At 43.0% G+C, this 269601-nt stretch overlaps 10 protein-coding genes, 2 long non-coding RNA genes and 1 pseudogene across 22 annotated transcripts; 7 read left to right on the forward strand and 6 right to left on the reverse strand.

Moving 5' to 3' along the window:
• The first annotated feature begins 29372 nt into the window (after positions 1 to 29372).
• LOC115128777 (uncharacterized) lies at positions 29373 to 29833 on the forward strand. Its single transcript, XR_010463716.1, has 3 exons — positions 29373 to 29466; positions 29591 to 29638; positions 29753 to 29833. It is a non-coding gene; the product is annotated as an uncharacterized LOC115128777 (long non-coding RNA).
• A 19016-nt stretch (positions 29834 to 48849) lies between these two features.
• On the forward strand, positions 48850 to 53014 carry LOC115129012 (uncharacterized). Its single transcript, XM_029659152.2, has 11 exons — positions 48850 to 49067; positions 49300 to 49398; positions 49523 to 49570; positions 49684 to 49764; positions 49863 to 50087; positions 50377 to 50423; positions 51509 to 51578; positions 51666 to 51755; positions 52431 to 52514; positions 52622 to 52726; positions 52854 to 53014. The coding sequence occupies exons 1-11, from the start codon at positions 48999 to 49001 to the stop codon at positions 52986 to 52988; spliced, it is 1053 nt and encodes a 350-aa protein (XP_029515012.2). The 5' UTR covers positions 48850 to 48998; the 3' UTR covers positions 52989 to 53014.
• A 9680-nt stretch (positions 53015 to 62694) lies between these two features.
• LOC115128429 (GA-binding protein subunit beta-2-like) lies at positions 62695 to 73967 on the reverse strand. Of its 4 annotated transcripts, none has more exons than XM_029658273.2 (8): positions 73782 to 73967; positions 71464 to 71571; positions 71109 to 71276; positions 70651 to 70845; positions 70340 to 70484; positions 66509 to 66679; positions 65591 to 65709; positions 62695 to 65304 (listed from the first exon to the last, which is right to left on the reverse strand). In XM_029658273.2, exons 2-8 carry the CDS (start codon positions 71569 to 71571, stop codon positions 65011 to 65013), a joined length of 1200 nt encoding a protein of 399 aa, XP_029514133.2. In that variant the 5' UTR covers positions 73782 to 73967; the 3' UTR covers positions 62695 to 65010. The 4 variants fall into 4 exon arrangements, with proteins under 4 accessions (XP_029514133.2, XP_029514130.2, XP_029514132.2 ...); XM_029658270.2 differs by having other exon boundaries at positions 66509 to 66682; positions 73782 to 73966; XM_029658272.2 differs by lacking the exon at positions 73782 to 73967 and adding an exon at positions 73166 to 73635 and having other exon boundaries at positions 66509 to 66682.
• Positions 73968 to 77676: 3709 nt separating this feature from the next.
• On the reverse strand, positions 77677 to 81149 carry LOC115128430 (protein AF1q-like). The gene is made up of 2 exons (XM_029658275.2): positions 80799 to 81149; positions 77677 to 79073 (listed from the first exon to the last, which is right to left on the reverse strand). Exon 2 carries the CDS (start codon positions 79065 to 79067, stop codon positions 78801 to 78803), a length of 267 nt encoding a protein of 88 aa, XP_029514135.1. The 5' UTR covers positions 79068 to 79073; positions 80799 to 81149; the 3' UTR covers positions 77677 to 78800.
• Positions 81150 to 86450: 5301 nt separating this feature from the next.
• On the forward strand, positions 86451 to 104959 carry LOC115128431 (CDC42 small effector protein 1-like). The gene is made up of 5 exons (XM_029658276.2): positions 86451 to 86611; positions 95937 to 96248; positions 101081 to 101185; positions 102537 to 102608; positions 102959 to 104959. The coding sequence occupies exons 2-4, from the start codon at positions 96066 to 96068 to the stop codon at positions 102603 to 102605; spliced, it is 357 nt and encodes a 118-aa protein (XP_029514136.1). The 5' UTR covers positions 86451 to 86611; positions 95937 to 96065; the 3' UTR covers positions 102606 to 102608; positions 102959 to 104959.
• A 6626-nt stretch (positions 104960 to 111585) lies between these two features.
• LOC115128432 (BCL2/adenovirus E1B 19 kDa protein-interacting protein 2-like) lies at positions 111586 to 128309 on the reverse strand. 2 transcript variants are annotated; one of them, XM_029658277.2, is made up of 10 exons: positions 128139 to 128309; positions 127485 to 127603; positions 127264 to 127337; positions 126927 to 127166; positions 126395 to 126601; positions 126090 to 126192; positions 125853 to 125984; positions 114451 to 114537; positions 114096 to 114194; positions 111586 to 113554 (listed from the first exon to the last, which is right to left on the reverse strand). In XM_029658277.2, the coding sequence occupies exons 2-10, from the start codon at positions 127538 to 127540 to the stop codon at positions 113530 to 113532; spliced, it is 1023 nt and encodes a 340-aa protein (XP_029514137.1). In that variant the 5' UTR covers positions 127541 to 127603; positions 128139 to 128309; the 3' UTR covers positions 111586 to 113529. The 2 variants fall into 2 exon arrangements, with proteins under 2 accessions (XP_029514137.1, XP_064873824.1); XM_065017752.1 differs by lacking the exon at positions 128139 to 128309 and having other exon boundaries at positions 127485 to 128121.
• On the forward strand, positions 124131 to 127909 carry LOC115128433 (guanine nucleotide-binding protein G(s) subunit alpha-like; annotated as a pseudogene).
• A 2078-nt stretch (positions 128310 to 130387) lies between the features above and the next one.
• Positions 130388 to 156855, reverse strand: LOC115128434 (exopolyphosphatase PRUNE1-like). Of its 2 annotated transcripts, none has more exons than XM_029658279.2 (8): positions 155876 to 156855; positions 147365 to 147464; positions 145217 to 145422; positions 143900 to 144084; positions 143507 to 143665; positions 138850 to 138944; positions 134740 to 134898; positions 130388 to 134157 (listed from the first exon to the last, which is right to left on the reverse strand). In XM_029658279.2, exons 2-8 carry the CDS (start codon positions 147401 to 147403, stop codon positions 133672 to 133674), a joined length of 1329 nt encoding a protein of 442 aa, XP_029514139.1. In that variant the 5' UTR covers positions 147404 to 147464; positions 155876 to 156855; the 3' UTR covers positions 130388 to 133671. The 2 variants fall into 2 exon arrangements, with proteins under 2 accessions (XP_029514139.1, XP_029514138.1); XM_029658278.2 differs by having other exon boundaries at positions 147365 to 147469.
• LOC115128435 (uncharacterized) lies at positions 156799 to 158805 on the forward strand. 2 transcript variants are annotated; one of them, XR_003863520.2, is made up of 3 exons: positions 156799 to 157098; positions 158259 to 158387; positions 158510 to 158805. It is a non-coding gene; the product is annotated as an uncharacterized LOC115128435 (long non-coding RNA). The 2 variants fall into 2 exon arrangements; XR_003863521.2 differs by having other exon boundaries at positions 156857 to 157098; positions 158259 to 158361.
• Positions 158806 to 162973: 4168 nt separating this feature from the next.
• On the forward strand, positions 162974 to 178056 carry LOC115128436 (ubiquitin carboxyl-terminal hydrolase MINDY-1-like). 4 transcript variants are annotated; one of them, XM_029658282.2, is made up of 11 exons: positions 162975 to 163172; positions 163495 to 163805; positions 163934 to 164925; positions 165566 to 165623; positions 167583 to 167647; positions 173404 to 173562; positions 173670 to 173772; positions 174176 to 174318; positions 174561 to 174758; positions 175038 to 175181; positions 175733 to 178056. In XM_029658282.2, exons 3-11 carry the CDS (start codon positions 164230 to 164232, stop codon positions 175811 to 175813), a joined length of 1647 nt encoding a protein of 548 aa, XP_029514142.2. In that variant the 5' UTR covers positions 162975 to 163172; positions 163495 to 163805; positions 163934 to 164229; the 3' UTR covers positions 175814 to 178056. The 4 variants fall into 4 exon arrangements, with proteins under 4 accessions (XP_029514145.2, XP_029514142.2, XP_029514143.2 ...); XM_029658285.2 differs by lacking the exon at positions 163495 to 163805 and having other exon boundaries at positions 162974 to 163172; positions 164206 to 164925; XM_029658283.2 differs by lacking the exon at positions 163495 to 163805.
• Positions 178057 to 181846: 3790 nt separating this feature from the next.
• On the reverse strand, positions 181847 to 211898 carry LOC115128437 (phosphatidylinositol 4-kinase beta-like). Its single transcript, XM_029658286.2, has 12 exons — positions 211751 to 211898; positions 203081 to 204414; positions 188511 to 188738; positions 188067 to 188300; positions 187833 to 187942; positions 186199 to 186303; positions 185892 to 186015; positions 185661 to 185774; positions 185295 to 185446; positions 184936 to 185068; positions 184579 to 184699; positions 181847 to 184440 (listed from the first exon to the last, which is right to left on the reverse strand). The coding sequence occupies exons 2-12, from the start codon at positions 204398 to 204400 to the stop codon at positions 184259 to 184261; spliced, it is 2823 nt and encodes a 940-aa protein (XP_029514146.1). The 5' UTR covers positions 204401 to 204414; positions 211751 to 211898; the 3' UTR covers positions 181847 to 184258.
• Positions 211899 to 228994: 17096 nt separating this feature from the next.
• LOC115128438 (DNA-binding protein RFX5-like) lies at positions 228995 to 243235 on the reverse strand. Of its 2 annotated transcripts, XM_029658287.2 has the most exons (11): positions 243202 to 243235; positions 237376 to 237525; positions 237165 to 237198; positions 236989 to 237071; positions 236404 to 236487; positions 235728 to 235853; positions 235434 to 235550; positions 235025 to 235103; positions 234708 to 234906; positions 234437 to 234534; positions 228995 to 234334 (listed from the first exon to the last, which is right to left on the reverse strand). In XM_029658287.2, exons 2-11 carry the CDS (start codon positions 237483 to 237485, stop codon positions 233279 to 233281), a joined length of 1986 nt encoding a protein of 661 aa, XP_029514147.1. In that variant the 5' UTR covers positions 237486 to 237525; positions 243202 to 243235; the 3' UTR covers positions 228995 to 233278. The 2 variants fall into 2 exon arrangements, with proteins under 2 accessions (XP_029514147.1, XP_064873825.1); XM_065017753.1 differs by lacking the exon at positions 236404 to 236487.
• Positions 243236 to 243819: 584 nt separating this feature from the next.
• On the forward strand, positions 243820 to 248122 carry LOC115128439 (proteasome subunit beta type-4-like). The gene is made up of 7 exons (XM_029658288.2): positions 243820 to 243980; positions 244500 to 244706; positions 246333 to 246479; positions 246966 to 247047; positions 247412 to 247528; positions 247653 to 247741; positions 247957 to 248122. Exons 1-7 carry the CDS (start codon positions 243865 to 243867, stop codon positions 247967 to 247969), a joined length of 771 nt encoding a protein of 256 aa, XP_029514148.1. The 5' UTR covers positions 243820 to 243864; the 3' UTR covers positions 247970 to 248122.
• The last annotated feature ends 21479 nt before the right edge of the window (positions 248123 to 269601 follow it).

The raw sequence follows: 269601 nt of genomic DNA on the forward strand, positions 1-269601 counted from the left end.
GAGATGTATATGATTACTTAATGGCCTATAGATGAGCTACCCATTGTAGTGTCCGAATAGCACAACATACTTCATTTCCCGATAGTTAGTTATCTATGCATGTGAAATTAAATGGGCAAAGATGCATTTTGTGACAAAAAAAATGGTACTACTACTAACCTTGCCACAGTTCAAAAGGTCAGCAGTGTTTGTTCTGCCGTGTGACAGAGAATTTTAATCCATTTGACAAGGCCATTTTGGACCATTCGTTCACTCAGGTTGAGCTGACTCGCGCGCTTTGCTGACCTCCGAGTTTGGCATGGCAAGCCAATATAAGAGGCTGTGCAGAAGTGAGCAACGAGAACAACAGGACAAATTTTACTAACTTCAAGAGGAAACTTTATTTATTTACAAAACAAGAAAAAACACTTGGAAAAGAGATTACAGGTTAAACAGTAGGCTGGACCATTGTACGTAAACAGCAGGCTTATCCTGTTATAATAGCTCTCAATAACAACAACATATACTGTATAGAGAGTAATTCAATACATTTTGTGATGTTTATCTTTACACATGAAGTCTAGAATGGAACAGAAGCTTGTTTCTAATGTAATTTGACCCTCAATCCCCGAATCTGTATCCAAACATTTGCATTGAGACAATGTATGCAGTAAGAGTTACAGTGGAACACATTTCCAATGCAAATACAATGTTGCACTTCTGTATGGACATTTATGTCAAATGACTTATGACCTAATGCAATAACAGTGTCATCCTCCTTGGTTAACATGCCTAACGTGCATACTAGAGCAGGGGTGGCTAACGGGCCCTTTTGTAGTCCTGCAGATGAATTTCCCCCCCAAAAACTCATCAAAAAACATTCTGCTTAGGGCCCCCGGAAAGGCTAGGATTGGCTCTGACTGCATGTGTGGGTATGGATGTGGGTACGCAGACCCGCGTGCCACCGCGGCCCATCATGAAGAGTGACCCCCACCCCCATCAAAGTTGCCCATCCCTGGTCTAGAGCGTCAAAGGAGGGACAAACATGTTCTAAGGTTTGGGATCTGCAACAAAAAAAATGTCCCATTTTAATCACATACAGTAACACACATTTCCAATTCCCGAAACAACTCGGAGCATCTGAGCCTCGTTGAGGGTAGAGGAGCAGCTCATCTTAACAGGAAGCTCTCAGAGGATGTGGATGCGGAACTCACCTAGAGGTTAACTATCTTCAAGGGCAACACATGTCTTATGTCTCTATACTGTAGGCTTCCAAGCTGTTCCACCACCGGTTTGTCAAATGTAAACAAGCTTTTCGTTTGTAAATTCACTCTGGCTATCTACTCCGCTTTTCAGAGCGCTCTCGTTCAACACGCAACACCCGTTGAATATGACAGGTGTTAGTAAACGTCAGCAAAAGTACGTAATTAAATTGTTGGCAAAAGCACAGTTACAGTCACTATAACGCTCTAGATAACATGAAAGCACTCGAAACAGCTCTGCTAGGGCAGGTGAAATGGTCAGAGTGAGGTGTGCTCTCATTTGTGTCTGGAAGTAGCTAGCAAGCAAGCCAATTTTAGCCAGTTAGCTTTGGTGCTTGACTGCCTTTGTGAGGTCAGAACGCTCGGGTCAACCCTAGTCCACGCCAGTCCGGCGTCCACTCTGACACACTGCGGGCATTAAAGGGATTAGAAACAGAGAAAGTCTGCATCCGGTGAGCATCTTTGCCGGTATACAGCACCAACAACACCACCTGGTTTACATGACTTTCTCTTTGTCAATTGGGACAGTTCCCTAGCTCAGAAATGACGAGTTGCGCACATCAGAATCCATTCCTTACTTAGATGTACGTGTATTTTGGGTATATGTTGTGTCACTGCACTGTCAGAGCGAGAAGCACAAGCATTTCGCTACATCCGCAATGACATCTGCTAACCACATGTCTTTGAACAATTCATTTGATTAGAATTTTCATTTGATAGATTACAAGTTAGGACTCGGAACTAGCAGCAGCAGTGCGAGTGTCGCTGGAACTCAGGTCTAGAACTGCACCGGTTCCAACTGTATCCGTTTTGTCAGGACCCTTGCGCTATGGTTGTAGTGGCAGTATTTCAGTGACTTGTTGCTCATGTCTAATCAGTGTCTCTCTACCCAAGTGCTACAATGGCAACCGTGTCTCAGTGGTTAAGTGCTGCGGCACTGTCCGTCTATCACTGTACCAATAAGTGCCATAGTGGTATCAATGTCAGTGGCCTCATCTCATAGTGCCAACACTGCTGCAGTGAAGCCCACGCGGCTGTGGAAGTCCTAGGATAGTACTACGCGTTGTTGCTGCAGTTGTGCTTCTGCTTTGGGGTCTGTGTACTGTGGTGATACAGTAGTTGTTCCAGTGGGCCTGCTTCGCAGTTCTGTCCCCGTATTGTCACTACTGGATTGATTTGTCCATTTCTCTGGTTTGTTGCTGGGGGCTTCCATGCAGAACATTATTATGGTGATCAGTGACATCCCAGGGGAGCTAGGAAGAAAAAAAGGGTATTCTGAATTTGTGTGGTGACGATGAGACTGCAGAAGAAGAGTGGGGAAATCATTTTCTTCAGGCTGGTCGCTGCGCTGTCAGTAATAGCCAGAGTAATGAGACTCAGCATATCAGTGGCTAAATTTCAATGCACGCCCAGAAAAAGGAAAATTGCAGGCTAATCTGAGCGATAACGTCACACGCTCCCACCCCTTGTCACAGGGAGTAAAGTGCTGCACTCATTCCCCTGACGTGACCAGAATAAACCCATGTTTGTCTGAAGGCTCCTGGGGTGTGATATAACAAAAAGTGTGATGGTGATTGCAGCTCTTTCTTTGCATGTTTCTGTGGATGTATGAGCATAGAGTACATGAGTGTTGTGAGTTTGTGTGGGTCTCTTTGTGTAGGGGAATACTTTGTGTAGTGTGTTTGTAAGGGGGCCTGTGTGACTGTGTGTGTCAAATCAAATCAAAGTTTATTTGTCACATGCGCCAAATACAACAGATGTAGGTAGACCTTACAGTGAAATGCTTACTTTCAGGCTCTTATCAATAGTGCAAAAAAGGTATTAGGCGAACAATAGGTAAGTAAAGAAATAAAAACAACTGTAAAAAGACAGTGAAAGACAGTAGAGAGGCTATAAAAGTAGCGAAGCTACATACAGACACCGGTTAGTCAAGGCTGATTGAGGTAGTATGTACATGTAGATATGGTTAAAGTGACTATGCATGTATGATGAACAGAGAGTAGCAGTAGCGTAAAGAGGGGTTGTTGGGTGGTGGGTGGCGGGACATAATGCAGATAGCCCGGTTAGCCAATGTGCAGGAGCACTGGTTGGTCGGGCCAATTGAGGTAGTATGTACATATGTACTTGAATGGATAGTTAAAGTGGCTGTGCATATATGATAAACAGAGAGTAGCAGCAGCGTAAAAGAGGGATTGGGGGGCACACAATGCAGATAGTCTGGGTAGCCATTTGATTACCTGTTCAGTAGTCTTATGGCCTGGGGGTAAAAACTGTTGAGAAGCCTTTTTGTCCTAGATTTGGCACTCCGGTACCGCTTGCCATGCGGTAGTAGAGAGAATAGTCTATGACTATTTTAGGTCCTTCCTCTGACACCGCCTGGTGTAGAGGTCCTGGATGGCAGGCAACTTAGCCCCAGTGATGTACTGGGCCGTACGCACTACCCTCTGTATTGCCCTGCGGTCGGAGGCCGAGCAAGTGCCATACCAGGCAGTGATACAACCAGGAAGGATGCTCGATGTTGCAGCTGTAGAACCTTTTGAGGATCTCAGGACCCATGCCAAATCTTTTTATTTTCCTGAGGGGGAATAGGCTATGTCGTGCCTCTTCACGACTGTCTTGGTGTGTTTGGACCATTCTAGCTTGTTGGTGATGTGGACACCAAGGAACTTGAAGCTCTCAACCTGCTCCACTACAGCCCCGTCGATGAGAATGTGGGGATACTCGGTCCTCCTTTTCCTGTAGTCCACAATCATCTCCTTAGTCTTGGTTACATTGAGGGATAGGTTGTTATTCTGGCACCACCCGGCCAGGTCTCTGACCTCCTCCCTATAGGCTGTCTCGTCGTTGTCTGTGATCAGGCCTACCACTGTTGTGTCGTCTGCAAACGTATGGATGGAGTTGTGCCTAGCCTTGCAGTCGTGGGTGAGTACAGGAGGGTACTGAGCACGCACCCCTGGGGGGCTACAGTGTTGAGGATCAGCGTGGCAGATGTGTTGCTACCTACCCTCACCACCTGGGGGAGGCCCGTCAGGAATTTCAGGATCCATTACAGAGGGAGGTGTTTAGTCCCAGGATCCTTAGCTTAGTGATGAGCTTTGAGGGTACAATGGTGTTGAATGCTGAGCTATTGTCAATGCATAGCATTCTCACATAAGTGTTCCTTTTGTCCAGGTGGGAAAGGGCAGTGTTGAGTGCAATAGAGATTGCATCATCTGTGGATCTGTTTGGGCGGTATGCAAATTGGGGTATGTCTAGGGTTTCTGGGATAATGGTGTTGATGTGAGTCATTACCAGCCTTTCAAAGCACTTCATGCCTATAAACATGAATGTTACGGGTTTGTAGTCATTTAGGCAGGTTGCCTTTGTGTTCTTGGGCACAGTGACTATGGTGGTCTGCTTGACACATGTCAGTATTACAGACTCAATCAGGGACATGTTGAAAATGTCAGTGAAGACACCTGCCAGTTGGTCAGCACATGCCCGGAGCACACGTCCTGGTAATCCGTCTGGACCCGCAGCCTTGTGTATGTTGACCTGTTTAAGGTCTTACTCACGTCGGCTACGGAGAGCGTGATCACACAGTCGTCTGGAACAGCTGGTGCTCTCATGCATTCCTCAGTGTTGCTTGCCTCGAAGTGAGCATAGCTCATCTGATAGGCTCGTGTCACTGGGCAGCTCCCTTTGTAGTCTGAGCTGTGCCTCCCTTTGTAGTCTGATAGTTTGCAAGACCTGCCACATAAGACGAGCGTCGGAGCCGGTGTAGTATGATTGTGTGTGTGTGTGTGTGACTGACTGTGTGTGTGTGTGTGACTGACTCACTAAGTACAGTCAACCTAGGCCATTTTAGAACACAAATCTGAAAGGCCTGTGTACAAAAAGACGGACTTCTCTGTGATTAAGCTGTGCTCAGTCACTGGATTAGTTATATCGCTTGCTTCAGGAGGCTCCCCCTGTTCCAAGAGGAAAACAGATTTTCTTTTTCAGTTACTGTAGACTGTCCCTCGGGCAATACACCAGCTACCCTTGTAGCCCCAGTGAAGGACCCTTCTGGCATTGCAGTATATCTGAAATGTTTAAGGGCTCAGGAAACACTGTGATCCCCTTGTGGCAGAGGTCAATAACCTCCCACTGCCGTTGTCCCTGCCTCATAGTAGAGCTCCTCAAGCAAAGGTTTTTCATTGTGCTGACACGTTGAAGTTCTCTTAGTTAGTTCTCTTGGATGCAACCGCTCTGATCACCAGCCGCTCAGGCAATGCAGAAGCCTTTGATAAGGAAGGACCCCTCAGGCAATACGGTAATCAAAGGTGTCCTTCTCCATGTAGTCAGTCCAGGTAGAGGAGGGCATGCTGCGGTAAGGGTCGAGTAAGATACGGAAGCAGCGCACAATCAGGAGACCCAGGACGAGGAAGAGAATGAGGACAAAGATGAAGGCTGCCTTCGCCTCTAATGTCAAGAAAGAGGACGAGGACAGGTCTGATTCAGAGGAAGTCAGAGTACTGCTCAGGAAATCCTCATCCATCTTCTTCGCCCCCACCACCCGTCACACAAGCACTGAGGGTTAGGAATGCTTCTCGGTTTGGTAGGTAGAGGGATGGCGTCGCTGCTGGCGCCTGTGGAAAACCAAAAGGAGTGTGTAAGGGGAAAGTGGACAAATACATTCTCTTTTTTCTATGTTTTCAGTTTTTTTCTCATGAAATTGTATAACAAATCAAATCAAAGTTTTATTTGTCACGTGCGCCGAATACAACAGGTGTAGGCCTTACAGTGAATTGCTTACTTACGGGCTCTAACCAATGGTGCAAAAAAGGTGTTAGGTGAACCATAGGTAAGTAAAGAAATAAAACAATATTAAAACTTCAGGCTATATACAGTAGCGAGGCTATAAAAGTCGCGAGGCTACATACAGACAGCGGTTAGTCAGACCTGATTGAGGTAGTATGTACATGTAGATATGGTTCAAGTGACTATGCATATATGATGAGAGAGAGAGTAGCAGTAGCGTAAAAGAGGGGTTGGCGGGTGGTGGGTGGCGGGATACAATTCAGATAGCCCGGTTAGCCAATGTGCAGGAGCACTGGTGCAGGGCTCCCTTATGAAAGAGACCCTGGACTCAAATAAAAGAAATCAACCTTTTTAAATTACTTAATGATCATCTTTAATGTCTCCAAAAAGAGTTTCAGGTAACAACCTTTATTGTAGTTCTTTTAAAAGCACTGTTCTCACCTCCTTCAGGAGTTAACCTCCAACTGACAAGAAAATATATGAAATTCAACACGTTTGTCCTCCTTTCCTCCTCCCTGCTAGGGTTATTCCTCCCAAACGGCGCCTTCAAGTTCCCCCTCGTTTCTCCTGCTCAGTATCCCCTAGCCATTCTGTGTGAGAGGGCAAGTACAGTGGCATGGGGGTTAGCACTAAGACCTCATTAGTCCACTGTGAGGACCGAGAAAAGAGGCTGCCTTCCTCTCAGGTCGAGGGTTGGACCAACTGTAAAGCTGTCTGCCTTCACTTCAGCAACTACCCAGCGTGTGTCACTATGTGTGTCTCTGAGCATGGTGTGAATTGTGAAGGGTGCAGCGTTTTGATGCAGTGTGTGGTTTGTGATAATAATAATAGGAAGAGAAGCAAGTAGGAAAGGGTGAGAGTGACAACCGAGCAATTGCTGTGATCGCGATGAAATAATCACAGCGGTGTTGAGCTGTGACTGATATACAGTATACTATGTAAGTATATTAGTATGGAGATGCGAAAAATACATGTCATATATTACATTGCAGAGAATTGTATTTCTGGACATTTACATCAAAGCTTGGGAGATAAACGTTATTAACCCGGGAGCAATGAATGATATTTGCTGTAGATATAGGGACAGGGAGATATAGGGATATAGCCCTAGAGGTCACAAAACATGGCCAGTACTTTTTTATTGCAGACACTTGGAATTATAACTAACTCTTAAGCTATACATTTTAGCAGGGACAAATATTAATATTAATTATCTATCTGCAACAGTTGAATTAAGAGGTTTTAAGCAACCAGCCTCACTTCATAGCGTTTCATCATCAAAGGGCCAACGAGATCCAGCTTACAAAACAGCAGGTGACAGAAGTCTGACCTTTTAAGGATTCATAATAACTCTCTGGGCGCAACAGGAGCATGAGCAGGTGGTGATTGCACAGGCAGGTGGGTGTAGGCGAAATCGTGCTATGACGACTGGCTTTTCCCATAGCTCCCGAGTGTGCCCGTGCGTGTGTGGCTGCTTCGTTATGCAGATGTCACTGCTGGTAAAGCTGGGGCCACTCCGCTGAGGCCAGCCAGTCTCTGATCCATGGTCACGCTCCGTGGCGTCATGGTGATGGGGGACTGGAGGGGAATGGGGGTTGCCAGCGAGTCGTAGACATAAGCAGGCACCACAGGCCACCTGGGCGCGTCCCCGAACGGCCAAACAGCCCTGTGCAGCTTCATGTTTATGTCTGGCTCACTCTCTCTGTAACTCTTGTCTCTGTTTTGTCTGTTTGTAAGTCTATGTTTGTCTTCTTCTATCACTGTAAATGTTTTTTTTTTATCTCTTTGGTCCTGTTTGACTTCCTCTGTTTACGTCTATGTTTGCCTGTTTATATGAATTGTTCTGTTTGTCTCTCTGTGAAACTGTCCCTCTCTTTGTTTTTTGCCCCTTCGTCTCTCTCCCTGTCTGTCTGTTTGTTTGTCTGCCTCTCTACTTGAGCACTGTCTGTCGTTTCATTTAAACTTCCCCATCCCCGTCAGTCTCTGCCTTTATCTATTAATCTGGTAACGTCTTACCCCAATGCAATATACCCCTCTGTATTCCCAGCCTATTTCTTCATAACTCCACTCCTCTGTCTCTATGTCAACCAATGCAGCGCCTCTCTCGCCTCTGTCTGCCTTTCAGGGGCCCCTCATGGGCTTCTTGTCAGGTAATCCATCAAAGTTCTCAGTCCAAATGATATTTTGTCAACGCTGACTCATAAACCCATGGTGTGACAGAGTGACAGCTTCAATATTTGACCCCTCTGCTCCTTAAAGCAGAGTTGATGCGTGTGAGGTTTGTCATCTACACTCTTAGAAGAAAGGTTTCCAAAAGGGTTCTTCGCCTGTCCCCATAGAATAACCCTTTTTGGTTCCAGGTAGAATCCTATTGGGTTCCATGTTGAACCCTCTGTAGAAAGGTCTCTACATGGAACCCAAAAGGGTTCTACCTGCAACCAAAAGGAGTTCTTCAAAGGGTTCTCCTATACTCCCAGTCGGTATTAGATAGAACATCACGGCCCTGCCCACCTGTGGGGAAAACAACCTGTGGTTACCTAGGTTAGAGCAGAAACTTGACCTTTCCAAATGCAATTTTCGTGTTGTCTGCTTGTTTTAGTCCATTACAAAGCTACGTTTAAGAACATGTCTAAAGATTAGAAAAAAATAGTGTAGTGCTTCCCCCATGGACCTTTTTAAGACGTGCTAGCAGCCACATGAGTGATTGAGTGCTAGCTAGCTACCGACCAGAACATTAAGCTAGGCAAGATCATTAATTAAAAAAATGGACTATACAGATACAAGCAGTGAATGGAGTTACAAACAGACTATGCTATAGTAAAGTGAAATGCTAAACAAGTGAAATGTCTTACCTGTAATGAAATGTCTTTCACACACATATACGTAGTAGCTCAATGGGAAATAATGTTTTTTCCCTAATTTGTGGGCATGGTTGAGGAGAATTCGTTATTCGTTACATTTTAGATTCTCCCTGACTTTTATTTTGGTAATTGTTTGGTCTTGAAGGTTATCTTATTTTAAAAAATATTTAGGTCCATTATCTTTTCTACATCATTTATATTGGGTTTTAGTTGTTGAAGTTAACATTGAAAACGTTTTACTGGGGCCTCCCGGGTGGCGCAGTGGTCTAGGGCACTGCATGGCACTGCATGGCACCAGAGACTCTGGGTTTGCGCCCAGGCTCTGTCACAGCCGGCTGCGACAGAGTGGGGCGACGCACAATTGGCCTAGTGTCGTTCCAGGTTAGGGAGGGTTTGGCCGGTAGGGATATCCTTGTCTCATCGTGCACTAGCAACTCCTGTGGCAGGCCGGGCACAGTGCCTGCTAACCAGGTCGCCAGGTGCACGGTGGTGCGGCTGGCTTCCGGGTTGGATACGCGCTGTGTTAAGAAGCAGTGCGGCTTGGTTGGGTTGTGTTTTGGAGGGCGCATGGCTTTCAACCTTCGTCTCTCTCTCCAGGCCCGTACGGGAGTTGTAGCGATGAGACAAGATTGTAACTACTAACAATTGAATACCACGAAAAGGGGGTAAAATTAAAAAATTTAAAAAAGTTTTACCATCGTAAAAATTATTTTCTAATAATAATAATACTGTATATATTTTTTACTGTTTGGACATAGGCGGCCTGAAAAAACACTTTGGCGGCCCGTACAAAACTTTTCAATGCAGAAAACAAGCAGGCTTCCATCCATCTCAACAGTCTGAGAGAACATGTATTTAGTGCCACAACAGAAAGCATAGACTATGAGAATGGTGACCGACCATCTACTTCACATTCTTGACATCCCACAATACATTGACATGACTGGAATTTGATTACTCTTATCTCTCCCACTGCTAAAGAGACAGAGAGACAGAGAGAGAGAGAGGGGAATACATATCCATCTGCAGTCAGTATTTACACTTGGAAAAAAGAGAGAGACACAGGTTTCTATAATGGCGAGTGGTGTCTGTGATTTATTCATATTATTAACTTTAGCATTTCTGGATGATTCGAGAACAAACATAGCTGATTCTGTGTCAACAATATTTTTTCATAATATGACATCCATACTTCAGTCCAGTGAATTCAAATGTTAAAACGTATCAGCATTTGAGTTTCTCATATGAGATAGGGCTGCTCTTTAGACATGCTGAGATAAACGTCTCTTTGTTTCGCCTATAAATTCCACTGCGGTTCATGGCTCATGGTCGATATGCACAACAACACCATATGAAATGACAATCAGCGAAATGTGAAACAACAATACCTAGAAAATGTCCACTACCTGAGATGAATGTACATCTTACGATTTTGTAGTCTTCACGTGCCAATTACAGATAAAAGATCATGAAAAGGCTGTGAATAATTCAGAGGTTAAGATGGACAATGTGGGCAACACAATGCAATGGAGAGCACAGTGAATTGAACAATATTCAGACTATCAACGACTTCTGCAAGTATAGTGATACTACACTTCGATTGCGGTCAACAAAACCTGCTACAATGGCCCGTGTGAGTGATGCAGAGCTGCGAGCTGCGAGCTGTGAATATAAAATCATGTTCTATTTTCAAGAAAACAATATGTGCGGCTCTCGTCCGAGAACACTGGATTAAGTGGCTTGCGCCTCACACTTCTTTCTGGGATTGATACGCTTCCAATGTGGTATGTAAAAACCTAGAATGCTTTCCCTCTACACCAAGTGTTGTGTTTATGTCAGTTTGTAAACTAAGCATTTAGATGAGAATTTCAACATTGTAAGGACCGATGCTGGGAGACGAGAAGCAAGTACAGAGAGTGAACATTTAATGGATAACAGACAAGAAACAAACAAGGACAGTATCTGGACAGGGGAAAACATAACGGCATCAGTGCTGACATGGGGAACATACTGAGGAACAGACAGATATAGAAGGGGCAATCAACAAATATTTCACTGATGTTCCTAATGATGGCGACAGGTGTGCGTAATGACGGGCAGCCTGGCGCCCTTGAGCGCCAGGGAGGGGGAGCGGGAGCAAGAGCAGGCGTGACAAAAACAATTATCAAAATGGTTTTAACCAGAATGCAGTGAATACTGATGTTATTAGGCTAAATCCCCACTGTACATTTGTTTTGATGAACCACAGAGTCATTGGGACCCCCAGGTGAGGGTTGAGCCGACAACCCCTATTCCACTACATCTCATTTTGTGCCACAGTAATAAGTCTTGAGTACATAATTGGCTTCACATCCCTTTCCTTTCAAGCCCCCACGTTTATGCTACTCTTGTGGTAAATAATGGTCAGGTACTGTATGACTGCTTTTGGTTGACCTTCTTAGCCGTACTCGAGCCCTGTGAGGGATACAGTAGCGTTGCGCTGCCGTGCGTCACTGGTGCTATTAGCCTAGCGTAATAGTTATCGATCTCCCATTGTGTACTCTGTCTGTGGCGGTAATGGCCGCTGTCACTTAGGATGGCTAATGCGGCGCCAGCACGGTGAGCCAGCACGGTGATCTCTGTGGCCGGTAACGGGCCAAACACTTGTGGAACCGGTGACTGGCAGCGCTCACAGCTCCATGAGGAATGGAACGAGGACCTGAACAGTTCTGATGCAACACTGTCTTACACAGGCTACCGTGGGTTGCGGGGTAGGGATAAAAGCCGTCATAGGCTACAAGTGTTTTAGCGTCCAGCATTAAGATGAATGGAGTTAGCCTGGAAGGGGAACAACCTAATTTCTCTTCACGTGACAATGTTTTCAGGCCCTGAATATGACCAGCTATGGCCACAGTTGTGATGCATCTCACAAGGTAAAGGTGTTATCTAGCTCTCAGGTCATGTACGACGTTACTCAGAGATTAACATGCCCTGAGGCTGATATGGGAGGACAGGAGAAATGTGAAGAAATAATACAGAAGTGTAACAGGAGGAATGAGGTTTGACACTTAATTAAATACTCTGCTCCAATCTGCCTCTGGCACTCTGTCCTCCCGATACTCTGTTCTCATACTTATAGGCCTCTGATGACAACTTAATCTGAGTGATAAATGCAGTATATCCCTCATTGAATAACTGTATAGGATAATTGTATATGTGTGATACTAAGGTGTTTTCAAACGCCATGTAAAGAACAGATTAATAGTAATGTTGTGTTTCTTGAGCAATAAAACCAAGTACAGTAAGTTGGTGCACAGTACTTTGTATTTAAATAAAGTATTTGAAGTAAAACATATATCATATAAGATATAAGATATATCAATATCACTACCATTGCCTGAGAAGTGTCATGGCCAACTACATGTAAGGTCAATTCCCTTTTTTCTTATTTTTTTTTTTTAAATAAATAAAATCTATCCAAATTTCCTAAAAGTCTTTCAAAATGTCTCTACCTGTATTTGAAGATTTCTGTCAGACATTGAAGATAAGATATTGTAAGAGGTGCGTGACTGGCTGCAGGGAAGTCAGGCGCAGGAGAGCAGAACTGGGTCATAACCGGAGCAGTTTAATGATGCAAAACCAAGGGCACCCAGAACAACAAAACATGTGTTGAAATAACCCGTCGCAAACCAGTCTGAAGTACACATACACTTTACAACAAACAATTCCACACATAGACATGGGGGGAACCAGGTGTGTGGGAAAACAAGACAAAACAAATGGAAAATGAAAGGTGGATCGGCGATGGCTAGAAGACCGGTGACGTCGACCGCCGAACGCCGCCCGAACAAAGAGAGGAACCGACTTCGGCGGAAGTCTTGACAGATATAATCAGTTTTGGAATAGATCTGAACTGCCTGCATGATTGGACTGCAATCCAACCCTCATTCCATCACATCCCGCTGTAAAATTTCATTTGGTCTTTTTTAAGCTGCCTCTCTCTTACACACACACACACACACACACACACACACATACACACACGCACAGTTTTGTTACTTTGAATTCATGATTAAACATATTTTAAACAAATGCACCGATATATCTGGATGATACTAGTACATTGTGTCCAAACTCAAATGACAATGTGTTTATATTGATACGTTCTCATACTTACTAAACATACTCACACTTTCATACTTATATTAGCACATGAACCCCACCTTCAACAGGTCTGATCACGTGCAAGGTCCCTGGTTTGGCCTCATCTCCCTCACACTGGAGAAGCAATTGAGTAGGCTACCTCCTTACATCAAACTAGGCGTAGCTCCGGTACTGATGCACTCTGGCATTTCCAGAACAGAGTGCTCTCCAATTCTTGCCCTCCTGCTGTTTACTATCTTCCTTTGTCTCTTGCACCTTATCTCTCTCTGTTTTTGATATTTTTCTATGTATCCTATCTTCCTTGGTCATGCATGTCTGTGATAGAGACCGAGGTAAGATTTGATGGGAGAGAACCCTGTTCTTTGACTTAAAACTGTACTGTAGAACAAAGCGTGTATATTACTATATTATGTCACTGTAGACTAGGTTGCCTCTGGCTATGTCAGAGGGAATGTTTCTGTAGTTGTATAAGTACATTTTGGGCTAATAACATAGACCTAACAATTATTGCAAAACTGTGTCTTTTCATAACAACCTATTTTCCAAACAAATGATAGGACTGACTGAAAAGCTGACTTCATCCATTATAGGCTCCTGGTTGAAATGATTTACATTTGAAAGCCCACAACAACATTGCTGTTAGATAGCTTAATGTATTTAGTTAGCTGTACGAAATGAATAATACCCTAAAACTTGTATTAGCTGTATGGCTAGCTTTATTCAAAAAAGCAGAACATACCTGCCAGGCTACAAGTCCGCTCTCCCGCGCTTCCTTGCTTTACGCAAAAATCGTCATGCAGACTTGTGCCTTTGTGGAGATTTCGCGCAGTCGATAATTAATACTGAGTTAGTCATTTGTGTTACCTTACTACCCTAAAAACTGCGTCATTCATGTCCGTCAACCACTGAAAGCATAAATGTGCCAAACTTTGTCTGCCTCTTATCCATTTGGTGGAATATCAACCACGCTCTGTCTTCTCCGCTTCCCACCCCTCCTCATGCACTTCTCAAATCTCACTCCCTCTCAGTCCAACAAGAGAATAATGGTGGTGTCTCGTTTCCCTTAGCAACCAGTTGCTATAATAATATTCCTAGGGAATTCAAAGTGTGTAGTATGTTGATGATGACAGTGAAGAGTCCAGATGAATGACCAAGATAGTTAGATTAGGCTGGTTATTAAATCAAAACACATTCATTTGACAATTATAGACCCCTAACCTCAGAAGAAATGTCTATCTCATAAACATCTGTGTGCAGTTGCAGGTGGTAGCCTACTCCAAAAAAAACTCAAATACAGGAAAAAAAATGTAATCCACTTTTTGCACAGTGCAAGGGGGTTCCTCATCATCTTAGTTGCTGCACGTCTCGAATTTCCCAACATCTTTGCAGAAACGAGTCGTTTCTATGGGAAGGGTCTGTGGCCACTTGTAGAAGTAGCCTAAATGATGTCAAACAGTGTGACCAAAACAAAGATCTACACACATGCAAGAGGCATTTCTCACCACATATAAAAAGTGGATTTAATATTTTTCTGAATATTCTGTTTCTTGGAGTATCACCTGCAACTGCACACAGACATTCATAAGAGACACGTTTCTTCCGAATCGAGTACGAAGAAAGTATCGCCAAGATTAGTAAAAAAAAAAGTATTATTGATTACATTAAACAGCAGCCTATGCACGACCTCAAATGAGGTTCGTGTTTACATGGCTATCTAGCAGCAATGACAGGCTATACTGGCTTTGATTCAGTTTGTCTCCTGGAAGGAGAAGAGGCACTGTGTAGTTTTGTTAGTCACTGTTGCCATTGTGTTCAATGAAATAGGCTACCAGAGAGAGAACCTATCAGACAACGTGGCTCCCTGACTTGAGTTGTGGATGGTTGAGTTAAATTATGTCCACTAGGCCTAATTACCCTGAATATGTCTTTCCCCAGGATGCTCTTTCAGTGTATGTTCAAGGTAATGTAGTGGAGGCTCTGGTGGTTGAAAATCAACACTATCCCTCCACCCCCTCCTGAAATAGAAACAGCACCCTTGCTTGTGGAGTTTATACAAGCAATGGAATGCTTTGATAAAGGCTGAAGGTATAGTAAGTAGCCTATTGTAAGCTATAACACATCTGACAAATTAGAGTAAAATGCCATTCTATCAATGGGGACATCAAACATTGTGCAATAGATTACAGACTGTTTGGTTGAACCTTTCTAGGGCAGGCGTTCCGCTAGCGGAACCCCTCGACAACATTCCACTGAAAAGGCAGCGCGTGAAATTCAAAAATATTTATTTGAAATATGTAACTTTGACACATTAACAAGTCCAATACAGCAAATGAAAGATAAACATCTTGTTAATCTACCCATCGTGTCCGATTTAAAAAAAATGCTTTACAGCGAAAGCACAACATATGATTATGTTAGGTCATAGCCAAGTCACAGCCATTTTTCCAGTCAAAGATAGGAGTCAGGTCATATGTTAGGTCATATCACAGCCATTTTTACAGCCAAAGATAGGAGTCACAAAAAGCAGAAATATAGATAAAATGAATCACTAACCTTTGATGATCTTCATTAGATGACACTCATAGGACATCATGTTACACAATACATGTATGTTTTGTTCGATAATGTGCACATTCATATCCAAAAATCTCAGTTTACATTGGCGTGTTACGTGCAGTAATGTTGTGATTCCAAAACATTGGGTGATTTTGCAGAAATACTCATAATAAACATTGATAAAAGATACAACTGTTATTCACAGAATTAAAGATAGACTTCTCCTTAATGCAACCGATGTGTCAGATTTTTTAAAAACTTTATGGAAAAAGCATAATCTAAGAACGGCGCTAAGAGCCCAAAACAGCCAGAGAAATATCCGCCATTTTGGAGTCAACAGAAGCTAGAAATAACACCATAAATATTCCCTTACCTTTGATAATCTTCATGAGAAGGAACTCCCAGGAATCCCAGTTCGACAATAAATGTCTTATTTGTTCCATAAAGTTCCATAAAGTCCATAATTTATGTCCAAATAGCCACTTGTTGTTAGCGTGTTCAGCCCAGTAATCCATCTTCATGAGGCGCAGGCACTTCGTCCAGACAAAAACTCGAAAAGTTCCATTACAGTCCTTTAGAAACATGTCAAATGATGTATTGAATCAATCTTTAGGATGTTTTTAACATAAAACATCAATAATGTTCCAACCGGAGAATTCCTATGTCTGAAGAAAAGCACTGGGACGAGAGGTAACTCTGTTGGGAGCGCGCGTCATGAGACCAAAGCACTCTGCCAGACCACTGACTCAAACAGGTCTCATGAGCCCCTTGTTTATAGTAGAATCCTCATTCAACTTTCTAAAGACGGTTGACATCTAGTGGAAGCCATAGGAAGTGCAACTTGACTCCATAGACACTGTGTATTCGGTAGGCCAAGCTTTGAAAAACTACAAACCTCAGATGTCCCACTTCCTGGTTGGATTTTTCTCAGGTTTTCGCCTGCCATATGAGTTCTGTTATACTCACAGACATCAATCAAACAGTTTTATAAACTGTAGAGTGTTTTCTATCCAATACTAATAATAATATGCATATATTAGCATCTGGGACAGAGTAGGAGGCAGGTCACTCTGGGCATGCTATTCATTCAAAAGTGAAAATGCTGCCCCTATCCCAAAATAGTTTTAACAGCGTTTCTAAAACTCCAAACATGGTTATGCCTGATCATAGGCTTTTTGTTTTGTATGTGCCAGTAATAGCTTATGTTAATTTTATCACCAGCACTTTTGGAACAATGGCACTACCGTAGCTATATAATCCAATCACCTTGATTCCTCAACCTGCTTTGATTATTTTTGGTCAGAGTAATGACTGTCAATGACTGTTGTAAGATTTCTAACTTTCACAGACTGACCAACCTTGTTAGAGTAAGATTGTTGGTCAGGAAGATGTCCCTCTCCTAAAATTAGCGAGGACCACTACAATTCACGTCCCCATGCTTCGACCACTTTGACCAACAATATGCATCCTAAAGTTTTTTATAGCGACAATCGATTTGTCGGAGTACTTCCTTATTAAAACCCTAACCAGCCGTAAAATATGCATTAGATTTAAATTGGCTGCCATTTTCTGTATTTTAGCCTCTAATTAGTTTTCTCTAATTAGGATTTGTGTTGGTCTACTGGTTTTCCTGAACAGCCACCCTCCTTGGATGTCTTATTGTTGCCGACTATACAGCCAGAGCTTGTGTGCTCGCCTAGGACTTCTATTTTAGGATTAGGGTTTGGTTATGAAACATGGGTTACTAGGCCTACATTATAAATATGACACAATCAGCATTTCACATTGGATATGAATCATCCAAATGATCAATCAACTGTAAAACACGTTCAGATACTGTAGAACCAGCAGAGCAGAAGTAACAAGAGATGAGAAGAGTAGGCTATCTCAGCTGATTTATGTGTGTGTGTGGGGGGGGGGTTGAACGCTATGACACCTTGAATGTGAAAGTGAGAGTGGTTCAGTGAGTGGGCTCGGCCTAGAACAGGGAGATGATAAATGCAGGAAAGAATGTTCCTTTTGCATTGTGCCGCAGCCCCGTTTTCTACTCCTAGTTAGAGCCATAGGCATTTCCTAAACTGCTCTACTCCCACTGCTCTTTAAACCATGGTTCAAAGTTCACAGTTTTATAAACTCATCCCCAAAATGCAATTTAATTGATGACAATTTTGAGTGTTTTTTAATCAGTTTGGTAAACATGTTCATCCCATTATGACATTGTCATCCACGGTGTATGGAATTATTTTATGTATGAATTGTTCCTTATAAAACTCCAAGAAAGTGTAAGATGGTCTTGAACTCTGTCAAAACACTGCAGTATGAAGGGCGATAATGAGTAGGCCTACGTTCAGTAGCTTTTTGAAAGCGACCACGCTGAGATTGCTCTGCGAGCGGCCGCTTCTGTGTGCAGCTGGCCTGGTGATCGCGACGGGTTCGGCAGTCTACTTTTATAACAAATATTACAGCGTCGGTGAGGATGAACAGGTCACCGTGGAGATCGTGGACCGTGTTGTCACGGTTGAGGAGGGTACATTTACAGATTTAACAATCTCTAAATAGCAATACTGACTGTATATACGTGTAGGAGGAAGGGAAGTGCTGTTAAGGTACACAATAGAAGGTTTTGGTAGACAGAAGGTGCTCTTTGGTAAAACTCCCAAGTTTTTAAACTTTGTTTCCATTAAATATTCCACATAAATGAAGGCATTTTAATTAATTATATGAAGAGTGCCTTGGGCCTCCTTTCTTTTTGATAGGCAATTTACCCCTTTTACCAAAGAGAACCTTCTGTCTACCAAAACTTACTATTCTGTCATTTAGCAGCGCTTCCCTTCCTTCTTTTTATTTTTGAAGAACTGTATGTAGTCCGGACTGAAGCTACAGTTGAAGTCGGACGTTTACATACACCTTAGCCAAATACATTTAAAATCAGTTTTTCACAATTCCTGACATTTTATCTTAGTAAAAATTCCCTGTCTTAGGTCAGTTATGATCACCACTTTATTTTAAGAATGTGAAATGTCAAAATAATAGTAGAGAGAATGATTTATTCCATCTTTAATTTATTTCATCACATTCCCATCGGGACAGAAGTTTGTTTCACTTGGGTCAAACGTTTCGGGTAGCCTTCTACAAGCTTCCCACAATAAGTTGGGTGAATATTGGCCCATTCCTCCTGACAGAGATTTTTCAGTTCTGCCCACAAATTTTCTGTAGGATTGAGGTCAGGGCTTTGTGATGGCAACTCCAATAGCTTGACTTTGTTGTCCTTAAGCCATTTTGTCACAACTTTGGAAGTATACTTGGGGTCATTGTCCATTTGAAAGACCCATTTGCGACCAAGCTTTAACTTCCTGACTGATGTCTTGAGGTGTTGCTTCAATATACCCACATAATTTTCCTTCCCTTATGATGCCATCTATTTTGTGAATTGCACCAGTCCCTCCTGCAGCAAAGTACCCCCCAAGATGATGCTGCCACCCTGTGCTTCACAGTTGGGAGAGTGTTCTTCGGCTTGCAAGACTACCCTTTTTCCTCCAAACATATAGCTGGTCATTATAGCCAAACAGTTTTACTTTTGTTTCATCAGATCAGAGGACATTTCTCGAAAAGTGCAATCTTTGTCTCCATGTGCAGTTGCAAATCATAGTCTGGCTTCTTCTTGCTGTTTTGGAGCAGTGGCTTCTTCCTTGCTGAGTGGCCTTTCAGGTTATGTCAACATAGGCATCCTTTTACTGTGGATATAGATACTTTTCTACCTGTTTCCTCCAGCATCTTCACAAGGTCCTTTGCTGTTGTTCTGGGATTGATTTGCACTTTTCGCACCAAAGTACGTTCAACTCAAGGAGACAGAACACGTCTCCTTCCTGAGCGGAATGACGGCTGCATGGTCCCATGGTGTTTATACTTGCGTACTCTTGTTTGTACAGATGAATGTGGTACCTTCAGGCGTTTGGGAATTTCTCCCAAGGATGAACCAGACTTGTGTAGGTCTACAATAGTTTTTCTGAGGTCTTGGCTGATTTCTTTTGAGTTTTCCATAATGTCAAGCAAAGAGGCACTGAGGTTGAAGGTAAGGCCTTGAAATACATCCACAGATACACCTCCAATTGACTAAAATGATGTCAATTATGCGAACAGAAGCTTTTAAAGCCATGAAATAATTTTCTGGAATTTTCCAAGCTGTTTCAAGGCACAGTCACTTAGTGTGTAAACTTTTGACCCACTGGAATTGTGATACAGTGAATTATGTGAAAGTGAAATAATCTGTCTGTAAACAATTGTTGGAAAAATGACTTGTGTCATGCACAAAGTAGATGTCCTAACCGACTTGCCAAAACTATAGTTTGTTAACAAGACATTTGTGGATTGGTTGAAAAACGAGTTTTAATGACTCCAACCTAAGTGTATGTAAACTTCCGAATTCAACTGTACATACGTATACATACACACAAACACATGTGTATATATATATTTCATATAAATATTTTCCTTTATTATGCAAGAGTATGTGTAAACAACATGTTATAAACAAGTTCGTAGTATTTCAGAAGTAGCACTTAGTGGATGTTGTGTAGTGGGAGAAGAATGAGGCAATAATTGACCATGAACCGTATCACTTTCCACAGGAGAAACAGAATCACAAAGCAAGTAAACTCTAATGGTGTTCCCTACCCCTTTGCAAGCTATATGTCTCCTATAACTGTCTTAGATGTACACCATTTGAAAGAGAATATCTCAAATTAAAAGACTTACTGGCCAAAATGTAGTCTATATCTATCAGGCTTGATGGCTTATTGTGAGTCATTATTATGAGGAGGCGAGCATGCATCACCTGCTTGCATTGTGAGACTAGATATGCAGACATTGTTCTTGACATTGATGAACTTGTCAATCCAGTTAAGTTTATGCCATTAATGTAACAGGTTATCCTATTAGTAGATATAACTGTGAAAAATAAATCAATGCTGTCCTCTAATGGGCTAGAGGGATTATTGCACCTGCAGGAGGGTTACTTACTGGCTCTTGTAGTTGACCAGAAATTCATGTTGCTTCTTTCAAATCTGATGAATATACAATCAGTATTATTACATAGACAACTGTATTAATATTATAGATGGCTACAATAAGTCCTAAAATAATCTACTTCTTGTGTGGTGGGAGCCCTACTCATCTTGTACCAGGTAGGACACAATTATTCTTTCAACATCCATTAGATAGGATGATCATTTAATCCCTCTTGTTTGAATCAGAGCAGAGGCTTGTATCTAAACTCAGATGACCAATGATGATTTGAACCCCATATTTTTTTCCAAATCTGCAAAGGGGAGAGTGAGGTAATTTGAGCCAAAGGGGTGAGTTGAGCCACCCTCGTTTTGATAAAAACCATACACAAAATGAACCATTTGACAAATATTTAGGAAGCGGTCATCATTTCATGGAGTTTATGAAGAATGAAACCACATGGAAAAGAGATAAGCAAGTAAGGTCCATAAACAAATTTTCACCAAGTCAAATGAATTTATTGTGTTAGAGGTTTCATTATGCTTGTCTCTAAACCAAAGAAGATCACTTTAAGATTGTTCTATACATCAGTTGGGGTCTCTAGAAGCTTTAATATAAGGTCCTAAACCTGTCATGAAAGTACATCATTGTAGCTGTGTCGGCTAATAATGTCAAAATGTTTTCCGTTGTGTAAGTTGAACCAGCGTCGTCTGAGTTAGGGGAGAGTTTGGCCGGCTGGGATGTCCTTGTCCCATCGTGCTCTAAGACTCCTTGTAGCGGCCGGACGCGTGCACTCTGGCTTCGGTCGCCAGCTGTACTGTGTTTCCTCCTACACATTGGTGCTGCTGGCTTGTGGCTTAAGCAAGCAGTGTGTCAAGAAGCTTGGCGGGTTCGTGTTTCAGAGGATGCATGGCTCTCGACATTCACCTCTCCTGAGTCCATAGGGGAGTAGCAGCGATGGGACAAGACTGGATATTGGATATCATGAAATTGGGGAGTAAAAGGGGTTAAAAAAACGTACAAAATACATTTGAAACATTTAAGTGTTTGTTAGGTGTTATACCTGTGTTAGAAGATGCATAAAATGATTAAAATACAAAAAAGTGATTGTGACTGGGTTTGTTAGGTTCTACTTCTCGGAGTAAATAACTCAATGGACACTAGAAAAGCTTAACCAAGTTTAATTCTTCCCAAAGGGTCAATACAGCTGCATTCAGACAACGACATTTCAAACAAGCACTGATACTTAACCCTTTCTCCTAGGATGAGTCTCCTCCTCCACATCTAAACAGCCAATGCATCTCTGTTGCTTGACAGAACCTTAGTGATATCTGTTCTTCCTCACTTCATCTAACCTGACCTCTACCCATAGTGCTTACTCCTCCCCAACTCAAGGGTGTCATGATGATTGATACCAGACTGTGTCTTCTCCTCCCAGAGGATCCCTCCCATAAGATCCCTGATGGCTAACAGTAACATATCCTGACATAATGTAAACATTATACATTACCCTCTCTCCGTCAGTGACATTGTTAGGTTCTAAGATCTCCACCCGTCTCCCCTGCACATTCCAAAGCCATCTGGCTCCTACAGATAACCATTAACTTCTGATTATAACAATGTTCCAAGTTTAACCCAGAATCTAACAGTTTGAATTGTGTTTGGGAAATAAATGTAGACATGGTTTTAAAAAAGTAGTAGTAATACCGTATTTCATTCAGTACAGAAATGTGTAGGCTGCTTAACCCCATGTCAGGTGTAACTTTTTGAGTTTACATGAATAATGAATTATGATTTACTACTCACCAATGTCCAGTCTCTTGACAACGAGGTAGACGAAATTTGAGCAAGGGTTGCCTTCCAGAGAGACATCAGAGATTGTAAAATTCTCTGTTTCATGGATACATGGCTCACTCGGGGTAGTAATCAGAGTCGGTACAGTCACCCGGTGTTTTCAAACATTACGCCGACAGAAACAAACATCTCTCTGCTAAGAATAAGGGCGGAGGTGTATGCCTTATGATTAACGAGTTGTGGTGTGTTCATAACAACATACAGGAACTCAAGTCCTTTTGTTCAGCTGACCTAGAATTCCTTACAATCAAATGCCGATCGCATTATCAACCAAGAGAATTCTCTTCGATAATAATCACAACAGTGTATATCCCCCCCCATGCAGACAACTCGATGGCCCTGAAAGAACTTCGTTGGAATCTATGTACACTGGAAACCACATATCCTGAGGCTGTATTTATTGCAGCTGGGGATGTTAACAAAACTAATCTGAAAACAATGCTCCATAAATTGTATCATCATATCGAATGCGTGACCCGTGCTGGCAGCATTCTGGATCATTGCTACTCTAAATTCCGGGACGTATACAAAGCCCTCCCTCGCCCTGTAACAATTCTCCTCGTCATCTTTTTTTTTTTTACTGTGTCATTGACTTGTTTATTGTGTTATTGGCTTGTTTATTATTTATTCCATCTGTAACTATGTGTTGTTGTCTGTGTCACACTGCTTTGCTTTATCTTGGCCAAGTCGCAGTTGTAAATGAGAACTTGTTCTCAACTAGCCTACCTGGTTAAATAAAGGTGAAATAAAAAATAAAAATAAACACCACACAGTATAAAAGCAGCTCTGTAAGACCAGTCTTTTACCTCATGATTAACATTTTGATCACTAATTTGCATATCGTAACATTATGGCTATAAATTTGAACAGTTAAAATGTTGAAGTGCATTTGCACAGCTCTCTCATGTGTTATTCCTTGAAAGACATGAAACCTGACCTGCATCACAAGTCTAGCTGTTTTGTTTCAAAATGTGTGGCACCTTTTTATGGAAGAGTCTTACTTCCTGTGTGAAACAGCCATAAGTAGGAGAAATTAAAATGAAATAGAAGAAGTTGGCTACCAGTGCTCTGTATGCTGTAACTGTCTTTCTATGGCTCATAATGGCTTGGCCTCAAACATTCAGATGACACACTCCTTCAAACAGTGAAGGTCAAATTTCCAGGTGGGTCAATGTAAGTTAAAGCTGACAGAGCTAATAGTTAGCTGTCCGAGAAGCTCAAACACGAAGGCTGACAATTTCCATTTGCAACGTGACCTTCTGTGTTGGCATCCTTCCGGAGAAACGTGTTTCCAAGTGTTCAAAGTAGAAATCAAATCTTACACAAAATATATTGGGCAATTAAATGTGAAGTAATGCCAAAAACAACCAGCAGTCAATTATTTGTGGGCTGTGCTAGAGATGGACATGGGAGATGTTTGGCTGCTTGGATTGGCTGATGCTTAATGATTTTCAACATCAAGTGACTGGTTTAGGCATAGGGGTAGACCGCACTTCAAGTCTCAAGAAGGCAGTAGCAATGCTAACTTATTCTTTCACTATGCATACTCTATCTATTACCTTGGGTGAGATCATGCCTATGGACAAACATTGTCAATGTTTGGATAAACTTCAAATGAGTAAACTTGGCTTTTACACAATGACTCAGCCTCTAAATGTAGTTTTTGCACCTAATTTGTTCATGGACAGTTCCACAAGTCCATATTTTCGGCTCATCCCCTTTCAACTGTCTCTTCTTCATATTCAGATCTACAAGGCTGATTACCTGTGATATCTGCCACAATCCCGCACCCCTCTACACAGGATGTTTTGATACAGATTTAGGATCTTAATTTGAATTTGAATTATGTTTTAGTCCCACGCGTGGAAGTTGAATGCTTTGACACATTGAATGTGAAAGTGAGAGTGGTTCAGTGAGTGGGCTCGACCTTGAACAGGGAGATGATGAATGCAGGAAAGAACGTTCCTTTTCAGAACCATGGAGAGCGCATTATGCATTGTGGCGCAGCCCCTTTTTCTACTTCGAGTTAGAGACATATGTATTTGTTAAACTGCTCTACTCCCACTGCTCCCTAAACCATGGTTCATAGTTCACAATTTTATAAACTCCCAAATCATCCTCAAAATGCAATTTAATTGATGTGAGTGTTTTTTAATCAGTTTGGTAAACATGTTCCTCCGATTATGACATCGCCAACCATTCCGAATGGAATAATTTGACGTATTAATGGTTCCCTATAAAACCCTTTAATTCTAAGAAAGTGTCATATGGTCTTGAACTCGGTCAAAACACTGCAGTATGAATGGCGATAATGAGTAGGTCTACGTTCAGTAGTTTTTTGAAAGCGACCACGCTGAGATTGCTCCGCGAGCGGCCGCTTCTGTGTGCAGCTGGCCTGGTGATCGGGACGGGTTCGGCAGTCTACTTTTATAACAAATATTACGGCTTCGGTGAGGATGAACCGGCCACCTTGGAGATCGTGGACCGTGTTGTCACGTTTGAAGAGGGTACATTTACATATTTAACAATGTCTAAATAGCAATACTGACTGTATAAAGGTGTAGAAAAAAAGGAGGAAGGGAAGCGCTGCTAAGGTACACAATAGTAGCTTTTGGTAGACAGAAGGTGTTCTTTGGTAAAAGGGGTAAATTGGCCGTCTAAAAGAAAGGAGGACCAAGGCACTCTTCATAAAATTAATATAATGCCTTTATTTTTATGGAATGTTCAATGGAAAGTTTTTAAACATTGTTTCCCTTGAACATGACATACAAATGAAGTCATTTTAATGAATGATATGAAGAGTTCCGTGGTCCTCCTTACTTTTTGACATGCTGTATATAGTCCGGACTGAAACTATATTCAGGCGTCGTCTAAAATGGCACCCTATACCCTATTCCTTTTTTCTTTTCTTTTTTTACTAGGGCCCATAGTTATCTGGTCAAAAGGCTCTGGTTAATAGTAGTGCTATAAATAGGGAATAGGGTGCCATTTAGGACTGATTTGATGACATGATGATGGCTAGTAATTCCACTATTAACAACAACAAACTAACATGCTCCTCTGAAACCAAACCTTTTATTTAGGTTTAATTGAAGATATTGGTACATTATGCAGACACATAAATACAATGTGATATCATACAATATAAACACAATTCAATTATAAGATCAGCCTAACTACATGGACAGATGTTTGGTGTCTTGTAGTATTTCTTCAACTTAGAGAAAATAATCCTTTATTGTTTATTCATTAAGATCATGATCCCACCCTGGACCCAGGGGACCCAGTCCTTGTTCAGGTAAGAATACTGTAGGCCTATCAATAGTCTGGGTACCAGTCGGTTTCTGCTCTCTTGCCAATTCCATCGTGGCAAAATGATATTTGCATGACAATCCCATAAGGAGTTGTCAGAGAGCTGAAACCGCCTGGCACCCAGGCTACAACAATACTGCTTCATTATCAGGACTGGTTCAATAACAATCTGACATTCAAACTGTAATTTTACTGACTTGAAAATGGATTCTGATTTATTCCTTAGTTTGTGGATGAGGAGGTTGGGCAGCAGCCCTGTCTGGCTTTAGTCCCTTGGTCTGGACCTCTGTGGGTTCCCAGCTCTGTAAGTCCAACAGTACTGATACTCTCTTGTCTTCACTCTGGTCTATAGACTGGTTTATGTAACTTAAACACAGACATGACGTTTTCTGAAGAACAATATGGGAATACATTTCTGTAAACATATTCCATATGTTTTACAACTGCAGCTGACTTATTACCTTACCCTTGCTGGGAGGATGATAGTGAGGGAGCTGGCAGTGTTAAACACACAGGTAACCATGCAGATTATTGGACAAAGATCATCTTATCTAATAGGCATGATTACCTTCAGTATCCACTATGGTCGTGAAATACTTTGTTGTCCTTTCCCTCATTTTCTCACAGATTTTCATGATGGAGCAGCCTATTTTCATCTGTTTCACTCCTGTGGGGAGGTTGGTGTGGGAGGAACTGTCTTCTCAAACTGAACAGGTAGCCATTCATGTGCAGATACTTCAGATGTTTCCTTAACATTTGAACACAGACCAGTGTAGTTCAACTGCCAACCCTTTTAGAATCTATAATGCAGTGGCCTCCTTTTGAGATCCTCCATATACCAGTCGGTCACTCCTATAGGCTACCAGTCAATCATTCAAACTGACTCATAAATTGATCCTGTCTTGTTCCTTAGTATATGGATGAGGAGGTTGGGCAGCAGCCCTGTCTGGAGTTAATCCCTTGGTCTGTTTATTATTAATCACAGAGAAAGCTCTACAATTAGGGGATGTCTTTGTTTTGCAGCCAAATAGTGAAGACTCTGGTTTTCCCTTTGAGAAGATGCAGCTGGTTGGGAACTGGGGTTCGTTTCATTTCCATACCTGGATAATCCGTTATGGACGAGTGCAGGTACTTCAGACATATTCTTAACATTTATGAACACACCTGTGTGTTTTAACTCCCATTTGTCTCTGGGGTTTCTTTTGTATGTCTGGTCCTAATTGAAACCTAGAGGAAAGTTGTTGTACGAACATCATGTGGGCTCTATATCACTGCCAGTGATGATCACCTGCCAAATCATTTACATTTACATTTAAGTCATTTAGCAGACGCTCTTATCCAGAGCGACTTACAAATTGGTGCATTCACCTTATGACATCCAGTGGAACAGCCACTTTACAATAGTGCATCTAAATCTTTTAAGGGGGGTGAGAAGGATTACTTTATCCTATCCTAGGTATTCCTTAAAGAGGTGGGGTTTCAGGTGTCTCCGGAAGGTGGTGATTGACTCCGCTGTCCTGGCGTCGTGAGGGAGTTTGTTCCACCATTGGGGGGCCAGAGCAGCGAACAGTTTTGACTGGGCTGAGCGGGAACTGTACTTCCTCAGTGGTAGGGAGGCGAGCAGGCCAGAGGTGGATGAACGCAGTGCCCTTGTTTGGGTGTAGGGCCTGATCAGAGCCTGGAGGTACTGAGGTGCTGTTCCCCTCACAGCTCCGTAGGCAAGCACCATGGTCTTGTAGCGGATGCGAGCTTCAACTGGAAGCCAGTGGAGAGAGCGGAGGAGCGGGGTGACGTGAGAGAACTTGGAAAGGTTGAACACCAGACGGGCTGCGGCGTTCTGGATGAGTTGTAGGGGTTTAATGGCACAGGCAGGGAGCCCAGCCAACAGCGAGTTGCAGTAATCCAGACGGGAGATGACAAGTGCCTGGATTAGGACCTGCGCCGCTTCCTGTGTGAGGCAGGGTCGTACTCTGCGGATGTTGTAGAGCATGAACCTACAGGAACGGGCCACCGCCTTGATGTTATTTGAGAACGACAGGGTGTTGTCCAGGATCACGCCAAAGTTCTTAGCGCTCTGGGAGGAGGACACAATGGAGTTGTCAACCGTGATGGAGAGATCATGGAACGGGCAGTCCTACCCCGGGAGGAAGAGCAGCTCCGTCTTGCCGAGGTTCAGCTTGAGATGGTGATCCGTCATCCACACTGATATGCCTGCCAGACATGCAGAGATGCGATTCGCCACCTGGTCATCAGAAGGGGGAAAGGAGAAGATTAATTGTGTGTCGTCTGCATAGCAATGATAGGAGAGACCATGTGAGGTTATGACAGAGCCAAGTGACTTGGTGAATAGCGAGAATAGGAGAGGGCCTAGAACAGAGCCCTGGGGGACACCAGTGGTGAGAGCACGTGGTGAGGAGACAGATTCTCGCCACGCCACCTGGTAGGAGCGACCTGTCAGGTAGGACGCAATCCAAGCGTGGGCCACGCCGGAGATGCCCAGCTCGGAGAGGGTGGAGAGGAGGATCTGATGGTTCACAGTATCGAAGGCAGCCGATAGGTCTAGAAGGATGAGAGCAGAGGAGAGAGAGTTAGCTTTAGCAGTGCGGAGCGCCTCCGTGATACAGAGAAGAGCAGTCTCAGTTGAATGACTAGTCTTGAAACCTGACTGATTTGGATCAAGAAGGTCATTCTGAGAGAGATAGCGGGAGAGCTGGCCAAGGACGGCACGTTCAAGAGTTTTGGAGAGAAAAGAAAGAAGGGATACTGGTCTGTAGTTGTTGACATCGGAGGGATCGAGTGTAGGTTTTTTCAGAAGGGGTGCAATTCTCGCTCTCTTGAAGACGGAAGGGACGTAGCCAGCGGTCAGGGATGAGTTGATGAGCGAGGTGAGGTAAGGGAGAAGGTCTCCGGAAATGGTCTGGAGAAGAGAGGAGGGGATAGGGTCAAGCGGGCAGGTTGTTGGGCGGCCGGCCGTCACAAGACGCGAGATTTCATCTGGAGGGAGAGGGGAGAAAGAGGTCAGAGCACAGGGTAGGGCAGTGTGAGCAGAACCAGCGGTGTCGTTTGACTTAGCAAACGAGGATCGGATGTCGTCGACCTTCTTTTCAAAATGGTTGACGAAGTCATCTGCAGAGAGGGAGGAGGGGGAGGAGGATTCAGGAGGGAGGAGAAGGTGGCAAAGAGCTTCCTAGGGTTAGAGGCAGATGCTTGGAATTTAGAGTGGTAGAAAGTGGCTTTAGCAGCAGAGACAAGAGGAAAATGTAGAGAGGAGGGAGTGAAAGGATGCCAGGTCCGCAGGGAGGCGAGTTTTCCCACATTTCCGCTCGGCTGCCCGGAGCCCTGTTCTGTGAGCTCGCAATGAGTCGTCGAGCCACGGAGCGGGAGGGGAGGACCGAGCCGGCCTGGAGGATAGGGGACATAGAGAGTCAAAGGATGCAGTAAGGGAGGAGAGGAGGGTTGAGGAGGCAGAATCAGGAGATAGGTTGGAGAAGGTTTGAGCAGAGGGAAGAGATGATAGGATGGAAGAGGAGAGAGTAGCGGGGGAGAGAGAGCGAATATAGAAATCTACAGCTAAAATATAGAGGTTTGCAGACTGAAGCCGTTTTTCCTTATAGCAAAACGAAGAGGACATGCATCACCTGTGCATTGTGAGGGGAGTGGAGAAACAGCTGTGGTGGAGCAGAGTCATTCAGGAAAAAATCCTGGACCCATGGGTGATAGATTCTCAACTGATCTTTCATCTCAAATGCACCTGTTTTGTGTCAACTGATGCACAAAATATAGGGCTACTTATATTTCCTGAATGAAATGTAATTTTTCCATGTGCCTCTTTGAAAGGGTAATGTCCAGGTGGTCCTCACCAACAAGGAGGTGACTGGTATTAAGGTACAGTCAAACACTCATAAAAGAAAATGGAAAGTGGCAAATGTCCATTTACCTATTTAGATAAATGTTGACAAAAATGAAATGATACATTTAAATTTCTATCCTCATTTTTAGTTCCTTGGTAGAAGGATCCATGGACTCAGGTCTTGCCTCGTCAAGAGGAGGTCAGAGTTCACCTATTATGAGGACGCCCAGGTATGCCTCATTGTTTCTCTGTGGTAGGATTTATTTCAGTGTTTGGTTGAGGGTTTTCAACATTGTGGTTGGGCTGACGGTGTTGTTTGTTAAACAGCAGGTGGATATCTCCACCACAGTGGAGGGGTTTCAGGAGAGGGGGGAAGACATGATGACGTATCAGTTCTCTACCTCTGACATTATCACCACCCCTCATGAGCCGTCCTCTGGCTCCTCTCAGCAGTTCCCCCAGGATTCTCGACCTCCCCCTCCGCCTCCCCCGTTCCCTTCCCCTCCACCTTACCACTTCACCCAGGACCAGACCCCTGACAGCACTCCTCAGGTAAAACTCTTTCTACAGTCAATAACCCTTTTTATTTGTTTTCCTGACATTTGTACTTGTGTGTACAGGTGTGTGTCTCAGTGTCATTGTGTTCCAAGCACAGTGTTTTGGTTTCAACAGGTTTGTCAAGTTTTTAGGTCAGGATGAAAGTATTGTTGTGATGTCACTGAATGTTTTGTCCTCTTCAGTTGCAGGTGAAATGCAGTTTAGTATTTATTTTTATTTACTTATCTAGGTAAGTTAGTTAAGAACATATTCTTAACTGATTTACCTTGGGAGCCCAGAGTTGATGTTAATGTGATGTCTGTTTTAGGAGTTTGTGGAGGAGCAACATAATGTTGCAGATGTGCCCCAGCTGTGGTGAGTTTGCTTTCATGTGTTCATCTATAGTAAAAACATTTGCTTTGAAATAATCTGCCCCTATATTGTAGTTATACAGATGTAGGACCTTAATAACCTTTTACTGCAGTGGGCTAAATCAGGGTCACTGTCAGGATCGTCATAAGAACACTCGGACCAAAGCGCAGCGTGAAATCGGTTCGACATCTTTTATTTGAAGTGAACCGCACAAAAACAATAAAGAATAAACGAAACGTGACGATCTGGAGTGCTCAAAGGCAACAACACAAAAACAAGATCCCACAAAACACAGAGGGGAAATGGCTGCCTAAATATGATTCCCAATCAGAGACAATGATAAACAGCTGCCTCTGATAGGGAACCATACCAGGCCAACATAGAAAAAAACAACCTAGATTACCCACCCTAGTCACACTCCAACATTACCAAAAAATATAATAAAAAGGCTCTCTATGGTCAGGGTGTGACAGTCACACACAGTGTTTCTTAGTAGTCTTAAACAAATCTACCTTGAAACAAAAGTGTACATCTCACACACATGGATATAGTCTTAAAAAAGAAGACACCATTAGCATTTCAGATATTGAGTTGAAACACTTTATATACACTACCGTTCAAAAGTTTTCAAACAACTACTCAGTCAAGGGTTTTCTTTATTTTTACTCTTTTCTACGTTGTAGTATAATAGCGAATACATCAAAACTATGAAAGCACACATGGAATCAAAATATATTTTAGGTTTGAGATTCTTCAAATAGTCACCCTTTGCCTTGACAACAGCTTTGCACACTTTTGGCATAGGAAATATTTGTTATTATGTGGATTATAATTTACATTTTTGTAGGGGTTGATAGATTTTTCGTTAGGGCAAATCAAGTCTGTAATTACAAACTTTAAAAGCCTTTTTAAAACTAAAATACACTACAAGTGTCTCAGCAACAAACGAGTGATCAAATTAAGATCCTACATTGGTATGATTTTTATAAATCCTGCAGTTGTAACATAGGCTAACATAAAAGGATATCTTAATCTCATGGCATTAATGTATGCTTTAGCTTCTTATGTTGCACATTTGCTACTAAACATTTCTATTTTCAGGAGTTACTTTGGAAACCAATGGACAAGCAACTTCTCTCTGAGGCTGGCCGGTATCCGACATGCTATGGAGGTGAGAAAGTGTGAATTTACCACCTTTTGAATTTCATTTGATGTACATTTCTGTACCATTTCTAAATGTACTGTCTTGTTCTAACAGGCTCTGACATCCTCAGACAGTACCTCCCTTAATTACCTCACCCACGCTGGGAGGATGGTGTTGAGTGGACTGTCCGAGCTCAACCAGCAGGTAACCATTCAAATAATTGTACAACATTCATCAGACCAGATATATAGTTCCCACTGGGCACAGACGTCATTTCAGCGTGTCGTTTTTAGTTACAATTGGTTGAGTTGTCAACTAATATGAATTCAATCAAAAAAATCTACCATGTCATTGGACTTAGGTTAAAAGTTTGGTGAAAAAAATACGTTGATGACTTTTTTCAATTCCAATCAGTTTTCCATGTTGATTCAACATCATCACATTACATTGTTGTTGTTGAAATGACAAGGAAACAAAGTTGATTCAACCAGTCTTTGCCCAGTGGCTTACATTTAGGCAATAGTGATTCATAAGGTTTAGTTGAAAAGTTCCAATGTCTTTACAAGCCAAACAATCAGAGGCCCTCTGAATTACAGACCTGAATCTTGTGAGGCAGTGAGGCAGTTTCAGCAGGCCTACGACATCCTGGTGAACTTCATTAATGAGCCAGCAAACAGGGAGCAAACAGGGAGCAACTAGAGCTGGAGGGTCCCATCCAGGCTAAGGGTCCCAAACTGAGCCAGGATCCTAAACACAAAATAAAGTATTTTGCATTTAAACATTATCTGTCAATCTCAAACAAATTGTACATAATTTCAAATCAAATCAAAGCACATTTTATTTGTCACAAACACATGGTTAGCAGATGTTAATGCGAGTGTAGCGAAATGCTTGTGCTTCTAGTTCCGACCGTGCAGTAATATCTAACAAGTAATCTAACAACTTCACAACAACTACCTTATACACACACAAGTGTAAAGGAATGAATAAGAATATGTACAAAAGTATACCTTATAGTGAAATGCTTACTTAAAAGCTCTTAGCCAACAATGCAGTTCAAGAAATAAAGTTGATAAAATATTTACTAAATAAACTAACTAAAATCAAATCAATCAAAAAGTAACACAAGAAATGTACATAACAATAACAAGGTTATATACAGGGGGTACCATCACCGGGTCAATGTGCGGGATAGTCAAGGTAATTTGTAAAGTGACTATGCATAGATTGTAAACAGCGAGTAGCAGCAGTGTAAAAACAAGGTGCGGGTGGGGGGGTCTGGGTGGCCATTTGATTAGTTGTTGAGCAGTCTTATGGCTTGGGGGTAGAAGCTGGTAAGAAGCCTTTTGGTCCTAGACTTGCCTCTCCGTCACTACTTGCCATGCGGTACCAGAGAGAACAGTCTATGACTGGGCCTTTCTGTGACACCGCCTAGTTTATAGGTCCTGGATGTCAGGAAGCTTGACCCCAGTGATTTACTGGGCCATACACACTACCCTCTGTAGCGACTTACGGTCAGATACAGAGCAATCGACATACCAGGCGGTGATGCAACCGGTCAGGATGCTCTCGATGGCGCAGCTCTAGAACTTCTTGAGGATCTGGGGACCCATGTCAAATATTTTCAGTCTCTTGAGGGGGAAAACGTGTTGTCGTTCCCTCTTCACATCTGTCTTGGTGTGTTTTGATCATGATAGTTTGTTGGTGATGTGGACACCAAGGAACTTGAAACTCTCATCCCGCTCTACTTCAGTCCCGTCGATGTTAATAGGGGGCCTGTTCGGCCCGCCATTTCCTGTAGTCTACGATCAGCTCCTTTGTCTTACTCACATTGAGAGAGAGGTTGTTTTCCTGGTACCACACTGCCAGGTCTCTGACCTCTGACCTCTTCCCAATTATCTGTAAGGTCCCCCAATCGAGCAGTGAACTTCAAACATAGATTAAACCACAAAGACCAGGGAGGTTTTCCAATGCCTCACAAAGAAGGGCACCTATTGGTAGATGGGTAAAAAAAAGCAGACATTGAATATCTCTTTGAGCATTGTGAAGTTATTAGTTACACTTTGGCTGGTGTACCAATTCACCCAGTGACTACAAATTAATTGTGAATAATGATGAGTGAGAAAGTTACAGACACACAAATGTCATAAGCGCAAGACATGCTAACCTCCCACCATTACAATAACAGGGGAGGTTAGCATTTCTGGGGTGTATGATATTTATACCTCTGTAACTTTCTCACTCATCATTATTCACGATTCATTCAGGATTATCCCTAATCATGGTAGCATCCACATTAATGTAGAAGTGTTTAGAAACATATTATATTCTTATCTACAATAAAAGTGACTCCAGAACTCCAGAACCAGAGCCACCACCGAGGGTAGCATTAATTTCTGTTGGGCACAAAATAATCTGAAACACAACCAAAACAAAGAGCAAATGCATCCAACAACTTTGTAGAGTCACAAGCTTGATGAAGTCATTAATGTGCTGTCAATATGGGACCAAGTACCTTTTACTACTTTAATACACATATAAGTGAATTGAATTGTCCCAATACTTTTGGTCCCCTAAAATGGGGGGACAGCATACAACAAGGGCTGTAATTTATAAAGGGTTAACCCGATATGGATGGAAATACCCTCAAATTAAAGCTGACAGTCTGCCCTTTAACCCCATAGTTTATGTATCATTTAAATCCAAAGTCCTGGAGTACAGAGCCAAAACAACAACACATTTGTGGCTGTCCCAATACTATTGTATCTCACTGTATGTGCATGCAATTTATCTTTATGAATAAAATACAGTAGTTATCTTCAATGGGTTTGGCCATTGATCTTTTGGCTAAAAGATAAGTCATCATTATCTCTTTCACGTTGCTGTTACAAATATTTCACATGTCTGAAGTAAAATATAAAGTGATTTTCTTGAAAATATAAAAACAACCACATCAGCGAATTCAAGGTGCTATTAGAAGCAACATTGAGTCACATTAAATCTCTCACGTAGTCTCCTTGTGTACGATCCGAACATGTTCAAATCAATTTAAACTTCATGTGCAGACAAAAGGGGAATGAGCAATGCACAAGAGGAATACAATTATTTTCTCCTCTTCGTTATCAAATGATGCTTTTTTCTGTGCTGAAGCCCCTTTGGGAGAACATTTACATGCATCCTAAGAGCCATGGAGGGAATTAAGCATTTATCTCCTTCACGGGGGATTAGTTTAATTAAGATTTTGAAGTGAGGGTGAAATAGGGAAAACAGTAATGTGGAGTTCTGTAGAGTTATGGAGGAGCTCTGCAAACCAACATTCAATGGAGGTCCTGAAGAAAGCATCCTTTCTTGATAATGTGGTCCGTGACATGGTCACATTAACCATCACTTGTTTTGAAACTTACAGCTTCTCTCATATACAGTTGAAGTCGGAAGTTTACATACACCTTAGCCAAATACATTAAACTCAGTTTTCCACAATTTCTGACATTTAATCCTAGTAAAAATTCCCTGTCTTAGGTCAGATAGGATCACCACTTTATTTTAAGAATGTGAAATGGCAGAATAATAGTATAGAGAATGATATACTTCAGCTTGTATTTCTTTCATCACATTCCCAGTGTGTCAGAAGTTTACATACACTCAATTAGTATTTGGTAGCATTGCCTTTAAATGGTTTAACTTGGGTCAAACGTTTCGGGGAGCCTTCCACAAGCTTCCCACAATAAGTTGGGTGAATATTGGTCCATTCCTCCTGACAAAGCTGGTGTAACTGAGTCAGGTTGTAGGCCTCCTTGCTCACACACGCTTTTTCAGTTCTGCCCACAAATGTTCTAAAGGTTTGAGGTCAGGGCTTTGTGATGGACACTCCAATAGCTTGACATTGTTGTCCTTAAGCCATTTTGCCACAACTTTGGCAGTATGCTTGGGGTCATTCTCCATTTGGAAGACCCATTTGCGACCAAGGTTTAACTTCCTGACTGATGTCTTGAGATTGCTTCAAAATATCCACACAATTTTCCATCCTCATGAGGCCATCTATTTCGGGAAGTGCACCAGTCCCTCCTGCAGCAAAGCACCCCCACAACATGATGCTGCCACATCCGTGTCACGCCCTGACCTTAGTTATCTTTGTTTTCTTTATTATTTTGGTTAGGTCAGGGTGTGACTAGGGTGGGTATGTTAGTTTTTTAAATGTCTAGGGGTTTTTGTAAGTCTAGGTATTTGTATGTCTGTGGTGGCCTGAATTGGTTCCCAATCAGAGGCAGCTGTTTATCATTGTCTCTGATTGGGGACCATATTTAGGTAGCCATTTTGTCTAGGGTATTTGTGGGTTCTTACTCTATGTTTAGTTGCCTGTCTGCACTATCCGTATTAGCTTAATGTTTCGTTTTGTTAATTTGTTCAGTGTTCTTTCTTCATTAAAAGAAGAATGTATGCATATCACGCCGCACTTTGGTCTCCTCATTACAACGAACTTGACAGAAGAACCCACCATAAAAGGTGCAAGCAGCGTGAAAAGGAGGAGCAGCGTTGGATGGAGTCATTGGCTGAGTCAGTTTGGAGACCTGAGCCAACTCCTCGTGCTTACCGTGGGGAGCGTGTGACTGATCAGGCACCGTGTTATGCAGAAATGCACATGGTGTCTCCAGTTCGCATTCATAGCCCGGTGCGATCTATTCCAGCTCCTTGCATTTGCCGGGCTAGAATGGGAATCCATCCAGGACGTATTGAGCCAGCTCTACGTCCCAGATCTCCAATGCGTCTCCAAGGCCCAGTGTATCCTGTGCCTCCTGAGGTGCATGACCCCAGCCCGGTACCACCAGTGCTGGCACCACGCACCAGGCATCCAGTGCACCTCCAGAGTCGAGTACGTCCTGTGTATCCTCCCCGCACTCGCCCTGAGGTGCGTGTTCCCAGCCCGCTACCACCAGTGCCGGGACCACGCACCAGGCCTCCAGTGCGCCTCCAGAGTCCAGTACGTCCTGTGCCTGCTCCTCGCACTCGCCATGAGGTGCCTGTCTCCAGCCCGGTACCATCAGTACCTGCACCACGCACCAGGTGTCCAGTGCGACTCGGCAGTCCTGAGCTTCCGGCGACAGTACCCAGTCCAGAGCTTCCGGCGACAGTACCCAGTCCAGAGCTTCCGGCGACAGTACCAAGTCCAGAGCATCCGGCGACAGTACCAAGTCCAGAGCATCCGGTGACGTTTCACAGTCCGGAACCTCCAACGATAGGGCCACAGTCCAGAACCTCCAGCGACGGGGCACAGTCCGGAACCTCCAGCAACGATCCCCAGTCCGGAGCCTCCAGCGACGATCCCCAGTCCAGAACCTCCAGTGACGGTCTCCAGCGAAGGTCCCCAGCCTGGGGTCTCCAGCGAAGGTCCCCAGCCCGGGGTCTCCAGCCCGGGGTCTCCAGCGATGGTCCCCAGCCCGGGGTCTCCAGCCCGGGGTCTCTGACGATGATCCACAGTCCAGAGCCTCCGGCGACGAGCCACAGTTCAGCTCTACAAAGGCGGAGGGACCAGTGTAAATAGGGAGGGGGGTGGCGTCCAGAACCAGAGCCACCACCGAGGGTAGATGCCCACCCAGTCCCTTCCCTATAGTTTAATGTTTGCGGCCGGGAGTCCGCACCTTTGGGGGGGGGGGGGGGGTACTGTCACGCCCGACCTTAGTTAACTTTGTTCTCTATATTATTTTGGTTAGGTCAGGGTGTGACTAGGGTGGGTATGTTCGTTTTTGTATTGTCTACAGTTTTTTGTAAGTCTAGGTATTTGTATGTCTATGGTGGCCTGCATTGGTTCCCAATCAGAGGGACCATATTTAGGTAGCCATTTTGTCTAGGGTATTTGTGGGTTCTTATTCTATGTTTAGTTGCCTGTCTGCACTATCCGTATTAGCTTCACAGTTCGTTTTGTTAGTTTGTTCAGTGTTCTTTCTTCATTGAAAGAAGAATGTATGCCTTGGTCTCCTCATTACAATGAACATGACACCCCGTGCTTCACGGTTGGGATGGTATTCTTCGGCTTACAAGCCTCCCCTTTTTTCCTCCAAACATAACGATGATCATTATGGCCAAACAGTTCTATTTTTGCTTCATCAGACCAGAGGTCATTTCTCCAAAAAGTACCATCTTTGTCCCGACGTGCAGTTGCAAACCGTAGTCTGGCTTTTATGGCGGTTTTGGAGCAGTGGCTTCTCCCTTGCCGAGCGGCCTTTCAGGTTATTGTCGATATAGGACTCGTTTTTACTGTGGTTATAGATACTTTTGTACCGGTTTCCTCCAGCATCTTCACACGGTTGTTTGCTGTTGTTCTGGGATTGATTTGCACTTTTCACACCAAAGTACATTCATCTCTAGGAGACAGAGTGGTATGACGGCTGCGTGGTCCCATGGTGTTCATACTTGCATACTATTGTGTGTACAGATGAACGTGGTACCTTTGGAAATTGCTCCCAAGGATGAACAAGACTTGTGGAGGTCTACAATAGTTTTTCTGAGGACTTGGCTGTTTTTTTTAAATCATGTCAAGCAAAGAGGCACTGCGTTTGAAGATAGGCCTTAAAATACATCCACGGGTACACCTCCAATTGACTCAAATTATGTCAATTAGCCTATCAGAAGCTTCTAAAGCCATGGCATCATATTCTGGAATTTTCCAAGCTGTTTAAAGGCACAGTCAACTTAGTGTATGTCAACTTCTGACCCACTGGAATTGTGATACAGTGAAATAATCTGTATGTAAACTATTGTTGGAAAAATGACTTCTGTGCACAAAGTAGATGTCCTAACCGACTTGCCAAAACTATAGTTTGATAGCAAGAAATTTGTGGAGTGGAGTTTTAAAGAATCCAACCTAAGTGTATGTAAACTTCCGACATCAACTACATACGTATACATACACACAAACGCATATATATATATATTTCATATATATTTTCCTTTATTCATTTCTAACCCTACCACCCCTCCCCTAATTGGAGTAAACCTGGGAACAATAACACTTAGGCCTCTACTTCCAGGTTATACAAACTATATACTACTTTACAATAGTTATATTTTGTTTGATTTTAGTCCTGTCCTTCCTCTACCCTCAACCTCTCTCATCTATTTCTGATGTCCATCCAGTTTGATTTCTATTTGCCATATATTTTAACTGTGCTGTTTCACAAATGAACCAATTTAGGAGATAAGGTCAGAACCAGAAAAAGCTTTGTTATTGACTACAAAGATTCTATTTGCTATTTTATGAGTGTGTTAAGATCGCATGATGGGGTTGTGGGGATATCAGTGCAAGAGTATGTGTAAACAACATGTTATAAAATAAATTATAGTATTTCAGCAGTAGTACTTAGTGGATGTTGTGCAATGGTAGTAGAATGAGGCAATAATTGGCCATGAACCATAACACTTTCCACAGGAGAAACAGAATCACAAAGCAAGTAAACTCTAATGGTGTTCCCTACCCCTTTGTAAGCTATATGTCTCCTATAACTGTCTTAGATGTACACCATTTAAAAGTGAATATCTAAAAGTAAAGGACTTACGGGCCAAAATATAGTCTATATCTATCAGTCTTGATGACTTATTATGAGTCATCTGTTTTGTTCAACTTCAGACCACAACGTTTTATACACAGAAGGAAACAGCTGTCAGAAAGACAGCTCTCTCAGGCAGGAAAGGAGGCAAGCATGTATCACCTGCTTGCATTGTGAGACTAGATATGCAGACATTGTTCTTGACATTGATGAACTTGTCAATCCAGTTACAGTATATGCCATTACTGTAACAGGTTATCATATTAGTAGACATAGCTGTGATAAATAAATCAATGCTGTCCTCTAGTGGGCTAGAGGTCTTATTGCACCTGCAGGAGGGTTACTTATTGGCTCTTGTAGTTGTCCAGAAATTCATGTTTCTTCTTTCAAATCTGATGAATATACAATCAGTATTATTACATAGACAACTGTGTTAATATTATAGATGGCTACAATAAGTCCTAAAATAATCTACTTCTTGTGTGGTGGGAGCCCTACTCATCTTGTACCAGGTAGGACACAATTATTCTTTCAACATCCATTAGATAGGATGATCATTTAATCCCTCTTGTTTGAATCAGAGCAGAGGCTTGTATCTAAACTCAGATGACCAATGATGATTTGAACCCCATATTTATTCAAAATCTGCATAAGGGAGAGTGGGGTCATTTGAGCCAAATGGGTAAGTTGAGCCACCTTTATTTTGAGGAAACCATACACAAAATGAATCATTTGACAAAAATTAGGAAGCGGTCATCCTTTCATGGAGTCTATGAAGAAAGAAACCACATGGAAAAAGAGATATGCAAATCAGGTCCAACAACAGATTTTCACCAAGTCAAATTAATTTAATGTGTTAGAGGTTTCATTATGCTTGTCTCTAAACCAAAGAAGATCACTTTAAGATTGTTCTATTCAGTCGCCAGCTGTACAGTGTTTCCTCCAACATATTGGTGCTGCTGGCGGATGCATGGCTCTCGACCTTCACCTCTTCCGAGACCGTAGAGGAGTAGCAGTGATGGGACAAGACTGGATATTGGATATCATGAAATTGGAGAGTAAAAGGGGTCAAAAAATGAAAAGTAAATAGATGTGTTTATTAGGTGTTAAACCTGTGTTAGAAAATGCATAAAATTATTCAAATACAAAAAAAGTGATTGTGACTGGGTTTGTTAGGTTCTCATTCTCAGAATAAATAACTCAACGGACACTAGAAAAGCTTAACCAAGTTTAATTCTTCCCAAAGGGTCAATACAGCTGCATTCAGACAACGACATTTCAAACAAGCACTGATACTTAACCCTTTCTCCTAGGATGAGTCTCCTCCTCCACATCTAAACAGCCAATGCATCTCTGTTGCTTGACAGAACCTTAGTGATATCTGTTCTTCCTCACTTCATCTAACCTGACCTCTACCCATAGTGCTTACTCCTCCCCAACTCAAGGGTGTCATGGTGATTGATACCAGACTGTGTCTTCTCCTCCCAGAGGATCCCTCCCATAAGATCCCTGATGGCTAACAGTAACATATCCTGACATAATGTAAACATTATACATTACCCTCTCACCGTCAGTGACATTGTTAGGTTCTAAGATCTCCACCCGTCTCCCCTACACATTCCAAAGCCACCTGGCTCCTACAGATAACCATTAACTTCTGATTATAACAATTTTCCAAGTTTAACTCAGAATCTAACAGGTTGAATGTTTGGGTTGAGTTGTTTGGGAAATAAATGTCGACATGGTTTAAAAAAAGTAGTGGTAATACAGTATTTCATTCAGTACAGAAATGTGTAGGCGGATTAACCCCATGTCAGGTGTATGTGCCAAGATACCTACTTTTTGGGTTTACATGAATTCCGAATTCTGAATTACTACTCGCCAATGTCCAGTCTCTTGACAACGAGGTAGACAAAATTCGAGCAAGGGATGCGGGGAGGGTCTGAGAGGGCGTTTGTCCTCGGTGGCGGCTCTGGCGCGGGACGTGGACCCCACTCCACCATAGTCTCGGCCCACTTACGTGGCGCCGCCGACCTCGGACTGTGGACCCTTGCCGAATGGACTGCAGATTCCGGCAGCGCCGTAGTGAAGGGAGACTCCGGCAGCGCCGCAGTGAAGGGAGATTTCGGCAGCGCCGTAGTGAAGGGAGACTCCGTCAGCGCCGCAGTGAAGGGAGACTCCGGCAGCCGAAACGGCGTACTGGAGACCAAACACACTGGGCTGGCACAACACGCCCTGGCTGGATGCCCACTCTCGCTTGGCACTTGCGGGGGGCTGGCCTATAGCCCACCGGGCTATGAGCGCATACTGGCGACACCGTGCGCTTGACCGCATAACACGGTGCCTGACCAGTACTGCGCTTCTTACGGTAAGCACGAGGAGTGGGCTCAGGTCTCCAACCTGACTCTGCCACACTCCCCGTGTGCCACCCCGTGTGCCATTTTTGGGGCTGCCTCCCTTGCTTGTCGCGCTGCCGTGCTAACTCCTCATATCACCGCCACTCAGCTTTCGCTGCCTCCAGCTCTGCCTTGGGGTGGCGATATTCTCCAGCCTGTTTCCAGGGTCCTTTTCCGTCCAAAATCTCCTCCCATGTAAATGAGTCCGGAGATCACTGCTGCCAGATACCACGCTGCTTGGTCCTTGGTTGGTGGGTGATTCTGTAACGATTCTCCTCGTCATCTGAGGAAGTGTAGTCAAGATCAGACCAATGCGCAGCGTGCTATGTGTCCATGTTAACATTTAAAAATCAACTGAACACTGAATAACAAAACAACAAAGTGAAAGTACGAAACGACAACGAAACAGTCCTGTCTAGTGAAGACACAAAACAGAAAACAATCACCCACAAAACACAGGTGGGAAAAGGCTACCTAAGTATGATTCTCAATCAGAGACAGCGAACGACACCTGCCTCTGATTGAGAACCATACTAGGCCAAACACATAGAAAAAAGAACATAGACTACCCACCCCAACTCACGCCCTAACCAACCTAAAAACAAAGACATAACAAAGGAACTAAGGTCAGAACGTGACACGCCCTCCTTTCGGCAAATCTGTCCACGACTCCATTTTGTTGCTCTCGGCCTATAGACAGAAACTAAAACAGGAAACGCCTGTGCTCAGGTCTGTTCAACGCTGGTCCGACCAATCTGATTCCACACTTTAAGATTGCTTCAATCACGTGGACTGGGATATGTTCCGGATAGACTCAGTCAACAGCGTTGATGTATACGCTGATTCGGTGAGCGAGTTTAATAGCAAGTGCATCAGTGATGTTGTACCCACGGTGACTATTTAAACCTTCCCCAACCAGAAACCATGGATTGATGGCAGCATTCACGCAAAACTGAATGCGCAAACCACTGCATTTAATCATGGCAAGGCAACCAGAAACATATATAAACAGTGTAGCTATTCCCTCCGTAAGGAAATTAAACAAGCTAAGCTTCAGTATAGAGACCATGTAGAGTTGCAATTCAACGGCTCAGACACAAGTTGTATGTGGCAGGGTCTACAGTCAATCACGGATTACAAAAAGAAAACCATCCCCGTCGAGGACACCGATGTATTGCTTGCTCCCAGACAAATGAAAAAACTTCTTTCCTCACTTTGAGGACAATACAATGCCAAAACCTGTGTGCTCTGCTTCACCGCAGCCAACATGAGTAAAACATTTAAATGTGTTAACCCTCGCAAGGCTGCCAGCCCAGACGGCATCCCTAGCCGCATCCAGCTGGCTGGTGTGTTTACGGACATATTCAATCAATCCCTATCCCAGTCTGCTGTTCGCACATGCTTCAAGAGGGCCACCATTTTTCCTCTTCCCAAGAAAGCTAAGGTAACTGAGCTAATCGACTCTCCCCCCGTAGCACTCACTTCCATCATCATGAAGTGCTTCGAGAAACTAGACAAGGATCATATCACCTCCACCCTACCTGACACCCTCGACCCACTCCAATTTGATTACCGCCCCAATAGGTCCACAGACGACGTAATCGCAATCACACCCATCTGGACAAGAGGAATACCTATGTAAGAACGCTGTTCATCAATGACAGCTCAGCATTTAACACCATAGTTCCCTCTAAACTCATAATTAAGCTCGAGACCCCACCCTGTGCAACTGGGTCCTGGACTTTCTGACGGGCCAACCCCAGGTGGTGACGGTAAGAAACAACATCTCCACCCCGCTGATCCTCAACACTGGGGCCACAAAAGGGTGCGTTCTCAGACCTCTCCTGTACTCCCTGTTCACCCATGACTGCGTGGCCATCCACACCTCCAACTCAATCATCAAGTTTGCAGATGACACTACAGTGGAAGGCTTGATTACCAACGAGATGGCCTACAGGGAGGAGGTGAGGGCCCTCGAAGAGTGGTGTCAGGACAATAACCTCACACTCAACTTCAACAAAACAAAAGAGATGATCGTGGACTTCAGAAAGCAGCAGAGGGAGCATCCCCTTATCCACATCGATGGAACAGTAGTGGAGAAGGTGGAAAGTGTTATGTTCCTTGGGGTACACAACACTGACAAACTGAAATGATCCACCCACATAGACAGCGTGGTGAAGAAGGCGCAACAGCGCCTCTTCAACCTCAGGAGGTTGAAAACACTCAAAAACCTTTACAGATGCACAATCGAGAGCATCCTGTTGGGCTGTTTCATTGCCTGGTACGGTAACTGCTCCGCATACAACCGTCTGCACAACGCATCACCGGGGGCAAACTACCTGCCCTCCAGGACACCTACACCACCCAATGTTACAGGAAGGTCAAAAGAATCATCAAGGACAACAACCACCCGAGCCACTGCCTGTTCACCTCGCTGTCATCCAGAAGGCAAGGTCAGTACAGGTGTATCAAAGCTGGAACCGAGAGTCTGAAAAACAGCTTCTGTCTCAAGGTCATCAGACTGTTAAGTAGGTCAGAGACTGTATGTGGGAAATCACTCTGGAAACTCGCATTCGTATTCCTTCAAGTTTGCATATCTAATGGTTACGCTTCTGGGTTTGCAAAAAATGTCAATTTTCCGCACCCATCAGTAACTGTCTGTTTTATTTGCTCCTCTTCTGATTTGAATAGACCCTGATAAAACAAGTAATGTGGATCTCAGGTGTGAGGCTTTGTCTAGTTCAGACACATCCCCAAAGCCAACACCTCATTTGGCCGCCTTTCTTTCCAGTTCTCTGCTGTCAGTGACTGGAACGAATTGCAAAAATTGCTGAAGCTGGAGACTTTTATTTCCCTCACCAACTTTAAACATCAGCTCTCTGAGCAGCTAACCGAACGCTGCAGCTGTAAATAGTCCATCTGTAAATAGCCCACCCAATCTACCTACCTCATCCCCATACTGTTTTTATTTACTTTTCTGCTCTTTTGCACACCAGTATCTCTACTTGCACAGAGTCTTACTTCCTGTGTGAAACAGCCATAAGAAGGAGACATTATTCAAATGAAATAGAAGAAGTTGGCTACCAGTGCTCTGTATGCTGTAACTGTCTTCCCATGGCTCAAAATGACTTGGCCTCAAACATTCAGATGACACACTCTGTGGCGAAATCTGCACGGAGCCTTCACCGTGCGCTGCCACTTTAAGAGTGCATGAGCAGTAAGGAAGGAGGAAATAAAGAGAGCTCGTTCAGCTTTTTGGGGAGGAACTCTTGGGTGGCGCGACAGTTTGATTGTGTGTGCTGTGCTGCAGAAGTTTTGTTTGTTTTCAGCGTTTGTTGTTTATAAAGTATTTAACTCAATCATCGGTGTGATCGCTTTAGATCGTGGTTGTTTTTGTTTGGGACCGCGCCCGTTATGGATCGCATGGATTAGTAGCAACATTGTTGCGAAGCTTTAACAAACAAACCAACAAACCATCGGACAGTCAGACACCGGCAGGCCTGAAGACCACAGCTAAGATTTATCTTTTTCTCTCTCTTTCTCTTCCCTCTCATTCCAGTGCTTTACCCTGCAACAGACTCTCTATTTGTTAAATGCACTTCCCATTGAAGTTCATTAGAGCTGGACTATTATTTCCCTGCCAGAAGTATTTGGATGGACATTTTAGTAGGTTGCTTACAAGTTGTATATTATGTGAACTGTATTGAGGTGGGGTGTACTAATGACATGTGGCCGAGAAGACTGTGGACATTTTTAAGGCCTTTGTTGTGTTGATGAACACCCCCCACATTCATACCCTCTGCACTCATCCACTAGAAAATAATACAGATTATTGCAAATCCTATGTTGATGACTGGGTTCGTTCTTGTATGAAGTTGCTGTTGAATTGCTCTGCCATTATTAGTATTAGTATTATTGTATGAGGTATTCTTGTTTGGGTTACCCCTGTGCTGTGATGTGGGTTTTATATGGTGTCTATTCTCTTTTCTCTCCACTGGCTATCTGGTAAACAGGCTACACTCTAGGCAGTCTCTTCTGCTGATGTGTGTGGGTCTGGTAGTGGTACTCTCTCTATTCTACTCTTTTCCTTTCAGCATGGTTAATACCTGCCTGGCGCCCGAACAAAATCTTTCTTTACCCCTCTCTAATAAATACCGCTACAACTCCTTCAAACAGTGAAGGTCAAATTTCCTGGTGGGTCAATGTAAGCTAAAGCTGACAGAGCTAATAGTTAGCTGTCTGAGAAGCTCAAACACGAAGGCTGACAATTTCAATTTGCAACATGACCTTGTGTTGGCATCCTTCTGGAGAAACTTGTTTCAAAGATTTTGAAGTAGGAATCAAATCTTACACAAAATATACTTGACAATTAAATGTGAAGTAATGCCAAAAACAACAAGCAGTCAATTATTCTTGGACTGTGCTAGACATGGACATGGGAGATGGTTGGCTGCCTTGATTGGCTGATGCTTAATGATTTTCAACAAGTGACTGGATGAGGCATAGGTTTAGGCAATAGCACATGGGTAGACCATACTTCAGGTCTCAAGAAGGAAACTTAGTATGCTATACAAACTGTATCTATTACCTTGGGTGAGATCATGCCTATGGACACCCAGTTGCATTGTCAATGTTTGGATAAGCCCCAAATGTGTAAACTTGGCTTTTACACAATGACTCAGCCTCTAAATGTCTTTTTTTTGCACCTAATTTGGTCATGGACAGTTCCACAAGTCCATATTTTCGGCTCATCCCCTTTCAACTGTCTCTTCTTCATATTCAGATCTACAAAGGCTGATTACCTGTGATATCTGCCACAATCCCCCACCCCTCTACACAGGATGTTTTGATACAGATTTAGGATCTTAATTTGAATTATATTTTAGTCCCACGCGTGGAAGTTGAATGCTTTGACACATCGAATGTGAAAGTGAGAGTGGTTCAGTGAGTGGGCTCGACCTTGAACAGGGAGATGATGAATGCAAGAAAGAACGTTCCTTTTCAGAACCATGGAGAGCGCATTATGTATTGTTGCGCAGCCCCTTTTTCTACTCCGTGTTAGAGACATATGTATTTGCTAAACTGCTCTAATCCCACTGCTCTCTAAACCATGGTTCACAATTTTATAAACTCCCAAATCATCCCCAAAATGCAATTTAATTGATGTAACTGTTGAGTGTTTTTTAATCAGTTTGGTAAACATGTTCCTCCCATTGTGACATTGCCAACCATTCCGAATGGAATAATTTGACGTATTAATGGTTCTCTATAAAACCCTTTAATTCTAAGAAAGTGTCATATGGTCTTGAACTCGGTCAAAACACTGCAGCATGAAGGACGATAATGAGTAGGTCTACGTTCAGTAGTTTTTTGAAAGCGACCACGCTGAGATTGCTCCGCGAGCGGCCGCTTCTGTGTGCAGCTGGCCTGGTGATCGGGACGGGTTCGGCAGTCTACTTTTATAACAAATATTACGGCGTCGGTGAGGATGAACCGGCCACCTTGGAGATCGTGGACCGTGTTGTCACGGTTGAAGAGGGTACATTTACATATTTTACAATGTCTAAATAGCAATACTGACTGTATGTATATACATGTAGAAAAAGAGGAGGAAGGGAAGCGCTGCTAAGGTACACAATAGTAGCTTTTGGTAGACAGAATGTGCTCTTTGGTAAAAGGGGTAAATTGGCCGTCTAAAAGAAAGGAGGACCAAGGCACTCTTCATAAAATTAATTAAAATGCCTTTATTTGTATGGAATGTTCAATGGAAAGTTTTTAAACATTGTTTCCCTTGAACATGACATACAAATGAAGGCATTTTAATGAATGATATGAAGAGTTCCGTGGTCCTCCTTACTTTTTGACATGCTGTATATAGTCCGGACTGAAACTATATTCAGGCCTGGTCTAAAATGGCACCCTATACCCTATTCCCAATTTTTTTTTTTTACCAGGGCCCATAGTAATATGGTCAAAAGGCTCTGGTTAATAGTAGTGCTATAAATAGGGAATAGGGTGCCATTTAGGACTGATTTGATGACATGATGATGGCTAGTAATTCCACTATTAACAACAACAAACGAACATGCTCCTCTGAAACCAAACCTGTTCTTTAGGTTTAATTGAAGATATTGGTACATTATGCAGACACATAAATACAATGTGATATCATACAATATAAACACAACTCAATTATAAGATCAGCCTAACTACATGGACAGATGTTTGGTGTCTTGTAGTATTTCTTCAACTTAGAGAAAATAATCCTTTATTGTTTATTCATTAAGATCATGATCTCACCCTGGACCAGGAGGACCCAGTCCTTGTTCAGGTAAGAATACTGTAGGCCTATCAATAGTCTGGGTACCGGTCGGTTTTTGCTCTCTTGCCAATTCCATCGTGGCAAAATGATATTTGCATGACAATCCCATAAGGAGTTGTCAGAGAGCTGAAACCGCTTGGCACCCAGGCTACAACAATACTGCTTCATTATCAGGACTGGTTCAATAACAATCTGACATTCAAACTGTAAATTTTACTGACTTGAAAATGGATCCTGATTTATTCCTTAGTTTGTGGATGAGGAGGTTGGGCAGCAGCCCTGTCTGGCTTTAGTCCCTTGGTCTGGACCTCTGTGGGTTCCCAGCTCTGTAAGTCCAACAGTACTGATACTCTCTTGTCTTCACTCTGGTCTATAGACTGGTTTATGTAACTTAAACACGCACATGACGTTTTCTGAAGAACAATATGGGAATTCATTTCTGTAAACATATTCCATATTTTTTACAACTGCAGCTGACTTATTACCTTACCTTTGCTGGGAGGATGATAGTGAGAGAGCTGGCAGTGTTAAACACACAGGTAACCATGCAGATTATTGGACAAAGATCATCTTTTCTAATAGGCATGATTACCTTCAGTATCCACTATGGTCGTGAAATACTTTGTTGTCCTTTCCCTCATTTTCTCACAGATTTTCATGATGGAGCAGCCTATTTTCATCTGTTTCACTCCTGTGGGGAGGTTGGTGTGGGAGGAACTGTCTTCTCAAACTGAACAGGCAGCCATTCATATGCAGGTACCTCAGATGTTTCCTCAACCTTAGAACACAGACCTGTGTAGTTCAACTGCCAAATCTTTTAGCATCTATAATGCAGTGGCCTCCTTTTGAGATCCTCCATATACCAGTCGGTCACTCCTATAGGCTACCAGTCTATCATTCAAACTGACTCATAAATTGATCCTGTCTTGTTCCTTAGTATATGGATGAGGAGGTTGGGCAGCAGCCCTGTCTGGATTTAATCCCTTGGTCTGTTTATTAATAATCACAGAGAAAGCTCTACAATTAGGGGATGTCTTTGTTTTGCAGCCAAATAGTGAAGACTCTGGTTTTCCCTTTGAGAAGATGCAGCTGGTTGGGAACTGGGGTTCGTTTCATTTCCATACCTGGATAATCCGTTATGGACGAGTGCAGGTACTTCAGACATATTCTTAACATTTATGAACACACCTGTGTGTTTTAACTCTCATTTGTCTCTGGGGTTTCTTTTGTATGTCTGGTCCTAATTGAAACCTAGAGGAAAGTTGTTGTATGAACATCATGTGGGCTCTATATCACTGCCAGTGGTGATCACCTGCCAAATGATATAGAAATCTACAGCTAAAATATAGAGAGGTGTGCAGACTGAAGCTGTTTTTCCTTATAGCAAAACGAAGAGGACATGCATCACCTGTGCATTGTGAGGGGAGTGGAGAAACAGCTGTGGTGGAGCAGAGTCATTCAGGAAAAAATCCTGGACCCATGGGTGAGAGATTCTCAACTGATCTTTCATCACAAATGCACCTGTTTTGTGTCAAATGATGCACAAAATATAGGGATACTTATATTTCCTGAATGAAATGTAATTTTTCCATGTGTCTCTTTGAAAGGGTAATGTCCAGGTGGTCCTCACCAACAAGGAGGTGACTGGTATTAAGGTACAGTCAAACACTCATAAAAGAAAATGGAAAGTGGCAAATATCCATTTACCTATTTAAATAAATGTTGACAAAATGAAATGATACATTTAAATTTCTATCCTCATTTTTAGTTCCTTGGTAGAAGGATCCATGGACTCAGGTCTTGCCTCGTCAAGAGGAGGTCAGAGTTCACCTATTATGAGGACGCCCAGGTATGCCTCGTTGTTTCTCTGTGGAGGGATTTATTTCAGTGTTTGGTTGAGGGGTTTTCAACATTGTGGTTGGGCTGACGGTGTTGTTTGTTAAACAGCAGGTGGATATCTCCACCACAGTGGAGGGGTTCCAGGAGAGGGGGGATGACATGATGACGTATCAGTTCTCTACCTCTGACATTATCACCACCCCTCTTGAGCCGTCCTCTGGCTCCTCTCAGCAGTTCCCCCAGGATTCTCCACCTCCCCCTCCGCCTCCCCCGTTCCCTTCCCCTCCACCTTACCACTTCACCCAGGACCAGACCCCTGACAGCACTCCTCAGGTAAAACTCTTTCTACAGTCAATAACCCTTTTTATTTGTTTTCCTGACATTTGTACTTGTGTGTACAGGTATGTGTCTCAGTGTCATTGTGTTCCAAGCACAGTGTTTTGGTTTCAACAGGTTTGTCAAGTTTTTAGGTCAGGATGAAAGTATTGTTATGATGTTTTGTCCTCTTCAGTTGCAGGTGAAATGCAGTTTAATATTTATTTTATTTACTTATCTAGGAACAAATTCTTAACTGACTTACCTTGGGAGCCCAGAGTTGATGTTAATGTGATGTCTGTTTTAGGAGTTTGTGGAGGAGCAACATAATGTTGCAGATGTGCCCCAGCTGTGGTGAGTTTGCTTTCATGTGTTCATCTATAGTAAAAACACTTGCTTTGAAATAATCTGCCCCTATATTGTAGTTATACAGACGTAGGACCTTAATAACCTTTTACTGCAGTGGGCTAAATCAGGATCACTGTCAGGATCGTCATAAGAACACTTGGACCAAAGCGCAGCGTGAAATCGGTTCGACATCTTTTATTTGAAGTGAACCGCACAAAAACAATAAACAAAACATTATGATCTGGAGTGCTCAAAGGCAACAACACAAAAACAAGATCCCACAAAACACAGAGGGGAAATGGCTGCCTAAATATGATTCCCATTCAGAGACAACAATAAACAGCTGCCTCTGATAGGGAACCATACCAGGCCAACATAGAAAGAAAAAAAAACAGATTACCCACCCTAGTCACACCCCAACCTAACCAAAAAAGAGAATAAAAAGGCTCTCTATGGTCAGGGTGTGACAGTCACACACAGTGTTTCTTAGTAGTCTTAAACAAATCTACCTTGAAACAAAAGTGTACATCGGACACACATGGATATAGTCTTAAAAAAAGAAGACACCATTAGCATTTCAGATATAGAGTTGAAACACTTTATATACACTACCGTTCAAAAGTTTTCAAACACCTACTGATTCAAGGGTTTTCTTTATTTTTACTCTTTTCTACGTTGTAGAATAATAGCGAAGACATCAAAACTATGAAAGAACACATGGAATCAAAATATATTTTATGTTTGAGATTCTTCAAATAGTCACCCTTTGCCTTGACAACAGCTTTGCACACTTTTGGCATAGGAAATATTTGTTATTATGTGGATTATAATTTACATTTTTGTAGGGGTTGATAGATTTTTCGTTAGGGCAAATCAAGTCTGTAATTACAAACTTTAAAAGCCTTTTTAAAACTAATATACACTACAAGTGTCTCAGCAACAAACAAGTGATCAAATTAAGATCTTATATTGGTATGGTTTTTATAAATCCTGCAGTTGTAACATAGGCTAACATAAAAGGATATCTTAATCTCATGGCATTAATGTATGCTTTATGTTGCACATTTGCTACTAAACATTTCTATTTACAGGAGTTACTTTGGAAACCAAGGGACAAGCAACTTCTCTCTGAGGCTGGCCGGTATCCGACGTGCTATGGAGGTGAGAAAGTGTGAATTTACCACCTTTTGAATTTAATTTGATGTACATTTCTGTACCATTTCTAAATGTACTGTCTTGTTCTAACAGGCTCTGACATCCTCAGACAGTACCTCCCTTAATTACCTCACCCACGCTGGGAGGATGGTGTTGAGTGGACTGTCCGAGCTCAACCAGCAGGTAACCATTCAAATAATTGTACAACATTCATCAGACCAGATATATAGTTCCCACTGGGCACAGACATCATTTCAGCGTGTCGTTTTTAGTTACATTTGGTTGAGTTGTCAACTAATATGAATTCAATCAAAAAAATCTACCATGTCATTGGACTTAGGTTAAAAGTTTGGTGAAAAAATACGTTGATAACTTTTTTCAATTCCAATCAATTTTCCATGTTGATTCAACATCATCACATTACATTGTTGTTGTTGAAATGACAAGGAAACAAAGTTGATTCAACCAGTCTTTGCCCAGTGGCTTACATTTAGGCAATAGTGATTCATAAGGTTTAGTTGAAAAGTTCCAGTCTTACAAGCCAAACAATCAGAGGCCCTCTGAATTACAGACCTGAATCTTTGAGTTTATGATCCAAGTTCTAAGGAATTTTATGATTGTTTTGTTTTGAGGATGTGAGGCAGTTTCAGCAGGCCTACGACATCCTGGTGAACTTCATTAATGAGCCAGCAAACAGGGAGCAACTAGAGCTGGAGATGGCTCTTGTAGGAGTAGGTTTACATGCAAGCTTGAGCGTTAGCTGCAGGCACCGTCTGCTCATCCAACATCTACTCAATGAGACTTTCTAAAGTGCTTGTCAATGAAAAAGATGTAATTATCTTATTTGTTTGACTTCAGATCAACCACATCAATTTCACGGATGTATTTTATGAATTTGTTCTACTGAGCCTTCTTGAAGGAAAAACATCTCTTCCAACATCTGTAAGTGACCCTAATAATGTAAACATCCTGTTGTTTATCTACCCTATCCACACTGTAGCCATACCAGGTCTGTAGACACTCACTCATGTCCCCTGTTCCTACTCCAGAGGCCTGGTAGCTTCTTTTATCTGCTCATGGAAGTGATGATGAGGATTCGCCCTCCTGGAGGAGCCTGGACAGAGTCTGCTGGGAACTTCTACCTCCTCATTAAGGTGCATATTTATTTATTTATTCTCCCTTCCTCTCTCTCTCGCTCTCGAACTGTGTGTGATGGTTTGTCATCCTTATCTTTGTAGTTGGTCATTAACTATTTGCTGATGATGTGTCTATTGTCGTCAGGATCAGATGAAGGCGTGGTTGGACTCCATCTTCAACCTCGATGAGTCCATCTATGAAAGCCCACAGAGGCTCTCGTGGCAGGTGATGGAGAATCTAGAAATGCCGGTTGACTTCCTCCTGTCCAGCCTGGATTAAGGGTCCCAAACTGAGCTGAGGATCCCAAACACAAAATAAAGTATTTTGCATTTAAACATTATCTGTCAATCTCAAACTAATTTTACATCATATCAAATCAAAGCACATTTTATTGGTCACAAACACATGCTTAGCAGATGTTAATGCGAGTGTAGCGAAATGCTTGTGCTTCTAGTTCCGACCGTGCAGTAATATTTTAAAAGTAATCTAACAATTTCAAAACAACTACCTTATAAACACACAAGTGTAAAGGAATGAATAAGAATATGTACATGTAAATATATGGATGAGCGATGGCCGTGCGGCTTTGGCAAGATGCAGTAGATGGTATAGTACAGCATATACATATGAGATGAGTAATGTAGGGTATGTAAACATTATATAAAGTGGCATTGTTTAAGTGACCAGTGATACATTTATTAAATCAAATTTTTTATTATTTAAGTGGCTAGAGATTTGAGTCAATATGTTGGTAGCGGCCACTCAATGTTAGTGATGGCTGCTTAACAGTCTGATGGCCTTGAGATAGAAGCTGTTTTTCAGTCTCTCAGTCCTTGCTTTGATGCACCTGTACTGACCTCACCTTCTGGATGATCTTTTTGGCCTTCCTGTGACATCGGGTGGTGTAGGTGTCCTGGAGGGCAGGTATTTTGCCCCCCGGTGATGCATTGAGCAGACCTCACTACCCTCTGGTGAGCATTACGGTTGTGTGCGGAGCAGTTGCCGTACCAGGCGGTGATACAGCCCAACAGGATGCTCTCAATTGTGCATCTGTAAAAGTTTGTGTGTTTTTGGTGACATGCCAAATTTCTTCAGCCTCCTGAGGTTGAAGAGGAGCTGTTGCGCCTTCTTCACCACACTGTCTGTGTGGACCATTTCAGTTTGTCCGTGATGTGTACGCCGAGGAACATAAAACTTTCCACCATCTCCACTACTGTCCCGTCGATGTGGATAGGGGGGTGCTCCCTCTGCTGTTTCCTGAAGTCCACGATCATCTCCTTTGTTTTGTTGATGTCGCAGTAGTGAGGATTAGCGGGGTGGATATGTTGCTTCCTACCCTCACCACCAGGACCCAGTTGCATAGGGCGGGGTGGGTCTCGAGCTTGTTTTTCCATATGAAGTTGTACAAAAGCCTATCTAAGGTACAGCAAGTGGATTTGGGAATGTCAATAGATGAAAAAAGATAGCATGCATAACATAGCCCCTCAGCTTTGGATAAAAGCACCCTTCGTTGAAGACTTAAATCCAACCCTAACCATGAGGATCATTTTTATTGACAGATTCAGTTACAGCGTTCAAATTAAGATCATTCACAGCCTTATGATTTTTGGTGATCTTTACACCGAGGTAGGTTATACTGTCTTCTTCAGAGATGTTACAATCTGCTGGATTGACAGCTCCTTTCAAAACAAACATCTCACATTTGGAAAGATGTAATGCCGAACCTGAGATTTTGGAGAACTGCTTCATGATATCCAATGCTAATCTAGCTTGTGAAACATTTTTTCAAAAAAGGTGAGGTATCATCTGCCAGTTGGGATATCTTGATCTCTCTGGCCTGGAATGTAATGCCTTCAAATGGACTTTTATGAACTAATGAGCATAACATTTGAGATACTAACAACATTTTTTTTAAAGTTGAAATTGGACAACCTTGTCGTATTCCTTTGTAAATGTTAAACCTTGAGGATGTTCCATGACAGAGTTTGATACAGCAATTTCCACCATTATAGAGAGTTCTAATAGCATCAACAAAAAAACAACCAAATTTCAAATGCTTAAGACAATCAAAGATTAAATTGTGACTTACTGTATCAAATGCTTTCTGAAATTTCCAAAAATAGGATAACAGGGAAGTCATCCAATAAATCACAATACTCAACGAAGTCTAACACCAGCCTCAGATGATTAGATATATGGCGCCCTTTCATAAACCCTGATTGATGAATGTCAATGAGATCATTCAAGCAAGACTTGAACCTTTTTGCAAAGATTAAGTCTATAATTTTGTAGTCGTTATTTAGGAGTGTGATTGGATGCCAATTATCAATATTTAAGAGATCCTTGTGTGGTTCAGGTATAAGAGTAATAACCCCTTATAACCCCTTGCTTCAGAGAGGCAGGTAGTTCTCCCTTCTTTATCGCCTCCTTAAAGGTTTCAAGTCAAAATTGTGCTATTTCTTCAGAGAAGGTTTTGTAAAATTCAGAGGTTAATCCATCACAACCTGGAGATTTGTTATTTTTTAACTGAGCAACCACCATAATGGATGTCCATAATGGATAAATCTTGACAACAAGACCGATTGAATTCTTCACGAACCGAATGAACATTCTCTATAGAATCAAGGTGATCCTTAGAGTCACTCAAATTGTTATCTAAGGAGTAAAGATTCTCATAGAACTTAGTGGTAAAGTCTGATAACAATTCTCTATCCTCAGTGGTAATCCCATTAATCTTACATTTCCGAAGTGTGTTGAGTTCCCCTCTCCTCTTTTCCAAATATAAAAAAGTATCTACTGTTCTTTTCGCATTTTCAGGCCATTGTTTTCTGGATCTTATGAAAGCTCCTCTAGTCTTTTCCTCACGCAATGTATCTAGTTGATTCTGTAAATCATTCAATTTAGCTTTCTCATTAAGATCAAGATGCTCAATCTCTGTGATATCCGCAATTGTCTTAGAGATTTCAGCTACCTCACAAAAAGCAAGCCGTTTTCCATAATTAATACAGGCTGAGCGGATTTTACATTTCAGCAATTCCCAATATTTCCCATATTCTGCATTAGATGTAGCTACCGTCATTACTGCACAATCTTACAGTCAACTATATGACTTTATGATCTGTCAGGTCTGCAGGCAGTATTTTTTACCTCTACAGTGTTGGGCTCAAGACTAGAGGTTATCACCCACAAATCAATTCTTCATTGTAAAGAATGATCTCTATTACTCCATGTGTATTGTTTCTCTCCAAGGTTTTTAACTCTCCATTTGTCAATTAAGTCCAAGCTTTGGCAGAAATTCACCAACTTGTTCACACCAATTTTAGGCCTATGGGGGAATATATCAGTTCTATTAGAATAAACCATATTAAAATCTCCACCAACTATAATCTGACTGGATAGATATGTTCTCACAAGACTTTTAAGAATTTCTTCAATTTTCTCTAGAAGTAAGTTATTTGGAGGACTAGAACAGTATCCATATACATTACACAACACAAATAATCTGTCCATGTGGTTGATGACCGCTACTAGCCAATGTCCATTGGAGTCCACTTGAGAAAACAAAACATGTCCATTTGAAATTGTGTGCTAAAATTGCAACCCCAGCTGAATGATTAGTCCCGTGGGCCAAAACAATGACCTTGCCCCACTGATTTTTCCAATAATTATAGTCCTCTTTGCATGAATGTGTTTCTTTAACGAATACAAGATCTGCGTTGCAGTCCTTACAAAAAAAAAAAAACTTCTCTCTTCAACAGGTTTCGTATCCCCCTGGCATTGATTGACATAAACGTCAAGTCCGTATCTATAGAATAGAAAGCAAAATCCTATGCAATCTCAACTCTACCCTCTCTATAAAAAGTTGCTTCATATATGTATTAACAGAAGTCTTAACTTGTAAACAGTAACACCATAATTCAAAACTAGAACGCTCAGTTTGCAGTGGGGAAGGAGGTACCTTGTAAACCTACCGACAGAACAAATCACCCTGGTCGTGTTAATTTTCCATCGTTGAAAAAGGCTCTGATTCCCCTGTAGTATCCACCCTTTCCTTGATTTCGGGCCTGTTGTACAAGAGGCCACAATTTTGCCTTTGCTGCTGCAGTCAAGTCCTCACCGAATCGAAATTCTCTCTCTTTCACAAAGGCGCTTTCCTTTGCTTTCTTCCAAACTGCATCTCTCGCTGTCCGAAAAGCAAACTGAATGATGATCGAGTGGCTGATCTTGTTTCTTCCCAATACGATGAGCGATATAAACAGCCATATCCATATATCCATCGGGGAAGTCCGGTGCCACATGGTTACAGATGTCTCTTACTAAGCCCTTCACATTCTCATCCTGGTCCTCAGAGACACTATAAAGCCATAGCCCCCACATTCTCCGGTATTGCTTTGCTTCCGATAAACGCTCTTGCATGTCTGCGATGGTCTTCTCCTGTGCAGTGCATTTCTCAGAAGTAGCAGTGTTTGCAAGTTTAAGCTCTTCGATACTCTTGTATGCATGATTCAGAGGTCTCGAGGTCAACTATTTTTTATGTGTTTTCGCGTATCATTTTCTCCAGACCATCGGCTCTTTCGTTTATTTTTGCAGAGACAGCATCGATTATGTTGACCTGTAGTTCGCGCAAAGACAATTCTTTCTGTGTCTTTTTGAGTGCAGGACAATTGTCTGGATTTTCAGAATCAACCGAATGTCCAGAATCCTCCATTTCTTCTCCTGAGGAGTCAGGTTGTGGTTTTTCTCCAATGTATGAGTGCTCAGCTAGCAACTGCCTTCTCCTCCCTTTGCTCTTTCGCACATTTTTTTCTTCCATTTCTCAAAGTTTCAGATCAAATTAACGGTCAACTAAGCGTTGTTCTCTATTGTGTTTACTACAAGCCAAGTTATGTTACATTTAATTAAGTTTGAGAGGGATACAAGTTAAGGTTACTCGTAGCAAGCTGAAATCTAGTCTGCACTCGCCTCAATCTTCAGCCTAAGTTTTTTCCCCGATAGTGATCCACTGCTTTGCCAGCAAATCGTCTTGAGTGTGTCTCAATGTATTCAATGGAGTCAATCAATGTTGTTGCTTTCTCATACAGTGTTTGGTAGCTTTCGTCATTTCTGCTGTTTACCCCACGTGCTGGATAACTTGGCACTTAATAGATTTAGCTGGTGTGCTGTTACAGTTACAAAGTGGTGGTGGGTTTGGCAGTTTTGATGTGCTGTGAATTTTACAATGGCTTTTCTCCAGTTCCTAAATCGTGCACTAATGAAGGCAGCATCTGCTCTTTGGCCAAAAGATGGCTGGCTTGAAAACCCTTGGCTACAGTGAAAACACAACACTCCTTTTACTGATGGATTATAATGTATCCAGGGGAAATCGAATCCCACCATACCTTCTCCGCTATGCAATCTGGTTTCAGAGCTGGTCATGGGTGCACCTCAGCCACGCTCAAGGTCCTAAACGATATCATAACCTCCATTGATAAGAGACAATACTGTGCAGCCGTGCTCATCGACCTGGCCAAGGCTTTCGACTCTGTCAATCACCACATTCTTATCGGCAGACTCAATAGCCTTGGTTTCTCAAAAGACTGCCTCGCCTGGTTCACCAACTACTTCTCTGATAGAGTTCAATGTGTCAAATCGGAGGGGCTGTTGTCCGGACCTCTGGCAGTCTCTATGGGGGTGCGACAGGGTTAAATTCTTGGGCTGACTCTCTTCTCTGTACACATCAATGATGTCGCTCTTGCTGCTGGTGATTCTCTGATCTACCACTACGCAGACAACACCATTCTGTATACTTCTGGCCCTTCTTTGGACACTGTGTTAACTAACCTCCAGACGAGCTTCAATGCCATACAACTCACCTTCCGGGGCCAACTGCTCTTAAATGCAAGTAAAACTAAATGCATGCTCTTCAACCGATCGCTGCCCACACCTGCCCGCCCGTCCAACATCACTACTCTGGACGGTTCTGACATATAATATGTGGACAACTACAAATACCTAGATGTCTGGTTAGACTGTAAACTCTCCTTCCAGACTCACATTGAGCATCTCCAATCCAAAATTAAATCTAGAATCGGCTTCCTATTTCGCAACAAAGCATCCTTCACTCATGCTGCCAAACATACCCTCGTAAAACTGACCATACTACTGATCTTCGACTAAGGCGATGTCATTTATAAAATAGCCTCCAACACTCTACTCAACAAATTGGATGCAGTCTATCACAGTGCCATCCATTTTGTCACCAAAGCCCCATATACTACCCACTACTGCGACCTGTACGCTCTCGTTGGCTGGCCCTCGCTTCATACTCGTTGCCAAACCCACTGGCTTCAGATCATCTACAAATCTTTGCTAGGTAAAGCCCCACCTTATCACAGCTCACTGGTCACCATAGCAGCACCCACCCGTAGCACGAGCTCCAGCAGGTATATCTCACTAGTCACCCCCAATGCCAATTCCTCCTTTGGCTACTTTTCCTTCCAGTTCTCTGCTGCCAATGACTGGAACGAACTGCAAAAATCACTGAAGCTGGAGACACATCTCCCTCACTAGCTTTAAGCACCAGCTGTCAGAGCAGCTCACAGATCACTGCACCTGTACATAGTCCATCTATAAATAGCCCATCCAACTACCCCTTCTCCATTCTGTATTTATTTATCTTGCTCCTTTGCACCCCAGTATCTCTACTTGCTCATTCATCTTCTGCACAACTACCATTCCAGTGTTTTAATTGCTATATTGTAATTACTTCGCCACTATGGCATATTTATTGCCTTACCTCCCTTATCTTATCTCATTTGCACACAATGTATAGACTTTTTTTCCTACTGTATTATTGACTGGATGTTTGTTTATTCAATGTGTAACTCTATGTTGTATGCTTTGCTTTATCTTGGCCAGGTCTCAGTTGTAAATTAGAACTTGTTCTCAACTAGCCTACCTGGTTAAATAAAAGTGAAATAAAAAAAAATACATTTGATGTTTTTGTGCCTTTTGACTTAAGGCAATTCAGAAAGCTGATTGAGGACCTTATTACTGACTAATGTGTCTGTTTATGACTGCAACATTGAGTCACATTAAATCTCTCACGTAGTCTCCTTGTGTACGATATGAACATGTTCAAATCAATTTAAACTTCATGTGCAGACAAAAGGGGAATGAGCAATGCACAAGAGGAATACAATTATTTTCTCCTCTTCCTTATCAAATGATACTATTTTCTGTGCTGAAGCCCCTTTGGGAGAACATTTACATGCATCCTAAGAGCCATGGAGGGAATTAAGCATTTAACTCCTTCACGGGGGATTAGTTTAATTAAGATTTTGAAGTGAGGGTGAAATAGGGAAAACAGTAATGTGGAGTTCTGTAGAGTTATGGAGGAGCTCTGCAAACCAACATTCAATGGAGGTCCTGAAGAAAGCTTCCTTTCTTGCTAATGTGGGCCGTGACATGGTCACATTAGCCATCACTTGTTTTGTAACTATTTAATCCTAGTAAAAATCCCCTGTCTTAGGTTAGTTAGGATCACCACTTGATTTTATGAATGTGAAATGGCAGAATAATAATAGAGAGAATGATTTACTTCCACTTGTATTTCTTTCATCACATTCCCAGTGGGTCAGAAGTTTACATACACTCAATTAGTATTTGGTAGCATTACCTTTAAATGGTTTAACTTGGGTCAAATGTTTTGGGTAGCCTTCCAAAAGCTTCCCACAATAAGTTGTGTGAATTTTGGCCCATTCGTCCTGACAGAGCTGGTGTAACTGAGTCAGGTTGTCATGTTCGTTATAATAATTGGACCAAGGCGCAGCGTGCGTAGAGTTTCACATAATTTTTATCAATCGAAACTCACCAAACATAAACAATAAAGCACAACCGAACCGTGAAGCTGCTGGTGTGCACACAGGCAACTAACTGTCCACAAGATCCCACAAATCACAATGGTAAAAATGGCTACCTAGATATGATCCCCAATCAGAGACAACGATAAACAGCTGTCTCTGATTGGGAACCATAGCAGCTCAACATAAACCATTAATCACCTAGATGACCCACCCTAGTCACTATCACGCCCCAACCAACATAGAAAATAAACAGCACTCTATGGTCAGGGCGTGACACAGGTTGTAGGTCTCCTTGCTCACACACGCTTTTTCAGTTCTGCCCACAAATTTTCTGTGGGATTGAGGTCAGGGTTTTGTGATGGCCACTCCAATAGCTTGACTTTGTTGTCCTTAAGCCATTTTGCCACACCTTTGGAAGTATGCTTGGGGTCATTGTTCATTTGGAAGACCCATTTGCGACCAAGCTTTAACTTCCTGACTGAGGTCTTGAGATGTCATGATGCCATCTATTTTGTGAAGTGCACCAGTCCCTCGTGCAGCAAAGCACCCCCACAACATGATGCTGTCACCCCTTTGCTTCACGGCTGTAATGGTGTTCTTCTGCTTGTAAGCCTCCCACTTTTACCTCAAAACATAACGATTTTCATTATGGCCAAACAGTTCTATTTCTGTTTCATCAGACCAGAGGACATTTCTCCAAAAAGTACGATCTGTGTCCCCCTTTTCAGTTGCAAACCGGTCTGGCATTTGTTATGGCGGTTTTGGAGCAGTGGCTTCTTCCTTGCCGAGTGGCCTTTCAGGTTATGTCGACATAGGACTCGTTTTGCTGTGGATATAGATACTTTTGTACCTGTTTCCTCCAGCATCTTCACAAGGTCCTTTGCAGTTCTGGGGTTGATTTGCACTTTTTGCACCAAAGTACATTCATCTCTAGGAGACAGAACGCATCTCCTTCCTGAGTGGTATGACGGCTGCGTGGTCCCATGGTGTTTATACTTGCGTACTATTGTTTGTACAGATGAACGTGGTACCTTCAGGCGTTTGGAAATTGCTCCCAAGGATGATCCAGACTTGTGGAGCTCTACAAAAAAAAAATCTGAGGTCTTGGCTGATTTCTTTTGATTTTCCCATGTCAAGCAAAGGGACACTGAGTTTGAAGGTAGGCCTTGAAATACAGCCACAGGTACACCTCCAATTGACTCAAATTATGTCAATTAGCCTATCAGAAGCTTCTAAAGCCATGACGTAATTTTCTAGAAGTTTCCAAGCTGTTTAAAGGCACAGTCAACTTAGTGTATGTAAACTTCTGACCCACTGGAATTGTGATACAGTGAATTGTAAGTGAAGTAATGTCTGTAAACAATTACTTGTCATGCACAAAGTAGATGTCCTAACCGACTTGACAAAACTATAGTTTGTTAACAAGAAATTTGTGGAGTGGTTGAAAAACTAGTTTTAATGACTCCAACCGTATGCAAACGGGGGTTACAGCAACAGGATGACATACTAGAAGCATCTATTACACAGGTTATTGTCAGGTAACCCGAATATTGCTACAAAAAAAGCAGTTCTCCCTCGTATAAGAGTTTGCATTTATTTGATTCTTAAAAATAGTCAAACTTCTTGAAAAAAAAAATACAAAACTATCCTACATTATTTGTCACATTCATTCTTGTGGCAAGACCATCGTTCCTTATCTTCTCAAAACTGTCAAGAGGAAAGTCCCTGAGTGTTCTGTCTCCTGTATCCCATTAGAGATATAATTATAATTCTGGATCTGGTCTATTCCATTATAGTCTTTGTATCAGAACGTTTTCAGATGCTTATGGTAAAAGTCCGATCAGACAATCCAAAGCTTCACAACACAACTTCACTGCAGTGCCAGGAATAGCTGTGTGACATTGCAAATCCCAAACAGTTGGAGAACTTGGCCTGCATGCATCAAATGAGGGAAGTTAAAAGAAAAACTCTGCCCAAAACAAATATTGGTATTTGTTTCATCAGTCCATTGTTGATTGAAACACCAAAAAGATAGTTTTGGGTTGTAGTTTTCCTTTCAAATGTGGCTGAGGGACACTAGTGAGTGAAGGATCTTGACTACAGTGAGGATATAGAATTAAAAACAGTCTTTGAACCCAAGATCCACATCATTTGCAGGTACGAGCTTGTATTTTATTTTCAATTATGTTATCCTGGTAGGCAGTACAAGTGAAATATCACCTTACATAAATGAGTTAGAAAATGGAATGCATTTAATAAAAGCTTCAACGTTACCGTGCGACACTACAGTCGTTTCACTTTCTGTATTAGCAGCAAATCGACTCATTTGAGGGTAAGAAATATAGATATGATCCCTGCTCAATTTCATTTCAGACCAGATCAGTCCGTTAAAGTGTAGTGCCACCTGCTGGTCAATATGGAACAATGTCTAAAACAACAAAAAAAATGGAGGAAATGGTCCAGCGCCACCGGTTCTCAATCTCTGAGAAGACCGAAGTTATTGAGCAAACACTTCAAAGCATGTTCCAGATACCAGTTGTAACATTTTTAAAAGGCCGTTTCATACTTTTTAATCAAAGCAAGCAAAGTCCACACAAAGTCATTCGTGGCTCGGTCAAGTGCCCTCAACTGTGAGAGCAGTAGCGAAACAGGTAGATCTATAAACCCGTCAAATCATGGTAAATGGAATGATTTAATCATTTGGTGCATACATGTTCGCCTGTACAATCTGGCAAAGAGATGCTAAACTAAGAAAGGGACGACATGCTTAGAAATCATATATAAGCAGTCTACATTCCAAAGCATTCAGATACACTTAAAAATACAATTTTATATGTACATAATAAAAAGGCTTGCTGAGAGCTTATAAAAAAATATCATACTCGTGGAGAACGTCGACTTCTCAAAGGAAGAGAGCGGTCTAAGTTTACAATGGGTGAATGGAGACCGCCATAGGAACGGTATTCCAGCAAAACAGCAGACCTCTTCCGCCAAGTAAAGGGGTGGTCTGGGGGGGGGTTCAATTCTGAAACGGTGGTGTATTTCATCCACCCAATTAGCCATGGTGGGAAATTAATTATACAAGATGTACTCCTCTCAAACTGACCAAGGATCAGTGTACAGAAACATTATTTTAAATATTCAAATTGGTGTGTGTGTATATCTGTCGCTCAACATGGTTCAACTCAAATTGCAGTTAGACCCACTAAAGTCATTTTAAACCTGGGCAAGAGCATCCGATACATCTGAACTCTAATTTCAGTGGAAATATCCCATTGACGTCAATGCAAAATGTAGGCACAACTTAAACCAGCTTTGGCATCTCAAGTTTAGATTGGGCCCTCACTGAATAGCAGGCAGAGATTACTTTCCTTTAACACCCTTCAACCCTGAGAGATGAATGTTAACCCAGACGTTGTTCACGTTCTCATTCAGGGTGGGAGAAGACAAAACGGCACAGTAACTGTAGCAGAAACAAGTGATGGGACATAGTCATTGTCAGAAGGACACAGCAATCTGAAAGCCTTATTCCTGTCCGTCTCCGGCTTTGGGGAGTGGGACTACTAGTGATTAAAGCCACAGGGGCCTTGAAACGGGAGGACGTTATTCTTTGTATTGACATCAGCAGGGAGAGGGTGGGGGGTTGTGGCTTTTGCAACAGTAAAAATATAATCACTGCTGCACTCAAAGTGGCACGGACCATAACACCCACAGAGGACAAAGCTAACGTGGTGCCATGAAAGTCAAAACAATTCCCGACTTTGAAACAATTCATTACTACATTGTGAATGCGGAGTCCAATAAATGCTGGGAATGACTGTTGCCAACTGCATGCCCTGTCATTTGTCCTGTAAGACTTTTCAAATAGGTATTCTTAAATACAATTCCCATTGCAGTGGAGCCCATGATGGTGGAGGTGGTAGGATGGAGGAGTGAGGGAGAGGGCAACTTTTGAGGCCCGAAAGAACTGAAAACAAACAAAAGTGTTCTCTCCACAGACTGGTCCTCTGGCACCACGGATGGACTCGTCTTGGACATCTTATGATATGTAGTTGGCAACGTGAAAATGTATTTCCCACACCACTGACATGTCTCAGACGCCACAGACAAGAGACCGAGTAACCCGTTTCTCTCAGATAGCATACACGTTTTTCAGGCAGGAAACCTTATCCACAGGCTGAGCAGGTCCCATTCCAGCTCCTCAACCAACCTGTGATGCACCTCCTATTCAGCTCCTCACTTCGCTACTTGTTAAAAAAAAACATGATTGAGGGAGAGAAAAAAACGACTGAAACGGCAGAAAGAGTAAGTAAATATAGTACAAACAAAACAAAACATTAAAAAACTCAGATGGGTGGGAAAAACTTAAAAGAGCTATGGAAAAAGCTGATAGCCTGCCCCGTTGCCTGAGTTCGTGTCCATTTCTCCTTCCATCAGTGACATCAGTCTGTCTGGCGTTATGAGATGACCTCTGTGTGGGAGGGCACCGACTCCACCAGCATCACCTGCTCCTCGGCCGAGTCCAGCTCCTCCGTCTTAATGATGATGTCTCCCTCCTGGAGCACCACCACCTCCTCCTCCTCCTCCTCCTCCACCACTTCTTCCTGCTCAGAGGTGCCGTTGGTATGGCTGTGCGACATGGCCTCCAGCTTCATACGGTACTGCTCTGCTTCCTGCTCTTTGCACATCAGCTGCTGCCGGTACTCCTGGGCCTTCCGGTTGGCCTCCTGCAGCTGCCTCTGTAACTGCTCCTGGACGGATGAAGAGGAGAAAGGGACAGAAAGGTCAGACCAAAGTTCACACACTTGCACTTCACTTGTGCCAACTGCACAGTATCAAAGTACCAAAATAATCTAAAGAGTTTGTTTTCCTAACTTAAGCCCCCAAAACATTTCACAGCAGCATCTAGAATCTCGAGAAATATGCAATACAAAATAAATTAACAAAACATTTTGCTTGAGTCAGAAACCAATTAAAATGGCAGAAGCATATCAGTTTAATGTGTTGCACAAGAGAAAATGTTCCCCCCCCGCCGACCGTGTCTCCAGACTCCATGTGGTTGGCAGAGGCCTCTAGTTTCCTCTTGCGGGCAGGCGGGGGCTGGGGTTCCTCCTCAACCACCTCCTCTGTCACCTGATTGGCTGGCATCGCCAACACTGCAAATCAACAGACAACAGCTCAGAGCCTGAAGGAACATAGTATCGAACAGGACCATTAGGTTAATTAATAAACTAAATGAATGACGAAGTAGTACACAATGTCCGACAAAGGAACTAGAACAAAACAATCTGCCAGAAAGCTAGAAACTGTTGACTACAAATACAAGGTCCACACTGTCACAACAATAAGGTTGCTTGTAGGTTAAGTGGACATTCCACTGTGGCTAAAGTTACCTACCGCTTTAATGCTGCATTCATAAAGTGAGAAGGTGGTAATTACCAGTCACAAATACCGGTTGGATGCATTCACGTTCTTTGAAGCCATTGAGAAAGGCCAAGAATGTGACAACCACATTAACAGATTTATAAAAAACAATGTTTTGTTGTTGCATTTAATTGATGAAAATGCTGTTAGAGGTAATTTCCTTATTAGATGACGTCAGAGGTAAGCATGTGGGAGAGGTCAGAGCTGAGAGATGACAGACGAGTTTCCTACTAGTAATTACCAGTTGGGAGGGGCGATAGTGGATTTTCCCAGTCGTACAGTATGTGGTAAGACCACCTTCCCACTTGGTTATGAATGCAGCATTAGAACACCAAGTGCTGGTTTCCCAGACCCAGATAAAGCCTAGTCCGATACTCAAAACAGCTATCAATTGAGATTCTCCACTGAGCATGCCTTTTCAGTCCGAGAGTAGGGTCCAAGAAACTGTTCCCAAATGGATAGAGGCTATGGGAAGTGGCTAAAGGCTGAAATGAGCACCGTTATGTGACCAAAAGTGAGACGTTCTCTTACTCTGTTGTCCATGCTGCATGGTGACAAAGAATGGCTGACCAAGCCCTCCAGTCTGTAGGTTACCGTGTTGGTCGGTCACTATCGTGATAACCCTTTGACCTTGCTCGTTCACCATGTGCTGGATGCTGCCGGGGTCCAAAGAATTGGCTGCTATGGCTTCCTCCGAGTCACCTGCTGTCAGACAAGGGGTAAAAAAGAGGGAGAGCGGGGGAAAAGGTTCACGTTTAGTGTCGACCGTCGTTCTTGTATTAGGAAATAGGTCATGTTTAAGCCTATATACAGTACCAGTCAAAAGTTTGGACAACTACCTAACTATTCAAGTGTTTTTCCTGTATTTGTACTATTTTTATGTAGAATAATAGTGAAGACATCAAAACTATGAAATAACCCATATCAAATGATGTAGTAACCAAAAAAAAAAAAAGTGTTTAAACAAATTAAAATATATTTTAGATTCTTCAAAGTAGCCAACATTTGCCTTGACAGCTTTGCACACTCTTGGCATTCTCTAAACCAGCTTCAATTGGAATGCTTTTCCAACAGTCTTGAAAGAGTTCCCACATATGCTGAGCACTTGTTGGTTGCTTTTCCTTCACTCTGCGGTGAAACTCATCCCAAACCATCTCAATTGGGTTGAGGTCAGGTGATTGTGGAGGCCAGGTAATCTGATGCAGTACTCCATCACTCTCCTTCTTGGTCAAATAGCCCTTACACAGCCTGGAGGTGTGTTGGGTCATTGTCCTGTTGAAAAACAAATAATCCCACTAAGTGCAAACCAGATCAGATGGCGTATCGCTGCAGAATGCTGTGGTAGTAATGCTGCTTAAGTGTGGCTTGATTTCTAAATAAATCACTGACAGTGTCACCAGCAAAGCACCCCCACACCTCCTCCATTCTTCCCAGTAGGAACCACACATGCGTTCACCTACTCTGCGTCTCACAAAGACACAGCGGTTGGAACCAAAAATCTCACATTTGGACTCGGACCAAAATGACAGATTTCCATCACTCTAATGTCCATTGCTCGTGTTTCTTGGCCCAAGCAAGTCTTTTCTTCTTATCAGTGGCCTTAAGTAGTGGTTTCTATGCAGCAATTTGACCATGAAGGCTTGATTCAGTCTCCTCTGAACAGTTTATGTTGATATGTGTCTGTTACTTGTCTGTTACTGTAAAGCATTTATTTGGGCTGTAATCTGAGGCTAGTAACTCTAATGAACTTATCCTCTGCAGCAGAGGTAACTCAGGGTCTTCCTTTCCTATGGCGGTCATCATGAGAGCCAGTTTCATCATAGCGCTTGATGTTTTTGCAACTGCACTTGAAGTTTCCGGATTGACTTGACCTTCATGTCTTTAAGTAATGGACTGTAGTATTTCTTTGCTTATTTGAGCCGTTCGTGCCATAATATGGAATTGGTCTTTTACTAAATACGGCCATCTTCTGTATACCTCCCCTACCTTGTCACATCGCAAGGAAAGAAATTCCACAAATTAACAAGGCACAACTGTTAATTGAAATGGATTCCAGGAGACTACCTCATGAAGGTGGTTGAGAGAGTGCCAAGTGTGTAAAGCTGTCATCAAGGCAAAGTGTGGCTACTTTGAGGAATCTCATAAATTTAGATTTGTTTAACACTTTTTTGGTTACTACATGATTCCATGTGTTATTTCATAGTTTTGATGTCTTTACTATTATTCTACAATGTAGAAAATAGTTTTAAAAAATAAAGAAAATCTCTGGAATATGGAGCGTGAGGATTGCCAACCCTTCTCTGTTGGCGCAGCGGTTTTATCCCCAGTGAATTTGGAGAGGTCACTTTATAGTAACAATCCTATTATACATAGCACAGTCTGCATCTGGCAAAGAAAGGTCAATTTTGACCTTAAACCAATATCATTCCTGCTTCCTATTTCCAGGAATCCCTCCTTTGCCCCCTCTAACCTTGACAACCCCTTTAAGCGATGGGGAGAGCTCGGGATCAATACCATAGGGGATCTATATATAGAAGGGAACGTTGCCTCCTTTGATTTGCTGAGGGAAACCTATAATCTTCCCAGTAACTTTTTTCCCAGATACTTACAGATTAGAGACTGTTAGAAAACATCTTCCGACATTTGGAAACGCTAAACCTTCCATGTTTGACGGATACAAATGTGTCCCACCTCAGGCAAACTGATCTCTCGTCTATATGACGCTTTTCAATCTGTTCGCGCACCTTCTACAGATGCCATTAAGGCAAAATGGGAGGAAGAGCTATGGACTGACATTTCTGTGGCAGACTGGGAAGATCGCTTGGAGTATATACACTAGAGGTCGACCGATTAATCGGAATGGCCGATTAATTAGGCCCGATTTCAAGTTTTCGTAATCGGAAATCAGTATTTTTGGACACAGATGAATTTTTTTATATTTTTATATATATACTTTTTAACACCTTTATTTAATCTTTATTTAACTAGGCAAGTCAGTTAAGAACGCATTCTTATTTTCAATGACTGCCTAGGAACAGTGGGTTAACTGCCTTGTTAAATGACTTAAATGTTGTTCAGGGGCAGAATGACAGATTTTTACCTTGTCAGCTCAGGGATTCAATTTTAGAACCTTACAGTTAACTAGTCCAACGCTCTAACCACCTGATTACATTGCACTCCACGAGGAGCCTGCCTGTTACGCGAATGCAGTAAACCAAGGTAAGTTGCTAGCTAGCATTAAACCTAATTTGCCAGAATTCAACATAATTATGGATGGAAGTTCCCTCCACCAAATTATGGCTCAGCGATTTGGCAAACACTACACTACAGATATATTCTGAGAAATAAATTAACATTTGATCAAATCTGGCAGTCTCTCTTCTCTTATTTGGACCATTTGGCACTGCGAATGTGTACATTTTAATGCACTCTCACTTGTGATGTTTTAATCTACCCTTGGGCAGCATGTGCTTGCCCAGGGATGGGGGGGGGGGTGTATCCTCTTTCTGTATGTTTTATTTTGTATTATTTAGTTTGTACCTATAACTCTGGGTCTTTTCGAATCAGTCTGCTCTTATGTTTATATAAGAATTGCATACTTGTCTTTTCTATAAAATACCTATACACCATTTGTGTGTGTGTAAAAGAAAACCAAGGAATGAGTAGGTGTGTTCAAACTTTTGACTGGTACTGTACATATTCTGGACTGTACTTTGTGGCAGTCAACGTGTGGGCTCAATCTTCTCATTTAAATAAGCATTACATACAGAAGTAACAAGATAAAGCGCAAAGGAATTCAAGCTGTGAGAAAGTATTTCCATCTGATCGGTGAGAATCAATGTTTCTTTTCTGCATGACCTTTGATTCCCACATATCTCACATTGTGGTCACTACCTCATTGTGTGGGACCACAAAGCATCAACAGACCCTATCAGTTTATGAGATCAGAGTGATAAAGGCCAGGGAATAGGCACTAGACTAGAGGAAACAACGAAGTGTGAGGCACTTTTCTCTGAGGCGGGGGTATCCTTGAAAAGATGTAGCCGTTAACTGGAGAAACCAGGTCATTTTTACCTGACTGGCTGGCCTTCTCTTTCCATAACCAGCGGAGGCTACCGAGGGTAGGACGGCTCATAATAATGGCTGGAGCAAATGGAATGGTATTAAACACGTGGATTTATTTGATACCATTCCACGCCAGTCATTACCGCGAGCCCGTCCTGCACAATTAAGTGCCACCAACCTCCTGTGTTTTTAACATCCACAAACCCTTCGACAGAAGACCAGTCATTTCAAATAGTATGAACCCTAGCCTAACTGAAGGAGGTTTGGTGTCTGTGTGTGTAGAAACCCAGTAGCTACCCGAGTTAATGTTGTTGAGGAGGTCTGCCAGGTTGACCACACCCCCCGGGAGCCCTGGGATGCCCTGGATGATAAACTGAGGCTGGGCCGAGCTCCCCGTCATGCCAGCCTCTGCGTTCATGTTCACCTGGTTCTGCATTCCCTCCTATAGACAATGTCAACAACACTATCAGAGAGACAGACAGATAGATACACACACACACAGGAGACTGCCAGGAGCAAGTCCTCTAGGTACATTTGTCCTTTTTGGTCTAGAATAGTGCGCGGAAACATTCTCTCAACTAGACTCCACATGCAACTTAAGGTCTCACCTGTAGTAGGAGCATAAGGTCTGCATTCTGGATGTCTCCTGCGATGTCAAACGGCGTCTTATCAAATTTACTGAGAGCGTGAACATCGGCGCCATGTTTCACGAGCGTCTCCGCTACCCTTTGGTGGCCATTCTGGGCGGCCCAGTGGAGAGCAGTCATCTTCAGCATGTCCTTGGCATTAATGTCTGCGCCACTCTGTAGTGTGATCCAGGAGAAATGACAGGGACGGGATAAGACAGCTGGCAGACTTGGCAGCTTTACTGCTTTCTTCACACATGTTTTCCACTTTTTCTAGTGTACTTAAATTTAAGAAATGTTTGTCAGAGAAAGAGCAGGACTCTGCATCTGAAAATGGCCTCTGGTCAAAAGCAGTGCACTATATTAGGAATTGGCCAGGTCAGACCCTAAACACACACAATAAACAGCTAAAACCATAGAAAAGAAAGAGACAGGTGTACCCTGACTAATAGATCCACGATGACATTGTGGCCCTCTGAAGCAGCCATGTGCAGAGGGGTCCTGTCCACTTTGGTTCGGGCATCCCTGCTGACGCCTGCCCTGAGCAGCACCTCGGCAGTGGAATAGTGCCCGTGTTGGGCGGCCAGGTGCAACGGAGATGTGCCCAGCTGCTCAGAGTGCCAAAGAGAAAGAGGGATAAAGAGTCAAAACACCATACAGTTGACTGGCACTTCAAACAATGTTTTACATTTAAACCACACAAACCAGCCAAAACCCTGGGGTGGGTAAAACTAGTTAAACTGAAGCAGATAATGAAAATTGCCCAGATAGAGAAGGTAAGACCGGAATCATTACCCAGTCTGTGGTGAAGGGAGCCCCATTGGCCATGAGTGTCCTGACTTCATCGTCCTGGCCTTTCCGTGCAGCCTCAAGGAGCCGCTTCCCCAAATCCACCAGCGACATCTGAGACAACACAATTACAAAGGTTGCAGTATTTGGCCCTGTGACGGTACATGTATGCAACTGTTGCAGTATGTTTTCACTGAGGTGGTAGCCTGACTTAGGTCTGCTGTTAAACAGTATTAGGCGGTTGTGAAGTTACAAGTTCACACAATGTAGGCCTGCCTACCTGTTACAGCTCATGTAGTGTACACATAAATAGGGTCCTGTATTTTGGTTATAATCGTGTCACATGAACTGGATTTGAACCTTATATCATAAAACTGTCCCCTTTTCTTTTTATGTCAGATGGTCCAGCACCATCCTCAGAGAATTGCTTTCATTTTTGGTCCAAATCTCATTTCTGAAAAAAGACTTCAAATAAAAGGTTAAAATCCAGGTCATATGACATGATTTACCAAAACACAGGGCCCTACTTAATAAAGTATGTACTTTTAAGCCAACTTTTGAAACTCAATAATGGGTTAGGGTACTCGTGCATTTTTGGCTAACTTAATCAAATGAGAGGACTCTGCCCTGAGCATATATTTACAATTTAACATAGCTATAAGTGTGTTAATCCCAATTCAGATATTACATACATAAAGTTGTGTTATTAGCTATGCTAGATCAATTTTGTTAAACAGAAATCACCATGGAAGTATTATAGTCGTAATGGAACTTACAACGTTGACTCATCACATATGCTGCGGCTACTGTTTAGCATCTATCCGGTTTCCTAGTCACTTTACCACTACCTATATGTAACATATCTACCTCGTACCTCTGCACATGGATTCGGTACTGGTACCACATGTATATAGCCAATTGATCTCGTTACTCATTGTGCATTTATTCATCGTGTTACTATTTTTCTCTCTGCGTTGTTGGGAAGGGCCCTAATCATCTCACCGTTTGTCTACACCTGTTAACAAAGCATGTGACAAATCAAATGTGGTTTGATTAACAACTTGGCGTTAGTAATGCAAGATATCGATCGTGAAATAGACCAACAACAAAAAATACGGCAGCAAAGGGGCGCGCTTTCGTTCTGTGGAGTGTCTTGGCTACACATCTCTGGAGAAGAAACGGGCTTTTGTTGTTGCTGCAGACTCGTGCTTATTTAGGCGAATGAGTCGAGCCAATCCCGGATATATGCTTGTCAGATGTCCCATTTGAGCACAACACAATTCATGTTGTAAAGTAAAGAAGTTATTGATTATGCTACAGATCTAACGTACATCACTCGAAACCCTTTGGCATCGCTCAATGCTGGTATGAGTGGTGGTAGTTTTTCATAACAGGGAATAATAGGCTAGTTATACTGTTGAAAATCGCGTTGATCGGAGGTATGCATCCGTAAACAATCACGCAGTGTGCTGTTGGACACAAAATAAAATGTGAATAGCTTGATGTGAACTTTTTTGTTTTGTCGTTACATTGTAGCTAGCTGGTTGGTTTACTATTACTACATCATGAAAGCCCACTATAACAGGAGGCTCTCTTCATGGCAAAAGCGTGGAGATGGAGACGATGAGTAGCCATCTTATACGCCTCGGTGGTGAAAACGAACAAGAGCCGGCCATGTGTTACATTATCCGTTAAATCATTCACCTACATTATTTAACAACCACGAACAACGACATTTAAATACATGACAGGAAACTCTTTGATATTAAGTTGTTGGTTTTCCGGGGGAAGTCAAGAGAAATTCCTATTTTACACGAAGAGAAAAAACTACTTCCACATCCGGTTAACAGCATTCTTTCTCGCACGCTTCATCAAATGGTTTCGCGCAATTTTTCTGATTTTAAACGATCGATTAATTCATAATTACTTTTTGTCAAAGAGATGCCATCACCTTTACCGTGCGAGTATTTATACAATATCATATGAGCCTGATGGCGCCAGGTTTGTTATCTAACCAACCATGTAGCTAGTTAGCTAAGGTTCGCAAGCAATAACTTCACATACTAGCTACGTTAACGACACTTAAAGTATGAACACACTTAAGAAATGGGAAAGTTCCACAAACTGTTTAGTGCGCGTGATTAATGTGGACTTTCGCACAATGTCCCAGCTTCGAAACTACCACCTTACTGTGTTACTCGGTCTCGTAACTAGCCAGATCTAAGATAGTTAGCTAATGCCTGGCTAACTTTAATAACAGCTAACGCTAGCTAGCTGGAGGCGGAATCCCGAATGGACGCAAACTAACGTTGTGTAGTTCTTACCTCAATACGGCTTCAAATGAATGCTCTTAGGCTGCAGACATAAGTTCCTTGACTTTACCCAATTATCTTGAATGTTCTCCTCACCTTAGATAATGAAAATAAATTATATTTTTGTATTAAAACGGATACAAAGATGGCGGCAACTCGACACCGGAGGTGGAAATCGAGCTTTTTGAACCCTCTTGTGGGCGGGCGAATGAAAAAGTAGCAAGCCCTTCAATGGCCAATTAACCCATTACGGTAAAAAGGCGATACTGAATTTACGCTGTAAAAAAAAATATGAACGCAACTTGTGAAGTGTTTGTCCCATGTTTCATGAGCTGAAATAAAAGATCCCAGACATTTTCCATGTGCACAAACAGATTATTTATCTCAAATGTTATGCACAAATTTGTTTACATCCTTGTTAGTGAGCCTTTCTCCTTTGCCATGATAATCCATCCATCTGACAAGTGTGGTATATCAACAAGCTGATTAAACAGCATGATCATTACACATGTGCACCTTGTGCTGGGGACAATAAAAGGCCACTCTAAAATGTGACGTTTTGTCACACAAAACAATACCACAATGTCTCAAATTTTGAGGGAACGTGCAATTGGCATGCTGACTGCAGAAATGTCAGCCAGAACTGTTGCCAGATAATTTAATGTTAATTTCTCTACCATAAGCCGCCTCCTTCGTTTCAGTATGTCCAACCGTTCTCACAACTGCGGACCACGTGTTTTTTGATGTCAACCTTGTGAACAGAGTGCCCCATGCTGGCGGTGGGGTTATTATTATTATTTTTTTCACCTTTATTTAACAAGGTAGGCTAGTTGAGAACAAATTCTCGTTTACAACTGCAACCTGGCCAAGATAAAGCAAAGCAGCGCAATACAAACAACAATACAGAGTTACACATGGAATAAACAAACATACAGTCAATAATACAATAGAAAAAGTCTATATACAGTGTGTGCAAATGAGGTAGGATAAGGGAGGTAAGACAATAAATAAGCCATAGTGGCAAAATAATTACAAAATAGCAATTAAACACTGGAGTGATAGATGTGCAGAAGATGAGTGTGCAAGTAGAGATACTGTGACGCTACGGTCACAAGACGTCCCTAGAATTTCTAAGCAAATAGAGCTCCATTTTTATGGAATGGTCTGCCTACCCATGTGAGAGACGCAAACTCGGTCTCAACCTTTAAGTCTTTACTGAAGACTCATCTCTTCAGTGGGTCATATGATTGAGTGTAGTCTGGCCCAGGAGTGTGAAGGTGAACGGAAAGGCTCTGGAGCAACGAACCGCCCTTGCTGTCTCTGCCTGGCCGGTTCCCCTCTTTCCACTGGGATTCTCTGCCTCTAACCCTATTACAGGGGCTGAGTCACTGGCTTACTAGGGCTCTTTCATACCGTCCCTAGGAGGGGTGCGTCACTTGAGTGGGTTGAGTCACTGATGTGATCTTCCTGTCTGGTTTGCATCCCCCCTTGGGTTGTGCCGTGGCGGAGATCTTTATGGGCTATACTCGGCCTTGTCTCAGGATGGTAAGTTGGTGGTTGAAGATATCCCTCTAGTGGTGTGGGGGCTGTGCTTTGGCAAAGTGGGTGGGGTTATATCCTTCCTTTTTGGCCCTGTCCAGGGGTATCATCGGATGGGGCCACAGTGTCTCCTGCCCCCTCCTGTCTCAGCCTCCAGTATTTATGCTGCAGTAGTTTATGTGTTGGGGGGCTAGGGTCAGTTTGTTATATTTGGAGTACTTCTGTCTTATCTGGTGTCCTGTGTGAATTTAAGTATGCTCTCTCTAATTCTTTCTCTCTCTCAGAGGACCTGAGCCCTAGGACCATGCCTCAGGACTGCCTTGCTGTCCCCAGTCCACCTGGCCGTGCTGCTGCTCCAGTTTCAACTGTTCTGCCTGTGATTATTATTATTTGACCATGCTGGTCATTTATGAACATTTGAACATCTTGGCCATGTTCTGTTATAATCTTCACCCGGCACAGCCAGAAGAGGACTGGCCACCCCTCATAGCCTGGTTCCTCTCTAGGTTTCTTCCTAAGTTTTGGCCTTTCTAGGGAGTTTTTCCTAGCCACCGTGCTTCTACACCTGCATTGCTTGCTGTTTGGGGTTTTAGGCTGGGTTTCTGTACAGCACTTTGAGATATCAGCTGATGTACGAATGGCTATGTAAATACATTTGATTTGATTTGATACTGGGGTGCAAAGGAGCAAAATAACAGTATGGGGATGAGGTAGTTGGATGGGCTATGTACAGGTGCAGTGATCTGTGAGCTGCTCTGACAGCTGGTGCTTAAAGCTAGTGAGGGAGATGTGTCTTCAGCTTCATTGATTTTTACAGTTCGTTCCAGTCATTGGCAGTAGGGAACTGGAAGGAAAAGCGTCCAAAAGAGGAATTGGCATTGGGGGTGACCAGCGAGATATACCTGCTGGAGCGCGTGCTACAGGTGGGTGCTGCTATGGTGACCATTAAGCTGAGATAAGGCGGGGCTTTACCTAGCAAAAACGAATAGATGACCTGGAGCCAGTGGGTTTGAAGCGAGAGCCAGCCAACGAGAGCATACAGGTCGCAGTGGTGGGTAGTATAAGGGGCTTTGGTGACAAAATGGATGGCACTGTGATAGACTGCATCCAATTTGCTGAGTAGAGTGTTGGAGGCTATTTTGTAAATGACATCGCCTTAGTCGAAGATCAGTAGTATGGTCAGTTTTACGAGTGTATGTTTGGCAGCATGAGTGAAGGATGCTTTGTTGCGAAATAGGAAGCCGATTCTAGATTTAATTTTGGATTGGAGATGCTTAATGTGAGTCTGGAAGGAGAGTTTACAGTCTAACCAGACACCTAGGTATTTGTAGTTGTCCACATATTCTAAGTCAGAACCGTCCAGAGTTGCTGGACGGGCGGGCAGGTGTGGGCAGCGATCGGTTGAAGAGCATGCATTTAGTTTTTCTTGCATTTAAGAGCTGTTGGAGGCCTCGGAAGGAGAGTTGTATGGAATTGAAGCTCGTCTGGAGGTTAGTTAACACAGTGTCCAAAGAAGGGACAGAAGTATACAGAATGGTGTCGTCTGCGTAGAGGTGGATCAGAGAATCACCAGCAGCAAGAGCGACATCATTGATTTATTCAGAGAAAAGAATCGTCCCGAGGATTAAATCCTGTGGCACCCCCATAGAGACTGCCAGAGGTCTGGACAACAGGCTCTCCGATTTGACACATTGAACTCTGTAATTTGAGAAACCAAGACTGTTGAGTCTGCCGATAAGAATGTGGTGATTAACAGAGTCGAAAGCCTTGGCCAGGTCGATGAATACAGCTGCACAGTATTGTCTCTTATCGATGGCAGTTATGATATCATTTAGGAACTTGAGCGTGGCTGAGGTGCACCCATGACCAGCTCTGAAACCAGATTGCATAGCGGAGAAGGCTACTATTGTATGAAACCTGTAGCATTGTTGTATGCCAAATCCCCCAAAGGAAGCTGTTGGAAGGATTAGTCCAATAAGAATCCTGGAAAAGCTATTCGTTTTGGATAAGTAAACAATATATTTTATTGGGTGTTGAAGGACAAAACAGGAGTCCATAGCCTACTCTGGCTGTTGGTGTTTATAAGAAACTTCTAGAAGATTGACCTCACTTTATTTTTTAACAACACCTCCCGTTCACATAAACTGTACATTTTATGCCTACAAGGTGCATGGCCGTTTCTACACTGAAGCCGGTTTGACGAGACATCTCGAACCTACGACATGTTTTGTGAGTGAAATGTGACGTTCATTTCTCCATTTATTTCAAAAGAAGCTAATAGTGATTCGTGGTGAGATATTGCTTCAAACAAATGCTGCATGTTTAAGCCCTTCAGTTCGAGATGATTTCTCACAGTAAACAAAGTGGATTGAATACACAGGATATCTTCCTTTATTTCAGAAAAGTCCAGACAAAGTATGATGAGTCACAATTGGGAATTTACTGCTCGTTGTACAATCTCACAAAAAGTTAGCTTTATGATTAGAAGTATCCAGTTAGAGCTACCGTACTTTCAGGAACACTTGCAACATCAGTCTTGACAATTAAAAACATGTATTTCCCTATTTTCATTCAACATTTCCATCCATTCTTTCCTTGACATTCAAACTAAACATCAGGACAGTGCAGTAGTCTATGCAGAAAATAAAGAAAACAGTTGGCCAGCTCTGCATTTGCACAACTTGCATTGTGGAATCTAACATTTACCCTCAGTCATTGCACTCAGTTGAGGCCTACTCAGGGCAGCCTGAAAGCAGCATACTTAATAAATCAAATTCATTGGGTGGGTTTGAGCCAGTCAGTTCAGTGTCTGAAACCAATCACAAGGCAACCAATACAAAGCGCAAAAGACAGTCATGTTTGTGGCTCCCTAAGTGCTTGTACAATATCTGTTCTGTGTGGAGGTGCTTTGCTTCACGTTCTCCTACTTATACATACCACACGCAAACACTCCCAAGGCTCAGGTTGGCACTACCCTTCAAGGATATATTAGGTCAAGGGAAAGAATTTTCACTAAGTTCAAATGAGGCAGCACTTTGCATTTGTTAGTGTTCAAAAATATGATGTAGCATACTCAAGTTACCTCACAAATTATGAATGTGTAAGTCCTTAATGTGAGACAGAAGCCTTGCAGTCAGTATGCAATGGAGCTATTTATATTCATTTAAAGGCTGACCTTGTTGCCATTTCTACCTAGTTATGTTCGTTGACATTCGCCAAACGAGTCATGTAGCCCGCATGTGGAGTAAACCTAAGCAGAAGTGCCTATACTGTCATTCACAGTGCCAGTCACCTGCAAGCTAAAACATCTACCCCTAATCCTGTCAGTATTATTAACAGGTTATACACAAAAAAACACAGTACAGACTAATACAGATTCAGTACTTCTTTTTGGGTGGACCAGAAACTTGACAAAAAGCCATGGTTATTCAGATAAGGTGAGTGTGAGGAGAGGGAGGTTCTTATGACTGGGAGGCTGAGATGGGATGGTCCTCACAGAAGCAGGTTGAAGTCGAGGAGGTCGATGCTGGGGATAGGCTCTCTCCAGTAGTTGAAGGTGGTGTACTCTAACAATTCGGCCTCTTGCTGCTTCCTTTGCTTGGCTAGGGCGGCATTCTGTTTCTTGGTGGCCTTCTTGCTCTTCTTGGTTGGCTTGCTTTTGGTCACACCCAGGTCTTCCAGCTCGGACAGGTCCGGGGCGGAGATGGGCTGTCTCCAGTAGAGGAAGGAGTCATACTCGCTGTTTGATTTCACCAGCATTTTTATCTGAATGTAAAAGAGGAATGAGGCCAAATTAAAATGGGATTTTGGGTCATAGCTTGAAATAGATTAGACATACATACTGCTCTCATCTTAGTCTCTACACATATTTCAACTCCACTTAGTAACCCAGTACTATGTCCCTATAATTTTGAATGGCTCCCTGATATTTTTTCATTAATCCCAAAGGGACCCTATACTGTAGACGCCATGGGTAGGAGATAACCTGAACGTTTTGGCTTGACTGGCTAAGATAAGTCTATGTCATTACATAAGAACAAATGGGCACAGGATTTAAGTAGATTTTTCTTGAGATGCAGATTTAGGTCAATCCTTGTTGCTCATTTGGACCTAAGTGTTGGCAAACTGAAGCAAACTACGTTACATAAGTTTTCTGGTGATTGTGTTCTTTGTTCTAAAACCTGACGTGGAAATGCTAGGCCTAGAGTGCAATACCGTAGAGTCGCATATTTGTGAACATAACCTGATTAGGGATTCCTTGTAATCGGCTCTAATCTTGAAATGTGTGTGTGATATATATGAGTAATACTTTTTTGAACATTACTAAGTTAATTGTGACCACATAATTATAGGTTCCCCATGTGTGAATGTGAATTTCCTAAACCAAATGATAATAACCACGGCCACACACTTCTCTCACAAGTCTGGCTGTGGTTAAAAAAAATGGAACACTCAAAATGATGTAAATTGCACATAGTGAAAATGGACAAGATTCCGTTGTTAAAATGCAATTACTGTAGCATGAAATCAACATTTAGGGTACAAATGACCCCACCCTGTCAGTAGGTTATGACATATTAAATGGGGTAAGAATGATTGTCTATCAGTGGATAAAGGTCACAGTATCAAGATGCTCTACAAAACTGATTTAAAAATTCCCCTTGAACCAATCGTTCTTATCCATTAGGTCATGCTTTTGTGTAGATCTGTCGAATACTGATTTAGAGCATCAACGGTCTTCAGTGGATAAAGGTCACAGTATCAATATGCTCTACAAAACTGATTTAAAAATTCCCTTTGAACCAATCGTTCTTATCCATTAGGTCATGCTTTTGTGTAGATCTGTCGAATACTGATTAAGAGCATCAACGGTCTTCAATACCACACCCATTCGGCTACAGAGAAAATTCACCATACGACGTAGACATATAAAAGCATCATTGATGCCTATGATGGTGCAGTGGTTGACGCCCATTTGGGGCTTGAGAAATGACTGGCGAATTCGATTCGGACATCTATATATTCTTTAACCGTTATAAATATAGATTCTCTAATGACATCCCCTTTTTTGGACGGCATGTCATCTGTGCGAACGATTGAGACTATTCCAGAAACTGGGTCATGCAGTCCTAAATATATCTGAGATAATGTGCCAAGGATTTACATACAATAAAACATGGCAAAACATTATATAGACAGCATTGACATTCAATTCGGAAGTTACCCGTTTTTTAATTGTGTGCATTTATATATTTGTATGTAAACAAGCTATCTGGCCTTGCCAGCGTAATGGACAAAATTAGGTTATAGGCTATTGTATGTTGCTTCTTTCTTATGCCTATTGGGAAATTGTTAAAAGGGTTAATAATAACATTACTATTACAGGCTATTAAAAAAATACATCAACGTTCAGTATTGTTAGTTTAAGCTACATGTCATTCTGGATCCACTATCCAGCAAAGGTGCTCTGAAAATAAAATATTATCTTACGTCTTGAGAAATAGTTCTTGGCTGACACGGTCCTCTGTTTGTCGCAGGATCGGCTCCACTGAGGTATAATAACAATGGCACGCTCTTGCAATATGTGGCGATGCTGTAAAATCGTCGCGCACATGCCAGTTTTTTCAGCACCAGGGACAACCACTCCCACACTCTGTGACGAAATTCTGCGCATGCGTTGGGTTTTTGTCATGTAAAATCAAATAGGCCTATTGTTTTATTAACTAATTATTGTGCATAAAAAATGTAGTTTCTATTCAATTATGGGAAAGGTCTGTACATGTTGCAATAATCTACCAATACAGATCAAGGCTATAACGACAATTGTACTAATAACGTTGTGATGTGATATAATCATAGGGTAATAAAGTTCGACAATCGACTGAACGTCACCCCGCTCCTCCGCTCTCTCCACTGGCTTCCAGTTGAAGCTCGCATCCGCTACAAGACCATGGTGCTTGCCTACGGAGCTGTGAGGGGAACGGGACCTCAGTACCTCCAGGCTCTGATCAGGCCCTACACCCAAACAAGGGCACTGCGTTCATCCACCTCTGGCCTGCTCGCCTCCCTACCACTGAGGAAGTACAGTTCCCGCTCAGCCCAGTCAAAACTGTTCGCTGCTCTGGCCCCCCAATGGTGGAACAAACTCCCTCACGACGCCAGGACAGCGGAGTCAATCACCACCTTCCGGAGACACCTGAAACCCCACCTCTTTAAGGAATACCTAGGATAGGATAAAGTAATCCTTCTCCCCCCTTAAAAGACCTAGATGCACTATTGTAAAGTGGCTGTTCCACTGGATGTCATAAGGTGAAAGCACCAATTTGTAAGTCGCTCTGGATAAGAGCGTCTGCTAAATGACTTAAATGTAAATGTAAACACGTTGGGCTATATCATCATCTGATAATATGAATAGCCCAAATAGCCACAACTTGGATCCATGCTCAGTCCAGTACATATGGCTGTTTCATTAGAAAATGCATCGGTGACGTTTTACCCACCCACCGTGAGGTTTCTCTGCTTCCCCAATCAAAAACCCTGTATTAACACCGAGGTTGGCGCTAAACTAAAGAGCAGGGCTACCGCACACAAAGCTATCATAGACAACCTTGATGCTACGGTCGAAGACAGGAATAAGTACAAGAATGCCAGCTATGACCTCCGCAGAGTCAAACGAGCAAAAGGACAACATAGGAATAAAGTGGAATCATATTAAACAGGCTCCGACGCCCACCGCATGTGATGTGGCAGAGGCTACAGTCCATGACGGATTACAAATGAAGACCAGTGGCGACCCGTTATTCAGGGCAGGTGGGGCTAGCTAAATATATATATATATACAGTACCCGTCAAACATTTGGACACACCTACTCATTCCTAGGTTTTTCTTTATTTATACTATTTTCTACATCGTAGAAAATCATAAGAACTATGAAATAACACATATGGAATCATGTAGTAACCAAAAAAGTGTTAATCAAATCAAAAATATATTTTATATTTGAGATTCTTCAAAGTAGCAACACTTTGTCTTAATGACAGCTTTGCACACTCTTGGCATTAGAAACCAGCTTCATGAGGTAGTCACCTGGAATGCATTTCAATTAACAGGTATGCCTTGTTAAAAGTACATTTGTGGAATTTCTTTCCTTCTTAATGCCTTTGAGCCAATCAGTTGTGTTTTGACAAGGTATGGGTGGCATACAGAATATAGCCCTATTTGGTAAAAGACCAAGTCCATGTTATGGCAAGAACAGTTCAAATAAGCAAAGAGAAATGACAGTCTATCATTACTTTAAGACATGAAGGTCAGTTGATCCGTAAAATTTCAAGAACTTTTAAAGTTTCTTCAAGTGCAGTCGCCAAAACCATCAAGCGCTATGATGAAACTGGATTTCATGAGGACCGCCACAGAAAAGTAAGATTCAGAGTTACCTCTGCTGCAGATGATCATTAGAGTTACCAGCTTCAGAAATTGCAGCCCAAATAGTTCAAGTAACAGACACATCTCAACATCAACTGTTCATCAATTTAGAATTCAAGGCACACTTAAGCAGCAGGGCTAGCACAGCATTCTGTGCTTAGTGGAACTATAATTTGTTTTTCAACAGGACAATGACCCAACACACCAACAGGCTGTGTAAGGAATATTTGACCAAGAAGGAGAGTGGTGGAGTGCTGCATCAGATGACTTGTCCTCCACAATTACCCGACCTCAACCCAATTGAGATGGTTTGGGATGAGTTGGACTGCAGAGTGAAGGAAAAGCAGCCAACAAGTGCTCTGCATATGTGGGAACTCCTTTACCTGGAAAAGCATTTATTTTTTGCCTGTTTTGCATGTTCTTTTGGTATTAAAACGTGTCACATATCAGTTTGCAAACAATGTTAATATATATATATATATATTGCTTTTTGAGTAAGACGGCTCCAAAATACAGGTGTTTAAGCCTAGCTCAGTGCTTTCTGTGGTGGTGGGGCAGCCAGTGGAAAATACAGAGCGTAGGTGTTGGTAATGTTCTCTAGATGCACCGTGATTGGCTAATTGTTCTGTTACTCATGGGGACACTATGTCACCGCAAAACCTACAAGGAGTTTGTTGGCCAAGTTGTTTTTTTAAATTTATACATTTTTCAAGCCCCCTGGGTAAAACATTTCTCCCCAATTTCGTGGTATCCAATTGGTAGTTACAGTCTTGTCTCATCGCTGCAACTCCCGCACGGACTCGGGAGAGATGAAGGTCAAGAGCCGTGCGTCCTCCGAAACACAACCCAACCAAGCCGCACTGCTTCTTGACACAATGCCCACTTAACATGGAAGCCAGCTGCACCAATGTGTCGGAGGAAACACCATACACCTGGCGACCGTGTCAGCGTGCACTGCGCCCGGCCTGACACAGGAGTCACTAGTGAGCGATGGGACAAGGACATCCCTGCCGGCCAAACCCTCCCCTATCCCAGACGATGCTGGGCCAATTGTGCGCCGCCCTGTGGGTCTCCGGGTCGCGGCCGGCTACGAGACAGAGCCTGGACTCGAACCCAGAGTCTCTAGTGGCACAGCTAACACGGCGATGCAGTGCCTTAGACCACTGCGTCACTCGGGAGGCCTTGTTGACGAAGTTTGATGACAAAATGTGCCCATGAAGGACCGCCGCGCCTCCTTCCTGTTCAAGTGAGCCCAGCACAACAAGGTGGGTCCAAAAATGTTTTTTATGCTGCTGCATAAATTATGTAATATGCCTAGGAGATATGTATAATGTAGCTAAGAAAATAATACTAAGTGTATGTTGTGTAGTAAGCTGTTAGTAGTAGCCCATGTGCCTCACGCTAATAATTTGGTCCCTTTTCCCCTAATAATTTAGCCTACTGTTCTGACTTGGTGGTGCACATGTAGCCTATAGCCAGTTTTAGATAAATATCATCATCAAATATTGTAAGAGCTTTCATTGTCTGCTTATATGCCCCCTTTATTTATCTTACTGTTCTGACTTGATGTACAGGGAGAATACTGTAAGAACGGCCCATGTTCTAAAGCATGTCGCTGTACATTTCATAAGTGCTGAACAAATAGTTATATTGACTACGTCTGTCCTAGCTCGCTCATTAATGTCTTAATCGAAATTACGGATTAGCTCTTATCCGCTCGTCGTCCCCTTATGTCATAGTTTGCACATCTCAATTGTCAGTAGAAACCACATTTATTTCAGCAAGTTAGCCATATCAGCTATGTTTTTTTAAAGGCAGTAAATGAGGCTGAATTAACTGTTTCTCTACCAGACAAGGTTCTGTTGATAGCCAGGTGTAGCGGTGGTAAAGTGTTGGGACTGTTGTTGGGACTCTGCTGTTGGGACGGCTTTATGTAGCCTCTTAACAGTTTGTGGTCACCATTTGTCACCGTTATAGTCCAATTAATGTATTGTTTAGTGTTGTGTTGTGTAGTGGCTTGCTGGCATGGATCAACAAATTGGGGGGAGTTTGCCCCACCGCAGAACGGCTGACAGGCATATTCACAGTAATGTTCAACCTCTCCTTGTCCCAGTCTGTAATCCCCACATGTTTTAAGATGACCACAATCATTCCTGTTCCTAAGAACTTCAAGGTTTCTTGCCACAATGACTACTGCCCTGTAGCATTCACTTCTGTAATCATGAAGTGCTTTGAGAGGCTGGTTATGGCACACATGAACTCCACCATCCCAGCCACCCTAGACCCACTCTAATTTGCATACTTCCCCAGCAGATCCATAGACGATGCAATCTCAATTGTTCTCCACACTGCCCTTGCACACCTAGATAGGAGGAATGCCTATTGTGAGAATGCTGTTTATTGACTACAGCTCAGCATTCAACACCATTATCCCCTCCAAGCTCGTCACCAAGCTTAGGACTCTGGTTCCTGACAGGCCAACCCCAGGTGGTGAACGTAGGCAACATCACCTCCAGCATGCTGACGCTTAACACAGGGGCCACACAGGGGTTTGTGCTTAGTCCCCTCATGTACTCCCTATTCATCCACGACTGTGTGGCCATGTACGACTCCAACACCATTATCAAGCTCGCAGTGCAGCAGGTAGACAGCTTCAAGTTCCTCTGTGTCCAAATCACAAAATACTAAAAATTGTCCAAATACACATGCAAAGTCGTGAAGAAGGTGCAACAGTGCTTCATCCCCCTGTGTAGGTTGAAAAGGTTTGGCATGGACCCTCAAATCCTGAAAAGGTTCTACAGCTGTACCATTGAGAGCGTATTGACTGGCTGCATTACTGCTTGGTATGGCAATAGCACCGCCTTTGATCGCATTGCGCTACAGAGGGTTGTGTGGACAGCCCAGTACATCACTGGGGCCGAGCTCCCTGCCATCCAGGACCTCTATATCAGGCGGTATGAAAAGAAGGCCCGGAAAATCGTCCCCCAACCACCCAAGCCATAGACAATTTTCTCTGCTACCACACAACAAAAGGTATCAGTGCATTAAGTCTGACACCAAGAGGCTCTTGAACAGCTTCCACCCCCAAGCAATACGGTTGATAAAGAGCTACACAAACTGTGTTTACCTTGTATCCTTATTGACATTTTATTTCAATGTTTGCACTGTCTATGCACACTCACAGGGCCATGGACACACATATACTCACTCCATTTGCTTATTCACACATAATATGTACATACATTTATACTGACTCTACACACCCACTCACATGCAAGCTGCTGCTACTCTGTTTATCTTATATCCAGTTGCCTAGTCCCCTTACCTCTATACATATCTACATCCATCACTCCAGTATCCCTGTACATGGCAATATGGTATTGGAACTGACTTTTTAAAATATTTCCTGTATATAGTATTCTTACTTATGTAATTGTGTATTTCATATTTCATGTTCTTATTTCTCGTGTTTTTATTCTTCTAGTAATACACTGCTATTGCATTGTTGGGTTTTGAGTTTGCAAGAAAGGCATTTCACTGTGCATGTGACATTTAAACTTGAAACTTGGATTGTGTACTAAGATTAGGTCTATATCTGCAACTTCCCTGTAGGTGGCAGTGTTGACCTTATGATGACGCGAAGTCAAATGGTGTCTATGTCCATAAGGGGTGCTGTTTGACTTTACCGGCAAAAAATAAGCTTTTGAAAAAAACATTTTAAACATTTCAATTTCCTGATTGAACAACTTAGAACCACACCTCAAAAAACCGAGAATCAGCATAAGTGTGGTTGGTGCTATACGTTGGTGTTTGAAAGGGCATTCAGCGAATACTTTTGCTACTGGATATCGACATTGTTTGGGTACATTTAAGAACGGAGGTAAGTCAGCGCCGCTATTGAGACTTTGTTCTTCATGAAGGCTAGCCTACTAGCTAATTCTGGAAATGAAAGGGGGTACGTGGTCATTGTTACAATGTTTCTCTTACTGAGAAGGCTTAGAGTTGGCCAAACCCAGAGACAATGGTGTTACGTTGCCTAGAATCTAAATATCCTTGCACTTTCAACATTGATTCATTTGAACGTTTTATGCTTTTAAAGTAAACGACCAGATTCGATCAAACTCCAAGTCATTACTATTTGGTTAAATAATGCTTAGCCCATCGAGCTACATAAAGGTTGGCTATGTAGTGTATTTTGTGGCTATTCCCTTGGAAATGGCTTGGCCGGAGTGTGATCTGTCAGGTGTAAATCAAACACTTGTTTGAGTAGTTCTAGCCCAAGATTAGCGGACTAAACTCCGTGTTGAAGTCCAGACACTTCATAAACCGGAGTTTAGTCCGCTAGCCCAAGTGTCTACCGTTACTCCTTAAAGTCGAAAGGATATTAATTTATTTTGAGGTAGACCGGCTTTAGCAGCCAAACTCAATCTAAAGTGAATCTATTTTAAACTGTGATACGGTTCTAGAAACATGAAGCCCTTTACTTTCATATAACGTCAAGATAATTTCACAAATGCAACATATACAGTATTTTTAACCGGCTTTAATACAGTTTCAACAGGCAGTATTTGTCAAGAGTTACACCAGCGTTTCGCAAACTCGGTGCTCGTTTTGGTTTTGGCTGTAACACTACACAGCTGACTCAAAGGCTTGTTGATATTTGAATCCGCTGTATAGTCCTAGGGCAAAAACCAAAACTTGCACTATGGGGGCCCCCCAGGGACCAAGTTTGGGGAAAAACCCGGCGTTACAAACAGCTGTTCAGAGCATGCTAGATAGTTAGCACAGGTGGTCCCTCTATCTGTCTTCTGTAAGCATGGGCATGTGGGAACGCAAACCCTGTAAAGTGTTCTCAATTGAACATGTCGTTTTTTTAACGTTTTTTTTAAAACAAATGATTTATAGCCGATATGAAAGATGAAGTCATTACCTTTCCAAACTAGTAATGCAAGGGATGCGTGATACTGTTCATACCCAGCGTCAGGACTCTTTAACAAAACTCCCCCATACAGAAGATGTCTTCATCCAATGACTGGAATAATTCAAGCCCTCTCTTTATCAGTTTTCATTGAAATGTTATGTTGTGTATACTGAACAAAAATATAAACGCAACATGCAACAATTTCAAAGATTTGACTGAGTTACAGTTCATATAAGGATTTCGGTCACTTGAAATAAACTCATTAGGCCCGAATCTATGGATTTCACATGACTGGGAATGCAGATCGGCGTCTGTTGGTTACAGATGCCAATTTTTTTTTTAAAGTAGGCGAGTAGAACCAGTCAGTATCTGGTGAAACCACCTCATGCGGCACCACATATCTCCTTCGCATAGACTTGATCAGGCTGTTGATTGTGGCCTGTGGAAGGTTGTCCCACTCATCTACAAACATGCTTAATGGGTGACATGTCTGGTGTGTATGCAGGCCATGGAAGAACTGGGACTTTTTCAGCTTCCAGGAGTTGTGTACAGATGCTTGCAACATGGGGCTGTGCATTATCATGCTGAAACATGAGGGGATGGTGGCGGATGAAAGGCACGACAATGGGCCTCAGGATCTCGCTGTGCATTCAAATTGCCATCAATAAAATGCCATTGTGTTCGTTTTCCGTATCTTATGCCTGCACATACCATAACCCCACCGCCACCTGGGGCACACTGTTCACAACGTTGACATCAGCAAACCGCTCTGATGAACATTCCTGCAGTCAGCATGCCAATTGCATGCTCTCTCAACATCTGTGCCGTTGTGTGACAAAACTGCACATTTTTGTGGCCTTTTATTGTCCCCCGCACAAGGTGCACCTGTGTAATGATCATGCTGTTTAATCAGCTTCTTGATATGCCACACCTGTTAGGTGGATTGATTATCTTGGCATTGGAGAAATGCTCACAAACAGGGATTTAAACAAATTTGTGCACAACATTTTAGAGAAATATTTTTTTTTTGCGAATGGTACATTTCTGAGATCTTTTATTTCCATTCAAGAAACATGTGCCAAACACTTTACATGTTTATTTTTTAGTGTACTTTTTCTTTTTTTTACATTAAAGTAGTAACTATGTTCCCTCAAGACACCGAGTATTCATTTCCTCTAAGAGATGAGAGAGCTAGACAAATTACATAGCCTGTTTATGACAAGATTTCTTATTTTTTGTCAGTTCCAAATTAGAGGTCTAAAACATTCAGGGAAGTCAGGCTGGCGACAGTGGCTCAGTCAGTTGACTGCATTGGGTAAAGTAAGCCATTGTGGTCTATTTTCAGGAGGGCATAGTTTTGGGATGAGACTGTAAATGGTCTCGTACTCCCTCACTGTTGCTTCTCCTCTATGGGAAAGCCCATTGGTCAGGGATGGGTTTGGCTCCTCTTCAATACTGTGTGCTCCAACCTCACTGTTGAGGTCTTCAGCTTGATAATATTGTAGCCAACCCTGGTCTCTGGCATGAAAACAAAACCCCATACACCACGGCCGGCCCGCTCATTACCTATGTTGGCAGATTGATAAGGGTGGCATTTTCTGAGCTAAACTGACCAAGGCGCACCACCAACAACAACCCATAACTTCACATAATTCTGCCCTGTAACAGTGGCAATTTCCCTCAACCAGTAGCAGAAGAGCTTTTTAGGTGAGCGTTGATGCCGCCATGTGATAAGCAGTGCCCACTTTGTCAAAGGCAAGGGCACAAAATATTTTGCTTGTCCATTCCCAGCGTGCCTCTCCAGGGTGCTGTTTTAGAGACTCATCCCTGTGTCGTTCCACCAATGTCCCGTCCAAAAAATGTCTTGGTCATAACTCATGTAGCAGAATTAGGATATGTCATACATCTAAATATATCTGTGCTGTATAGAAACCCTGTATTCAGTACTTGAATAGCTAAATTGATTAGTCACAGGAATCAGGACTAATAAAGCCAATGCAACGGCCTGTTTCACAAATGGTGGACCGACCACATGGATGGGCCTACCACATGGATGGACCTACCACATGGATGGACCTACCACATGGATGGGCCTACCACATGGATGGGCCTACCACATGGATGGGCCTACCACATGGATGGACCTACCACATGGATGGACCTACCACATGGATGGACCTACCACATGGATGGGCCTACCACATGGATGGGCCTACCACATGGATGGGCCTACCACATGGATGGGCCTACCACATGGATGGGCCTACCACATGGATGGGCATTCATACAATTCCATTGCCAGCGACATGGTAGGCTACACCCCAGTAAGCACGAGCCGACATATTTTGGATGGCTATTCTCGGTTCTGTCCAGACCGGAAGTCTTTTTGTGTATTACAAATGTTAGGCTTACCACAGATGGGCATTCATAACATTTCAGGCAACACTGTAGGCTACCCCCCCGTGCTTCAAATACTCACAAGTCTGGGCCGTGCGTTCTGATGGCCTCACAGCCGCCATCCCATTTCTGACACCAGTGTAGCAACGCCTGGGCAAGGAAGCCAACCTGGGTTGCTGGAGTGAAAGGTAAACACCCTACGCATCGTGCCAATATGAGAAACCCATCCCATCCTGTGAAATCTCTTCATCAAGCCATGTAAAATCTCGCCGTTTGACTATTTCTCAGATCTCTAGTTTACCTTAGGGTTGGGTGGTAAATTAGATTCATTTGATTTCTGCAGTGGCACGAGCATTGTAGGCCAAGGGATAAACAAAAAATAAATGAATAATAATTCAATTGAGGCCGCAGGGACTTTGATACAGGAGGGGGTTGAATATCAAATTTTATCGGTCGCATACACATATTTAGCACATGTTATCGCGGGTGTAGCGAAATGCTTGTGTTCCTAGCTTCAACAGTGAAGTTATCTAACTATATATATATACACACACAAATTTGAACAATTTTTTGGGGTTGCTACATGATTCCATAAATATTATTTCATAGTTTTAAAGAAAAACCCTTGAATGAGTAGGTGTGTCCAAACTTTTAACTGGTACTGTATGTGTGCAGGGCCAGGGGAATTCTATCTTTTAGTTTGTTAGCGTTTTCAGTTCATGTCTGAGGTGGTTAGAACAGCCACTCAGCAGCTGAGCCTGGCATGTGGGGAGTGTACTTTACCCCCTGCTAGTGTGGAACTCTGTGGAGTAACCTATGACCCGTGACACGCAGGGGGGGTTGGTAATTCCGATAAAGATAGCAGGAAATGTCAAACTAGCTGTATTGAGTCATGGAAGTGTCGAATCCCATTGTGACATTAACTGCGTCCTTTCCTGTACGTTTGACTTTGTACTTGTTGCAGATAGGAGCAACTTTAATCTGTATTCATTCCTTTCTTTAAAAGGACACCCCAGTGTACACTGTCACATCAGTGACCTAAGTAGTGGGGGTAAAGGGAGGTTCCTATACTGTAAGCAATAGGTCTATGTATACATTGACCATACTTAATCTTTCATGAGAAGAGTCACTTTGGAGACCTATTTCATTAAGCCTACCAGTAAGTCATTCTGGGAGGACAGGACTTTATATATACTCCTGTTATGGGCTAATGGTTCTCTTCCCCATTTTAATTTGGGATTGATGCGTAGTTGCACACAACAGCTGATGTGGAAAATGGACACTAGACCTCTTTCAGACCTGAATAACTTGATTTTGAAGAGACCTATCTTCACCAACTATATTAATGTAGCTGCTACCTGCTTTTCATCTACATTTACATTTAAGTCATTTAGCAGACGCTCTTATCCAGAGCGACTTAATCTAGTGCCAGGCAGGAATCACTACACTGATGCTTTTCTCGAGTTAAAGCAACCGTTCTAAAGACCTCAGTTCCAATACAATTCTAAACACCTGAACCAGTCATCAGATCGTGGATTGCAGTGCATTGGATTCTGTGAAAGATCCATGTTGTCCTCAAGCTGTTGCTTGAAAACTGATGTCTGCAGTTTTTAAATGTGCCATTAACCAGTTGTAAAGTGTTTATTTTTTATTTTTTACCACATCCCATGAAAAGGCCTCATTGTAATTCCTCCGTTAGAGACCACTCCCCTCCTTTTCCCTCTCGCCTTTTGACAGTGAGCCACTGACCCACATCCAATATTCCACCCAGTTGGTAGGTAGCTTGCAGGTCTCTATTGCATTTGCAAACGCTTATAAGATAGGTGGTGTAACTATTGAGCATGTCATTGAATAACTGTGACCATTGAGGGGGCATTCTGCAGTTGCTACATACATTTATGCATATGTACCCATTTGATTCTTGAGGAATATAACTTCTAAATATCTCATGAGCTTAGTTCAACTATTGTACCGCATTGGAACCCAAAATTTAAGCCTGTTTTGCTCCAATGTTTGTAAACTAAGTAAATGTAAACAAATGCTGTATCGCGTTTTTTTTTTAACAGCTAAAACTATCATGTTGATGTCATGGATGCTCCGCGTATGAATTTGAGTGGTTACACTTCTTCAGCCCCACCCCTCCGCCCTTTACAGAAACCGTGGCGGTGAAACGCTTTGTTTATTGTGTCGACTGCAGATTGCCTCGTTAAAACATCCAACAAGGGTATCAGAACATCTTAATCTCAACGTTGTTGTTGCTGAAAGATCTCATTGAATGGTTTTGAGATGCGAGGATCACAACCAGTGTACGAATCCTAAGGTTCCAATTGTATCTTTTCCAGCTCACATATAATGCTGTTAGATCTGGCTCTATTAATTGGTCGTCACGCTAGGTTACTCCCTACTCGTCTAGGCCAGAGGCGTTGTCTTTAATGTCTATAGTGTGACCTGGCAGCTTATCTTTTTTGAGGGAACAGAGCTTGGCATTATGAGCCCATGTCAACAGGGAGACTTCTGTGGAAAGTTTTTTTTTGTTGCCTTTGGTGTGTTGTATGAGCACCTGTGAGCTTGTCTTTAGTCCGGGTCGAATGTCATTTTCATCAATATCTCTGCTCAAATTACCTCTTGTCTGTGTTGCTTCTCAATTCATAAATCCCAGTAAGTTGTAGCCATTATCTCTTTCAAATACAAGCTCTATGATCGTAGCCGTTGATGTGTTTATACACACGTGCTGTTCATTCTGCCTATTTGGAAAAGAGAGCTGCAATGAAATGTGTTTTACAGGGATGTCTGTTAGCACGTCTGTGGAATTTTGTAGCCACGTCAGTGTTTGGTGAGTTAGCAGGAAGTATCGTCACTGTCAGCCTACCCACGGGGATATGAAATGAACAAACCCACGTTGAGACCATAAGTCTCGCTAACTGCCAAGACAAAAAAGCTGGGTTAGGTGACATACTCTGCAATTGGACTCATGCACCACATGCTGTCTGCTACTGTAGCTACATTGTGGTGTTTGCCGTGTCATTTTAATAAGGTTAGTCTCACATTTGCTTCTTTGTCAACCTTCTTGTTTTGGCTTTTCTGCCCGTTCAGCACAGATAACAGGGAACCCTCAGCAGCACTGAGGATCATGTGAAATCTGGACTGACACAGGAGTCCAGTGAGTGAGGGCAGGAGGATTCCATTATTTGTGTTGGCAATATAAACACTTCTGAGTTCTCACTCTGTTGACGCAAAGATACACATGCATCCATAGAAGGTTGCTGGATGGTTTTGGCACAAGTCCGTGATGTTGTCTCAAGGGATCCTGGCAGGGTGAAGAACTATTAAACTGTCAACCATTTTTTGTACCGTCTGAGGAACCACCTTGCCCATTTAATGATGAGACAAAGTTGGGTGGGGGAAAAATCCCTGTTGGAGAACCAGAACGATTCTTCCCTGTTCCCACAGGGTAGCCTGTAGTAGTTGAACAAATAAACAGCTGTGGCCTAAGAAGATATGCAAAATATAGCACCATCTTATCAAGGGCTCTCCAGCACTTCAACAGATGAGTCTCCAGTAGTAATTCAACAGAACTGGACTGTCACACTTCTGAAGAGGGTTCGTTTTTGCTCATCGTTCGTTGCTCTTCATAGGAAACCTCAAATTAGAGAGAAACTGCCCCAGGTCTCTGGAAAGCCGGTTTATTTATACAAGATGATGAGCATGCCGTCAGAGACCAGATGAGCCCAAAGCGAGAGTTCCGTTAGTTAATCCTTACCTCACCAGACAAGTATTTCAACTGCCCCAAGTCTGTCCCTACCCCCACCCTCTGTTCTTCTTTTGGTGCTATGAATCATGGGAAACTTGGTCATGAGGTTACTCTCCTCTAAATAGTGTACCATAGGAGATATTCCGAGCCCCAGTGCTGTCCTATAGACAGTTCACAGTTCTATCCCTCTTTCTGAGGACTGTGTTCTCACCATGCTGTGTGTCCTCACTATAATCCCTTTTTAAAGTGTACCTGCTCTGGGGTGAAACCGTAAGAGGTCAACGCGGAGAGAAGTTAGACCCAGACTTTGCCCGTGCAAGGCTGGCTCGGCCAGTGGCTCAACTCTACAGACGCCGGTGTCCTATTTGACTTGTGCCAGCCTGCCTGCCTTGCCGTCCATCCACACCCTTTATGTCGTCATAAGTCTGTGTACAGACTTCATCCCAATAAGCCATGGGGCCTGAGAACCGTCTCTACACCCACTGACCAGGCCGTCTTACAACCCTGATGCCTTTACCGTGCACCAGTCGACTGGCTCTCTGACTGCCCCGATGACTGTTAACTAAAAAGCCTATAAGTGAACTATACAGTGAGTGTGTCAGGCTAGTAGCTTACCTGTTAAAACCGCTGTGATGCCCAAATGGCAGCAATGTGCTTGTGCTATCAAGTGACCCACTCTGTGTGGTGCCTTAGGTTTACTCTTACTTAGTTCTGGAAAACAACAGCTTTGTGCTAATTTTTCCAGAACTGTGCTAATTCTAATGTCTTAAGGAGGTTATTGCTACAGTATTTTTGTATCGGGTTTGAGAGAGCATAGGCTTGACCTTGTTCTTGTGAAAAGGTGTGTGAGAGGGACTCTCCACCACACACACACACACACACATTCCTAAACAGTTTCCTCACACAGCCTCTGGGCACGATAAAGCGGAGCTGGAGGAGAGCCATGTCATTATGAAAAGTTTAATCAAACGATCGGCAGCGGGCCCAAAGTAAACTAAAGTCCAAGCACAGTAGTGGAAAACAACCTGGAGAAGCAGGGTCCTTGGAGCAGGCGGTAACCATGGCGCTGCTACTCTCCCCTATTTGACCTAGATTTTTTTATTTTTTATGTGTTGATGTAGGCTGTGTGCTGTTTTAAAAAAATAAAAAAAAGTTTTATTTGTAGTTCTGTTCTAGTCTATTAATGTTCTGTATTATGTTTTGTGTGGACCTTTTTAGGAAGAGTAGCTGCTGCTTTCGCAACAGATAATGGGGATCCTAATAAAAATGCCAGAAAGCCGCAGCTCTAATTTGCCTCAACGGCTCATCAGTGACCACCTTAAGCACGGCGATAAACCAAAGACGACACTAAGTAGTATAAACCAAACTTTTATGAAAGCAATAATGGTCTTGGCAGAACTTTCTTTCACACTGCAAAAGGGGTCATATAAATGGCTTCGGAGATGGTGCTCCACAGTGCTTATCATTTAGGCTTCCTCGTGTGACTTAGCAAGGCAGGAACTGGGACGAGATGGGAACAACCTAGAGGCGAAAGGCGGATGCTTCGGTCCTTACAGGGACAACTGGTCCTTACTGTTTGCAAATGTTTTTTTCACCCTTGGTATGTCTTTCTCATGTCTAATGTGCTTGTCACCTTGTTTTGTAAAGCTGTATGTTTTAAACGTGTTCTACATCCGTCTCTGATCAAACCTTCCGTTATCTTGGAACAGAAGACTGGGGGGTCTGTGGTCAGACCACAAACCCTTGAGTTTTAGAACTGGGGGACGGGGCAATGTGAGTCAATGTGTCGTCATCGGCACAATTCGGCACTCATGAAGCGGACTTACTCACGAAGAATTGCATCATTTTAAAATGGTTTAAACACTGTTCTAGACCAGATGCTGGTTTGGGTAGAATGCAGTAAGAAGTATGCTTCTACACCTGCATTGCTTGCTGTTTGGGGGTTTAGGCTGAGTTTCTGTACAGCACTTTGTGACATCAGCTGATGTAAGAAGGGCTTTATAAATACATTTGATTTGCTACCACCTTAGGAGGTTAGGCTTGCAGTGATATGTTGGCTAAAAATAAAATGAACTAGTAGGACCATGTTCACATTACATTGGCTATTATTTATTTAATAAACTCCTGTCTCAACAGATTAAACCCTGTGGCCTTTAATCTGACTGGATACCAGAAGAAGGATCAAGACGCCGGGAGGCTTGAGCGAATCAGGACCTGACCTTTTGGGGGCGGTGGGTTTGGGGATTGACCAACTTTGGCTATCTGATGCAAGGGATCTGGATGCATCAGGACTATCCCAAGATTGAGGGTCACAGAGGCTACCTGTCTTCACCAGCCTGCAGGGCGGCGACAGAGAGCAGGGCGCTGAACCGACAGAACCGGCGGAGCCCAGGAATGAGCGAGTTCTGGCACAAGATGGGCTGCTGTGTGGTGGCCAAACCCCCACCGGTGAGTCTGGGCCAGCTGCCCTTTTATTTACTCATGTAGAGGTATAAAATGCCCACTACTCAGGTTTCACAAAATTCCTCATCTAATAGATGTATTTGACTATGAAGTTTACTCTCCAAGCTTGCGCTATATTAGATCCTGGCCAATTCTATTCAACCCTCTCTTGCCAAGTTCCACAGAGGTTGTTAGAGGTCCCTGGCTAATCTTGTAGCCAAAGGCAAGGTTTGGGCATCCCAGGCAGCCAAGCATGCTTACTCTGACCACACACAAGAACTTAGTGTTTTTGGCTGTTGCATTCAACACAAAGTTATCAGATTTTTATTGGTATGTACAGAGGCCCAATCAAGGGAGTCCTAAATGCATGCTTAGAACAGCCAAAAGTGAAACACTCCCCAACGATCTATCTACCCATTATTTATTTTTTACGCCAAGATGTTATGGGGGACCCTTTTTTAAATGCATCAAAGTTCAATAAATCTGTTGGCAAAGGCCGACGTATTTATGGTGTTTTTCAGACTCCATCTGCATTCACTTACAGGCTGATATCTTTAAACAGGGGTTTTATAGCTTGCCGTTTAGAGGCATCCACATCATGAGCGAAATCTTGAGTGCCATCTTTTGATTTGTTATTTCACGTGTACTATACTTCGGGTGAATGCCAGTCATTAATATTCACTGACCATGTGACCCACATTTATAACTTTGACCGTGCATAGTTGTGTCCATCAGTAATGTAGGCATCACAATATTGGGACGGACTGTATTGAAAACATGTCCTTACTATCTTTACATTCTAGTCAGATGTTGATTTAATGACGCTAACCATTGAATCGATCTGTCCAGAGAACTATAATGCCTGGACCTAGAGTAGCTTAGCGTCATCAGGTGTTTCAAAGCATTTCATGGAATCCTGGCCAGCATTACAGGGGTGAATAGAGGTCCTTTTTGATGACCGAACATATCAGTGTGTCGCCGGAGAGTGGAAGAACTTCCCTTTAGCGCTCCAGAAGCGACCGCTGACCCTTGACCTCAGGGCGGCACCCTTTCCTGGCCCGGGTTTTGCAGGGAGAGTTGCGTAACGGAGAGTTGCGTAACGGCGGGTTGTGTTCATCCGTTCCCACTCGTCAACAATGAACCCGGGGGCCCAGGAGAGAGGAAGGGGACTGGGCCCAGGAGAGAGGAAGGGGACTGGGCCCAGGAGAGAGGAAGGGGACTGGGCCCAGGAGAGAGGAAGGGTACTGGGGCACTGTCCCGTGGGATGGCTTTTTCCCTTCCTCTTTTCTTATTTATTTTTCGGGCCTGTGTTTGTTCTATTGTTGAGGGAGGACTGTACAGTTACGCCACTTTATATAAATACATGCAGGGGTTTACATGGTGGAACTGTTTAGAGAGGAAAGGGGCTTGTGTGGCATGTCATTTTTTTATTTTATATTACTGCATTGAGACCCTTCTTACTGATGCTCTCATGAGATGTTGGTAGTTTGGGTCTGCCTAACTTCCTGTATGTCAGTCATGTAATTGCTACCCACTTTTCTAAGCACAGGCTATGCCAAAGGGTTTCTGACACCAAAATGGTTGCTATTACACATACTGAAGGCCTCTCCTAAAATAGGTTGCTAAGCGACGGTTTCTCTTTTGCAGCACACGCAGCTGACCAATTAGCTAGACCTTCCATCAATCAGCCACGGGATAGCCTACCTCCCGTTATGCAACGTTGTAGTGTGGGCTTATTTCTGAGTTTGGTATGACTCATGGCTGCCACTTGAGTGGATGCCAACCAGCTGTGCATTTGGTGAGGTTTGGTATGCCTTTTTTAATGTTTTCAAGGGTTGTTTGGATTAAAGTACCAAATGGCAAAGTGTTTTAATCGATTGCCGTATTGATACTCGGAAGTTGGTCTACACAGAGAGGCTCCTACTTGATCGTCGAAGAATGTCAATAGAGCCAAGAAAAGTATAGGGGTTACCTTATTTGGTCGCATGTGTTGTTTGAGTTCAATTCCTGGCATCTTACGTTGCTAGGTGTTCACTGATTCAATATGCCTGCTGAAATGGTCATGAGGGTTGTCTTTCCGAGTCTGTGGGAATGACTGCTTTCCTCTGTCATGCTAATGTAGCAACAAGAATGGTCGGTAAGATGCCTGATTCATTGGGTATGTAGGCATGCTCCAACAGATCCTCCGAAGTCAAGATGACGTCAAGAAGAAAAGACACGCATGCACACAGTGGTCTACCTTGTTTTTGTTACATGACTAGCTCATAGGATACAGGGTTCAACGTTTGGTCAGCAGCACGTTTGTAAACATCGGTCAAGGTTGCTTATGTAACACTTAAAATGGCTAAAGGTCTATATCCTGGTCAAATCAAATGTATTTATATAGCCCTTTATACATCCGCTGATATCGCAATGTGCTGTACAGAAACCCAGCCTAAAACCCCAAACGGCAAGCAATGCAGGTGTAGAAGCACGGTGGCTAGGAAAAACTCCCTAGAAAGGCCAAAACCTAGGAAGAAACCTAGAGAGGAACCAGGCTATGAGTGGTGGCCAGTCCTCTTCTGGCTGTGCCAGGTGGAGATTATAACAGAACATGGCCAACATGTTCATATGTTCATAAATGACCATCATGGTCAAATAATAATAATCACAGTAGTTGTCGAGGGTGTAGCAAGTCAGCACCTCAGGAGTAAATGTCAGTTGGCTTTTCATAGCTGATCATTAAGAGTATCTCTACCACTCCTGCTGTCTAGAGAGTTGAAAACTGCAGGTCTGGGACAGGTAGCATGTCCGGTGAACAGGTCAGGATTCCATAGCCGCAGGCAGAACAGTTGAACCTGGAGCAGCAGCATGGCCAGGTGGACTGGGGACAGCATGGAGTCATCATGCCAGGTAGTCCTGAGGCATGGTCCTAGGGCTCAGGTCCTCCGAGAGAGAATTAGAGAGAGCATACTTAAATTCACACAGGACACCGGATAAGACAGGAGAAGTACTCCAGATATAACAAACTGACCCTAGCCCCCCAACACAAACTACTGCAGGATAAATACTGGAGGCTGAGACAGGAGGGGTCAGGAGACACTGTGGCCCCATCCGATGATACCCCCGGACAGGGCCAAACAGGAAGGATATAACCCCACCCACTTTGCCAAAGCACAGCCCCCACACCACTAGAGGGATATCTTCAACCACCAACTTACCATCCTGAGACAAGGCCGAGTATAGCCCACAAAGATCTCCGCCACGGCACAACCCAAGGGGGGGGCGCCAACCCAGACGGGAAGATCACATCAGTGACTCAACCCACTCAAGTGACGCACCCCTCCTAGGGACGGCATGAAAGAGCATCATTAATCCTGTGACTCAGCCCCTGTAATAGGGTTAGAGGCAGAGAATCCCAGTGGAAAGAGGGGAACCGGCCAGGCAGAGACAGCAAGGGCGGTTCGGTGCTCCAGAGCCTTTCCGTTCACCTTCACACTCCTGGGCCAGACTACACTCAATCATATGAAGAGATGAGTCTTCAGTAAAGACTTAAAGGTTGAGACCGAGTCTGCGTCTCTCACATGGGTAGGCAGATCATTCCATAAAAATGGAGCTCTATAGGAGAAAGCCCTGCCTCCAGCTGTTTGCTTAGAAATTCTAGGGACAATTAGGAGGCCTGCGTCTTGTGACCGTAGCGTACGTGTAGGTATGTACGGCAGGACCAAATCAGAGAGATAGGTAGGAGCAAGCCCATGTAATGCTTTGTAGGTTAGCAGTAAAACCTTAATCAGCCCTTGCCTTAACAGGAAGCCAGTGTAGGGAGGCTACCACTGGAGTAATATGATTTTAAAAATGTGGTTCTAGTCAGGATTCTAGCAGCCGTATTTAGCACTAACTGAAGTTTATTTAGTGCTTTATCCGGGTAGCTGGAAAGTAGAGCATTGCAGCAGTCTAACCTAGAAGTAACAAAAACTTGGATGAATCTTTCTGCATTTTTGGACAACGTTTTTGAATTTTGCAATGTTACGTAGATGGAAAAAAGCTGTCCTTGAAACAGTCTTGATATGTTCGTCAAAAGAGAGATCAGGGTCCAGAGTAACGCCGAGGTCCTTCAGTTTTATTTGAGACGACTGTAACAACCATTAAGATGAATTGTCAGATTCAACAGAAGATCTCTTTGTTTCTTGGGACCTAGAACAAGCATCTCTGTTTTGTCCGAGTTTAAAATTCGAACATTTGCAGCCATCCACTTCCTTATGTCTGAAACACAGGCTTCTAGCGAGGGCAATTTTGGGGCTTCACCATGTTTCATTGAAATGGTCAATGGCTATGGTATCTGCTAGCCTGCATCAGGAGATGATAAACTAACAATATAGTGGACAATTAAAAAGCCTTTGTTTTTTTATGGCTTATGCATAGCAAGAACAATATATTTAATATTCTAAGCCATCACATTTAAAAAATAAAAAAATAAATGTAAAAATCCACTACTTGACGACTTCTGCAAGTTTTTTGCATAGAGGCTTTTTTGACATTGTTTACTATCCGGCATCAACTTCTGTTTGTTCTATAGTATTTCATCCCATGAACAATAGACCACCTCATGGTTTACACCTATAACCAAATAAGTGTTCCTCTCCTGTGTCTCGAATAAAATAAGCTGCTTATTTTGGGGACAAAATGTTGATCATTGTTCGATTAAGTGCATGTTTATGTTGTAATTTTAGATCATCTTCTGAATTAAAATCTAATTTCGCTTTCATTTTTGGTTGCACAGCCGCTGTGCTATGCAGTTGCCTAGCCATATTTGAATTACTATAGGTCACTGACCTCTGGCGTTTTTGCATTTGTTTCAGAAGAAGAAGAGGAGGAAGATTGACTGCAGCATGATCGGAGAGCCTACAAACTTTATGCACCTCACACACATTGGCTCCGGGGAGATGGCGGAAGGTTTGCCGCCGGTATGTATAACGTTTTGGCTACTTTCATGAAGACCATCCTTTTTACACATTTTGTAATCAGTGTTTTTGAAGAATGATAGTAGGTCAGTCTGTAATCTTGACAGATAAACCTAACAATTGCTGTTGGGCTGCTCATAGTGAGTACTATTATTTGGTCTTTGCGTTATACTTGCATTGTATGTCAAATTCATTTAAAAAAAAAACTTATTTCAACACTTGGATCAAGTCTGGAAGATATTGCTTAAAATATCTCAGTGCACCATGGTACAACCTCTGGACAATACTAATTCCCTGGTTTTTCTTTGGACTAAAATGAATACAAAAACACTGCTTTCATACATGAACTGCTACACTTGTCCCACACCCATTCATTGGCTAATTGGCCCATCTCCAGCCAGCCACCTGCAGCCTCACTTTTGAACAAGGCTCAGCCTGTGCAAGAGGCGGAAGTGGTCCTGTGGAAACGCAGGCCCTGAAATGGACCCCCTCCCTACCACTTCATGCCCATGATGTTCCCTACACCCTATTACTCAGTCCCTCTTCCCTCCCTGGGAGTGATTCCAGAGGGCACACAGAGAAGGGACAGTGACAGGGGACACAGCTGGAAGGCCTTGGCTGCTAAATGAAAGGCCCCCTCTGTGTCCTGCAACGCTGGTTGAAGATTCCCCCAATCATCTAGCACAGCAACCTAAAACAAGCGCTCCTTTCTGTGCCTGTTAAAGGGGAACTCAGACATCCCACTGAAAACCAAGTCAACTCACCAGTGATCAAGTCTTGTTTACTTAGCATTGACAACCTTAATGAGCTTTAATGCCGAATGAGAGGCGTATACGTTTTGTGTTTCCACTAAGCCGGTGACTCCATTGCGAACCATGACTAACCCTTATAATGATGCAAAGCCCATTAATGGGCTTGAACAGTGTAAATAGGTGTGGTATTCCGACTACAGGTTATTTTTTAGTTTTCATGCACGGTGTTCTAATGTTGCAAAGTTAGTTAGCATTTTCACAGAAACTAGAGGTGGGTATCCATCAACCGCTCAGGATTGTAGGGCTACAGTGTGTTTCCATTCGGCATATGAAATATCAACATATCACACCATTTGTGAGTGAGCGAAGGGCACTTAGCGAAGGGCACTTACTTAGCAACCACAGTTTTCGTTGTGTAATCCAGCTGCAGGTGGAATGAGTCAAGGTATCTTTAATAACACCGACTGTTGCATAATACCAGAAAACAGGTCATATTGTCAATGTCCTCTGTTCTTGCTGGTTGACGCTCCACTGAATTTGACATGACTCTACCAGGCAGTGATGTTCGTATGACTGCCATGTTGCTCTTGTCCCTCATGCAGTCAGGGTCAGTCCAGGAACAGATGAGGTCCAAAGGACCCAGCACCAATGGCAGAAGCAGCCTCTTATAGCCAGTAAGTACCGTCTATATACTCCAGTGTGCACTCATACTCACTCTTTAGATCATACTGTTTTAGGAGTTAAATAAATATGTCCAGCTGAAAGTGTTCATCTTAATTAGTTTATTTTAGACTGGGGAATTGTTTGTCAAGTGGAATGAGTGGGATATTAATGGATGGCTCTCCTTATCTTTTGTTCTTCCACATGACGACGATGAACTACTAGCCTAAGTTCTTGGAAAACTTTTTTTAAACACCTTACTGTGGATTTTTTTTTTTTTTTGTATCTGAAGATATTCTTCAATGTTTAACTTTTTATTCAGGAACTACTGCTCTCCAATTACATGTTTTGTTTGCGGTTTCAGACATATGGACCAATCCAAGGACTCGACGTGAGCTCATTTTCCCCCTTCCTCGGACCCAGCCTCAACCTTCATGGACCAACTCTGCATATTGCACTTAGGCCCACAATGACCACCGCAAATGGCACAAAAAAACACAAAAAAAAAGATGACTTAATTTCCCAGAATCCCTTTCGTCCCCCATCATCCAGTTTCAAATGGAACATGACTCTTGCCTTGAAGCGGGAAAGTACCCTGGATTCTCACTCAGCACTGGGGACTGGATGGGATTGTGAGTGGGCTTTTAGGAGGTATTTGTTACACTTCAGGCTGCTGGCGGATACAGATTTTCCCATTTGCCTCTGTCTCAAGCAAGGGATTGTCCGAACATTTCATATTTCACCAACAAGACCGTCTCACAAGTGTGATACTGCTCTTTCAATAACGCAAACAAAAGTTTTCTTTGTTCTTGACACGAAGTGGCGTGCATTTGTGCCCTTTTAAAAGTGTTGTCTGTAATGATTATAATGCCTTTATAAGTAGTAAATGGTGGAAACTGAGCCCATATGTTTCCTATAGTGCCATGACAAGCAGGCACTTTTCATATGTATTGCTAAAGTGCAGTGGTCAAATTGTTATTTAGGTTTTGGAAGCAAAGTTGCTCAATTGACAAGCAGGATGTGGCATCACCCCTGGCTCCACCCGCTACTTGTCTGGAGCAGTTTAAGATCCAGTCTTAGCAGCACTGTAGACATACAGAGTGGGAGTGGTCACGTGTAGGCCTACTTTGCTAATGTTTTGGCACTTTGCCCGTTTCACGTGGATGATTCTTAGAAGTTTTCTAGTCTTTCTCACACACATTCCACCATTAGTCACTCAGTCTTCCTTACAAGCGCACGCCAAGTTTTTCATAGACAACCCTCTCATATATACTTCTACCTTAAGTGTTATTGCCAAAGTTATGCCTTTATATATTAGTTTATTTTTTACCATGCCTGCTTTAACACCAGCACATCTGAACACTGGATAGCACTGGCAGGAAGCCAGAGAAATGTATCGATGTGCCTTGCTCATAGGCACTGTACGATGGCTGACCCTGTAAAACACTGCACCTATCCGGTGTACGAGACACAAAGAAGAAGAAATTCATTACCTTCTGTCGTGTCCCATAGACTCCCTTTTTGGGGTTTTAAACAAGTTTGTATGGGATAGTAGTCTTCTTGCGCAATCCACTTGTAAGCACTTGAAAGCTGAATGTAAGATGCCGTAACTAATCTTAATCGTTTGCCTTTATCTAAAAACGAATCTAGTTGGACTGTTAGTTCAGCAGGTTTATGACGCCAACATCTCAAATGTATCATAAACTATGGCAACTTGGCCTTGGTTCTCCTGTTGCACAGTGTTCCTCTTAGAATTGGCCCCTGCCTGTCTAAGCTGAGACATGCTCATTCACTTTTGAGCTATTCTGAAAGGTGACTTTATGGGCTTTCTGTTTCAATGGCAATCTACAGTTCAGGTTAGAGGAAACGGTAAAGCCTATAATACTACGGTGAGAAAGTGATGGCTGATTTTGCTTTCTGTTATTTTTCAATTTATCAAGTTATTTTGCCTCATTACTGGTAAATGGACCCGCTGTTGTCATTGTATTCAATATTACATTTAGATGCATGCCTACTACAGTTCAGGCAAAAACCTGCCGTATGAGAGAGTATTTTTTATTATTTGTTTTACGACTGCCCTCCATATTTTTGTCAGCTGTGGAGCTGGGTTTTAAAGTTTTGTTTTAAGATTTATCTCTGACTGAAGAGATTCCAGGATGCAATGTACGTGCTTTCTTTTTTCAGTTGCACTGTTTTCCTGGGTCTCCCTCTTTTAGTTTGAATTGCACATGTGTTCCACAGTCATCCTATGTGGACGTTGGTGAACAGATGGGTGATAGTAGAGGAAGTATTTCAACTGCCGCAAATCTGTGTTTTCTCCGCTTCTGGGCTTTTTCCCTCCTGAAAATACAGTCTATTTTATGTATCGATGTGTGTTTTTTGTGTTTGTTTACTTGAAAGTGCCATTTACTTTGAAGGGGCACATCCTCCAGAGGTTTATTTAATTTATTTTTTACCTTTTTTTATTTAACTAGGTAAGTCAGTTAAGAACAAATTCTTATTTATACACAAGTGCATATGAAAAATAAATGTTCCCCAATTCTGAAAGAGGGTAGCTCCAAGTTTGGGAACCCATGATTTAGGGAATAATATGCAGACAAATTATACCCAGTTTAACAGTTTGGTGATAAGTCAGCAATACTTTCCGAGTTCAGGGAAATCAAACATTTTCAAGTGTTTAATTAGTCTTCAGACCCAGATTGACAGCAAAAATCTGTAAACTAATCACTGATATTACATTTGCTGCGATGAACGCGACTCAAATTGAAGTTCCCCTGTTTCCAACAGCCAGAGCAAATCGCACTGCAACGTTGCAGGAAGAGACTTGCTATTATGAGAGGTTTCATCCAGCCTTCGCACATCTCATCCTCCAACATCTTGTGTTTTTATTACAAGCAGCTGTCTGAGGCCACAGTAATCTCAACAACAACATAATAATGATTTTAATCTGTGTGAGCAGCCCAGAGTCAAACCATGGAGCAGAGCGCAGGATAACGCATTCATTACCTACTTCACTGGGGAAGGGGGGGAAAGTGCACATGGAAAAACTGAAAATGTGGTAGGTGTTGTTCAGTGTAAACGATGTGGGAAAAGACTGAAGCTACAGTCTTTTGCACTGACTGTAGCGTAAACTTGACACAGGGCAAGGATACCCCGATAAACTACTGGCTGGCTGTCGTGAGCTATTTGTCATTTATCTCCACAGACTAGAAATATATTTAACTTGATGCTGCCCACTAATTTACATTCAAGTATCATCACTTACTATTTCCAGTTAGTTTAATAAAGACGGACAAAATAGGGTTAGAAATGTTCATTAAGGGTTTTTGAACGTTGACGACATTCTAAACCTTCAACTGAACCATCTGAGACTAAATGTAAAAAGTAGACTGCATACGTCCCTTTGCTCAGTGTGCTACTTTCCCCGGAATGACATCAGATTTATTTTCTCATTTTTCTATATTGGCATCTCTTTGAACCTACCCTACAATAGTGTTTGTTTTGCTCAGTGAGTTCTGTCCTGTCCTCGCCATAAGGTTTTCAGCTTCTCTCACCCGGCACTCTTCAATGTTTACATTGTTTTTATTTCTTTTAGAGGATATTAAACCTTCAACACTCTACTTCCTCTTTAACAATGGATGCTGTTTCTATATAAAACATTGGGCATAGCCAATAGTTTTGACGCTTGGCTGCAAACACACCACTACACACATGGGGCCTGTCCTTGGCAGAGCCCAGCAAAAGCCCATCGCCTGAATGAAGGAAATCTATGGTCCATTGTGCTTCTTGATTACACTAAAAGCCGCCGGCAGATCAGATCGGGCCTGGAACAAGATAAGAGCTCCTTTTCATTGGGTTTCAGCATGAGAAGTTGGAGCTGTTGGTTAATATATAACATGGGCTGTTTATATCGGGCCTCCAAATGATGACTGGTAGTGGTGGTTCTGTAATGAATCTTACACAATGACTGATTGTAGTTATCAGACGACTGAGCCACTGCTGAACTTGCTGTACTGCAGGTCCTGTTTTTACAACCCAACTAATGGAACATGCTGTAATGTTTCCAACTGTATTTATGGATGATGTTATACAATTCTAATGAATTAAACTAGGGATTAAAGCAGTTCGGAGGTTTGAATGGGTCGTGGGTGTCTGAGATAAAAAAAAACATTTTTTAAATTATAATGGAAAATATTCCAGTCTGAACTTAAATGACTTAAACCAGGTAGAAAATGTGTAGAAATGATAATGAGTTTATTTTTTAATGATTTAACTTATCATATAGAAGTGTTTGCGACTTAATACCACATATGGAAAACACAAGCCAATGATGAGATACAATATCAAACAAACCATCTACTCTGTATACAACCCAGAACAGCATATCATGATTTTCTAATCAAGGGCTTGAAAACAAATCTTGACACATGCACAGTAAAGAAAGTAGCAACATCAGTAAAATCATCTCTAGATTCAAAACACCTATTTTAAAGAACTGAATGACTCAAACTTTGGACTTCTTTTCCTATAGTGTAGATGGGATCGGCCGAGCCTGATTTCCCTAACTGTAAACCTCGGCCTGGCACCAGTCTCACACTTCATACACTGTTCTCTGTTCCTGTTTATTGAGTTTCCCCACATCTACCTCACTTCCTCTCCCTGTAAGAGTCCTTTTCCTGTGTGTCTGGTGGGTCCAAACAGCCAGTCTCACCTTCTGCGATCTGGGCCAAATTCCCCACTCCCCCTGTGTTCCTTTATTAAGTGCTGTGTGGAAGGGGAGGAAGCTGGTAGAGGCCAAACACCCTCCCACTGTACCCAACAGAGCTCCTAAAAACAACACATTCACTCCTGTACTGGATAACAAGTCACAGTGTATAATGGGTTCTATTGAGTGCTAGCTCAAGAATTAAGTTGAACATGAGACATTGGGGTTTATTCATAAACGTGTTGATCACATGGAGTAGTTTCCTACTTAAAGGAAAATACAGCAGACGTTTCCAGAATCCAATTTGGTCAAACTTGGTGTTTTAAGAAAGCATAATCTAATTTCCATAGATGTGCTTCCAATGGATTTGATGAGGGATTTACAAGCATGTTGTTTTCTCTTGGTAGACAAACATTTGAGAAAGTTACGTTATTAGGACAAAAATGTAAATAAAATGATGAAATGAAATTACCCCCAGGTGATGTTTCCATCATAGGCAGTCAGCTACAGTGAACAAAAAATATAAATGCAACAAGTTTTGTTCCTGTCTTTCATGAGCTGAAATAAAATATCCCAGAAATGTTCCATATTGTCATGCCAAATTTGTTTACATCCTTATTAGTGAGCATTTCACCTTTGCCAAGATAATCCATCCATCTGACAAGTGTGGTATATCAACAAGCTGATTAAACAGCATGATCATTACATAAGTGCACCTTGTGCTGTGGACAAAAGGCCACTCTAAAAGGTGCAGTTTTGTCACAGAATACAATGCCACAGATGTCAAGTTTTGAGGGAGTGTGCAATTAGCATGCTGACAGCAGGAATATCCACCAGAGCTTTTGCCAGAGAATTAAATGTTAATTTCTCAACCATAAGCTGCCTCCAACATTGTTTTAGAGAATTTGGCAGTATGTCCAACCGGCCTCACAACCGAAGACCATGTGTAACCATGCCAGCCCAGGACCTCCACATCTGGCTTTTTCACCTGCAGGATCGTCTGAGACCATCCACCCGGACAGCTGATGAAACTGGGTTTGCACAACTAAAGAATTTCTGCACAAACTGTCAAAACCTGTCTCAAAGAAGCTCATCTGTGTGCTCGTCGTCCTCACCAGGATCTTGACCTGGAGTTTACTGGGCAAATTCTCACCTTTGATGGCCACTGTCACGCTGGAGAAGTGTGCTCTTCAAAGATGAACCCTGGTTTCAACTATACCAGGCAGATGGCTGATGTCAATGTTGTGAACAGTTCCCCATGTTGGCGGTGGGCATAAGCTACGGACAATGAACAGAATTACAATTTGGCAATTGGAATGCACAGAGATGCCGTGATGACATCCTGAGGCCCATTGTTGTGCCATTCATCCACCGCCATCAACTCATGTTTCAGCATGATAATGCACAGCCCCATGTTGCAGGGATCTGTACACAATTCCTGGAAGCTGAACATGTCCCAGTTCTTCCTTTCCCGGCAAACTCACCAGACATGTCACTATTTGAGCATGTTTGGGATGCTCTGGATCGACGTGTACAACTGCGTGTTCCAGTTCCCGCCAATATCCATCAACTTCGCACAGCAATTGTAGAAGATTGGGACAACATTCAACAGCCCACAATTAACAGCCTGATCAACTCTATGCAAAGGAGATTTTGTGCCGCATGAGGCAAATAGTGGTCAACAGATACTGTCTGGTTTTCTGATACATGTCCCTACTTTCTTTTAAGGTGTCTGTGACCAACAGATGCAGATCTGTATTCCCAGTCATGTGAAAACCATAGATTAGGGCCTAATGAATTTATTTCCCTTATTTTTCCATATATAAACTATAACTATAAACTGTAGCTCAGTCAAATCTTTTAAATGGTTGCATGTTGCGTTTATGTTTGTTCAGTGTAATTTAAGCAATAATAGTTCATGATGATTAATATAAAACCGGTTGCTTCCCAGCTAGCACACTTGGTTCCTTGGAAGGTGTGGGAACGCAAGTCTTTGGTTTCTCATTGGTTCTGGGAACAAATCCATACGTTTTCTGACCAGTTTTTTAAACACTTTTTGACTGTTCTGGGAGGTTGCAATTAGGTTCTGAGAATGTTTTATTATGGTTCCGTGAAGGTTTTCCTGGGAGGTTTTAACGTTCTGAGAATAGAAATTATAGGTTATTAGTAAGTAATTAACTAACATTCTGAGAATGTTTCAATCATATTTAATAACACAGCTTAGGTTAACTGTTTTGAACTCCAATAACAGATTGGATGCTGAAGTACACGGCTATTCATTTGCTTAACCATGCAAACGCATATTTTGTATTGTGGCACGGCATCCGTGAGATTCTGTTCTCTATCCATGGAATTACTCCACTGCACCAGCAGGATGCAGCTTGCATGCCACGTTCATTTTAGTCTGTTCAGACAGACCCCATTTCAAAGGAAACAAGCACTCATGAAGATCAGGTTGGGACAATTTAGTGGGCGCAGTCAACACACCTGAACATACTTAACAATGTACACTGATCATACCAAACATTAAGAACACCTTCCTAATATTGATTTGCACTCCCTCCCCAATTTGCCCTCAGAACAGCCTCAATTCGTCGGGACATGGACTTTACAAGGTGTCGAAAGCGCTCCACGGGGATGCTGGTCCATGTTGGCTCCAATGCTTCCCACAGTTGTGTCGAGTTGGCTGGATGTGCTTCGGGTGGTGGCCCATTGTTGATACACACAAACTGTTGAGTGTGAAAAACCCAGCAGCGTTGCAGTTCTTGACACAAACCAGCGCGCCTAGCACCTACTACCATACCCCGTTCAAAGGCGCGAAAATATTTTATCTTGCCCATTCACCCTCTGAATGGCACACATACACAATCCATGTCGCAATTGTCTCAAGTGTTAAAAATCCTTCTTTAACCCGTCTCCTCCCCTTCATCTACGCTGATTGAAGTGGATTTAACGAGTGACATCAATAAGGGATCATAGCTGTCACCTGGGTTCACCTGGTCAGTCTATGTCATGGAATGTTTTGTGTACTCCGTGTGTATGTTTTTAAGTAATATTCTTAGAAAGTTCTTTGAACAATACTAACATGTTGTGTTTTTTATGGAACGTTTTCTTAATATTCTGAGAGCATGACTTTAAATAAAACCATGAGGAAACCTGCAGAAAAAGTTATGCTGAAATACTGAAATTCCCACGGAAGAACGTTGTTTCTTAACGTTCCCTGAGCAATTTGAGAACATGACTTTAAATAGAACCACGAGGAAACCTGTCGGAAAGGTTATGCTGAAGTACTGAAATTCCCACTTAAGAAGCATATGGTTCACAGAAGTTGATGTGCTAGCTGGGTTATCTATTCATCCCTGATACACCAGCTTTCTAGGCAATTTGTCTGATACACCCTTTATCTCAGTTAATTTCGTTTTATTGCAAATGGATGAATCAATGAAGACATCATCAGTCAATGATATCATCACCTGTTATTTAAACACACACCCTTATCAGCACTGACAGAGCATTACAATACAATATATTTTAGATAGTGTATTACAATAATGAACTTCATTGTCTAAATGAACAGGCATCTGGATATGGAAGAGAAAAAAAACAAACACAAAGAATTATCCAATAATGTCATATGAGCAGGGGTGCAACTTTCAGTGGGGATATGTCCCCCGAACATTCTGAAATTGTATTTTTGTCCCCCCCCCAGTTTTATTATTGGAATGTGATACAAAACAAGGAAACGTTGTTCTTTAGGACCATGCGGAATCCTCTGAGCGTTAGGGTAGGCTGGCCTTCTAGGCAGAGTTGCAAAGAAAAAGGCATATCTCAGACTGGCCAATAAAAATAAAAGATTAAGATGGGCAAAAGAACACAGAAACTGGACAGAGGAACTCTGCCTAGAAGGCCAGCATCCCGGAGTCGTCTCTTCACTGTTGACGTTGAGACTGGTGTTTTGCGGGTACTATTTAATGAAGCTGCCAGTTGAGGACTTGTGAGGTGTCGGTTTCTCAAACTAGACACTCTAGTGTACTTGTCCTCTTGCTCAGTTGTGCACCGGGGTTACTGGTTAGAGCCAGCTTGCTCTGTTCTGTGAAGGGAGTTGTACACAGCATTGTACAAGATCTTCAGTTTCTTGGCAATTTCTCATATGGAATAGCCTTCATTTCTCAGAACAAGAATAGACTGACCAGTTTCAGAAGAAAGTTATTTGTTTCTGGCCATTTTGAGCCTGTAATCAAACCCACAAATGCTGATGCTCCAGATACTCAACTACTCTAAAGAAGGACAGTTGTATTGCTTCTTTAATCAGAACAACAGTTTTCAGCTGTGCTAACATAATTGCAAACAGGTTTTCTAACGATCAATTAGCCATTTAAAATGACAAACTTGGATTATAGCTAACACAACATGCCATTGGAATACAGGAGTGATGGTTGCTGACAATGGGCCTCAGAACGCCGATGTAGATATTCCATAAAGAAATCTGCTGTTTCCAGCTACAATAGTCATTTACAACATTAACAATGTCTACACTGTATTTTTGATCAATAAAGATGTTATTTTAAAGGACAAAAAAAAAAAGCCTTTCTTTCAAAAACAAGGTCATTTCTAAGTGTCCCCAAACTTTTGAATGGTAGTGTAAGCGAATTTGTCCCAATACTTTGGTCCCTAATATGGGGGGACTATGTACAGAAAGTGCTGTAGTTTTTAAACGGTTCACCTGATATGGATGAAAATGCCCTCAAATTAAAGCTGACAGTCTGCACTTTAATAGTCATTGTATCCATATCAAATCCAAATGCTGGAGTGGAGAGCCAAAACAACAAAACGTGTCACTCGCTAGGTTCCCATCCAACTGGCTACAGATTGTCATGCTAATACTCTAGAATCGGCATATAGAAAATGTGTGCAATTTCCCACCAGTGGTGTGTTTCCACAAAATTGACAGTGCGCGATAACGTAGTGCACACAAAATGTACATTTTTGCTTAAGTTTTCATGTACGCATAAAAATAAAAAATGAAATATGTTTCCATTGCATTTTCAACTCTGCTGATAGTTTTGTCACAGAAACTGTTGCATTTAATGGCAAATGTGCCCACTCTGGTCTTGGTACGTGCTCTCTAGCCAACAGCTTGCAGATACAGTGTGGGTAGGTTGTGCTGGGTCTAAAGGCTCTGCATGGTCAATCTGTCATCTGCAGTGGCCGTACAGCATTTACTGCTATATGGTCTCTGCGGAAGTCAGGACATTCATACTTCTTGCGCTTTGCGGAAATGTTGTGAAGGGAGTTGTCAAGGACGTGAGTTTGTGTTAATACAGGACCCCATCCCGCCCCCATCTACTGTCAACCAATCATGTCAATACGGAGCTATACGGAGCCCTCTGCACTGTCACAAATTTTGGGAGGCTCACGGCGATGCGGTACGGAGATCGGTTTGGCCTCCACAAGTCTTCAGGGGCTCTGCAATTGCTTCACGTCTGTAAGAATCACATATGCAGAGCCAGCATAAATTGGCTTTAAATCTACATGATGAGATTATTATGGATAAGAGGTGAGAATATTTTTATTGGTCAAAAATGGCAGTCAAGCACTGATCATCATGTCACCAGAATAAGACCCTCAATATTTATTGGAAAGGGGCATAAAGATCACATTGCACTTTCACCACCCTGTAAAATCCATCACTTCATCTGTAGCCTAATAATCTGCATGGTTTCCTGAGTTGTAGCGGGAGAACCACGCCCCATTACATCGCGTGACTCCAAGTTACCTTCGATATGTTGGTTATTATATCAATATTTGTGCATGAAGGCGTTTCCACTGCCATTTCTCACATTGTTCATTTTACTGACACAAAAATATCCCGACATGTCGAACGAACAAATGATCTGTCAGCATTTATAACATTGTAGCGAAACTTCCTGTTTCCATCAGCTGTTGTTTTTTAATGTTTTTTTTTATATGGTATGATTTTACTGCATAAAAACTGTGGATGGAAATGTGGTTACAGTCTCGATACCTTTGGAGCTCAGTGTTTCTTCTTGTGGTCCTTCAGTAGATGCTTTGGTTAAAGTTGTCTCATAGGACAACTGACGTGAGATTGGGCAGCCAGGTTCATCCTCCGTGTCAAGTAATTGGTTGACAGATTTGAGCCTTTTTTTAGTCCACTGTTTTGTCTTCTCGTGTCCCTTTGCACTGTGGTCCAGATCAACCTTTTCAGCATATCACCTGTCCATATTCTCGTCAAACCTGTGTGAATGGAAATATATTGAACCGGACTGAAAAACAATAAATACATAAACGCAGCCAATACATGTTCAGGAATCATCATAATAGAAGGATCTCACTGTTTGTTGTCTTTCTGTTTGAAATTAATACTTTTATTTGCTCAATGGTAGCCCAAGAGTGATGAAGAAAAACTAGATATCCGTCACACAATAAACATATGAGGTGATGGGCTTTCCCATTTATGGGTTCATTAATGTAGCTTATTGAGAATGTGTGATGGTGCTTTCAAGAGTACTGGGAACTCTGGGAAAAAACGAGGTCAAATAATTACTTCAGTGATCTTAAGGTCGGAAAGTAGGAGCTGTAGAAAGAGACCTTAGTTCCCGACTTGGAATTCTGAGTTGACCACTCAAAAATATTTTTCCCAGTCGGAGCAACGTTTAAAAAAATTTTTTTTTACAAGTTCACAGTTGTCTTAAACGCACTGAGGTCGGAAGTCAGAGTTTTCCGAGTTCCCAAGTGTTTTGAACGTGGCATGAGAGAGTCTGATGGTGTCACTCACTGTCTGACGCAGTCGGGGATCTGCACACGCTCAATAGGGATGTGCTGGGACAGCTCCCGAAGGCTGTCGATAAACTGAAGCTTGCGACTGAATTTGGAGCTGTGAGGAGGAAGGGATCGTAAGCCATTTGTTTTGTGTGACGACACAGAGCCAACATGTAAATAAAATAAATATACAATTAATATTTGTACTATTACAGCTACAAGATCAGGGCGGCTGCTCAAACAGGGCGGCTGCTCAAGGCCATTGTTCTATAGATGTCCCTTTTGCTTCATGGAGTAGCTCAACAACTCAACAACAACAACAGCAACCCTGACCGACTGGACTTGGTGTCTCAGGGGATGGTGGCCCTCACCTGATGAAGGGCTTGATGATGGTGATCAGGGCCTTGATGTACCAGGTTGGGTGTACAATGTACAGACCTTTCAGATTCTTCCTCAACCTATGAGAGAAACAGAATCAAGTTTAAGAGTAAAGGTAACAGTTGTTCATTCAATCTGTCAGTATATCTTCTGTAGATTTACACTACCACTCTCACATCACCATGATTAAACCTTGCCATAAAACATGTATGTCTACCAAAGGTTACTTTAGTGCCTCCAAAAGGTAATTTGGGGCCCAGTCTGTGTGACTCCCCAGGCAGGCGCAAACTGTTAAGTAAGGGGTCTACCTCACTCACCAGTCAAAAGTTTGGACACAGTTACTCATTCCAGGGTTTTTCTTTATTTGGACTATTTTCTAGATTGTAGAAAAATAGTGAAGACATCAAAACTATGAAATAACACATATAGAATCATGTAGTAACCTGTCACGTTCTGACCTTTATTTCCTTTGTTTTGTATTTATTTAGTATGGTCAGGGCGTGAGTTGGGTGGGCAGTCTATGTTTGTTTTTCTAGGTTTTGGGTATTTCTATGTTTCGGCCTAGTATGGTTCTCAATCAGAGGCAGGTGTCATTAGTTGTCTCTGATTGAGAATCATACTTAGGTAGCCTGGGTTTCACTGTGTGTTTGTGGGTGATTGTTCCTGTCTCTGTGTTTGCACCAGATAGGACTGTTTAGGTTTTCGCACATTTATTGTTTTGTTAGTTATTTAATGTCTAGTTCCTTTATTAAAGAACATGAGTAACCACCACGCTGCATTTTGGTCCGCTTCTCCTTCACCACAGGAAAACCCATACATAACCAAAAAAGTGTTAAACATATACAAATATATGTTATACTTTAGATTCTTAAAAATTAGCCACCCTATGCCTTGATGACAGCTTTGCACACTCTTGGCATTCTCAACCAGCTTCATTGGCTACAGAAGATAGCCATATTTGGTAAAAGACCAAGTCCATATTACAGCTTAAATAAGCAAAGATAAACGACAGTCCATCATTACTATAAGACATCAAGGTCAATCAATTTGGAACATTTCAAGAACTTTTAAAGTTTCTTCAAGTGCAGTCGCAAAAACCATCCAAATCTATGATGAAACTGGCTCTCATGAGGACCGCCACAGGAAAGGAAGACCCAGAGTTACCTCTTCTGCAGAGCATAAGTTCAATGGAGTTAACTGCACCTCAGATAAATGATTCACAGAGTTCAAGTAACAGACACATCTCAACATCAACTGTTCAGAGGAGACTGCGTGAATCAGGCCTTAATGGTCGAATTGCTGCAACAACTATTAAAGGACACCAATAAGAAGAGACTTGCTTGGCTTGGGCCAAGAAACCCGAGCAATGGACATTAGACCTGTGGAAATCTGTCCTTTGGTCTGATGAGTCCAAAATTGGGATTTTTGGTTCCAACCGCTGTGTCTTTGTGAGACGCAGAGTAGGTGAACGGATGATCTCTGCATGTGTGGTTCTCACCATGAAGCATGGAGGAGGAGGTGTGATGGTGCTTTGCTGGTGATACTGCCGGTGATTTATTTTGAATTCAAGGCACACTTAACCAGCATGGCTAGCACAGCATTCTGAAGCGATACGCCATCCCATCTGGTTTGCGCTTAGTGGGACTATCATTTGTTTTTCAACAGGACAATGACACCAAACACACATTCAGACTGTGTAAGAGCTATTTGACCAAGAAGGAGAGTGATGGAGTTCTGCATCAGAAGACCTGTTCACCACAATTCCCCGACCTCAACCCAATTGAGATGATTTGGGATGAGTTGGACCGCAGAGTGAAGGAAAAGCAGCCAACAAGTGCTTCGCATATGTGGGAACTCATTCAAGACTGTTGGAAAAGCATTCCTCATGAAGTTGGTTGAGAGAATGCCAAGAGTGTGCAAAGCTGTCATCAAGGCAAAGGCTGGCTACTTTGAAGAATCTCAAATATAAATATATTTTGATTTGTTTAACACTTTGGGTTACTAAATGATTCCATATGTGTTATTTCATAGTTTTGATGTAGAAAATAGTCAAAATAGTCCTTTTCTACAATGTAGAAAATAGTCAAAATAAAGAAAAACCCTGGAATGAGTCGGTGTCCAAACTTTTGCCTGATACTGTACATGGGCCAAGTCAGACAACAGGAAGTGAGAGGGGAAGTTGGCTAGACACGGTCAGGTGTCAAAACACTAGCTCTATTGGAGAAAACATCACAAAGAATAATACTGGTTTTCCAGACACAGGTGAGCCCTACTCCCGGACTGAAAAGCATGCTCAATGTAGAACTATTGAAAGAGCTTTTTCATCCACAAACACTTAATCTTGTCTGGAAACCCATCCAATCCTCACCACTCATCCCCTACCCAGATGGTCATACGCCATCGCAATCTTTGCTCTCTCTCTCTCCCACTACGATCTCCTCTTCTATCATATCATCTCTCCCTTCGATAAATAGTTCTCTGTCTTCTCTCCTGACTCTGCCTGTTCGACCCTACTATCCTCCCTTTCCGCATCCTATAACTCGAACTGTCCCCGTTTCTCCTGGCCGGCTCGGCCCTCCCCTCCTGCTCCGTGACTGAGTGACTCATTGCGAGCTTACAGAACAGGCCTGTGTGCAGCTGAGCAAAAATGGAGGAAAACTAAACTTCTGGAGGACCTATCATCCTGTCACTCCCTCCTCTCTACATGCTCTTCCTCTGTATCCATTGCTAAAACCACTTTCTATCACTCTACATTTCAGCTTCTGCTTGTAACCCTAGGAAACTCTTTTCCACCTTCTCCTCCCTCCTTAATCCTCAACCCCCTCCCTCCTCCCCCTCTGAGGACGACTTTGTCAACCACTTTGAAAAGAAGGTTGACAATACTGTATATGCTCCTCCTTCACTCAGGCTAATGAGTCAACTGGTCCCACTCACACAGAACTACCCTACGCCTTGACAGCCTGCGACTAGTGTCCGGCCGCCCGACAACCTGCCCGCTCGACCACATCCCCTTCTCCCTTCTCCAGATCATCTCTGGCGACCTTCTCCCATTCATCACTCCCCTCATCACCTCACTGGCTTCCCTCATCAATCCCTCTGACTTCAAATGGCCGGAGTCGCTCCACTCCGCAAGAAACCAACACTCAACCCCTATGACGTCAAAAACTACAGACCGGTATCCCTTCTTCCTTTTCTTTCCAAAACACTTGAGCCCACTGTCTCAGACCAACTCTCTTGCTATCTCTCTCAGAAAGATGTTCTTGACCCTGACCGGTCAGGCTTCAAGACGGGTCACTCAACCGAGACGGCTCTTCTCTGTGTCATGGTGGCTCTCCGCACTGCCAAAGCTGACTCTCTCTCCTCTGTTCTCCTCTTTCTAGATCTATCCGCTGCCTTCGACATCATGAACTATCATATCCTCCTCTCCACCCTCTCAGGGCTGGGTGTCTCAGGCTCTGCACACTCTTGGATAGCATCCTACTTGGAAGGTCGCACCTCAGCTTGGATATCTCAGCTTGGAGGTCGGCCCACCATCTCAAGCTCAACCTCGACAAGACAGAGCTGCTCTTTCTCCAGGTGAAGGCCTGCCTGCTCCATGACCTCTCCATCACGGCTGACAACTCCACAGTGTGACCCTCCCAGAGTGCAAAGAACCTTGGTGTGACCCTGGACAACATTTGCACATTCCACTGGCTTCCATTTGAAGCCCGTGTTCACTACAAGACCATGTTACTTGGCTATGGAGCAGCAAGACGAACTGCCCTTCCTTCCCTACCTTCAGGCTATGCTCAAACCCTAAACCCCAACCCGAGTTCTCCGTTCTGCCATCTTTGCTCTTTTGGCCCTCTCACCCCTACGGGAGGGAAGCTCAGTCCAGTCCAAGCTCTTCTCTGTCCTGGCACCCCAATGGTGGAACCAGCTTCCCCCTGATATGTTGTTGTTGTCCCACCTAGCTATCTTAAGATGAATGCAGTAACTGTAAGTCCCTCTGAATAAAGGCATCTGCTAAATGACTCAAATGTAAATGTTCAAAAAATCACAAAAAAATGAGTGTCTGAACTATAGGCAACCTCTAGAAATCCCTGCAGGGTTTTTCTTGGATAATTCCTTACACATATTTGTATAAAGGGAAATAGGATATAATAATATAAATATAATAAATAAATAATATAATATAAAGGGAAATCAAGTTGAGACGTTCATTTCAACAACATACAAAGGTCAGTGTGATGGTCTTAGCAGCTTTTTCCCTCCTGCAGTTCACTTGAGACCTTTACTGGATCCAAACATTTAGCTCAATTATTAGGATTAGACCCAGGTCAAGGTTTACAGCATCAAAGCTTTCTGGAAATATGAGGGATTATGTTAGTAGCCAAGCTGTTCACAAGACTTTGGACACTGTTGTAACCATCCGGAAAAAAATAAGACTCTTTCCATTAGGGCACTCAATGTACAACGTTTTAAAAACGTTTTCCAACGGGAAATGACAATGCGAGTGTTTTTTATTGGACAAGTCCATGTAGTCCGTTCTAGTTTCAGTCCATTTTCTTCCGTTTTGTGCCTAATGGAGAAAAAAACCTGGAATCTACTACCTCTTAGCCTGAGAACTGTAGGTTGGCTGTGCGGGAAGTAAGGAGGAAACTCAAAATTATACTTTGGTTTTGATGCCATCCTCTGGCTGAAGAAGGAGTGCCAAAGCAGGCTCTCGTAATCTTGCTAAGGATGCTAAGGCCCAATGTTACACTATTATTGCCAGCTACTTGCTGTGGGTTACTTTCTATGCTGTATAAGTACATATGGTTGCTACACTGCACATTCAAACTCTCATACACAATTTTTTTAAGTACGCATGGTATTATTTGGGAATATTTACTGAAGGTTTAACTTTATTTTACTGTCTGCTGTTTTAAGTCATTTATTTATTAAATGTACTGGTACTGGTATAAAAGTAGCCTCCTGGTATAACTTTGTGATATAGTTAAATAGTAATTACATAGCAATTACCTAATGAGGTGCAGACTTGTATTAGATCAAGACGAGTCACAAACGTGATGGCTTGAGACTTGTCTTGGTAGCTTCTATTCTGTTTCACTACACGAGAGCGCAACGGTGGTGGACACGACTAGTCATTCCATGGTTTTTCTTCATTTGTACTATTTTATACATTGTAGACTAATAGTGAAGACATCAAAATTATGAAATAATAAATATGGAATTATGTTGTAACCAGAACGGTGTTAAAAAAAATCTAAATATATTTTAGATTTTTCAAAGTAGCCAACCAAATCTAAATCAAATCCAAATCAAACTCTATTTCTCATTTCATGTGCCGAATAGAACAGGTTACAACCTTACCGTGAAATGCTTACTTAAAAGCCCTTAACCAACAATGCAGTTGAAGTAAAAATAATAAAAAGTAAACACAATAAAATAACAATAATAAACACAATAAAATAACAATAATGAGGCGATATACAGGGTGTACCGGTACCAAGTCAATGTGCAGGGGTACAGGTTAGTTTAGGTCATTTGTACATGTAGGTAGAGGTAAAGTGACTATGCATAGATAATAAACAGTGAGTAGCAGCAGTGTAAAAACAAATGGGGGGGATGGGGGTGGAGCAGAAAGAACAGTCTATGACTTAGGTGACTAGAGTCTTCTACAATTTGTTGTACTTTCCTCTGACACCGCCTAGTATATAGGTCCTGGATGGCAGGAAGCTTGACCCCAGTGATGTACTGGGCCGTACGCACTACCCTCTGTAGTGCCTTACGGTCAGATGCCGAGCAGTTGCCATACCAGGCGGTGATGCAACCAGTCAGAATGCTCTCAATGGTGCAGCTGTAGAACTTTTTGAGGATCTGGGGACCCATGCCAAATCTTTTCAGTCTCAAGGGGGTAAAGGTGTTGTCGTGCCCTCTTCACAACTGTCGTGGTGTGTTTGGATCATGATAGTTCGTTGGTGATGTGGACACCAAGGAACTTGAAACTCTCGACCCGCTTCACTACAGCCCTGTCAATGTTGATGGAGGCCTGTTCGGCCCATCTTTTCCTATAGTCCACGATAAGCTCCTTTGTCTTGCTCACATTGAGGGATAGATTGTTTTCCTGGCACCACACTGCCAGGTCTCTGACCACCTCCCTATAGGCTGTCTCATCGTTGTGGTAGCACTGTTGTGTCATCAGCAAACTTAATGATGATGTTGGAGTCACATTTTCTTGTTTGCTTATGGCCTTATATAGCTGGTTGAGTGCGGTCTTAGTACCAGCATCGGTTTGTGGTGGTAAATAGATGGCTACGAATAATATAGATGTCACACCCTGATCTGTTTCACCTGTCCTTGCGATTGTCTCCACCCCCTCCAGGTGTCATTTATTTTCCCAAGTGTATTTATCCCTGTGTTTCCTGTCTCTCTGTGCCAGTTTGTCTTGTATGTTTGTCAAGTCAACCAGCGTGTTTTTTTCCCATACTCCTTTTTCTCTTTGCTAGTCCTCCCTGTTTTGACCCTTGCCTGTTTTCTGGACTCCATTCCCGCCTGCCTGACCATTCTGCCTGCCCTGACCTCGAGCTTGCCTGCCCTTTGGTACCTACTGGACTCTGAACTGGTTTTGACCTTTTGCCTGCACAATACCATTGTGTCTGCATCTGGGTCTCGCCTTGTGCCCTTATAACAGATGAGAACTCTCTTGGTAGATAGTGTGGTCTACAGCTTATCATAAGGCGTGCAATACCTCAAGACGTCTTTAATATTAGACATCATGCACCAGCTGTTATTGACAAATAGACACACACCCCCAGCCCTCATCTTACCAGACGTAGCTTCTCTGTCCTGCCCATGCATAGAAAATCCCATCAGCTCCTTATTATCCGTGTTGTCGTTCAGCCATCACTCGGTGATGGCTGAAGATATTACAGTTAGATATTACAGTTTTTAATGTCCCGTTGGTAGGATACTCTTGATTGTATAACATCCATTTTGTTTTCCAATGATTGCACGTTGGCCAATAGAATGGAGGGTAGTGGGGGTTTACTCACTCACCTACGAATTCTCAGAAGGCAGCCTGACCTCCTCTCCCTTTTCCTCCATCTTTTCTTCATGCAAATGATGGGATTTGGGCCCATTCCTGAGAAAGCAGTATATTCCTCCCGTCTAAATCATTAAATCATATTTTTGTCCAGTTCGAGGTGAGTAATCACTGTTCTGATGTCCAGAAGTTATTTTCGGTCATAAGAGACGGTAGCAGCAGCATTATGTATTGTAACATTATGAACGCAAAAAAACTAACACAATGTCACGTGTGCTCCCTCTCCGGCCTCTAGGTCACCAGGCTGCTCATTATGGCGCACACCTGTCACCATCTTTAAGCGCATCTGCGCATAATGACACTCACCTGGACTCCATCACCTCCTTGATTATCTGCCCTATATATGTCACTCCCTTTGGTTCCTTCCCCAGGCGTCATTGTTTCCTGTCTGTGCGTTGTTCATGTTTCTTGTTTTGTATTATGTTTCGTTCATTCATTAAATTATTCACTCCCTGAACTTGCATCCCAACTCCTAGCGCACACGTTATAGAATGAAGCCTCATCAAAGCGAAGCATCAGGGAGTGTTTTTTGTTGTGTTGGAGGTGATGTTGGGTCTGTCTGTCAGAACCGAAGCTACCTGGGAGGCCTCAGCCGGTTTGTCGGATTCCCATGCCTCGGCGGGTTCAACGGGTTACCCTGCCTCAGCTGGCTCGACGGGTTTCCATACCTCAGCAGGATCGACAAGCTTCCATGCCTCTGCAGGTTCGATCGGCTCCCATGCTTCAGCTGGCTCGACAGGTTCCCATGCCTCAGCTGGGTGAACAGGTTCCCGTGCCTCGACAGAGGCAACCGGGGAGGTCTCAGCCGGCTCATCAGGCTCTCACGCCTCAGCCGGTTCGTCAGGGTTCTGGACCTCAGCGGAGGTGACCGGTCCGCTCCTGATCCCTGGGATCGTCCCTGTGGTTGGTGTCCTGTGGCTGCAGTCACACGCAGGGGAGGGGGTACTGTCACGTATGTTCTCTCTCCGACGCTCTTGGTCGCCATGCTCCCGCGCCTCAGCCGGATCAACAGGTTCCCGTGCCATAGCAGAGGTGACCGGTCCGCTCCTGATCCCCGGGATCGCCATTTTGGTCGGCGTCCTACGGCTGGAGCCGTGTGTCGGGAGGGGGTACTGTCATGTGTGCGCCCTCTCCGGCCTCTATGTCACCTGGCTGCTCATAATAGCGCACACCTGTCACCATCATTACGCACATCTGTGCATAATGACACTCACCTGGACTCCATCACCTCTTTGATTATCTGCCCTATATTTGTCACTCCCTATGGTTCCTTCCCCAGGGGTCATTGTTTCTGTTTCAGTTTCCTGTCCGTGTTTCTTGATTTGTATTATGTTTCGTTCATTCTTTAAATTATTCACTACCTGAACTTGCTTCCCGACTCCCAGTGCACACGTTATACACAATAGCACAGTTGATTAGGAGACCGTAAAACGGCAGCCATCCCCTCCGGTGCCATTCTCTCCCTTTGCCTTGATGACAGCTTTGCACACTCTTGGTATGCTCTCAACCAGCTTCATGAGGTAGTCACCTGGAATGCGTTTCAATTAACAGGTGTGCCTTGTTAAACGTTAATTTGTGTAATTTTTTTCCTTCTTAATGCGTGTTTTTTAAATATATTTTTTTAACCTTTATTCCCGACTCTGAAGTCAGGAGGACTTCAAGAATTAGGCTTTAACCAGACTAATTAGCAACTGGGCTGACTTGACTTTGAGTAGGGACGCTACTATATCATTAATAAAAACAAATTGCCTAGCTGAATAAAATAAAACATGATGTTATATAATGATGTTGAAGCACTTTGCCCTGGTGACATGAAGGTCCTCCAATGCCACAGTTGTTGTATATTTTTAATGTTCCTGCCAAAACCTCTGCTATGAGGTCCTGTTTGTTCAGTAAGACCCACACAGGAAGGGTCCCAAGTGGCGCCGCAGTCTAAGCCCTGCATTTCAGTGCTAGAGGCTTCACTATAGACCCTGGTTCGATCCCGGGCTGTATCACAACCGGCTGTGATCAGGAGTCTCATAATAGGGTGGTGCAGTGCACAATTGCCCAGCATTGTCTGTTTTTTATTTTTTACATTTTTTACACCAGGTAAATTGACTGAGAACACGTTCTCATTTACAGCAACAACATGGGGAATAGTTACAGGGCAGAGGAGGGGGATGAATGAGCCAATCGTAAACTGGGGATTATTAGGTGACCGTGATGGTTTGAGGGCCAGATTGGGAATTTAGCCAGGACCCCGGGGTTAACACCCCATACTCTTATGATAAATTCCATGGGATCTTTAATGACCTCAGAGTTAGTGGGGGGTTTGGCAGGGGAAGGCCATCATTGTAAAATAAGAATTTGTTCTTAACTGACTTGCCTAGTTAAATAAAATGGACCATAGAATACTACAAATCAACAGGTTTTAGGTGGAGTGTTTGCCCTCATTTGTGTACAGCCAGATCTTATCAGAGCAAGATGGACATTAATTAAGCACCACACCCTGGGTCTATTCATATTCAACACAATAATTATGCTTCTACACAAACTCCTAACACAAACAACACGTTTCCACAAGCAGAGTCATATTTCACCAGATGCTGCGTAGGGGAAATTACAAGGTTGGGAAATAAAGGATATAAATCTACAATTTGCGCAATGCTGCTACAGCAAGACATTCGAATCATGGAGGAGCTTCGTGTAATGATCGCATGCGCCCATTTTAGTGGAATTGTGTAAATATTGTTTCAGAAGTTTACTTTTTAATGATCTTTCTTCCACTTGCTTTACTATCGTTGTGGTGAAGGGAAGAGCATATAGCCATGGCTGCGCTTTGACAGAACTGGAAAGTTTTGAATTCTGGGCTACTCGTGAAAATCGGTCGGTTCTAGAAAATACCGCTAAAGTTCAGTGTGGCTCCACAGTACGACATCGTGGGAATCTCGATTCGAAAACTCATTGCCTGCATTTAGACTTACTGCTGAAAGTTTACATTTACACTACACTTGGGGACTTCATTGCGGATTCACAGTGAAAACGTTCTAGGAATCAACCTTCTGAGAGTGGCAGAGGATGCTTTCAGTGTCAGACCCCCCCGAGTGACATTTTCTTAAGTTCTGTATTTCTTTCTTAGGCAAGCCTAGGAATCTAGTATTATTGAATGAATATGGGTTGCCTGTGCAGTAAAGATCAACGTATTGAGAAGGCACGTAAAGAATCAAACAAAAGGATTAATAAACAGCTGCAAGAAGACAAGCATAATAACCAAATGACTTGCCCGCGCCAGTTGCTGCTGTTAGGAGCTGATGAGTCTGGGCAACGCACGATAGTAAATCAGATGCGCTGTTTACATGTGGAACCCACTGCACAGGAGAAAATGCATTACATACAAAACAACAGTAAAAATGCTTCAGGGATGTCCGAGACATTTTTCGAGATGGATGGTATCCATTTTCATGTATCTAATGTTAGAGGTCAGAGGTACGAAAGCAGAAAGTGGATGCGGTGTTTTGCTGACGTGTGGGATGTTATTTTTGTGGTGGACAGCAGCAGCTATGACATGGTGATTCAGGAGGACAGCCAGACCAACGGGCTGCAGGAGGCCCTGAACCTCTTCAAGATCATCTGGAACAACAGGTGGCTAAGGACCCTTCCTGTCTGGGTCTTACTGAACAAACAGGACCTCCTAGCAGAGAAGATTTTGGAGGGGAAATAAAAAATGGAAGAGTATTTCCCAGAATTTGCACACTACACTATGCCGGAATTTTCAACACCAGTACCAGGGGAGGACCTTCGTGTCACCAGGGCAAAGCACTTCATACATGAGGAGTTTCTGAAGATCTGTACAGCAGGCCAACTAGATGAAAGGGACTGTCATCTGGTTTTCACCTGTGCAGTTGACACGGAAAACATCCGGCTCTTCTTCCGTGTCTTGACAGATAGCCAGCTTGGTAGATTTTCGACACTGAGACACTTATTTTTCACCGACTGAGACAAATTTCAATGATTTGATTACTTGAGACTTAATTACCTTGGCATAAAATAAAATAACTTGATATTTGATTGCAGTTGCCAGATCTCACAATGCCTGAATAGGTGTTGAACATATCCACTAACCACATCATATAATATAGCACTCTGACTGCAATGTTGATGACTGCAATTTATTCGCCCTGGAACTTGGCCTACGACTTGTAGACTCCGCTGACATGAGATACTTTTGAGTTAAAATATTTTTCTACTTTTTTGTTACTCACTGTGGCATATAGTTTTCTGAAATAGAACCGCAAACCAAAGCCAATTTGAGTAAACAGAACTAACCTTCTGTCAACGGTGGTGTAACACTCTCTGAGCCAGCCAATGGTGGGGAGCTTGTCACGCTGGGCCATGGCACACAGGTACACAATGACGTAGTTCTCCGCAACCATCAGGTCCAACGTTCCCACAACGTACCTGCAATGTTTAGTGGTGCTGTGGTTAGGAATGTCGACCTGAAAAGTGGCCAATTCAGATAGTGTTTTACTAAGACTGTGGCTTCTCATCAATTAGCTCTCAGACCTGAACAGGTTGTCCATGACATGCTGGTAGTTCTCCATGTTGTTTTCAGGGAGATAGCAGGAAGAGAACACAATGATGTCATTAGACCCTTCTCCATAGTAACCTGGAAGGAAAACAACATTTGGATGAGGCAAAAATGAACATGCAAAAAATAAGTGAAGATGCTCATTCTGTCATCTGAGTTGATCGCACAACAAACGGTCACATTATCCGAATTCCATGAGCCTGAGGAAAGCTCACATTCTTGCATAATGTCGGTTAGGTAAGTGCGACAGATTAAGTGAGTGCTGGGGTTCTGGACTCACCCCCATGTGACAAGACTCGAAGGAAAGGTTCCAGTACACTCATGTTGACCAGACTCTCCTGAAGTGGATCTCCTGTGCGGAACCGGCGCCACCTAGTGCCCTGGCTGTCCACTTGGTCTTGGTCAAGAGAGCCCACTCCCATCTGCTCTGGTACTGACCCACGGGCCTTATGGAAACGGGATGCCACTCCCAGACGAAGCAGGTCATCTGTGAATGGGAATAATGTTTCAATGGTCAATTTCCCATACCGTACTGTAGATAACAAAATGCATAGATGGAGAGTGGTTGTGTACTGTCTATAATATATTATATCTATGGCGTCAAGATCACCTAATGCAAAGCATATATAAAGGGAATAGCTATATATTATGAATTGCCCAAAATAGCCTATTTGTGTCTATCCCATGGGAACAATATAATCAAAGTGAAAGTTGTTCAATAAGTTCATTGGCTGATCTTGGACCTGTGAGTGAAGAAACGGACCAAAGATAAAGGCTGTTAGACTGTCCTGTCCACTGCACCCAGTTCTCACCCTCCAAATCCATGTCGTGCACTGGAAAATGGAGGGACTCGCTGTCCGAGGGCGTTTCCATGGCATCCAAGTCGATGTCCAGCCCCAGATCGTCGTCATCAGGGGAGGGAGAGAGGGCAGCTGTGGCATAGTCGTCGGACACCGCCGAGTCACTGCGATCCAGTGTCAGACTTAGGGCGGGAGCCACCAGACGCTTCTTCCTGGGTCGGGGCCCTGTCAGAGCCAGGCTGCTGGGCGGGGCTACCATGACATTTAATCCTCATGATTTGCATTTATATGGAGCTTTATAACAGTGACTGTGATGTTACAACATTGCCATTTTGAATTGAAGTGTTACCTGGCCTGTCATCGGCAGCTAATGTGGGGTTCCCCAAGACTGCTTCTGTGCCATGAGCATTACTGGGAGGTGACCTACAATGGTTAGAGAGGTCAACAATTACATTTCTATGGAATTCTTATTAGATATAGGTGTTTCATTGTGAAAAAACACTTGTTTGGATATTTGGTATGTTGATAATATAACAAGAACAATTCAGTCTGATGACCATAACCTCTCACCTGGGAATGTAAATGTCCTCCTTCTCCATTTCTTGCTCTTCCTCTCTTGGCTCCATGTTGTTGCTGTGCAGGTTCTCAGTGCCAAGTTTCCTGAATGGATGTTGTCAAGAGTAACAGACCTTTTGGCCCGGAGAAATGAAAAGTCCAAACCGCTATTACAACTCAGGAGCAACTTTAGCTGTGACTTCATATGTTTATTTGAGGAGAATAAAGAGTGTAAAAAAGAAAATGATGACGAATGTCATGGACATAGGGTAACAAGTAAATACTGTAGCACCTACAGGTTCGTGTCAGATCAGTTCTGCCAAATGATCGTATAATGAGGGATTTGTTCCTGTCCTGGCCTCTAGTGGAAAACGCACAGTGTTCATTTGTATTGAGTGCAATAAAAGTAGTGCGCCATATAAGCCAAGGCTTGTCAACAACCATTGTCTGTCATCATGTTGTACTTTCTTCTTCAAAGCTTGTGTCATAATGAAAAGGTAGAATCACTTGTAGAATATAAGACCCTTACACCAGTGCGAACACATTCAATTGCACCCAATATCACCAAGTTTGTCTTGGTTAGATTCATGTGAATACGTGGTGAACAAAACTTGAGACAGGAACGCATGTGCACAGACACAATACAAAGCAACAAATGTGTAACGTTACCTTGTTGGTGGTGTTTTGGTTGACAGGCCGACAAAAACTTTTCAATGCCTTTGTTAAAAGTACAGCAACTGCGCCATGAGTAACCTTTGAGTGAAAGAGGTAAACGTTATGGTTTTGCTGATCTCATGACGAAGCCTCAGATTGCACTGACACAATTGCCACACCTGAGAGTCAAGGTGTGGTGTATTTATTGCCAGTGCAAGCCCATCCCGGTAACCGAGGCAACGGGAATTAACTGCACAAGCTCCGCTTTAGGGTGAAAACATGCACGTACATGCAATGCTTGTTCAGAATTCATGCAGTGTTGGCTATTGGGCTGTATGACATAACAGAGAATCAAACAAAAGAATCAGCACTGAAACTCGTGATACATGATTGAGTTTTTTTTTTTCATTGTTATTTAATACTATAAAACACATACAGACATCCTAATACCTATTCTGAATCTCAAATGTATGGCCTACTGTAGATTTGAAAGGTCCATAGAAAATTGACCCCCGAGATTTTGTACCCAAGTATGTTTTGTGCACCTGGTACTTCCTTGGCTATCTACACATTATTTGCTGGCTCAGCGTTGCACCATGAGTACTTATCTTGTCATTTTGAGTAGTTAACATTTTTCATAGTAATCACATCCCTCTTCAACATTTCCTCATTCAGTCACCACAAACTGCCTATGTATCTTAAATATGTTTAGAAACAAGAGAAATTGCCAAGCATTCATATACTGATAAACATAGGGGTTGACCTTTGGAGTTGACAAAGCCCGTTTGATAGCTTAGGTCTTTGCTTTCCATCTGCAATGTGTGATATAGTGCCTTCAGAAAGTATTCATACCCCTTGACTTATTCAACATTTTATAGTGTTACAGCCTGAATTCAAAATGGATTACATTGATTTGGTTTCTCACCCATACCCCAGAATGGCAAAGTGAAAACATGTTTTTAGACATTTTTGCAAATGTATTGAAAATAAGTATTCACACCCCTGAGTCAACACGTTGTAAAGGCACCTTTGGCAGCGATTACAGCTGTGAGTCTTTCTGTGTAAGTCTTTAAGAGCTTTCCACACCTAGATTGTACAACATTTGCCCGTTATTAAAAAATTCTTCAAGCTCTGTCAAATTGGTTGTTGATCATTGCTAGACAACCATTTTCAGGTCTTGCCATAGATGTTCAAGTAGATTTAAGTCAAAACTGTAACTCAGCCACTCAGGAACATACAATGTCTTCTTCGTAAGCAACTCCAGTGTAGATTTGGCCTTGTGTTTAAGGTGAATTCATCTTCCAGTGTCTGGTAGAAAGCAGACTGAACCAGGTTTTCCTCTAGGATTTTACCTGTGCTTAGCTCTATTCCTTTTCTTTTTTATCCTGAGCGGTTGTCCTCATGGTGAAACTCCTGAGCGGTTTCCTTCCTCTCCGACAATGGAGTTAGGAAGGACGCCTGTATTTTTGTAGTGACTGGGTGTATTGATACACCATCCAAAGTGTAATTAATTACTGCACCATGCATAAAGGCATGTTCAGTGTCTACCAATAGGTGCCCTTCTTTGTGAGGCATTGGAAAAACTCTGGTCTTTGTGGTTGAATCTGTGTTTGAAATTCCCTGCTCGATTGGGGGACCTTACAGATAATTGTATGTGTGGGGTACAGAGATGAGGTAGACATCATGCTAAACACTATTCAATGCAACTTATTATGTGACTTGCTAAGACATTTTTTGCTCCTGAACCTATTTAGGCTTGCCATAACAAAGAGGTTGAATACTTATACTAATTTCAGCTTTCAATTTAAAGTACATTTGTAAAATATTATTATATATATTTTTTTAAACATAATACCACTTGACATTATGGGGTATTGTGTGTAGGCCAGTGACAAGAAATCTCCATTTAATCCATTTTAAATTCAGACTTTTAACACAACAAAATGTAGAAGAAGAAAATAATCAGGTGGTGCGATGAATGCTTTCTGAAGGCACTGTCTATGAACACAATGACATGTTGAGGCATGACCAGGAATGGGTGAATGCACACGCGCACACACAGCATACGGTGGGGAAATGGTGAGAACACACCCTAAGAGAAATTAGACACTGCTGACTGGTGGAGTTCGAGATAGTTAGTGATAGGCACCAAATATTCCAATAGTGCCTTGTAGAAAGGTTAGCTTTAGGTTATGATTTTGAATCAGACCAATAACCCAGAATCGGTTAGAAGCCTGAATTAAACCTGACGACAACACAAACTCTTCAAATCCATTTTTTTTTTAATAGAAGTGCATAGTTGAACATTTTCTCTTATAATCTTGTCATACATGTGGTTTCGCATTCAGAAACCACATAGCAAACACTTTTTTCACATTGCGTACTTGAATAAAAGATAAGTTGTATCCCGATTGTCCTGCATACAATTCACAAAACTACTGAAAGGAACTGCATGTAGAGGGGTTGAGGAGGGCATCTTTGGATTAAAGCCGTGAGAAACTGAAAAAGGGAACCAGTTTGGGTTAAAGAAACAACATTGTCAATTACTTGTTGTCATTCAACCTGTTGAGAAGCTAAACAAGTCCAGCAAGCTAACATTTCCAACCTTAATTAAAGGCCTGGGAAAATTAGAACACCGCAGTGACAAGAGTGTTTACTAAAACATGTAATCATGACAAATGGTGTGGGAGAAACAAACTCGTTTTAGTGTTCACATGAAACTGCAGAGTCACTGAGCCATTACACTGTCCACCACATAAGCTACATTTCCCATGAAACATTTCAACAAAAAGTATATTTGGAGATAAAGAAGAAGGACAAAACATAATTAGCACAAGGGATTTTTTTACAAGCCAAGCATTGCCAAATCCTTAATACCTGAGGCTCAATATAATCATCTTTCAGAGTATGTTTAATAGAAAACTCACTATCAATACCATTCTAGCCTAGACACAACATATTCTTTTACTATAAACTATGTGACAGAACACACCTTCTCGCTGTGATGTAGAGAATAAATCAATGAAACTACATGGTTGATTTATATAATCAAGTGGTATAATCAACTATGCTATCTTCATTTAATATCTTCATTAAATGGTTCAGCACAGGGCTAGTCAACATTCTCAGATGTTTTCTGCGGTCAAAGACATATTAAATCAAATCTGGGAATTCTAACAAAGCTGAAGTTCCAGCTAGACTAGCAGGATTCCAATTTAGTCTGTGCTGCCCTCCATTATTCTCAGAGTTTGAAGTTCCACGATGCAAAAGGACTGGATAGGTGAGTGTATGGTAGAACCTTCACATACCCTATCGAACAAGGTAGGAACCATCATCTTATCACTTACTTAGACCTATCGAATCCTTGTGATCTGGGAACACTGAAATGGTAGAGCTAAAGGAAGAGACTAGTGACTGAAATGGAATCAGGCCACTGTCTAATGTGTTTGTGTCTATGCATTCATCTGTATGTGGGTTTTCCTAGGGGTGTATGCACATCTCTGTGGTACAGTAAGTTCAAACCTACTCCTCGGGCCCAACTACCGACAGCTAATGAAGCAGACATCTGCACTAATGCAGTAATGTTTCCTCAAATGAACCGCCACAAGGCTCTCTGGGGTATGCGACACAGATTCCAGATCAGATACCATCATCAGAGCAATTCATCAGTAGCCCAGATCTGTTGATGCTGTATAGTCAACTCTGATGATAAGAGTTGGCAAGAGCACAAACAGATCTGGGAACAGGCAAATGTCTGGTAACTCAAAAATACAAAGGGGGGTATTAATAGAAACGTATCACTGTTTTTTGTAATGCAGGAATAACATGCCCAACAAAATTCAGCGCAAAATTGTATGCATGAAGTCAACCTCTGCATCACTTCATTTGTTCTCAAAATGTTATGATTTCATTAGGATGACATAATCAATGGTAATCCCTAAATAAATCTAGACGATAAACTAGACGATAAATTCCACATAAGATTTGTGTATATTTGGGCAGCTGAAGTAGCTTTGAGATCTAAATCTCAGAAAAACCTGTGAGAGAGAGAGAGAGAGAGAGAGAGAGAGAGAGAGAGAGAGAGAGAGAGAGAGAGAGAGAGAGAGAGAGAGAGAGAGAGAATTTAGCACAGGTAAACATTTATTGGGATGAGTCTTGTCCTTGAGGCAAAACTATGTGATTTCCGGTAGATGGGCCAGCCTCACACTCAAAAATGTCTATATTGTACAAATTCATGAAAACAAAAAGGGTTTTGATCTTAATTTAAGTTTAGGTTTATGCATTTGGGTTAGCAGTGTGATTAGGGTTAAGGTTAGGTATGACTTTGTGGCTGTGCCAGCTAGTGACCACTCTGCAGAGCTGCCTCCAGAACAAGATTCATGACTAAAAAGAAAAAAAAGGAAACCTGCAATTTTCGAGATCTGACTGGGGGCAGGCAGTTCATATGCATGAATGAACAGCAGAGTTGCATCCGGCATCTGGTATGTATCTCTCCACCTCTCTCTCTTCGTTATTTTCCAGATGGATACCGACAATGAGGAGAACTATGGACTGAAACAACCCTGATGATAATGTCATCATGACATCACGCTAACCAAGAACTCCAGACACACACAGACAGACAGACACACACGCGCTCGCACACACATGCCAGTAGATATCACGTGCTCAATCATCAGCACAAAAACTCCTTACTGAAGCTGTACATAGATAAGTTGCACTAAAAAACAGCAAACTCTGCAGTTTTCAATGACCAGGACTACTGAAACACATGCTGCAAAAATGGATAAAGTCATTATCCAGGGCAATATTCTCCTCAAAATAAAGCTTCACTCAAATGCCTGTGACATTGAAATAGGCCTTTCAAAGATTCATTACATTAGTCCATCATGTATTCTCCAAATGTCCAATCTACTCCCCCTACACTTGGAGATGGCACTAACCAATGAGGCAGTCCCATGTACTCAGATGGGATACAGAGAGAAAACACAATTGAACCTTCATTGTTGTCTGGAGTCTTCGAAGGTACAAGTCATGCTTTTTTCATCCGGTTTGCCAGTCATTTTAGAAGGATGTCCTATCCTTCGTAATGGTGTTGTTAGTCCTGACTTGAGTAAAGCATCCATAAGAAGTTGGTGATCAGTTTGATGGCTACGGCAGTCCAGGGTTGTGTTCATTTGGGCACACCGTAGCAAAACGTTTTGCAACGGAAAACAAAAACAAGCATTTCTTATTAGATAAATTAAGATGGTACCTCCCTGCTTCACTCCGTTTTGGGCGGTTTTGTTCCTCCTGAACACAACCCTGTTTCCAGTCAATCACCGGAGCTGCTGATAGAAAACCTTGGATTGCTATATAACCAGTGAGTGAGTTACTGTACATGGCCCCTTGGATTGTCATTATAATCCGCTATGAGATGTCCCTTATGAAACATACAATTGATTGATATGCTTCTGAGTTTGAACACTCCTTATAGTCTTTTGGTTGGGTTGCAGTGCACGCGGACAGAGAGCCAGGGGCACTAGGATTTAAAGGCATCAACAGAAGGTTATTGATCACCTGGCCAGCTGACATCTTTATTACCCCCTGCTTCCCCTACCATGCAGCTGAACTTCTCCAAAATGGCTTCCGCGCTGATCTGGGGCAGGCCGGCGTCCAGTGGACAGCCCTCCACCAGACTGTTCATGGGTGTGGCCGGCACCTGGAAGTCTTCCTCCATCCCAGAGTCCTCGGCGCCCAACAGGCGGCGACGGTGGTGCCGAGAGGCCGAGAAGCAGTGGGGGCGGGAGTCTCCGTCGATTCCAGGCGACCCCGTGGGGTCAAAGTGGTTGTCCAGCTCCTCAAAGTCCTCCGTCTCCCCACAATGCACTTGCTTCTTGTCCCACTCCTTCAGGAAGTCCTTGAGGATAGGTAGCACTTTCTTGCGGGAGGCCAGCGCATTGCCTTGGAGATAGGACTTGATGTCGTTGAAGGGGCTGCTCATTGGAGAGATGCACAGAGAGGGGTTCCGGGCCTTTTCTAATGCTTGACTCACCTACAGCAGAATGTGAAACACACTTAAAAGTGTATTGCTATTTCATAGTTGCCGTTTTAACATGGACTAATAATCTCAAATTGTCATGCCTGCATATGCCTGAGAGGAAAAACACACTAATAAATAACAGCAACATGCAGCATTGAATACTTTGATTTATCTCACTTACAGACATGCTTCATATCACATAATAATACTATTTCTTTTCACACCAAGGAATAGTTTCTGAAGGCCAATATTAAACTAACAAGGTAGGTAGGTAGGTTGGCACACAAAGTAGACCAATTCGTTACGTATATTTAAGCAACAGGGAGGAAAGATTCACACCAATATTCAAATGGCCACTTTACAATACACTGAACTTATATAAAATACTTTTCAGGGTCAGGAACAGAAATGTGCCGCACAAAATTGGTAAATTCTGCCAAGTCTATTAGAGGGCTAGGTGGAACTATTACCTATTATAAAACCTACCCCTATCAAATCTTTACTATTATATTACTAACCCTATAAATATAAAATCATCTCACATCGTAGGGGTCTAGGGATCAATATAAATTGGCATGGCAGTGCAGTTCATACCTCCTCCCTATAGAGGGTGCTGGAGCTGTAGACCGCCAGCTGCCGATGGGGCTCGCTGCGTTCATTGAAAGAGATTGTCATGGCGACCACCGCACCAAAACGATGTTTGTGACAGAACTCACAAAGCTCCCGTTGTAGGCTCTTCCGCTGTAGGAACATCTGTTGAACGCACGGGACGACGTACCACAGTAAACAACAAAACTATACCATATAGAAAACAGGCATGGGTTCAAATACTATTCAAAGTCTTTCAAATATTTTGAGCGTTTGCTTGGTTCCATTCTAAAAGGCAAGCTCAATCAAGTACAGATACAGTATAAATGACTTCAAATAGTATTTGATCCCAGGTCGGTTATGGCATTTTGGGTCATGTTTACTTGTCATGCAAATAGCCATGGTTATTGTCATAATTGTCATTTTTAAAACAAATTGACCTTGTAAGGCATCTTTGAAAATAAGCTACGACATTACATAATGAAATCAACAGCTTTGGTGACACACCTGTCGTAAAAACAAATGGTTTTGACCTCTTGGAAGCTTCGCAAATTAATTTTCTCCTCCTTACCAGTGGTGGCAAAAGTACCCAATTGTCATACTTGAGTAAAAGTAAAGATACCTTAATAGAAAATGACACAAGTAAAAGGGAAAATCACCCAGTAAAATACTACTTGAGAAAAGTAGAAAAGTATTTGGCTTTAAATATATAAATGTATCAAAAGGAAATATAATTGATAAAATAGAATTAAGTATCAAAAGTAAAAATATAAATCATTTCAAATTACTTATATTAAGCAAACCAGACGGCACCATTTTCTTGCTTTTTAAATTTCCGGATAGCCAGGGGCACGCTCCAACACTCAGACATCATTTACAGATAGCCAGGGGCACGCTCCAACACACAGACATCATTTACAGATAGCCAGGGGCAAGCTCCAACACTCAGACATCATTTACAGATAGCCAGGGGCACACTCCAACACTCAGACATCATTTACAGATAGCCAGGGGCACACTCCAACACTCAGACATCATTTACAGATAGCCAGGGGCACGCTCCAACACTCAGACATCATTTACAGATAGCCAGGGGCACACTCCAACACTCAGACATCATTTACAGATAGCCAGGGGCACGCTCCAACACTCAGACATCATTTACAGATAGCCAGGGGCACACTCCAACACTCAGACATCATTTACAGATAGCCAGGGGCACGCTCCAACACTCAGACATCATTTAAAGATAGCCAGGGGCACGCTCCAACACTCAGACATCATTTACAGATAGCCAGGGGCACACTCCAACACTCAGACATCATTTACAGATAGCCAGGGGCACGCTCCAACACTCAGACATCATTTACAGATAGCCAGGGGCACACTCCAACACTCAGACATCATTTACAGATAGCCAGGAGCACACTCCAACACTCAGACATCATTTACAGATAGCCAGGGGCACACTCCAACACTCAGACATCATTTACAGATAGCCAGGGGCACGCTCCAACACTCAGACATCATTTACAGATAGCCAGGGGCACACTCCAACACTCAAACATAATTTACAGATAGCCAGGGGCACACTCCAACACTCAGACATCATTTACAGATAGCCAGGGGCACACTCCAACACTCAGACATCATTTACAGATAGCCAGGGGCACGCTCCAACACTCAGACATCATTTACAGATAGCCAGGGGCACGCTCCAACACTCAGACATAATTTACAGATAGCCAGGAGCACGCTCCAACACTCAGACATCATTTACAGATAGCCAGGGGCACACTCCAACACTCAGCCATCATTTACAGATAGCCAGGGGCACGCTCCAACACTCAGCCATCATTTACAGATAGCCAGGGGCACACTCCAACACTCAAGACATCATTTACAGATAGCCAGGGGCACACTCCAACACTCAAACATAATTTACAGATAGCCAGGGGCACGTTCCAACACTCAGACATCATTTACAGATAGCCAGGGGCACACTCCAACACTCAAACATCATTTACAGATAGCCAGGGGCACGTTCCAACACTCAGACATCATTTACAGATAGCCAGGGGCACACTCCAACACTCAGACATCATTTACAGATAGCCAGGGGCACGCTCCAACACTCAGACATCATTTACAGATAGCCAGGGGCAACTCCAACACTCAGACATAATTTACAGATAGTCAGGGGCACACTCCAACACTCAGACATCATTTACAGATAGCCAGGGGCACGCTCCAACACTCAGGCATCATTTACAGATAGCCAGGGGCACACTCCAACACTCAGACATAATTTACAGATAGCCAGGGGCACACTCCAACACTCAAACATAATTTACAGATAGCCAGGGGCACGTTCCAACACTCAGACATAATTTACAGATAGCCAGGGGCACACTCCAACACTCAGACATAATTTACAGATAGCCAGGGGCACGCTCCAACACTCAGACATAATTTACAGATAGCCAGGGGCAACTCCAACACTCAGACATCATTTACAGATAGTCAGGGGCACACTCCAACACTCAGACATCATTTACAGATAGCGAGGGGCACGCTCCAACACTCAAGACATAATTTACAGATAGCCAGGGGCAACTCCAACACTCAGACATAATTTACAGATAGCCAGGGGCACACTCCAACACTCAGACATCATTTACAAATAGCCAGGGGCACACTCCAACACTCAGGCATCATTTACAGATAGCCAGGGGCACACTCCAACACTCAGACATCCTTTACAGATAGCCAGGGGCATGCTCCAACACTCAGACATCATTTACAGATAGCCAGGGGCACAGTCCAACACTCAGACATCCTTTACAGATAGCCAGGGGCACGCTCCAACACTCAGACATCATTTACAGATAGCCAGGGGCACGCTCCAGCACTCAGACATCATTTACAAATGAATCATGTGTTTAGTGAGTCTTCCAGATCAGAGGCAGTAGGGATGACCAGGGATGTTCTCTTATTAATAAGTGTGTTAGTTCACAGTTATTATCCATAATTGTCGGTTACACAATTACACAATAACTGTGCCAGCTCTAATAGAAGGCATTTGTAAAAATTCATACATTTGCAGTGGGACGGAGGAACTGCACTGCAGTTAAACAGAGTTACTTATTTGATGTGCACTCACCAGGAGTCAACTGTCTGTATTCCCTACAGTAGACTCCCACTTTCAACTCCTCGTCTTCTGTGAGCAATGACGGCCACCCAAATATCAGGGAGTATTCTTAACTAACAGACATGACTCCTGTCACTATTGTTTAGCCTGGTCTGAAGCAACACTGTGCTACTGATCTCATTTGTTTATGCTAATCAGACGGTACAATATACGCTCTGAGCCATTAGTTGCATATAGCTGTCACTTTCGCTCCCAGATGTCTGTCACTGCATATAGTTGCACCTCTCCGAGGCAAAGGCTCCATTGTCAGAATGAAGAATATGGAAAAAGATCATCTCCCAGGATTAAAAGTGAGTCTGATAGCTAAACCGGTGACATTGTAGAGTGACTGAAGAGTATGACTGAAAAGGAAAGATTCTAATAGTGGAATAGAATTCTCCCAAAGGAGTAGGAATTATGACTTGGGGAATCATCTGCAAACCCAAATTCGTTAAAGAGTTGGTTACTCAAAGGCAAAGTCGGCCATTTTAACGCATCGCTGTTAATGGGGAATAAAGGTTCACACACACACACACACACACACACACACACACACACACACACACACACACACACACAGACACACAGTATGATGCTGAGAGGGTGATGTTAAAGGTAGACTCAGCAATATTCATTTACCATGAGGAGCAAGGCAACGTCCGACACAAACAAAGACTGCGCGAAGCAAGAGGCTGCAATCGTCAGCATTTGTTGTCACGCAGTTATCACACTGCATTAGAGAGATGCAAACTCCTGTGCAGATGTTTAACACTGTATGTGTTGGTGCTGAGGAGTGCAGCCCCTTGCCTCACACTCTCTGGCTGCACCTGCTCTTATGGTGACCTAATATCGCTGAGTCTCAGTTTAAAGCAAGGTGGTGGCAGAGTGGATTAATTCAAGTATCGGCATGGTTAGACAGTACGTACATCTAGTGTCATGTACACAGCGCTGACTGCCAGTCTCAGGTCGCCTTCGGAGACAGCCTTCATGTCCTTCAGCAGGATCTGCTCTGTAGAAAGACCTGTAACACAAGCCAATGGGACACGCAGTATTACAATGGCAGCATGTAATTGGGTAATGACACTACTGTATGACAAGCACTACAGCAGATCATATACTGTACGTTTGGCCCTGTGTTTTGGTTAATCATGTCACATGCCCTGATTTATAACCTTTATTTGAGGCCTTTAAATATTTTTTATTTATTTTTTTATGTAGGTCATGTGACATGATTAACCAAAACACAGGGCCCTACATATACAGTGTGTTCACAAAGGATTCGTACCCCTTGACTTACTCCACATTTTGTTGTCTTACTGACAGAATTCAAAATTGATTAAATATTTGTTTTTTTTCTCTCACCCATCTACACACAATACCCCATCACAATGAAAAAGAGAAAACATGTTTTTAGACATTTTTACAAATTCACTGAAAATGAAATACAGTCGTGGCCAAAGGTTGAGAGTGACACAAATATTAATTTTCACAAAGTCTGCTGCCTCAGTTTGTATGATGGCAATTTGCATATTCTCCATAATGTTATGTATAATGTAGTGTTCAGATGAATTGCAATGAATTGCAAAGTCCCTCTTTGCCATGCAAATGAACTGAATCCCCCAAAAACATTTCCACTGCATTTCAGCCCTGCCACAAAAGGACCAGCTGACATCATGTCAGTGATTCTCTCGTTAACACAAGTGTGAGTGTTGACGAGGACAAGGCAGGAGATCACTCTGTCATGCTGATTGAGTTCGATTAACAGACTGAAACCTTCAAAAGGAGGGTGGTGCCGACATCATCAACACGTGCCGTCATCATTGCTTTGTACAAAAAGGGCTTCACAGGCAAGGATATTGCTGCTAAATCAACCATTTATCAGATCATCAAGAACTTCAAGGAGAGCGGTTCAATTGTTTTGAAGAAGGTTTCAGGGCGCCCAAGAAAGTCCAGCAAGTGCCAGAACCGTCTCCTAAAGTTGATTCAGCTGCGGGATCGGGGCACCACCAGTACAGAGCTTGCTCAGGAATGGCAGGAGGCAGGTTTGAGTGCATCTGCACACACAGTGAGGCGAAGACTTTTGGAGGATGGCCTGGTGTCAAAAAGGGCTGCAAAGAAGCCACTTCTCTCCAGGAAAAACAACAGGGACAGACTGATATTCTGCAAAAGGTACAGGGATTGGACATCTGAGGACTGGGGTAAAGTCATTTTCTCTGATGAATCCCCTTTCCGATTGTTTGGGGCATCCGTAAAAAAGCTTATCCGGAAAAGACAAGGTGAGCTCTACCATCAGTCCTGTGTCATGACAACAGTAAAGCATCCTGAGGCCATTCATGTGTGGGGTTGCTTCTCCGCCAAGGGAGTGGGCTCACTCACAATTTTGCCTAAGAACACAGCCATGAATAAAGAATGGTACCAACACATCCTCCGAGAGCAACTTCTCCCAACCATCCAGGAACAGTTTGGTGACGAACAATGCCTTTTCCAGCATGATGGAGCCCCTTGCCATAAGGCAAAAGTGATAACTAAGTGGCTCAGGGAACAAAACATTGATATTTTGGGTCCATGGCCAGGAAACTCTCCAGACCTTAATCCCATTGAGAACTTGTGGTCAATCCTCAAGAGGCGGGTGGACAAACAAAAATCCACAAATTTGGACAAATTTCAAGCATTGATTATGCAAGAATGGGCTGCCATCAGTCAGGATGAGGGCCAGAAGTTAATTGACAGCATGCCAGGGCAGATAGCAGAGGTCTTGAAAAAGAAGGGTCAACACTGCAAATATTGACTCTTCGCATCAACTTCATGTAATTGTCAATAAAAGCCTTTGACACTCATAGAATGCTTGTAATTAGACTTCAGTATTCCATAGTAACATCTGACAAAAAATATCTAAAGACACTGAAGCAACAAACTTTGTGGAAATTCATATTTGTGTCATTCTCAAAACTTTTGGCCACGACTGTACATAAATACTCTTATTAACATAAGTATTTGCACCCCAGAGTCAATACTTTGTAGAAGCACCTTTGGCAGCGATTACAGCTTTGAGTCTTTCTGGGAAAGTCTCTAAGAGCTTTCCGCACCTGAAACATTTGCCCATTATTCTTTAAAAAATTCAGCAAACTCAAATTGGTTGTTGTTCATTGCTAGACAACCATTTCAGGTCTTGACATAGATTGACAAAGCAGACTGAAGCAGGTTTTCCTCTAGGATTTTGCCTGTGCTTAGCCCTATTCCCTTTTCTTTTTTATCCTGAAAACTCCCCCAGTCATTAACGATTACAAGCGGACCCATAACATGATTTAGCTACCACTATGATTGAAAATACGGAGAGAGTTACTCAGTAATGTGTTGTAATGGATTTGCCCCAAACATAACACTTTGTATTCAGTACAAAAAGTGAATTGCTTTGCCACATTTCTTTGCAGAATTACTTTAGTGCCTTATTGCAAACAGGATGCATATTTTGGAATATTCTGTACAGGCTTCCTTCTTTTCACTCTGTCAATTAGGTTAGTATTGTGGAGTAACTACAATGTTGTTGATCCATTCTCCGTTTTCTCCTATCATCGCCATTCAACTCTGCAACTGTTTTAGTCACCATTGAGGGGTTTCACCTGAGCGGTTTCCTTCCTCTCCGGTAACTGAGTTAGGAAGGATGCTTGTATCTTTGTAGTGACTGGGTATATTGATTTACCATACAAAGTGTAATTAACAACTGCACCATCCTCAAAGGGATATTCAATGTCTGCTTTTCTTTACCAATCTACCAATAGGTGCCCTTCTTTGTGAGGCATTGGAAACCCTCACTGGTCTTTGTGGTTCAATCTGTGTTTGAAATTCACTGCTTGACTGAGGGACCTTACAGATACTTTTGAGGTAGTTATTAAAAATCATGTTAAACACTATTATTGCACACAGAGTGAGGCCGTGCAACTTATTATGTGACTTGTTAAGCAAATGTGTACTACTGAACTTATTTAGGCTTGCCATAACCAAGACGTTGAATACTTATTGACTTAAGACATTTCAGCTTTTCATTTTTAATGAATTAGTACAAATATTTTAAAAAACATAATTCCACTTTGACATTATGGGGTATTGCGTGTAGGCCAGTGACAAAATCTCAATCATAATGTAATACATTTTAAATTCTGGCTGTAACACAACAAAATGTGGGGGGGGGGGGGTCCAGGGGTGTGAATCCTTTCTGAAGGCAAACAGCTCTGAACCCTCCATGGTAGAAGTTAACCAGACACACACACACAGAGCCAGGCCTTACGTCAGACTGTGGTACAATTATCAACAACCTCGACTAACCTGCACCCCCTGCACACTGACTCAGTACCGGTACCCCCTGTATACAGCCTCGTTATTCTTATTGTGTTACTTAAAAAAATAAAAAAATTAAACTCATTTATTTGATCAATATTTTCTTAACTCTTCTTGAACTGCATTGTTGGTTAAGGGCTTGTAAGTAAGCATTTCACGGTAAGGTCTACACTTGTATACGGCACAAGTGACAAATAAAGTTTGATTTGATTTGGTTGTATAAGTGATAAACAACAACACTCTATTTCTATGGTAAATTACCACAACGCGGGTTGTAAATGTAGTCAAATACAGTCAAGTATTAGATTTTTAAAAATCTCTGACACATTGTATGTAATGGCTTCGAAATAAGGACGCATAAAAAAGAACCCAATACCTATTTTAAAATATGGTGGTGGATCTTTGATGTTATGGGGCTATTTTGTTTCCACTGGTCCTGGGGCTCTTGTTAAGGTCAACGTCATCATGAACATTACCCAGTACCAGTATAACATAACACATAGTAAGATAAACCTGGAATGAGGTCAACACAAGGGAGAATGACTGTCCCCTTTCATTGAGCGTCTGCTAAATGACTTAAATGTAAATGTAAATTGAAGCCCTGGAAAGTCCAAGGCCGACCGAGGTACTGCAGGAATTGTTGGCAGAAAACAGGATCCCCCAATAAAGTGAATTGAAAAATGGCAATCGTCATGGTCAATCTTTGTGTAAAGAAAACATGACTTAGAAGACAATCATGGTACCAATATCACGGTACGCCGGTTGGCCTTCAGCTTGAGAGGGGGCAACGCTGAGCTAGCCTGCAACGTCTCTTCTTGGAGTAGCTCAAACTGCGCATGTTATGTCTCCATTAGACGCCATCTTAACCGACTTCATTTCGCCTGAATGCGCTATTGAGTCTGCACATAGGAATGAATGGTGTCACGTGATCGATGGCTTTGTCCAGTCATTGGGTCAAGAGAGCAGAGGTTCCTACCTAAAGGGTTTGACATATTTTTATTTTTTTACTTCTAGATGGACACTCCACAACATTCTTTTGACGTTGTGTAAAATCTCACACTTACTCTATAACACTCTTTAAAATACGGGTAACACTTTATTTGAATGGTATGTCCTAACAGTGTCATAATACTGACATAATAATGTCATATTGTCATGACAACCTATGTCCCTGAATGTCAAGTGACAAGGCAGTGTCATTTTGTCCACCTGTCAACACTTTTCCCATGGCAGGTTTTTCTTTGTTACCTGAGATGTCAAACTTGGCGCTCTGTAGGGACTGGAAGAGGGCACCCCTGGGTGGCAGGTCTGGGAAGCGCGACTCCAGTAGGCAGGCCAGAAGGCTGTCCTTTGGTGTGACCTTGCCCGCCTCTGGGGCCATGTTGACACAATCCAGCACAATGGCCCCTGTGTGGGCACACTGCCAAGTATAGGTGAACTGAGCTAATGGTTACCGCTGGCATTGACAAACAAGCGCAACTACAATTTTTGTCAAAATTCCTCCTGCCATATTTCCACTGCCTAGTTCTGAGGTATGCATTGTTTAAAGACCTGGAGACACTGTGACCCTCAAGTACTGGAGTTTGGCACGTGTTATACAGAATGCTGGACATGAGAGGATTATTGCTGTGGCAAACTTACCGTATAATAATTGGGCCACCTGTCTGTCTAGCACTTCAGGTGCCTTGTGGTGAATGTACTCTGTCACCAAGGTGGCACAGGAACCCACGGTTTCCATGGTGACCGAACAGGAAGTAGAGGGTGTCCTCTCGAGGTGGTGGTGATCAATGACTTCCACAACTGCCTCCTCCAAGTCAATGTCGGCACTACGGGGAAAAGTTGGAGTTGAGTGAATATTGTGAAATAGATTGTGTCATATATCCTTAACTATGTGTTTTCTGCCTCCCGAGTGGTGCAGCCGTCTAAGGCACTGCATCACAAAGCTTGAGGTGTCACTACAGACTCGGGTTCGATCCCAGGCTGTGTTACAGCCGGCTGTGACCAGGAGACCCATGAGGCGGCGCACAATTGGCCCAGCGTCGTCCGGGTTAGGGGAGGGTTTGGCTGGCCGGGATGTCCTTGTCCCATCGTGCTCTAGCGACTCCTTGTGGTGAGCTGAGTGCCTGCAAGCTGACTCTGATCGACAGCTGGACGGTGTTTCCTCCGACACATTGGAGCGGCTGGCTTCCGGGTTAAGAGAGCAGTGTGTCAAGAAGCAGTGTGGCTTGGCTGGGTCATGTTTCAAAGGACGCACAGCTCTCAACCTTCGCCTCTTCCGAGTCCATAGGGGAGTTGCAGCGAGGAGACAAGACTGTCATGAAATTGGGGAGAAAAATGGGTAAAAAGTATCACAAAAAAAACACGTTTTCTTAATCTGGGTCTTGGAAACTGGCCCTCCACATATCAGGCACTTTCCCACAAAGTTCTCCTGTGTTGTCAATTCTATTTGATACTGTAGGTATCATTGGTAGAAAGTCTGAGTGAGAGAAAGGCAGAGATGGCAAGGGAGAGAATGTCAGAAAAGAGAGTGTGTGTAATGATTGTCTTCCTCTTCTGATGAGGAATAAGATGGATCGGACCAATGCGCAGCATGGTAAGTGTTCATGTTATATTTATTAGAACAGAAACACTAAACAAAATAACAAAGAGAGTGAAACGAAAACGAAACAGTCCTGTGAGGTGCAGCAACACAAAACAGAAAACAACTACCCACAAATCATAGTGGGAAAACAGGCTGCCTAAGTATGGTTCTCAATCAGAGACAACGATAAACAGCTGCCTCTGATTGGGAACCATACCAGGCCAAACACAGAAATACAAAAACATAGAACAACAAATAGAATGCCCACCCCAACTCACGCCCTGACCAAACTAAAATAGAGACATAAAAAAGGAACTAAGGTCAGGATGTGACAGTGTGAGAAAATAAATAGGAAGAGTCATGTTGCAACCCCTGACCTAGGAAGCACGTTGTGGTCCACTAGGGAGAGAACCAGCCTCTTGGCTCTATGGAGCCCTGCCAGGTCCACCTCGTCACGGAACACCAGAGCCTCTGATGGAACCCCGCTCTCCTTCAGCAGGAACACGTTGTCTAAACGTAGGGGGAACTCGGCCCTCGGGATGTTCAGCACTGGCACCACAGTCTTACACGAGCTGCCAGACGCCTGGGAACAAAGGGGGATGGAAGAAGAGGAAGGGAAAAGAGAGAGAGGAGGAAAGGATGGAAGAGGGAGACCAGTTCAAAACAGACATCTGACACCAACACACCTTCCTGCTGAGGTTAGCTGGGATTCCTCTGCAATGTTATTGTCCACCTTCTCAGACCTTTGGCGTATCTTGAGTATCTGAGGCTGTGTGAATATTTCATGAGTAGCGGGGGCGTATAGGCTAGCGAGCAGCTATAGCCAGGGGTTAGGGAGGGCAGATGGATCAATGCAGTAACGAAAGATAAGGAGAGACCGGTGGCTGGTGGCCAGGGCACAGACACTGTTTTTATGCTTGAGTATGATCCGAGTGACTTCTGGGAATTTTGATTACGCTTGGTCAAGCTATTCATGGACCTCAGACCTAGAAATGAGTCACTCTGAGCCGGGGGTGCTTCAGGACTTGGCCCAGTTCTCTCAACACTATTAACAAGTTAAATTAGGAGATATATGAATTACTGCATAGCAGGACGTATTTAATTTACAAATTTGATTTCAAACAACCACAACATAGAGTCTATGGGTCTTCATACTAGAAGATTTCCAGAAGGTACACTACATCACCAAAGGTATGTGGACACCCCTTGCAATTTCCATAGACAAACATTTGCAGTGAAATGGCCTTACTGAAGAGCTCCATAACTTTCAACGTGGCACCGTCATAGGATGCCACCTTTCCAACAAGTCAGGTCGTAAAATTTCTGCCCTGCTAGAGCAGCACCGATCAACTGTAAGTGCTCTTATTGTGAAGTGGAAACATCTAAGAGCAATAACACTCACTACCAGGTTCCAAACTGCCTCTGGAAGCAACGTAAGCACAATAACTGTTTGTTGGGAGCTTCATGAAATGGGTTTCCAGAGCAGAGCAGCCACTCACAAGCCTAAGACCAGCATGGTAATGCCAAACATCGACTGGAGTGGTGTAAAGCTCTCAGCAATTGGACTCTGGAGCAGTGGAAACGCGTTCTCTGGAGAGATGAATCACACTTCACCATCTGGCAGTCCAACGGATTAATCTAGGTTTGGCGGATGCCAGGAGAACGCTACAGCATACAATGACATTCTAGACGACTCTGTGCTTCCAACTTTGTGGCAACAGTTTTGGGAAGGCCCACGTGCTCAAAGTGAGGTCCATACAGAAATAGTTTGTCGAGATTGGTGTGGAAGAACTTGACTGGCCTGCCAAGAGCCCTGATCTCAACCCCATCGAACACCTTTGGGGTGAATTGGAACGCCGACTGTGAGCCAGGCCTAATCGTCCAACATCAGTTCCTGACCTCACTAATGCTCTTTTGGCTGAATGGAAAAAAGTCCCACGCAGCAATGTTCCAACATCTAGTGGAAAGCCTTCCCAGAAGAGTGGAGGCTGTTATAGCAGCAAAGGGGGCACCAACTCCATATTAATTCCCATGATTTTGGAATGAGATGTTTGACGAGCAGACATACTTTTGGCCATGTAGTGAATGTATTTTTGGGTAACAATTTACTAAAAACCCCTGTTATATAAGGGCTACATAACACGGTCATAATCATGGCATAACTGGTGTCAGCTTATGATAACTGACGTTATGTCGTGATTATGAGTGTTATGTAGTCCTTATGACTCAAGTAAAGCAGGGGTGCCGAAACAAAATAAATCTCAGTAGTGAGACACCCCAAAAATACATGGCTGATAATTGCATAAGATCATTCTGGAAGCCTCTTGCGAGGGCCAAGTTTGTCAAGGGCACTAGGACCCCACTTCCAGCGACCCTGAAGTAAAGTGTCAATTACTTGTTACCGTATAAAAAACCTAAACATATGAGAAGGGGAATAGATACTTCAGGTATGGTAACTCATTTTCGACCTGGGTTGAGGGATTCACTAATGAGAGGCGGCACAGGCTAGAAGCTAGCTGACTCACTGTGGACAGAAAGTAGGCGAAGGCGAGGGACGACACCATGGAGTCGAGGTCACAGGCCTCGTTGCCAAGGACAACGTGGATCCCAGAGCTGCCCTCCGAACTGCCCTAAGGAAGGAAGGAAGGAAGGAAGGAAGGAAGGAAGGAAGGAAGGAAGGAAGGAAGGAAGGAAGGAAGGAAGGAAGGAAGGAAGGAAGGAAGGAAGGAAGGAAGGAAGGAAGGAATGGAGAGGGGGAAGTAAAGAGAGTGGGAAAATTCCTTGTCAGATTTATACATTGTAGATTTCTAAACCGTTTTTTTTTTTTACACAGCCAAGGCTACACTAGTCAAAATGTAAAAAGCATTGGCATTGGCAAACCACCGCCAGAATGCTAGATACCTGCCTGCAGTCAGTTAATGAATAGCCAAGAATAGCCTAGTGAAACAAATCCCATGTTGACAGACTGGAATGGTAGACCTATATTTAATTCTGGCTCACAGTAGTTAGTTAGCATCTAGTCTATGCTATCATTTTTGGACTGCTGCTTTTAATCTACTTAGGCTATGATAATCAAAGAACATCACCTACTTTAAAGTGGCACTTCAGTCCACTTAACAACTTATTTATTTAACAATAGGCACATCTCAATAGGTGGTCCAGATAAGTCGTGACATAGCACAAGACATGCTCCTCTATTGCTCCTCAAGAAGGAGGGCCGATGAAATCACAGATTCCCATCAAACCCACTCCTTGAAGTTTGCTGTCGTGTCAAAAAAACACAACTATTTTGCTCAAAACGTATTTCTTTACCCTTTAGTGTGTGTACTGCATTGTATTTATACCTAGGACATAGCTTTTCAACAGTAAATGTTCAAAAAACGCTGCGGTACGTCTTTAATAACAATGAGTGAATGTTCAGCTACAACTATGACACAGCCTTGTTGGACTCAGCGAGATCATTTTGCCATCGACTGGTAGACCCACTGTGATAAGGAGTGAGATTAGTATCGCTTTATCTGGGACATAATGATAGAAACGATATTATGACTGACACCGGGGAGACGGCCTTGCTGTGACGGGATGATGGCAAAGCTGTGACAGCACTAATTACCCGTGTGTGTGTGGCAGTATGGCAGGACACAAAAAGCTGAATCAACCGTCTGGCTTTAGCTAAGTTCTTCTGAAGCACTCTGCTATACATTGATTTTATTTTTTTATTTCACCTTTATTTAACCAGGTAGGCAAGTTGAGAACAAGTTCTCATTTACAATTTGCTACCTGGCCAAGATAAAGCAAAGCAGTTCGACAGATACAACGACACAGAGTTACACATGGAGTAAAACAAACATACAGTCAATAATACAGTATAAACAAGTCTATATACAATGTGAGCAAATGAGGTGAGAAGGGAGGTAAAGGCAAAAAAGGCCATGGTGGCAAAGTAAATAGAATATAGCAAGTAAAACACTGGAATGGTAGTTTTGCAATGGAAGAATGTGCAAAGTAGAAATAAAAATAATGTGGTGCAAAGGAGCAAAATAAATAAATTAATTAAATACAGTTGGGAAAGAGGTAGTTGTTTGGGCTAAATTATAGGTGGGCTATGTACAGGTGCAGTAATCTGTGAGCTGCTCTGACAGTTGGTGCTTAAAGCTAGTGAGGGAGATAAGTGTTTCCAGTTTCAGAGATTTTTGTAGTTCGTTCCAGTCATTGGCAGCAGTGATGAACACTTTCATTCGCTAGTTCCGTTAGTTTATGGACCTAACTGCTGGAAACCTGTCATTTAACTGTAAACCAGGAGAAGAAGTCCAAACACTAACTATTTGGTAGGGATTTATATGCTAACAACTACTTTGTCCTTTAGGGCCACCTTCCTGTTCGGGTGGCGCTCGGCGGTCGTCGTCACCGGCCTACTAGCTGCCACTGATCCTTTTTTCCCCCTTGTCTGTTTGTTAGATGTGCATCCTATTGACTTCAATGGTAAATCAAGAAATATGTCCAGGTCTGCCTTCTAGACAGTTTTACCTCTCCATCAGTATGGGCTGTAGCTTAGTGTGTGGATGGAGAGAGAGCCATTTCGCCCCATGTTAAGTGCCCAATGTAAGTGCCCCGTGGGCGGCACTAACGGGAAGCCAGTGTGAGTGTACGACAACATGGCGTCATGGCCGCCCAGCCTCCCCTTCCCTCTTATCTCCCTCTTCCCAGCGTGCGCGGCACCTCCCATCAGGCGTAGCAGTGGACAGACCCGAGCAGGCAAACAGGAGCCAAGGGAGACTATATTTAACAACAGTGTGTGTGTGTGTGTGTGTGTGTGTGTGTGTGTGTGTGTGTGTGTGTGTGTGTGTGTGTGTGTGTGTGTGTGTGTGTGCAGAGCTCTTCAAACGTGAATCCACAACAGCCACATGGTAAACATGGATAAGAGCGTCTGCTAAATGACTTAAATGTAAATGTAAATGTAAACAGAACGATTCAGGGCGACGTCTACTACAGCTGTAGTAATCCACTATTGCAGTATCCATTCAAAGACGAGGCTAGAAATATAAACAAGGGTTAGATAAGAGGTGAACAACTTGGTTGGTGGGAAAACGTAGGCCTGACACAAATACGGAGGTGTAGAGGAGGAGTGTTATGATAGTACCATGATTATGACAGGATGCTCTGATTCTGCTCTTCATGCATGTCCTTGTGCACCTGTCTTGTGTGCCATTCGCAGATCAAGTGTAGCCAACGGTGTTAATGGGAAACGCGAACTGTTTTGCAACGAGCTTCATATTCAACTCACTCTGTTGCTGAGAAATGTCAATTACTGTTACATAATAGGGCAGTGCTGTTTTCTAACAGTTATCCCCATATCCCACGCTAATGTGAATTCGACCACGTTCACAGAGCAATCCATTTAGGCCTGCATTTGAGTGCAGCATTCAAGCCAGGGATCACTTTGAGCCAGGTTGCGAGCTTCATTGGGTTGATATTGATGAGCCAATAGTGTTCCATTACTGCTGAAACACAAATCAAATGCAGTAAGGCACGCTGGCTACTCTCACCCGTTCCCCTTTCTGAGAGCCCCATCATAGGTCTCATTTCTTCTGGTTAATGTAAAACTGCACCACACTGAGGCGTTCTCTCTCCAATCCACTTAGCACAGGGACTTAGAGAGATAAGGCTGAACCGTGGAATTGGTGGATGGAGTAGCAAGTTGTTTGGAGAGAGGGAAGAGAGACAAACCCCTAGTTTTCCTCATTCTATGCTTCTTTTCTCATCCTCATCATCAGTATAACTTTTCAGCTAAATAAATTCCACCTTGATTCCCCTTTTGTTGGGAATAGTGTTATTTTAGGTAGGTAATGGGTATGGTTTAACTTTAGGGAACGGTTATGAACTTGGGCAGGTTGACATTCCTTAGATAGGCAAAACAAAAAACATGTATAAACAAAATGCTAAACAGGGTGGTTCGAGCCCTGAATGCTTATTGGCTGACAGCTGTGGTATATCAGACCGTATACCACAGGTATGACAAAACATTTATTTTTACTGCTCTAATTACGTTGGTAACCAGTTTATATTAGCAATAAGGCACCTCAGGGGTTTGTGGTATACGGCCAATATACCATGGCTAAGGGCTGTATCCAGGCACTCCGCGTTACGTTGTGCTTAAGAACAGCCCTTAGCCGTGGTATATTACCCATATACCACACCCCCTCGGGCCTTAATGCTTAAATAGACCATTTTGTTTAATCCGTCTGTCTGCATATTTCAAGACACGGCACATGAGGGTGCAGTGAGATACCCGATGGGTTGGACAATATTTTCTCGTCAATCATCTTTTAAAAAATGTAGACTTAAAAACTGCAAATCAACCAATCGTCTGTCGTTAACGCAATGGAAAAGTAAAATGCTTTATTATCTAAAACTGTAAAGTGTGTGGGCCACACAGAGAGGCCATGTGGCGGAAAGAGGCCTGCAATTTGAGGCCTGGCGGAAAGTGATACAGGCGCTGGAGATGGTGGTGTGTTCTAGTGGGTCTGGGCAGGTGTGATGTAGTTGATGTTTGTATGATGTTGTTGTTTGTATGTGTATGTTTTGTATTGTTTATAAAATAACAATTAAATCACAACAAAAGAATTATGGCACACACAGTCAAGGAAGGAACTACCTGACAGATATGTACTGTAAAGGTCGACCGATTAATCGGAATGGCCGATTAACTGGGGCCGATATCAAGTTTTCATAACAATCGGTAATCAGCATTTTTGAACACCGATCATGGCCGATTACATTGCACTCCACGAGGAGACTGCGTGGCAGGCTGACTACCTGTTATGCGAGTGCAGCAAGGAGCCAAGGTAAGGTGCTAGCTAGCATTAAACTTATCTTATAAAAAACAATCAATCTAGACATAATCACTAGTTAACTACACATGGTTGATGATATTACTAGTTTATCTAGCTTGTCCTGCGTTGCATATAATCGATGCGGTGCCTGTTATCTTATCATTGAATCACAGCCTACTTCGCCAAATGGGTGATTCGTGAAAAAAGCACTGTCGTTGCACCAATGTGTACCTAACCATAAACATCAACGCCTTTCTTAAAATCAATACAAAAGTATTGCATTGTCGGAACTAGAAGCACAAGCATTTCGCTACACTCGCATTAACATCTGCTAACCATGTGTATGTGACAAATAAAATTTGATTTGATTTGATTTTGATTTGATATTTTTAAACCTGCATATTTAGTTAATATTGTCTGCTAACATGCATTTCTTTCAACTAGGGAACTTGTCACTTCTCTTGCGTTCTGTGCAACAGAGTCAGGGTATATGCAGCAGTTTGGGCCGCCTGGCTCGTTGAGAACTGTCCTCAAAAAGACAGCCAACTTCGCCAAACAAGGGATGATTTAACAAAAGCGCATTTGCGAAAAAAGCACAATCGTTGCACGAATGTACAGGTACCTAACCATAAACATCAATGCCTTTCTTAAAATCAATACACAGAAGTATATCTTTTTTAAACCTGCATATTTAGTTAAAAGAAATTCATGTTAGCAGGCAATATTAAACTAGGGAAATTGTGTCACTTCTCTTGCGTTTATTGCACGCAGAGTCAGGGTATATGCAACAGTTTGGGCATCCTGGCTCATTGCGAACTACTTTTCCAGAATTTTACGTAATTATGACATAACATTGAAGGTTGTGCAATGTAACAGCAATATTTAGACTTGTGGATGCCACCCGTTAGATAAAATACGGAACGGTTCCGTATTTCACTGAAAGAATAAATGTTTTGTTTTCGAAATGATAGTTCCCGGATTCGACCATATTAATGACCTAAGGCTCGTATTTCTGTGTATTATTATATTATAATTAAGTCTATGATTTGATAGAGCAGCCTGACTGAGCGGTGGTAGGCAGCAGCAGGCTCGTAAGCATTCATTCAAACAGCACTTTACTGCATTTGCCAGCAGCTCTTCGCAATGCTTCAACCATTGCGCTGTTTATGACTTCAAGCTTGTCAACTCCCGAGATTAGGCTGGCAATACTAAAGTACCTATTAGAACATTCAATAGTCAAAGGTATATGAAATACAAATGGTATAGAGAGAAATAGTCCTATAATAACTACAACCTAAAACTTCTTACCTGGGAATATTGAAGACTCATGTTAAAAGGAACCACCAGCTTTCATACTTTCTCATGCTCTGATCAAGGAACTTAAACGTTAGCTTTTTTACATGGCACATATTGCACTTTTACTTTCTCCTCCAACTCTTTGTTTTTGCATTATTTAAACCAAATTGAACACGTTTCATTATTTATTTGAGACTAAATTGATTTTATTTATGTATTATATTAAGTTAAAATAAAAGTGTTCATTGTTCATTCAGTATTGTTGTAATTGTCATTATTACAAATATATATATAAAAGTCGTCCGATTAATCGGTATCGGCTTTTCTTAGTCCTCCAATAATCTGTATCGAAAAATCCTAATCGGTTGACCTCTAATCTACTGTCTCGGTCTATTGAACACACCGGTAGCCTTGTCCCATCACTGAAAACTAAAGACTGCTGCAACCAATAACATTAAATTGTCTTCAAGTGTTTGATTATGGAAAAGATGAGCATGTTGAGGGCCCCCCAACCCATGAGTGTGTGGGCGTGAGACAGGACAGGCATACAAAGCGTTAAAGCTCCCCAGGTAGAGTAGTCAGGGACAACCCCAGACATAAACATCAACACTTAGTCTCCAGCCATGTGTGGAGGCCATAATGTGAAGTGACAGTGGCTAAACTAAGGCTGCCCAGTGCCCATCAGAACACAGAGACCTGTGTGGCAGTATTCAGATATAACCTGGCCTAAGTGGTTGATGTGGACCAAACAGAAGCATCTGACCAGAGGGCAGGAACATTAAATCTAACAGACGACAAGAGCCAGGAAGTATGCCACGAAGCTTTGATTACGCCCATTTAAAATGGGAACTCATACTTAGAGAAGGGGGGAGGATGCTGGGAAAGAATAACTTTTAAGTGAATGAATCAAAAGGCCACTACAAACTACAACTAGGCCACTACATACTACAACTAGGCTACTACATACTACAACTAGGCCACTACAAACTACAACTAGGCCACTACATACTACAACTAGGCCACTACATACTACAACTAGGCCACTACAAACTACAACTAGGCCACTACAAACTACAACTAAGCCACTACAAACTACAACTAGGACACTACAAACTACAACCAGTTCACTACAAACTACAACTAGGCCACTACATACTACAACTAGGCCACTACAAACTACAACTAGGCCACTACAAACTACAACCAGGACACTACAAACTACAACTAGGCCCCTACAAACCACAACTAGGCCCCTACAAACCACAACTAAGCCACTACAAACTACAACTAAGCCACTACATACTACAACTAGGCCACTACAAACTACAACTAGGCCACTACAAACTACAACTAGGCCACTACAAACTACAAGTAGGCCACTACAAACTACAACTAGGCCACTACAAACTACAATTAGCCCACTACAAACTACAACTAGCCCACTACAAACTACAACTAGCCCACTACAAACTACAACTAAGCCTACATCCAGGCTGTATCACAACAGGCCGTGATCGGGAGTCCCATAGGGCGGCTCACAATTGGCCCAGCGTTGTCTGGGTTTGGCTGGTGTAGGCTGTCACTGTAAATACGAATTTGTTCTAAACTGACTTGCCTAGTGAAATAAAGGTTAAATAAAAAATGTACAGTGTCTTACGGAGAGGGCTTTAAGAAGGGAATTCAATTCAGCCCATTACATGTTTTGATTAGTCTCACGTTATGTCTCGAATGTGTTCTCTGATTCTCTCTCGGGCCATATGATATCCCACCACAGCTGTTCTCTGACGGAAGGAGAGAAAAAACTAAAGTAAAGCAGGTTAATGGTGACTCCTCAAGAGTAATCGCCGACCCCTTGACATTAGACACCTTCTCTTTAAATCTTTGCTGTGCCTGACAGCCATAGACAGCAGCATTCCATACCAAGGCTGCAGGGGAAGGAGGGAGGGGGGATGAGATGTCTGCCATTCAGGCATAGTGACAGAGGTGTCACCTAATATCACTATTAATAATGTCACATGCACAACAGTCAAGCTGTTGGACCACAGGAATTTGGAAGTGAGAGCTTTAGCCCAGACTCCAGCCGGAGAAAGAGAGATGTGTGCGTGTGCCCACATAGCCTATATAAACAAGGGGTACCCACCACACATGGCACCTTTAGTCTTGAATGTACACACAGGCAATACAGTGTGCAGGAGATGCCAGGGTGGGACAAAAAAGGGAATAGCTTAAGAGGGTTTCCCCCACTATGTCAGGTTCTTTGCACTTGACTAAAATGTCATACAAATCATTAACCCTCTCATGGCATTGGTCATCTGACTCTACTGTGGCAACCCCTTGCAAAATATGCTGAAAACATACCAACGATGCAATATGTGACAATGGCTGTTAATGAAGTTTCAGTGGGCAGTATTCTACCTCCTCTTGCTCTCTGACAATTCTAGCTCTTCATCCACACACCACCTCCTTATGAGTCATGGTGCTCTGTGTTTTGTGTGTCAGACCTTTTACAAGAAAAGATTATCATCTTCAGGAAAAAATGATTTTTGGAATCTTGAACCATACTGCAATTAGTCTCTTTTCAATTCAGCTATATTGTAACTTGAGAGAATGAATCAGTAAACTCTCAATTTTAGTTGACAGGTTGTTAGGATATCCATACATTATGAATAATATAATAGTAATAAAGTAGTAATAGGCTAGCTAATTCAATTGTAAAAGCAGCAAAGTCTTGGAAAAAAGTGACCAACCTCTGTGACAGTAATTTAGACAAATGGAATATGTAAATTAATTGCATGACAGACAGCAGAGAGCACGCGATGAACAAGGCTAGTCATTAAACAGAGCAAATTAAACATTTGTAAAATATGCAATGCAATGTATAGTAAACGTATTCGTATGTGTGCCTACCTTTAATGCAGCGCTACATCTCTGTAGAAACCCCTCCATTTTCGCCAGCGTTGTGCACTCCCGGGATATTCTGCCAAACAGAATGTTTACAGACCCGTGTCCTCTGCATATACAATTTGACGAATATTCATACACCACGTTTTGAAAAGCAGAAGCTCCTGAAGGGTACAAAGTGTCAGTGATGGGTCGTTCGCGAACGAACGGCTCTTTTTGAACGGCTCTTTTTGGTGAACGTCGGGGACCGAATCGCATCTGTGAAAGAGCCGTTCATTTGGCTCCCTGATTTGAATAATGTTTATACTTCTTTTTGAGCTTCAGACAACGATTATCTGCGGATGATAGGTTATAAAAACATGATCTGAAGATTGTAATTCATCACTGCAGAAACAATTGATAGTGAGGAGAGAGACTTTTTCTGGCCCACACATTGTTGCATTGCGTTCCTTTTTTTCTTATATTTTTTTGCAGGCCTTGTAATAATTTGGAAAGGTAAAAATGTAATTGGACTCGCATGTCATGGACTGACATAATGGCAGGCAACGTTGTCGGCTTCACATTAGAGATTTTCAGAGGCGGGACCAAGTGACTATTATTTGAGTCACATGCAAGTCTCAAGTCACAAGGTCCGAGTCTCAATTCGAGTCACAAGAATAACTGGTCAAGACTCTAGTAAAGTCTAATTCGTGCATTCTAAGAGCAAGTCAAGTCGAGTAGTCATGTTTTCAAGTCAAGCCTCAAGTCAAGTTAAAAAAAAAAAGACATGTATACATGCAAAGACTTGTTCAACTATAAATATTTGTGTATTTATTGAGGCTAGCGGACAGCCCTTTTCATTATTTGGTCAACTTTCGACTAGCCTATGTAATTGTAAAATAGGGACCTTGTAGCCAGGGGCGGAGCCGGGGTGGCACTGGACACCCCTGACATCTGATTGGCCACCCCAATATTTAATTCGCTACTGGCAGTTTAATGCTGATTGACATCTCATTTCACCTCTTGTTGAAAGAAGCATTATTTTGACGTTTTTAAAACGTTTTTAACGTTGGTTGCGAGATACAAAATAATAAGAAGAATAAGAACATACAGAAGAAGAAGAGGGAATATTTCCACAGCTCCACGAGCTCTTTTCGCGATTGACGAAAGCATCATATTTGAAGTACATTTTAAGGTTTAGCATCGGGTTTAGGTTTCCTCAACAACTTTTACGAAAGTCGAGTCGCTGTGTAAGTTAACGGTAGACCTTTGGTTCCATTAACAGACAGTTAATCAGATAAGAGAGATCGGTTCCCAATTTAACCTAACATTATGTTTACATCTGTGCTAGTAATACACGCATATACAGTGCAGTGTCGTACGTTACAGTATACAAATGTTTAGCTAATATGGGGTAACTAGTAGGCTACAGCTGTCAGTGTTCAGCAAGTTAGCATTCAGTAATTTGAAATCCATTAACTCAGTTAGATTTCCGTACTTGAACTCAAAACAAACATGTGTTATTATCAATCTGTTAACGTTACTCAAAAGATGACCACAATTTGCAGATAGCCTGTTTGCTATCGTAAAGGTATAAGAAATTATAGCTAGCTAAGTTACTTACTGCAAAGTAGGGCTAGCCATGATCAAACTAGTCATTTGGGCAGGTGGTTGATTTTAAGGTACAGTTATGATAATGGTGATTTGTAATTAAGATTGAGATTGGACTAAAATGTGGATAATTGGATGCTTATGTAGCCGATGTGAAATGGCTAGCTAGTTAGCGGTGGTCCGCGCTGGTGTCGTTTCAATCGGTGACGTCACTTGCTCTGAGACCTTGAAGTAGTGGTTCCCCTTGCTCTGCAAGGGCCGCGGCATTTGTGGAGCGATGGGTAACGATGCTTCGAGGGTGACTGTTGATGTGTGCAGAGTGGCCCTGGTTCGTGCCCAGGTCTGGGCGAGGGGACGGACGTAAAGTCTATACTGTTACACTTAGATGTAACCATAAACAGCCTTATTTTTGCATAGGGTCAATTAAACATGATAAGAAAGGGAGAGATATCAGATTTATTTTTAAAGAAGCACAAACAGGCAGATCAGGTGCAAACAGACCCCATCCCTTGCATCACCACCGGACACGAGAGCAGCTCCCTACCTGAGGCTAGTCAGAGTGGTCAGACTTCACAAGGACCCAGTCTACCACCACCAGGTCAGAGCATCTACCAGGCAGTCAGTCACATGCCCAGATCAGAATGTATGTTTAGCTTCAGCTTGTAATAGATGATGTTGTCAGATTTAAGCCTCACTTTAAAATGTTGGTTGTTGATTCATGTGTGTTCTTGTTTTGATGGCTGTGACATTTTTATGTTGATTATACACTAATGGTTCTTGTGTTATTTTAATGTAATAGATGTATCAAGGGATGACACAGAGACCTCTGGCTCTGAGCAAGACAGTGAGCCAGAGCTGTCAGGAGATGTCATCGAGCCCCTCCCAACTGCATCAAGCACCAGGTATACTGTGCCAAAAGGACCCAATGGTAGGCCAGGCCTATACTTTAAACTACACATTTTAGTTAGCAGCTGTTAGTATCTAATCTTGTGGATCCCATAACTATTCATTTCCATAGAGATATGACACATTATTTAACGTGTATTTCAGACATTTCAAGATCCAGAGAAGAGGGTCCTGTACAGCCGTGTTTGAAAACATTTGCCAAAACTCAGCATGGTACTAGGAAAAGGGCTTTCAACAGCTCCTGGTATAAGGACAGTTCATGGCTTGAATATTCTGTAAATCAAGATTAAACTTGTTGTTTCGCCTGTAGGCATTTTTCTCGGCCCAATACACCTGAATCTGCCTTCACATCACAGTCATGTTTCTCTGTTCAATACACCTGAATCTGCCTTCACATCACAGTCATGTTTCTCTGTTCAATACACCTGAATCTGCCTTCACATCACAGTCATGTTTCTCTGTTCAATACACCTGAATCTGCCTTCACATCACAGTCAGGTTTTTGTAACTGGAAAAAGGCGCTGTTTAAAGATTCTGGGTTTAAGCTCCATTCGAAGGCAAAGCATCATATCAACGCTATGTATGCTTGGAATCAGCTTAAAAGGGCCATTGACAGCAACTCATCATTGTTAGATGTCATAAATGAGGACCGGAAAAAGAAAGTGGGGGAAATCTGTACTTACATTAAAACAATTGCAGATGTGCTCCTATTAACTGCCACTCAAAATAAAGCGCAGAGGTCACAACAAGGGTAATGTTTTGACAATCTTAGAAGAAATAGCAAAGCATGACCCTCTCATAGAGAAAAGGATGAATGCATATGGCAATGCTAAGTACACAAGCCACCAAATACAGAACAAAGTTCTTGGGGGCTTAGCTGAGATGGTACAAAGTGAAATAATAAGAGAAGTAAATGAAAGGGAAGTTTTTAGTGTAATTGCAGATGAAACCAAAGATTTAAAGAAAAAATAAAGTCTTTATTTGTGAGGTACTATCCATGAAAGCTTTATACATTTTCAGTCAGCTGAAAGCTTAGATGCAGCAGGTCTCACAAAATTTATAATTGATTGCCTTGAAAAACATGGCCTGGACTACAGAAATAATCTTGTGGGGCAAGGCTATGACAGTGCATCTGTCACGAGTGGAAAGCATTCTGGTGTGTGCACGGATTAAAAACAGTGCAAGGTTTGCATTTTATGTGCACATTGTTTGAATTTGGTTCTTGTCGATGCTGTAAAATCAGTGCCTGAAGCAGTTAACTTTTTTGCTCTCCTGCAGAAGCTTTATAACTTTGTATCTGGCTCGTACGTTTATCTCAAGTGGCTTGCAGTTCAGAAAGAGCTGTATCCACAGCAGCAGCCCAGGGAATTACAGAGACTTACGGATGTAAGGTGGGCATGCAGATGTAACAGTATAGACTTTACGTCCGTCCCCTCGCCCCGACCTGGGCGCGAACCAGGGACGCTCTGCACACGTCAACAGTCACCCTCAAAGCATCGTTACCCATCGCTCCACAGAGCAAGGGGAACCACTACTTCAAGGTCTCAGAGCAAGTGACGTCACCGATTGAAACGCCACTCTTTCCGCAGCAATCAGTGATCCAGGTCAACAGCATCAATGTAACAGTATAGACTTCACGCACGTCCCCTCGCGCCGACCTGGGCGCGAACTCTGCACACGTCAACAGTCACCCTCGAAGCATCGTTACCCATCACTCCACAAAAGCCGCGGCCCTTGCAGAGCAAGGGGAACCACTACTTCAAGGTCTCAGAGCAAGTGACGTCACCGATTGAAACGCCACTAGCGCGCACCACCGCTAACTAGCTAGCAATTTCACATTGGCTACACAGATACATGGAATGCCATAATCTGAAGGACAGGCTTCCAGCAGTTCTGAGAGTGCTACAGGATATCACACTTGAAAATAGTGTTGATAGATCAGTGGAGGCAAGGGGCCTTCTTTCTCAGATAGATTTACTTTTCATAGGGCTTTTGGTTACCTTTTGTAAAGTGCTTGGTGATGCCAAATGTCTTTCTGACATGCTCCAATCAAGCTCTCTTGACCTAGCAAGGGCTGTGGATCTAGTAGGTGCCTTTACAAACACATTACAGGACTACAGAAGTGAGGGTTACTATGGAGAACTATGGAAAGAGGTTGAAGAGATTGCAGAGCACTGCAAAATAAGTGTACAAACAGTGTGTAAAATACAGCCTAAATCAAGCTTAAGGTTTCACGACTCACTGATGATGAGCACTGTAGGACAGAAAAATAGAGACCAAAGTGATGGTGAGAGCAGTCTCACAGCTGAGCTGCAGAGGTGTTTTTCAAAGAAGAATTGCGAGATAATGTAAGGGGTCCAGTCTCTCAACCCAAAGAGTACAACATTCTTGAATGAGAAGCCTCTGTTTGCCTTTGCTCAGACCTTTGAGTCAGATTTAGAGGACCTCAAAACATGAGGTTCATCAAACCAAGCGGCTTCTTGATAGGAGAGAGAAAAGTGGAAGGGACAGACCGTCTACTCTCTATGACTTTGTTGTGTTTCTAGAACCTTATAAAGAGGTCTTCCATGAGCTGTTTCGACTTTGTAAGATTTCTCTTGTTACACCAGTCAGCAGTGCTTCTTGCGAGAGAAGCTTCTCAGCTTTAAAACGTATTAAAACCCACCTTTGGACAACAATGGTTGATGACAGGTTAAGTCACCTCGGAATTCTCAGTGTTGAGTCAAGGAGGACACGCTCACTCAAAATGGATGGAGTTTGTGAAAACTTTTGCCAGTTCTCATCAGAACATCAGAATTATGCTGTTTTAAATCTACCTAGGATAATTTGGCTCTTAGGAGGTCCCTCTGGTCATGATTAAAACCTGGACTGTGTACTAACTAGAACACTGACATTCTTAAATGATAAATCCAAAGGGTATCATGTCACACAGATTTAATTTGGTCTTGATTAGGCCAATTCCAAAACTTTTCTCTGCTATTAGTTAACATAATATATATAAGCATACATTTGATACAGTAATTTTGTAATATTGATGGGCACCAAAATTATTTTATATTTTTCAAGTACATTTCTGCTTGATACCTGGTATGTCAAATTGCAGTGTGTTTTTTTGTAAATTATATTTTGTAAATAAACTATGCAATTTATGTAACACACAAATGCTATCCTTGTTGCTTGAGCTTTATTTTCTGAAAATATTTTGGATGTTCAACACTTATAGACCCAGATTATATATTCATGAAAACAGACACAGACACGCACACACCTACCTAGGAGAGACTTGAGTCTCTCCTAGGTAGGTGTGTGTGTGTGTAAGAAATTGAGCTGCAATTCTGAGGTAGACACACTGACTATTCATAGTATGATATAGAATTCTAATGAAGTGTGGTCCAAAAGGGTTACTATCTGCAACATTACATTACTGACAAAAGTTTGTACTTATAAAAAAGATATGTAACCGAGTAAAGGGAGATGTTAAGTAAGAATTGAACGTTCATTCATAGTCATAACATAGGGTTTGCACGTTTACACTTCTAATTTAACATGTACTTTTCATGTTTCACGCTGGCTTTTCTTACGATCCAAACAATTTACGTATAGATTTTCTTACGATCCTAACGCTTTGTAAATTCAACCTATTGGCAGCGATCTCGCTCTATACATCAGTCTCAAGTGAAAGTCTAGTCCAGAGTAATTGAGGCTCCAATTCAAGTTTCAAGTTATTTTATTTCTATCAATTCTAGTCTCAAGACATCAATTGGTGGCTGGAGTCAGACTCGAGTCCAAGTCATGTGAATCGAGTCTACAAGATTTGCATTTTTTTATGGTTTTAGGTACGTTTTTTAGTGCTACTGACGGAAGAGTTGTTTAGGAGCTAAATTAATGGCCCTTTTAGTTGAACTGAGCCAAATGAGCCGGCCACTGAAAGGACTCGGAATCCACATCACTCGAAAGTGGTTGTGTTTACGCCGGTAAATTCATGACGTCACATGTGTAGTAGTCCCAATAAGCATGTCCCTCCAGGGCTGTGTGCCATACTTTTCACCTCATGACAATATCAACACAACACAAATCCTACTTTTAGAATCAGAATGATGGTCAAGACAAGACATAGAAGAAATTAAGCTGTGTGGGAATTTAACGATTCTACTATTTTATTTAGTTCCTTCATTAATGAGAGCAGGCGTTCGTCGTCTTTATATATCACAGATGAGTAGATGAGTCACACACAGTGTGTGACATATCATCCATTACACAATAAACACACATTTTAGACTTTCGTCTCTGCAATACTACACCGCAAGGAGATATGACGCTCATGAACACGACCAGTGTATTTACACATGCAGTTCTCTCCTCCAACCACTCGTGTCCCCATGAAGATTACATTCACAATCATTTCATGTAGCTAGTGTTGGATTAATTCGCATATTTGCTGAGTATTTTCATCTTTTTTTCCCCCGAAATATTTTTGGTTTGCATATTATACTAAATTTATTTTATGTTTGTAGCTTGGTGCATGACATCTACAAAGGAGTTTCCCCCCTGTGGTTAATGCAGCTCGTGACGTCATTGTTTACAGAGTGGTCACAGATGTACAAATATTTTGCTGTGGTAGTACAAGAGGAAGTGAAGTGGAGGAAGCGAATTCAAGATAGCGAACGAGGAGACAGTGGAATGTAAATAGTATGGCTGTCAGCCAGCGAAGCTCGTTAAACGTTTTCTGTTGATTGGGCCAACAACAGTCTAAATTTCACTACTTTTTTTGTTGTTGTTGCCATTTACGCTGTCAACTGGCTTCGTGGTAAGTTATTTTATTTTCTGCTGGTCAGCTAACGTTAGCTAGCAAGCAAGCTGCCAACAGCAGCAAGATTCTCATTGCCGGGTAACGTTAGTGATGGGCGTTATCAACTTCTGAGCGTCACCACGAGGCTATAGCCAGCTATAGGACAGTAGTCAGTTCTGGTGCTAGTTGGCAGATGCAACATTTTCTAGACCGGCTTTATAGTTAGCGTTACCTTCTCAGTATTTGGTCAACCCCCAGGGTCAGTCCTATAACATAGTTAGAATAAGAATTTGTGTTATTAGAGAATAAGTTTTTCCCCTGACTGATGTTTTTCTTGCAGGTATGGTACAATTTTTTAAAGAATATGGTTACTCGAATTCACCAGCTGATATTTTCAGACGAAGCTAAGAAGTCAACCATACCGCATTTGATATCCTAGAAACATACTGAGTCATCCATGTCACGAGGCAAGGGACAAGCTTGACCAGCTCCATCTCCCTTGTAACTTGTCCATCTCTCTGGTGTATTCCATTGTATAGTCAGGAAAAGCACAACTTTTATAACCAGAGAAGTTGTGCCTCCCCCAAAGATAACTTTGCTCTAGTTTGCAGCTGTAGCTACAATGGAAAGAGGCAGTGCTGAAAATTATCTGTAAGATAATTGTACTTTTGTTAAGGTTAAATTGAGATATATATATATATATATATATTGTGTAAAGATCATTATCTTTTGTTAGAGGAAATCTTGTAGAGTTTTGTGAAATCCACTCTGTCTTACAGTCTGAATGACATAAAACCGACAGAGCGACTGTGGATTCTGCTATAGCCGTCCATCAACCCTGTTTTGCAAACTAAGGACACTGTTACTCAGGAATACCAGGGAACTGATTGTCGAGTAGATTTCCCTCAAGATTCACCTAGAAGGTCACTGCCAACTTTTAAAGCCTTGAATATTGTTAATGTAAAGGGCTGAGTTTGTTTTTCTATGCTTATACAGCCTAAGCCTGAAGTAGTCTTTACCGACGACTTGGCCTTATTTTCTATTGATTAAGGGCTACATTGAACATTACCCGGCTATGGCGGATTCTGAGATAGTCGGAGGAGATCTCCTGAGCGTTGTCAAAGATGACTGCTCTCTGACAGAGGCCATTTCTGAGGAGGGTGGCCATGCACCAGGGTCCTCTGTAGCTAAAGAAAGCCACAAAGCAGAGCCCTTGGACTGTGAAGATTCCACCAAAGTCCCATCAGTCAAGACCCCAATTATGGAAGCAGAAGGTTCTGGCAAACGCAGTGGAACCGCACTCACGCCAGCCGCCACGTGTGCCGTCATGTCTGAAAACGGCACAACAGAAGACGCTCAATCCACCGCGCAGAGCCAAACTCTGACCGAAGTGAACGGGGAGAGCTCAGAGGCCATGTTTGGAAGGTCGGACGAGAATAGCCAGTCGGCTACAAGCGACTCTCCCTCCTTCTCCATCCGCAGCCTGGAGTTCTTCGAGGGCAACACCGGGAATGACGAGCCATTGTCGTCCTACTCTGCCCTGGGCGACGAGGGCCGCTCCCCCTCTGCTGACGTCCCCGGCCTGGTCAGTGACGTCCTGGCTGCCGCAGCCACGGGAGGGGCCACCGCCGCCCCAGAGCCCATGATGCCGGCCTACTACTTTGTGAAATGGATCACCTGGAAGGAGAAGAAGACACCCATCATCACGCAGAGTGAGAACGGGCCCTGTCCCCTGCTGGCCATCATGAACACCCTGTTTCTGCGCTGGAAGGTATTGTTGGACTGTAGAAACAGCTATATAGGACTAATGGGGTCCATGATTACGCATCTCAGTTGTCTTAAGTGGTTTTAGGCCTACTTCATCTGCACTGATCTCAAAACATATGATAGGGTAAAGCAGTATATTATAGGACTATTGGGGGATTTTGCATTCACTGGTCTATTTCTTTTCAGATCAGTGCAGATCAATGGAAAGAGCCCAAAAAAGGAGGCTACTTTAGACTATTGAGACGCACGTTGCAAAATCCTCCAGTAGTCCTAAAATATACTGCTTTACCCTGTCATATGTTTTGAGATCAGTGCAGATGAAGTACTTAAGACAATTGAGATGTGTAATTGGCCTTAAGGTGACTGAGAATAAGGGTGAGGATGACCTGACACGGGCGTGAGGGAAGTTTCTAGAAACAGGAATTACAGGTTCACGTTAGGGTGTGATGAGCCGTAGTTGAGAGAACACCAAAGCCTTCTGAATCCTATAATCTTGTTTGTACCATCAACATCTTTCAAAATCGACCCAACACAGAATTTACGTTTATAAATGTCAGGATGGCAGCTTCAGAGAGTCTATTGTTTAATGAACATTGGTCAAGAAAAGTGCTTACAAATTATAATCATGTGTGATTTGTCTTCAGGCCAAGCTACCCGCCCAGACAGAAGTAGTCACCACAGAGGACCTGATGGCTCACCTTGGTAAGAAACAAGGAAGTGTATTGACTGTGCTTCCATACAGACTTTGTTACACTGAAGTTATTGCTTTGTAACTTCCAGTAAACAACACATTTTCCTACATTATTCTGAGGTTGTCATGAACACATGAAAATGCAACCAATGCATGAAAATACGAGTAACTAAAGAGACTGCATATTATCAGGCAGTAAATTAAAGATCATCACAGGCCCTATGCTCCAGGAGCCAAGGGCTTAAGTCATTGAAATATCTAGCAAATTGAACAAGCAGTCAACTTTGACCAATTACCATGGAGAAATACAGTGCCTTCAGAAAGTATTCACGCTCCTTGACTTTTTGTGTTACCGCCTGAATTTGAAGTGGATTAAATTGATATTTTGTGTCACTGGCCTACACACAATACCCTACCATGTCAAAGTGGAATTGTGTGTTTTTAGAAATGTTTACAACTGAATTAAAGGGGAAAATGCCTTGAGTCAACAAGTATTCAACCCTTTTGTTATGGCAAGCCTAAATAAGTTCAGGAGTAAAAATGTGCTTAACAAGTCACATAAGTTGCATGGACTCACTGTGTGCAGGAATAGTGTTTAACATGATTTTTTTTTTTATGACTACCTCATCTCTGTACCCCACACATACAATTACAGTGCATTCAGAACCCTTTTACCTTTTCTACATTTTGTTACCTTACAGCCTTATTCAAACTTTTGATTAAATCACAGATGGTGGGGATTTAATACATTACAGCCTTGTTCTAAAATGTAACAAGTCCAAGGGATCTGAATACTTCCCGAATGCACTGTATTGGTAAGGTCGAGAAGTGAAGTTCAAACAGATTCATCCATGTAGACCAATGCCGTGCGAAGATGGGCACCTATTGGTAGATGGGTACAAAAAAAACGCTCAGTCACTACAAAGATACAAGTGTCCCTCCTAACTCAGTTGCCGTAGATGAAGGAAACCACTCAGGGATTTCACCATGAGGCCAATAGTCACTTTAAAACAGTTTAATTGCTGTGATAGGAGAACTGAGGATGGATCAACAACATTTACATTACATTTAAGTCATTTAGCAGACGCTCTTATCCAGAGCGACTTACAAATTGGACAACATTGTAGTTACTCCACCATACTAACCTAAATGACACTGTGAAATGAAGCCTGTACAGAATCAAAATATTACAAAACATGCATCCTGTTTGCAATAAGGCACTAAAGTAAAACTGCAAAAAAAGTAAACTTTATGTCCTGAATACAAACATTATGTTCAGGGCAAACACAACACATCACTGAGTATAACTCCATATTTTCAAGCATGGTGGTGGCTGCATCATATTATGGCTATGCTTGTCAGCGGCAAAGACGAGGGAGATTTTTGGGATAAAAAGAAACGGAATAGAGCTAAGCACAGGCCAAATTCAAGAGGAAAACTGGAAGACAAGTTCACCTTTCAGTTGGCCAGTAACCTAAGACACAAAGCCAAATATACACTGGAGTTGCTTACCAAGATGACATTGAATATTCCTGAGTGGCCTAGTTACAGTTTTGCCTTAAATCGGTTTGAAAATCTATGGCAAGACTTGGCTATCTAACATTGCTCAACAACCAACTTACCCAGAAAGACTGTACAGCTGTAATCACTGCCAAAGGTAAATATAACATTTATTGACTCCGGTGTGAATTGTTATGTAAATTAGATCTTTATTTAATTTAATACATTTGCGAACATTTCTAAAAACATGTTTTCATTTTCTCCTTATGGGGTATTGTGTGTGTAGATGGGTGAGAACCTATAATCAATTTAGAATTCAGGCACAACGAAGTGGAATAAGTCGAGGAGTATGAATACTTTCTGAACGCCACTGTATATCATAACACGCATTTCTGTTTGGTCACTCACTGTCTGAGAACCACAGTACCCATTTTGTTTTCATACTCCTGCAATTTGCGTTTCTGCCACAGGAGAGTGCGTATTGTCCATCAAACCCAGGGAGAAGGCTGAGGGAATGGAGCTCAACTTTCAGCAGGTAAACACACATCTGTCCACTTGGCTTATTTGTGACACTGTCGGTCTGTGTCTGAATGTTTTTCGGAAGCTGCGCTAGCATGTGTGTATTTGTGTTTGGACGTGTGCGTCTGCAGGTGCAGCTCTGTCTGTGGTCTACCTCACAGGAGGTTGGTGGCACCTTTTTACTTGGGGGGGGGGGGGCTCGTGGTAATTGCTGGTGCGGAATAAGTTAAATGGGTTCAAATAAATCAAACAAATGGTTTCCGTGTGTTTGCCTTTCCATTTACTCCGTTCTGGCCTTTATTATGAGCTGTCCTCCCCTCAGCAGCCGCCACTGGTCTATCGTTTTGTAGCTGTGTGCACAAAATTGTGGGTGTGGTTGGGTGTAAGTTTGTGACACATTTTTAAGGGGAAGTGGAGTTCACAGCAGAGGCAGAAGCCTGTGTCATCAGTGCTAAGTCACACCAGCTGCCACTAGAGTACCACAATAAGCAGTTTAGGGAACAACAAGGATTCAAAATTACTGTAACAAAAATGTACAGTAAGGTGTAAGCATCAAACAAATTGGTGGCAAGGTAGCACCTCTTTTAATTAGCAGCTCTTTAATACAAAGTGACTTCTGAGTCAACCCATCTGTTTGGTATGTGTGGCTCATGCAGGAATCAAACCCATGTTTTTGATGTTGTAAGCACCATGATGCAACCACCTGGCTCTGACACACATGCAGTTCAGAGCTAATCAATCTGGTTCCTTTACGGGTGAACCCAATTATTCGACTGGTCTATAGGCTGTTGTTCGACCAATTTAATTTTTTTTGTCGAGCAGTAGTGTGCATGTACAGTTGAAGTCGGAAGTTTACATGCACTTAGGTTGGAGTTATTAACTCGTTTTTCAACCACTCCACAAATTTCTTGTTAACAAACTATAGTTTTGGCAAGTCGGTTAGGACATCTACTTTGTGCATGACACAAGTAATTTTTCCAACAATTGTTTACAGACAGATTATTTCACTTATAATTATAATTCCAGTGGGTCAGAAGTTTACATACACTAAGTTGACTGCGCCTTTAAACAGCTTGGAAAATTCCATAAAATTATGTCATGGCTTTAGAAGCTTCTGATAAGCTAATTGACATCATTTGAGTCAATTGGAGGTGTACCTGTGGATGTATTTCAAGGCCTACCTTCAAACCCAGTGCCTCTTTGCTTGACATTATGGGAATATCAAAAGAAATGAACCAAGACCTCAGAAAATAAATTGTAGACGTCCACACATCTGGTTCATCCTTGGGAGCAATTTCCAAATGCTTGAAGGTACCACGTTCATCTGTACAAACAATGGTACACAGGTATAAACACCATGGGACCACGCAGCCGTCATACTGCTCAGAAAGGAGACGCGTTCTGTCTCCTAGAGATGTACGTACTTTGGTGCGAAAAGTGCAAATCAATCCCAGAACAACAGCAAAGGACCCTGTGAAGATGCTGGAGGAAACAGTTGCAAAAGTATCTATATCCACAGTAAAACAAGTCCTATATACATTTTGGAGAAATGTCCTCTGGTCTGATGAAACAAAAATAGACCATAATGACCATCGTTATGTTTGGAGGAAAAGGGGGAAGCTTGCAAGCCGAAGAACACCATCCCAACCTTGAAGCACGGGGCTGGCAGCATCATGTTGTGGGGGTGCTTTGCTGCAGGAGGGACTGGTGCACTTCACAAAATAAATGGCATAATGATGAAGGAAAATTATGTGAATATATTGAAGCAACATCTCAAGACATCAATCAGGAAGTTAAAGCTTGGTCGCAAATGAGTCTTCCAAATGGACAATGACCCCAAGCATACTTCCAAAGTTGTGGCAAAATGGCTTAAGGGCAACAAAGTCAAGGTATTGGAGTAGCCATCGCAAATCCCTGACCTCAATCCCATAGAAAATTTGTGGGCAGAACTGTAAAAGCATGTGCTAGCAAGGAGGCGTACAAACCTGACTCAGTTACACCAGCTCTGTCAGGAGGAATGGGCCAAGCTTCTGTGGAAGGCTACCCAAAACGTTTGACCCACGTTAAGCAATTTAAAAGGTAATGCTACCAAATACTAATTGAGTGTATGTAAACTTCTGACCCACTGGGAATGTGATGAAAGAAATAAAAGCTGAAATAAATCACTCTACTATTATTCTGCCATTTCACATTCTTAAAATAAAGTGGTGATCGTAACTGACCTAAGACGAGGAATATTTACTAGGATTAAATGTCAGGAATTGTGAAAAACTGAGTTTAAATGTATTTGGCTAAGGTGTATGTAAACTTCTGACTTCAACTGGTATGTATGCATACATACATACAGTGCCTTGCGAAAGTATTTGGCCCCCTTGAACTTTGCAACCTTTTGCCACATTTCAGGCTTCAAACATAAAGATATAAAACTATTTTTTTGTGAAGAATCAACAACAAGTGGGACACAATCATGAAGTGGAACGACATTTATTGGATATTTCAAACTTAACAAATCAAAAACTGAAAAATTGGGCGTGCAAAATTATTCAGCCCCCTTAAGTTAATACTTTGTAGCGCCACCTTTTGCTGCGATTACAGCTATAAGTCACTTGGGGTATGTCTATCAGTTTTGCACATCGAGAGACTGACATTTTTTCCCATTCCTCCTTGCAAAACAGCTCGAGCTCAGTGAGGTTGGATGGAGAGCATTTGTGAACAGCAGTTTTCAGTTCTTTCCACAGATTCTCGATTGGATTCAGGTCTGGACTTTGACTTGGCCATTCTAACACCTGGATATGTTTATTTTTGAACCATTCCATTGTAGATTTTGCTTTATGTTTTGGATCATTGTCTTGTTGGAAGACAAATCTCCGTCCCAGTCTCAGGTCTTTTGCAGACTCCATCAGGTTCTCTTCCAGAATGGTCCTGTATTTGGCTCCATCCATCTCCCCATCAATTTTAACCATCTTCCCTGTCCCTGCTGAAGAAAAGCAGGCCCAAACCATGATGCTGCCACCACCATGTTTGACAGTGGGGATGGTGTGTTCAGGGTGATGAGCTGTTTTGCATTGTTGCCAAAAAGTTCAATTTTGGTTTCATCTGACCAGAGCACCTTCTTCCACATGTTTGGTGTGTCTCCCAGGTGGCTTGTGGCAAACTTTAAACGACACTTTTTATGGATATCTTTAAGAAATGGCTTTCTTCTTGCCACTCTTCCATAAAGGCCAGATTTGTGCAATATACGACTGATTGTTGTCCTATGGACAGAGTCTCCCACCTCAGCTGTAGATCTCTGCAGTTCATCCAGAGTGATCATGGGCCTCTTGGCTGCATCTCTGATCAGTCTTCTCCTTGTATGAGCTGAAAGTTTAGAGGGACGGCCAGGTCTTGGTAGATTTGCAGTGGTCTGATACTCCTTCCATTTCAATATTATCGCTTGCACAGTGCTCCTTGGGATGTTTAAAGTTTGGGAAATATTTTTGTATCCAAATCCGGCTTTAAACTTATTCACAACATTATCTCAGACCTGCCTGGTGTGTTCCTTGTTCTTCATGATGCTCTCTGTGCTTTTAACAGACCTCTGAGACTATCACAGTGCAGGTGCATTTATACAGAGACTTGATTACACACAGGTGGATTGTATTTATCATCATTAGTCATTTAGGTCAACATTGGATCATTCAGAGATCCTCACTGAACTTCTGGAGAGAGTTTGCTGCACTGAAAGTAAAGGGGCTGAATAATTTTGCACGCCCAATTTTTCAGTTTTTGATTTGTTAAAAAAGTTTGAAATATCCAATAAATGTCGTTCCACTTCATGATTGTGTCCCACTTGTTGTTGATTCTTCACAAAAAAATAGTTTTATATCTTTATGTTTGAAGCCTGAAATGTGGCAAAAGGTCGCAAAGTTCAAGGGGGCCGAATACTTTCGCAAGGCACTGGACATGCATACATAAAGTTATGGCTTAAGGACAACAAAGTCAAGGTATTGGAGTGGCCATCACAAAGCCCTGACCTCAATCCCATAGAAAATTTGTGGGCAGAACTGAAAAAGCATACATACATACACACACTTATTTATTTTGCACGAGAAACCGGTCTTCTTTGCCCCCATCTCAGCGAACTAGTCCATTGCGGATGCCGCAGGGATGCCACAGTCCAAAAAGAAAGGGAGTGTGGCTGCACAATGCACAGCTCTCTCCCGCCCATTTGTGCACATTCATTGTTTCATAACTTCATTATGTGAATTGTTTGCAATTGATTGTTAGTGTGTCAATTCCCCATTTACATAGGGTATATCACCTGTAGTTAATTTACCAGTAATTGCTTAAATTTCTAATCTACAATGTTTGTTTGGTTACGTTAATGCATTCAATATATTATTATTCCAGTATTTTACTGTTCTCATTGTTGGAGTGGACACATTGTTTGCGGAGTTCACAACCTATGCTACACTTGTGAGAAACAAGTTATGGTTTATTTCATTCCATTTACGAGTTCTGTCAATTTTGTCTGTCTTTTGTTTGGTGCACTCCTGTCAATGTTGAATAAGGACACACCTGATTACGCATAGAAGTAGGTCTATAGACTACCTGGCCTGCTTGCAAATGTAGGCATATAAATGTGCCCATTTGGTGTTCGTATTTCTGATTGGCTTAATGCACCACCACCTGTGGGGGTTCTCATGTGAATGTTCTCCTCAAACAGCAAGCAAACAAAGTATTTTTACATCCATTGAGTGACAATTCCTCAATGTATTTTCAAAATCTTTCCAGCTCTCTCCCTTTCGATAACCACTCTGGGAGAAAGGGACAATGTCATGCTCTGATCCAGTGGAAACGTCTTAAAATAGGCCTAACTGATAACTTCTTATCGCTTGCTCAAATTTTCTACAGCTGTGTCTGTCCGAGCTCACTGGTACACTAAACTCCTAAGGGCCCAGAATATTTTCTACAATGTTGCAAGGACCTTCAGGCCCAACCCAAGCTAATAGTTGATAGAATGTTTCAAGTTCATTGCAGACAGTCCATGCCTATTTTTGTCAGGATATTTTCTACCTACAGGCTGCAATGCTTTTATATGCTTTTTTTAATTATTTTTTTTACATAGCCCAGTTGGGAGTATAAGTTACTTTTTAGGTTTGGATTTGGATATAATTTTCATTAACCACATGAATGGTTTTGAGATACGAAGACGTTTTTAGTATAAATGAAAATGAAAACCATAACTGGCACGCAGATCGGTAGAAATGGTAAGATAAATTGCCATTCCACGTTTTAAAATTGACTAATCGATTGGTCAAAAGAACTGACTTCTTTCGGTCGACCAATATTTTTTTTAGTAAGGGAAAACCCTAGGTTCATTTTTCATTGCTAAACTTTGCTCAGTTTCACTCAAACACCATATTGTAGGAGTCGACAGTGACAGACATTTTTAGGTGTGGTTGAGAGTGCAGGTCTCTTGGAAACATTAACCTGCACATCCACTTAGCTTTATCCTTCAGCATTCTCATACCTTACATGTCAATGGAACTGAGGTGTAAACCATATGAGAAAATGATTTAGGAACAGGTGATACTGGACTTCTGTGCAACCAACTCTACATTGTGTGCAAGTACGATTCCATCTCAACACAAAATATTAATTCAAATGACTCTTAGAAAATGGTCTGATCTTCAATTCTAGACGTTAACTCTCGAAATCGACTGTAATCGACTCAGTTTCCAACATCTGTAGTTTTCTAATATGCATCATGTTCTATCTTTGAATCCGCAGAACATGAGCGATGCCATGGCAGTTCTGCCAAAGCTGTCCACGGGCCTTGACGTCAACGTGCGCTTCACAGGCGTATCGGACTTTGAGTACACACCAGAGTGTATCGCCTTTGACCTGCTGGATATCCCGCTCTACCATGGCTGGCTGGTGGACCCTCAGGTAAGCGACATTTGAAGAACATGTGAAGGTGAAAGCCCTCTTTTCACAATTCATGCCCCAAATCCCTTTGTTTTGGGCTTCAGTTTCAAAGTATTTTCTTTCTCCAGAGCCCTGAGATGGTGGCAGCGGTGGGAAAGCTAAGCTACAATCAGCTGGTAGAGAAGATCATCGGCTACAAGCATTCGGAAGACAGCAGCCGTGTCAGTGAAGGTACAGGACCTTCTGAATCCTTACTTGACATAAATCCTTACTTGGGGCGGCAGGGTAGCCTAGTGGTTAGAGCTGACAAGGTACAAATCTGTCGTTCTGCCCCTGAACAGGCAGTTAACCCACTGTTCCTAAGCCGTCATTGAAAATAAGAATTTGTTATTAACTGACTTGCCTAGTTAAATAAAGGTAAAAATACATTTGAGTTGTCACCAACCCTTGTCCTGGTGAGCTACAGGTGGTGAAGACTTATGTTCAAGCCCAGCTCTAATAAACTGGTTTTATTGATGTAGGTCTTGATGGGAAGTTGATCATTTTATCCCAATTGCATTCTGTTCACTTGGCTGTTTCCTCTGTAATGCAGCTATTCCCCTTACTCTCTTGTGCTGGTACTTCTCCGTCTCAGGTTTGGTGGCAGAGCAGTTTCTGGAGTGCACAGCGACCCAGCTATCGTACCACGGACTTTGTGAGCTCAACACTAAAGTCAAGGAGGGCGAGCTGTCCGTATTCTTCAGAAACAACCACTTTAGCACCATGATAAAGCACAAGGTGCGTGTGTGCGTGCGTGCGTGTTGGTAAGGGAATTTACCAATGGCTCAATCTATAGAGTGCAACATATAGAACCTTGCAGATAGAAATGGCATATATAGATAAGACTGTATTCTACATGACAGCGGCATGTAGCACGTTCTGTAACGTTCCCTCAAGCGCCCTGCAGTAGCACAACATTTTCTAAAATGCTGCCCCCCCCCAGTGAATGACTTCTAACCGTTGACCTTGTGACCCCACAGGGCCACCTGTACCTGCTGGTGACAGACCAGGGCTTCCTGCAGGAGGAGGGGCTAGTGTGGGAGAGCCTACACAACGTGGAGGGCGACGGCAACTTCTGCAACTCAGACTTCCGCCTGTGCCACCCGCCCCAGAGGAGCGTCCTCGTGACACAGCCCGACAGTCTCACGCCCCAGCAGCAGCAGAGACAGATCGACCAGGTCAGTGACCATTTTGTTTGAGGATACCTGTTATTTGAGAAGTACCCAGATACAGTGGGCAGTATCCAATGTGCCACAGAGACAATCTCCATGTCTTCTGCTGCAGCTAGATACTTAAGGGTTTTTATGTGTAAATCTGCCATGCTGTCTGTATCTAACGTGATCCTAACTTGAGATCTGTATGTACTGTAAATCATGCATGGATGTTAAGGATTTCAGCCTCTATGCACATTTCCATGACCACATTCACTCACCCCGTGGTGTATGCTTGGTTGCCAGGACTACCTGGTGGCCATGTCTCTGCAGCAGGGGGTGGCCCCGGGGCCCCTCAGTGACCTGGACCTGGCCAGACGGCTGCAGGAGGAGGAGTACCAGAAGCAGCAGCAGCAGCAACAAGGTCCCTCCCAGGCCCCAGCACAGCAGGTAACCAACCACACTATCAAGACATTTACTAGAAGGAAAGATGGTGCCCTCTCTAGGCTTTACTTCAACAGTATGAAAGATGAACACAATACAACAGTATAGACCTGTGATATTCAAAAGTCCAAGGGGAACTGCAGTTGACTTCCCCATTAATAAAAATTTAAAAAACAGTTTTGAGTAAATGTATTTTCTTTTAATTTGGATAAGAGATGAATGTTATGAATTTAAGGTTATTTTTAAGATTGTCGTTAGATGTGGGTTTGCAAAAAAAATTAGGTCCCCTAGAAATTCTGGCTGAAAAAATGGAGTCCCCGCTGAAAATGTCTGACTGCTGGTATAGACAATTGGTAAAGAAAGTGTCCCCTGGTGCTTTTTCTATCACACTACAATTTATTTGAGCAGAAAATGGACTCATTGCATTCTTTCACCACGGTGCAGTGCTGTACTTTTCTGGTACTAGGTTAAAAGGCAACTTTCTGCTATCTTTGATTCACAAACGTCCTACATAGCAGCTTGTCCATTTCCTGTATGAATGTTTGTTTTGCTTCCAGGTGAGACGTCAACTGGCAGCCAAGCCGGGAGGTCAGAGGAGACGGGAGAAAAAGGATGATTCCGACTGTGCCATATTATAGCGACACCTAAACTTACCCTATTCCCCCATGAGCCTGCACTTCATTGCATTAAGCCAACCCCTAACACATACACACACACACAGTTAGGGGATTGTGCCCCTGCCATCTCAATGCCAAACTCACCCTTCACACTAAACCTTGAGGTTGTACCTCCCCATCTCTCACCCTTGTTCTTCTTTGAACATCCAGGCCAGAAGGTGGCAGTACTAGTCCTGCTTTGCTAGACCTCAGAACAGAATCTAAACGTGAATTGAGGCTGCAGAGAGGAAATCCAATGCAGTTGGTTGGTTACAGCAGAGAATCATAACCAAGACACGTCACAACCCAGGTAGAGTCACACATCAGGGGTCGTCTTCTATTCAGCTATCACTGCCCCTCTTGAGAAATATGAGCGAAGTTTGTAACTGTGATCTGGTTTGGTTTCTATGGCAACGAGGCAGACAGTGGTCTGATTTTGTAGACAGAAAGTGAAGGTCTAAATTTAAAGGGAAGTCACTACAGCTCTGACCAACTGATGCATCTTAATTGATGATGCAACTTTTGAAATGGCAAAAAAAGTTAAATTAAGAGCACAAAGACAACCCCCCTTCTCTGCTACCTTCTCGCCCTAGAAAGATCTGTTTTTAAGCAAACTGTAGGGTAGTTGTCATCTGACTCATTTAAGCCATGATGGAAACTCGAGTACATTCCTGTCCTATACAGAACAATGCACAATTATGCCTGGGTCGAGAAGCGGGCTCTGCAAGCCCGACAAACGAACGAAGAGATGGCCGTTTTCCCCAAAGTCCTATCTGCTAGAGTAAGCATGGGCTTTTCTTTCCCTGTCATATAGTGTACTATGCTGTAGTTAGTAGCAGGGAGGAATTATGCAGAAGTAGAATGGTATGGGCAGTGAAGGGGATCTGCTGGAGCATCTTTTGTGGATGACTTTTGAGATCATTGGAGGGTTAAAGATGACTATATGGGAATAAGAGTCGCATTAAAGGTCCAATGCAGCTGTTTTGATCTCAATTTTAAATAATTGAAAGGTAAGAATTTTAAATGGTCAAAAAGAATCAAATAGCTTCTTAGGAAAGAGCCATTTCTGGAGCAAGAATTTTGATAGGACCGTTTATCTGCGAGTGGTCTGAGTGGGGAGGGGAAACCTGAAAATTAGCTGAGAGGTTTGGAACGCTTTCTTATTGGTCTATTAACCCATTTCAGGCAGGCCCAAATGTCATCCCAAAACCACAGGCTAACATTTCTGAATTTAACAGTATTATTCCAACATCAGTGTGGAAATATAATATATATATATATATACTGAACAAAAATATAAAGCAACAATTTCAATCATTTTAAAGAGTTACAGTTCATGTAACGAAATCAGTCAATTGAAAGAAAGAAAAAAATTAGGCCCTAATCTATGTATTTCACATGACAGGGCAGGGGTGCAGCCATGGTTGGACCAGGGAGGGCATAGGCCCAGCCACTTGGGAGCCAGGCCCAGCCAATCAAAATGTTTTTTTCCCCCAACAAACGGGCATTATTACAGACAGAAATTCTCTAAAATGACATTATTGTAGAGAAATTAACATAAAATTCTCTGGCAACAGCTCTGGTGAACATCTCTGCAGTCAGCATGCCACTCAACTTGATACCTCTGTGGCATTGTGTGTGTGAAAAAATGCACATTTTAGTGGCCTTTAATTGTCCCCAGCACAAGGTGCACCTGTGTAATGATTATGTTGTTTAATCAGCTTCTTGATATGCCACACCTGTCAGATGGATGGATTATCTTGGCAAAGGAGAAATGCTCACTAACAGGGATGTAAACTAATTTGTGCACAAAGTCTGAGAGAAATACGCTTTTTGTGCGAATGCAACATTTCTGGGATCTTTTACTTCAGCTCATGAAACATGGGACCAACACTTTACATGTCGCGTTTATATTTTTGTTCAGTCTACATTTGTTCAGACAGGTAAATCACCTTTTGACTGCACTGGGCCTTCAAGCAAATCTGGTGCTTAAACCAACTATGAGAAGTCTGCATTTGATTTACATTACTTAGGAATAAAGTTCTGGCAGTTAATTAAGTTTTGAGATGGTCGGCTATACAGGGCCTTTTGAAGTAGCTTTAGGGGGAGGGGCTTTCAGCAACACTACAGAAATAGGCCACACCTTGACGCCAACTGTTAATCGTCACCACTTCTTGCTTTGAATTTAATTTGTCATGTCAGTAAAGGAAAATCTAAACAAATTATCATGGTGTTCAATGACTCATTTGTTGTCTGGTAAATATCATTAATTACTTCACATAATCGACTCATACAACCAATCCTTCAAGTCCCTTCTAGGCCGCCTTGAAACACCATATCTTTGATGCCTCTTTTTGTTCTCCTGCCTCTTGCTTTATTCTGATTTTTCCATCTTGTTAACTTTTTCTGCTCCATCTTTGAGAGAGTGAGATATACTGTGTACAAAACATTAAGAACTCTTCATGACAGACTGACCAGGTGAATCCAGTTGAAAGTTATCCCTTGTTGATGTCACTTGTTAAATCCACTTCAATCAGAGTAGATGAAGGGAAGGAGACAGGCTAAAGAAGGATTTTTAAGCCTTGAGACATGGATTGTGTATCTCAAATCAGACTATTTGTCACGTGTGCTGAACACAACAGGTTTTGCCCTTACAGGGAAATTAATATTTACAGGCTCTAACCAATAGTGCAAAAAGGTATTAGGTGAACAATAGGTAAGTAAAGATATAAAAACAACAGTGAAAAATAACAGTAGCGAGGCTACATACAGACGCCGGTTAGTCGGGCTGATGGAAATAGTATGTACATTTAGATATGGTTAAAGTGACTATGCATATATGATGAACAGAGAGTAGCAGTAGCGTAAAAGAGGGGTTGGTGGGTGGCGGGACACAATTTGGTTAGCCAATGTGCAGGAGTACTGGTTGATCGGGACAATTGAGGTAGTATGTACATTAATGTATAGTTAAAGTGACTATGCATATCTGATAAACAGAGCAGCAGCAGCATAAAAAAGGGGTTGGGGGAGGCACACAGTGCAAATAGTCCGGGTAACCATTTGATTACCTGTTCAGGAGTCTTATGGCTTGGGGGTAAAAACTGTTGAGAAGCCTTTTTGTCCTAGACTTGGCACTCTGGTACCACTTGCCATGCGGTAGTAGAGAGAACAGTCTGGCTGGGGTCTTTGACAATTTTTAGGGCCTTCCTCTGACACCGCCTGCTGTAGAGGTCCTGGATTGCAGGCAGCTTAGCCCCAGTGATGTACTGGGCCGTACGCACTACCCTCTGTAGTGCCTTGCGGTTGGAGGGTGAGCAGTTGCCGTACCAGGCAGTGATGCAACCATGCTCTCGATGTTGCAGCTGTGCCATTTCAGAAGGTGAATGGGCAAGGCAAAAGATTTAGGTTCCTTTGAACGGGGTATGGTAGTAGGTGCCAGGTGCACCAGTTTGAGTGTCAAGAACTGCAACTCTGCTGGGTTTTTCACACTCAAATGTGTCTTTCAGGGTTTCTAAGGCAGACATCTGTAAATAGGATGTATATGGAGATGCTGTAAACTCTCAACAGTAGCTCTTAAACATTGTACAACAAAGAACAATATTTGATTAGCCAGACTGGGAGTGTGGGAAAAGGTCTAGAGAAGTTTCTGAGCAGTAAGAGAGCTGCTTGTGGATTTAATACATTGAACTGTACGGATTAGAATGTATTTATAACTTGTTTATAAAGAAGTCTATTACCTCAGAACGGATCTTGCGCCGTGTGGCCTCCGGCTCTCTTTGTTGCTCGTCTCTCTTGAGGAGCCAATCATTAGTGGCACTCCTCATGGAGATCTCTATCTTCCTCGCCATGTCTAATTTCTATTTTTCTGGAGTCTCAACTCTTCCTTGTTCTGGCTTACAGTCCAACTCATGGGTTAGCCTCTGATTCTTTTCTTCCATTGTCAGGGTCCAATGTAGAAATTGTGATAAATCATTGGAGGTCCTTCTGTAGCATCATTTGGGGATTATGCCAGTTCTCCATCTGGTTTTGGACCTCCTTCTGGCTCTCCAACTCCGATCTCGTTGATTTCAGCTCTGTTTGCAATGTCTTCCTCCATCCTCTCAGAACTTCAGGTGGCAATACATTTCTTCTCCCTCTATCGCCAAGCTCGTTATCTTTCCATACTACATGTCGTTCTCCTTCTCGGCGATCTTCATTGTTGGCGCGCTCTCCTCTCCACCCTTCATGTTCTTTCTCTTCATCGCCTCTTTTAGAGCCGTTCTGTCTATCTTCTGCTCTCCCTGAGAAGGGAGTTTGGCCATCGTAGTGAGAGAATCTTACTTTCATCCCTGTTGTTTTGTATCCATCTGAGAGGGATTGTGCCACCATGGAGAATATTTGATGTCTTGACACCTGAAATACATACACATGACCACCCTCATTTACAGCCTCGGGCACATAACACACTCACACAAGACCAAGTCATTCGGTAATGTAGCCTATTCCTATTATCACACATTTACATGCTGTATTAACACACATAGTACACTCTCCGTTTGTTTTACCAGGTGATGCAGCTCTGCGGACAGGTCAGGGTTCTCAAGTCTGTCTCGTTGTCCAGAACCACATTTTCAAAGTCAAGAGAAGTTTATATTGCTGTGTTTTCTGAAAATCTATTGAAAAGTGATTTGTCTGTTCAGTTAAAGGCTACTTACACGGGGCCGTCTGGTCCGAGAACCTTTTTTAAAATGATTTTTATTTATCGGACTTATTTTCCTAGTTAAAGGTTAAGAACAAATTCTTATTTTACGATGACGGCCTACCCCAGCCAAACCCTCCCCTAACCCAGATGACAATGGGCCAATTGTGCGCCACCCTACGGGACTCCCGATTACATCCGGTTGTGATACAGCCCGGGTTCGAACCAGGGTCTGTAATGACACAGCAGTGCCTTAGACCACTGCGCCACTCGGGAGCCCTGGTGTGTTCTCACCAATGGCGTTCTGTATAGAGGGGCCATTTGAGGAATTTTGTAGGGATATTACAGCAGAATTTTTCCTTACAGTGCGCCTACATGGCTCTCCGCCTGTCTTATTTTCATCATGAGTGGAGATCTGGGCCACCGTAGTAACAGAATTGTTTACCCCTCCTGACCCTCACATACCTAAAACACACATGAGCTCCCTCATTTATAGACTCGGGCACATACACACTTGTAATATCCATATATCATCATGTTATAGTAGTTCACCCAGTTAGTGTGTTAACTGTTGTGGCCTTCAGGGCTCACTCTCAGGGTTAGCCTTGCTTTCCACAACCACATTCTGAAAGTCAAGAAAAGTTTTAGATTTACAGGTCTTTCAAAAGATTTGCAGTCTGTCTGTCATTCTCCCTCATCATTTGATGAATTCTGTATATAAATGTGCAGAGTGGAATTTAATTTAAATCTATCGTCTCTGATATTGGACTCAAATCAAGAAAAACAGCTCCTATTAATGAAAGACAAAAGCTTCAGGTAGCCAAAAATGTCCAAGTCCAATCAAGACTGTGTTTGTTGGAAGAATGCTGAACTTTGACAAAGAAGTTACAACCGTAGAATTAAAGTCATTGGCCGAGTTTACACAGGCATCCAAATTCTGATATTTGTTCACTAATTGGTCTTTTAAACAAAGATATTTTCACATCAGATTTGGTTGGTCGAACGATCAGAATTCGGCTGTGTGTAAAACAGCCATAGTAGCATCAGCACTGCAAATGATTAGTATCACTGTAAAAGAGCTGTAGAGGACAGGTTGTCATTAAATTTGCTACAATTCATATTCAGTTGATTACAATATAGCCTGCCATAGCATCACTACATATTAAAAACAGAATTAACAAAGTCTATCCTTGATGCAACTGAAAACAGAAATCTATTGCAACACATTACTAGTTTACTGGGTGTATATGTATTCACATGACTCGCATTTTATTCAATTATATATCCAAAATTCCCCCTACAATTTATCAACACATGTTAAGAAAACCAAGAAAATATTCAAGAAAACAACTTTCCAATTTATTGAAGGAGTCATGCATTTAGGCAACATGATACAAGGTTCGTCTCTGTACCATGTGTATGAAAAGCGAAACATATAATTAGGAAGATTAAAGTGTTCTGATACAAAAGTGGGCAATATTTCTTCCCCTGTACATTCTAAAATGTCTTTAGTATCAAGGACGAAGGACTTGTTAATTTAGTCGAATAAATGCTTTGCTTGGTGTTAGCGGTGGACCAGTTCCGTCTAAAACCACGTCTCTCTGAGGGCACAATGTTCAGAACTTAAAAAAGGGCAAAAAAAAACTTTCCATGTAGAGCAGACATTTTTCTGTTCAGAACAATAGTGTGATCTATACATTATCTGGAGCAGTCTGTACCTATGGACAAGCATTTAGCTGGTGTGACACTGGACAAAGACACAATTCTGCTTCTCCATGGTTCAGAATGGGAGAGAACATCAACGGGGGTTTGACAGAACCCACTCCGGTAAAGATAAAAATGCACTTGAGTTATTTACATCATTTTACAGAATAATGTTAGGGTTGGAATAAATGAAGGGGAAAGGCAATGAAAGTAGTATTTACTGAAGAGTAAGCAGGAAGTGTTTAAAACTTTTGATCAAATAAACTTCCTGGGTACATGACCTGCACGCCTTTGTCCCAACTGTTGCATTGATAAAAGTTGTATGTCTCAAGGCATTGGTTTGCTCACATGACTCATTTGAGTTCTCTCTGTCATTTTTGCTATACACAAAAGCCACCCACCGACAACACAGCTTTCAAACATAAGCAGGTAATATAAGTTATAGGCTATCCCAGCACGTAGCTTTTTCAAACAGCTCTCTTCAATACTGAATACATGTTTGTGTTTAAGAGAGCAAAAAACTCAAAAAAAAATCGGTTTAGTAGAGAGTATCATATTAAAAAAAACATTCACATATCAAGGAAGTTGACTTGTGATAATGAGCTCATACTGTTCAAAATAAGGAGAAATAAAAACAGACAGAGGAATGAAATCACTCCCATTATTTACATTGTCTGCTCAAGGACAACCCTCTCTCTGGATTGGCCCGAGTTAGTCACAGGAATGCATCTGAGAGCCAACGAGAGAGGGACGTGTTGAGCATTCGTTAAATATGCAACCTTAGTTAACATAACATACAATAATAATGCGTTAACATACACATTTAGTTAGAGATGAAAGACAAACATTAGTGGAACATCAATGTTGAGTTTTTTTTGCATAAATCCATTGCAATTGTTTTATATATGTAACCACAGGTAGCCATTTTGGTTCAACATAACTGTCAAGTGCATGAGGCTCAACATGACACTAGCGTTCCTTCAAGTATGGTGGCTTTAAGAGTGACACTAGCAAAGCAAAGCCCTACATGATGTATGTTGGCATGACACAGTCTGTTGAATATACAGACTGTCATGTGATGATAGAGAACAGTCCTTTTTATTCATGGTATTTCTATCTGTAACAGTAAGTACAGATGTGCTTTACTGGATGAGAACCAGTTGTCTGAAACCCAGATTGAAATGAAACTGCTCCTTTTAAGGATGGAAAGAAAAACACAACCAGCAGCTTCGCTGCATGCTTGGACCCCTAAGAAGAGACGTGTTGGTCCTAGTTCAAACTTCCAGTTCAAAACAAATCAAACTCTTGGAATAAAGTGTTGTTTTCCTGACAGATAACACTCATACACCCATGGTTTTTAATAGTCCTTCCCTCCCTCTCTTTGGGCTGGCTCATTCTTGATGACCACAGAATTTTCAGAGAAGAAGGGAAATTGTCCATTAGAAAACCTGTCTTGTGCTTTCTTTGTCGTTACATAGTGGCTTCTCAAAGTCCATTTTGCTCTAAGAACAATGGAAAATAAGTACATATTCGATATGTACCTCTGATTTGCTCTTGCAGTTGTCCAATCTGAGAAAACGCTTCTTGGCTCCTCTGAATTTACACCACGCCCTCTCCCACATTGCCCCTCCCCTTTTCAATGAAGTACCTCCTCCAATATTGATACTTAATCGTTTTCATGTGTGATTTGAACTGTGCGTTATGCCTCTTTTTTTAAACCGTCAATGAGGTAAAAGTCCTATGGACAGGAGGAAGGAGGTGCAGTCTCCCCCTCCACAAGGCCAAAACAAGGAGGGGGGAGGAGGGGGGGAGGAGTCTAAGACAAAGAACATATCAAGTTTGCAAACAAGTCCTGTAGTACTAGTCTATACAAGTCCTGTAGTACTAGTCTATACAAGAGTCCATTTTTGTAGATGTGCTGCTATGGCAAGCACATGTTTGAGTCCATATGCACATGTTCGCCACCATCTGTATGTGTGTGTGTACATGATTGCTTGCTCTCCCATGTGGATGTCCTATGTGGTTGTGTCCCGGTGTTGAACTGTTCACATGATGCCGTTGGTGAAGTACTGGAAGCCGTCGTAAAGCTTGGTGGTGATGGAACGCATGGAGCCATCCACCATCTGCTCCACCAGCACCTGTAGCTGCTCCTCCGTCAGGCTCATGTGGAAACGCTCCTTCAGGTAGCGGATGGTGCTGGAGCCATGGAAGCAGGGCAGGTGGGAGCCTGGTGGGGGAGGAGAGAGGGGAGACGGGAGTTGTAATAGCAAGACCATAAAAGAAACCAGACACAGGGCAGAAAGATCATGTACATGGAAACGGCGACACCCTGACCATGCTCATATACCGTTTTAGCAAACAGTACCTTGCTGCATGATCTCCACTATTTGGACCACTTTCTCCATGTGTTTGCGAGCAGCTATCAGGCCCTGGAGCATCAGCACCTTGTAGTAGTTGAACATGTCTCCATCCAGGCCTCCCATCACCTGAGAGAGAACCGCAGACAACAGAGTGGACTTTTTACACATGCAAAACCGACAGGTTATGCAGATAACCAGCAAACTCAATGTCGCTAATAGCATCTTTTAACACACCAACAAATATATTTATGTAGTGAACATTTTGAGATTGCTAACTCAATTGTTAGGCAGCTTAGCTGTATGAGCAATTCCGGTTTACAGTTTTATGTGACAACGCACATTCACTCATTTATTTGACTCACATCCACAAATTCGCTGGTGAGCTTAAAAGCAGAGGTCTCAAAGCCCAGGTTTCTGGGTGAGCTGGACAGGATGAAACCAAAGTCAATGTGGATGATGTGGCCCTCAGAGTCCAGGAGGATGTTGCCATTGTGTCTGGAGAAAGGAGTCGAGAGAAGGGGGAGTGAGTAAAACATATAGGAATACAGGAGAGGGTGGGATGTGGTAGTTTATCACACCACAAAAGCAGTGTTTACACAGGCAGCCTGTGTAAACGCAGCCAAACATCCTCAACGATGCAGGAAGTGGAGAGGGGAAATAGAACAGGGGAGTAATAGTACTAGTGAAACTAAAGGAGGGATGAGAAGGGAGGGCTGCCCACCTGTCTTTGACCTGCAGTAGGTAGCAGATGAGGCTGTAGCCGGCGCAGCTCTCCACAAAGTTGCGCTGGGCGGTGAGGAAGGCCTCGGTGGTGTAGCTGCCGTGCTCCTGCAGGAAGTAGTCCAGCAGAGACAGCTGGCTCTGCTTCCTCACCTGGAGCACAGACACAGCACTCCATTAGAAATGGCAACAAACACGGTATTCTGTACAAAATAGCTATTGATAATAGTGCAGGATCAAACTGTTACTTATATTAACAGAATCTTCTCAAGAGGGCAGTCGTACTGAATCACATAGCTAAACAACTTGGGCAGCTTTGTCATGACATTTCAAGTGGGGTCCATTTAATTGATAAAAATGCGCTCACCTGGTGCAGAGAGACAGCGTTCAGCACGGGCTCAATCATCCCGCTGTCCGATGACATCACCAGGATTTTATAGGGCTTGATCCACAGGGGGACACGCTCCTGCTCCCAGATGGACTGGAGAAGAAGGGGGAGAAGTGGAGCGCATTAGCCGGGGAATGCTAATAATAATCCATTATTAGTATTATTATAGCATTTCTGTGGAATGGGACTCGACTATGGAGGGTCACGCACCTGCAGCTGGCTGAGCACCTGGAAGGCCAGTAGCTCCTGCCTCAGGTCGTCCCCACACTTCACGATGACCGACAGCAGCCGCCAGTTTGGCAGGTGACCGTAAGGAGAGCCCTCCCTTATCCGCCTGAGGGATGGAGAGAGAGAGCGGGAGGAAATAGTGAGACACAGCAAATTACTTGACAATGCCACAAAGTGCTGTTCTTCGCTGCACCTAAGTGGGATAGACATGTATCGTCAGGTGGGATTGTGTCCGCCCATCCATGTGTGTCCCGTCCCTTCTATTCATTCTGATCTGCCAATCACCCACCTGACTTTCTCCTGCCAGGGCTCCTTGAGCGCCACAGCGGACGGGTCCTCCGGATCTTTCCGGAACGTGGTGGGGGTGTGGGCCAGGTTCTCTGACAGACGTCGCCTAAGAAAGAAACATGCTGTTGTAAAACCTCTATCCAGACCATAGCGATGGACCCAAATACATGAAACTATAACAAGCATTGCTTGGACTTGGGCCGGAGCTGTCCTGAGAGCCATACCGGATCCTCACATTTTTGGGGAACTGTCGTCTCCTTCAGAAAACAAAGTGTGTGGGGGGGGGGGAGCAGCAAATCACACAGAAGCGGCAAAAAAACAGTTGCTCAAAGTGAAGGATCGGCATTGAATAGTAATGGAGAGTGCTTTCATATCCTGAGTCCTCTTTGTTCAAGCTTATTTGACACTAGTCTCTGAATCCGGTGTGTGTGTGCCAGAGTTTGAGAATGCGCCAGCCTGAACACCAGGATGATATGTTCCAAGTTGTCAAATCAGGGTTCTTATGTTCATAAATCATTACATTTACATATCAGCCCTGATCAGAATTATGCCTACCGTTCAGCGCGTATGTGTTCTGCGGATCATCTGTGTGTGTGTGTGGAAGTGGGCCATTGACCAAGGAGAGATCGACATTTAGGCAGCAGTAGGCCTATAAAATAAGGATAGACTAACGGAACAGCCAATTCAAAACATAATTAGCCATGCTACAAGCTATTTCGCATGATCTATATCTAAAAAGTTAGTCGTTGACTCAGCCTTTCCACCAGCAACGTTGAGAAATAGATCTAACACCTTTATTTAAAAGCTGCGATTCCCCCCTCTATTAAAACAGTAGGCTATGTAATTCCGACGTTGAAAATATTCTAAGAATAGCCTAATTGACAAATTGCTCCCCGGAAACAAACATTTTAGCCTTAAGGTTATAGATAAACATGTTAGTTAGCTACCTTGCTTTGAAGTAGCCTACATGATCCATTTTAATGAGGGAATAATTCTAACAAGATAAAAGTATCTGGTTTTAACGTTGCAATATTTGATATCAAGGGTGGTCAACCGTCCTCCAAGAGCGCTTCTGGGCGTGCAGGCTTTTGTTCAAGCCCTGCTCTAACACACCACATTGTAGCCTAAACATCAGCTGCTCAACAGGACCTTGTTAGGCAGACTCCGGTGTGTTTCAGGGCTGAATCAAAAGCCTGAACAGCCAGTAGCTCTCCAGATGGAGGGTTGATCACATGCGTTTAATACAGTTATTTTACTTTGTGTGTGGGGGGGGGTTAAGTGCCTTGATCAACAGCACAACGGTAGGAGATAGGTCTACATGGGATCACAGACCAGCAGCCTTCTAGTGTCAATGCCACATTTATGCAGACTTCTTTCCATGTAGGCTACAGCGACGCCACCAGTTATTGGGCATGGAAATTTGGTTAAAAAGGCATGAAATTCCATCAGTCAAAATGCATATGAACTCTTAACAGTGAATAATCAGAGGTCTCTATAACAATGTAATTTGGGGATTTCTGTGAACTAATATAATGGACTGATTTGGGGAAAAAAGACAGCCCCCCAAGTCAAGCAAGTCTTGAAAGAGAAACTACAAGCTAGCAGAGCAATTCTAGCTGACAGTGACCCCTGTACCTGATGTCGCCGGCGGCGATGAAGATGGGCTCCTTGCTCTCCGTGCTGGTGATGCTGTCCACAGAGAACTGGGAGATGTTGTCGCTGCTACTGGTGTGGCCTTCTGGGAGCTGGAACCATAGAAGGACCCCAGGGTTCTAGTACATTCAAATCTGATTCACTCCTTCACCCTTGTCATCAAAATGTGATGGAAAGTCACACGGTGCCACCATGTGGTTCCCCACGGGTACCTACCTCCACTTGCAGCTCGCCGATGTCGTCCACGGCCCAGGCCTCGTCGTCGTTGTCGTAGTTGGGCACGGTGGAGAAGCTGCCGGCACGCTGCTCGGCTGTGATGCCAACGCACTCTGGGAGGAGGTTGTCTGCAGAGCGGGCACTGCGGATGCGCGTCTCATGAATGCGCACGGGAATGGCAGACGTCTCGAAACTCCCGCACTCCAGCACCTCCACATAGATGATGTACGGGGCCTGAGAGGAAGGAGAGAATGAAGGAGGTCAGAGGTCATACTTAGGGAATGGAATTCTAGAGCTTTTATTTGATTTTTTAAAGGTACATTTAACCAGTTAGTCCCATGGAAAGAGCATTGGGGCACGTTCCATTTAAAACTCCAGGCACCTCAGAAAATAACTAAATGAGTTAACTAAAAAAGTTTTTAAACTACTAGGCCTTCTGGTCACCTTGTCTTTGGAGTTGAGCACCACGGCCTGTGTGTGGGGCACACGCACCACGTGATGGTCGAAGGCTGCAGTGGGCAGCCAGACGCGGGCAGGCAGCTTGTGGTTGAGCACTAACAGCTCTGAGGTGAGCTGCTTGGTCTTCTGCTCCTTGGTGGGCAGCGTGGCCAGCCGCTTGCCAATGCCCATCAGAGACTTGATGAACTCCCTCTGTGGCGTCAGGCGCAGCGGCTAGAGAGAGGAGGAAAGCTGTTAGAATCTAGATCAAAGACATGTCTTTTTGTGTTTTGAAGAAAATGTACAGCGAGTTACAGCACATGACAAGTGGCACAACTTTTCCCCAGGTCCTTCCTTCAATGACTACTCAAATGAGAGGCTAAGAAAGGAGGGAGGACAAAGATGGTATGATGAGACATGTTTCAGGAGCAGAATCAGAAGAAAGAAAACCAAGGGAGTTATAAGACTAAGAATATATGGCCACAGGGAGAAGAAACAAGCAGATAATGGAGAATTTATGTCAACCTGTTGCAGTACCACATACTGGCACCAGATGTCAGTATAGCATTGGTTAAAATTAGAGGGTTGAGAGAAACGCATATGCCAAACAAGCCCTGGGGCCTTTGGAATGTTTAGTCACCACTTATGGTGTCCAATATCTTCATATCTCGAGTATGAACCATGTTCAATACCATTACAGTAGGTCAAAGAACAAATCTAGGAAGTCCTTTGTTCCTCAGTCCACTATTAAAGTGGAACAAACAGACATATCAAATTCCCTGTTAATGCTACAAAACCAATTTTAGAGGTTTTAAAAATAGGTTATATTTGAATCAACATTCCATTATTGTACACTAAGGCATTGTTGGCAGAATAGATGGTGAAATGATATTTATCATGCATTGAATTGCATCCAATGCATTTCTTGCTATCAGGTTGGAAATCACAGCTGACCAGGTACATTGTTTGGTGCCGCCATTTCGGGATGCACCGTTTCAACGACTCAATATTTTGTACAAAAACAGTGGCTCCACACAGATGCAAGTGTCATTTGGTTAGCTAGCAAGAACTAGAACGACTGTTATCCAGGGAGCCAGAGTGAAGTTGCGAACGCAAGAGATATGCCATCCTTTCCGATTTCGTATGTGTCCCAGAGCGCAGAATAACTGATGAATTTACGAACGCACTACGACCGTGTCAGTAATAGTCACGAATGCACTGGATCAGGGTTTCCTGAGGCAGCCAGGGGGGGCCCTAGGACAGATGTTGGGAAACACTGCTCTAGATAACATGTAAACAGTGTCTGGAAGTAGCTATAGTAGAGCTAGCCAACTTTAGCCAGTTAGCTTAGGTGCTTGGTTGGGACAAGTACGAATCATAGGCAGACAAGCTGCAGAAGGATGAGTAGGCTACAATTCCCCATCTTGCTCTGGCTACCATTAGTTGATGATCTTGTTGTGCAAACCATCGAGAGAGAGAGAGAGAGAGAGAGAGAGATTTCCTTTTTATGACTATTTGATCAATAGGACTGTAAATGTCACAAATGTAAAAGGACTCCCGTGGTATTGACATAGTGGCAGAAATCCAGTCAGGTGTAACGTTATTTTGTGGCTTTTGGCGAATGCGTTCTACTGATCTGAAGTTGCAACTGCCTGTAAACACACAGTCCAGTTCAAAGTGAATTATGTCAGGCCTGATTGCCTTTACATAAAAGGTCTACTGGCGCAACGGTCTGCATATTCTCCGGTCCTGGACAAGACATCTTTTTATTAGGTTTCATTTACTGCAGTTTCTATTAACTGTCCAAAATGCACAAATTCTATATTGCTATAGCATTTTCATAAATGCCTTACTCTACGTAATTCCCAAACATTCTAAGAATGAATGAAAACATGAAACTGACCATAAGTGCTTGATGTCAGAAAAGGTTTTAAAAAGTGGCATTCTTCCTGGGAGGGTGTATATGAACAGATTAAGATTTCATGTTGCTAAAATGCTGTCAGTTCCACTTTAAGGCTACTTTGGAATTAGATAACATCTCAATCACAAGGTTACCATTTAAAAATGGTTACTTAATTATTAGTTTTATGGAAACAATGAATCAAGCTCCAATTAAGTAGTCTAACATATGACAGTTACATTTTTTGTTAAGATAAGTAACACAAGAAAAAAAAAGATAAGCTTAATTTGTCAATTCTTAGTTAAAGGGGCACTCAGCAAAATCATGTTGCCACCAGAGATATTGAGATGCGTGAGAGGCAAGACTTTGCAGATGACACAACAGTTGGCTAATCACCGACAAGACGGTCAGAGACCTGGCCGGGTGGTGCCAGAATAACAACCTATCCCTCAACGTAACCAAGACTAAGGAGAGGATTGTGGACTACAGGAAAAGGAGCACGTCCCCATTCTCATCGACAGGGCTATAGTGGAGCAGGTTCCTAGGTGTCCACATCACCAACAGACTAGAATGGTCCAAACACCAAGACAGTCGTGAAGAGGGCACGACAAAGCCTATTTCCCCCACAGGAAACTAAAAATACCTTTTTCCTCAAAAGGTTCTACAGCTGCAACAGAGAGCATCCTGACCGGTTGAATCACTGTTTGGTACGGCATTTGCTCGGCATCCGACCGCAAAGCACTTCAGAGGCCCAGTACATCACTGGGGCTAAGCTGCTTGCAATCCAGGACCTCTACAGCAGGCGGTGTCAGAGGAAGGCCCTAAAAATTGTCAAAGACCCCAGCCACCCCAGTCATAGACTGTTCTATCTACTACTGCATGGAAAGCGGTACCAGAGTGCCAAGTCTAGGAGAAAAAGACTTCAACAGTTTTTACCCCCAAGCAATAAAAGACTCCCGAACAGGTAACCAAATGGTTATCCGGACTATTTGCATTGTGTGCCTCCCCCAACCCCAACCCCTCTTTTACGCTGCTGCTACTCTCTGTTTATCTTATTTGCATATTCATTTCAACTATACAATCATGTACATACTACCTAAATGGCCAGACCAACCAGTGCTCCCGCACATTGGCTAACCAGGCTATCTGCATTGTGTCCCACCACCCGCCAACCCCTCTTTTTATGCTTCTGCTACTCTGTTCATCATATATGCAGTCACTTTAACGATACCTATATGTTCATACCATCTCAATAAGCCTGACTAACAGGTGTCTGTATATAGCCAGAAATGTCTCTTTTTGTGACAACTTCGATTTGCTGTGGGACCAACCAGCACTTTTTTATAAAGAGATGGGATTCACTCTAACCGCAGGGGTTCCGTGATAATTTCCAGCAACATTACAAACTGTTTTAGAGACTGATGGACAGGGTCTGGTAGTGCTCCAGTTCTCCCTGTCAGAATAAGCAAAATACGACTTGGAAATCTTGTAAACTCCTGTAGAAATGGAACTATGGTTATTGTTAGTAACCTAATTTACAGTAGGTTTCTTTAACCTCACTAGGGTAGGGGGCAGCATTCGGAATTTTGGATGAAAAGCATGCCCAAAGTAAAACTGCCTGCTACTCAGGTCCAGAAGCTAGGATATGCATATAATTGGTAGATTTGGATAGGACTCTAATTTCTAGAAAAACACTCTACTCTCCAAAACTGTTAAAATAATGAGGAAAAATCCATCCAGGAAGTGCTATTATTTTTTAAATGCCTGTTTTTCCATTGAAAGACTATCCACCATACAAAGACTTATGGGCGCAGTTCACGATCCCTATGGCTTCCACTACATGTGGCCAGTCTTTAGGCATAGTTTCAGGCTTTTACTCTGAAAAATGAGGGAGAAACACCACTTTCAATGAGACGACAGTGGAACTTTCCAGACCTGAGTCCTGCGCGTAACCTGGACTGTGCCTTTCTTGTTTTTCCTTTTCTATTGATGATGCCATTGTCCGGTTGAAATATGATTGATTATTTATGACAAAAACAACCTAAGGATTGATTATAAACATCGTTTGACATGTTTCTACAAACTTTTATGGTACTTTTTAGATTTTGTGTCTGTTGTGACTGTGCTTTGTTCCATGGATTACTGGGGGGAAAATACACCAACAAAACTGAGGTTTTTGAATATAAAGAGGGACATTATCGAACAAAATGAACATTTGTAACATGGAGTCTTGGGAGTGCAATCTTATGAAGATCAAAGGTAAGTGATACACATTTTAGCGCCATTTCTGACTTTTGTTACTCCTCTTGGCTGCGAACTGTTTGTAATGATTTGTCTGCTGGGCGCTGTTGTCAGATAATCGCATGGTTTGCTTTCGCCGTAAAGTATTTTTGAAATCTGACACAGTGGTTGGATTAACAAAGTTAATTTTTAAACCGATGTATGCTTCATGAATTTTTATGAGTATTTCTGTTTTTGAATTTGGTGCTCTACAATTTCACTGGATGTTGGCCAGGAGGGACGGTAGCATCCCACACCCCCTAGAGAGGTTATCTTCACCTTCTAGTGGGTCTAATGTTAATCATTTGATTCTTATTCCATTGGTTACCTCAAGGCAGATGCCCCAGGGACAGAATATGAATATGGCACTTTCAAAAAATGTTAAAGCAATCACAAGTAAAACCTCCCTCGTGAATGACCTCATTACTGAGGAAAGTTGATTGCATGTTCCTCACTGAAACATGGCTGTAATCATACTGTAGTGCCGCTCTTATTGAAGCCTCCCCCGTACTATCCGGTGAATTCTAATTAAATTACAAAAAAATATTTAATTTTCATGAAATCACAAGTGCAATACACCAAAACACAGATTAACTTGTTGTAATCCAGCCGGCGTGTCAGATTTCAAAAAGGCTTTACAGTGAAAGCAAACCATGCGATTATGTGAGGCCAGCTCTCAGCAGACAAAACATTACAAACAGCTAGCAGCAAAGTAGATTGGTCATGAAGCTCAGAAAGCAATAAAATTAATGACTTACCTTTGATGATCTTCGTATGTTTGCACTCACGAGACTCCCAGTTACACAATAAATGTTTGTTTTGTTCGATAAAGATTCTCTTAATATCCAAAATTTGGTTGGCGCGTTTTGTTCAGTAATCCACAGGCTCGTGTGGTCACGAAGGGCCGATGAAAATTCCAAATAGTATCCGTAAAGTTCGTAGAAACATGTCAAACATTTTTTATAATCAATCCTCAGGTCGTTTTTACAATAAATAAATCAATAATATTTCAACCGGAGGGTAGCCTTTTCAATAGAAGAGAAGGAAAAGGTCTCGCTCTCGGCGCGCGTGCATGCACAAATCTGAGGACATCTGGCTATCCACTGACATGTGATCATTCTCGCTCATTATTTAGAATAAAAGCCTGAAACTATGTCTGTCTAAAGACTGTTCACACCTTGTGGAAGCCATAGGGAAAGGAGTCTGGTTGATATCCCTTTAAAAATGGAGGATAAGCGGCACATCCAGCACTTCCTGGATGGATTTTCCTCAGGTTTTCGCCTGCCATTCAATTCTGTTATACACAGACAATATTTTTGACAGTTTTGGAAACTTTAGTGTTTTCTATCCTAATCTGCATTTTCTAGCTTCTGGCCCTGAGAAATAGGCAGTTTACTTTGGGCACGCGTTTCATCCAAACATCAAAATACTGCCCCTTAGCCTAAAGAGGTTTAAACTGAACTTTTGTCTATTGTCCTTGAGAACTATGATAAAATAATTGTGTTGGGCGATTTTAATATTCATGTTCACAAAAGAGACCGACTCCAAGGCCATTGAATTTATTAATCTTTTGAGCTCTATGGACTTTATCCAACATGTTACTGGGCCCACCCATAACCACAGCCATACTCTGGACCTGGTTAATACCAAGGGCCTTTATATTGATATATCCTTTATTGTTGATGTATCTGATCCCCACTGTGCATTTTTTACTACCTTGTTGCCCATAGCACAGTGTAATACCTAACGCATTAGTAAGAAATGCTTCCCTCTCTGAAGTTGCTACAGACTTTGAGTGTATGAACAATACTTCCCCACTTATTCTGCCTTCCTCATGATGATTTAGTTTATCACTTTAATAGCAAATTAAGAGCAACCATTGAGGCCATAGCTGATAGAGGCCACACCAAAACAGAGAGCTCATTGGATGAGCGGGGAAACTAAATTAAAGAGAAATTGCAGAAAGGCAGAGCAGAAGTGAAGAAAGTCAGGTCCATTATGATATTATGAGAGAGCAACTTGGCATACAGTACAAGTCAAAAGTTTGGACACCTACTCATTCCAGGGTTTCTTTTTTTAAACTATTTTCTACATTGTAGAATAGTGAAGTGAAGACATCAAAACACACACATGGAATCATGTAGTAACAAAAAAAACAAAATAATAAACCAAATATTTTCAAGATTTTCAAGATTCCAAGTAGCCACCCTTTACACACTCTTGGCATTCTCTCATTCTTTTTATTTAATTTTTTTGTGTAATAAATATTTAAGCTTTTATTTATTTGTATGTAAACACATTGCGTTGCAAGCCATGTCTGAAATGTGCTGTATAAATAAAGCTGGATTTGAAACAAACAGCTGACTGAAGACGGGACAGCCTGATGCATCATGAAACTTTGTTGCTGCTTGCTGAAACAAGCAATATGTTCTAGCAACGCCTCCCTCCCTGCAGCACCAGCACATGCAGTCAAACAAGAAAAATGAACAAAAATGAAATACAAAATTGTTGGCTGACCAAGTAATTTGACCATCCAATAACAGTCATTCAAAAGTCTATGACCTTCACATTCCTAGTCGTTGTTGTTCTACAGTTGGGGTCAAATATATTGGCACCTATGCACAGAACCAAGAAAGTACTTTTTTTTATGAAATGAAGATTTTTCACTTCAAATTTGTTTGGAGGCAGGTGATTCTCGGTTAGTGTAACTTCTCACCTGTGGTAATTTGCAGGTGCCTACACAATATAAATACTAATTCAATCAGTTTTGAAAAGAGAAACAGAACATTCTGCACCATTGCAAAGTGCAAGGGTGGAAAAATATTTTGACTGCAGTTGCGGACACATTTTAAAGAACTGAAAAAATGTCACGCTGATTGTTTCAGTGCTTAAATGACACAAAAGATTGTTTTTTCTCTACAATGCAATGCATTTCAGGAGTTTAGCCTAAATGAGCAACTAGTCGCAGGATACCTTCTGGAATGTACCTGTACAGTCAGTAACTGCTCACCCAATAGACCTGTAACCAAAGTACACATTGCTGATGACTTGGGGATAGAGTTGACAGGGAGGCTTGGTTACCTGCAGAACACAAGGTGCGGCAGAAATGCATTATCTATATGCATGGACGTCAGCAATAGAGCAGGCGTCCTTTGCACCTGTAGTCCAGGTGATTGTTGAACATATGGCCACGTGTTAGAATACCATTGCGCAAGGCAGAGCTAACCTGGTGACAACACATAGCTTCTCTGTACTAGTTTATCTTACAAGGAAGTCAGTCTAAAAAAAATGTACAACTGTACAAGATCCCAGAAATGTTTCAAACACACAAAAAGATACCCTAAAATGTGCACAAACGTGTTCACATCCCTGTGAGCATTTCTCCTTTGCCAAGATAATCCATTCACCTGACAGGTGTGGCATACCTTGTGCTGGGGACAATAAAAGGGGAGGTTTTGAGGAAGTGTGCAATTGGTAGCTACTTTGAAGAAACTCAAATATATTTTGATATGTTTAACAATTTTTTGGTTACTACATAATTCCATGTGATATATCATAGTTTGTCTTCACTATTATTCTACATTGTGGAAAAATAGTAAAATAAAGAAAAACCCTTGAATGAGGTGGTGTCCAAACTTGTACACACACAGCGCATTCGGAAAGTATTCAGACTCCTTGACGCCCCCCTCCCATTTTGTTACATTGCAGCCTTATTCTAAAATTGATTAAATCGTTTATTTCCCCAATGATGGCAAAGCAAAAACAGGTTTGTACAAATGTTTGCACATTTATTTTTTTAAATTACTGAAATATCACATTTACATAAGTATTCAGACTCTTTACGCGGTACTTTGTTGAAGCACCTTTGGCAGGGATTACAGCCTAGAGTCTTCTTGGGTAAGACGCTACAAGCTTGGCACACCTGTATTTGGGGAGTTTCTCCCATTTGTCTCTGCAGATCCTCTCAAGCTCTGTCAGGTTAGATGGGGAGTGTCACTGCACAGCTATTTTCAGGTCTCTCCAGAAATGTTCGATCGAGTTCAATTCCGGACTCTGGCTGGGTCACTCAAGAACATTCAGAGACTTATCCCAAAGCCACTCCTGCATTGTCTTGGCTGTGTGCTTAGGGTCGTTGTCCTGTTGGAAGGTGAACCGTCGCCCTAGTCAGGTCCTGAGTGCTCTGGAGGAGGTTTTCATCAAGGGTCTCTCTGTACTTTGCTCAGTTCAGCTTTCCCCTCGATCCAGTCTAGTCGCCCAGTCCCTGCCGCTGAAACATTCCTACAGCATGATATTGCGACCATGGTTCACCGTAGGGATGGTGCCAGGTTTCCTCCAGACGCTTGGCATTCAGGCCAAAGAGTTCAATCTTGGTTTCATCAGACCAGAGAATCTAGTTTCTCATGGTCTGCGAGTCTTTAGGTGCCTTTTGGCAAACTCCAAGTGGGCTGTCAAGGTTCTGCCATCTCCACAGAGGAACTCTGTAGCTCTGTCAGAGTAAATGTATTTTTTTAATATACATTTGCTAATATTTCTAAAAATCTGTATTCGCTCTGTCATTGTGGGGTATTGTGTGTAGATTGATGAGGAAAAACATTTAATTAATCCATTTTAGAATAAAGGATGTAACGTAACAAACGTGGAAAAAGTCGAGGGGTCTGAAAACTTTCCGAATGCACTGTATGTACAGTACCAGTCAAAAGTTAGGACACACCTACTCATTAATTTGTATTATTTTCTACATTATAGAATAACAGTGAAGACATCAACACTATGAAATAACAAATATGGAATAATGTAGTAACCAAAAAGGTGTTAAACTTATCAAAATCTATTTTATACTCTTCAAAGTAGCCACCCTTTGCTTTAATGACAGCTTTGCACACTCTTGGCATTCTCTCAAACAGCTTCACCTGGAATGCTTTTCCAACAGTCTTGAAGGAGCTCCCGCATATGCTGAGCACTTGTTGGCTGCTTTTCCTTCACTCTGCAGTCCAACTCATCTCAATTGGGTTGAGGTTGGGTGATTATATAATAATTTTTTAAAGAATTGTGGAGGCCAGGCCATCTGTTGCAGCCCTCCATCACTCTCCTTGGTCAAATAGCCATTACACAGCCTGGAGGTGTCATTGTCCTGTTGAAAAACAAATAGTCCCACTAAGTGCAAACCAGATGGGATGGCGTATCGCTGCAGAATGCCTGTTAATTTAAACTCATTCCAGGTGACTACCTCATGAAGCTGGTTGAGAGAATGCTAAAAGTGTACAAAAAAAAACTGTCAAGGCAAAGAGTGGCTCCTTTAAAGAATCTCAAATATAAAATCTATTTTGAGTACTACATGAGTCCATGTGTGCAATTTCATAGTTTTGATGTCTTCACTATTATACATTCTTCTATGTAGTAAAGAGTAAAAATAAAGAACCTGGAATGAGTAGGTGTCCAAACTTTTTACTGGTACTTGTATATATAAACTACAATCATGTGTAAAGCGACAGTTGCATCTATAGTTAAACGTCTAATATATTTTCTAATGTATTTTACATTTAATACCACTCTGAAAAAAAAAAAAAAAGGAGCCATCCTAATCCACCACAGTGCCCCAGCCCAGCAGTTTTGTTGCCAAGACTACGCGGGGGGCAGGAAGAGGGAAGTAGTGAGGCGGAGGGGGCCTGCTGGACACTGACAGCTAAACCCAGACTTTAAACAAAAGCACCTTTATGCAACACCCACCCAAACTGCACTGCGGAGGCGTCCCACTCACATTAAAGCGCGGCTCAAAATGGTGGACATACCCTGAGTGTACAAAACATTAAGAACACCTTCCTAATATTGCGTTGCACCCCCCCAATTCATCTGCAATGCTTGCCGTTTGGGGTTTTATGCTGAGTTTCTGTACAGCACTTTGTGACATCGACTGATGTAAAAAAGGGCTTTATAAATACATTTGATTTGAATTCGTCAGGGCATGGACTCTACAAGGTGTCGAAAAGGGATGCTGGTCCATGTTGACGCCAATGCTTCCCAGAGTTGTCAAGTTAGCTGGATGTCCTTTGGGTGGTGGACCATTCCTGATACACATTGGAAACTGTTGAGTGTGGAAAAACCCAGCAGTGTTGCAGTTCTTGACACAAACCGGTGTGCCTGGCACCTACTACCATACCCCGTTCAAAGGCACTTAAATCTTGTCTTGCCCATTCACCCTCTGAATGGCACACATAATCCCTGTCTCAATTGTCTCAGGGCTTAAAAATCCTTCTTTAACCCGTCTCCTACCCTTCATCTACACTGATTGAAGTGGATTTAACGAGTGACATCAATAAGGGAATCGTAGCTTTCAACTGGGTTCCCCTGGTCAGTTTGTCATGGAAAGAACAGGTTCATAATGTTTTGTACGCTCAGTGTATTTCACAGCATTCGTCTTCCTCCTCACTGTGCTTTGTGTCCTGATGTTTTTTCCTCCTCACTGATGCAATCCAGCCAGAGGCCAAGTAAAAAGAGAAAAACCTAGTTATTCAATTAGGCCTATAACCAGAGCTGTGTTTGAATACCCATACAAACATACTGTATACTACATACTCAATTAGTATACACACACACACCACACACTACATATTATTAGTTCATTTTAGCATCTTATAAACAAAAGGTATCCTTTCAGCTACTGTAATGATGTGGTTTGTAAGGATAGCGTAGCTAACAAATTGTCAGCCAACATAACATGTAACGCAACTTATTTGAAAAGTCATTACCTTATTACATTGCTCAACATTTTCTTAAAAGCAGCCAATGTATCCGCTATCGTCGTACTTTCACTGTATATTTTCCGCCATTTTCTTCTAATCTGAAATTGTTGTAAAGCCACGCCCATTTCCTGGAGAATTGCATTATGGGCCACTGCTTGTATACTTCGAATTTTCACAATTGTAGTACGCCATATCCGGGAACTTTTGGCATACTAACTATATCCATACTATGACCAACAAGCATATTACATACTCATTTTGTCACAAATAGTGCGGTTAGCATGAGTATTTGAACACAGCTCAGGACTAACAAGATGGCGAGTGAAGCCTTATCAATAAGGACTATCAGTACAGTATTTATCATCAAAGCAAAATGGACTGCTTGCATTACATCTCGTGATCAGTTTCGAAACCCAGAGGCGCAACATTGCGAGACTTCCGGGAACGATTGCGAAGCAGACCGGGGTTTGGCAAGTCAATGGGAGAAGTTTAAAAATGTATCCTTAATTATTAATTTTCTCAAATGCAAAACATAGTTGAGACAATGTCTTAAGTAGCAGAAACTGTCATTACTATAACCTTGTGAAAGGGAGACTGACACGTTTTTATTTTAATCAAAAACGTTATATCGAAGGAATGCCTTTGACAAGCACGGCCTGCACAAGCACAGTTCAGCACGACAGGGATTTCTATTGGAGATGCAGTTTCTGCCCATCTTTGCTCATACATCCTAAAGACCAGAGTCAATAGAGTGATGTGCCCTTGAACTCCTTTGTGGTGTTGGTTGTGTTCTGTGGATCGTTATTGGGCTCCACCTGCCCTTACAGGAGTCTTCACAGAGCACCGACATGGATCACTAAGCACCCAAAATCCCAGCGGGGAGATTTGATGCAGGCACAACTGGCGAAGGGAGAGGAGGAAAACAGAGTGAGGGACAGTGAAAGAAGGAGAGGATATTAGCCGAGAGAGGGCGGGTTAGGGGATATTTTAAAAAAGGATGACAAAAACGGGAACAAAAAAACAGAATGAAAAAAGGCAGCAGAGCGAGAGAGACTAGAGGTAAAAGAGGGAACATTGGAAGTAGGGAGAAAACGTAACACAGCAAGATGTCTGGGAGAGTCCACTTGCCTAAAAAGTATATTAAAAAAAACATTTAAAAGAAGGGGTGGAAGTGAGATGAGTAAAATATATAAAACGAGAGGAGAGGGAATGTGACCATCTCTCTGCTCTGGTTCAGGACATTGTTCTGTCTTTCTCATAAAATAACAGATCCCCTGATGAGATGGAAGAAGGCTGCAAGCCAGATTTAAGTTCAGACAGTCAGCGAGACAGAAAGGCCAGAAAGGGGAAGCAGATAAACACTATCCCTGACATTCTTTCCCTGTGCACTCACAAGGAAACCACACTGTTTGAAAGTGTCTCTTTCAACCAAGAGGCATGGCTTTCATGTGGTTTACCACAAGGCCCATATCCCTGGTCAACACTGACAAATCCTGCCTCAACACAAAACCATACTCACAATAGCATCTGGTAAACAATTGAATATCAGCAACAATAGAAAGTGACCCATTTTTACAACAAGCGCTCCAGTCGAGAGGGACTCAAACTCACTCCGACCTCTGACACCAGCTGCAGAGCAATCTGGCTGAGAAGTCCAGCCAAAAAGAAGAGGGAGTAGACTGCACATCCAAAACAATAGGGAGGGAACTCTGGAGATGTGGGACAGATGCTACCTAACCCCACCCCCTTCTTTATTAGTTGGTCTAGCCTCAGTCTATAGAAAGAGCTGGAATAGTGCTCCTGAAGATCCTAAAATGTGTAATCCTGTGCTCCCAAAGAATGTTCAATTTTGACAGAACAGTTTTTCCACAAGTAATATTTCTGTTTGACAATGCCTTAAGTCGCAAGCATTCACTGCACCTGCGAAGAAAAGTCTTGCTGACCTGCCACGATCCAGTGTAGTTGAAAAAATGTAACTTGCTGAATCCCAGTGTTATGTAAGACACGCATTTACTACTGACACACAAATAGAGAAAAACTTGGTAATCAGAGTAGGGGCTCAGATTCTTCAACTAAAATCCACACAGGGTTTACTCTGCTCGATCATCTACAGTGACTATTAACAAAGAGAACATACATGCAACAGGCCTATTGAAGACATGATTAAAAATAACTTCTTCTATACTCTACAACTCAGATAACACTCGCCCCTCTTTTTGTATGACATAAGATGTTAACTTCTTTGGGGTGGGGGGGGCAGTATTTTCACGGCCGGATGAAAAGCGTGCCCAGAGTGAACTGCCTGCTACTCAGGCCCAGATGCAAGGATATGCATATTATTAGTTGATTTGGATAGAAAACACTGAAGTTTCTAAAACTGTTTGAATGATGTCTGTGAGTATAACAGAACTCATTTGGCAGGCAAAAACCTGAGAAAAAAATCCAACCCAGAAGTGGGAAATCTGAGGTTTGTAGGTTTTCAAGTCTTAGCCTATCCAATAAACAGTGTCTGTGGGGTCATATTGCACTTCCTACGGCTTCCACTAGATGTCAACAGTCTTTAGAACCTTGTTTCAGGCTTCTACTGTGAAGTGAGAGAGAATGAGAGCTGATTGAGTCATGGGTCTGCCAGAAGGCCATGTGCTCAGTCAGGCTCGCGCCCGTGAGTGTTAGCTCCGTTCCCTTTCATTTCTAAAGACAAAGAAATTCTCTGGTTGAAACATTGAAGATTTATGATAAAAACATCCTAAAGATTGATTATATACTTTGTATGACATGTTTTGACGAACTTTAATATAACTATTTTGACTTTGTCTGGACCTATTGCCTGCGTATTTGTATTACTGTACTAAATGCGCAAACAAAAAGGTATTTGGAAATAAAGTCCATAATTTATCAAACAAAACATTTATTGTGGAACTGGGATTCCTGGGAGTGCATTCTGATGAAGATCAAAGGTAAGTGAATATTTATAATGCTATTTCTGACTTTTGTTGACTCCATAACATGGCGGGTATCTGTATTGCTTGTTTTGGTCTGTGAGTGCTGTACTCAGATTATTCCATGGTGTGCTTTTTCCTAAAGCTTTTTTGAAATCTGACACAGCGGTTGCATTAAGGAGAAGTATATCTTTAATTCCATGCATAAATTGTATTTTCATCAACATTTATGATGAGTATTTCTGTAAATTGACGTGGCTCTCTGCACTTTTTATGTTTTATAGGCTAAATATAACGTGCCAATGTAAACAGAGATTTTTTGATATAAATATGAACTTTATCAAACAAAACATACATGTACTGTGTAACATGGAGTCCTATGAGTGCCATCTGATGAAGATCAAAGGTTAGTGATTCATTTCCTCTCCATTTCTGCTTTTTGTGACTCTTTGGCTGGAAAAATGGCTGTGTTCTTTTGTGACTAGGTACTGACCTAACAATCGCATGGTATGCTTTTGTCGTAAAGCCTTTTTGAAATTGGACACTGTGGTGGGATTAAACAAGTTTATCTTTAAAATGGTGTATAATACATGTATGTTTGAGGAATTTTAATTATGAGATTTGTGTTGTTTGAATTTGGCGCCCTGCACTTTCACTGGATGTTGGTCAGGTGGGACGTTAGCGTCCCACATACCCTAGAAAGGTTAAGGTACTCACCTCATCGTAGCCCCTTTCCACCTTGGGGTTGCTGGCTGTTCTCTTGAGGCTAGTCGCCAGGCTCGTGCAATGCGTGGCGTCCGACTTGGACCGCTGGTGTGTCCGCTTGGAAGGCGAGAGGTAGGCATCGGCAGGGATGATCTGGCTGTCGGGAGCCGGGGACAGCTCCACGGCGTGCCGCTGGTGAATCCGAGCACCGTCCCGCAGCCCAGGGCTGGTGGCTGCAGCACCAGCTGGATCTACACCTTTAGAAGCCGAGTGGGGCTTTAGTTCGTCGGAGAGGATTAGCTTGCGCAGCTTGGTGCCGCGCGAGTGGCGCTGGGTAGAGATGTGCATGTCGGAGGAGTAGGCGCCGAGCAGCCATGCCGTCTGCAGGGAGAAGGCAATGCTCTGGCGGCAGCGGTGCACCACGTAGGGCCGGATAGCGTCGCCCATATCCTCGTCCATGTGGACGTACATGTTGAGCAGCTGGGGTAGGTGGAAGTCCACGTCGTCGTCCGAGAAGCTGAAGAGGCGGTTGCCAATGTAGGCCTGGACGCCGGGCTCTTTGGACTTGTACAGGTAGGAGATGGCCATGGAGACGTCGAAGAGCTTAGACTCAAATAACCGTAAAAGCAAGGACTGCTTGGCTGCTGCGGAGGACTGGTCGCCATTCTGTTGTTGCGACTGGGGGCATGTGGGAGTAATTTGTCGGGGAGGATCACGCTTTTCTTCCTCCTCTTCATCCTCCTCTTTAATCGAACCGGTGTCACAAGGAATATGTCGAAGAGCATCACTTTCTTCCTCTTTAATGGAACCTGTGTCACAAGGCTGTTGTGACAGAGGGCATGGTAGCGTTATTTGTTGTAGAGGATCATGCTGTTCTTCCTCCTCTTTAATCGAACCCGTGTCAAAAGGCTCCAAGTATACTGTTCCATTGGGCAGCCGCCTTTGCGGGCTGCACTTTTCCAACAACTCTGGTTCTTCCTCAACCTTCAGAAGTTTGACATTCTGCAGGACCTCCTGGCAAGCCTTCAGGGCCACTTCAGGGTCGATGACCAGGTCCAGCTCCATAGCGTCCTCAGATATGATGTCCAAAGGAGGGCTGCAGCCCCGCATGCCATCGCTGCCGCTGCTGCAGCCACTGGGGCTGGAGCTTCTGGGACTGGAGGAGGACTGGTGCTGGTTGGGGCAGTCCGAGGAGCAGTCCGAGCAGGAGGATGAGGAAGAAGAGGATCCAGGTGAGGAAGGGCAGGAAAATGTAGAGGTGGAGGACAGCGAGGGGCTGAGATGAAGTGTCTCGATCTGGGCAGGAGAGATAGCCACTTCCATTTCAGCCATGGTGGCAGTTGAACCTGGGAGAAGGAGAGATGAGTCAGTGAAGCATAAGAGACCAGTGTACAGACAGGGGAAAAGTAGCATGTATTCATAACATCAGATTGATTCTTGAAGTTATATGACTTCAAGGGTTAGCCTAAAGCATATATTCATTTTTTTAATTAAAATATTTAACTGAATGGCTCAATTAACATTTACCAAAAGAGCAACTACCATCTGGAATATATACTGAACAAAAATATTTTTAAAAAACCATTTACAACAATTTTACTGTTACAATTCATATAAAAGGAATTCAGCAGGCACTAATCTATGGATTTCACATGACTGAAAATGGGCACAGTCATAAGTGGGCCTGGGAGGGCATAGGCCCACCCACTGGGGAGCCAGGCCCAGCCAATCAGAATTAATTTTTCACCACAAAAGGGCTTTATTAACAACTCCTCAGCACTCCCCCCACCCCTTCCCTCAGACGATCCCACAGGTGAAGAAGCCGGATGTGGAGGTCCTGGGCTGTCATTTTTACATGTGGTCTGCGGTTGTGAGGCCGGTTGGACGTACTGCCAAATTCTCTAAAAACAACATTGGAAGCGGCTTATAGTAGAGATATAAAATTATGTTCATCTGGCAACATCTCTGGTGGACATTCCTGCAGTCAGCATGCCAATTGCACGCTCCCTCAACTTGAGATATCTGTGGCATTGTGTTGACAACTGCACATTTTAGTTGCCTTTTGTTCCCAGCACAAGGTGCACCTGTGTAATGATCATGCCATTTAATCAGTTTCTTGATAAACCACACCTGTCAGGTGGATGGATTATCTTGGCAAAGGAGAAATGCTCACTAACAATGATGTAAACAAATTTGTGCACAAAATGAGAGAAATACGGGGTTTTTGCATATGGAAAAATACTAGGATCTTTTATTTCAGCTCATGAAACCAACGCTTTACATGTTGCGTTTATATTTTTGTTCAGTATGACCAAGTATTAAACATTTTAATCTATTCCAGTACCTTTACCAAAATCAATTCACAAAGCATGCATTTCTAATCAGCATTAGATCTACTGGGTCACAAGGTCGGTTCTCCAGACATCCATGATCACACTCCTGCCATAACCAAGTCCAAAGATGTGACAAACGCAGTACTCCACGCAGCTGCACTCCCAAGGTTTCCTAGAACGAGTCTGAGCCAATGACACAAGCCTCACAGATGTGCTTGAGGCCCTTTCCAATTCCCTCCGGGACCGAAAGGATTAGAGCGTTACATAACCAGGCAGATTCCCCTCATTGCTTGAAGGGGACGAGATTAATGCTTTATTGCACTGATGTAATAGTGTCCACGACAGCATTTCCATTCAAAATGTCTGGAAAAGTATTTGATAGCTCAAGATTTCACATTCATTGTGTGTCCATCATTCATGTATAGAAATGTCATGACAAAATGCTGGTCATTTTCAGCAAACAGAGGGAGATTGGCACTTTTCATAGAAGTTCTCTACTAAAACTAAGGTTTCGCCTTTAAAAACTAGCTAATAGGCAAGTCTTTTTGGGATTCATGGGGGGGGCATTAAAGCATGAGAACCACTTGAGGGACCAAAGTAAACATATTTCCAGAAAGAAACCATCAGGCTAAAACTAGGCCTTTTAGACAGATTTCGGTAATGAGAACTTGGGGTGAAGCGTCCAAAATTCAGGCGAAAATGTAAAATGCGTTTGCCTTATTTTAAAGTGCCATAAACTAAGCATCTTGGTCTTCAAAATTACAGTGGATTGTTGCAGATATATCATGGTTTTCTAACTGAATTTGCTACTGCCATGGTTAAAACTGGTTTCATGAGAATCTATCACAACAGGTTTCAGCATGCAGTCAGCGACAGGGCTTTAAATTACATGTGCGCGATAGTCCCCTATGAATACCACAGGCTTGAGCAACAACAGTGAAACAGAAGATACAGCCCTGCATGTTTGCCTTTATCAGTACCTTTAATGGTTCGCAAATGTTCACGTTACCAACTGAAAGTGAACCTCTCACTTCCACAATCACCCAAACCTCTGGAGTAGATCTTCGGTTGGATTAAAGGTTTGATCAAGTAGCCTTGAAGCACGTTTCACTTTCTAGAATAAAAATGGAGCCTATTTTCAAAAGGCATTTGGAGTCCTCTACCTCCCGAGTCCCTTTTAGAATGCATGTTGCGTAGCTTAGCTGGCTCTTTCAGCTGAACAATCCTCCTTAAAAGCATGTAGCCCTGACTACATGTGTGTATTGACGCTCTATAAAAAAAAAAAAAATGTGTTTAAAGGCAGTCACTGAAGACCTAGGCTTACCAATACAAACAGCGTATGGCTCAGGTTCCTACACCTATTAAAATGAGCATATGCTGTAGCTCTCATAGGTTTCATTGGGTTGTGGACCTATTAAGATTGAGCATGTGGCCTTGCTCTCTCTCAGGTACAGTTCACTTTGTAAGACATCCTGATCCTCTGACTGTCACCAGATCTGATTATGTTGTAGAGGTCCCGCCCCTGCGGTGTCCGAGAATCGGGCACTGATACTGAAAAGTTTGTAGAATACACATTGCCATTCCAGCCTCAACTTTGAGAGAACAAAACACTCAAGTAATCTACTTCCCTCTCGGTGTGTGTTTAACCTACACATTAAAACACAGACCACGATACAATATTCTGATCTGCTGCTTCTGACACCCATTCCAGGCCCCAAAAGCACATTGTGCTATTACGCTAAGCCTATTCCTATTACCACAGCTTTAGAGTCAAAGGTATAGTCTAGGCCAAGACTAATTAATTAACTCCACAAATGTTGTTTTAGAAGCTGATCTGAGATTAGCACACAATGGAGATAGACTTTCCCTTGTATAAATTCCTAGAGTATCAATTAACGGTGACACGTGCCCAAAGCACTGATATGATATCACTGGAGGTCAGTGTGTACCCACAAATGTTATTATAGCAAGGAAAGCTCTTAAGATGTTTTAAATGGCTAAGAGACATGAGATAGGCCTACCTAATATTTATTCAGATAAATGTTTAACCGACTTTACAAGCTGTAACCTAGAACATGACTCATTCTTGTGGGATGTGCTTGATGTTCCGATTTCATTACCGATACGCCAGTTGACACCATCAGAAATTCTTTAGGTGGAATTTCAGGAAGTAAATGTTTCCAGCAATTGGAAAAAAAATGATTAGCACTTTGACAAGGCTCTGTTTGGTTGTAATGATTGCAAACTCAGCCAACTGTAAAACACAACCCAGATGAGACACGGTCACGATTAATAAAACACAGGTGACTGACGTAATGGAGCCTGTGCCGGCTCCTCCAGGCCCACCGGGGCCCTGTCAGGCAGGGGTGGGACGATGGCTTCCAGGTGTGGGGTTTGAGGCTGTAGGGGTGGGCGCCTGCCACCTCTCTTCCTCCACACAGATGCTGCTCCACAGAGCGAGTCATACAGCACAGACACGAACAGAGTCAACAACTTCTCCCTTTATGGCATCAAGTCTGTGTGTGTGTGTGACATAGTTAATTAAGGCAGTGAGAAGGTTATTTACCAGACCAAGGGTTTGAGGCAAATGTGCACTTGATAATTGAGTATTCGTGCTGGCATCTCCATATCTTTTAAGGAAAATATGACAACTGCCAACTGGGCTTGAGATATTTGCAGGACAGACCATGGCAGTACAGCCTGGCCTTCAAGCTTATTTAATGTGGCCCCTTAACGTGGTTGTGCACAAATAGTCACTGTGTGCCGGCCTGAATGGCCTTTATCATTGTTGTGGTTGGATGGTAAAATCTGGAGTGAAATGCGGGATGTTCCCTAAAATGTTTGCATGTCACTGTTACCAATTAGATCAATGGTGAAAAATCTCTCACTCCAAATACTAACGACATCTGACCTAATTGGACTGACCAACCAGCGATGTAGCAACAGGAGTCCATTTGCCGTCCTTGCCTCCTGAACTCCGACCCTCGGTTAACAGAAATCTAGAGCTGTACACAGAATTATCACCCCTTAAACAAACAGCATATAAAAACTTGCTGGTAAATGACCCTTCCACTGTCCACATAACATACGTACGTATATACTCTAAAATGTCATTACCACAAGTGAAGGCATGTTCAGCAGGTGTGACAAGAGATATCAGCCTGCATTTCCATCTTTAAATTTGTTTCCCTATTTAATTTCTATAGAGTGGCTACTGGACAGTGAAAACAACAGGAAGGGCAGTCAGTGTGTCAGTGGGGTGGAATATCAAGCGCACAAAGCCCTACCTCTCCCGATGTATTATTTAACGGGATAGTGGCACAATGAGCTACTCAGGCGGAATAACACTGATTGGCGTCTCGCTCGCTCTCCGAAACTGTGACGAGCAGGATCAGTTGCACACTTCAGTCATTCCATCACAGCACAGACGGTAAAGTTTCTCTGCTATAGCGGGGGAGTGAGTAATCTGGTACTGGTTCAAATCACGATCTCTCACACATTATGACTTCACCAAGAACATCCCCCAGCTTTTAGAATACGTACATTGAATAAACAATGATACATCATGCTCTTTTAGAGTTAGAATGTGTGGTTGTGTCATCAAATCAACAAAGACCCTCCAACACACATCTCCAGAAGGCAGCTTGTCCATATACAGTGCATTCAAAAGTATTCAGACCCCTTGACTTTTTCCACATTGTTACATTACAGTCTTATTCTGAAATGGATTCAATTGTTTGTCCTTACCAATCTACACACAATACACCACAATGACAAAGTGAAAACGGGTTTAGAAATGTTAGCAAATGTATTAAAAAAATAAAACAGACCCTTTGCTATGAGACTAGAAATTGCACATCCTGTTTCCATTGATCATCCTTGAGTTGTTTCAAAAACTTAACTGGAGTCCACCTGTGGTAAATTCAATTGATTGGACATGACTTGGAAAGGCACAAAGTCCCACAGTTGACAGTGCAAGTCAGAGCAAAAACCAAGTCATGAGGTTGAAGGAATTGTCCATAGAGCTCCGAGACAGGATTGTGTCGAGGAACAGATATGGGGAAGGGTACCAAAAAATGTCTGCAGCATTAAAGGTCCCCAACAACACAGTGGCCTCCATCATTCTTAAATGGACATTTGGAATCAACAAGACTATTCCTAGAGCTGGCAGCCCAGCCAAACAGCAATCGGGAAGAAGGGCCTTGGTCAGCTGGGTGACCAAGAACCTGATGGTCCCTCAGAGAGCTCGAGAGTTCCTCTGTGAAGATGGGAGAACCTTCCAGAAGGACAACCATCTCTGCAGCACTCCACCAATCAGGCCTTTATGGTAGAGTGGCCAGACAGAAGCCACTCCTCATGACAGCCCACTTGGAATTTGCCAAAGGCACCTAAAGGACTCTCAGACCATTGGTCTGATGAAACCAATATTTAACTCTTTGGCCTGAATACCAAGCATCAAGTACAGAGAGATCCTTGAGGAAAACCTGCTTCACAGCACCTCAGACTGAGGCAAAGGTTTACGTTCCAACAGGACAACGACCATAACGCAGGAGTGGCTTCGGGACAAGTCTCTGAATATCCTTGAGTGGCTCAGCCAGAGCCCGGACTTGAACCCGATCTAACATCTCTGGAGAGACCTGAAAATAGCTGTGCAGCGACTCTCTCCATCCAACCTGACAGAGCTTGAGAGGATTTGCACAGAATTTGAGAAACTCCCCAAATACAGAAGTGCCATGCTGGCAGCGTCATACCCAAGAAGACTTGAGGCTGTAATCACTGGAAAGGGTACTTCAACAAAGTACTGAGTAAAGGGTCTGAATACTTATGTAAATGTGATGTTTTTTTTAATATAAATTTGCAAAAATGTTGAAACCTGTTTTTGCTTTGTCACCATGGGGTATTATGTGTGGACTGAGGGGGGACGATAATTTAATACATTTTAGAATAAGGCTGTAATGTAACAAAATGTAGATAAAAGTCAAGGGGTCTGAATACTTTCCAAATACACTGTAGGTCTAGCCCAGTAAGAATGTATTCAAGAGAAAACAGCAACTGAACAGGAAGAGAACTGGATGGCTTATTATTTTAAATTACGGTAAATATCCATACTGAAGACTGACTTGCTATGGTCTTGCCGGTATACAGCACTTCCTTATACTTACGCTCTGGAAGAAATCTTGAAATTCAATGTCAGGTTGAACACAGATGGGCAGGTCTACAATGCCTGAACTAAATGTTACATTGTCACCATATATTAGACTAATACAAGTAATGTCTGCAGTGAACTTGAGGTTTCCGAGTTCAGATGTTTTGAACGCGACAAGTCAATTCTCGAGCGTTAATGATAAACATCGGTGTGACGTTTCAACTTGTACAAAGTGTCAAGAGGCACGTGCAGTTCAAAACAGTCCGCAAAGGTAACCATCAGTCATGTGACTCAACTGGCATTATCTCGTGGGAACCCCCCGGCAAACCCACTCGTTTCATTCTCAACGACTCGAACGTGGGTAACCCTAGAGTAACGTTAAGTGGTATCATGCACACTTTTCCTCACCACTTGAATCCTACCGTGGTTAGTCATGATGCTGGTTAGGAGCACTTCCCAAACGGCATGCCTAACTACTTCGCACATAGGTTGTTTTTGAAGTACATACACAAACGATGGCTTTTTAACTAAAGTCAGTTGGCTATAGCCATGGAGGAATAGGCGAAACCAATAAACAAATACTTACTATGGCTAACTACTGTAGCTAGTATACCAGAACCTATTGGCTTTCAAGGAGTGCCAACACTCCATCGTTACAGTCAAAACGCTTAGTTAGCCATCAACCCCCCCCCCCCAAAAAAAAAAAAAACACTGCCCAGTGCCCACCTGAGAATGACTAGCATCCTAGCCTTATTTAATACTCCGTCTCAATCGTGCTTTACATTTTTTAGCTAATGCTTTCATAGACAACCAGAAACTGGGTCACGTGAGTTATTGTTTGCCATCTACTTAGCTAGCAGCGCGAGCCAGGCTAGCTAGCCGCCTAGCCCAGCAGCTAGTAAACTAACACTTGAAGATCCTAAATGCTACAACAAGCGTTAGACAGAATTCTTCACATCACTGGCTTCAACCTCCAATCGTTAAAAAGGACAAATACATTCCTACTGCTAAACTCAATAAATAAAGCATAGCTTCTGACTGATTTTCTCGCTAACTAGTAGCTAGTATTGTTAGATAGCTACTGCGTCGATTGGAAGAGGAAGCATTCCTTAAAACGACTAGCCACAGCTGGGACCGGGAGCAACACATATCAATTGAACCCTGTAACGTTAGGTAAATTAGTTATATAAATAAACAACTTACCCCCTTGACAATATTTTTTATTTTAGGGTCTCAATCTATCCATTGGATTTGTAATTCCATTTGGAAAGACTCTAGCACCCCAGCTCAAATCTCATTCTGATGCTGCGCAAATCCGAAACCTCTAGCCAACGGATCCGCCTCAAAATATTTAAAAGGACCGATGACGCCAGCATTATACCATAGTGAATCTGATGCCGCGTTGAAAACAACTGGGAACTTGGAAAACGAGGTCAAATAATGACGTCAGTGATCTTCAGAATTCTGAGTTGGATGACCGTTTAAAACTATTTTTTCCAGTCGGAGCATATTTTTCCTTTGTTCCCAGTTGTCGTGAACGCGGCATAAATGAACACATCCCTTTCCACCAAGATAAAGTACAGTGTGATGCGTTCTATCTGTTCATTACCAAAACCAACCATACATATACCCAAATGATGGTTTATGGTCTGTACTTTATATTGTGTGATTTGAAAAGAGGAAGCTCAGAATAACCAATGTTGGAAATAGATTACATTGGAATATTAACTTGATATGTCCCATTTCTCGTAAATCATGAGTCTTTGGATTCTTCCTAACTGAGTTGACTTCTCGGTGTGTTTCTGGAAGATGTTATATTTGCCTTGTGCACTCACTGCATTGATTTGCATTAACTAAATGTATGTCTGTGGATAGTATGCCACCCGGTGGCCAATGTGGGAAGATAACCCAGTCCCTGAATCCTGGGTCTATTTAATTAGGGAAACGGTCTACCATTTAAGAACGAAACGGAAGCAAACAGAATGAAACGGGGAGGGCCCTACCTGCAATGGTCAAGTACAAACTCAACGGGTGTAGGTAGACCTTACAGTGAAATGCTTACTTACAAGACCTTAACTAACAATGCAGTTAAGAAAAATACGTGTTAAGAAAGTAATTACTAAAATAAACTGAAGTTAAAAAATATATATAAATAATACAAATTAAAAATAAGAAAAATGGAAAAATAACAACAATGAAATAACAATAACAAAGCTATATACAACGAGCACCGGTACAGAGTCAATGTGCGGGGCACAAGTTAGTTTGAGGTAATATGTAGGTACAGGTAAAGTGACTATGCATAGATAATAAACAGTGCGTAGCATCAGTGTAAAAATGCGGGGGGCAATGCAATTAGTCTGGGTAGCCATTTGATTAGCTGTTAAGGAGTCTTATGGCTTGGGGGTAGAAGCTGTTAAGAATCCTTTTGGCAAAGACTTGACACTTCAGTACCGCTTACCGTGCGGTAGCAGAGAGAACATTTTATGACTAGGGTGGCTGGAGTCTTTGGCAATTTTTAGGGCCTTTCTCTGACACTGCCTGGTATAGAGGTCCTGGATGGCAGGAAGCTTTGTCCCAGTGGTGTACTGGGCCGTACGAACTACCCTCTGTAGTGCATTGCGGTCGGAGGCCAAGCAGTTGTCATACCAGGCGGTGATGCAACTGATGGTGCAGCTGAATAACTTTTAGAGGAGTTGAGGACCCATGCCAAATCTTTTCAGTCTCCTGAGGGGGAATAGGCATTGTCGTGCCCTCTACTACTGTCTTGGTGTGTTTGGACCACGATAGTTAGTTGGTGATGTGGACAAGGAACTTTTACCTCTTGACCCACTCCACTACAACCCCGTCGATAAAAATGGGGGCGGGCTCTGTCCTCCTTTTCCTGAAGTCCACGATTGTTTCCTTTGTCTTGATCACATTGAGGGAGAGGTTGTTATCCTGGCACCACACTGCCAGGTCTCTGACCACCTCCCTATAGGCTGTCTCATCGTTGTCGGTGTCATCGGCAAACTTAATGATGGTGTTGGAGTCATGCTTGGCCATGCAGTCATGGGTGAACAGGGAGTACAGGAGGGAACTGAGCACGCACCCGAGGGGCTCCTGTGTTGAGGATCAGCGTGGCAGATGTGTTGTTATCTACCCTTACCACCTGGGGGCGGCCCGTCAGGAAGTCCAGGATCCAGTTGCAGAGGGAGGTGTTTAGTCCCAGGGTCCTTAGCAAGTAGTCAGTTGTCTGACCTACACACACAAACAAACAACATTTGGATATCTTACTGCATATTGGAAATATAGATCTGTAAACACACAGATACAATGGGTTGAAATATCAACTGTTATTCATTCACTTTTTGGTAGCTGTTCAATAGACAACCTTCCAAGTCAAATTTGCTTTCATTCACAAATTTGCTTTCATGCCATCCTGAATCTCCCAAAACATCCTCGATAGGCCCAGTCCACCATCAGTCCTCCTCTCAGACAGTTACTAGAGACAGAGAAACCATGGAACTGGACTACCACATGTCAGGAGGCCATTCAACAGCAAAAATGCACGGAAATGGCTGCTGTGCATTGCTCTAATATGTAACTATTTTGCTACCAACTATGGCTGGCCAGCCCATATGATAACTGAACTGGACTCACAGTGTGAAGAATGGGCATTCATGCTGGGGTGACTCATGCATTGGACTGAGAAACTGCAGTAATCCCAACATCCTCCCAAGTGGCGTAGTGGTCTAAGGCGCTGCAACGCAATATAGCTGTGCCACTAGAGATTCTGGGTTCGAGGCCAGGCTCTGTCGCAGCCGGCCGTGACCGGGAGACCCATGGGGCGGCGCACAATTGGCCCAGCGTCGCCCGGGTTAGGGGAGGGTTTGGCCGGGAGGGATGTTCGTGTCCCATCGCGCACTAGCGACTCCTGTGTCCTGTGTCGGGCCGGGCGCAGTGCACGCTGACACGGTCGCCAGGTGTACTGTGTTTCTTCTGACACATTGGTGCGGCTGGCTTCTGGGTTAAGTGGGCATTATGTCAAGAAGCAGTGTGGCTTGGTTGGGTTGTGTTTCGGGGGACTCCCAGCTCTCGACCTCATCAGGAGTTTCAGCGATGAGACAAGACTGTAACTACCAATGGGATACCACAAACTTTGGTAGAACTTTGGTAGAAAAAGGTCTTTTAAAAAAAACAAAAAAACATATGTGAAGAATGAGCATTCACACTGGACTCGCAATGTGAAGAATGAGCATTCATGCTGGGGTGACCTTAGGATGGTAAAACTAGATGTATGTGAAAATTTATGGTGGCCAGGGAGTACAAGAGGGGACTGAGCACGCATGAAAGCAAATTTGTGAGTTAGTGATCTTTGTGTACAATGTGATAACACATATGGAATCATGTAGTAACCAAAAAAGTGTTAAACAAATCAAAATATATTTTTTATTTGAGATTCTTTGAAGTAGCCACCCTTTGCCTTGATGACAGCTTTGCACACTCTTGGCATTCTCTCAACCAGCTTCATGAGGCAGTCACCTGGAATGCATTTCAATTAACAGGTGAGCCTTGTTAAAGGTTCAATTGTGGAATTTATTTTGAACTTAATGCTGTTTGAGCCAAACAGTTGTGTTGTGACAAGGAAGGGTTGGTATACAGAAGATCGCCCTATTTGGTAAAAGACCAAGTCCATATTATGGCAAGAACAGCTCAAATAGGCAAAGAGAAACAACAGTCCATCATTACTTTAAGACATGAGGTCAGTCAGTCAGCACACATAATCCAAAATGAACAAGGGCTACTTATATGTATGCAAAGATGTTTGAGTGTAATCATGTTTGCCATATTGGATTCAGAATCAAATTGATTTACACTAACGGTCTTTATAGGCATGAGTGTTGTACACAATTCTGAATAAGATCATCTGTGATGACCCCTTGATTTAGGGCTCTATTTAATCACGGAAATTCATCGTTACAGCGAGAGTGAAATTAAAAAGGCAGTTCTCCCGCGTCAGCGGAGACTGCAATCACAGCTCAAATGGAAATGATCTTTACATTTATTTCTCACAAAGTGTAACGCGTCAGCGATACAGATTGAATAAAGCCCTTAATTGCACGTCTAGGGGCTAAGGGAACAAAATCCCCCCCCCCCCCCCCTCCAGCCAGGCTATATTGAGTTACGTGGGCAGGTGTGTCATAATATCTATCAATTTAAACACTTTGGCAGTAAAATATTTTTACACAACCATCAATTTCATATGTGGGAGCCCTTGATGAGATAGAAAAACATGGTTGTGTTTTGTTATACCTCGGGTAGGGGTTATCTCGATAATATTCTGAGGGACTTGTCACTAGCCTAACAGAGACGAGCCCTTTCTTTGAACAAGTGGGGCATTCATTTCCTTTTTACTACTTTGGTACAGTAAAATCACTGGTACCAGTAAAACTGCTGAATATCTGTACATTGGGTGATCAATGGGACCAGAAAGTGCATTGTGGTAACTTGGAAGAAGAAGAAAAAAAACATTTTGGAACCCCTAGCCAGTGTGGCCAGAGCCCTATACTACGAATCAGGTTTGAAGAGTTGGCAAGGTAACTTTGGTCAACTCTCAGTTCAACTCGGGATAACCGGTAACACAAAAGTAACTCATCATTTAGCCAGTTAAATTTCTATGGCAATGAATCCTGCTCTGGGCAGGCTAACTCCACTTACCCTGAATGAAGTGTCTGAACCACGAGTTGAGGACCAATGAAATCAGATACCTCCCTCTCCCAAAGATTGTGTCATCACCCCCTTCATTTGAGGAATTCTACTCATTAAATATTTCAAATGTTGTTTTTTGTGTGTGTAAAAAAATAGTAATGTTAAAATACCTATGACATTACACAGTTCGTAATGACAGCATTTGCTTTCCAAACTTAGCCTACATTTTTCGCGCGATTGTATTTTAAAATTTGTGAAAGACATTGACAGCTGTTTACCAACTATAGACAGACATGTATGAGCTAATCCGTAGATGGCAGTTCAAGTCAAGACTGGCAGCCATTTGAGAGTTTGGGACTAGGCTATAAGGTTCTATCTGCATTTTTGTCAAAATGTTATTGACATACAGTGGGGCAAAAAAGTATTTAGTCAGCCACCAATTGAGATAAACTTTTGTTATTAACCAAATACTTATTTTCCATCATAATTTGCAAATAAATACATAAAAAATCCTACAATGTAATTTTCTGGATTTTTTTTCTCATTTTGTCTGTCATAGTTGAAGTGTACCTATGATGAAAATTACAGGCCACTCTCGTCTTTTTAAGTGGGAGAACTTGCACAATTGGTGGCTGACTAAATACTTTTTTGCCCCACTGTTAATGGTTAATCATCTATATTCTTCTTGTGCCTCGTGGCTGATTCATATTATCTCAAAATATAAAGGTATGTACATCTCAGCATATTGCATTCAATTATTGCACTTGTGTGGGCTAATTAAACATTTCATGACATATACCATTTTACTGTTGGATCATGATTATGAAAGGGATTTATGCCGACCGCAATGTTCGCAACTAAACATTTTTTTTCACCTTTCGCTTTGGTTGTAATTCGTCAATAAGCATTCAATACATGCATAAATACTGTTTTACCTCAATTAGCTACAATCTTTAGTTGAATTCATCATTTTGTGGTAAGCCATTTTGGATACAAGAAACACTGATTTTCTGTTTTGTGAGCAAGACTAATTAGAATAACGCACTGCCCAGCATTACCGCCCGCAGAAGTGTGGTGAATTGACATTTGGCCTAGCAGTTTTCAATAGGGTGGGGCACCGCTCACTTTGCAAGGCAGGCTCAATTGACTCCGGGGGAGAGCAAAAAGAGAGAGATAGCAAAGATGTGGTGCACATGTGTGATGTAGTACTCAATTTTCGGGTGCCACATTTGGCTTGTGAGTACCACTTTCTGAACCAGTGGCCAAACCGGTGGCATCATTATGTCACGTGTGCTCCCTCTCCGGCCTCTAGGTCACCAGGCTGCTCGTTATGGCGCACACCTGTCACCATCGTTACGCGCACCTGCGAGTCATCAGACTCATCTGGACTCCATCACCTCCCTGATTACCTTCCCTATATATATATATATATATATATATATATATCACTCCCTTTGGTTCATTCCCCCAGGCGCTATTGTTTTCATGTCTGTGCGTTGTTCTATATTATGTTTTCATTTATTTACGAAATTATTCCAACCCCAAACCTGCTTCCCGACTCCCAGCGCACACGTTGCACTTTAAAAGTAGCGTTTGACTAATGTAGGCAGTGCTTAGTCAAAATTGGACTAGCTACTATGGTGGAAAATTATATACATATACATATACTATATAAGCCTCAACCTTTACTTATCCACTATCGGTTTGAAGGTCATGTACGAAGCTAGTAACTTTTCCACTCGTGTCTTTGTGTTACTTAGTCATGCGATCGAGGGCCGTTTAAGGGGGACCATGGTTTTGGTACATCCTGTTCTTTTGGTATCTGTCAAGGACACAGCTGTGTGGAGCCAAGGTTTATGGCTGTGCTGGACCAGTACACCCCTAAGCTGTTGTCCTTATTCCAAGGGAGTAGCACTTGGACTCAGATTGCGGGTCATGTTGGATGTCCTACTCCAGGTATTTTCAGGAAAAATTCAGTTTTATATTTAGCTGGCTGATGTTTAGTGCTACAATTTAAGCCACATGCCCTGTTCTGCTACCCAAGCATTGTGTCTTAGTAATATACTTCGATTGGTGAATGGATAGATTTCACTCCTTCACATGCACAGATTCAATCTTGTAGTGTTACTGAGCAGTTAATGGTATGTGGTTTGTGTTTAATACCTAATTTCAGGACCGAAGCAGTACCCCCATTAAGACAAGTGGATTTGTTACTTAACCACCTGGCTGAAGATGAGCCCTGAATTACAGAAAATAAATGCAAGCATAATAGTCAAAATGACTCATCAGTAAACGGGGTCCTCTAAGCATTCCGAATTGCCCTAGAGGCACCAAAACATTACATTTCTGAACATTTAAGATTGTTTCACTGTCAAAAAAGTTGATTTACCTAAGTTAGAGACCAAAAGGTGTGGTAACTCATGTTTAAAGTTTAATGTTAGGTACAGTGGAACTTTTTGAAAAAGTATCAAACTACGTGACAGAGGGCCAACCAACTTTCTGGTCGAGGATGCAGTGATGAGTGCTAAAACTGTTGCCTGTAATAAAGTGCATCTAACGGCTTTAATGAAGTAGCAGCTGCGTTCATATAGTCTAGGAACGTTAACTGAATGTTTACCGAGGCAGGACCTATTTCTAGAGAAAAATTCAATTTTTATTCTCCGCTTCTTAACCCAATATGCTTTTTAAAATATATTTTATTTGCCCAGATACTTGTAAGCAGGGACATGATCAATATGGATACTATCCAAAGTACATATGCTTAAATCAGACTATGCACTCTGGAGAACATATACTTAGTTTACAAGGGGCTCCTGAGTGACGCAGCAGTCTAAGGAACTGCATGTCGGTGCTAAAGGCATCACTACAGACCATGGTTCAATTCCAGGCTGTATCACAACCGGCCGTGAATGGGAGTCATAAGGGGGGCCAGGATTAGGCCATCATTGAAAATAAGAATTTGTTCTTAACAGACTTGCCTAGTTAAATAAAATAGAACCTGCATTCAATACTAATTTCAAGTCTTTCTGTAAAGCAATGAAAGACTAGTTGGAGCTTGGTCAACCGTGGAGGCAATAGCAAACAGTTTCATCGTGCAGGTCACAAGTTTATAGACAAGTCGATATTGTTAATGTAAAAAAGTACAGGACTCAAAACCCCTGCGGCACACCTTTAATATCCCGGAAACCTGATTTAACGCCATCAGATATGCATAGTTCTGTCAAGTAATTTTTAAACAAGTTACATGCAGCTAGGTCTAGGCCAATTGAGGGAAGCCTCTAAATTAGAGTTGCATGATCAACAGTATCAATAGCCTTTGACAGGTCAATGAAGAGGTCAGCACAATGTTGCCTTTTAGCCATACAATGAACCACATTTGACTACAGATGCAGCAGAGCTAGTGCTATGACCTGGTCTAAAACCCAACTGATGTGCATTTAGAATACATTTCTAAGATAGAGCAAAGCTGAGAATTTAATCAAGGAATCTAATATTTTAGCTAGGCAAGAGGGTTTAGAAATAGGACAATAATTATTTAGCAACTTGAAGGGGGATTACAATGGGCCGCCTTCCAAACCTTGGGGATAGTACCAGATATGATCTTCAGGTAAAAAAAAATAAAAAAAATAGAGTTAATGATTCAGCAAATCGGGAGGCAGAGTGCTGCAGCAAAAATGGATCAAGCATATCAGCCCCAGTGGATTTATTAAATATCAATCTTAATTAAGGCATCTAGCACATCAGATAGTAAATTGTTGTAGTTAAAACAAAGATTCACCAGATATACCTCAACGCGAAACCCAGATGCAGACACAGGAGGCCGATGGTTGAAGTCGTCGATGTTTAAGAATCCAAAAAGGAGTAGGCATGAGAATGGTCGCGGAAGGGCTAAAGGTCAAAACCAGATCAGAGTCCAGGAGGTACAGAGTGGCAGGCAAGTCCAGAAACAAGCAAGGGTCAAATCCAGGAGAACTAGCAGGCGCACAGGAAAAACAACTGGTTGACTTGGACATACAAGACGAACTGGCACAGAGAGACAGGAAACACAGGGATAAATACACTGGGGAAAACAAGCAACACCTGGAGGGGGTGGAGACAATAACAAGGACAGGTGAAACAGATCAGGGTGTGACACCAAAAGTTGGATGGTAACCGTTGTGTTAGCTAGAGTCTGGCAGAGGGAAGAGCAGTCGATTGACTGACCAGGGTCAATTAAACCACCGTTTCTCTCAAATAAAGTCTGCAGAGATAAAATTATGACTAAAAGCTTCACTTATCCCCTTCTAATCAGTTAGGAATGGGAAAAAATGTCAGTCTCTCGATGTGCAAAACTGATAGAGACATACCCCAAGCGACTTACAGCTGTAATCGCAGCAAAAGGTGGCGCTACAAAGTATTAACTTAAGGGGGCTGAATAATTTTGCACGCCCAATTTTTCAGTGTTTGATCTGTTAAAAATGTTTGAAATATCCAATAAATGTCGTTCCACTTCATGATTGTGTCCCACTTGTTGTTGATTCTTCACAAAAAAATACAGTTTTATATCTTTATGTTTGAAGCCTGAAATGTGGCAAAAGGTCGCAAAGTTCAAGGGGGCCGAATACTTTCGCAAGGCACTGTATGTCCTTCAGTATCACGCTTTTGTCCTTCAGCACAACAAAAGTTAAATGTTATACCACAATGTCACCCGTTATGCTGAATGACAGTAGCTTTATCCCATGTAGCTTTGTTATCCCATCCCAACATTTAATCATGTAATTCATATTTATTTGTTGTATGAATACTGAATATTATAATTTTAAACTATTTTATGGCATTTTAAGGTATTTCAAGGCACATTATCTTTATACTGTAGATGCCATTGTCTAATGAGGATAGGGCTGCACGACACAGACAAATGATTAACGCAGATCCAGTTGCTAGGGAGGAAAGACTAGCCAGAAGAAAAGCAAGGTGTGTTAGGAGTGTGTATTGCAGGCGAAGTCAGGCGCAGGAGAGCAGAGTGTAGTGAACAGGCACACTTTTTATTCCGATCCAAAATGACAGCACAAAGTAACATAAAATGTGCCCAAACACGGAACATGGACAAAAAGTAATGTGCGTAACAATATCCACAATTCCAAAATACACGTAACACAAACAATCTTACACAAAGACAAATACATATGGATTGATTGGGGAATGAAAACCAGGTGTGCAGGGAACAAGACAAAACAAATGGATACATGAAAAATGGAGTGGCGATGGCTAGAAAGCCGGTGACGTCGACCGCCAAAAGCCGCCCAAACAAGGAGAGGAGCCGACTTCGGCGGAAGTCAAGACAAGGTGTGTTTTTTCATGGTTTCATGCTACTGTCAGCAACAGAATAGAATATCATAGGATATAAAGCTGGGTGCATAACACTTAACATTAAGTTGCACGATTACACTGTAGTTAAGGTTTTATTGCACTGCAGTATAACTGATGGATTATATTGGTTAAATCAGAGGAGGCGCTGTGAAAAAATCTAACAAATGAACGTGGTGATGAACTCCAGTATCCACTGAAGGAAACTGTCACGACTTCTACCGAAGTCGAAGCCTCTCCTTGTTCGGGCAGTGCTCTGCGGTCGATGTCACCGGTCTTCTTGCCATCATTGATCCATTTTTCATTTTCCATTTGTTTTGTCTTGTCTTCCTACACACCTGGTTTCAATCCCATTCATTACCTGTTGTGTATTTAACCCTCTGTTTCCCCTCATGTCTTTTTTCAGAGATTCATATTTGTGTTGGTGCGTAATCGGGTCCTCGTACCCACTTTGTTTTATTTGTTACATTTAGTGTTGGAGTTCTGTTTTCATCTGTTGTTATTAAATACTCCATTACACTCAGTTTGATTCTCCTGCGCCTGACTTCCCTGCCACCTATACACACACGACTCTGACAGAAACTGTAACGGCTGTCGTCTGTGGAAGAAGGAGAGGACCAAAGCGCAGCGTGGTTAGTGTTCATCTTTTTAATAAGAAACTGAACACTTCAAAAATACAAAACAACAAAGTGACAACCGAAACAGTTCTATCTGGTGCAGACACACAAAGACTGAAAATAACCACCCACAAAACACAATTGAAAACAGGCTACCTAAATATGGTTCTCAATCAGGGACAACGATAGACAGCTGCCTCTGATTGAGAACCATATCAGGCCAAACACAGAAATAGAAAAACTAACATAGACAACCCACTCAACTCACGCCCTGACCATACTAAAACAAAGACAAAACAAAGGAACTAAGGTCAGAACGTGACAGAAACTCTTTTGAGCAGCCCCCTGAACAACTTGTACAAGTACAACATTAATCCTAGATTAATTAAATTGTACCTCATGTGTCAGGTTTTACTATGCAACATAGTTTAACTAACTACGTGCTTCTACACCTGCATTGCTTGCTGTTTGGGGTTTTAGGCTGGGTTTCTGTACAACACTTTGAGATATCAGCTGATGTACGAAGGGCTATATAAATAAATTTGATTTGATGTGTGTGGTGTATGGTTCATTTCTCTCTCTTTCTCTAGTATGGAAGCGATCTAAGTTCAGCTAGCCTGCACATTTTACACATCTTATCCTGTTTTTTTACAGTTTTATTACTTAAAAAATAGCTGAAAGAAAAATACTATTGCTGCTACTAATAATAGTTCATATCATCGTTATTGCTGAAGGAATTACATTTAATCAAAATTTATGTCATACAGTATAACACCAGGATTTTATATTAAAATACAACTTTTTTGTTGACTCAGAGAGACAAAAACAGATCTCAAAGAATAAAATGGAAGATATTTTCATAGATGTTTGCATTTTGTTCAGTGTAAGGCTGGAAGTTTTTGTAAAAAAACTTCAACATATTTTTAGTTGTGACACATCAAATATGTGGTATTCAAATTGAACGTTTTTTTTTCTGGGTAGTTATATTTCTGCCAGTCTAAGCATGGATATACAGTTGTGGCCAGAAGTTTTGAGAATGACACAAATATTAATTTCCACAAAGTTTGCTGCTTCAGCGTCTTTAGATATTCGTCTTTAGTATAATTACAAGCATTTCATTAGTGTCAAAGGCTTTCATTGACAATTACATGAAGTCGATGCAGACTCAATATTTGCAGTGTTGACCCTTCTTTTGCAAGACCTCTGCAATCCGCCCTGGCATGCTGTCAATTAACTTCTGGGCCACATCCTGACTGATCCCGCAGCTGACTCAACTTTAGGAGACGGTCCTGGCGCTTGCTGGACTTTCTTGTGCGCCCTGAAGCCTTCTTCACAACAATTGAACCGCTCTCCTTGAAGTTTGTTGTCCATTGTGCAACAACTTTGGAAATATGCTTGGGGTCATTGTCCATTTGGAAGACCCATTTGCGACCAAGCTTTAACTTCCTGACTGATGTCTTGAGATGTTGCTTCAATATATTCAAATAATTTTTCTTCCTCATGATGCCATTTATTTTGTGAAGTGCACCAATCCCTCCTGCAGCAAAGCACCCCCACAACATGATGCTGCCACCCCCGTGCTTCATGGTTGGGATGATGTTCTTCGGGCTTGCAAGCTTCCCCCTTTTTCCTCCAAACATAACAATGGTCATTATAGCCAAACTGTTCTATTTTTGTTTCATCAGACCAGAGGACATTTTTCCAAAAAGTACGATCTTTGTCCCCATGTGCAGTTGCAAACCGTAGTCTGGCGGTTTTGGAGCAGTGGCTTCTTCCTTGCTGAGTGGCCTTTCAGGTTATGTCGATATAGGACTCGTTTTACTTTGGATATAGATACTTTTGTACCTGTTTCCTCCAGCATCTTCACAAGGTACTTTGCTGTTGTTCTGGGATTGATTTGCACTTTTTGCACCAAAGTACGTACATCTCTATGAGACAGAACGTGTCTCCTTCCTGGGCGGTATGACGGCTGCATGGTCCCATGGTGTTTATACTTGCGTACTATTGTTTGTACAGATGAACGTGGTACCTTCAGGCGTTTGGAAATTGCTCCCAAGGATGAACCAGACATGTGGAGGTCTATAATTTTTTTCTGAGGTCTTGGCTGATTTCTTTTGATTTTCCCATGATGTCAAGCAAAGAGGCACTTCGGTCTGCAGGTTGTATAACTTTTTCATTACATTTCATTACATTTCATTATAGTACAACGGTCTGATTTGTTTAATCTTAGCAATTTCTTCTTAGCTAGCTACATAGCCGTCGTTGTATCAAAGATAATTGCGTAATTATCGTATTTCGTCGTCCTCCTATCTGCCCAACACGTTCACCGTCTACCGTAGCACTGTAGTAACTATCACACTCAACTGAACGACTTGATTAGTGTAGTGTTAGCTAGCTATATAGTTGTCTTTGCTGTCTTCGTATCCAAGATAATTGTGTAGTTTAGGGTGTGGAGTCTTAGAGTGATAATTGCGTTATTATCGTATTTCGTCGTCCTCCTATCTGCCTAGCAGCTAGCCAGCTAGCATACGTTCACCGGCTACCGTAGCACTGTAGTAACTATCACACTCAACTGAACGACTTGATTAGTGTAGTATTAGCTAGCTACATAGTTGTCTTTGCTGTCTTCGTATCCAAGATAATTGTGTAGTTTAGAGTGTGTAGTCTTAGAGTGATTATCTTAATTTACCGAGGTTAGCTAGCCAGCTATTTTGTCGTCCTTAACGTAGGAGACACTCCTAGCTAGCAAACAGCCAGCCAACGTCTACTGAATAGAACTTTCGCATTCCGGTCGCATTCCGCTTCGCTCCACAGGTAGTATCACATTTTCATTTAATTTCATTACAGTCCCAACGGTGTGATTTGTTTGATCGTAGCTAGCTACATAGCTAGCTACATAGCCGTCTTTGTTTCAAAGATAATTGTGTAGTCTAGAGCGATTTTCTAGGTTAGCTAGCCAGCTATTGTCGTTCTCCTAACGCAACGTAACGTAACCAACACTGCTAGCTAGCCAGCTAGCCCCCGAATAGCAGCATTGTAGAAACTTCACACTCAACGGAACGACTTGATTAGGGTAGTGTCAACAACGCAGCTAGCCTACCTCAGCAGTACTGTATCATTTTAATCATTTTAGTCAATTAGATTCTTGCTACGTAAGCTTAACTTTCTGAACATTCGAGACGTGTAGTCCACTTGTCATTCAATCTCCTCTGCATTAGCGTAGCCTCTTCTCTAGCCTGTCAACTATGTGTCTGTCTATCCCTGTTCTCTCCTCTCTGCACAGACCATACAAACGCTCCACACCGCATGGCCGCGGCCACCCTAATCTGGTGGTCCCAGCGCGCACGACCCACGTGGAGTTCCAGGTCTCCGGTAGCCTCTGGAACTGCCGATCTGCGGCCAACAAGGCAGAGTTCATCTCAGCCTATGCCTCCCTCCAGTCCCTCGACTTCTTGGCACTGACGGAAACATGGATCACCACAGACAACACCGCTACTCCTACTGCTCTCTCTTCGTCCGCCCACGTGCTCTCGCACAGCCCGAGAGCTTCTGGTCAGCGGGGTGGTGGCACCGGGATCCTCATCTCTCCCATGTGGTCATTCTCTCTTTCTCCCCTTACCCATCTGTCTATCGCCTCCTTTGAATTCCATGCTGTCACAGTTACCAGCCCTTTCAAGCTTAACATCCTTATCATTTATCGCCCTCCAGGTTCCCTCGGAGAGTTCATCAATGAGCTTGATGCCTTGATAAGCTCCTTTCCTGAGGACGGCTCACCTCTCACAGTTCTGGGCGACTTTAACCTCCCCACGTCTACCTTTGACTCATTCCTCTCTGCCTCCTTCTTTCCACTCCTCTCCTCTTTTGACCTCACCCTCTCACCTTCCCCCCTACTCACAAGGCAGGCAATACGCTCGACCTCATCTTTACTAGATGCTGTTCTTCCACTAACCTCATTGCAACTCCCCTCCAAGTCTCCGACCACTACCTTGTATCCTTTTCCCTCTCGCTCTCATCCAACACTTCCCACACTGCCCCTACTCGGATGGTATCGCGCCGTCCCAACCTTCGCTCTCTCTCCCCCGCTACTCTCTCCTCTTCCATCCTATCATCTCTTCCCTCTGCTCAAACCTTCTCCAACCTATCTCCTGATTCTGCCTCCTCAACCCTCCTCTCCTCCCTTTCTGCATCCTTTGACTCTCTATGTCCCCTATCCTCCAGGCCGGCTCGGTCCTCCCCTCCCGCTCAGTGGCTCGACGACTCATTGCGAGCTCACAGAACAGGGCTCCGGGCAGCCGAGCGGAAATGGAGGAAAACTCGCCTCCCTGCGGACCTGGCATCCTTTCACTCCCTCCTCTCTACATTTTCCTCCTCTGTCTCTGCTGCTAAAGCCACTTTCTACCACTCTAAATTCCAAGCATCTGCCTCTAACCCTAGGAAGCTCTTTGCCACCTTCTCCTCCCTCTTGAATCCTCCTCCCCTCCCCCCTCCTCCCTCTCTGCAGATGACTTCGTCAACCATTTTGAAAAGAAGGTCGACGACATCCGATCCTCGTTTGCTAAGTCAAACGACACCGCGGGTTCTGCTCACACTGCCCTACCCTGTGCTCTGACCTCTTTCTCCCCTCTCTCTCCAGATGACATCTCGCGTCTTGTGACGGCCGGCCGCCCAACAACCTGCCCGCTTGACCCTATCCCCTCCTCTCTTCTCCAGACCATCTCCGGTGACCTTCTCCCTTACCTCACCTCGCTCATCAACTCATCCCTGACCGCTGGCTACGTCCCTCCCGTCTTCAAGAGCGAGAGTTGCACCCCTTCTGAAAAAACCTACACTCGATCCCTCCGATGTCAACAACTACAGACCAGTATCCCTTCTTTCTTTTCTCTCCAAAACTCTTGAACGTGCCGTCCTTGGCCAGCTCTCCCGCTATCTCTCTCAGAATGACCTTCTTGATCCAAATCAGTCAGGTTTCAAGACTAGTCATTCAACTGAGACTGCTCTTCTCTGTATCACGGAGGCACTCCGCACTGCTAAAGCTAACTCTCTCTCCTCTGCTCTCATCCTTCTAGACCTATCGGCTGCCTTCGATACTGTGAACCATCAGATCCTCCTCTCCACCCTCTCCGAGTTGGGCATCTCCGGCGCGGCCCATGCTTGGATTGCGTCCTACCTGACAGGTCGCTCCTACCAGGTGGCGTGGCGAGAATCTGTCTCCTCACCACGCGCTCTCACCACTGGTGTCCCCCAGGGCTCTGTTCTAGGCCCTCTCCTATTCTCGCTATACACCAAGTCACTTGGCTCTGTCATAACCTCACATGGTCTCTCCTATCATTGCTATGCAGACGACACACAATTAATCTTCTCCTTTCCCCCCTCTGATGACCAGGTGGCGAATCGCATCTCTGCATGTCTGGCAGACATATCAGTGTGGATGACGGATCACCACCTCAAGCTGAACCTCGGCAAGACGGAGCTGCTCTTCCTCCCGGGGAAGGACTGCCCGTTCCATGATCTCGCCATCACGGTTGACAACTCCATCGTGTCCTCCTCCCAGAGCGCTAAGAACCTTGGCGTGATCCTGGACAACACCCTGTCGTTCTCAACTAACATCAAGGCGGTGGCCCGTTCCTGTAGGTTCATGCTCTACAGCATCCGCAGAGTACGACCCTGCCTCACATAGGAAGCGGCGCAGGTCCTAATCCAGGCACTTGTCATCTCCCGTCTGGATTACTGCAACTCACTGCTGGCTGGGCTCCCTGCCTGTGCCATTAAACCCCTACAACTCATCCAGAACGCCGCAGCCCGTCTGGTGTTCAACCTTCCCAAGTTCTCTCACGTCACCCCGCTCCTCCGCTCTCTCCACTGGCTTCCAGTTGAAGCTCGCATCCGCTACAAGACCATGGTGCTTGCCTACGGAGCTGTGAGGGGAACGGCACCTCAGTACCTCCAGGCTCTGATCAGGCCCTACACCCAAACAAGGGCACTGCGTTCATCCACCTCTGGCCTGCTCGCCTCCCTACCACTGAGGAAGTACAGTTCCCGCTCAGCCCAGTCAAAACTGTTCGCTGCTCTGGCCCCCAATGGTGGAACAAACTCCCTCACGACGCCAGGACAGCGGAGTCAATCACCACCTTCCGGAGACACCTGAAACCCCACCTCTTTAAGGAATACCTAGGATAGGATAAAGTAATCCTTCTCACCCCCCTTAAAAGACCTAGATGCACTATTGTAAAGTGGCTGTTCCACTGGATGTCATAAGGTGAAAGCACCAATTTGTAAGTCGCTCTGGATAAGAGCGTCTGCTAAATGACTTAAATGTAAATGTAAAAATGGTTTGGAAGAGCTTAATATGGGTTCCGAAATTAGGAAGAGCTCAAAACAGCTCCATTGCCTCAATGGATTAAAAACTCTCTCCCTCTACTCTCCCTCCCTTAAAGTCCTACTGCAGTGTCATTTTCAGCTCATTTAACACCTGATTTACTTAACAAAGGGCACATCTTAATAGGTGATCCAGGTGTCCTCTTTTAAGTGTGTGTGTGTGTGTGTGTGTGTGTGGAGGCTTTCCTCTTTTGTTCTGTATTGTTCCTCAAGCAGGTGGGTAGGCCGATGACATCAGAGGGCCATCGGACCAACTACTTGAAGGCCTACTCCATGAAGTTTACACTATTTCTCTCGCTCAAATTTATATGTGGGATATTGCTTTTCAACAGGGAAAGTTTCAAAATAGCTGGAGTGCGTCTTTAAGAGAAGAGTAAAAAAAAAATACACAAATGATCAACACCCAACATCTCTCCAATTACCCTTTAACAACATTTATTAGTCAGCATAGGAAAATATATTCACATTAGTTGTTGTTGGCATCATTTTGTTTAGCTCTGTTTTTTTAAAAGGAAGCATAGATGTAAATGATACAACTCTGAGACAATGATTTAGAAAAAAACAATTCAAACAAGGGCATTCAGAGTTGCACGTATAAAATCACTAACATGTAAGGTGCAATTCTTAATGATCAAATCAGGATTCTGTTTTTTATGTGCACACCAAATGCACACCAAATTGTAAATGATTTAATCTTCAGGTATAAATAAAGTGCAAAACACAACCTGGGGGAATATAATGTTAAACTAAAACAGATAACTTAACACATCTCATTTTTAAACCCTTAGTCAATACATTTTATGGTTTGACGTATGCTTTCTAATCTAGGAGAGTAACAGGTTTTTTTTATTGAATCGTAGAATAATATAATTACTGTCACATAAAACCATGCATGGACAGATTTTTTTAAAACTGTAAGTGTCTTTGAAATTCAAAGACATTCATGTTAAAACTGGACTTCAAATGACCTGTACAATGAATGAAACTTTAATGACTTATATCAACAAAAGCACATATGATAAATCATGTTTTTATAGATTTGATAAAACAACAATAGCAAAATGACTAATTTGCAATCTTCTTATTTGCATGACTCAAACAAACCGCAAAGCAAAGCTATGAAGCTACTTAACCACTACATAGCTAGCCGGGCTGGTTTACAGAGAGTTACCACCATCAACAGAGCATCTACAGAGCTTGACCGTGGTCGGTCATGATGTGGTTTGACCGCCAGTTATGGTCAAGGCTCCGATACCCGGATCCCGATCCTTATCTTTGATTCTCTAACCCGTTTCTTTTGAGCACCGTGGCTCCACAGTGAAAAAGTTCTCCCACGCACTCATTCACTTACTGCAACACTCATTTAACTGCACACTAAAGGACCTGCACTTACTTAGGGAAGGGGTTACCTGTTTGTGTCCCCTGGGCCTCCAGTTTATCAGTAGTTTTCATTCAAAGTAAAACCCACCTCTTACTGATATTAACTTGATCTGTCAATTGACTAATACAACTCTGAGATCATTGCTAGCTCATACTCCAATGTCATCAACGAGGATAAGTTGAGTTACTATAACTATGCACATGTAATTACACAATTAACAGACCAATAGAATATACTAGATCAGGGGTGGCCAACCCTCCTCACAGCTACAAGGTATGCACTGCAGGATTTCATTCCAGCTCTGCTCGTAATTACACAATTAACAGACCAATAGAATATACTAGATCAGGGGTGGCCAACCCTCCTCACAGCTACAAGGTATGCACTGCAGGATTTCATTCCAGCTCTGCTCTAACACAACTGATTTACCTAATCACGAGTAGCTGATTAGTAGAATAGAATCAGGTATGTAAGAATAGGGCTGGGACAAAAGCCTGCAAGCAAGAAGGTTGGCCACATGTATGTATATGGTTGGTCACCCTTGTACTACATACTGGTTGGGGAGAAAATCTATTAAGACAGACATAGGGAATCCCTGTTTTCCCAGGAAATAGTGTAGTGTGTAGACAAACTTGTGTCCTCACCAATACAGTACCAAATGAATGCATCATGAATTTACATAAAGTTTCTCTCTTCATAAGCCCATAGTTTACAGAAGGACAATAACATGGCATAGACTAATAATAAAGTCTAATTCCGTAGTGCTCATTCTCAATTCAGTCAAATTTCACCATCAACTCTAATGAAAAATAAAGCTAACATAGCCTCATCTAAAACTACCTCAAGCATATAGCAGGTTTTTAATCATTGTTTTAATTCCTAGTAATCACTACTATTATATGTTCTAACCAACAGGCTCTTCCCTTTTTGATTTCTTCATATCAGTGCAAATATTCTTGTTGTCTGCTTCAATTTAATTCCAAAAGGGCTGAGGCTGGGGATCACAAATTGAAATCGCCCATTGTCAAAGGACGGAAGGTATAAAAAACACAAAACCAGGCTATTTAAGGCTGATGATACTTTGGATGATATGCTGGGTTTGGATTGAAGGGTATCAATATCTTACATTATCATGTACTGCTATGTATTGCAATATGCCTCAGTTCAGCACCAAAGATGTATGCACCCCTAGGCAAAGCCAGAGGCTGAAAGTTTGGCAAAGGGTGACTAAAAATAGTTGTCTCTGCCAGACAGTTTGAAAATGTGAAAATTATATCATATTTATACACTCTAGGACTAAGGTACAACATCCATAACTTATTAAAAAAAAGGGCTTGGCAACCTGCATTAGCTTAGCATCAGGCTAAATAATTTTCTAAATCTGCGCTAATATTTCATTATGTCTCTTTGCCGCGCTCAAGGTTTTACACTAGGCTCGCAGGTTTGTGCTTTGACGCTTTCGCCCGAGGTGATGCAAGTTCAAAATAGGCATATTTAATGACTGTTTGTCATAGTCTAGCCTATATGGTGTCTACGTTTCGTAATCTATGTTAAATCGCTAACAGGAAGTGCTGTAATATTGGCATGACGACCTGGTAAGTGCTCGCCTTGTCACACTCCAATTTAATGGATTTGGAGAAGGGGGAGGGGGCAAACTCACAATCTTGTCACACAATTTTTTACAACACTGTGGCATCATTTAAATGCAGCTCCACCAGCAACGAGTCATGCATTCTCCTTTACTCTGGAAGTCTATTTGAAAGCACAACTACAAACATTAACATAACACAACCAAAGATATACAGTCGGAAGTTTACATACACTTAGGTTGGAGTCATTAAAACTCGTTTTTCAACCACTCCACAAATTTCTTGTTAACAAACTATAGTTACGGCAAGTCGGTTAGGACATCTACTTTGTGCATGACACAAGTAATGTTTCCAACAATTGTTTACGGACAGATTATTTCACTTGTAAATCAGCCAAGACCTCAGAAAAAAAATTGTAGACCTACACAAGTCTGGTTCATCCTTGGGAGCAATTTCCAAACGCCTGAAGGTACCACGTTCATCTGTACAAACAATAGTATGCAAGTATAAACACCATGGGACCACGCAGCCGTCACACCTCTCAGGAAGTAGACACGTTCTGTCTTCTAGAGATGAACGCACTTTGGTGCGAAAAGTGCAAATCAATCCCAGAACAGCAGCAAACAACTTTGTGAAGATGCTGGAGGAAACAAGTGCAAAAGTATCTATATCCACAGTAAAACAAGTCCTATATCGACATAACCTGAAAGGCCACTCAGCAAGGAAGAAGCCACTGCTCCAAAGCCGCCATTAAAAAGCCAGACAACGGTTTTTGGAGAAATGTCCTCTGGTCTGATGAAAGAAAAATAGAACTGTTTGGCTATAATGAGTCATCGTTATGTTTGGAGGAAAAAGGGGGAAGCTTGCAAGCCGAAGAACACCATCCCAACTGTGAAGCACAGGGGTGGCACAAAATGGCTTAAGGACAACAAAGTCAAGGTATTGGAGTGGCCATCACAAAGCCCTGACCTCAATCCTATAGAAAATTTGTGGGCAGAACTGAAAAAGCGTGTGCGAACAAGGAGGCCTAAAAACCTGACTCAGTTACACCAGCTCTGTCAAGAGGAATGGGCCAAAATTCACCCAACTTATTGTGGGAAGGCTACCCGAAACGTTTGAACCAAGTTAAACAGTTTAAAGGCAATGCTACCAAATACTAATTGAGTGCATGTAAACTTCTGACTCACTGGGAATGTGAAATAAAAGCTGAAATAAATCAAATGTTATTCTGACATTTCACATTCTTAAAATAAAGTGGTGATACTAATTGACCAAAGACAGGGAAGTTTTACTAGGATTACATGCCAGGAATTATGAAAAACTGAGTTTAAATGTATTTGGCTAAGGTGTATGTAAACTTCCGATTTCAACTGTATATTATTAAAAGAAAATAAACACTGAGGGGAGTTCCTCTCAGGGAGAGTAGCACTTAATACCTTAAAAGGTCCGAACCCGTAAATACCCCCCCCCTCGTCATAAGAACTATGGAACCGCCTTTATCGCTCTCTCTGCTCACAATTACAAAGACAAACATGCAGTTAGAGTCACAGCAAAGAGTTATAAACGGAAGGTCAACAGGGATTAATAGTGTTTAGGCTTCATCAATCCTTCTTGGCTCTCTGCGCTACCAATCTTGGATTTCCACCAATCGGGGAGAAGACGCTACCTGGGAGAAGATGATTGGGGGTGGTTATCCTCCCCCTAAGGGTAGTATAAAGTCCCTTAGTGCTCCTTAGTCTCTGGGACAAGGAAGGCCAGGGCTAGGTTCTTTAGAGCTGTCATCGGGTGTGGGGCCACCCTCCGAGCTAGCCTGGGCAGTGGGGGTCGAGCTAGCCTGGCCAGTGGGGGTCGGCAGATCGTCCGAAGGCTCCACGGGGGTGAGGGTGATCTCCACCTCCCCTCGATCCTCCACCACAGTGGGCAGGGGCAGGCGGTGCTGGGGGGTAGACTGGGAGTTGTTGTTGTTCTTGGTGATGATGGTGGGTGGTCTCGGGGCCCTCTGGATGACCTCTACCATGGCCCTGCCCATGTCCCAGTTTGTGTGACTGGCCCCTGACAGCAGCAGCACGGGCCGTGGGTCAGTCTCGAGCACCACGCCCCGGTGCTCTGGGTCACCTGTGTCCGCTACCGAATGCAGCTGACCTAGTACCACGGCCTGCTGGTCCTGGAATACGACCTCCACCACCTGGGAGGAGGAGGAAGAGCAGGCTTTCTGGATCACCCCTCCGGTGAGGGAATTCATAATAGGGGCTTGGTTGACCGAGGGTAAGGGTGGAGGGGGCGGCTGCGGGGGGGTGGTGTCCTCTGGCCGTGGCTTCCTGGGTCGTCCTCTTTTCCGTTTGGCCGGCGTGCCTCCCGGCCCGGGGCTCCCACTTGCTGCCTCGGGGGCCCGTTTGCCCACTGCGCGAGCCCTCTGCACCACCGACGTTGGTGCCACGGGCGCCATAGTGATTGACGGGGCTTTTTCCCTGTCGGGGTAGGAGAGGCTGACGCTCTGGGGGAGGATCATGACGGGGAGAGCGCCCCCTTGCTGCTGGGGCAGGGCAGTCATCGTGATGACTTTCATGCCGCCTGCGTCTTTGGGCGCCAGCGAGGGAGGCGAGGAGCGCACCGAAAGCTGGGACTTTTCCGGGACAGAGCTGCGAGGCAGGATTCGGGGCAAGTGTTTCATCAGAGCCTCCACCTGCAATTCGCGACCCCCCGGGCGTACCGACTCCGCCCCTTTCATAACCTTGTCACTGGACTGCAGTTTCCCTGGCAACGACTGATCCCCAACGTCTTTATCCCTCTGAGAGAAACAACATCATTGTGTTACATAAAATCAATATAAGTAGACATGGCTCATTATTACAACGTTTAGTCTTTGAAAGGGTATTGTTGATGCACTCACTACTTTAGCTTCAGAGCCGCTCCCTTCCGTCTCTGGCCCACCTCCTTTGGATGGTACTGGGTTCTTCTTGATCACCTTGTGGGGCTTTGCAGGACCTCCTGTGAGACAGAGAAAAATCACAAGAAATTCCAACCATAAGATGGTTGCGGATGGTATTGAAGATGACTGAACACAGTATAACGAGGACGACTGAACACAGTGTAACGAGGACGACTGAAAACAGTGTAACGAGGACGACTGAACACAGTATGATGGAAACACTGAGACTCACCTGCCATAGCGGCAGAAGTGACAAGTTCAGCCTGGCTGCAGCGCGGATTGACGATGTGCTCCTGCACAAGAAAACGGGCGATCTCGACCACTGTGTCAAAGGAACGCTTGAGGATCTTCTGGGCCCAATCACAGATGAGCTCACAAGCCGCCTCCGTCACCTCTTGCTTGTAGGTCTGCACCAGCTCCGTCAGCTCCGACTACATGGACGTACAGCCTTAATCACTACTGACAGTCATTTTTGCACTTAGCTATAGCAAAAGCAATGGTAGTGTGCTATCATCTAACCAGGAAGTGCAGTTGGCTAGTCATACATACTGGGTCGTTTTTCAGGTCCAGGTTTGGCAACAGTGGCATGTTTAGCACCGTCTTCCTGCGGATTCCACTATAACAATACGTGTCAGCAGAGGAGTTAAGGAATAACTGTAGACAGAAAGGGGAACCCCACCCTCTCCACTTATCAATAGATTATGGTAATACTTTTTGATCCTTTGTACTCTGTGGCATTATTCTATCCCCATTTCCCATATTGTGCAAAAATATAAAATAGGATGCAAATAGGATGCATTGAAGTATGGGTGAATCCCTGAATTCCATCCAGCATTCAGGGAGACGTTTGAATATTTCATTTACAGGTGTCAATGCAGTTGTGGCAAACAAAAGTAAAATTGCGTTAAAATGCTTAAAGGGCCTCCCAAAACAACCTCGTAACAGACTGAAAGGATATTTGGACTGTCCCCTGCCACCAAGCCTCCGGGCTTTGATGTTGGGGAAGATGTCACGGATGATCTTCCCAAAGTTGGCAGCACTCAGAGGCCGGTGCAGCAGGTTTTCACAGTATCTCCTGGGGGATGAGAGTGTAAGAGATCATAACATTAGCTGGGTTGTTTTCATTAGGGCACACCGTAGCAAAGCGTTTCAAACGGGAAAACGAACATTTCTTATTGATGTCCAGGTAGTCCGGGTTCACGAGTACATTTGTAACTCACAGTCACAGCTGTGCCTCATGACATGAACTTACTTGTATGTCTCGTAGACGTCTTGCTTGGGCAGGCAGGTGTCTGCGTGCTCCTCCAGGTGGCTGCGGATCCAGTTGCAGGTGTGCAGCTGGTCAGCTGTGTTGAAGGAGCTGGGGTCACTGCTGCTGCTGCTCAGGACAAACACAGCAAAGCAGTACATCTCAGCAGCCATGTTTTGCTGATACATTTTTTCTTTCTTTCTTGTGGCGGGAAACAAAACGACAGTTCAATGTAGACATTTTGAAACAAGTTAAGGCGGTGAACATTAAAAATAAAAAAAATCTAAGGAGGAGATTTACACATCCCCAACTTCTCAACCGGTGCCCCCCCCCCAAAAAAAAGAAAGATGAAAAGCCAGCACAAGGTTCATGTTGCTGCTGTTTTATTCCAGCTCAAACATGCATTGCTGCCCTGGCAATAGTAATAATAATCAATATGCACTCACATTTTGGCAAGCAACTAAATAACAATCACAAAATGTCAATCAGTGTCAACTGTTTATAACAGATTTATAAACTATTAACTAAATAATTTATAGTTTATAAACTACTTATAATAGCATTTATGAATCGTTTTAAGTGTAAAGTGTTATGGGGGAAGTCAGTATGTGACTGGGTTATTGAGCTTTGTATACATGTTTACAATAACACCCATGAAAACGTGGACCTCTTCCCTTACCTTGGCAGTGTTCTCTCCTCCAAAGCTGACATCGATGCAGAAATACACCACCGCCTAAGTTGTGCCAGCGGGGCCATTGCCAGACTGAGAAAAAGAGTTTGGGGAATTTGGAGATGCGTGCATGTTTGAGATACATAGATCTGCATGGTCTGTTGAATCTCTGCATCTCAAACGCACACAATAACATCCAGATCAAAACTAAACTTAAAGCCACCAGCAGGTAGGTACAATGCACCCCCTTCTGGATGGACCACTGCAGCAACGCTTGCTTGCATGACACCTAATGTATCTCTAATGGACTGAATGGAAATAAAACAAAATGGAGGAAGGCCATCCACGGTAGGGCTGCACATCATGAAAAAGACCTCCACCGTGCCACTGAGGACAAGCGGCAACAACGAAAGGAGAGGATAAACATCAACCACTATCAGCCACTACCACCACACACACACTGGCCTCTTCAGTGGGATTTGTGAGCCATACATCAGCCTCTTCAGTCATCTGAAGAGCCACAAATATGTCCCTCCAGGAGGACAATCATAGAGTGCTAGACCCAGAGTGATTTCTGATTATAATGATGCTCACCTTTTCTCCCCTGAACTGGGGCCAGAAGGCAGCTGGAGGTAAAGGTAGAGTTTGTCGTTGTCAGAGAAGCGCTGCACATCTTGCTGTGGGTAGGTGAGACATAGGATACAATCTGGGTCATTCATAGACAAGGCAATTCATACACAGAGCAATACCAAAGATGTCTTGGTACTCACCAGGATAACGTCCACTTTGCCCTGTACATTCTTACTGCGAAAAGAAACAGCTATTACAAACACATTTCTGCAGACTTTCTAATGACACTGATGGATAAGCTGTATGAGATAAATGGCAGGAAATGTTGGAGAGGGTGCTGATACTACACAATATTTTAGTACATTTTGATGATTTAAGCAGTGGCTGTGTGGACAGAGGGGTGGGACTTACGAGATGTTGCTCTTTAGTTTCTGCAGCAGCAGGCTGGGCTCTGTGTCTCCCTCTACTGAGTCCAGCCCCTCCCGCTTGGAGGGGTCCGCCTTCAGCCTGTCCTCCGTCATTGTTTGCTCACACAGCGGTGGCAAACACACCCTGAGGCCTCTGAAATGAGGAGAGGAGGGTAAACGTTATAACACTGTTCTAAGCACTGTGGAATTTGCTGGGGGCTGTCATTTGATATTTTAAAAGCAACTTTTAGTTTTAGTTGAGAATGTTAAATCTATCCCTCCACATCCAATAACACTCTTTATTGGACATGCACAATGTTAGTGAATTTTCAACTGATAAGCTGCCCAACAAGACAAGACAGAAGAAGCCTTCATTTCGTTTCATTTAAATCCAAATGGAAACTATGGATTATATCTGACTATGATGATGGTAGTACTGATAGAAGTTAGTTTCTGATTAAATCCACCAATGGAGTGGAGCAGAGACCAGGCTTGGAATTCAGCTCCAATTACATCGATTCGCCCAAGGTCAATACTTAAAAAAAAAAAAAATCTATGACTAAACCCTTACCTATGTTTATCCTCTGTAGTTGCATGCCTTTCTTTGATTGCTGAAATCCATACTCTTAAAAAATAAATGTCAAATACAACCATTGACTGTTTGCTCAGTGCTCAACAGGTTAGAGCGTTGGGCCTCTTCAGTCATCAAATCCCAGAGCTGACAAGGTACAAATCTGTCGTTCTGCCACAAGGCAGTTAGTTAACTCACTGTTCCCCGGTAGGCCATCATTGTAAATAAGAATTTGTTCTTAACTGACTTGCCTAGTAAAATAAACATTAAATTAAAAAAATATGATGGCAACACAAATGCGTATGTGCCAATTGAATCTCAACAAGGAAACTGTCCGTGAGTATGTGATTAACATTTATTGAAAAGTGGTACAAAAGTCTGGAAAGTTGCATCAACTGGATGGATTCTTTGCAAATAAATTCATGAAATATCCTACAATGTGATTTTTTTTTCTCATTTTGTCTGTCATAGTTGAAGTGTACCTATGATGAATATTACAGGCCTCTCTCATCTTTTTAAGTCGGAGAAGTTGCACAATTGGTGGCTGACTAAATACTTTTTTGCCCCACTGTATACAGTGTGGTCCCAAATTATTGACACCCTTGATAAAAAATGTGCAATAATGTGTCACGTTCTGACCTTAGCTCCTTTGTTTTAGTTTGGTCAGGGCGTGAGTTGGGGTGGGTAGTTCTTTTTTTCTATGTTGTGGTTTTGTGTTTGGCCTGGTATGGTTCTCAATCAGAGGCAGGTGTCATTCGTTGTCTCTGACTGAGAATCATACTTAGGTAGCCTTTTCCCACCTGTGTTTTGTGGGTGATTATTTCCTGTTTAGTGTTTTTTCCATTCACCTTACGGGACTGTTCGTTTGTCGTTTATTGTTTTGTTCAGTGTTCAGTTATTTTATAAAAAATATGAACACTTACCATGCTGCGCTTTGGTCTTCACCTTCTTCCACCACAGACGGTCGTTACATAATGACTGTATATAATAAATAATTCAAATACTGAGCTATATTGTATTCAAAAATAATAATTGGAAAATTACAGTGCCTTTAGAAAGTATTCACACCCCTTGACTTTTTCCACATTTTGTTGTGTTGCAGACTGAATTTAAGTTGCATGGACTCTGTGCAATAATAGTGTTTAGCATGATTTTTGAATGACTACCTCATCTCTGTACCATACACATACAATTATGAGTAAGGTCCCTCAGTCGAGCAGTGAATTTCAAGCACATATTCAATCACAAAGACCAGGGAGGTTTTCCAATGCCTCACAAAGAAGGGCACCTATTGGTAGATGGGTAAACATGTAAAAAGGCAGACATTGAATATCCCTTGAAGAATGGTAAAGTTATTCATTACAATTTGGATGGTATATCAATTCACCCAATCACTACATAGATACAGGGGTCCTTCCTAACTCAGTTTCGTAGAGGAAACCACTCAGGGATTTCACCAAGAAGACAGTTAATGTTCCTGAGTAGCCAAATTACAGTTTTGACTTAACTCTTCATGAAAATCTATTGCAAGACCTGAAAATGGTTGTCTAGCAATGTTCAACAACCAAATTGACAGAGCTTGAAGAATTTTAGAAATAATAATTGGCAAATGTTGCACAATCCAGGTCTGAAAAGCTCTTAGAGACTTACCCATAAAGACAACTGTAATCGCTGCCAAAGGTGCTTCTACAAATTTTTGACTAACAAGTTCTTCCACAACTATCTCGACAAACCTTTTCTGTATGGACCTCGCTTTGTGCACGGGTGCATTATCATGCTGAAACAGGAAAGGGCCTTCCTTAAACTGTTGCCACAAAGTTGGAAGCACAGAATCGTCTAGAATGTCATTGTATGCTGTAGCGTTAAGATTTCCATCACTGGAACTAAGGGGCGTAGCCCAAACCATGAAAAACAACCCAGGACCATTTTTCGTCCTCCACCAAACTTTACAGTTGGCACTATGCATTCGGGCAGGTAGCGTTCTTCTGGCATCCGCCAAACCCAGATTTTTCCGTTGGACTGCCAGATGGTGAAGCGTTTCATCACTCCAGAGAACACTTTTCCACTGCTCCAGAATCCAATAGCGGAGAGCTTTACACCACTGTAGCCGACATTTGGCTTTGCGCATGGTGATCTTAGGCTTATGTGTGGCTGCTCGACCATGGAAACCCATTTCATGAAGCTGATGTTGCTTCGAGAAGCAGTTTGGAACTCGTAGTGAATGTTACAACCAAGGACAGACGATTGCTACACGCTTCAGCACTCGGCGGTCCCATTCTGTGAGCGTGTGTGGCCTACCACTTCGCGGCTGAACCGTTGTTGCGCCTAGATGTTTACACTTCACAGTAACAGCACTTACAGTTGACCCGGGGCAGCTCTAGCAGGGCAGAAATTTTACTAACTTACTTGTTGGAAAGGTGGCATCCTATGACAGTGCCACATTGAAAGGCACTGAGCTCTTCAGTACGTTCCATTCTACTGCCAATGTTTGTCTATGGAGATTGCATGGCTATGTGCTCGATTTTGAACACTAGTCAGCAACGGGTGTGGTTGAAATAGCCTAATCCACAAATTTTAAGGTTTTTTTTTCAATAAATTTGCCAACATTTTTAATAACGGTCATTTTCACTGTCATTATTGGGTATTGTGTGTAGATAGATGGTTGAGAAAAATATATATTTTATCCATCTTGAAAATAGGCTGTAATAAAATGTGGAATAAGTCAAGGGGTATGAATACTTTCTGAAGGCACTGTATATTATTTTATACTAATACAATTGCTCAGAGAAAGATATTTTGTTGAAACAAGTAATAGTTTTTTCTCGCAAAAAGGTAGGGGTCAAAATTATTAACACCCCTAAAGATTCTTATAAATAAAGTAGCCAAAATGTAGGATTTGGTCCCATATTCCTAGCACGCAATGACTACATCAAGCGTGTGACTCTACAAACTTGTTGGATGTATTTGCATTTAGTTTTGGTTGTGTTTCAGATTATTTTGTGCCCAATTATAAATTCATGGTAAATGTATTGTGTCATTTTGGAGTAACTTTTATTGTAAATAAGAACAGAATATGTTTCTAAACACTTCTACATTATCCTAATATGGATGATTCCATGATTACGGATAGTCCTGAAATGAATAGTTAATAATGATGAGTGAGAAAGGAAGTTAGAGGGTCAAATATCACAACCCCAAGACATGCTAACCTCCCCTGTTATTGGTAATGGTGAGAGGTTAGCATGTCTTGGGGGTATGATCTTCGACCCTCTCTCTAACTTTCTCACTCTCATGATTGTTTCAGGTCAGGATTATTAAATGAAGAATAGTACTGCAGAAGTGAAATAGTCTTTTTTTTCATTTCAATCTTGTGTCAATATATTCAATGTATCAATATGAGCATTTTTTTTTTAATGAGAAAAATCTGAGTTTCAAAATCAAGTACAGTGATGCGTGCTACAGCTACACAGGAGGGTGCAATTCGGAACATTCTTGCATCTGCATTACCCTCTTTCTATTGCTAAATTATTCAACTCGGACAGGTGGGAGCGCTCCAGTACAGTAGGTGGTATTAATGCACAATAATGTTGGATGCCAGCAGCCAATACACCCCACAGAAGAAGGGGCAGGGGCGACAACTGTAGTTAGTTAGCCGTACACCGGTAGATAGTGTCTTTCGTCCACACCTGTCATGCACTGTTATCCTGCAGTTCTGTTAACTACGATGAGGGCAGGCGTTCGGCGGGCGGGAGCGAAGGACACAGCAGGCAGGAGCGACACAGTGTGCTAGCTAGCGCACGGTGTCCCTAACTATCAAGTTAACTAACACACGGTGTCGCCCCAGCCTCCCGCCTGCTGTGCTAGCGGGAGGCGGGGGCGACCGGTAGAAAGTGTATTTCACCACCGCCTGTCGGCCCACAACAGAAAGCTGTGCCCGACAGGCAGGGGTGAAGGACACGACTTCCACAGCAGGTGGGAGGCGGGGGCGACACCGTGCTCTAGCTAATTAGCACACAGTGTCGCTAGCTAGTTCGCTAGCACATGTTGTCCCCCCAGCCTCCCGTGCTAGCAGGAGGTGGGGGCGACCGGAAGACAGTGTCCTTCGCCCCGGCTTGTTGGGCACTGTTTTCCTGCAGTTCTGTTAAAGACAGTGAGGGCAGGAGGGAGCGAAGGACATCGAGGTGGACTCCGCCAAAAAACTCACATAATACTTGTACTTTCCTTTTGACTCCACATTCAAAAGTGTCATATGCATGAAGACATCCAGGAACCAATTGGATGCTCATGGGGGGGGGGGTTCATGAAGGAACCAATGGGATGCTCAAGGGTGGCCACATGCAGGAACACCCCGAATTGCGGGCTGCAGCTGCACACTATTGCAGCTACAAGGCTGTCCCCTAAATAGAAAATAAGTCAATCAGTTGAACAGCCAGGGACACTCCCACTACGGCAACCAACGCACTATCCGTGTCTGGAAAAATAATAATACTTGGGAGTGAAACATGCACGATGCTGTCTGCATTTCCAAAACATGACAAACTGGCGATTACGTAGGATAATTAAAAAAGAAGTGTTCATAATTATAAAGCTTGATTGGCATAATACAATGGCGCATTGACAGAGTGCAGCCGCTGTCAAGCTGGCTTACCCGGCTGTCACTAGCACGGTGCCGAAATACTATGAGGCATGGTTTTGGCGTACCAATACCTGCCATGACATGGGTATTTTTCTCACTAGCGTTGCAAACTACTCGCTTCACTCTCAGCTAGCTAGCGACTTCCATTACTTGAGATGGTTAACAATGGCTTTTTCATGTCACAGCTTGTGCTATTCTATGGTCATGCGCTTACAATTTGCATACTTCCCGCTTTATCGACACAACATGTTTCAATTCACCGTAGCTAGCTTGCTAGCTAGCCATCTGGCTAGGCACACACTGGTGGTCAGTTTTTTGGGAATAGAAAGCACATATAACAAACGAAGAACAAATAAGCTAGTTCGATAGGCATTTAACACATGTAGATTCACTGAATACTAGTATTCAATCTTAGCAAGTGACTAACGTTAGCTAAACTTGATAGCTAGCTAGCTGGGATAGCATCAGCAAGCAATGAAACACCTTTTGAAACATTAATTGTAACAGAATTCAAACTTTTTCAACAATATATCAAAGTAATGTTTAAATTGCGCATATTATTCGGTGATATATATAATAAAAACATATTTGACTATTTATTTTATAAAAGAAAAAGAAAGTACCTGAGCCAAAGATACAGCAAAAATCCCCTTTCAGATTTTTTTTGTGATTGGACAAATATGTCATGTCTGCCTGACTACAAAGCAAACGTAAATTCCAATTGGTGGATTGTTCTAATTCTACTCGGATACCAAGTGTAAGTTAAATTCTATTGGTTCAATTGCTTTATTTTCTTGCTAAATATTTTTCTGATAGGAGGCGTTATGGTTGGTCTGCCCAGTAACTGAGCTGATGGCTCGTCTAAGAAAATTCTGCCTAGTGACAGATACTTGATTGGTTTACCCATATATGAATATTTTATTTCCTTTTGGGCTAACTTACCCCATGCACAGATCTAGAATCAGTTTACTACAACACTATCCTAACCTCGCCTTCTAAACACAGGAAACGTAAACCTGACCTTGGATCAGCATCTAGTGCAATTTAACTCCCCTCTGATTTTACTCCTTTCCTTCTGACTAAATCATCGAATATTTATAATAAACCTAAGTTATTGATGAGTTTCTTGTTTTATTTATTATACTTCGGGTTAAGGTTTACATGTGGTTATAAATAAGATATATAATGTTTGGCTTTTGTTATAATTGTCTGCTTCCTGTATCCCTTAATCTTTGCAAAAGAACACAACACGAGCAGCTGTGTCGTCACATCCGCAAATTTGTAACATGGATCCAAGCGGTTTGAAGCTCAATTTCTGGGAGAATGGACCAAAACCCGGACAATTTTATTCATTTCCTGGCAGCAGTTTAGCCCCAGGATGCGGACCTATCAAACACACTCTGTAAGTAAATACTTTTGAGTGGAGACCCTAATAATGTCATCCCACTTTCGATTTCCTCGGTACGCTGCAGTGCTGTATCATCATGGTGGAGCTAGCCGATGTAGTTAACGTTAGCTCACTGACTACTGCCCTATTATTTAGTTGGGCTACTAGTTAGCTAAACTGAATATGTTCACGCGCTATGTTATTCTATTTCGCACAAATTGACTGACGTGATAAGTTGTCCATCTATGCCTCGCCAGTTATCTACCTAATCATATTGCGCTTACGGTAGCTAATGCTAGTATGACATGGCAGTGAGGTAGCTATCTAGCTAGCTAACAAACTCACCACCACGAAGGATGCTATAGAAGCATATTATGTAGCTAGTCCTACTCCCGCCATATGTTATATATGCGCGTGCATGAGCCTAAATGGACGTTCAGCATGCATTCCTCTATATTGCATTTTTAGTGTAACGTTAGCTAATAAAACTTTCCCATGACAAACGATCTACATTTTCTTCTCCCTAAACTTTAGAAACCCCATGGTGACGGGAACATCAGTGTTGGGAGTGAAATTTACAGGTGGAGTCATCATCGCAGCTGACATGCTGGGCTCCTATGGTTCCCTGGCACGGTTCCGTAACATCTCTCGTCTCATGAAGGTGAATGACACCACCATCCTGGGCGCTTCCGGTGACTACGCAGACTACCAGTACATGAAGCAGATAATCGAACAGATGGTGTAAGTTTGAGGTTTCTTTCAGAAAAATCAGATATGCTGTCTTGGTCCTTTATGGTGAATATTTACATTAATGTTTTAAAAGTATATATATGTTTTTGTTTTAATTTATTTATTGCTGACTCTTAAAAGGCACATACGCAGAAAATGGAGTAGTTCATAATATAGTAGCATTCATAATAATAGGTTGGTTCTAGAAAGGAGAAACCGCAAGAGATGCCCTTAGCTTTGTATGCTTAACTCACTGACATTGGCACACAGAAGCAGATCGGACTATCTCTGTCAATGACATCAGTGCATTTGCATATGCTAGTGTCAACATTTTTTATATACAGATATTATCCATTGACAGAAGTATATGAATATGCACAACATGAGAGGAAATAATTAAGGAATAAGGTTGAGTTAAACTCCCAACTTTTTTCCCTAATCAGCCAAATTGAAAGTTGCTTGGATGAGGTCTTTACTAGAAGAGAATACATTTCAGATGCGAGACCTCTTTTTCTAAGCAGTACCTTGTGAAAGGGATGAGGATTAAACTTGGTTTCCCAAGGTACCACATAACCGCTCCTAGCCGAACGTAATTGTAAGTACGGGAAAAAAGTGCTTCGGCAGGTTGTGCTTTTGTTGGACGTCTTGGAATGAGCCATCCCCCATAATTTCTGAACGTACTTGGGTTTTTACCCCCTCCAGACACATGGAGATTAAGGAGTACATTTTTTCCCAAGACAATTTTTTTGTTTATTGACAATTTGTTAAAAATGTAACCTTATTTTAACTAGGCAAGTCAGTTAAGAACCAATTCTTATTTACAATGACGGCCAAACACACCCTATGGGACACCCAATCACGCTGGATGTGATACAGCTTGGAATCGAACTAGGGATTGTAGTGATGCAGTGCCTCTGCGATGCCCCGCTGTGCCATTCGGGAGCCCAGGTGGTGCTACAGGGAGCATTGATACTGAAAACATTTGTGGAATGGTGTTCATTTTAACCACTGAAAAACGCAATTGAATTGAATTATTATTATTACATAATTTATGTACATTTTTTTTTTGCATGCATGATTCAGTACAATATTTTGCATGGAGGGATACATTTGTACTCCCAGATATCTGGAATACTGGACCACTGGGATGTTTAACGGAATAGATTACTCTCGTCTATTGTTCAGTGGTAGTAATGCAGACTTCCCCCAATTGATCTTGTATCCTGCAATTTTGCTAAATGCATTAAAGATATCTAAAAGGTGGGGAAAAGAGTGAGAAACAATCTGGAAGAATATGTCATCAGTATAGATATTTGGTGCCATAGATTGTAATAGGATCATAGCAGACTGACTACGGGTTTGAGAGAAGGCAATTAACAATGAAGAGGACATCCTTGGTGTGTACTTCTGGAGATGAAAAACTAACGGAAGCAGATGTTTGCAGATAGATTGGAGTATAGGGTCTGGATCATTGATACAAAGTATAATAATGGGTTTTAAGGAGATTGGGGCAGGATCTCTTTGTTTTAATGGTTTCTGGCAATAAGGAGTCATTTCCCTCACTTGGGGTGCTGAAACCTTTTCTTGGTTATCTCCCTGAGGACCACCACTGATCAGGTCTGTGTGTTTGCATCCCAGGATCGATGAGGAGCTCCTGGGGGACGGTCACAGCTACAGCCCCAAAGCCATTCACTCCTGGTTGACACGGGTAATGTACAACCGCCGCAGCAAGATGAACCCACTGTGGAACACTGTGGTCGTTGGTGGATTCTACAACGGCGAGAGGTGGGATGATTTTTCAGCATCTTTAATGTCCATTTTTTTGTCCTTATCAGAAGTAATGCCCGAGATGTGGAACTCTTGAAATTGCTTAGCAATTTAGGAGTGCCCTTGCCAATGTTGTCATGTTAGATCGAATAGTTTAACCATGACCCTGGTTAGTTTTTGCCTTTTTTATTTGACCTTTTAACTAGGCATGTCAGTTAAGAACAAATTCTTATTTTCAATGACGGCTTAAGAACAGTGGGTTAACTGCCTTGTTCAGGGGCAGAACGACAGATTTGTACCTTGTCAGCAAGGGTCCGTGTTGAACTCTTGCAACCTTTCGGTTACTAGTCCAACGCTCTAACCACTAGGCTATGCTGCCGCCCCTTTTAACAAACCTCATAGGTCTTGATGTTAACATCAAACTGACTTGAGACCTGCAGCTATAAATATTGTAACTAGCTACGTCAAAATAAATGCATAACTTGTCATCTTTTATTTCTCTAGCTTCCTGGGCTACGTGGACAAGCTGGGCGTGGCCTATGAGGCACCTACAGTGGCGACAGGGTTTGGTGCTTACCTGGCCCAGGTGAGGACAAATAAGCTAATGAACACACGAGGGGACTAATATTGAGAGGCAGTAATAACTTCTATACATTTCATAGTTTAGAATGTATCTTTTATAAATCAAAGATAAAATGCAATAGTTTCTATTCCCATGATTGGCTGGAGTAGTCCTTTATTTTTAAAGTCGTCAAGCTACACTTTTTCATAGAAATAGTGGCAACCCCTTCAGGGATAAGAAAAGGAATGAGTGTAATCTGTACTGCATGATGCATCTACTACTTCATGGTAATACTGTATGTAAAAATGAATGTTCCACAGTTGGAGTTCAACAAAGACCTTTGTAGTACGTATGGGTTTGTTTAAGGTTATTCTGTGTGTCCATGCAGCCCCTGATGAGGGAGGTGGTGGAGAACAAGGTGGAGATCACTAAGGATGAGGCGCGAGCGCTGATTGAGCGCTGCCTTAAAGTGCTGTACTATCGCGATGCTCGCTCCTACAACAGGGTGAGTCGTTAGTCTCGTAACACTCCCGAATTAGTTATTTTCAACAGCATATAGTGAATTCTTCTGTTTTTGAAGCTACCAGTCTCATAGCCATTTGTGACATGACGGTTTTGACTGTTTTTAGCATGAGATTGCCATTGTGACAGAAGAAGGTGTGGAGATTGTTGGCCCCATGTCCTGTGAGACCAACTGGGAAATTGCCCACATGGTCAGGTAGGTTATAGCCACATGACTCATCGTGACTGTCCAGTCAGAAGTGTCCATGAAGTTAGCATGTTTAGTGTACTTGTGTGTAGTACATCACTTGATAGGAAATTGTTGTTTAAAGCTGTCATTTGTCCTAAATTGATTATAGCGTTTAACTGAAGATGCATTGTAGATTAGTTCATCTTAAGTGATATGAAAATGTATATTCTTTTCTTTTGCAGTGGGTTTGAATAAGGACGATGTTGGCGATTCAGGACTGTACGTTAAGCCACACGATCAGTCTGTTCCATGACATTCTAAAATGTTAGCGCTTTGATAAAGGCTGCTATGTAACCAATTTAGTTTTTCCCACTTTTGTAATATGAAAAATAAATGTACATTTCTGAATGGGTGAGTTATTTAAACTTGAATGACAATCAGGCTTAAAATAAATCTGGTGAAGTTCTGAGAAATTAGATTTATATTCTGTAATTGGAAAGGTCCACACACAAGCAGAGCTAAGGGTAAAGGTTCTTGGGGAGGGGGGGACACCTAAACTTGTTTTTGGTTCAACCAAACAGTTAGTACCTCAAAGGAAAACCCACCATTAAAGCAAGCTTGACATTTTATTTCTTATTTAAAAATGGAAAATCATTCACGTGATAATACAAAAATATGTAAATGAGCCCAGGGGTAGGATGTAATCCAAGAGAAAGCAGTCGGTAAGACATCGACATCTGAGATTTCCTTGGAACGCAGAGTTGGTTTTCTTGAGGTAATTTATCGCTGTGGACAGGATTTCTTTAAAGGCTAGATTGCTTTTAGTATGTAGATCAAATGAAGCAATGGCCTGTCTATCCACTTATGTGATAAAAACAGAGAAGCCAGTCTTTGGAGGATATATTGGCACGGGTGTTAGGTGAAGCATACATTTGTCATTTAGCAGACGCTCTTATCCAGAGCCAGTAGTGAGTGCATACATTTTCATACTGGTTCCCCCGTGGGAATCAAACCCACAACCCTGGTGTTGCAGGCACCATGCTCTACCAACTGAGCTACACGGGGCCATACAGAATCATACAAGTGAGTGAAGTTAAATACCCTGTTCAAAAAAATAAAGGGAACACTTAAACAACACAATGTAACTCCAAGTCAATCACACTGTCCACTTAGGAATCAACACTGATTGACAATACATTTCACATGCTGTTGTGCAAATGGAATAGACAACAGGTGGAAATTATAGGCAATTAGCAAGACACCCCAATAAAGGAGTGATTCTGCAGGTGGGGACCACAGACTACTTCTCAGTCCCTATGCTTCCTGGCTGATGTTTTGATCACTTTTGAATGCTGGCGGTGCTTTCACTCTAGTGGTAGCATGAGATGGAGTCTACAGGCCGCACAAGTGGCTCAGGTAGTGCAGCTCATCCAGGATGGCACATCAATGCGAGATGTGGCAAGAAGGTTTGCTGTGTCTGTCAGCGTAGTGTCCAGAGCATGGAGGCGCTATCAGGAGACATGCCAGTACATCAGGAGACCGTAGGAGGGCAACAACCCAGCAGCAGGACCGCTACCTCCGCCTTTGTGCAAGGAGGAGCACTGCCAGAGCCCTGTAAAATGACCTTGTTTTAAGGACATTACATCAAATTTGGATCAGCCTGTAGTGTGGTTTTCCACTTTAATTTTGAGTGTGACTCCAAATCCAGACTTCCATGGGTTGATAAATTTGATTTCCAGTGATAATTTGTATGATTTTGTTGTCAGCACATTCAACTATGTAAAGAAAAATGTATTTAATAAGATTATTTCATTCATTCTGATACAGGATGTGTTATTTTAGTGTTCCCTTTATTTTTTGAGCAAGTGTATATCAAACGATCCCTACTATAGAAGTGACATTTTGCTAAAAAAAAAAAAAAAAAAAACTTTCTCCCCAATTTGGTAGTTAGTCTTGTCCCATCGCTGAAACTCCCCTATGGCCTCGGAAGAGGTGAAGGTCGAGAGCCATGCGTCCTCCGAAACAACCCTGCCAAGCCACACTGCTTGCTTAACCCTTGAAGCCAGCTGCACCAATGTGTCGGAGGAAACACTGTCCAGCTAGCGACAATCAGCTTGCAGGCACTCCCGGCCTGCCACAATGAGTCGCTCACACCCGTAATAACATCTGCTAAATGTGTATGTGACCAATAAAATGTCATTTAAAGCACGATGGGACAAGGACATCCCAGCCGGCCTAACCCGGATGACGCTTGACCAATTGTGCGCCGCATCATGGGTCTCCCGGTCACGGCACAGCCTGGGATCAAACCGATGCAGTGCCTTAGACCGCAACATTTTGCTCTCTAAGCCAGCCGATGAATGACAGTTTCAATCAATTCTAAGGAGTTTGAGTACAAGTTATTTACAAAGTCTTTAGTCTACAATGTTGATGGAAAGAGACTGATTAATTGCATAAAACAGGTTCGTCATATTTAATGATTTAACCTTAGGGTTACACGTAAGACAAAAACGTGTACAACAGCAGCTTGTGATAGAAAATGTACAAAAACACTTCATTATGTGAATGTTCCACCCACAAAAGAGCAAAAGTTACCTCACCTTCCCAAGAGAAAGGAATTAATGTGTGCACACAGTTAACAGGGGTTTGGTAAAGTCTCCAGAGATATTCCATTTCTGCTTCAAATGTCATGATTCCCTTGGTTTGAAACAGTGCTGAATGATCCATGTCCGTAGTCTACTGTGAGTTGCGAGTCCGCAAATGATCAATCTCAGTTTCCTCAAAGCCATGGAAAGATTCCAGATCGCTGTCCTTCTCAAACACCTGTTTAAGAGCTTGAGGGTTGGGTGTCGGCGAGGGCAAGGTGTACTCAGACGTAGTGTCCGAGACCACCCCTTTGTCCTCTGGCTCCACTTTCGTTAGCGCTTCAGAGCTCCTCTTTGCCGACTTTGCTTGAGAAAGGCCGACCAGAGCCTCAGTCAGGCTCTGCGCAAGTTCAGCTGGACCTTCCTCTCCTTCCTCCTGTGGCGGTGTGCTGACCATCATGAAGGACTGCTGGAGGATCTTGGGCTGCGTGGCCAAGCACGAGACCATGTCACCCAGACATTCCACCAGAAGTAGAGCCAGGTCACCCGGCCCCAGAGCCACAGCTCCTTCATTCTGGGTGTGCATCTCGCACCAGCGGGCCTGCAGGAACTCCTTCATAACAGGTACTACGCACAGCTCCAGGGGCTGCAGGCGACAGGAGCAGCCGATGGGGATCACCGCCGGCAGGGTGTTGCTGCTGTTGAGAGCGGCCAGAAAGTCATTGGCCAGGTGGCCGTGGTGGGTGTCCATGATCAACAGACCTTTTCCCCCCGCCTGGGGGTTCACGTGCTTCTGCCACACCTTAGAGAGCCACAGCTGGAGCCGCTCGTCATCCGTAAAGCCCTCCGGGCGCGCCTCCAGGATGACAGAGTTCGGGATGGCCTTGTGGAGGTATGGAGGGTTGCCTTTGAGGAACACCATGGTGGGCAGCATGGTGCCATCGGCCAGCCCTGCTAGGACCACCTCTATCAGGGGCTCCCCGGTGCCGATCAACTGGAATGCCTCAGGGCTCGTCTTGAGCTTATCCAGGTCCAGGAACACAGAGAGCTCGTCGACGCATCCCATGGAGGGTGGCCGGAAACCGACATCTTTGACCTGCTTGCAGACAAAGCGAGTGAAGATGCGGACGCTCTCGTAGACATTGCGCGGCAGCGGGCGCTTGGCCGAGCAGGTGGCCTGCAGGCTGAGGTTGTGGCGGAGCATGAACTCCACAGCCCACTCGTAGAACTCACCGATCTCGTGCGACTCCTCCAAGGCCTGCGTGGCTGTCTGGAGCAGGTTTTCCTCTGTGACTGGCAGCTGCTGCTCCCGCTGGCACATCACCCACTCTGCGATGCGGTCCGTGCTCCAGATCCAGTCCTTCTGAAGGCGCTGGTTCTCCAGCTGCAGCATCCAGTCCTGGATGAGCTCTGGCTCGGTGCCAAAGCGCATGGATGCCTGGGGGAAGCCACTGCATAGGGCGTAAAGCAACACCTTCAGCTGGCGCAACGTCAATTTGGTTGCCCCTTCTTTCCTGGATTTGCCCATCCTGGCCTCTCCTCCATGGAACAGCTCTCCGTTGGACCCGTGGGACTCCACTGCCTGGTGTTCCATCACATGGCCCAATCCTCTGACCTTGGGGGTTGTCCAGACACCATTGGATGCAGCAGTGGAGGGCATGGTTTTATTAGGACCAAGGACCGTGATAGTCATGCTGGGTTTGGAGGATAGGAGCGGTTTGATAGAGAGCTGGGTGGAACTATTGCCAGCTGGTAGCAGATGGATAGGCACAAAGGACCCTCCTTGACCCGGGCTGATTTCCCTAATTACAAAGCTACAGGAGGAATGAAAACATGTTCATTATTACATTTTTTCAGGAAGCTCAGTAAATGACACACACATTTGATAATGTAGCAATGGCGTGTCGCAGTGCAACCAAAGTGTAAATAGACTTGAGACCCAACTCCAGGTCTGTCCAGCAGTAAGTAATTTCACTCAATATGTAAGAGGATATTAAATACCTTTGAGAACCCTCCTCGGGAACTTCTGGATGGAAAAAAGAAACATAAAAAAGTTTGACCTACAAAGATACTTAAATACCAGAACGTGGAACTCAAAACAATCTGGTCCCGTGTGGCTCAGTTGGTAGAGCGTGGCGCTAGGTTTGTGGATTTGATTCCCAAGATTCTCTGGATAAGAGCGTCTGCTAAATGACTAAAATGTAATGTAATTACCTTCCACCTCCGGCTTGCTGAAGCTTGCAGCATCATGGTCTTGGTGATCCACCAGGTGGTTGGCCATCATATCTCCAACCTTGGTCTTGTAGTTACAAGACGTGCACCTCATCTCATCCATTCTGACACGGGACCAACAGAGGGTTTAGAGCAGTCCGTATTAAATAAAAACACACTATATTCAGTTAAATACAGCTCAACAAATTCACACTAAATGATTGTTACCTTGGGTATGACTCGTACATGGCCAGGTATTGGGTGGTGCTCTTACGAGTCACGTGGTTACTGCAAGTGAAAAGAGACAGAACCTGTGTCATACACCCTTTTCCAAACCCACATCATTTCAATGACCCTCTATGAAGGAAGAAATCACTTGGGAAATGTTGAGTTGACAAAATCTTGAGGTGTTGAGCGACATCACTCACTTGATCATGTGGTTGGCATAGGCGCGGGAGCAGCATGTGCAATAACGACACAAGGAGCAGTGGACGTAGGTGGGGAAGTGGTTGGCAAAGTCAGGAATCTTAAAGGCGCACTCCATGCAGTTCTGTTGGGCCAGCGATGCACTGTGGGGAAAGGAGGTGAAATGAAGGCAGAGGCAGGTTACCCATAGTGCACAGCGATGGAATGTCCAAGCTTATCCATTTTACACATTCAATTTCTATCTGCAGCATCCCAGAACACTGCTCCGAATTATAAACTGTCAACAGTTTTACTGTCTGACAAAAGCTAAACACTGTTTAAACACAATGGAGTCTGAATAAAGCTTGGAGTCAATTCCATATCAAATCAGGGTGAAAAACGTCAACCCTCTTCTACCTCATCTGGAACTTAGTGAGCAGCTCCATCAGGCTCTCGACAGGCTTCTTCTTGGGCTCGGGTTTTTGGGGAGCAGATGGAACGTCAATCACTTTGGAGGGCCGGAGGTCTCCTCGGCCAGAAGACTCCTGATGGAAGTACTGCTTACCCTGCAGCGCGTAGGCCCTGATGGTCACCTGGAACAGAGAAATATTCTTAGACCACTCTACTAATATACATGACTAATATTCCCATTATGCACAGGGAAAATGTATACATCACAGCAATAGACTTTCCCATCACAGAGAAAGTACAGACAAAAATGACGATTATAAACTGGTGGGCCGAGCCCTTGAATGCTGATTGTCTGACTGCCATAGTATATCTGACAATATACCATGGGTATGACAAAACATTTTTACTGCTCCAATTACGTTGGTAACCAGTTTATAATAGCAATAAGGCACCTCTGGGATATGTGGTATATGGCCAATATACCACGACGTAGGGCTGAATCCAGGCACTCTGCGTTGCGTCATAACAGCCCTTAGCCGTGGTATATTGGCCATATACCACACCGCCTCGGGCCAAATTGCTTAAATATCGCACTCCAGCAATCACTCACACGTGCGCACATACATAGACAAACACACACTCCTCACCTTGGTCCCAGGCTTCAGGCCCTCCAGCTGCCTTGGCTTGAGGTGGGTCTTGTGGTACTGCACCTTGTGCTCTGCCCGGTCCTTGGCAAAGAGGAACTGCAGCCGGCACCGGTCGCATTGAAACACTGTTTTTTTCTGCACATAAACACATAGGAAGAAAAACACAAGGAGGGTTTCAGAACGAAAATGGAGTGGAATAGACGCTGCCGAACGGCCATATATGTAGCATGTCACCTCATTGAGTTTACCTGGTGGCGGCTGTAGTGGTTCTGGTAGTTGCTGCTGGAGCGGAACAACTTGAGGCAGTAGGGGCACAGCAGATTGGCCGTGCCGTTGTGGACCTCACGGAAGTGGGCGAAAACGTCCACATACAGGGACGAGCGGTAGTCGCACACCTTCACATGAAACCATGAGACTATTTTAAGGGTGAATTGCATTAGGAGACACTACATGTTGATATAGTGAGCTTTCACCCAGGACAGGACATTGCATCTAAATATATAGACTTGGTTTGGACATTTAGGCTTAGCCCTCAAGTGTTCACTGAAGTCTCCTGACCCCTCCTGTCTCAGCCTCCAGTATTTATGCTGCATTAGTTTATGTGTCGGGGGGCTAGGGTCAGTTTGTTATATCTGGAGTACTTCTCCTGTCCTATTCGGTGTCCTGTGTGAATCTAAGTGTGCGTTCTCTAATTCTCTCCTTCTCTCTTTCTTTCTCTCTCTCGGAGGACCTGAGCCCTAGGACCATGCCCCAGGACTACCTGACATGATGACTCCTTGCTGTCCCCAGTCCACCTGGCCATGCTGCTGCTCCAGTTTCAACTGGCCTGGGCCCTAGGACCATGTCCCAGGACTACCTGACATGATGACTCCTTGCAGTCCCCAGTCCACCTGGCCATGCTGCTGCTCCAGTTTCAACTGTTCTGCCTTACTATTATTCAACCATGCTGGTCATTTATGAACATTTGAACATCTTGGCCACGTTCTGTTATAATCTCCACCCGGCACAGCCAGAAGAGGACTGGCCACCCCACATATGCTCTCTCTAATTCTCTCTTTCTTTCTCTCTCTCGGAGGACTGTTCTGCCTTATTATTATTCGACCATGCTGGTCATTTATGAACATTTGAACATCTTGGTCATGTTCTGTTATAATCTCTACCCGGCACAGCCAGAAGAGGACTGGCCACCCCACATAGCCTGGTTCCTCTCTAGGTTTCTTCCTAGGTTTTGGCCTTTCTAGGGAGTTTTTCCTAGCCACCGTGCTTTTACACCTGCATTGTTTGCTGTTTGGGGTTTTAGGCTGGGTTTCTGTACAGCACTTTGAGATATCAGCTGATGTACGAAGGGCTATATAAATAAATTTGATTTGATTTGAAGTTGTGTAATAAAACAGCCCTCTCAAGTGATTAACGGTGAGTGAAAGTAAAAGAGAAAAGAGTGCAGAGATTCACCGTGTGAAAGGAGGGCGAGTGGAAGAAACGGTAGAAATAATGACCAAATGGGCAACGTTTACCTGGCAAATGTAGGGCATCTCTCCTGGTTTGTGGGTGCTCTTCATGTGCTGCAGGAAGACAGGCTCGCTCTCGTATGCCCACTCACAGATCTTACACTTAGCTGTGACGAACACAGAAAAATGGCTGGCGCGTCACAGAAGCATTCAAAGTTCTCAGCCCTCTTGCTGTATGCACTTAATGAACGTCACACTGGGTAAGAGTGACTGCTTACTAGAGTAGCAACGAAATCTTAAAATTTCACCCAATTCCCAACAAGGTATTTCACCCAATACCCAACAAAGTGATATTTCAGCACCCAGTGCTGATTCAATGCGATTTGACTGTGGGTGCGCGTGGGAGAATGTTGGTGGGATGGCAAGTGCCGATAGATTCACTTTGTTTTAGCGACTGTATGTGGTAGGACAGTAGTTGGTGGGTGAGTGGGGAGTGAGCTAGTCCTCACCGGTGGACTCCAACTGGCTGTGGACGCTCTCCACGTGGCACTGCAGGTGGAAGGGCGTGGCCAAGTTGCGAAAGCAGTGCTGGCAGGCAGTGTGCGTGTCCACCTCGCCGTTCTGCTGCGCCGTCATCTCCACGTGGTGGCGCATGTGGTTCATCAGCCTGGAAGAGAGGAGAGGTGGAAAATGGAGGACAAAGAAAGGGTACGATTTCAGGAAATTCAACAAAGCAGAATTGTTTAAGAACGTAACCTGAATTCCCGTTCTCCCACACACTCCACCACTCACTTGATGTTGGTCTTCAGGGTCTTTTCGCAGTGGATGCACTTGAAGACGCCCGGTGGCTTCTCCACTGGTGCGCCACTCAGGCTGCGGCCCTTGTCCACGCCGTAGTAGAAGTCCTCCACCAGCATGATGAGCTTTCCCTGCTGGTCGGCCTCCAGGATGGGGCTGCCTTCCTCCTCTGGGTACACCGGTCGCACCGGCGTGGTGGGTGGCTCCTTGGAGGCCTCCTTGGAGGTCTTGGAGAAGGATGAAGAGGAGGAGGTGGCTTTGGATGACTTGGACTTGGACCTGGAAGATCTGGAGGGTTTGGAGGAGAGCTTGGCCGCGGCATTGATGGTATCCAGGCTCAGGGCGATCTGCTTGCTGCAGAGCTAGAAGGTAAGAGGGACCAATGGTGTAAATATCAATATTCAGTCATCTCTATTACCATTATAAGAGTGTAATACTTCAACAGAAGCTTTTAGGGTAGATGTCATTATAGCAGAGGATTTTGCCATATCAAGAGAAGCTTTTAACAGCCCTTCACGGTCCAGGCTAATAACATTAATACATCACCCCAAAATCCACTAAATAAGTTCTATACATTCCCCAAAAGGAGAGTGTAAAGTAAATCTAAGGCACACTTACACACATGAAGCCCCGGAGGGCGTTGACCAATTTGTACTCGGATCCACAGCGCTTGCACGTCTTTGGCTTGGCGGTGGCTGGTGCAATCACTGCAAAGGGAACACAACAGAACTCTGGATAAGAAGAAAAACTATTAAATGTGCCAAATCACAGAACACAACAGTGGGCTTGGTCAGTAGTAAATGACCTTCGACTTCAATAGGATATCCTATTAGTATGGATCACTTCTTGTTTGGAGCGGTGAAAAAAAATGACAGGCTACACAGTAGTAATATCTGAAAGATGAATGCAGTACCAACCTACTTCTATTAGCTGTTACAGGAAAGCGGTGTGTTCCTGGAGACTACTAACCTCTGAGGGGTGCACGAGGAGAGGTCGCCGTGCTCGGACCACTGGTAGCAGGGGACCTGATAGAGCTGGGGGCTGGTTGCAGGGTCTGATACCGCTGTATTTTGGGGGTGACTGTGAGGGGTGCAGTCCTCACAACATGGCTTCCTGCTGCACCTGAAGAACTGGCTGACACAATCCCTACACACACAAGAAAGCGGGATTAGTGTCCCAAGACAAAGCAATGATTCATAACAGATTACACAAATGTGGGTTTAAAAAAAGAAATAAAGATAGCCTTTACTCTCAGACTACACTTAAATTCATACGGACAATAATTAGCTGAGACTGCAATTTAATTTATTATCCCCGTGTTCACTCGGGAGAGACTGATGGCCCACAAGGACTAGAGCCTTCCTCACCTGTGACAGGTGCAGGGGAGGATGAGAGGGTGACCCCGCCGGAGGCCACAGTGCTGATGGTCTGGACTCCGTTGGTGGTGCGGATGGTGAGGGTGACGGGGATCCGCACTGTGGTGAAGCCGCTGGTGTCCGGCCTGCCCCTGGGCTGAGACAACACCTGCTGGGGCGGTAGCTGCAGCTGGGTTCCCTGAACTGGAGGAGACAGTGGTTAAGAGCCTCTCACAATAGGCAGGTTTTCATTAACAGGTTTATTAGGCAACAGCAATGTCGCAAAAACAACAATGCGACACGTAATGGAAGCGGCAGCTATAGGAAAAATGTTCTAATGATCGACAACATTTGTATCTGTTTGACGGGTGGATTTTTATTTTATTAAACTGTCTTTATTTCTACAACTGATGACGGAAACCGTTTTCCCCAATTCAATTGTATTGCAGAATAATTTTGATGGTATGTGGGGTACGCGATGTCATCACTAAGACCTACAGTTGAAGTCGGAAGTTTACATACCTGGACTATTAAGCGCACCTGAATATAATGTTATATATATAATGTTAAAAAAATATGTATTTTGTACATAAATAAGCCGCACATGTCTATAAGCCGCAGGTGCCTACCGGTACATTGAAACAAATTAACTTTACACAGCCTTTAAACGAAACACGGCTTGTAACAAAAATAAATAGGCTCACTATCTTCCTCCTCCTGTGCACTGAAACGACTGAAGTCATCTCCTTCTGTGTCAGAGTTGAATAGCCTCAGAATTGCTTCATCCGATGTTGGATCGTTTTCATTGTCGCTCTTGTCACTTTCATCCAGAAGCAAATTCCCCGCTGAGCTCATGCTGCCCTCTTCAACACGCAGCAGTCCAGCCTTTCGAAACCCGTTGATGATAGTGGATTTTTTGACAATGCTCCACGCTGTCAGGACCCACTGGCAGACTTGACCATAAGTTGCTCTTCGCATGCAGCCCGTTTTAGTGAAGGATTTCTCCCCACTTGCCATCCAAGACTCCCACTGAACAAGGAGCACCACCTTAAATGCACGATTTACACTGATGTCGAGTGGCTGATGGACAGGCATTTACGTATCATAAATCTTAGACACCACGATGGTCCACCTCAAAAATCCTCAAACTTCATTGCGGTGGCGATTGTTTGGGCTTTCAGTCGGATCTGCACAGTTGAAACACTTCGGCCGTCTGCTCTCTGTGTGTTGACCCAGACTTCAAGCTCATTTTCTAGTTCGGGCCATCTGCTTTTCTTCCCTCTGAAAGCTTTTGTTGTCTTTTTGCACTGAGTCAGTTCATCACGCTGCGGTTTCCAACGTCTTATCATCGACTCATTAAGGCCAAGCTCCCGTGCAGCAACTCTATTTCCTTTTCCAACAGCCAAATCGATCGCCTTCAACATGAAAGCTGCATCATATGCATTTCTCAGTGTCTTTGCCATGATGAGGGTGACAAAATGACTACCGTAATCAGAATGATGGGAAGTTTGAGCGCGTTCGATTTACGTCACATTATGTGACGGTGCTCAGTTTTTTGGCGGCATGAATCTTGTGAAAGCGGGAAAAATCCATAAATTAGCCGCGTCATTGTATAAACCGCGAGGTTCAAAGCGCTGGAATAAAGTAGCGGCTTATAGTCCGGAAATTACAGTACACTTAGGTTTGAGTCATTAAAACTCGTTTTTCACAGTCTGATGGCCTTGAGATAGAAGCTGTTTTTCAGTCTCTCGGTCCCAGCTTTGATGCACCTGTACTGACCTCGCCTTCTGGATGATAGCGGGGTGAACAGGCAGTGGCTTGGGTGGTTGTTGTCCTTGATGATCTTTATGGCCTTCCTGAAATGGGTGGTGTAGGTGTCCTGGAGGGCAGGTAGTTTGCCCGCGGTGATGCGTTGTGCAGACCTCACTACCCTCTGGAGAGCCTTACGGTTGTGGGCGGAGCAGTTGCCGTACCAGGCGGTGATACAGCCCGACAGGATGCTCTCGATTGTGCATCTGTAGAAGTTTGTGAGTGCTTTTGGTGACAAGCCGAATTTCTTCAGCCTCCTGAGGTTGAAGAGGCGCTGCTACGCCTTCTTCACGATGCTGTCTGTGTGGGTGGACCAATTCAGTTTGTCTGTGATGTGTACGCCGAGGAACTTAAAACTTACTACCCTCTCCACTAGTGTTCCATCAATGTGGATAGGTGGGTGTTCCCTCTGCTGTTTCCTGAAGTCCACAATCATCTCCTTAGTTTTGTTGACGTTGAGTGTGAGGTTATTTTTCTGACACCACACTCCGAGGGCCCTCACCTCCTCCCTGTAGGCCGTCTCGTCGTTGTTGGTAATCAAGCCTACCACTGTTGTGTCGTCCGCAAACTTGATGATTGGAGTTGGAGGCGTGCGTGGCCACGCAATCGTGGGTGAACAGGGAGTACAGGAGAGGGCTCAGAACGCACCCTTGTGGGGCCCCAGTGTTGAGGATCAGCGGGGTGGAAATGTTGTTGCCTGCCCTCACCACCTGGGGGCGGCCCGTCAGGAAGTCCAGTACCTAGTTGCACAGGGCGGGGTCGAGACCCAGGGTCTCGAGCTTGATGACGAGCTTGGAGGGCAATATGGTGTTAAATGCCGAGCTGTAGTCGATGAACAGCATTCTCACATAAGTATTTCTCTTGTCCAGATGGGTTAGGGCAGTGTGCAGTGTGGTTGAGATTGCATCGTCTGTGGACCTATTTGGGCGGTAAGCAAATTGGAGTGGGTCTAGGGTGTCAGGTAGGGTGGAGGTGATATGGTCCTTGACTAGTCTCTCAAAGCACTTCATGATGACGGAAGTGAGTGCTACGGGGCGGTAGTCGTTTAGCTCAGTTACCTTAGCTTTCTTGGGAACAGGAACAATGGTGGCCCTCTTGAAGCATGTGGGAACAACAGACTGGGATAGGGATTGATTGAATATGTCCGTAAACACACCAGCCAGCTGGTCTGCGCATGCTGGGGATGCCGTCTGGGCCTGCAGCCTTGCGAGGGTTGACACGTTTAAATGTTTTCCTCACGTCGGCTGCAGTGAAGGAGAGTCCACATGTTTTAGTTGCGGGCCGTGTCAGTGGCACTGTATTGTCCTCAAAGCGGGCAAAAAAGTTATTTAGTCTGCCTGGGAGCAAGACATCCTGGTCCGTGACTGGGCTGGTTTTCTTTTTGTAATCCGTGATTGACTGTAGACCCTGCCACATACCTCTTGTGTCTGAGCCGTTGAATTGAGATTCTACTTTGTCTCTATACTGTTGTTGTCTGACGCAATACGAAACATATCCCAGTCCAGTGTGGAATCAGATTGGTCGGACCAGCGTTGAACAGACCTCAGCGCGGGAGCTTCTTGTTTTAGTTTGTCTGTAGGCAGGGATCAACAAAATGGAGTCGTGGTCAGCTTTTCCGAAAGGAGGGCGGGGCAGGGCCTTATATGCGTCGCGGAAGTTAGAATAGCAGTGATCCAAGGTTTATCCAGCCCTTGTTGCGCAATCGATATGCTGATAAAATTTATGGAGTCTTGTTTTCAGATTAGCCTTGTTAAAATCCCCAGCTACAATGAATGCAGCCTCCGGATAAATGGATTCCAGTTTGCAAAGAGTCAAAGTTCGTTCAGAGCCATCGATGTGTCTCTTTGGAGGGGAATATATACATCTGTGATTATAATCGAAGAGAATTCCCTTGGTAGATAATGCGGTCGACATTTGGTTGTGAGGAATTCTAAATCAGGTGAACAGAAGGACTTGAGTACCTGTATGTTGTTATGATCACACCACGTCACGTTAACCATGAAGCATACGCCCCCGCCCCTCTTCTTACCAGAAAGATGTTTGTTTCTGTCTGCGCGATGCGTGGAGAAACCAGCTGGCTGCACCGATTCCGATAGCGTCTCTCCAGTGAGCCATGTTTCCATGAAGAAAAGAACGTTACAGTCTCGGATGTCCCTCTGGAATGCTACCCTTGCTTGGATTTCATCAACCTTGTTGTCAAGAGACTGGACATTGGCGAGAAGAATGCTAGGGAGTGGTGCACGATGTGCCCGTCTCCGGAGTCTGACCAGAAGACCGCTCCGTTTCCCCCTTTTACGAAGTCGTTTTTTTTGGGTCGCTGGCTGGGATCCATTCCGTTGTCCTGGGTGAAAGGCAGAACACAGGATCCGCTTCGCGAAAGTCATATTCTTGGTCGTACTGATGGTGAGTTGACGCTGCTCTTATGTTCAGTAGTTCTTCTCGACTGTATGTAATGAAACCTAAGATGACCTGGGGTACTAATGTAAGAAATAACGTAAAAAAACAAAAAACTGCATAGTTTTCTAGGAACGCGAAGCGAGGTGGCCATCTCTGTCGGCGCCAGAAAAAAAGATTGCACTGTTGACGGTGCCTTTAAATAGCTTCGAAAATGTCATGGCTTTAGAATCTTCTGATAGGCTATCATGAGAAAAACAAAATAAATCTGCCAAGACTTCAGAATTTTTTTTTGTAGACCTCCACAAGTCTGGTTCATCCTTGGGAGCAATTTCCAAACGCCTGAAGGTACCATGTTCATCTGTACAAACAATAGTACACAATGGGACCACGTAGCCGTCATACCACTCAGGAAAGAGACGCGTTCTGTCTCCTAGAGATGAACATACTTTTGGGTGAAAAGTGCAAATCAATCCCAAAACAACAGAAAAGGACCTTGTGAAAATGCTGGAGGAAACAGGTACACAAGTATCTATATCCACAGTAAAACGAGTCCTATATCGACATAACCTGAAAGGCCGCTCAGCAAGGAAGAAGCCTCTGCTCCAAAACCGCCATAAAAAAGCCAGACTACGGTTTGCAACTGCACATGGGGACAAAGATGGTACTTTTTGGGGAAATGTCCTCTGGTCTGATGAAAAAAAAACAGAACTGTTTGGCCATAATGACCATTGTTATGTTTGGAGGAAAAAGGGAGAGGCTTGCAAGCCAAAGAACACCATCCCAACCGTGAAGCACGGGGGTGGCAGCATCATGTTGTGGGGGTGCTTTGTTGCAGGAGGGACTGGTGCACTTCACAAAATAGATGGCATCACGAGGGAGAAAAATTAAGCAACATCAAGACATCAGTCAGGAAGTTAAAGCTTGGTCGCAAATGGGTCTTCCAAATGACCCCAAGCATACTTCCAAAGTTGTGGCAAAATGGCTAAAGGACAACAAAGTCAAGGTATTGGAGTGGTCATCGCAAAGCCCTGACCTCAAACCTATAGAAAACTTTTGGGCAGTACTGAAAAAGCGTGTGCGAGTAAGGAGGCCTAGAAACCTGACTGAGTTACACCAGCTGTCAGGAGGAATGGGCCAAAATTCACCAGACTTATTGTGGGAAGCTTGTCGAAGGCTACCCGAAACGTTTGACCCAAGTTAAACAATTTAAAGGCAATGCTACCAAATACTAATCGAGTCTATGTAAACTTCTGACCCACTGGGAAAGTGATGAAAGAAATTAAAGCTGAAATAAATAATTCTCTACTATTATTCTGACATTTCACATTCTTAAAATAAAGTGGTGATCCTAACTGACCGAAGACAGGGAATTTTTACTAGGATTAAATGTCGGGAATTGTGAAAAACGGAGTTTAAATTCATTTGGCTAAGGTGTATGTAAACTTCCGACTTCAACTGTATCTATAAAGCTCCACTACACATTTAGTTCTAAATGCCAAAGCCTACTGCTTGCTAAATCTATTTTTTCTATTATAACAATTATGTTTTTCTTTGCAGGAAAAGGATTGTCCTTACTTTTAAGAATGCCTAAAATTGCTACGCCTTTCTTTTCTGAGTTGGCTGGATGCAAGTTTCACCATCCAATTATTTCAGCTTTACAGGAGCGCAAGTTCCACCATGGCGATATGTTGGCCCATGAGAATTATTAGAATATGGCAAATATTAGTCCATTCTAGCATTCTATCAACAGTGGCTTTTGCGGGCTACTGGAGACATTAAACAGTTAAGTGGGACGGCATACTGGCTGTTTCCAATTTATTAGTGTGCAAGGAACTCCATTTTTATTCAACACAAGGTTTTTGCGAGGTCCAACTGTTTTTATTGACACAAGACAGTTCATTGGAAACACACCATAGCAGGCAATTGTAAGCATATACAGTGGGGTGAACAAGTATTTGATAACCTGCTAAATCGGCAGTGTTTCCTACTTACAAAGCATGTAGAGGTACACTTCAACTGTGAGAGACGGAATCTAAAACAAAAATCCAGAAAATCACATTGTATGATTTTTAAGTAATTAATTTGCATTTTATTGCATGCCATAAGTATTTGATCACCTACCAACCAGTAAGAATTCCAGCTCTCACAGACCTGTTAGTTTTTCTTTAAGAAGCCCTCCTGTTCTCCACTCATTACCTGTATTAATTGCACCTGTTTGAAAGACACCTATCCACACACTCAATCAAACAGACTCCAACCTCTCCACAATTGCCAAGACCAGAGAGCTGTGTAAGAACATCAGGGATAAAAGGCTGGGATGGGCTACAGGACAATAGGCAAGCAGCTTGGTGAGAAGGCAACAACTGTTGGCGCAACTATTAGAAAATGGAAGAAGTTCAAGATGACGGTCAATCACCCTCGGTCTGGGGCTCCATGCAAGATCTCACCTCGTGGGGCAGCAATGATCACGAGGAAGGTGAGGGATCAGCCCAGAACTACACGGCAGGACCTGGTCAATGACCTGAAGAGAGCTGGGACCACAATCTCAAAGAAAACCATTAGTAACACTACGCCGTCATGGATTAAAATCCTGCAGTGCACGCAAGGTCCCCCTGCTCAAGCCAGCGCATGTCCAGGCCCGTCTGAAGTTTGCCAATGACCATCTGGATGATCCAGAGGAGGAATGGGAGAAGGTCATGTGGTCTGATGAGACAAAAATATAGCTTTTTGGTCTAAACTCCACTCGCCGTGTTTGGAGGAAGAAGGATGAGTACAACCCCAAGAACACCATCCCAACCATGAAGCATGGAGGTGGAAACATCATTCTTTGGGGCTGCTTTTCTGCAAAGGGGACAGGACGACTGCACCGTATTGAGGGGTGGATGGATGGGGCCATGTATCGTGAGATCTTGGAGAACAACCTCCTTCCCTCAGTAAGAGCATTGAAGATGGGTCCTGGCTGGGTCTTCCAGCATGACAACGACCCGAAACACACAGCCAGGGCAACTAAGGAGTGGCTCCGTAAGAAGCATCTCAAGGTCCTGGAGTGGCCTAGCCGGTCTCCAGACCTGAACCCAATAAAAAATCTTTGGAGGGAGCTGAAAGTCCGTATTGCCCAGCGACAGCCCCGAAACCTGAAGGATCTGGAGAAGGTCTGTATGGAGGAGTGGGCCAAAATCCCTGCTGCAATGTGTGCAAACCTGGTCAAGAACTACAGGAAACGTATGATCTCTGTAATTGCAAACAAAGGTTTATGTACCAAATATTAAGTTCTGCTTTTCTGATGTATCAAATACTTATGTCATGCAATAAATGCAAATTAATTACTTAAATCATACAATGTGATTTTCTGGATTTTTGTTTCAGATTCCATCTCTCACAGTTGACGTGTACCTATGATAAAAATGACAGACTTCTACATGCTTTGTAAGTAGGAAAACCTGTAAAATGGGCAGTGTATCAAATACTTGTTGTCCCCACTGTATTTTCTATGCATATTTTCTAAATGTCAACAACAAAATTCACTGGAATAATAATGAAATCATACAGTAGCTATTGTCTATTTGCATTTTACAAAACACAACCCACGGATAAAATATACATTTACGTGCTTTTATGACACAATAATAGAACAAACACATTTATCTGGATCCCACTAAAGGTGGTTACTTCTAGGTTTCAGGTGGGCTGTGAAATACTTAGTTAGCCATCAAGACATTGATAAGATAACAAAAATAGACATGTCTAATGCAGTGGAGGCTGCTGAGGGGAATGGACTGGCATCAAACACATGGGAAACCATGTGTTTGATCTATTTGATACCATTCCACCTATTACGAGCCAGCCTTTACCACGAGTCCGTTCTCCCCAATTAAACGTGCCACCAACCTCCTGTGGTCTAATGTTAGCTACTTACCACCAGGCAGCACGGTGATGGGCTGGCCATTCAGTATATATCCTACTGGTTTGGCACTTATGGTCTGTCCTCCCCCTTGAATGTTCTGCACCACAAAAAGAGAACAATCACAGCAATGACTCTAGGCTCATTATTCCTGTAGCAAACCTCAAGTCCATGAAGCGCTGCCTGGTCCACTGATGTCAACCTAAAAGTTCGCTACTCAGCAGCAATCTAATGAGAACAATCAGGGCAGGGTTCAGATAGAATTATAGAATGAAGAACCAACACGTCTCTCACCTGTGTGGTAAATATTATGTTCTGCCCAGCGTTGCTGCCTGTTCCAGGCAACATAGTGGTCGGCATATGCAGCACCTGAGGCATGGAGGTCTGAAAAGGCTGCAGCACTTGAGTCATAGCCTGCGTCAAGACCATTGGTTTGGGTAGTAATGGTGCTGCAGAGATGGGGAAAAGTCAATATACTCCCTATGAGGCTTACACCGATTGGTTACATGTGTCCATTGAACCATGTTTATTCTACTGTGACTACACGTCAGTAAGTAAAAAAATAAGTGAAATAATGGAAACATTTGAGTAAATGAGTGATACAAAGTATATTGAAAGCGGACGCTTCCACACAGGTGTGGTTCCTGGGTTAATTAAGTAATTAACATTGCATCATGCTAACGGCCATGTATAAAAATGCTGGGATGTCCATTATTTTGGTTACCATGGCTATGCCCCCCAAAGGATGAAAATGGAACCATCCACAGTGCATGAGCATGAAAATGATGTAAGCCATATGCCACGGCCGTCTCAGTCACCAGATCTAAACCTAATTTAACACTTATGGGAGATTCTGGAGCGGCGCCTGAGACAACATTTTATTTGGAAGAATGGTGTCACATCCCTCCAATAGAGTTACAGAGTTACTTGTAGAATCAATGCTAAGGTGCATTGACGCGGTTCTGGCTTGTGATGGCCCAACGCCCAATTAAGACACTTATTTTGGCAGTTACCTCATATTCCTATATTTTTTAAATACACTACATGACCAAAAGTATGCAGACACCTGCTCATTGAACATCTCATTTCAAAATGATGGGCATTAATATGGAGTTGGTCCTTTGCCCCTTTAACAGCCACCACTCTCCTAGGAAGGCTTTCCACTTGATGTTGGAACATGGCTGCGGGGACTTGCTTCCATTCAAACACATGAGCATTAATAAGGTCGGGCACTGATGTTGGGCGATTAGGCATGGCTCGCAGTCGGCATTCCAATTCATCCCAAAGGCATTTGATGGGGTTTAGGTCAGGGCTCTGTACAGGCTAGTCAAGTTCTTCCACACTGATCTCAACAAACCATTTCTGTATGGACCTTGCTTTGTGCACCGGCAATGTGGCGCAGCGGTCTAAGACACTGCATCTCAGTGCTAGAGGCGTCACTACAGACCCTGGTTCGATTCCAGGCTGTATCACAACCGACCGTGATTGGGAGTCCCATAGTGCGACGCACAATTGGCCCAGCGTCATCCAGGTTAGGGTTTGGCCGTCATTGTAAACAATAATTTGTTATTAACTGACTTGCCTAGTTAAATAAGAAAATGCTGAAACAGGAAAGGGCCTTCCCCAAAATATTGCAACAAAGTTAGAAGCACAGAATTGTCTAGAATGTCATTGTATGTTGTAGCTTCAAGATTTTCTTTCACTGGAACTAAGGGGCCTAGCCCGAACCATGAAAAACAGCCCCAGACCATTATTCCTCCTCAACCAAACTTTACAGTTGGCACTATGCATTCGGGCAGGTAGCGTTCTCCTGGCATCCACCAAACCCAGATTCGTTTGTCGGACTGCCAGATAGTGAAGCGTGATTCATCACTCCAGAGAACTGGTTTCGACTGCTCCTGAGTCCATTGACGGCGAGCTTTACACCACTGTAGCCGACGCTTGGCATTGAGCATGGTGATCTTAGGCTTGTGTGTGGCTGCTCGGCCATGGAAACCCATTTCATGAAGCTGAAGTTGCTTCGAGAAGCAGTTTGGAACTCAGTAGTGAATGTTGCAACCAAGGACAGACGATTGCTACGCGGTTCAGCACTCGGAGGTCCCGTTCTGAGAGCTTGTGTGGCCTACCACTTCGCGGCTCAGCCGTTGTTGCTCCTAGACTTTTCTGCTTCACAATAAGAGCACTTACAGTTGACCAGGGCAGCTCTAGCAGGGCATAAATTTGACAGACTGACTTGATGGAAAGGTGGCATACTATGACAGTGCCACATTGAAAGTCACTAAGCTCTTTAGTAAGGCCATTCTACTGCCAATATTTGTCTATGGAGATTCCATGGCGGTGTGCTCGATTTTATACACCTGTCAGCAACGGCTTTGGCTGAAATAGCCAAATCCACTAATTTGAAGGGGTTTCTACATACTTTTATATATATAGTGTACCATTCCAGAGCACTCACCAAGGGCAGACATAGGTTTGGTTGTGATGCTACTGCCATCGCTGAGGGGTATCACTGAAGTGTCATCGGGAGGTGCTGGTACTGGGAAGGCGATTTAAAAAACCATGAGCTGACGATAGAATATGACAATACAGACTCACCATTTACAGTTGTCTGTTGTGAAACTGTTGCATGTGAGAATGGAGTCTCAGAACATACAAAATGACATGACCCAGGGAAGCAGGTTACATTGAGTCTGCAAACCGCACACTCACCGTTACTTGGGCCTTTGCTTGTTTCTTCTATTTCCTCTTCTGGTTGCTGTTGCCATGGTGTCAGATCCTCCTCCACACACTCCATGTGGAGCTCGGAGTCAGTCACATTGACCTCAGAGTCTGTCATGTTGATGTCTGAGTCCGCCATGCTCATAACTGTAGATTAGTTGATATAATAAGGGCGTTATGATGATAATCTATGATCAAGTTGTAGGATATTGGCACATGATGTGGACAAGACATCATGTGTATGTGTTGTCCAGTTTTAAATGGACAGCCATTGTGGTTGTAGTTAGAGAGGAAGGGGAAGAAAAACTTAATTTGTATTGTCTTAACCAAATTGTATGCATGAACAGTGTATAAATGTCATTAATATAATTAAAATATATTAAAGCTACAAATACACTAATAATAACAAATATTGAGGCATTCCAGTGAATTTATATCTATATATTAAACATGCCAATTAAATAATGCACGACCTAATAGAATAATGTTAAACAAAATGTACAGTATATTCTTTGTAATGCATCATTTAATATTATCAAAACGTCATCTCATTAGCATGACGCCAGAATGTTCTCTGTAGAGGGCAAACAGCAAAGTTTGCTTGAATTATTCATAAGCAACGATCAAGTTTCAGTTATTAGCTACTAGCCGGCTACAGTCGTTGGAAATAAAACATAGCTACATTCTAAGTTAGCAACGTTAAGCTAGCTACCAGTAACTCAGGGTGCGATGAGAAAATGATGCTCATGCACGCTGGTCCAAGATCAGCTTCCTGTCTTCTAATCTTCACTTTCCTTACAACAAGTAGTACAAACTAACTTGTCCTGGATCAGTAGCTAGTGACGTTCGGATATGTACAGTGCGCGTGTGCATTGAATCCTGCAGCACACTCTGCAACATGGCTCCATGCAAACAGCAAGACGTGAGCTTGAGCTAACACCACTGCTAGCTAACTAGTTAGCAAGCAAGCTAACTGAGTTCAACAACTAGCAACATCTAAATCTATACACGAAGCATGCCATGACTCTGACCTTGTTCACTCTTTTGCCAAATTTAAATAAAAATGATGAAGTACAATAAAACGTGGATATACGTTACGTACCTCACCCATGAAGTGAAAGACAGATCTGTAGAAGAATGGTGGCTGCTACCGTTTTTCCCTTTTCGGCTCGCTTAGGACAGCGCAAGCAATTCCCTACGCC

The sequence above is a fragment of the Oncorhynchus nerka genome, linkage group LG4, assembly GCF_034236695.1.
Source record: "Oncorhynchus nerka isolate Pitt River linkage group LG4, Oner_Uvic_2.0, whole genome shotgun sequence".
Classification (NCBI taxonomy): Eukaryota; Metazoa; Chordata; class Actinopteri; order Salmoniformes; family Salmonidae; genus Oncorhynchus; species Oncorhynchus nerka.

Excerpts from the sequence above, each read along its gene's own strand:
- LOC115129012 (XM_029659152.2), top strand. The coding sequence starts at position 48,999 with ATGCAGCTGGTTGGGAACTGGGGTTCGTTTCATTTCCATACCTGGATA. Across the intron at positions 50,088-50,376 it reads CCCCTGACAGCACTCCTCAG|GAGTTTGTGGAGGAGCAACA; the intron begins GTAAAACTCTTT and ends TGTCTGTTTTAG. Across the intron at positions 51,579-51,665 it reads GTATCCGACGTGCTATGGAG|GCTCTGACATCCTCAGACAG; the intron begins GTGAGAAAGTGT and ends TTGTTCTAACAG.
- LOC115128429 (XM_029658270.2), bottom strand. The coding sequence starts at position 71,571 with ATGTCGCTGGTGGATTTGGGGAAGCGGCTCCTTGAGGCTGCACGGAAA. Across the intron at positions 70,485-70,650 it reads ACCTTATGCTCCTACTACAG|GAGGGAATGCAGAACCAGGT; the intron begins GTGAGACCTTAA and ends CATTGTCTATAG. Across the intron at positions 66,683-70,339 it reads CCTCAACAACATTAACTCGG|CAGGTGACTCGGAGGAAGCC; the intron begins GTAGCTACTGGG and ends CTTGTCTGACAG.
- LOC115128430 (XM_029658275.2), bottom strand. The coding sequence starts at position 79,067 with ATGCTGGTGAAATCAAACAGCGAGTATGACTCCTTCCTCTACTGGAGA.
- LOC115128431 (XM_029658276.2), top strand. The coding sequence starts at position 96,066 with ATGCAAGGGATCTGGATGCATCAGGACTATCCCAAGATTGAGGGTCAC. Across the intron at positions 96,249-101,080 it reads TGGTGGCCAAACCCCCACCG|AAGAAGAAGAGGAGGAAGAT; the intron begins GTGAGTCTGGGC and ends CATTTGTTTCAG. Across the intron at positions 101,186-102,536 it reads TGGCGGAAGGTTTGCCGCCG|TCAGGGTCAGTCCAGGAACA; the intron begins GTATGTATAACG and ends TCCCTCATGCAG.
- LOC115128432 (XM_029658277.2), bottom strand. The coding sequence starts at position 127,540 with ATGGAGCCAAGAGAGGAAGAGCAAGAAATGGAGAAGGAGGACATTTAC. Across the intron at positions 127,338-127,484 it reads GAGGACATTTACATTCCCAG|GTCACCTCCCAGTAATGCTC; the intron begins GTGAGAGGTTAT and ends TAACCATTGTAG. Across the intron at positions 114,538-125,852 it reads TACACCACCGTTGACAGAAG|GTTGAGGAAGAATCTGAAAG; the intron begins GTTAGTTCTGTT and ends TTTCTCTCATAG.
- LOC115128434 (XM_029658278.2), bottom strand. The coding sequence starts at position 156,127 with ATGCGATTCGGTCCCCGACGTTCACCAAAAAGAGCCGTTCAAAAAGAG. Across the intron at positions 145,423-147,364 it reads TCGCCTACTTTCTGTCCACA|GCGTCTGGCAGCTCGTGTAA; the intron begins GTGAGTCAGCTA and ends CTTTGTTCCCAG. Across the intron at positions 134,158-134,739 it reads GCACCCTCTATAGGGAGGAG|GTGAGTCAAGCATTAGAAAA; the intron begins GTATGAACTGCA and ends ATTCTGCTGTAG.
- LOC115128436 (XM_029658285.2), top strand. The coding sequence starts at position 164,230 with ATGGCGGATTCTGAGATAGTCGGAGGAGATCTCCTGAGCGTTGTCAAA. Across the intron at positions 173,563-173,669 it reads GCTGGCTGGTGGACCCTCAG|AGCCCTGAGATGGTGGCAGC; the intron begins GTAAGCGACATT and ends TTCTTTCTCCAG. Across the intron at positions 174,319-174,560 it reads GCACCATGATAAAGCACAAG|GGCCACCTGTACCTGCTGGT; the intron begins GTGCGTGTGTGC and ends GTGACCCCACAG.
- LOC115128437 (XM_029658286.2), bottom strand. The coding sequence starts at position 204,400 with ATGGCTGAAATGGAAGTGGCTATCTCTCCTGCCCAGATCGAGACACTT. Across the intron at positions 187,943-188,066 it reads TCGGCGAGCTGCAAGTGGAG|CTCCCAGAAGGCCACACCAG; the intron begins GTAGGTACCCGT and ends CTATGGTTCCAG. Across the intron at positions 185,447-185,660 it reads ACGCTGTCTCTCTGCACCAG|GTGAGGAAGCAGAGCCAGCT; the intron begins GTGAGCGCATTT and ends TCTGTGCTCCAG.
- LOC115128438 (XM_029658287.2), bottom strand. The coding sequence starts at position 237,485 with ATGACGGAGGACAGGCTGAAGGCGGACCCCTCCAAGCGGGAGGGGCTG. Across the intron at positions 237,072-237,164 it reads GCAAAGTGGACGTTATCCTG|CAAGATGTGCAGCGCTTCTC; the intron begins GTGAGTACCAAG and ends ACCTACCCACAG. Across the intron at positions 235,551-235,727 it reads GACGTCTACGAGACATACAA|GAGATACTGTGAAAACCTGC; the intron begins GTAAGTTCATGT and ends CTCATCCCCCAG.
- LOC115128439 (XM_029658288.2), top strand. The coding sequence starts at position 243,865 with ATGGATCCAAGCGGTTTGAAGCTCAATTTCTGGGAGAATGGACCAAAA. Across the intron at positions 243,981-244,499 it reads GGACCTATCAAACACACTCT|AAACCCCATGGTGACGGGAA; the intron begins GTAAGTAAATAC and ends CCTAAACTTTAG. Across the intron at positions 247,529-247,652 it reads ATGCTCGCTCCTACAACAGG|CATGAGATTGCCATTGTGAC; the intron begins GTGAGTCGTTAG and ends GACTGTTTTTAG.